The sequence below is a fragment of the Microcaecilia unicolor genome, chromosome 1, assembly GCF_901765095.1.
Source record: "Microcaecilia unicolor chromosome 1, aMicUni1.1, whole genome shotgun sequence".
Classification (NCBI taxonomy): Eukaryota; Metazoa; Chordata; class Amphibia; order Gymnophiona; family Siphonopidae; genus Microcaecilia; species Microcaecilia unicolor.
The window spans coordinates 113,728,048-114,016,405 of record NC_044031.1 but is presented as its reverse complement, the minus strand read 5'-3'; the positions used below and the strand labels follow the sequence as shown (position 1 = coordinate 114,016,405).

At 42.7% G+C, this 288,358-nt stretch overlaps 1 protein-coding gene and 1 pseudogene across 1 annotated transcript; one reads left to right on the top strand and one right to left on the bottom strand.

Moving 5' to 3' along the window:
- Nucleotides 1-79,145: 79,145 nt before the first annotated feature.
- Nucleotides 79,146-287,351, bottom strand: NEBL (nebulette). The gene is given in 28 exon segments (XM_030201905.1): nucleotides 79,146-80,391; nucleotides 87,452-87,570; nucleotides 96,251-96,394; nucleotides 99,075-99,167; nucleotides 107,811-107,981; nucleotides 108,844-108,976; nucleotides 112,749-112,841; nucleotides 118,644-118,736; nucleotides 119,700-119,792; nucleotides 129,423-129,433; nucleotides 139,927-140,035; nucleotides 141,266-141,376; nucleotides 146,937-147,047; nucleotides 152,009-152,119; nucleotides 161,369-161,479; nucleotides 162,426-162,536; nucleotides 167,957-168,067; nucleotides 171,654-171,761; nucleotides 178,344-178,448; nucleotides 184,204-184,308; nucleotides 205,120-205,230; nucleotides 237,584-237,685; nucleotides 247,775-247,876; nucleotides 260,586-260,696; nucleotides 276,636-276,746; nucleotides 281,268-281,372; nucleotides 287,127-287,198; nucleotides 287,295-287,351. Coding segments are annotated over 28 exon segments (2,991 nt in total). The 3' UTR covers nucleotides 79,146-80,214.
- On the top strand, nucleotides 130,340-130,539 carry LOC115467954 (annotated as a pseudogene).
- Nucleotides 287,352-288,358: the final 1,007 nt, after the last annotated feature.

Sequence of the window (288,358 nt, the reverse complement as noted above, 5' to 3'; positions counted from 1 at the left end):
TGTGCTATATAATTTATGTGCATTTTCTGTACATGCAAATGTGCACCCATCCATGCATATATGCCAGTAATCTAGCCATTTTTGCATGTATTTGGCACATTAATATTAGTACCCATTTTATAGAATATTTACTGTACTCCATCAAAAGGGGTCCTTTGCGTAATCATTGCAATGATATTCTTTGATTAGGAAGCATGCATCAGGCCTATTTCTGGAAAAGTGTAATCTTGGATCTAGATATTAGGTGTTGCCACTCCTCAACTGGGGCTCACCCCCAGGGCTCTATACTGTCTTCACAAAATCCCCAATCGCAGCTGGCCTGAGGCATGGAATGTCTGACCTGAGACTCCAGTCAATGTATTCTGCTTAGCATTGTTATTCAATCACTGGGCTAACCATTATAAGAAGGGCAATTCTATAATACCTAAGTGCTCATATTTATGTGTGTAAATGCTAAATGGTGTTAAAGTGCTATTCTGCAAATACCAGCTTATTTTTACATAGCACATTCTTGCAATGGGTGGGACATACATGAGGCTCCCACTGTAAGTTACACATGTCCCTACTGTACTAAGTCTGGCATAAGTTCAAGAGCCTACATTTTAGGCACATTGATAGCTAGTTACATTAGTATTCTATAACAGAACCTAGATGCCTAGATTCCTTTATAGAATATGCTCCTACAGCACTCTCTGTAGGCATCTAATTGGAGATGCCCAGTTATTTTTTTTAAAAAAGACACTGAGCTGGCTCAATTACAGTTTTTCTTAGAGGGAAAAGGGGTCTCTGCGGCATCCCCAAGTGCTTCCTAGTAACGTAGGTCATATTATGTATGTGCTCTTTTTTCTTTAGTTTAAATTGCTTTTTGTCTCCATTTACCTCATGGAGTTTTCCTTGACTGGAGGGCTATGTTTTAGTAAATTATTTTTTTAGACACTTTGGGTCTCATTTTCAAAAGAGAAAAACGTCCAAAAAGTGGATGGATTTCTTCTCAAAACATAAGACCTTTGAAGTCAGAATGATTGAATATTTTGACACCCAACAGACAGGACTTAACAAGGATCTGGGTTTTCTAGCCCATTATAAACCATAAAGTTGTATTGCTCTGTTTATCACTCCCCTCTCAACTACCCACACCCATCCTGTTAGACTATCAATGAAATGAAATGCTTTGATGTACCCAAACATACCTCCTACCCACCCCCACCTTGCTAGACTGTCATTGAAATGCTTTGAAGCTTCACTTATATATACTATCTGCTACCACATTTGCTTATTTCCGATCTGACGAAGAAGGGCAACCTTTGAAAGCTAATCAAGTTATGTCCAATAAAAAAGGTATCATCTTACTTTCTTTTCCATGTTTTATTTTGTTTGATTTCTATTGATAACCTTCTCAAAATGTCCAAATCGGTATTTTTGAAAACTATTTTGCAGACATTTATCTATGCATCAAAATCACAAGGGGGCATGTCGGAGGTACTGCAGAGGTGGGAATAGGGTGGGCTTAGCGCATGCCTAACACTTACATGTTTAACAGCCATAATGGAAGAAAATGAAAATGTCTAGGGCGAAAACTTCAATGTTTTGGTCTAGACCTGTTTTTATAACAAATAAATCACAAAAAAGGTGCCCTAAATGACCAGATGACCACTGGAGTAGGGTTACCAATTTTTGTCCTCATAAAAAAAGGACACTTGCCCCGCCCCTTTCACGCCCCCCTGCCCCGCCCCTTTCACGCACTCACACCGCCCCTGACGCATATTCCCCTCCCCTGGTCACCCCCTCCTCCCCATCACCTTCCCTCCCCTGTCATCTCCACTCCCCCCATCACCTCCCCTCCCCTTACTCTAGAGGTACGTCTTCGGTGCAGGAAAGAGCCCCCTCTTTCCTGCCCGGAGCGCTGCTGCCAGCTCAGCTGCCCTGCATCCTGTGAGTCCAGCTCTCGGCGTTTCAAAATGGCCACTGAGAGTTGAAGTCTCGCGAGGCTGCTTCAACTCTCAGCGGCCATTTTGAAACGCCGAGAGCCGGACTCACAGTATGCAGGGCAGCTAGCAGCAGCGCTCTGGGCAGAAAAGAGGGGGCTCTTTCCTGCCCCGAAGACGAAGAGGTATCTATAGACCACCAGGGATGGTAGAGTAAGGGGAGGGGAGTCCCGCCCCCACCAGCCAGCCCGTTTGTCCAGAAATCCGGACAAACGGGCAGGCTGGCCAAATCCGTCCGGACGCCCGGACATGTCCTCAAAAAGAGGACAGGTCCGGGTAAATTTGGATGTATGGTAACCCTACACTGGAGGGAATCAGGGTTGACCCTACTTACTCCCCCAATGGTCACTGACCCCCTTCCACCCCCAAAATGTGAATAAAAATAGTACTCATCAGCCTCTATGACAGCATCAGATATTATAGCCAGGTCCATTACAGCAGCATGCAGGTCCCTGGAGTAGTTCAGTGGTGTATGCAGTGCACTAAAGACAGGTGGACCCAGACCCATACCTCCCCCTACCTGTTACACTTGTGGTGGAAACTGTGAGCTCTCCAAAACTCACCAGAAATCCACTGTATCAACAAATAGGTGCCCCATTCACCCATAAGGGCTATTGTAGTGGTGTACAGTTGGGGGTAATGGGTTTTGGGTGGGTTTTGGAGGGCTCAGCAGATAAGATAAGGGAGCAACAATGAGATGTGTACATGGGAGCATTTATATAATGTCCACAGCTGTTGTTTCTTGTTTCACAAATGGCCTGAAAAGATAAACACACAGAGCACAAAACCTTGCTACAAATGACATTTTTGCTTTTTAAAAAAATGGCCATATTTCCAATTCAGATTTGGGATGTTTAGCGCAAAACGTCCAAAGTCTAACTTAGATGTCATATTGAAAATGCCCCTCCATGGCTAATGATGTTAATTAGCGATTAGCGTGTGTAGTATTTCTAGATTTCCTTTTCAAAGTTGTCTTTGAATTATATCTCTCTCTTTCCCCCCCCCCCCCCCCCCCCATTTGTTCTCTCAGGCATTTCTTTAACCCTACAGTTCTCACTTTTTAAGTGACAGGTTTCGGAAGGTGGTTGGTTGTCTCTGGATCCCTACCCATCTTCCTCTATCGTCTTTGTTTTCTGGTCTAATCTGTTATTTCTCCTCTCCTTTTGATATTGGCATTCCTTTCCTATGTTCCTTGTTTGATTTTTGTACACTGCTTTGATTTGTTGTGAAAGGCGGTATATCAAGTCTTTAATAAACAATAACAAACATAGATATAGATATACAGTAGCTTTGAGTGGAGGAGTGGCCTAGTGGTTAGGGTTGTGGACTTTGGTCCTGAGGAACTGAGTTCAATTCCCACTTCAGGCACAGGCAGCTCCTTGTGACTCTGGGCAAAGTCACTTAACCCTCCATTGCCCCATGTAAGCTGCATTGAGTCTGCCATGAGTGGTAAAGCACGGGTTACAAATGTAACAAAAAATATATATATACAGTGAATTTTCCATCATTGTTCAGCATTTAGACTTTCATGGCATGCTGTACTTGCAGAAGTCTGCAAAGATTTTTTTTATTTTGTGTAAAGTCTTGGTTGAAACTGAGTTAAACTCAGAATTACTGATACAGCTTATTAAGCATTATTTATCCCAGATATTGCTTTTGTTAATCTTGCATCTTTCTTTTAACGGAGGTTAATACCTTTGTTTTATAATGAGTTTTAGTTCAGTTTCTAAGCCCAGCATTAGAAGGATTTTTTTGTAGAATGTGAAGCCATTCATTGTGATGAACCAGGTCTGATCCAGATGTTGCACAAATAAGGATAGCTTTAATGGCTTTCTGCCTTTACTTTGTTTAATCACGTTAACTCCTGGCTCCATTTCCAGCTTTCTTCAGCTTAATGTTTAATAAAACTGAAGTTTTCTTTCTTAAAAATAATTCACAACTTTTTCACATGGCACTATCAATGTTATTAAATCTACTGAAACAACAAGATAAATAAAGCTCTCTTATTAGTCTAGATCAGCAGTAGGTAAGCAGGAAAAAACATCATCGCAGGAAATATAAGTGAATCTTACGTATCCCTCTGGGTTTAGTTTTTTCATAGATCTAGCATAATTTAGTCTGTGCTGAGGCTTCAGGAGGAGGTCAAAAAAGAGTTTCAACAGAGGAGTTAATTTGATAAAGGTTACACGTCAAATACCTATGTAGAAATGTTATACATTTGCACATATAGAGGGACATGCATTCAACACTATTTTAAAAGGAGGTAATATGTGCATCCATTGGAAATGATGCAGAGAACTATGGGGTCGTTTTACTAAACTGCAGTAGAAAGTGGCCTGAGTGCACCCTTTCGCGGTTTTTCCCACATGCTAAGGCAATGTTACCACAGCAGTAAAGGGCTGATTTTCCATTTTTTGCATTAATGGCTATGCACTAATATCACCATTAGTGTGAAACCATTTAAACAAATTATCTCATTAGCACTTACCAACACCTTTTTTGTAGGTGGTAAGGGCTCATGTGGTAATCCTACTGTAATGTAGCTCTGCTGATTAGCACAGAAAGGCCCACTCTCCGCCCCTCAGATACACCCCCTCTTATACAAAACTAAAAACTATTTTTTAGCACATGGTTAGCATGCCGATTTGGCATTTACAGCATGTCCCATTGTACACAGTTTAGTAAAAGGATCCCTATAAGCCTAAAAAATGGGCATGTTCTGGTTGGGGAATGGGCATGTATATAGTTGTATATCAGGGCCTGTGTTAGACATAATAGCCCTTGGGCAGATGCTGGGGAGGGGCCCCCAAAGCCTGCTTGAAAGCTATCCCTTCTTCAACTTCAGACAGGATTGAGGCTCCCAGTGACTTGAAGTCCCAGGGCAATTACCCTGGTTTGCCTACTTGTAATGCTGGCCCTGGAGCATACATATTTTATAACATAGCTGCATGCCTACATCATCAAGAATGAACATTCGCTTTTAAAACTGCTATAAATAATGCATAAATAGCCAACAACTTGTCTCTTTGGAACCTGGTGTGTGAACTGTGGTTTGTGCTGAAGATTTGATTAAAAGCTTATAGGCAGTGTTCCTCTTCATACTTGTTCCCTGCCCTCTATTACTCTCTCTTAATCTCTCTTACTCTTCTTCTTACTTCCGCACTACTTTCTTAATCTCTCTGCTCTGACCCTCGCTTCCTCTCCTTTTCTCTCCTTGTAGCCTGCCTCTCTCTCTCTCTCTCTCTCCTGTTATTGTTACCCCTCCCCCACGCCTGAGCTAGTTGTATGGTGATCACTAGGTTCTGGTTCACCTGATGTCAATAGTCGTGGCGGCGCTTCCAAAAACCCAGTGCTCAGGAGTGGAGAGGGGACAAAAGAACACTAACCCCGTCTCTTGCCCTCAAGAAAGCAAGAGAGGAAAATAAGCTAAATTTAGGAATTTTTTCCAGTTTTTGGTAAAAAGCACCCTCTCACTTCTCAGTCAAGTAAAGAACTTTTAATAATGAAATACTTTATTGCATGTATTCCATGCCAAAATAACAACACTTTAACATTTGTGGCTAAACAGTGAATAAATAACAATGTTTCCAATCCTTAACTAGCACTCCTTAGAATATAACAATGTGAAATCTGGAATGTAACAATTCTCATCTAATCTTCAGTTCCCCTTCACTTTTTAAAGAGAACCATCTTCACTTCAGGTAGGTATTTTATTAACGCTCTCCTTTTCTTATGCAAATTCACAAATTAATAAAGTTTTCCTTTAGAATTGGCACTTATCTGTAACTGATCAGTTTATAGCCAATTTGAGTAGATTCTTTCTTGCGTGGGGGCCCTTGGATGAACTGAGTCACCGGTGTTCTCTCGCAGTTGTTGTCTTCTTCCTAACCTCTCTAATAACAAAACAAGTTGGGAGGCAAAACCCTGACTTCCTTTTTTCTCTCTCCAGGAATTCCTCTAAAGGGACTTTAAATGTATTTCATAATACTGTGGCCATCTCGCTAATTTAAATAAAATTAATTAAAGTATTACTAATTATTCAACCTATGCTTTACTGGGTAATCCCTATTCTAAACCGCTGGAGTAGCTTCTGCACAGCTGCTGAGCTTCACCCACAGTGTAGCATTCCATTCTCAATCTGACACCAACATTCCATCACTCACTAATCATAGGATTATGATTCTCTCAGACCCTCAAACTCACCAACACTCAGACCTGGTACCACAGCAGTATTCCCCTTTCCAGTTTACACACTCACTCTCACAGTTTTCCCTGTTCCACTCAGAAACCTTTCCTCTTTTCTCACCACTCAGTCATATCTCACCCCCCAGTCAATTTCAACTATTTGTCACCCAGAGTACTTGCAGACTTGAAACACAATCAAACTTCCTTCCAAGTCACTCTCAGTTTAATCCTCAATTATTCCCTCCTCTATACCAATCTATTCCCAAATCACTTAACCACTTTTTCCTGTTTCTCTCTCAGACCCTTCAGAAACACATCCACTCCCACTTAGTACTCAGCTTCCTCTCTCAACTGCCAGCTGCTGTTGCCAAGCCAACAGAAGCTCAGCCCTCAGCAAATTCCAAGGACCTGTGCCGCTGGCCACAATGGAACTCCGGGACAACTTGGGTAATTTTATGTATTTTATTAACCCCTCGGGTTACATTATTTCCACTCTTATCTATCCCTACACTCCTCCCAGTGAACTCTGTTCACTGGGTAAATCTCTCTTACCTGCACCCTTATCCTCCACCGTTAACTCCAGACTCTGTTCCTTTTATCTTGCTGTACCATATGCCTGGAATAGACTTCCTGAGCCGGTACGTCAAGCTCTATCTCTGGCCGTCTTCAAATCTAGGCTAAAAACCCACCTTTTTGATGCTGCTTTTAACTCCTACCCCTTACTCGTTCAGTTCCCAAGTTTTATCATTCCCATCTTAGTATTTCCCTTATTTCTTATTTGTCCTGTTTGTCTGTCCTAATTAGATTATAAGCTCCATAAATCAGGGACTGTCTCTTTATGTCCAGTGTACAGCTCTGCGTACATCTAGTAGCGCTATAGAAATGATAAGTAGTAGTAGTCCTACCTCCCTGCCTGTCCTCTCTTACTTGGACCCTATGAACCCCACTCCTAAGCTAGGGTATGTGGGGAATGATCTCACTCTCTCAATGCACACAATAGTACTTCCATCATATGAAAGACAGCTTCTTTCTGGATTTCATAAGATGTAATGTACAGGCCATCTATCAAGGTATGCTCGAAAATTCCTTTTTGTCAAGCCTCGGCACCCAATACAAGCTTACTTCTGTATCTTTCTGCCACACTTCATTTCCTGATATTTTAAGAATATTGTCTCTCTCTCTCTCCACCCAGTTCACAGAATAATCCCTTGGAACTGACTCCTCTATGATCAATGCTATTCTGGTGTTTTCTCTTTTACCACTGTGTCCAGTTTCCTCGCTTATAGCCCCAGGTAATCATAACCATTCATTCTCTCTTCTGGCTGTGATCCCAGTGGTTTGCTGGTACAGAAATGTTGTAATGTTTACAAAGAGGCATATTTTCAAAGCACTTAGACTTACAAAGTTACGTGGAGGGGCATTTTCAATATGACATCTAAATCCGACTTTAGACATTTTGCAAAAAATGTCCAAAATCTGAATAGAAAAGAAGTTCATTTTTAAAAAGTCTATATTTTGTTTTCAAAAATACTGTTTCTAACAAGGTTTTATGCTTTGGATATTTGGATATTTTGTTTTTTGGTCCATTTTCAGAAAATAAATGTCCAGGTGAAAAACATAGAACATCAAGTCATTGGGATGTAGGAGGGGTCAGTATTTTTCGTAGACTGGTCTCATAGACATCTCAGGAGATAAATGGGGCACCCTAGGGGACACTGCAGTGAACTTCAAAGACATTCTCCCAGGTACACATCTTACCGTTGCTCCCTTATCTTGTCTGCTGAGCCTCCCAAAACCCACTGCCCATAACTGTACACAACTACAGTAGCCCTTATGGGTGTAGGGGGCACCTATATGTGGGTACAGTGGATTTCTGGTGAGTTTTGGAGGGCTCACAGTTTCCCCCACAAATGTGATAGGTAGAGGGAGATGGGGACCAGAGTCTCCCACGCCATGGCGCACTGCACTGACCACTACACTACTCCAGGGATCTGCATGCTGCTCTAATAGACCTGGCTTAGTCATAGAGGCTGCTAAATCAAATTTGTATTCACATTTGTGGGAGGGGGGTCAACCACTGGGGGGTTATTGGGGGGGACACCCCTGATTCCCTCCAGTGGTTATCTGGTCAGTTAGGGCACCCATTTGTGCCTTATTCATTATAAAAACAGGTCTAGCTCAAAACGTCTTAATTTTAGTCCTGGACACTTTTGTTCCATTTTGGCTGAAAAACGTCCCAAGTGATAGGAAAGCCCAGATCCCACCCTTAACATGCACCTGACATGCCCCCTCGTGATTTGAACGCACTTCTGATGGACTTCATAGAAAAATGTGTAAAAATTGGTTTTGAAAATACCAATTTGGACATTTTTGTGAGAAAAAAGCATTCAAATGCAGATTTATGCCACTTTTTGGACTTTTTTCTCTTTTGAAAATTAGCTCTATGGTAAGCTATGGAACTCTGTAAGTCTAATGGTCCCTTTCACAAAGCGGCGGTACCCATACCGCTGCTTCGCCATGAGCCAATCCAGTACTACTGCCAGACTACCACAGGAGCCCAGAGGTAGTGCCTGCCCCCAATATGTGCCATTTCTGTCGTGCCAGATTTTTAAAACGTTTTTGTGCCAGGGGCTTATCCAGAGGTAATCGGGCAGCACTGCTCGGTGCCCAGTTACCCCCGGGGTAGCACAGGAACCCTTACCGCCTCCTAAATAGGGTGGCAGTAAGAGATCCCCTGGGAAATGGCCATACACAAGTGTTTCACTTACCGCATGGCCATTTCCATCCCCTACCCGAAATTTCCTTTTTCCAGGTGGTGGTTAAAGGGGCCTTGGCGGTAAAAGAGACCCTAAGTTCTTTGAAAATGAGCCCCAAATTATTCAGTGGTTGAGACTCACCACCTTACTGTGCCTTTCTCTATGGAAAGTTTCTGCCATCAGAACTTCACAACCAGCTAGAAAATAAGTATCCATTTTCTTACAAGATGTGCCTACGACTCATTTGATGTAGCATCCAGGATCTCTGCTCAGGGCATACTGATGCGCAGACTCTCATGGCTGCATGTCTCTGACTTGGACCCAGTGGTCCAACAGAGGTTGGTGAATGCTACGTGCTGGGGGATAATCTTTTTGGAGAGAACGTGGAGGAGGTCGCTGACCTCATCAGAAGCACACCAATACTATCGATACTCTCTCCCACTGGGTGCCTTCTGCAACTACCTCCTCATCTAGGAGGTTTTTCAGCAAGTCAAAGAGGAGTACTTACTACTCATGGAGGCACCAGCCTCAGAAGGCCAACCCCAGAGTGCTTGTTCTTGTCAACAGAGTGTGCCTAAAATCCATACAGATCCCCAGTCAAAGCTGGTGGAAAACATTTGACTGGCTCCAGCAGAGCATAGCTGCTGTAAAAGTGACTATCCCTGATAACTTGATGGTAGGGGGAGGCTGTAGATTTTTCAAGAATGGTGGCCCCTTGTAACCTCCGACCAATGGGTCCTTCAAATCGTCCATCTCGGTTATTCCCTGCATTGGCGAAAGAGACGAACAGATTGCCCAGCGAGAGTAAATCAATTCAGCTCTCAGCACAAGCAAGTACTTGCAGAGGAACTCTCTGCCCTTCTAAAGGCCCATGCAGTTGAGCCCATTCCACTAGGGAAAGAAGGGACGGGATTCTATTCCAGGTACTTCCTTGTGCAAAAGAAGACAGGGGGGATACATCCCACTCTAGACCTAAGGGCCCTGAACAAATTCCTGTTCAATGAAAAGTTCAGGATGGTTTTCCTGGGCACCCTTCTCCCCATGATTCAGGAAAATGATTGGCTATTCTCTCTGGACATCAAGGATGCTTACATTCACAACCAGATATTTCCAGCTCATAGGACGTATCTTTGATTCCAGCTGGAGACACGTCACTTCCAGTATGGCGCATTACCTTTTGGCCTTGCGTCAGCTCCCCAGGTTTTCACCATGTGTCATGCTATAGTCGTAGTGTCACTATGTAGACTGGGAGTCCATGTGTACCCTTCTCTCATCGATGGGCTGATGAAGAGTACGTCAAAGGACGGTGCTCAAGAGTCCATGTGGATGACTATTTCTGTGTTAAAGCTACTAGGGTTTAAACTGCTCCCTGTCCAGTGATTGGAGTTCATTAGATCCCTGCTAGACACTCAGCGGGCTCGGGCTTTCCTCCCTGTGGTACGGGTGGTCACTCTTGTCACCCTTGTCACTCGAGTCCAAGCAGCTCAGCAGGTCACAGCTCAGTAATTGGACCACATGGCTCCACTGTTCATGTAACACCAATGGCACGTCTTCACATGAGAACTGCCCAGTGGACCCTAGCTTCCCAGTGGTGAAAGGCCATGGGCAATCTGAAGGATGTCATCTGAGTGTCACCAGAGCTAGTTCAGTCTCTGCTTTTGTGTACTATTTGATCCAATTTGACTCTAGGACTCCCATTCCAAGTTCCACAGCCCATGAAGGTGCTGACGACAGATGCATCCCACCTGGGATGGGGAGCTTGTGTAGACGGGCTTCACACTTAAGGTGCTTGGTCAGCCCAGGAGACAGATCTTCACATCAACTTTCTGGAGCTCCAGGCAATCCACCCAGCTTTTTCTTTCTTTTGATACCAACAGGATAGGGGTCGACACCGGGAAACATCATCTCTAAGTGGCTGACAGATTGCACTTCTATCACTTATGCCCATGCTGGGCTGGCCTTTGAGGGTCATGTTAAGGCTCACATTATGGCCATGGCTGCATCGGTAGCCCACTTGAGGTCAGCCTCCATTGAAGAAATTTGCTAGGCTGCAACGTGATCTTCAGTCTATACATTCACATCTGATTACTGCCTTGAGCAGGATACCCGACGAAACAGTCAGTTTGGACAGACAGTTCTGCAGAATTTGGTTGGGGTCTAGAATCCAACTCCACCCTCCTAGGCCCATTTTATTCTGTTCCAGGCTACACTCTCACTCAGATTGTATATAGTTTCAGGTTAATCTGTGTTTGACTTCGCCGTTGTGCAGACCAGTTGACCAATGGTTATTGTTGTCAATGAGCCTGGTAGCTAGGAATTCCCACATGTGAGAATCATAGGCCTGCTTGTCCTCAGAGAAAGCGAAGATACTTACCTGTAACAGTTATACTCCTAGGACAGCAATCCTTATATTCTCATGTACCCTCCCATCTCCCCTTGGAGTTGTCTCCTCTTTTCTTTTATGCTCTAGTATTGTACTGCTGGTCCCAGGTTCTCGCTGTGGGCAGGAGGGTACTTGCGCATGTTTGGTGGAGCACGACTCGCGCTCCAAAGAGCTTTGTAAAAGCTTGTCACAAGCTCTGGACCGGGCAACGTGGATTACATTACCCACATGTGAGAATATAAGGCCTGTTGTCATCAGAGAATACCTGCTACAGGTATTCTCTGATTTTTGCTTCTGGTCCCACTCAATGCATGCCCATTCTTCACCTCAAACACATTTATCTCCTGGGATGTTTGGGGGACCAGTCTACTAAAAATGCTGACTCCTCCTACATCCCAATGGCTTGATTTTGTGTGGTTTGCACTTGGACGTTTTTTCTTTTATGAAAATGGACCAAAAAAACAAAATGTCCAAATCACAAAACCTTGTTCAAAAAAGTAATTAAAAAAAAAAAAGATAGACGTTTTTCTTTTTTGAAAATGACCTTTTTCTATTCAGATTTTGGACTTTGTTTGCAAAACGTCCAAAGTCTTACTTGGACATCATATTGAAAATGCCCCTCTATACAGAATGTGTACACATACACACATAAATGCCAAAATTCTACTTAAGCTTTGTTCTGTAAATACGTGCACATATTTTAAAGGTAGGTGTATACATAGGTGGAGTCTGGGCGGTGCACGGGCAGAATTCACACTACCATATGCAATTTACACACATATCACAGCAACTTAGACACATGTAGAAACCAGTTCTATGTCTAGTGTAAGTGCTTACACTTAATTTATGGGCATATATTTTCATGGTTATGCAAGTATTCTGTAAATGATAGTAGATGTCTATGTTCCTCTGTAAAACAGGCTCCTATCAGGTGCTCAGTTATAGAATTCATCTCTTGGAACATCTTTTACAGAACCTACTCCCTATTTCAGGGGTAGGCAACCTTTATACATAGAAGGCCTCATGAATGTCAGTTCCAGGACTTTTTTTGAGGGGGTACTCAGGGGTACTGAGTACCGGCACCTTTTCCAGTGTCTCCTAAAATTGACCCATGGACCACAAGTTTTAATGACAGTGCTCGGGCTCTACACACAAATTCTGCCTTGTCATAGATTCTGTGACTGGTTGCAGGGGGCCTGGCTATTGTGGAGTGAGTCCCTCAGTGATCACCCCACCCCTGAAGGGTGGCCTGGCATTTGAGTACCGGCACCTTTTTTGCTAGAAAAATTGCACTGGTCAGTTCTATCCCTAGTGGGCTGCAACATTATGCAATGTTGGAACCAGAAATACACAGAGTTCCATAGACCTTCTATGTAAAAATGTAACTAAAAATGATGGAAACAAACTGCTAGGAAATAACAGTTCTTAAAATCACCAAACCTCTGGTTAGTGACTTTTGCTGTATATACTTCCTATGATCTCATGGGCTGCATAAAATTCAATGGCAGGCTGCAGGCTGCACACCCCTGCCCGTACATCAAGTTATATATACAGCACTTGGATCCAAACTACCAGTTTTCAAAATCTGTCTTAGGCCCATTCAAGTCAAATTATTAGTCAACAGCCAGTTTGCAGTATCCCCAAGATATTCCTTTAGCTAATTCACTGCAATACCAGGATCTTTACTAAGTAGGGCAAATTACTGATTGTCATCAGCATGAAAAGGTGCCATAAATGCAAAGGAAAGAATGATCCTTTCCATTGGACTCAAAAACTTATTAAAAAGTAAAAGGGAGAGACCACTGGAGACCACCACACTGATCCAGTCTAATCAGACCAAAAACAAGGAAATCTAGGAGGCCTTTTTTTCCCCCTGTAAATCTAATACTGCACCTCTACCGCATTATTGAATGGTCTATGAGAGATAATTAATGAGTGAGATATACAGAGAACCACAAAATCTGACTCCCACCCCCTGCTGATCTAGTACATACAGAACATGATCCAGAATGGAGACCAGCAGGGTCTGTGACCCATTCAAAAATTGGACTAATCATCATCAAATCCCTGCAACTCCTGTAAAAAAAGTAGAGATCTGATTAAATACAGGTTTCTCCACCAACCTAGCCAAAACGACATATTTGAAATTGGATGATAATAACTACTACCAATAGCAGAATCTAGAGAGGTCTTTGTGGTTTGAATAACTCATATTGCCTCCTATTTACTACTCACATTTGGAAGCTACTAGACACTAGCCTTTCTTCCTTCCTTCCTTCTTTCCTTTCTTTCTTTCCTTCTAGCATCTCAATCCTTTGGAACTCTCTCCCTTCTTCCTTATGTGAGTAATTATATCCTACTTTTCAGACTTCCCTAAAAGCTCATTTGTTTTCCCTGACCTTCCCCGATACGGCGAGGGGATAGCTATATCTGGGATGGCAGGCACCAACATGGTGTCCTTTCTACCCCTATTCCCTATTCTGTTACTTTCCTGTCATTTATTGTAGTTGTTTTCCTTTTAATTGATTTTAAATTGCATACCATCTTGATTGTCTAGAGTAAAAAGCAGTCAAATATATAATAAATGTACACATAAACAGAAATCATTTGAAATAATTTTTAAAAGAGCACCCCCCCCCCCCCTCCTCTCTCATTGAGGTATCAAGATGCTCCCAAAAATGAGATAAAATATCATCTGGTAAAAGCTTCATGGTTCTTGCTGGACACAAAACTTTGAGAGCAAACGATAGGTCTAAAAGTATCCAAAATTATTTAATCTCTAATAATAATGAAAGAGAGCCCAAAGTAGACAGTGGAGAAGATTTCCCTCCCCCTGCCCCCTCCATCTTCTATCAGATCCACTTCTATCATGACTCCCTGGGATTAACTTTGCATATTACTCCCCTTCTTCAAATCACAAATTACCTTATTTTTAATAATAAATTGCACAGCTAACTAAGCTAAACTTCAAGTGCAAGTCAATAATTTCATGAGATGTCAATATATGGTCTCTTGCCTATTTGTAAAGAAGCAAGATGGATGAACTAAACGTTAACAAAATGCATTGTCACTTTACTCCCACACAAAGGAAATGCTGCACACAATCCATCTTGAACTTGATGAAAGGTTCAAAAAGTGGTACTCAGGAGTCTTTGTGTGGTGACCACCCATTGCTTAAGTAGTTTATTACAATCTTTGCCAAGAAGAACAAAAGAAACTCTTCTATTCTTACTCAGAGATTTTTAAAACTCAGCCACAAATATAGCATTTGCCTAAATTGTTATGGTTATTTGATTACATATACAATGTTTACAGACACAGAAAGGATAAACAATCCATATAAAGAAAGAGGAAAAGGGAAACAAAGAGTGAGAGAGAGACAGTATAATGAGGTCATACAGCAATTACTAGATTTCAACCTATGAACATGAAATTTTAGGCCGTGATATTTAAAGGACCAAATGATATCACAGTCTCGGAGTCCAGGTTTATCTAGAACAGGAGTTCTCTATCCAGTCCTCTGATGCACCTAGCTAGTCCGGTTTCAGGATACCAACAATGAATATGCACAAGATAGATCTGTATACAACACAACAGTGTATGTGTAAGCCCCCTTTTTAGGGTGCCTAGGCACACACCTAGACACCCCCAGAAGGTGGGAGAAGGGGCACATTATTTATTTATTTGGTGGGACCAGGGCTGGGGCTGGATGGGAGAGCAAGCCAGACATCAGACTGTCCATCCACACAAGAATCCAGACCACACCATGAATTAACTTAAAAACTGGAACTTTACTGTACAATCAATTAATGAAGCACAGGAATATTGAATGTCATGTAGGATGCCAACTTATATACACTTGGATATTCATTCTTCCTGCTCACACTTCTAAAACTCAAGGCTACACAGGGTAGGCTGATGGTATCAGGATTGTTGATAATTACAGTTCAGTGAGAGGTTGCACTTATGCAAGTTCATGGTCACACAGTTTAAATAAAATACCTTAGCTGCTGTAGCCTGGTACAGTTAAAGATGTTTCCTCTACTCTGCCATGGATGTAGGGTCCCATAGAAGTGGTGTATGGGCTGCCTAGGTGGTATGGCTAAGCCTCCTGAGACTCTCCTTGCTCCTTCCCTTTGAGACTAAAACGGGGTGAGAAAGGTCCTCACACCTCTTCACCATAGCAAGCCAACAACCTCTGAATATGTCACTTGCCCCTTTCTCTGAATCCTTGCTCCTTGCAAGTGCCACAAGTGTCTAATCAGTTGAGTATAGACTGGTTGATTCTCTCTCCCTCTCAGAAGCCAACTGCAGGCAATGGTAGAAATGGGGCTTTCCCTTGACAGGTACGGTCCATGGTGGGAGAGGTTCCAAAGACAGATTTTGGTGGCAAAGTCTTTACATCTTCTTTGGGGGACTATACTACTATCACTAGCAACACCTCTTCAGAAGGTCCAACTCTTCCCCTGTTTCCAGGTTCCCTTCCAGAAACTGCTCTAATCCTATGGCAGGATCTGGTGCCAGAAGGTCTGAATACCTGCACTAGAACAGGTACAGGAAGCACACAGGGAAACAGCAGGCAAAAGTGCACACACACATCAACAGCTCACTCTTATTGGCAGACAGAAAAGAAGGCTGCCAGCCACCAGCTGGACACATGCACTGATGTACTATTATGAACAGCAAGGGAAAAAATACATATAGCTAGACACTATATATTTTCCCTGTTTCACATACACATTTCATGCATATTCATTGTGTATTTTCCAGCAATCAGTTGTATCCCCAAGGCTGGATTGAAACAACTGATCTAAGATTAATATGGCTACTTGAACCACAAACAATATTCCTTCTAAACTGTATGGAAGTCCTCCAATCTCATTGCTGCTATTGAATGATGTTTCAATATTATGTTTTCAATCACTATGGACAGGCAGGTCCTCTGAAATCCTGCAGGACTTCCCTGTACCTCACTATTGAAAATGTGAGTGTAAGGTCCTCACAAAGTGTTGTTTACTTCGGCAATGAGTGTACGAATGCCTGTTATGGTGTATGCATGTGATAATAGTTGAATAACTATTTTTATGGCTATGATTTGTGAACATGTGGCATTATTAAATTTTAAATGCCCATCTGGGTATACGTGGTGATCTCACCTTTGTTAAATGTTGCAGACATATCCATGTACTTGCTCTCATGATATAACTGAATTATATTATTCTGTTTCACTGTATTTTCAAATGTAAGCCATATTGAAACTGAGTTTGCTTGGGATAGTGTGAGACAAATGTTAAAAAAAAAAAATCCTTTATCCTCCATCTTTTAAGACACTGCCTATCCAGCTGGATGGTGATGGAACAATGAAAGCAAGTTTTGTCCAATGAAGACTAATAACCTGTTCCTTAACTGGGCCCTAGTATTACCATATTGAAAATGCGACCATATCATGCCTCTGTGGTTATTTATGTTCCACTAATAAGAAACAATTATCTTGAAAGGATTATATAACCTTTGGATGCATGACTAGGGAGACAAACATAGATTTATTTATTCAATATCTCTTTAGCCATGAGTACATAAGTACATAAGTACATAAGTAGTGTCATACTGGGAAAGACCAAAGGTCCATCTAGCCCAGCATCCTGTCACCGACAGTGGCCAATCCAGGTCAAGGGCACCTGGCACGCTCCCCAGAGCAACATTTATAGCAGTTCATTGCATTCTTGTAAAGGTTTATCCCTAAACCCTTGACATTTTCTGAGAAGATGAAGTTTCTGCTTTATCTATAGTAGTAGGAAGATCAGAAGATATAGATGCTGTGGGCGACACCTCTGTCTTATACATTGATTCTGGTTTCCTGGTGTTGCCATTCTTCTTGGCAGGCCTATTATTCAGGAAATGGCTGTTTTATTAGCTTCAGGTATAAGCTAGGATAATTTCTCCTCCGTGTCAACGTCTCTAAACTTTGTGAAGACTTTATAAGGAGGATAATTCCCTTGATTGTCTTCTTTAGATCTTGTTCCATAGTTCACTATATGTGAAATTTAATTTTGAGTTGAATGAGTGGTTACAATGTAAGATCATGCAGAACAATCATTCTGTATGATCTTGCATTGTAGTCACTCATTAATCTTGATTTTGACCACTAAACCCATGCTTTATGGGCCATGTCTCCACCCCAACCCACCCCCAAAAAATAATGAACTTCACTGACATGTTTTTTTGGGGGGGAAGAAGGGGAGGGCAGTCCCCACAACAGATTTTCTTGCAAAGGTTTGCTACATAACTAATCTGCACTTACAGCAAACAGTCATACAAACAGGCCGCTAACAGCAAGGAAATCATGCCAGTTAAAGTAGCACATCAGCGTCCTCCACTAAAGCTTCAAATGTACACGTGCTATTTTCTGACAAAATTTGCCCTCACTAATTTCAGATGCAAAAGTCTAAGGGTAGCCATAGCACTTTGAAAAGAGAAAACACAATATGGGGCAAAATGCATATGTAAAAAGTGCTCACGGACTTTGCACTAGGAAAGTTGGCAGATTGAAAATTTCTGCCTCTTTTTAACATAAAAATTCTGTTGGCAGAATATTTAATGATGTGCCATTTTCATTCTTGTAAAATGTCTTATTTTGTCATGCCTCCCCGCCTCAGTGCTCGTTCTCTCTCTCTCTCTCTCTCTCTCTCTCTCTCTCTCTCTCTGTCTTTTCTCTTGTCTTGACTAGATATCAGTCCTCCTTAAGGGTAGACCTGCAAAATAATGTTGCTGTCCCCATAGCTGGTTAGTTCAGTTCTCCTTTCTAGCATGAAGGGTCATTCAGTTTGGCTTTGTCCTGCACTAACCAGTCCACCTTAAATCTCAGTTCTTCTTCTAACAGCATTTAAATCATAGTTTCAGTTCAAAATCTCTTTGTAATCCTTCAGGCAGGATTTAATATACAGTTTCTACCCAAAACCAATTTGTAATCCATCGTGCAGGGTTTAAATTACAGTTTCAGTTCAACTGCATAGCAACTCCAGACACTACCCTTGTGGCTTCCTCGTCCATCTTTCTTGTTTAATTGAGGCTCTCCAAATCAGAGACAACACCACTCATGTCAGGTTTGTGAAAACAAAACTGTAAGAAAAGCATTTGTTTTCCTTTTGCTGGGGATTTTTCTGCTAGTCAGCCCACCCACCAATATGTCTTTAAATCTTTAGTCATTTTTGGAGACTGCTATCCATCTCTGCTCCTGGCTTTTGTACAGTGACATAATCCTTCCTTCCAATTCCACCCCTTTAGGTTGACTGGGAACCACGTTTCTCCAGCCTTCAGTTACTGACTTCCCAGAAATCCTGATCTGGAGTATTGTCCTTGTCTCTGTCTTCACCCAGGAATGATATACCCACCATCACAGTTACACAATGGCAAATAAACTTTAAAAACAAGATGTGTTTTTTGAACCTCTCCAACTGCACAGTTTTTTGAACTGTCAGGGCAGCACAGAAGGAGAACTAAATGTTTAGCTGGTTAAGATTGTAAGGGGGAACTACCTATATCTTTACTTGTAATATTTCTTTTATCCAACTTCCATTTATTCACGGATTTCTCTCTTAATTGTGGACTAATTAACCAAGTAATTAATTATTTCTTATTGTTATTCTTTTTAGAATGTATTCTTTTTGGATCTTGGTGTTTTCTTTCAAAGATTATTGCATCTTTGTAATTAATTAAAATATATAAATAAATAAATAACAGGCCAGGAACGGCACCTGGCCGGTTATATAGCACTTAACTGGCTATCTGGCAATATTCAGTGGCAGATAGCCAGTCATCACCCCCTGAATAGTCCTGGTTAGCGCCTAGGAGATTGCCAGATATATTGAGAAATATAGCCGGCTATCCCTGAATATTCAATCGCTATCCGGCTATTGTAAGCAGCCATATTTGGCCGGTTAAATAGCTGGTATATCTTTAGCCAGTATAAAGTTAACTGGATATGTTCAAATATCGACTTAGCCGGTTACCTTTAAATTGGCTAAAAATAAACTACATATTCATAAGAACATAAGAGTAGCCATACTGGGTCAGACCAATAGTCCATCTAGCCCAGTATCCTGTTTTCCAAGTACCTGGCAGAAACCCAATTAGCAGCAGTTGCTTCCCCATGTCTGTCTCAATAGCAGACTATGGACTTTTCTTCAAGGAATTTGTCCAAACCTTTTTTAAACCCAGATACACTAACCGCTGTTACTACATCATCTGGCAAAGAGTTCCAGAGCTTAACTGTTCGTTGAGTGAAAAAATAGTTCCTCCTATTTGTTTTAAAAGTATTTCCATGTAACTTCCGCGAGTGTCCCCTAGTCTTTGTACTTTTGGAACGAGTAAAAAATTGATTTACTTCTACTCATTCTACACCACTCAGGATTTTGTAGACCTCAATCATATCTCCCTTCATCTATCTCTTTTCCAAGCTGAAGAGGTCTAACCTTTTTAGCCTTTCCTCAAACGAGAGGAGTTCCATCCCCTTTATCATTTTGGTCGCTCTTCTTTGAACCTTTTCTAATTCCGCTATATCTTTTTTGAAATACGGCGACCAGAACTGAACACAGTACTCAAGGTGTGGCTGTAACATGGAACGATACAGAAGCATTATAGTATTTTTGGTCTTATTCTCCATCCCTTTCCTAATAATTCCTAACATCCTTTTTGCTTTTTTGGCCGCCGCCGCACACTGAGCAGAAGATTTCAGTACATTATCTATGACACCTAGATCTTTTTCTTGAGTGCTGACCCCCAAGCTGGAGCTTAGCATCAGGTAACTATGATTCGGATTATTCTTTCCAATGTGCATCATCTTGCATTTGTCCACATTAAATTTCATCTGCCATTTGGATGCCCAGTCTTCCAATTTCCTAAGGTTTTCCTGCAATATTTCACAATCCGCACATATTTTAACAACCTTGAATAGTTTTGTATCATCTGCAAATTTAATCACCTCACTCATTGTTCCAATTTCCATATCATTTATAAATATGTTAAATAGTGCTGGTCCCAATACAAATCCCTGTGGACTTTGCACTAATTTTCAAAGTATATTTACCTGTATACTTTCACTTTGAAAATAGCTTAAGGAGAAAGTATCTACAGACACTTGCTTCAAGTATTTTAGCACTGCTGTTAGATAATGAAATTCTAAATAAGGCAAAGGTTTGTGCATTTTTGAGCAACTTTCAAACAGGGTGGGCAATTTTCGAATACTTCTTTTGTGTGGGTAAAACACTTTTTAAAACATGGGAAAGGCTTTGAAAGTTTCCCTCCAAATGTTCTTCTTTGATGAAACATCTTTATCATCCCTCTAAAATGCAAATATCAGTCATTAAATAATGTTAGAAGACTGCCTATAATACCGTCCATAGCAAGGTCATAAATAACCCCCAAAACAAATTGCACCTGTCCCAGCCCAATTTGTTGAATTTCAACAGTGTTTGTAGAAAGGGAAAATATTAGGCAATAAACGTACTTTCATATTCTTTTACAGAGATACCTAAAGAGATTCTCATTTCAAAATGTGAGCTATCAACTCTGGCCTGAATCGGAGCTGCCTGAAGGTGGCGAGAGCAACAAACAAAAACGCTTGTGTATGATTATCATAGGTGACAGATTTGGCGTTGTGCTTAATCTAACACTATTTACAGTATGACCAGCAGTTTCAACCTACTTCACACTGCTTCATTCTCCCACACTGTGATGCTGACATCAGTGCAATAATAAGTTTTCAAAATTATCATTGTATTAGCAGCACTGCAAAAGCTGCCTCTACCAAGAAATCTACTACTAGTAATCATTTCTATAGCTCTGACAGATGTATGCAGGTACTTTTCTCTGTCCCTTATGGGCTCACAATTTAAATTTTTGTACCTAGGGCAATGGAGGGTTAAGTGGCTTAACCAAGGTCAGAAGGAGCTGCAGTGGGAATTGAACCCAATTCACCAGGATCAAAGCCTGCTGTCCTAACCATTACAGTATTTCTCACTCCTAGACAGCTATCAGAAAATTGCTGTGAGCTAACAGCCTTCCCGATCAATGCTTTATTTAAAAGTACATCTACTGATAAGATCATAAACACTGTACAGAAAATAAATCAATAACAAAAGTACAGCAAACTGTAATAGTCTCGACAAAATGTCTCCAAATGTATCATAAGAGTCAGACATCCAATTACAAACATTTCATGTTATATAGTGGGTAATAAACCTTTGTGTTGCCCTCCTGTTTTTTTTATGGTATCTAGGGATGGGCAGCTAGAAAATTTGTATTTTGAGGCATATTTTCAAAGCACTTAGCCTTCCAAAGTTCCATAGAAACCTATGGGACTTTGGAAGCCTCTTTGTGTCACTTCCTGTGTCATTTATGAGAATTTTCATTTTATTTGGAGTTTTCTGGCCCTCTTGTTATTTTGTCAGTTTCCAATAATAGTACACACTCTTTTCCTGAGTTTGCTCATGCACATTAGTTTGAACATGTACAATGGTTCGCACATGTACATGGCAGTTCCACTGTCGGCAAAGAGGGTGCATTCTTTCCCACACTATTATCAGCGAACAACAAGAAATGTGTTTTTTCTGCTTGTTTTTATTTGGTAATGGCATCCAATGACACAGGATATGTTGTTGACCTTTCCTATATCATAGCAAATGGCAGCCCAACCCTAGGAGAAGCCCCCTCAGATAAATTAAACAATTCACTGCCAAGGAAGGAGGGTAGCTGGCAGAAGAATAGAGCCTGATTTGAAACCAGGATCTTTGGTTTCTGGCAAAACCAAATCTGCAACCAAAATTAGCCACTTAACATCCCCCACACTCAACCAAAAAAGTCCCTCTCTGAGCCAATCCCCCCTGCCCGATGGCAGACCCCCCTCTCTCTCCACCCCCCCCCCCCCCACTGTGATCACTTCCCCCTCTCAGCCCACCTGTAGGTCCTCCCTGGGCCTACCTTAGGATAGGAAGACCTGGTGGTCTAGTGGCATCTTCAGGGGAGGAACAAACCCTACTTGTTCCTGACTTGTGCCAATGCTCTATTGCAATGGCTGCCGAGACATTCTTCAGCAGCTTCACAAGACTGCCATGAGAGGTCAACAGCCATTTTGTGATTGGAACCAGCACCGAGAGGAATGAGTCTTGCCCTCATGCTAGTTCCAATCGCAAAATGACTGCTGGGACCGTCTGTGACAGTCTTGCAAGGCTGCCTCAGAAAGTGTCAGCAGCCATTGTGATGGAACAGTGACATGCAGCAGGAATGAATGGAGTTTGTTCCTGCCCCTGAAGATGCCACTAGACCACTGGGAGGGTCTAAGGATGGGGCAGGGAGTGATTGCAAGGAGAGGAGGAGTGAGTTTCAGGTTTCAGCTGAAAATGCACAGGCATTTTTTGGCCAAACCTGAAATCCAGATTTTGGTGTGGTTTCAGTTCCAAATCTTAATCTAAAATTGAATTTGAAATACAGTCAGTCTCTACAGAAGAACTACCAAAATTGCCTCCAGCTCACTAGCCAAGGTGGCAACCCAATTAAAGAAGGTGGTTCTAGTCTGTGAAGAGTCAGAGAGTATCCAAATTCCCCAACTCAAGCCCTAACTTTTCTGTACAGTGGGGTGTGGGAGCATTGACCCTGCCTGGTCAGAGCTCAGTGTAAATGAAAAATAGCAAGTGATACACTCTACAGCACAGCATTGCTGCAGAAATCACTCAAGAATTATATACAAGAACATAAAGTCACAGAAAGGAATGCAGGTTCTTGCATGTAAACATGTTCAAGCAAAACCAAATGTACTGACTTTTGGCCAAGATAGCAGATCTGTGAGACACATGAGAAGAAACTCTAACTTACCAGCATTTATTTTGCCTTTGAACTCAGCTCTTATTATGTGTAAAAATGGGAAGAGAAAGGCCAAAACCAAGTAATTTCCTCTTACAACTGGATAGACTCCTGAGATGAAGCAAGCAAAACTGAAACAGTTTATAGCTCACCCTGCACTTGATGGGAAGTTTGCTTGTGCCAGAAGAGTCGTCTCTAAGCCCCAAAGTGAGATTGGTCCCCCCGAGACCCAGAAATGAATGCAACAGCAAGCAGAAACTGTGTACGGGTGCCATAGTGAATGCTGCTAGGAAAGCCTCTCAGGAGGAGCAACTTGTACCCTCTCATAAGACCCACAGTCAGATAGGACTGATAAAAGATGAGCATTAAGGGCTCCTTTTTCAAAAGCTGCAGTAGTGATTACCACGCGCTAAGTGTGATGAAGCCCATAAGAATTAAGGGGGTCTTTTACTAAGCTGCAGTAGTGTTTTTAGCTCACAGTAAAATCAGCTGGAGGTAAACGCTGAGACGCCCATCGGAATATAATGGGCATCTCAGCATTTCCTGCCAGCTGATTTCTACTGTGAGCTAAACATTTTACTGTAGCTTAGTAAAGGACCCCCTGAATGAGCTTCATCACATTTGGCACACTGCTAATTGCTAGTGCAGCTTTGTAAAAGGAGCAAAGTGAATATAAAGGAATATACATAGATGAAAGATATAAAGGATAAGCAGTGTACAAGATTCTGTGAACAAGCAAGAGAATTTTAAATTGAATTCTAAAACTATCTGGTAACCAGTGGTGAGGAACCAGTAAAGAAGAAAAACGGGAGGCACTGTATTTTGTACAAGTTGTAAACATTTAATAGAACAGAGTGGAAAATCTGCAAAGAGAGAATTACGTTAATCTAAATGTACAAGAGCAAAAGCATGGAGAAGAGATATGGGACCTACTATCTAACAGATGTTTCAAAGAGCAAACTTTCCTTACAGCCCAAAACAATTTTTGAGTAATTTTAAAGCTATGTGGTGTGAAAGACAATGTAGAGTTCAGCAATACACCCAAGTATATAAGGGTGTTTTTAATAGGGATGGGTATCTGATTTATATATGAAGCCTCTGAATTTAAGGGGTTAACATTCAATTTATGATGTGATATGCAAAAGGTAATCTGAGAAAGTGAATCACTGAGCCAATTTCAAAAGATGTATCCCATGTATCATGAAAAATCAGTAACTGAATATCATCTGCATATGTATATGATATAATACCCAACTCCTGAATGAGAGCGGCTAAGGGTGCAATGAAAACATTGATTAAATAGTAAGAGAGCAAAGATAAAGTCTTGTGGCACCCTGTAAGAAAGAGAAAAACTTGAAGTAATTCAAAGCAACTCCTCTCAGACCAGTCTCATATAAACGCTGAAGAAGACGGGCATGGCCTACACCATAAAATGCAGAACTAAAATCTAGCTAAATAAGGAGAACATCATTTAGAATAGATACAAGAGCTGTCTCAGTACTACGGTTTTTATGAAAACCAAACTGAGGGATGAAAAGTGTTATTCCGGGAACGGAATCTATTCTTCTACTGAAAAACTGTTTTCTCCTTCAATTTAGGCAAAAATGGTAAATTCGTTATAGGTCAAAAACATCTTGGCTCTGGCTCTTAAGATGTGGGCAAACAATTGAGTGCTTCCATTGTAAGAGACAAATCCACTAATTTATTTATGAATTGGTACTTATATCCCACAATATTTCATTTAAAAACAAAGAAACACCAGGAGCTGCTTATAAGATGTCACGACTGTGGTCATGACCCCTCTTTGACTCACCTTATTTCCAGATGGTCAGCTTCTGCATTGTTGTTTCTTTCCTGTGTGTTTCAAGCCTCACTTTGGTGTTCAGTGTGTTTCCTGCCTCTGTCCTGTAGGGTTTCCACTTCCTGTGTGTTTCAAGCCTCACTTTGGTGTTCAGTGTGTTTCCTACCTCTGTCCTGTTTATAAGGAAGTGGTGGATTTTCACTGGGGGCCTTTGCAATGCCAAAGGTCTCCAGGTTAGTCCATGTGCAGTGTAGCACTTCTGCCGTGTTCTTGTCTGTGTGCCCACGGGCACTTCTGTCTTGATTTCTTGTTGCCTGGTTCATTGTCTGTGTGCCTGTGGGCACTTCTGTCTTGATTTCTTGTTTAGGGTGCCTGTGTGCACTTCTGCTTCTGTTCTTCACTGTTTGTCTGTCTGGGTCAGCTTTGTGCCCTGCCTAGTCTGCCTTGCTTGCTCTAGTCCCCTCTACCTTCACCTTCAGCTCCAGTCCTGTTTGAGAATCCTGCTTGAGTATCCTGAATCCTGTTCCAGCCAAGCCTGTTTGAGAATCCTTAATCCTGCTTGAGCATCCTGAATCCTGTTCCAGCCAAGCCTGTTTGAGAATCCTTATTCCTGCTTGAGTATCCTAAATCCTGTTCCAGCCAAGCCTGTTTGAGAATCCTGAACCCTGTTCCAGCTAAGCCTGTTTGAGAATCCTGAATCCTGCTTGAGCACCGCTTCAATTCTTTTTACATTCTTAGCAAGATACGGCCTCCAAAACTGAACACAATACTCTAGGTGGGGCCTAGAAGACTATTGAAGTGATAAACATTCAGGTACAGTAGGTATTTTTCTGTTCCTGGAGGGCTCCCAATTACAAAATGAAAAAGTTAAAGTAGGATTTGAACCTATATCTTTTGATTTACAGTTCACTGCACTAACCACTAGGTTGCCCCTCTGCTCCACAAGGATATCTGTATGGCCATTCTTCTAAGACGGATGTCCTTGTCCCTTTTATGCTGTTCATATGTTGGATGTTCCAGTTGGTAAAATGGCTGTTAATGCTTGATGTTCTCAGCACATGGACATCTATCTCAAGTATTTTCAAATAGGAAATAATGGCATACTTCCTGTTGGAACATACATGTGACATGGACATACGTTTTGGATGCTATGAACTGGATGTTTCAATTCTGACTTGAGCATCCTTTCAAAAATGCCCCTCCACACCACTTAGGCCTACTCCTCTATTCATCCTTGTTCCTCTCCTACAAGGGAGCCTTCCAACGTGTACATTTCAGCTATAATATTTCCCCTTCCTGAGTGACAGGAGTATAAAGCTGTAATTAAAAATATGTTTTTCCATTATAATCCAAACACATAGGGCCATAATTGCTAAGAATTATTTTCCATAGAAACAAAATATGAGAATCACCTTAGAGAAATATGTCCATCAGCTGGTTTGATTGCTGCATCTTCCATAAATGACCATTTGAAAATTTTATGCACTTTTGGGAGCATTTCTACAATTGGGCACCTCCATTTAGGTATCCCAAGGTATGGTAGGGCCCTATTCTATAATGATACCTGGGTGTTTGAATTTATGGAATGAAAGCCACGAGAGCATACAGAACATCTAGATGATCTTAAAATTCACTCCCACAGGAGCAAAATCCGCATTATAAGAATATCTGAAACAGTCATGGAACAAGATTTGGGACCCATATTGGAGCGCTGGCTGAAGAAATAACTGGCACTTTCAGATAGAGCAGGTTTTGCCCTTAACTTGTCTAAGCTCAGGGCATTGCCTCTATCTAGTGAGGTGCAGTTCACATGGAGTAGGGCACTAGTGTGGGAGGACTCCACACTTCAATACTTAGGCATTTTACTACATTCTGACTTGGCTGCCTTGTATTTGGTAAATATTGCTCCTTTACTAGAAGATACTAAACAGAGGTTGTCTCTCTGGCAAGCATATCCCCTATCTGCTTGGGGTCGTGTGTGTCTATTTAACATGATACTAGCCCCCGTTGGCTTTACCTGTTTCAATTGTTGCCTTTATTTTTGAAAGGGGAGGAAAGAACGTAAATTGCAAAAATGACTGCAAAGTTATATATGGGGAGGAAAGAAGTCTCGCCTCCCGCTGACCATACTTCACATACCTGTGGCTCATGGAGGTATGGGACTCCTAAGTATTCGTTATTTGTTGGTGGCCAGTGGGATGCGACACATCCATGATTGGTTTAGGGGTACCTCATATTTTTCTACAACAAAATTAGAGACAAGGTTAATCCCTGGGGTAATTTCAGCCACATATTACACACTGTCAAGGTGTACCATCTGGAATTGTATCTCAGAACAATACTGAAAGTTGCAAGAGCAGTGTGGTGCTGGGTTTGTCATAGACATCACTTTTCAGTGTCTTTTACACCCTATTTGTCCATATGTGACAATCCTGAGTTTCTTCCTGGGCCTGGCAATAGTGCTTTTACTTACTGGGCACAAAAAGATATTGTATAGTTAGTGCATGTGTTAATAGATGAGGGGCGAATTAAGCCTTTTGAGGTACTCCACCAAGAACATCAGTTCACACAGAAACAATATTTTGAGTATTTGCAATTGAAACATGTGGACTGATCTTACTGAAGATGTCCAAGAGACTTTATCCGATGCCTATACCCTTGGAGCACAACAACGAATGCCATTGGCTTTTCATCACCAATATTTAAAAGATACAACCCCAGGATTACATTATGGAAAGCTAGCGACTCGGTGGTCCACAGATCTGCAATGTTTGGTGCAGGCAACTAAAATTCAACAATTTGTACAACGTATCCCACAACAGACTCAGTCCATGATTCACAGAGAAATGCTCTATAAATTTGTATTAAGACTATATATCACCACACAGGGCGCATCGAGCGACAATTATATCTGAGTCATCTTGCCAAAAAAATAAACAATCAGAGGCATCCTTGGGCAATATGATTTGGAACTGCCCAATCATAACAACATTTTTCAGTTTTTCAGGCCTTAAAAGATTACTGGGGTTGTACTGTAAAACAAGACCCCCAAGTGCTCTTTGGTCATTATGTTTATGACGATCTACCATCAACTGGTTTCCGGACATTCTTTTCCTTGTCAATTATGTTTGGTTTGAAAACAATTTTATGCTCATGGTTGGACACCATTGATCCTACATTACAAAAGTGGCATTCACTCTTCTTGTGGCAATTACGTTTAGATCAACACGGTGTTTTTTCTTTGGACAGTGAGTTGGGTAGACAATTTCAAAAGACTTGGGAGCCATTTTGGCTTACTCTTTCATCCAAAGCAGGCAGTTATCTGTTAAATAGTTGTTTACAGACACCAGTTTGGCAACAAAGATAAGTCACCATGAGAGGGGAGGGGAAGGTGGGGATGGGGGTACTTTTAGGGTTAATTTTTTCGTAAACATGCAACAAAAGAAAAAAACCTATTGTATAGTACGATCTTACTTCTGTTTATTTGAATAAAAATGATTAAATATATAAACAGGGCTCCGAGTCGGGCAGCATTTATAGAATAGTGCTTAGTGCCAATTTCCATGCCGACCTTTGGGCATGAGGATTTACATCGATTGAAGCCTGGTGTAAATCCTAGCATGCAAGTTAGGCACAGATCCCCGGTATTCAGTATTACTGCACAAATCTTTAGTGAACACCCCTGACCCACCTATGCCCCTCCCATGGCCACACCACCTTTTCAGTTGCACGCTATAAGATTTCAAGTGGGCCTTTATAGAATAGCACTTAGTAAGATGTGCGTGCATATCTAAATTGCTCCTGATTAACACCAATAATTGATTGTTAGTACCCAATTATTGATGTTATTTGGCTTGTTAGCCAAGTTAGGTGCACATACATCTCAGGATAGCGTGCAATCTTTTTTTTTTTTTGTTACATTTGTACCCCGCGCTTTCCCACTCATGGCAGGCTCAATGCGGCTTACTTGGGGCAATGGAGGGTTAAGTGACTTGCCCAGAGTCACAAGGAGCTGATCCGTGCCTTACTTGCATGCAATCTTACGCACCATTTATAGAATCCGGAGGTATATTAAGTTAGGCACAATGATACAGAATAGCGCTTAGGTGCTTTGCTGGTGCTTTCGTGGGTGAGTGTACCCTTACATGCTTAAGTACTAGGATTCTATACATTTATGCACCTAAATGCAGGCACCTAGATTATAGAATTGTCCTTTTGGGGATTATTATAGCCAGAAGTCTAGAGCACCGAACATGTCATATAATTGGATAACCCAGAAATGAATGATGCCTTCTCACTTCTGCTTGTAATTGAATGCAATTGTACTGAACACTACTTATTTTGTGACCTAAGGCAGTGCAAGCAATGTAAGAATTCAGGTTTGATCTGAAAACTGTCCTACAATTTGGTCTTTAAGAGCAAACGGAAACCCTGAAATCAAATTTAGTTAATGGACACCTAGCTCTGAATTAAACTGTTTTTATGACATGACATGCTGTGAAATGTGCAGTGCATAGACTGATATTTAATGCAACTAATGAGCAGCATGATGCGCCCTTTAGAGCATCTTCTGTGAGGTACTATGTTCTCTCCCCTCTTTAGCTAGTTGATAGAGGGATGTGAAATCAGCAACTCTTCCCCTCCCCCAACTTCAAAGAAATGAAAACATAAATGGAAGAAAAGAACAAGAAGGTATATATGATTGATCTAAGCGCAGGGTATGCAATTAGGACTTGTGAGCACAGAGCTTTGACATTTTGAGATGAAAATAGTCTGAAAGAATTTTAACTCCTCTGTGTACTCTCTTTTTTTTCCCAACATATGGTAACTGTCTTTTTAAACAAAGACCACCAACTGTTTGAAGCTAGTTTAAAAGTGTTTTTCTGTGTGTGTATGTGTGTGTGTGTGTGTGCGTGTGTGTATTTGTGTATGATGTCGTTTCCAGTCCCAAAAGAAACAGACTAAGATCTAGAAAACCTTTTATTACATTTATTTACATTGAATGATCAACCCTACAAGTACTTTGGCTAAGTACAGATCCACGGTTCAAAAGATAAAGGCTATCACATCTGCAGAGGTTTAATTGAATAAAACAGTTCTCATCTTTGTACTGGTTTTCCTGGCTGTCCTTTCAATGTTGTCAACTTAATTCAGCATAACCACAAAGGTTTTTTTTAGAAAATTGCATTTTCTGATCCCTATCACATTGTCTTCTGGAGACAACTTTCTGTAGAAAACTAATATTCCCCTGTTTACTAAGCCACGATAGCGGCTGCTGTGCAGTAATGCTGACACAGCCCACTCACTTTCGGGTCATTTTACCAAGCTGCAGTAAAAGTGACCTTGCAGTAGTAGCGGGGGACATTTTTTGCTGTGCACTAGGGCCATTTTTACCACAGCAGATAAAAGCTCCCAAAAAGACATGGCCATGAGTAAAATTATTCTTACCGTGTGGCCATGCGGGAGATGGGGGACCACTTACCGCCACCTATTGAGGTGGCAGTAAGGGCTCCTGCAGTAACTGGGCAGCAACTACCACCAGGTTAGTGCCTCATTAGAAATTACGGATTTACTTTCCGTTGCGCCAGAAATGGCATGAGTTTGAGGCGGAACTACCGCTTCATGGCACATGGCAACACTTTAGTAAAAGGGCCCCTTTGAATGGGCTGTATGGGTATTGCCGTGTGGCTTAGTAAACAGGGGGCCTATCAAAATTAGTATGTATTGGAATGAACATTTAAAAAAAAAATCAAAGCAGGGCCAAAATGTCATGATGACACTTTTTTTTAGACTTGTAACACTATTGTTTCCAGAATCCAAAAAAGGGTTAGTTCTGTCTGTCTGATTGTTAGAATGGAGGTTTTTTTCTGCTTTTCTCTAAACCTATCATTTTAGGACATACTACTAAGGGAGATTTTAATCTGGTAAGAAAAGTAGAACTCTGAAGTGTTCTCAGACATCTGATAAAACCATTTATGAATTAAGACAGTACAGGTTTTCCTTCATTTTTAAAGAAAAGTTATTGATATTTCTCAGATCCAAAGATCACAAAATTTCAATCACAACTAGGATATGAATGCTTGGCCACCCATTGTCACAAAGGCTTACAATAAACTGAAGAAAAATTATAAATAAGACAATACTGTAATTATTGAAAACTAGAATCCAATTCTAGATTGCCCCATTTAAGGAAATCTTACACATCAGAAGGCTGCCATATTTTACGCATAAAACATTTGTGCATTATACACATGGTCATGTTATATGAATTTATTTTTACATAGATATGCAATTTGTGTGTGTTATATTCGTGAGCATGTTATGGGGCCCTGTTACTAAAGCTTATAGTGTGCTAACAGAATTACTGATAGATATTCAGTCCTTATTCTAGAAGGGGACTAAACATCCATTTCCTAAATGATGGACATTGGGAGTTATAACTCCTACCAAGCACATTAAGAAACACAGTAAAATGAAGACAGATAAAGACCATATGGCTTATCCAATCTGCTCCTGGGCTTCTTAGCATTTAGCACATCCTAATCATTAGTGCACCTTAGTAAAAAGATTCCTTTGGGGCCCTTTTACTAAGCAGTGTAAGCGTCTACGTGCGCCAAAATGGAGTTACCTCCTGACTACTGCATGGCTCTTGCTGTAATTTCATTTTTGGTGTGTGGCCGAAAAATAATTTTTATTTTCGGACGTGCGCCAAATGGTATTTGATGCACGTGGGTCATTACTGCCTGGTTACCATGTGAGACTTTACCGCTAGGTCAATGGCTGGCGGTAAGGTCATAGACCCAAAATGGATACGCGGCAATTTAGATTTTCCTGCATGACCAATTTTAGCAAAAATTTTTAATAGGCCTTTTTTACAGGCATGCTGAAAAATGGATCGACGCACGCCCAGAACCCACGCCTACACTACCGCAAGCCATTTTTCAGCACACCTTAGTAAAAGGACCCCTTTGTCAATTAAAAAGGCCATTGCTATCTGTACAACTTTGGAAAGTTTATGGATAAGCCAATTATCCATACAACAGCTACCAAATACGTGATTCACTTTGAATATTGGCCCTTATATTTTTGCCTGTAAGAAAGCATGCTAGATGGCTTCTTGAACATAATCTCTAATATGAAGGCTCTACATCTTTTTAAATCACTGATAAATGTATAGATGCCAATATGCAGCTTTCAGGGTAAAGTAAGTAAGTAAGTAAAAGCTGCACATCTGTTCTAAAGTTAATTAGACAAAAGTTGTCTGGTTAACTATAGACCTGCCCAAGGTTTCCACAGAAAATCTGACTGACTGATCAACTTTGAACGACATCCCAATAACATCCTAGTACTACCTCTTTTGGTCGAAGTCAGTTTCTTCAAACAAAATTTATCCGGTCAGTGGCAGGTGAAGAGCAGGAGGTTAAAACTCCCAAAGTTAACCAGAATCTTTCTACATTGACCCCATAGAATTTTACGCTTGTCAATTTAAATCCCCCTTCTCATGGCATTTCTGCCTGTAGTTTTGTTGCCCCATTACTTTCCATGAAGTACTTTTCCCTTCAGTGCAGAGTTACTTTCAGAGAGGGAGTTAGAGCCAGTGGCCCACCCATTTATGGCTCAGGCCCACCCAACAGTAGCACATGTTTAGTGGTAACTGGAGGGAATCCCAAGCTCCGCCAGCTGAAGATTTTCCCCTGATGGTAACGAAAACGCTACTCTCCATGACACTGGCACCTGCGCATGCTCAGTTTCCAGTGCAAGCCTGCTGCCAAGGTGGAAAGAAGCGTTTTCCCACCAGCTGAGATAATTTTTTTGGGGGGGGGAGGGGGGTAGAACACTTGGTCCCCACCCAATTCTTGCCTAGGTCCACCCAAAATCTGTTGTCTGGCTACGCCCCTGGTTAGAGCAGGCAATAGTTTATAGTTTATTAAAACGTGTTATACCACTTAAACCTAACTAGCAGATCTAAGCAATTTAACAGAGGAAAAAGAAGTTTCAAAGTAGGAAAAGAACTACTACTACTGCTACTACTACTACTACTTAACATTTCTAGAGCGCTAATAGGGTTACGCAGCGCTGTACAATTTAACAAAGAGAGACAGTCCCTGCTCAAAGAGCTTACAATCTAATAGACAAGTGAACGGTCGGTCCGATAGGGGCAGTCAAATTGGGGCAGTCTGGATTCACTGAACGGTAAGGGTTAGGTGCCGAACGCAGCATTGAAGAGGTGGGCTTTAAGCAAAGACTTGAAGACGGGCAGGAAAGAGTAGCACATACATCCTATGGCACTCATCTAAACTACATGAGGGGAAAAAAACGGCAGGAAAGATAAGGAAGAGAAGAGAGAGAAAGAAAGAGGAACTACAGAAAAAGGGGTAAAGGAAAGACAGTGGAATCAGCTGCAATATTTCTGTATAAATGTTTATGTGGAGGTAAACACTTGGACAAAAAGCCAGGTTTTTATGATACACCTGAAATTTTTACACGACAACTTGGCACGGATATTATGAGGAAGAGAATTCTAAAAGAAAGGGGCAGCGAAAAAGAAAGCATGGCATCTGGTAAATTCAAGCTTAGCGGATTTGGGTTTAGGGAGAACCAGACAATGGTTAATGTAGTCCATCCAGTAGGGCTGCATTTGGCACGGTAATTGTGTAAATGCTTCACAACATGAACACAACAACTCTCAACAGCATATGTGTAAACTACATTTTAAAAAATACTTCTCTGCAAATAATTCTTCTTACGAATTATGTCAGTTCTTTTAAGGCCTGATTCATTGTGCCTTTTCTCCCATTCTCCCTCAGAGTCTATATACAGGCAAAGTTGGGTGCCAATCCAAGATGTGTGCTCAGTTAAATTGGCTAACAAGCCAATTAGTGCCAATAATTGGCACTAATTGGCATGGCCACTGAGAATGGGGGGGGGGGGGGAAGATGCCCAGGCTCGGCCTCCCAGGGGGCCCAGTGCTGGGGTCTGTCTTTCTCCTGCTCCTGTGTGTCGGGACCTGGGTGATTGCATTAATGCAGTAACTCAGGTCTCGGGACACAGAAGCAGCGAGAGTGACAGATCAAGGGAGGAGACGAGAAGACGCAGGAAGGTAAGGGGGTGGACGCTGCCCAAGCGGGGGGAGCAGGGGGAGGCAGCGGCCCAAGTGGTGGGGTGAGGCAAGGTGGGGTGGGGGTGGTAGGGGCCGGAGCTCTGTCTCTCGGTGGCCCTGCTAATTGGTGTCAGTTGGGATTTTTGCGCATCTTGCTACATGCACCCAAATCCCATTGCACACAAACCAAAAGGGGGCATGATCATGGGAGGTGCATGGGCGGCACTCAATGGTATTCTAGAATTCTACAATGGCATTGAGTGATGATTATTTTCAGTGCTGATTTCTGAGCGTCATTTACTGAATCTAGCCAACTGCAACTATATTAAAGAATCCTGACAACTCCAGGTCCACAGGGTCTATGTCAAATTGGTTATGAAAATGACAAGCTGGTGTTTCTTCATTGGAAAAGGCTGAGTCAGTCAATAAGATGAAATCAGTTCTGGTGAATAAACACTTAGTACCCAGATACATAGATGGCTTGACTCAGTAAAGTTAAACAGTACAGTCAGTCTTCTTTGTTGTTAATCCTACAGTAAACACCCTGGGTTGGATGAATGAAAGTTCTTCATCAAATTCTGTGGCTGTAGAAAAAATAATTTGACAAAATCCCCTTGAATCACACAGCACTGATTTTGTACAAAGTCTAACTGCTTTTTTCTAGAACACAACCTTCCATTTAGATAATTAGCTCATTGTTATCTGAAATAATTAAGCTAACCATTTTATTGAACATATCATTAACAGAATATCCAAAGCATATTTTATGCTGTAAATGTACAAATTCAAATTTAAACCATGATATCAGATGAAAATCAGTGTAAAATCTCCTACAACACACTGAATTTCAAAAGCTTGACATGGCTACCCTCTTGTGTCATTTCCGAGGAATTGAAACACTGCTACAGCTAAAGGAATGAAATGATTTTATTTTTTCCATGCTTTCCCCTTTCGTTCTAATTTTCATTTCATACCACTCTTAAGCCAAACTGCTGTCAGAATCCCAGACAGGTATCATTTCTATAGTACAAACAGGAAAAAAAAAAACAATATGAGAACATGGTGAGGGTAGGATGAGAAAACAGAGATGTTCATAATACTCCAGTGCAGCACTTTCTTATTGCTCATACTTTAAGATCTGTTGAACACATCTTACCCAGCTGTGAGTAATTTGCTGTTATCAATCCCTGCTTCTTCATTAAACTCTGATTTGTCCATGTATATGTTCTATCTCTGCATGCCCATTTCACTGTTTGTTAAGATGTTTTCATGTGTATTGGGGGGAATTCTATTTCAGGTGCCTAAAAAATTGGCACCAAAAGGAAACACGCTTAGCGCTAGTCTATAAACCTCATCTAGAGTTAGGCGCAGTTTATAGAATACATGTAGGGGGAAATTCTATATATGGCACCTTAAAACCATGCGGTTAGCATGATTCCATAAACTACATCCAAAATTAGGCATAAGTGCCATTCTTGTGCCTAAAATTTAGACGCACCTACCTGGCAGGGGAGATTGGCACTTACCTGGCAGGGTAATTTAGACGCACCTATTTAGGCCACCTAAAACCAGGCCTAAATACCTGCGTCTAAGTTAGGCACAGATCGGGTGTATTCTATAATAGTGCGCATAGTTTTTGAAACACCCACAACCTGCCCATTCCATACCCATGGCCACTCCCCTCCTTTACAAATTAAGACGGCATATATAGAATTTGGAGGGGTAGCACCCGTCCACGTGACTAAAATTTAGGCGCAGCCATTTATACCAATGAAAAGCTGGTGTAAATGCCCAAGTCTAACTATAGGCACGGATTGGGTAATTCTATAATACTGCGCGCAAATAGGAACACCCATCACATACCCTTAATCCCGCTATGGCCATGTCCCCTTTTATGATCCACACAGTAGAATTTACGTAGGCTACTTTATAGAATACGCTTAGCGAGTAGTGTGTGTAAATTCTAATTAGTGCCATTGAATGCCTTTAATTGCTTGTTAATATTCGATTAGCAGCACTGATTATCCTGTTAATCAATTAATTTATGCATGCAAATTGGCTATACATGCTGATTTGTGCGCGTAACTTTAGGTGCCATATACAGAATCCTCTGTATAGTGGGGTATCATGAATATTATGCCTCTAATTATATGAATGTTTCCCTGTGTTGTTTTAATTTGTATTGTGCTGATTTTGCATCATGTTGTTGTTCTTACAATTTAATTTAGCTATTTCTTCGCATTAACCAAGTACCGCACATTAATATGAATGTTAATGCAGGACCTGCAATAAAAAATACTGGGAACACCCCTCTTGAAGCAGCATTTGTTTGGGCCTTGTCACATGTTAAAATCCTTAGTGCTGATGGCCAGCCTGACCTGAGCCATTCTACCCTTGCCCCACCCTTTTAATGGTGACATTGAAAATTATTTCATGACCGCACCCTAGCCACACTCCTTTTACAAGATGGCAGATACCTGAAATCCCCAAGTGACAGGAAGTGATGTCATCAAATCCAAAATGATGCCACCCATATTGCCCCATGTGACAGGAATTGATGTCATCACATCTGCGATAGCCGCATCCATAGTCCCCACGTGACAAGAAGTAACATCAGCAATGTGGTTGACACCAGGACACTTTCTCAGAAGTCCGTCGGAAGGACGTCCAAATCTTAAGGCATTTCAGAGGCGTGTTTAAGGCGAGACTTGGGCGTTCCTAGGACGTCTTTGAGCCATATTGGAACAAAGCAAAAACATCCAGCACTAAAACTTCGACTTTTTGAACTGGACCTGTTTTAATTACGAATAAAGTACAAAAAGGTGCCCAAGATGACCACTGGAGGGAATCAGGGATGACCTCCCCTTACTCAGTGGTCACTGACCCCCTCCCACCCCCAAAAAGTGTGTTGAAGAACATTACTTAGTAAAACAAACAGAAAAGTGGGCAAAAACCAGGAGTCCCAGAGACTGGATCACAGTAAAACTAAAACCAAATTTTATTAATTAGTATATTTGACTCAGCATAATGTAGAATTATCAAATTCCTAAAGATAAGCATTACTGAAAACAGATAAAAAATGTTATATAAAGAACAATGAATGGCTAATGAGTAAATGAGACAATTCAAATGGTCACCATTTCTTACTGAAGTATAGAAATAAAATAATGCCAAATTGGAGCATGCTAAAAATAATTGGAATATCAATGTACATGCATAGGGACAAACCACATATATGAATAACAGTGAAAATGTTAAAGTGTACATGTGAAATGTTGACCATTTCTTACTAAACTATAAAAATAAAAAATGTCAAATTGGGACATACTAAAAATGATTACAATGTCAATGTACATGCATTGGTCTTGAAACATAGACAAACCGCATATGTAAAAAACAGTAAAAATGTTAGAGTATACATGTGTGTATCACAACAAAAAACTTTTTTAAACCAGATATACCTCTATAAAAACATAAGACCTGATATAAATCAACTCTCAAAGAAAGGGACGAAAATCAAGTTCATTATTAAGGCCATGAGGGCTGAGTGTGTTAAGTTGAAAAATCTGTCTTTGTTCCTCCTGAAGTAAAAGCTTTTCAAGATTACCACCCCTCCACTTCTGGTGAAGGTCTTGAGGACAAAAAAGCGTAAGTCTGCTGCAGTATGATTGGCGGTATGCCAATGCTGGACAAGAGGTGCTGATTCAATTCTTCTGTTTATACAACTCCTATGCTCTATGATGCGTGTTTTAACTGCTCTGATGGTCTTCCCAACATATAATAACTGGCATGGACATTGAACAATATAGATCACAAAGCTGGTATTGCAATCCGATGTATGTTTCAAAGGGAAAGCTTTTTGTGTGGAAGGATGAATAAACACATTGGTTTCAAGGCACAGATTACAAACACTACACCGTCCGCATCTTCTATGTCCCAAAGATGAGATGTTATTAATGGCTGACAATTCTGGTAAAGTGGAAGGAACCAAATATTCTTTTAAATTCTTGTTTCTGGAGTATGCAATGACTACTGATTTATTTCTGAAACAGTCCAAACCTTCTAAAATGTGCCAATGTCGGCGAATGGACCTTGAGATATGTTTGGCCAGAAAGGAGTACTGTAATGTACAGACAATATCAGGAGGCACTTTGCTGTGTGAGGGGTTCAAAAGACTTTCTCGTTCTTGTGTCACAGCTTTCTCATATCCACTTGTTATGTGTCTTTGAGGATATCCTCTTACTGAAAATCTGTCACTCATCTGTCGTGCTTGTTGGTTAAATTCTTCAAAATCCGTGCAAATGCGCCTTAAACGAAGGAACTGGCACAATGGTAAGTTGCTTTTGAGTTGAGGGTTATGATAACTAGAGTAATGTAAAAAATTGTTGCGGTCTGTTGGTTTCCTGTAGATAGTTGTCTTGAAAAAATATGGTTGCTTGATAATGGTCAGGTCCAAAAAATGAATCTCATCAGTATTGAATTCCATCTTGAATCTTAAGTTGGGATCTCTTGTGTTGATTCACTGAAAAAAATTGTGTAAAATTTCTTCAGTTCCCTGCCACAGGATAAAGATGTCATCTATATAGCGTCGGTAGACCTTGATGTGTTGAATGAACGGATGGTCAACAAGGTGTTGGGCTTCAAAGTCTGCCACATACAAGTTAGCCAGGTCTGGAGCCATGCTAGAACCCATGGCTGTTCCTTTTATTTGTTGATAAAAAACCTTATCAAAACCAAAGTAATTTTTAGTGAGGGCAATAGTAGCACACGTAAGTATGAGATGATTCGGTATTCTTCTGTGTGTAGATCTTCCTCGTAACGTCTTTCCAATAATCTGTATGGCTTCAAACTGTGGGATGTTGGTGTACAGTGATTCTATGTCCAAAGTAACTAATATTGTGTCAGTGAGTGGTCCATCATATTCCTGTAAAATGTTAATCACATGTGTGGTGTCCTGGACATATGATGGTATAAGTGGAACAAAAGGTCTTAGGAAAAAATCAACAAATATGGATAATGGTTCTAAAATTGAACCATTTCCAGAGATAATGGGTCTCCCAGGTGGATTTGAAAGTGATTTATGTATTTTGGGTAGTATATAGATGGTAGGAATGGTTGGATGTGTGACCTGGAGAAAATCCTTCTCTTTTTGCGTGAGGAACCCCATTTTGGACAAAATATCAACCAACTCTTTGATGTCTTTCTGGATATCCTCCGTTGGATCATGCTCTAGGTGAACATAAAATTCCTGATCGTCCAATTGCCTCTTAATTTCAGCAATATACTGGGTATGGTCCATGACCACAATACCTCCACCTTTGTCAGCTGGTTTAATGACGATATCCAGATTGTTGGCTAGGTCTTTAATGGCATTATGTTCAGAACAATTGATATTGTAAAATCTCGGTTTCTTATTCTTCTCTATTTTTTTTATGTCCTTTTCCATGCAAGAGTTGAATGCTGTGATTAAAGGGTGTGCTTGTCCCGGTGGGATCCATACAGATGGTTTCTTGACAACTGAAACATCTTGTTAAGGTGTTGCTGATTTGGAGAAAGTATGTATAATTTGCAGTTTGCGATGGAATTTGAAAAGGTCAACACGAGCATGAAAGGCATTGTATCCTGTAGTAGGGACAAAAGATAAGCCTTTGCGAAGAATGCTTAATTCACTTTGGTTCAATTCGTGTTGTGACATATTGAAGATGGGAGTTGGGTTATCTAATACTGGTGATGAAATGGAACTTGGTTGTACCGGTAAGGAGCTTGGTTGTACCGGTAAGGAGCCGGTCTTGTCCATCCTCTTGTTCTTCCTCTTCCTCTGTTGAAAGATCTGTCACATTGGTTCTGTGGACGTCGTGGAGGGACATCCCTGGTGTCCTTCCTCCATAGTTCCTCTAAAAAAGGATCTGGTAGTACATGAGGTGAAGTGTCACATTCTGTAGAGTGTCTTGAAGTGCTGGCAAAAGTCGGACGTGCAAATGGACTAGCTAGAGGAGATGTGTAAAGGAGATGTGTAAAGGTCTCCTGAGTCACTTCTGATGCGTTTCCGTCTGTGTTCTGTAGGTGAACGGCCGCGGTCTTCTCTAAGTTGTGGAGGCCTGTTGTCAATTTTAAAATGAGAAGCATAGTTTTTATTAGAATTGTTGGCAGGGTATTGTTTTGCTTTGGAAAAGGGGTAAATTGAACCTTTGCAGTAATCATTCTCATCTCTCTTAAACTTGTTATTCTTTGTTTCTTTTGTTTCTCTTTTGAATTTCGCTATTTTAACATCAATGTCTTTAATAACAGTATCATAATGAGGATCTTGATTTTGTAGGGTTGTGAGTTTGGATACTAACGTTTCCTGTAGTTCTTTACTTTTGGATTGAGATATTTCTGCAATTAAAATCATCAAATCCAAACTACATTTATTAAGAATGGCACACCATTTGTCTAAAAAAGTCTGATTGTCCAAAAACATAGTGGGTGCCTTAGATATCCTAAGGCCACGGGGAATCCGTTTAGATCTACAATAATTCAACATAGTAAAGAAATGTAAATCATTTCTTGTTATATTCTTCTTAATGTTGATTATTTCTAACCATTGTTGCATAAGAGATATTTCAGGTTGTTGCTGTTGTTCTTCCTCTTGGTCAAGATGTTGTAAAAGTTGATTTAAATGTTCATTGCTGAAGCTAAGAACATTGGTCCAACTCTGGAACGCCATGGTAGCGTTCCGGGATACAGTCAATAGAGAATCCACAAAGCGTGCCAGCCTCAGATGTCATATTCAGGTCCATGATAGCAGCATGCAGGTCCCTGGAGAAGTTTAGTGAACTTCAGACAGGTGGACCCAGGCCCATACCCCCACTACCTGTTACACTTTTGCAGTAAACTTTGAGCCCTCCAAAACCCACCAGAAACCCACTGTACCCACATATAAGTGCCCCCTTCACCTGTAAGGGCTATGGTAGTGGTGTACAGCTGGGGGTAGTGAGTGAAGTCCACTGCAATGCCCCCTAGGGTGCCTAATTGCTGTCCTGGCATGTCAGGGGGACCAGTCTACTAAAAATGCTGGCTCTGAATTTGAACGTTTTAGACTTGGATGTTTTGGGTATTTTTTAAAATAGCTGAAAATCAAAGACGTCCAAATCCAAGGATGTCCATGGTATTTTCAAACACAAAAGATGGACGCCATGACCTTCTCCCCACTTCGGAATTTGGACGTCTTTGTAAAACGTCCAAATTCTGACTTAGATGTTTCTTTCGAAAATGCCCCTCCACATAAACAGGAATTGATGTCTGCCACATACACAGCCATGTTTGTATTTTCTTTTATACTGAGCATGCATGGTATGAATAAACGTTCATTTTCAACATTATGATATAAACTTTGCCATTCTATATCTGGATGTTGAACAAGTTCTGGGAAAACCTCAACAGTCTTTCAACATGGTAACTGCATGAGAGAATACATGAAGCTGGTACTCTGATGCTGAATTTTCCCATGTACACAGTGTCTGAAAAATGGACTCCAATATTTGTCCAGATAATCAGTGGCGTGTGGTGACATTTATAACAGGGGAGTCAGTAGATGTGCTAAACTGGGAGGTGACCAACCTCAACCCTCAGCATGTCAGGTTTTCAGGATTTTCACAATGAATATGCATGAGCTCTATTTGCATACAATGGGGGCAATACATGCAAATGATCTCATGCATAGTGTAACCAGGTACCTCTCTTGTGCAGCCAAGGATAGAACAATCTCCTCCAGCCACAGGCTCCCGGTACAATGAAGAACTAGATGTCCACCAGTAACTTCAATCTTAAGGACTTTTATTCCATGCAGGTTTCTAGTACACAGTTCCAACAGCAGCATAGCACATACCAGGATTCAATACAGGCTTACAGGCTCCAGTCTGGGCTCTTTAGCCAGTGCACAATAAACAGTAATTCAATTCCCAAGACAAACAGTTCTTTCAGTTCATCATCACAGTTCAGTCACCAAGCAGCATTTTCTACCTTCTATCCTCTTTACCTTCAGGAGAGTTCAATATTTTAGGGACTCCTTCTATCCAAGGGTTTTCCCCTGCATCAGCTTCACAGTGAATTCAATACTTTTGGGACTTCCTCTCACCCAAGGAATCTCAGCCTGCTTCAGTACTTTAGGGACCTCCCTGCCCAAGGATTTTCAGCCTGCCAATACTTCTCTCCTTCTGCTTCTCTCTCTCCTGAACTGAACTTCACTCCATGAACTGAACTAATGAGACTCCGTCCCACCTGCCTAATCAATCCCTGCCTTCAGCTACCACCGCCAATCATTCTCCTTCCATTAGCTTCCTCACACCCAAACCAACTGAGTTAAGCATTAGACTAATGAGACCAATGATGAGCTCCTGCACACAGGGTTTCCTAACTCTCTTTCTGCCTAGTGGCAGCCACTCTACACAACTTGCTAGCTTATACCCATGTCTTCCCTGAGTGCAGCTAGGAGTCCAGTCTGGGTTCTTCATCTCACCCTCTGGCTCCTTGCCTGCAATGCCTTCTGGGACTTGTATTTCAGACTGAAACTGCCTTAACCCAACTATCCTGGAGGTGACTTTATCACAATAGTCATTAAGGAAATCCTGAAACCTGACTAGATTACAGCCCCTGAGGATGGAGGTTGGACACCCCTGTGCTAAACATTAGTGCAATGAGTACCCTTAACCAAGATTAATGTACTCACTGTTTGTGCTGAATGTCACGTCTTGGTCTCTTTCCGAGAGTCACCTATAACATTTGCCGCTTCTCCTTTTGACTTCTATGTTGATTTGAAGACATTTAATTCTGTATCACCACCACCTTTCCAAAATCTATCCTTCAGAGTTCTACACCACATAATGCCAGTCTGTGTATAACTACAGATTCCATCAAAAAATACTCTGAGCAGTACAGACCTGTGATATCATGAGGCTAAAACAGCAAGTTATTATGTACCCACAAACAAGAGGCAAAATCAGAGAGCAGAAGACACATGACCTCCAGGGTGCATGCAACAAAATAAAATAAGTTTTGCCTTGTTACCCTTTCCTTTTTCAGGTTATACTCAAATAGAAGTGACAGTAGACAGCTCAAAATCATTGTCACTATGAGCCAAACTGATGGTACAGCTGCCTGAAACATCCATGAAAATGTTCTTAAATTTGAAATAGAACCAGTTAACAAGATCACAAAAATTGTGGCTTTGGGCTGAACTGATGGTATAGCTGCCTTCAACACCCATGAAAATTTCCGTAACACATAAAACAGAACCACTTAACAAGATCTCAACATACAACACCCCACAGAGAAACAAAAAGAGGAGCTTGGTGGCTATAATATCTTGCTTCTCACCCCCAAGAGAAACAGCAAGAGGGGGTGGGGGGCTCAGCAGCTCCATCACATCATCTCTCAATTGGAGGTGATATGTTTGGACTACCAAGCCCCTCTTGTTTTTCTGAGGCTGAGATGCTCTCACCTCCAGAGAAAACAGCAAGAAGGGCTCAGTGGCCCCAACATATAACCTCTCAACCCCAAACACCCCCCCCTAAAAAAAAGGCAGTTAGTTAGTAGGGTTCTACTCCCACAGAGCACTCCAAAGGCCACAGAGCAGGGAAAGATGCAGCTGCTGCACTGCTACGTGGGGAAAGGCATGGCTTTTCCTGACACATGACTGCCGCACTGCTATTGCTCCTGCTCAGGAAATGGCAACTCTTCTCTCCCCTGCCCTCCCTCTATCCATCCACAACAGCAATTCTCTTCTCTCCCCTGCCCCCCTCTATCCACCCATACCCATCAATTCTCTTCTCTCCCCTGCCCCTTCCAGCCACCCATAGTTACATTCAGGACCCCCAGCTATCCGTTTTCGCATCCTGTTCAAACTTCTTCTACTAACCTATAAATGTACTCACTCTGCTGCTCCCCAGTATCTCTCCACACTCGTCCTTCCCTACACCCCTTCCCGTGCACTCCGCTCCATGGATAAATCCTTCTTATCTGTTCCCTTCTCCACTACTGCCAACTCCAGACTTCGCGCCTTCTGTCTCGCTGCACCCTACGCCTGGAATAAACTTCCTGAGCCCCTATGTCTTGCCCCATCCTTGGTCACCTTTAAATCTAGACTGAAAGCCCACCTCTTTAACATTGCTTTTGACTCATAACCACTTGTAACCACTCGCCTCTACCTACCCTCCTCTCTTCCTTCCCGTTCACATTAATTGATTTAATTTGCTTACTTTATTTATTTTTTGTCTATTAGATTGTAAGCTCTTTGAGCAGGGACTGTCTTTCTTCTATGTTTGTGCAGCGCTGCGTACGCCTTGTAGCGCTATAGAAATGCTAAATAGTAGTAGTAGTAGTACATGTCAATGTCATGATGAATATTCATGTTAGCTATCTTGAAAAGCAGACAAGCTGAAAGAGCAGACAGAGATATAAATATTCGTACAATATTATAATATCCCTTTCCCTCTCCGCCCCTTGTACGTGGCTCTCTGGTCGACCCTGGAATGCAAAAAAGGGAAAGAACTAGGTTGGGGTGGGGTCCTAAGAAATCGAAAGAAATAAGGGCAAAACACTCCTAACTTCACCCCCTGCTCCCGTTTTTAGACCTTGTCCCTTGCGAAAGAGAAAATAAAAGTTTATTGTTCTAGTTAGCAATATAAAACAGCTCCGTCCTAACTCAGCAAAACGTGCCTGGCAGCTAAACCTAAATGGAAAGTACGTTGCTGTATCCACTCTGGTTATTTTCTGTCCTCTTGTGGTACAGACTTATCTAACAATGAGTAACAATAAGCTTTGATTAAAGCATTTGCCGTAGGAAAAACAGAATGGACAGCCCAGAGCACCACATCAAAACAGGAGCTGAGGGATAGAAAAGCTGATCGATACTTTCAGAAAACGCTTTGCCCATTCTACATCTATAGCACAGCAAAAAGAGCTTTAAAAATAAGCCCACTGCCTCCCCTTGGCCCTAAACTTCTGTAGCTGTATGTCACGAAATTAAAACATGTTTGTGACTTACCAAGGAAACCGAAACCCACAAATTCTGTTCTAGGATACAGCTGTTTCAAATATAAATCCACTGACAGATATATTTCACTGGCCCCTCCAAGCAGCACCTCTCTGCTCTCTCCCCTCGCAATTCCTTGCCTCTTGCTCTTGCCCGTCTTCTGCATTTAATTTTTTTTAAAGCAGTATTAACACGTCAGCAGGAACAGGATGCTTCAGCCAATCCCATGGGCCTTCCTTCAGCGTGTTTCGCCCCCATGGGCTGAAGGAAGGCCCCTGGGATTGGCTGAAGCAGCCTACTCCTGCTGACGTGTTAACACTGCTTAAAAAAAGAATTAAGCTCGGGTTCACGCGAAGCTAAAGAAGAAAGGTTGGGGGGGGAGGAGAAACAAGAGAAGAAGTGCTGCGTGTGATGGTGTGAGAAGATGTCCAAAGCTACAGGGGACGCCGTCGACACTGCCAGGTGGGGACCAGAGCCCAAATTTTGGGAGCGGGTTGTTAAAGTAGCTACTTTAACAACTGGCTCCCAAAATTCTGAAAAAAATAGCAACCAGCTCTCGTGAGCCGGTGCGAGCCGGCTCCAGCACACCACTGGGTGTGCTGCTACTGGGTGGGCCTAGGCCCACCTTTGGCTAAGCCACTGCAGTGTTCAAAGAAATTTGCCCAGGAAACGTAATAGCTAGCTCACTAAATTCCCTGGGCTGAAAACTTCATTTCATTTAGTATGTGAACAGGTACATTTGTAGCAGTGGACTTTCAAAGGGAAGATTTTCAAAGGGACGTTCTATTTATATGAAGCAGAAGCATACACAAATGCATGCACACTGTCAGGTAATGTCCCCACCTCCACCCCATCATGCAAACTTCTTGCATTTGCTGCCAGTTGTTTTCCTCAGCCTGCAGCAAACCCTTTACATTTTCTCCTATTCTTCTTAAATTCATACTCCCTTTCAACAATCCCGTTCCCCCACAATACTCACTGGTTCCACAACCCCATGCAGGGCTCAGCCTCCACCTACTACTCCAGCCCTAGTACCTCAGTCCCTCTTTCCTGTGACTAGAAACCTTCCCATTTAATGGATCCTACTACAGTCCCTGTACTGGAAGGGGGGAAAATTCTAGAGCCACAGAGGGCCAAACCTGCCAAGTCTCCCGCATTTGGCGGGTCATCTACCACACCCCCGCCAAAGCAGGAAAGGCTCCCGCTGAGACAGGGAATCGTTTCTTCTCACACTGCCGCGACCACTGTTGCTTCTCCCCATGAGCAGCAGCGGCCTAGAGTGGCCTAGTGGTTAGGGTGGTGGACTTTGGTTCTGGGGAACTGAGGAACTGAGTTCAATTCCCAGCACAGGCAGCTCCTTGTGACTCTGGGCAAGTCACTTAACCCTCCATTGCCTGCCGCATTGAGCCTGCCATGAGTGGGAAAGCGCAGGGTACAAATGTAACTAAAATAAAAATAAATAAAATAAAAAAACAAGTGCATGGCTCCACAGCCTTCAGGCTTGTGTCATCAATTCTGCTGGTCTTCTGCCCCTGGAACTGGAAGTTGACACCAGCAGAGTCTACAGTGCATGTCTGAAGGCTGTTGTGGCCCCACTGCCAAGGAGGTTGGATGAAAACAGGAGATGGGATGAAGTCTGATGTCCTGCACATTCCTTTAAGTGAAACATTAAAAAATGTTTCCTCCTATTTGTTTTACAAGTATTTCCATGTAACTTCAGTTATTGTTCCCCTGCCTTTGTACTTTTTGAAAAGAGTGAAAAATCGATTCAATTTTACGTGTTCTACACCTCTCATGATTTTGTACACCTCAATCATATTGCCCCTCAGCCATCTCTTTTCCAAGCTGAAGAGCCCTAACCTCTTTAGCCCTTCCTCATATGAGAGGAGTTCCATTGCCTTTATCATTTTTGTTGCTCTTCTTTGAACCTTTTCTAATTCCGCTATATCTTTTTTTAGATATGGCGACCAGAATTGAATACTCAAAGTGGTCGCACCATGGAGTGATTCAGAGGCATTATAATATTCTTGGTCTCATTTACCATCTCTTTTCTAATAATTCCTAGCATCTTGTTTGCTTTTCTGGCTGCCGCCACACACTGGGCAGAAGATTTCAGAGTATTGTCTACAATGACACCTATATCTTTTTCTTTGGTGCTGACTCCTAAGGTGGACCCCTAGCATCAAGTAACTATGATTTGGGTTATTCTTCCCAATGTGCGTCACTTTGCATTTTTCCACATTAAATTTCATCTGCCATGTGGATGCCCAGTCTTCCAGACTCCTAAGGTCTTCCTGCAATTTTTCACAGTCTGCATGTGGATGAATAGTTTTCTGTCTCCTGCAAATTTAATCACCTCACTTGTCGTTCCGATTTCCAGATCATTTATAAATATGTTAAATAGCACTGGTCCCAGTACAGATCCCTCTAGCACTCCACTAGTCACCGTCCTCCATTGAGAAAAAAGTAGCAGTAGTTAACCCTACCCTCTGTTTTCTATCCATTAATTTGTTCCTAATCCACAACAGAACATTGCCTCCTATCCCATGACTTTTTGTTAAGGAGCACTTACAAACCTAATAATCACTTTAAAAAAAAAGGCATATTCCTATGCTCTTGAATTCTGTACTGTGTTTGCTTTCTATGCATCTACCAGTTCCCTGTGTAGACATACATCTGGGGATAAAGATTTTTCACAGGTGATGCTAATTTCACTGTTTTCATCCTGCATGAGTAGTCATTCATTTTTGGTGGCAATATTTACCTTGTGTCTGGAGTTAAGGCTTAATGAATTAATGTTAATAGAAGGTATATCATGACAAAAACAGATGATCGATATAAGGGAAAAACGATATTTTATTATTATTATTTTAGTAGGCACACATCCAACTGAACTCTAATGTGCCAGAAAGGATAAAATGTAGTAACCCCAACGCGATTGATTGTATTTTTAGCTCATAATTCGTTCCAGATCACTGGCTTCCATTTGAAGATTTCTTCTCCATTTGCTTTCTGTTCCTTACGATATTACCATGTCATTTCTTGTTACTACACAATTTTATCTTTCATTCTTTTTTCTTTTCCTATTACTTACATGCTGAGTGCTTTCATTTTTTGTTGTCACCTACATGAGGCACATTTTATGCTCTTTCAACAGCATGCCCTCTTTTTACTTCACATTGTTGCTTTTAAATCTTTTCACCTGTGTAGTTCTGTACTATCGTGACTGCTCTGCGTCATCTGTGGTTATGTCGCAACATTTACTGCTATCTTACCTAGCCTTAATGCTTAGCAGCACGTGACTGACATCTCTATGATCCACACCCATATAGCCTTAGACTCAGTGTGGCAGTTTTACTGTGATTAAAAGATCCTCATGTGTGGGAGCCATATGTAGCATGACAAGATGCCTGATCCCCACCTCTCCTCCCCCTCTTAATTATTTATTTATTGGTATTTATTAACCACCTTTATGAAGAGAGTCACCCAAAGAGGTATACAGTACGTACAGTTTAACATAAAACTTATCATTTTGTTAACTGATTAACAATAGTAAAATAAAAATACACACAAACAAAAATACACATAAATACAATAAATGAGGTAAACTTGAAAATAGTAAAATAAAACCTAATAATAGAACTAGTGTGAAACAGCATAAAAAATGTACACGTTTAACAGCACTGGAATTCAAATATCAGAGATATAATACAATTTTACATAATACTAATGATACACCTAATAATCATGAATTATCTTGTTCAACTAGCTTATGCAAAGGCAGAAATACCTCCTGTCACCGAACACCAGGCTGGGAGACATTATGGATAATTGAGAAGAGAGAGAGACAGCTGTTTTTCTCTTTCTCCAGAGCATGATGACTTGGGCATTCTTAAGCCTTGCTTGCCAGCCATGTCTCAGGCCTTTTTTATACCTTGCTTGTTGGATTTTGCTGACTGTCCTGCTGAAAACATCTACCTGCTCTGTGTGCCTTCATGGATTCTGTCATACAATGCCCCATAAGCACTGCAGAAATCACATCATCCACTGCAAAGATGTTTAGATCACCAACTACATTAGGTGCAGGTGACAGCCAACCAAACTAATGCATCCCACCTATCATTGATACAGCAGCCTTGACCATTTCTTCTTACATGGCTAACTCATTGTTTGCCTTCTATGTGGTCATGGTAGCTTCCAATGTAGTCCACGATGCTACCGGGGACCTTTTTGGTCTCCTGTGTTCTGTTTTAATATCCTATTTGTCTTAGTTCTAGTGCCTGAAGATCTCCTATCCTTCCCAAACAATTCTGGGTGGCATGACTGTCAAAGTTATCCAGATAGCAGACTATTGCTGGTGCTTTTTTTTAACATATTTATAATTTATATGGGCTTGGGAATGGCAATTGAAGTGATCAGATTGGCAAATGTCTCAAAATAATTCAAAGTTGTTTACAGACTATAAAATTGCAGAAGGATCTTAGGAGGTTGGAAGACTGGGCATCCAAACAGCAGATGAAATGTAATGTGGGCAACTAAAATGTTATGCACATTGGGAGGATTAACCCAAATTATAGCTACAGAATGCTAGGTTCCACATTAGGAATCACCACCAAGGGAAAGGATTTAGGTATTTTTGTGAACATTGAAGTTTACTAATCAGTATATGATGGAAATCAAAAAAGCAAATAAAATGTCAGGAATTATTAGAAAGGATATAGAGAATAAAACAAAGGATATCATAATGCCTGCATTTTGCTCATATTGGATTAGATCCTGTAAAAAGTTAAGTGCTGAACACTATTCTATAGAGGATCTGCACCCTTTATAGAATAGCAACTACGCTCATAAATGGCGCCTAACATAAGGCACCAGCAATTACACCTGCTGAGAACAGGTGTAAATGCTGGCGCCCAAGTTAGGCACTGCTCAGGTCCATTCTGTACCAATGCACATGAATTCTGGAAACACCCACCAGAATGCCCCTGAAACACCCCCAGTCATGCCCCCTTGAATTTACGCACTCTAAGATTTCTGTGCACATTGTTATAGAATAAGATGTGCGTGCAAATTCCAATTAAGGCCAATTAACACCAATAATTTGTTGTTAGGAATCAAATATTGGCTCCGAATGGCTCAGTAAACAATTAATTTGCACACGCAAATTGTCAATGTATGCTGATTTGCGCGTGCAAATGTAGTTACCATATATAGAATCCGGGAGAGTGTGTGCAGTTCTGGTCACCACATCTCAAAAAGATATAGTGGAATTAGAAAAGGTACAAAGAGGACAATCAAAATGATTAAGGGGATGGAATGTCTCTGATGAGGAAAGGCTAAAGAGGTTCGGGCTCTTCAGCTTGGAGAAGAGATTGTTGAGGGGAGCTATGATAGAAGCCTATAAAATCCTAAGTGGAGTAGAACAGGTAAAGGATTGTTTTTTCTTTCAAAGAATACAAAAACTACAAGACAGGCCATGAAGTTACGTAGGGGCCCTTTCACAAAGGTGCGGGAGGGCTAACACGTGGGTATCGCATGCCCAATTGGCACTACTGCTGCAGTAGTGCATGCACCTGGCAGTAATTCTGAGTTTGGTGTGTGCCAAATCCCATGGTGGAAAATATTTTTCTACTTTCTGGGGGTCATTCCTGGCGGTAACTGGCAGTGTGCCCATGTTGGCACGTGCTACCTGGTTACTGTGTGGTAGCACGTGAGCCCTTACCACTAGGTCAACGGGTAGTGATAAGGGCTCAGGCTGTAAATAGGCGTGTGCTAGTTTTAATATTAGCACAGGCCCATTTCCCGGCCTATTAAAAAATAGCCTTTTCCCCAGCTGCAGTAAAAAATGGCCCAGTGCGCACCTAAAAGACACACCCACACTACCACAGGCCACTTTTATCGCAACTTTGTAAAAGGATCCCATAGTAATTAGAGCTGTACTGAATAGCATATTTTATTATTCCATCGAATACGAATAATGAAAAATATTATTCGGCTGAATATCAAGAATGGGCATTGAGCTTTAACATAACAAATAATAAAAGAAGCAACATGAAATAAGAGATCAAGTGTTTATTTCAGTAGAATTTAGCACAGTAGAGTCCCAGATTATTCGTATTCGAACTTAAATCACTATCAGCTGAATAAGAATAATGTATTTGGGGCCAAATCGAATCGAATGCAAATGTTCAGTATAGCCCTAATAGTAATACATTTAAAATAACTAGGACAAAATATTTTTTTTCACTAAATGCATAAGCTCTGAAACTCATCGTTGGAGAAAGTGGGAAAAGTAGTTAATGTAGCTAACCAGATTCAGGCTCAATATCCAGATAAAGTTATGCTCCAGTTTATACCACAAACTTACAAACATAAGAGTAAAAATACATTTCAATATACCCAGATGAAGTTAACCAGACAAAGCTGTCTAGCTAACTTTACCAGCCAAAGGCAGTTGAATATCAGTCTCATTGTGACCCCTGTATTCTCAGAAGTAATTATGCACCTTTCAATACAGCTCCTTCAGACATGCTTGCTCATCATAGAGCTGTTTGACATGGATACAGGACAGTGAGCCCTTGGACTGCAGCCAGAGATGAGGCAGAGAAATCCCCTGGGTTGGCACAAGACAGGAGTCAAAGCAAGAACCAAGGCGGGACTGGGTAAGGCAAGGAAAGACTAGATAGGACAGAACACAAGGGACAAGGCACCATAGACAAGACAAGGATCATGGTTTTTTTCTCTGGTATTCCTGCTACCTTGCCATTCCCCATAGTGGCCTCACTTCTCTCCACATAGCTCTTGCCCCCATTTAATTCTTTCTATATGTAGTGATCATCCCAATCTGTCAAATAGTAGAGACATCAGAGTAACCTCAGACTCTGTGATGAAGTCAGAGGGAGAAAAGTAAGATGGCTTGATACCTTGCAGAGGAAGATGTCTTCAGAGGAGTGTGTTCAACAAAACTCATAAACCCACCTGGGATCATGTTTGTCTTCTCCATCCTGTCCTAGGGTGTCCTGAGGCTCACAGGAAGAGCTTTTTAGTACCCAAAAGTGGGAGTCTGTGAAGATCCAAAGATAATACACCTCTACCCAGTGGTGTGCTGGTAAATCTTTAACAACAGGCTCTCTCCCCGGTCCACCTCTGCACCCCCCATCCACCACTGCGCCCCCCCCCCATCCACCTCTGCGCCCCTCCACCTCTGCGCCCCCCCCCAAAATTGCAGAGCTAGCTATAGCCAGGGGGGGGGGGCAATGCATTACTCTCTCCAGGAAAAAAAAATTAAATGATCCCAGGTTCCAATCTAATTCATGTTTAATATGGGATAAAATGCCATAAATAAGTAAATAAATATAAACTTTTAACGTTCAGCACCTGATTCTCAAAGTGGACATATTCCAAACACTATAATGAAAATAAAATTATTTTTTTCTACCTTTGTTGTCTGGTGACTTTCTTTCTCTGATCATGCTGGTCCAGTATCTGATTCTGCTGCTCTCTATCTGTTCCCTTGACTCCGTTTCCAGGGCTTCCTTTCCATTTATTTCTTTTCTTTCCTCCTTTCTTCTTCATTTCTGATCCTCCGCAGACTTGACTGTACAGTGGATCCAGCTTCTGCCTATTTTCTCCATCCATGTGCAGTTTCTCTCCTCACTTCCTTTTCCTTCATCTAATCTCCTTCCTCTATCTTCTCTCCATGTCTAGCATTTCTTCTCTCTCCCTTCCCTCCCCTCCATCCATGTCCTGAAACTCTCTTCTCTCCCCTGCCCTCTTCTACCCATCCATGCCCAGCAATTATCTCCCCTGCCCCCCTGCCCCCCCCTGCCCATCCTTTCTCTCCCCTGCCTCCCTCTGCCCATCCATGCCCAGCAATTCTCTCCCTTGCCCCCCTCTGCCCATCCATGCCAGCACTTCTCTCCCCTGCCTCTCTCTGCCTATCCATGCCCAGCAGTTCTCTCCCCTGCCCCCCTCTGCCCATCCATGCCCAGCAGTTCTCTCCCCTGCCTCCCTCTGCCCATCCATGTCCAGCAGTTCTCTCCCCTGCCTCCCTCTGCCCATCCATGTCAAGCAGTTCTCTCCCCTGCCCCCTCTGCCCATCCATGCCCAGCAGTTCTCTCCCCTGCCCCCCTCTGCCCATCCATGCCCAGCACTTCTCTCCCCTGCCTCCCTCTGCCCATCCATGCCCAGCACTTCTTCTCCCTCCCCTGCCCTCCCGCTCCCATCCATGTCTAGCGATGTCCTTCGCCTCCACCCTCCCGTGCTGCTCCCATAGTCAGTTTCAATTACCTCCCTCGAAGCCCTGCATTATTTAAGGCCCTGCTGCCCGTCTCCAGCTGCCTTCCCTGCCTGCTTCTGAGGCATTCGCGCCCTTAGTCCCACCGCGGAAAAAGGAAATGACATCAGAATGACGTCAGAAGGCGGGACTAAGGGCACGAATGCCTCAGAAGCAGGCAGGGAAGGCAGCTGGAGACGGGCAGCAGGGCTTTAAATAAGGCGGCGCTTCGAGAAAGGTAATTGAAAGTGACAGATGGGAGCGGCAGGGGAGGGTGGGGGCGAAGGACATCGCTAGACATGGATGGGAGCGGGAGGGGAGGTAAGCATGGCGCCCTCCTGCCATGCTTACCTCGTGCAATGGAGCCGGCTCGCCCTGAACATCAACCGGCTCGCAAGAGTTGTCAAAATTTTACAAGCGGCTCTTGCGAGCCGGTTCCAGCACAGCACTGCCTCTACCCCTTCCTAGGGTTACCATAAAACTCCAGAAAAAGGAAGACACATTGATCCAGTCCGGGTTTTGCTTCCATTGAATGCAATGGAAGCAAAACCCAGACTGGCTCAATCTATTCTCCTTTTTCTGGAGCCATATGGTAACCCTACCCCTTCCTGAAGAAGTTCCAATTTCTGCCGACGATAACCTTCCAGGTGCACATTGTAGCCAAGCAGTTGTGTTGCAAGATGCAGCAGCTGACTCCTCTGGCTGGATGTCCTGTGATGATGGTGTTTGCCACTCCGTCTCGTCATCCTCATTGGCCATATCTGCAAAGGCTTGGAGGGGGTGGAGGGAGGTCCTCTCCTGCCGCACCCTGTGTTACCTCCACATCTCCCTGGCCCTGGATGGTGTCCTGTGCAGCGTGATCTACAGGTCCACTGGCTTCATGTGTGGATGCAGCCTCCTCAACCTGCCCTTCGGTGTGCTGGGGCTGGTGGTCACTAGGGCCAGCTTCGGCCTCTGAGGGGAGGAAATGTGTTTGTACCAATAACCAATCTGCCACTGTTTTGCAGCATTCATATACATACCCCTAAATGTGAACATCCAGCAAACAGATGATTAGGAATGGCATTGGCAGGCAACCTACAGATGTCCTTCTACATGCAACACTGCTGGAGACAAGGGGTATAGAGCACTTCAGAGACCCATGTGCAAGAGAGCCACACAGGCAGGTGGGTAGGTATAGGACTGTGGAAGTGGTGCAGAGGGCACAGTGGCTAGAGCACTGAGGTGTGGAAATCAGATATTCAGTGGTTGGTGATGAATAAAGGTGAAGGGGGGGAAGGCATCCAAATCTTACAAACATCAGGGTCCTACACCCACCTGGCCACTCCCTATTGAGAGTATGGGTCATGGTCCCTGATGAATAGCTTGTCTGCATTATGTCTGGTGTGCCTTCTCACCCCCCTTCCCTACCTATACCACTTAGGAACACCATACTGCCCTCACTTGTGGAAAAGAGAATCAGCACAACAGACTCCACGGCTTCCTGGACCAAAGCCTACCTGACCCCTCAGGCTGTGCTGAGGTTTCCTGGGTCCCAATCCCATGAACAATCCACTCCAGGGGGGGTGAGGTTGGCAGTGTCGTCACCAGCCTTGTGCCCCACATCCCATTTGAGCTGCCGCTACTTGCGCTTATAGTCTTCCACCTCATGGTTGCAGTGGAAGACTGCATTGAGGTGGTCCCTCACTGCCTCCCATTCTTTCCCCTTAGTGGTAGCAGCCAGCCTCTGGCCCCTGGGGGCATACAAATTTGTATTGTGTTTAGCAATTTCCTAGAAGTTCAATCTCTGCCTCAATAATTGCCCTTGCAGCTGGGTGCCTGCTTAAGTGTCATTCTCAAGGTGGTGTCAGAAAATTTGAAAGTACAGAGGAGGATGTTTAAATACTGCCCGATGAATGCCCAGGGGAGGGCCTACGTTTTAGTTTCGATTATGGGAGGAATTTCTAAACATCTTCAGCTGAGCTAACAATCTGGACATTTTAATTTCCATTATGGGTATGATTTCTAAACATCTTTGGCTGGGCTGGCATGGCAGAACTGGTTCTAACTGGTCCAGATACAATGTTGACTCTCAAAGTTGTTCAAGCTATGCACGGTTGGGAACCTCACTCGCCTTAGGTCCACACAGTGAACAATAGACAAGGATGATATTCAGGCAAGCAGTGTCCTGGATAGCACAGCACATCTTACACAAAACTGCAAGGCAGGGAATTCCATGACAGAATGGCTCAGAGCATGCCTTAGAGTATAAGTTAGGCCTCAGGCCCACAAAGGTGACCAAGGAAACACCCCTACATTACAGATGATCACAAAAAAGAGGAGCACAGAAAATAATACTGCATAAAGCTGAAAGAGACCAAAAAAGAAATCAGGATGGCAAAAGCACAAGCAGAAGAAAAATGGTTAAAGTTTTTCAATTATATTAGGGGGAGGAGGAAGACCAGAGGTGAAATTACAAGACTCAAATGTTCTGAGGACTGATGTGTAGAAAGTTTTGAGGGGAAAAGCATAAATACTCATCAAATACTTCTGCTCCGTGTTCACAGAAGAAAAACATGAATATCTGCAGATGACTCACAAAAATATATATGGGAATGACGCAGATGCCATATCATTCATAGAAGAAAGTGTTTATGAACAACCTATAAAACTGAAAGTGGACAAAGCCATGGTACCAGATGAGATACCTCCCAGGGTACTGAGCAACCTCAGGGAGGTTCTGGCATGTCCTCTAAAGGATGTGTGAATAGACCTTTGGAGATGGAGGCGATTCTGAAGGACCAGTGAAAAGCTGATGTGGTCTATCTTCACAAAAACTGTAACAAAGGAAAATGCAGTTTGATAAGCCTTACCTCAGTCTAATGGTTGCAAAATGGAAGGCAACATGACTTTACCAAAGGCAGATTGTGCCTAATGAATTTGAGCGAGTGTCAAGAGACCTAAATAAAGGGCATGCACTAGATGTGGTCTTCTTAAATTCTTCAACACCTTTAATAATTTCTCTCATAGGAGGCTCATGAATCATCTAAGTCGCCTGAGGATGGGGCCCAAGGTGGTAAACTAGATCAGAAATTGGTTAACTGACAGGTGACAGAGGGTGATGGTAAATGTAATCCACTCAAAGCAAGAAAACTGAGTAATTCTGTTCAATATCTTTGTGATCAATATTGCTGAAGGATAAGAAGGGTTAGAAAGAAAAGTATACCTTTTTGCGGATGACACAAAGATCAGCAGAATTGATACCTCAGAGGGAGTGGGAAGTATGAGAAGTGATCTACAAAAATTAGAAACTTGCGTTAATGATTGGCAGTTAAGCTTTAATGTGATGAAATGGAGTGTGATGTTAGGGATGCAGAATTCTCAAGAACTGTATGCAATAAGAGGCAAAAGGCTGATGTGCATGGACCAAGAAAGAGACCTCAGCATGATAATGATGGCCAAAAAATGTGACAAGGTGGTGGACTGTCAAAAGAATGCTCCACTGTATAGCGAAGGAGGCATAACCGCCAGAAAAGAGGATGTGGTAATGCCCCTCCAGAGTCATTGGTGAGGCCCCACTTGGAGTACTGTGTTCAGTTCTGGAGGCCATTTCTTGGTAAGTAAAAACAAGGCAGACCTTGTAAGAAACACAGTCTTTACTGATAAATTAAAAGCTCCCAGAATTTTAACATAAAACACCTGACATGGCCATGTTTCGCCAGTACAAATGGCTGTGTCAGGGGCAATAGGTCACCAGCTGATGTAAAATTCCAAAATCAGCCTGGCTAATACAGCTGTTAAAACATAGCAAGCAAGATTCGGGGATCAATCTCTCATGAAAAAGCTGTGAATACAGTGAAAACAGGGACAGGAGAGATATGAAAGGCATTTCAAAACTTGAAAGATATTAATGAAGAAACCAACCTTGTCCAAAAACAGGTAGGCAACTAAACTGGAGGACAAGCAATGAAGCTACAAAAAGGGAAACTTAAAAGCAACACCAGGAAATACTATCGCTTCTTCCTCTATAACATTAGCAAAATTCGCCCTTTCCTCTCTGAGCATACCATCCGAACTCTCATCCACTCTCTCATTACCTCTCGCCTTAACTACTGCAACCTACTCCTCACTGGCCTCCCACTTAGCCATCTATCCCCCCTTCAGTCCATTCAGAACTCTGCTGCACGTCTTATCTTCCGCCTGGACCGATATACTCATATCACCCCTCTCCTCAAGTCACTTCACTGGCTTCCGATCAGGTACCGCATACAGGTCAAACTTCTCCTATTAACCTACAAATGCACTCGATCTGCAGCCCCTCCTTACCTCTCTACCCTCATCTCCCCTTACTTTCCTACCCGTAACCTCCGCTCTCAAAAAATCCCTCCTTTCAGTACCCTTCTCTACCACCGCTAACTCCAGGCTCCGCCCTTTCTGCCTCGCCTCACCCCATGCTTGGAATAAACTCCCTGAGCCCATACGTCAGGCCCCCTCCCTGCCCATCTTCAAATTCTTACTCACAGCCCACCTCTTCAATGTTGCCTTCGGCACATAACCACTATACCTCTATTCAGGAAATCTAGACTGCCCCAACTTGACATTTCGTCCTTTAGATTGTAAGCTCCTTTGAGCAGGGACTGTCCTTCTTTGTTAAACTGTACAGCGCTGCGTAACCCTAGTAGCGCTCTAGAAATGTTAAGTAGCAGTAGTAGTAGTAAATTGATGGATGCCTGGAATGTGCATCCATGGGAGGTGGAGAGGATAAAAACAGTGACAGAATTCAAAAAATGCTTCAGATGAGCACAGAGGATCCCTATATATCAAAAGGGATGAAGAAAAGTATAGAGCATTTCCACTCAAAGCAAAACTTAAATGACTTTCACACTTTAAAAAAGCATAGGGGGGGTAACCTGCATGGACTGGCAGTGACAACTCTAAAACCAAAAGGGGAATGACCTGTAGGAAGTGGCAGGTACAACTAGCCACCTTTTTGGGCAGACTGTATGGGCCATGGTAGTCTTTATGTACAACACACCTTCTAAATACCCAGCTACTTAATATTCTCATTATCAGAAGAAATTTTCTAGGACTATCAGACAGTAACACTTTGAACTTGTGGATAAATAGTCCTAAAATGGTTCCAACACCATACATCTCCATCGGTCCATTTTATAAAACCATTTCAAAAGATGCCATATACCCTCAGATTCTATATATGGTGACTAAATTTGCACATGTAAATTAATTAATGAGCCAATCAGCGTTATTTGGCCTTAATTGGGATTTATGCACAGAGCGTATTCTATAGTGATGCACGCAGAAATCCTATAGTGTGCACATTCAAGGGGACATGGCCAGGAGCATCACGGGGGGGGGGGGGGGGGGGGCGTGTTCCCAGAATTTACATGTATTGTTACAGAATAGATCTAATCGGCACCTGAGGGGGTCTTATACAAAGATGCATTCGCGTTTTTAGCGCACACTGATTAGCACTCGCTAAATGCTACAGATGCCCATAGGAATATATGGGCGTCTCTAGCATTTAGCAGATGCTAAAAATGCTAGCATGCCTTTGTAAAAGGGGCACTTAGGCACCAGCATTTATACCTGCTTTGAGCAGGCATAATTGCCAGCACAATGCACGTATCCACTATTATATAAAGGGCACGGACCTTTTATAGAATAGCACTCAGTGCTTAAATTTTTCAGTGCTCTAGAACAGTGTTTCCCAATTCTGGTCCTGGTGTGCCCTTGCCAGTCAGATTTTCAGGATATCCACAATGAATATACATGAAAGAGATTTGCATATAATGTAGGCAGTGTATGCAAATCAAGCTCATGCATATTCATTGTGGATATCTTGAAAACCTGGCTGGCAGGACTACTCCAGGCCTGGACTTGGGAAACACTGCTCTAGAATCTAGTCCATTTATCTGTAATATTTCGCAGGGACCAGTGACCAACATGAATTCATGTTTTGTTTTCTGCATCAGGGAAGTCGGTCACCTTATCTCATTCTTATACAATCTTCAGGTGGTTATATAGGAAAGTTTGATATTTCACCTGGGGACTTTTTACAGTTTTTTTCCATAAGTAAACAGATATTTGCTTGTATAAAGCACACTATCCAAAAACTACCACATTTGCATTGTGAGGTAAAGTAACTGCATGTATATTTTTGCCCAGCAATAAAAAGGAATGTGCCAGGGTTGTTGCAGTAAAGTACATGGAGGGAGTGTCATTTTAATGTCCCATGTTTACTTTGTGGTGGATATTTTGCAATGCAAACTTTGCAGGCACTTATAGATCCACAGTCTCTGTTCATGAAGAAGGTTTCAATGAGAAATTCCATTAGAAGGTTCCCCATAAAAAAAATCAACTTGCACATATTCCTGGGTTGGTGAGTCATAGGCGTGGCATATCCAGCTTGGGGTGGTGCTTTCTGGTTAGGGCCTGATGTTAGTTCCTGTACATTGAATGAAAAACTTTAATCAAGTACATGGTGCTTATCCTCCTGCACACTACTGTTATTTTTTATTTAAACAGCAACCAACCTTTGTTTCTTTTCCTAAATATCTCATGAAAACTCACTTTACAAGTACAATAAATCAATATTTATTTATTTATTTGCTACATTTGTATCCCATATTTTCCCACCTCTTTGCAGGCTCAGTGTGGCTTACAATGTGCCGTAATGGTGATCCCCATTTCTGGAATGAGAATTACAGAATGTTGTTGTATTTCAAGAACAGAAAATATAATACAACTTAGAGAAAATAGATATACAATTCATTTCAGTTATTTAAGTACAAGGGTAGTGTATAACGTTCAATAATGACAGTATGATAATTAAACCAATAAAAAGAGTTCAATATTAACTTGTTCTAGTAAGAGTTTTGATGTCAGTTCATTTGAGAAGGATCCTTATGATAAGTATCCTTGAACAGGTTAGTCTTTAGTAGTTTCCGGAAGGCAGCCAAATCGTGCGTTGTTTTTATGGCCCTTAGTAATGTATTCCATAGTTGCGTGCACATGTAGGAGAAACTTGATGCAAATATAAATTTATATTTAAGTCCTTTGCAGTTGGGGTAGTGGAGATTCAAGAATGTGTGTGATGCTCTTTTTGTATTCCTTGCTGGTAGGTCTATAAGGTCTAACATATATACCGGGGCGTCACCATAAATAATTTTATGAACCAGGGTACAGGTCTTGAATGTAATTCGATCTTTTAGTGGAAGCCAATGTAGTTTTTCTCTGAGGGGTTTGGCTCTTTCATATTTCGCTTTTCCAAATATAAGTCTGGCTGCAGTGTTTTGGGTTGTTTGGAGTTTCTTAATAATTTGTGCTTTGTATCCAGCATAGATGGAATTGCAGTAGTCAAAATGACTTAACACATTGATTGCACCAGATTACGGAATACCTCCCTTGGGAAGAAAGGTTTTACTCTTTTGAGTTTCCATGTTGTGTGGAAGATTTTCTTTGCTACATTCTTCGTGTGAGTTTCTAATGTGAGATTTCGATCAAGTGTAACTCCCAGAAGTTTCAAGGTGTCCGAAACAGGAGCATAGTTCGAGGTATTAATATTGGTATGATTAATCTTATTATATTGCGATGAAAGGATAAGGCATTGTGTCTTCTGTACGTTAAGCTTCAATTGGAATGCATCCGCCCATGAGTTCATTATTTGGAAGCTATGATTGATTTTATTTGTGATTTCTGTTAAATCCTTTTTAAATGGGATATAGATTGCATAGATGTAAGGATTGAGGCCTTGGTTGGACAGTGATTTTGCTAGTGGAGTCATCATTAAGTTAGAGGGTTGGTGAGAGTGGTGATCCTTGAGGCACTCCACATTATGGTATCCATGGTGATGATGTAATCGACTTTGATATCACTTGGTATGATCTTGTGGTAAAGAAACCATTGATCCATTTCAGTACATTTCATCCAATACCAAAATATTCTAGGATGTTCAATAGGATATTATGGCTGACCATGTCGAACGCGCTGGACATGTCAAATTGTAAGCGGAGAACATTATTACCAGCTGCAATGATTTATTTGAATTTAGTTAAGAGAGTTACTAGTACTGTTTCGGTACTATGATAAGTTCGAAATCCTGATTGAGATTCATGTATTATTGAGAAATTTTTTAAGTAATTGGTGAGTTGTTTGGTAGCTAAGCTTTCCATTAACTTAACTACAAGATGGATGGATGCAACCGGGCGGTAACTGGTAATATCATTTAATTTTTTCTTTTGGTCTTTAGGTATTGGGGTAAGTAGTATATTACCTTTATCCCTAGGGAACAGTCCATGTTGAAGCATGAAATTTAAGTAGGAGGTGAGATCTGTTATGAATCGTTGAGATGCAAATTTTATTAGGTAACTAGGGCATGAATCCAGTTTGCAGTGGGATTTGGCAAATCTGTTGATCGCTTGGGTGACAGTTTCTTCCGTCAGTAAATCGAAGTTTGTCCAGATTCGGTCGGTTGCATATTCATCAGTACTTGAACATTTCCTGTTATTTAGCCTCCAGAGACCAAAGTGAGAGGTCAACTAAGGGTTGACTCTCACACTTCATTTCCGTGCTATGTATAAAATCAATTAGGGTTAAGCAGGGCCATGAGAGCCTGAGCCGGGCCTGGGGCAGGGCCACCCCCCCCCCCTCAGGATCACTGCTACCATCCCCCCAACCTCTAAATACCTTGGCTGATGGGGTTCCCCAGGCTCCGCCAGCATAAGTCTTCCTCCAGCACTGTTCTTCATTCCGCCGCATTGCCTGCCCTGTCCCTGTGGCTGCTTTTTCTCTCACGGTGCGCATGCTTGGTTTCAAAACCAAGCATGCACGACCCAAGGGGAAAAGCAGCTGCTTGGCAGGAATGCAGCAGAGTGAAGAACAGCACTGGAGGAAGACTTCTTCTGCTGGCAGGGCCTGGGGACCCCTGCCAGCCAAACCAGAGGCCCTGACTTGAAGCCCTATGTCTACTCCTTCCCAGCCTCCAAGGGGGACCCGGTGCTGGAGTTTTCTCTCTCCTGCTCCTGTCAGGACAAGATCACCCGAGTCCCATTAGGCGCAGGAGAGAGAGAGAGACCCCGGCTCCGGGCCCCCCTTGGAGGCCGAGCCTGGGGGAATTTTGTCCCCTTGCCCCCCCCCCCCCCCCCTCGGCAGCCCTGGGGTTAAGTTTCAGTCACAGCTAAGTGCTCTGCCTAAGTGACCCATTTTTGGCTGCTTATGTTTAGGAGAATTTTCAGCAGAATCTATACAGATTTCAACTGAAAACTCTCCAACTCTAAACAGGGTTTAAAAAAGGTTTGGATAACTTCCTACAAGAAAAGCCCATAAGCCATTATTAAGATGGACTTGTGGAAAATCCACTGCTTATTTCTAGGATAACTAAAAATTAGGTAGCAATGTTCTACTATAATGTTCAAAATATACAATACAAAGACTAGTAGAAAAACAATGTGTACAACTATTGTTTCACTGTTATGTTATAGGGAAAGTCTCATACAGTTGCCAAGATTGTTTTTATCACCTTTCTTGGTGACACCTCTTGTTTGCGCGACAATTATAATCATTGACAGTCCCTTCCTCCTCCTTAAATTTTGTTCAATGTTTTCTCCAAATCTATAATTTGGCTTTTTAAAAAAATATTTTTATGTTTTTTGCTTTTTGTATATATGGTATTATGGAGGTTACTTTCTCACTTCAGACTGTCAGCGTACACATTGTGAACTCTAGGATAAGAATTTAGAGGATAAGCAGCATAAAATGTATTGTACTATTTTGGGATCTTGCCAAATACTTGTAACCTGGATTGGCCACTGTTGGAAACAGGACGCTGAGCATGATAGACCTTCGGTCTGTCCCAGTATGGCAACACTTATATTCTTATGTAAGCTAAATTTGGACAATTTTATAAACCAGAGCCTCAGACTAGGCGCCCCAATACCTTGCACATAGCACCAATTCTATGACAGCATCTTGGCACCGAGATTCCATTATAGAATACTAGTTTGAAACCCTTTAGTGTCCAATGTTCCCGTAATAAGCCATATGGAAACAGATTGATGGGAACATTGGACACTAAAGGGTTACGGTCACTGTTGATGTTCCCTCTTATACCATGTCAATGTCAGGCATATGTTGGCATTTCTTGGTGTGCCTACTACTACTACTACTATTTAACATTTGCCTAGTGACACACGTAAGCTATTAGTATTCCATAATCCATGTGCATACCTGGAAGACATATCCATGGAACGCCCATGTATACACCCCTCCTTGCAGTTAGGTTGTACCTTATAGAATGGCGCCTGACACGTTATGGCACTTTTGACACTCTAGGCACCACTTTATAGAATTGTCCCCATACCCCCAAATTCTAATAAAAGTCACTAAAAATTGCACACGCAAATTTGTTGCTTGGATTTTATTAAAAATGTATGTGCGGATCTAAAAAGGGGGCATGGACATGAGAGGGCCATGGGCAGATCAGGGATGTTCCATTAATTTATGCGCATTGTTATAGAACAAAGGGGATCCACGCCTAATTTAGGTGACAGGATTTACACCAAGGTTTCATTGGTGTAAATGGTCGTGCTTAAATGTAGTCATGGTTCCCGGTGCTAAGCACTATTCTATAAATGGCACCTAACTTTAAGCAACGTTTATAAAACAGCACTAAGTGCTGTTATTTTTGGGGGCTGATTTTTTAGGTGCCATTTATAGAATTTAGTTCATAGTGCCTGCAGTTGTCCACCTAATTTCCTTCCTGTCTTCAACTCTGCCCCTGAGGCAGATCTTTTATTTGTTTGAGAAGCTAAATTCTCCCATGAGGCATCATCTGTCTTTCTAAATCCTTGGTAAGGGGCCCTTTTACTAAGCTGCGTAGGCGCCTACACGTGCCAAACTGGAGTTACCAATTGGTTACCACGTGGCCCTTGCAGTAATTTCAATTTTGATGCGTGTTTGCTATGCGCGTCTGAAAAATATTATTTTTTCCTGGCCCGCGGCAGCTATGCGCGTCAAGTGGCATTTGACACACGTAGACCATTACCACCTGGTTACCGCGTGAGACCTTACTGCTAGGTCAATGGTTTGCGGTAAGATCTCAGACCCAAAATGGCCATGCGGCAATTTTCATTTTGCTGCATGTCTGTTTTTGTCAAAAACAGCATTTTTTGTAGGTACACTAAAAAATAATTCTGCGTGCACCCATAGCACGCTTTTACACTACCGCAGGCCATTTTTCAGCGCACCTTAGTAAAAGGGTCCCTAAGTGACTAGATATTTATGAAAATTCACCCCTTATTGATTTCTATTCTGCCTCTCCCTCCAGAGAGTCTAGTAGTTATGAATATATTGTTGTGATTTGAAGTGAAAGGATTCCATACAAATGTAAATTAAATATGAAAAAACTCATGTTACAAAGAGAGATGGTTACCAGTTCAGTACTGGAAAGTTTTTCAAAAATGATGCAAAAAGTGGATAAGATTAGGCAAACATTGTATGATTTCATTTTATTTATTGTGAATTATGAATCCAATAGTCTGATTTGTTAGCTATACACTGTAATGTAACATGCATTACCAACCACCAGCTCAAGGCACAGCAAATTAACATGACAAAGTTGTAGAGGAGGAAGAAAGTTTCAAAAATTAGACATCAGTTTTGACGTTGTTTAGATTTGATGCACTCTATAGAATATAAAATGTATATAAACCCCTGATACGTGTGCATTGCTATTAATAGAAACACTTTCTGTTATGGGAAAACACTTTTATAGAGCATAACATGAGTTTAACTTATAGCAGAGTAGGTCAATCCAAAGTGTAAGCTTCTACGATGCCTAAAAACTCTTCAAGTGTTCCTAGATTTAACGTGTACAACTAATAAAGGCAATGTACAAGTTAACATCAGTAGATCGTATATTATGAAAAAATACTTTAGTGTGGTACAATTTCTATGGCTAAATACATTTTCATCTAGGTTGCATAGGTTAATATATTATGAAAATCTTGTCATCACCTCAATTCACTAAGGGGCCTATATACTAAAGGTTTTCTCTCGGTTTTTTTTTAATCTATGGGAAATATGCTTTCCATTTTAACAAGGACAATATGAAATGAAGCTTTTCTGAAAAAGCACAATACACTTGCAAATGTTATCAACTTTTACAGGAGAGAAATTTATATTTAGACATTTTCAGCCACTTCTAATGACCTGAAGCACACCAGAATGTAGAGACCTAAACAATATTCCTATCAATTAAGTGGCATCCAATAAGCAGGAGTGCTCACCACTGAATGGAAATGTACCTAGTAACAAATGAAAAGCATTACCAAGATGTCCTGCTCATGGGAAATAGTGTTATCAGACAGAGCTTCCCAAACTTGTCCTGGGGACTTCACAGTCAGCCTGAGTTTTTAGATAATCCCTAATGAATACATACAAAATAAATTTGCATACATCAGAATCATTTGCTTGTCAAATGGGGTTGGAGGATTTGTGGGCTTGGTAAAAGTATGATCATTTTTTGTTTGTGCATGGATTTATGTTGTAAACTGCTGAAAGAAGGTATTTCCTTGATGGGTGGAATTTCAATGCGGATAAATAAATAAAGTTTAGCACACGCTAAATGCTGCATGTCCTATTTTACATCTATGGGCCATGTGGCACTTAGCACACATTAAGGTCCATCAGTGTGTGCTACGTTTTAGCAAATGGCCCTTAAATTGTGGAAACATGCTCAGATAATGGCTCTTTCACCGGGTCTTCTTGGAAATGGCCATTTAAGGAATTATGACACATTGACATGGCAGCTTATGCTGTTACTTAGGGTAAATTTGCATGACTTTTAGACTGTGCATATGTCTGTCTCTTAGTTACTGGAAAGATGTTTATACCAATTGTTTTGAAGGGCAAGTTTGGTAAGATTTGCATTAATTTACTACCAATATTTCATACCTTAATGCTTGTTTGACATGAGTATTTGCAATTTGGGGTTGGTGGAGGAGTGGCCTAGTGTTTAGGGTGGTGGACTTTGGTCCTGGGGAACTGAAGAACTGAGTTCGATTCCCGGCACAGGCAGCTCCTTGTGACTCTGGGCAAGTCACTTAACCCTCCATTGCCCCAGGTACAAATAAGTACCTGTATACAATATGTAAGCCGCATTGAGCCTGCCATGAGTGGGAAAGCGCGGGGTACAAATGTAACAAAAACAAAACATTGCTATACCTTGTTAAGATGATTTTGTTTGTTTTTGTGATAGCTGAAGCTTTCCTCCTTGGCAGACTGTACCTCGCCTCAAGCACATTTTGATTTGAGTACAAATACATGTTTCAAATAAACTGTGCATACTTTGAAATCACAACTGTAAGATCCCAAGGACTGGTTTGGAAATCTCTGGCATAAAGACTGTAATCTGATGTGCTTCGGTTCTCCATATGGTTAATGGTTTGTTGTGCTTCACTGTAGAAATGCACCAGATGCAGCCCAACATGCCAGACAGTACACAGGCCTCACAATGGCAAAATGTTTCTCTATTATTGCCATTCATTTAAAAACAAACATGCTTCTTTCACAAATGCATACCCTCGTATAAAGAAAATAGTTTACATCCTTCCAAGCTTATGGAAATCAAATTGCACAGCTTTTACATCTTCAGGGGGTCTTTTACTATGCCATGGTAGCGTTTTTAGCTCACGGTAGAAATCAGCTGGTGGTAAACGCTGAGACACCCATCGGAACATAATGGGCGTCTCGGTGTTTACCGCCAGTTGATTTTTACCAGAAGCTAAAAACACTACCGCGGCTTAGTGAAAGACCCCTTTAGTGCACAAAAAGAACTGACTTTTTGCACCATACCAAAAAGGGCTTATCTAGCATTGAAGCTAAAGCCTATAAATAAACCTGTGCAGCAGCAAATGTTTTCTAATGCATTTTAATTCAGTGTGTTTGGCATTCTACTCACTACAGGGTATAAAGCCTTTAGTGAGAAGCACACTGACAGCTACAGTTACTAACACCTGTTATTACTAACTAGGTCCTAACACATAAAGGGGTCAATTCTATAAATGGTGCCTAAAAACTGGCACTAGAAATACTGTATAAGCAGTATTCTATAAGCCACACCTAAAGTTTGGTGCAGTTTATAAAATATGGGCTTAAGCGAGAAGTTGTGCGTGAATTTAGGTTTGGCCATTTGCATCAACGAAAATGGAGCACCATTATTCTGTGATTACATGCTTAACACGAAATCACACCCCCGTTTCACCCTGAAACATCCATGACCCTCTCATTTTCATGCCCTTTTTTGGAATGTGCCTGTATTGGTCCCAATTAAATCTAATTAGTGCCAAGAATTGCTTGTGATAAAGCCAATTTTTGGCACTACTTGGCTTATTATTCAATTAAATTGTATGTGCAAATCTGGAACATGCCTTAATTTGCATGCACAATTTTTAGTGACCTTTACGGAATCAGGGGGAAAATGGGACCTGCGGTAAAATAATGCATGTTAATGGCATTAGCAACTAACTGTGATGGTCTCATTTACTAAGTTATTTCCATTTAGACACATTCTCTCAGATTCTATATACATATGCTAACACAGGCAGATCAATAGGAAGCACAAAAAAAACTTTCCAGTGTCCAACCTATTACTGAAGCAGCAGTATTTGTTAGCACAGTCTTGATGGGTTGCAGTGACTGTAAGATATCTGTATACTTTTTTTGATTGAACATAGCGACTGTTTGTTTTGTTGGTCCATCTGGTATGTACATTTGGTTATTGCCTGATTTAGTGTATGTTTTTATTATTATGTATGTTTGTTTGTACTCCACTCTGGATAAGAGCAGAATATAAATTATAATAAAATGAAAACAAAAACTATATGGCACCCAGATTTACATGTTCAAATTTGGATGTGCTCCCAAGATGTATGCGCAAATTCATTAAATATTGAGCTCAGCATCATCAATAATTGGGTGCTAACAACCAATTATTGAAGCTAATTGGCGCAATATTCCATAAGACTGTGTGCCTAACTCCTATAGTGCATATCCTAAAGGGGGCAAGACCATGGGCATTCCAAAAAGTTGCATGCGTAGTTATAGAATACTGGGTCAGTGCACCCAACTTGGGTGTCAGCATTTACATCAGGTTTTAACAGGCATAAATCTGGTGGTTAAAGTTTGGGGGCAGGAATCGGTGCTAAGCATGATGCTACAAAGGGTATGCACCAGGGGCGTAGCCAGACTTCGGCGGGAGGGGGGTCCAGAACCTGAGGTGAGGGGCACATTTTAGCACCCCCCCCCCGGCGCCACAGACCCCCCCCTCCAGGATGTCTGACTCACAGAAACAGAAGCCTGCCCTTGCAGATCAGCAATGTGGCCGCGCCGAAGAGGACTTCGGCTGGCGGTGGCTGGGGACCCCCGCCAGCAAAGGTACCCGGCGGCTGCAAGGGAGGGTTGGCAGCGGGAGGGGGGTCGAAGGGGTTGGCGGCCAGGTGGCCAGGTCAAAATCTACGGGGGCCCATGCCCCCGTGGCCCCACGTAGCTATGCCCCTGGTGTGCACTCTTCAGAGAATCACACTTAGTGCCAATCTTTTCTGGCGCCCATTTTTGAGTGTGATTTATAGAATCTGGCCCATAAACCTTAGTAAATTGGACATTATCCCCAGGATTCTATATATGATGCCTGAAAATCCATGCGGAAACCAAAGTGTATTCTATAACGATGTGCATAACTTAATGAGTTAACTAGCTAATCAGCACTGCTAATTGGATGTTAACAAGCAATTATCAGCACTAACTGGCATTGAGATTTATGCGCACAACTCGCTAAGTGTATTCTATAACATGGTGCGCCTAAATTCTAAGTCGCATAGTTTAAAAGGGGGTGTGGCCAAAGGTGGGGCATGAGTTTTTCTAAAATCTATGCATATTATTATAGAATATACCTGATCTGCACCTAATTTAGGCATTGGGATTTACACCAAGTAAAACATAGCCTAAATGGATGCAACCAAATTTGGTCATGTGGCGAGCCACTCGGTGTATTCTATATACCTGTGGAAATGTAAGTGTATTCTATTACATTTAGGTGTACTTTAGAGAATACACCTAGGCATAATTTTTTTCCATGTGGACTTTTCAGGCACCATATATAGAATCTGGTCCTATATGTGCTCCAACAGCACATGTAAAAATTGTGCATTAACACAAATGTTTAGCAAACTATAGTAAATAGACCCCTTTACGAACCCAATCAGTGTCAATTCCTACTTATTTTTTGGCACCTACTAACATATAATAAAGTGCAGCAAACATGACTAATGAATATTATATTATATATTTTATCCCTTGCAATTGTTTTCTTTAGAAGCAACTACATTAAGACCCAATGACTTGAGCATTTTTCCACCGACACAAAATAGGACCCTCCCCCCCTTCTTTTAAACATCTGGCCCCATTATGCCAAATCAGATTAAAAGCCAAATATTGTGCACAATTTCTCTGAATGCATTACACAGTGCTGACGATATCAGAATATGTGAAGAGAGTGAGGAGATTGGTTATAACATCACAGAGTGTTCAATACAGCATCATCAAATGGTTTTTCTGTTCACTAGTGGTTGAATATACCTGCACCCACTATGAAAATTCATACAATAGTTTTATAAAGTTTAGCCAAAGTTACAACATATATTGTAACCTGTTACACAGCAGCAAGTTAACAACAGCCAAATTATAACTGGGTTTGTAATTTAAGCTTAACTAAGGGGTTCTTTTACTAAGGTTCACCGAAAAATGGCCTGCACTGGTGTAGACATGTGTATTGGATGTGCACAGGCCCATTTTTCAGCGCACCTGCAAAAAAGGCTTTTTTTTGGCTGAGTCAGGGGTCACAAAGGTAGCAGGAGCAATATTCAGCGATATAATTTAACTCAACAGGAGTAATTGGAAGCTATGTACAGCGACGGTATTTGTTCCTCTGCACGTATAGTGAAGTAGAAATGCTCTCCTTCAATTTTAGTCCGATAGGTTAAACCCATAACACAGGCACTGTGCGCCGAAACACGGCCCGTGTCGGGTCATTTTTGAAGATTGTTTTACAAAGGCGTATGATTAAAGGAACTGTGTCCCTATTTTAAAGTCTAATATTCTATTTGCTTTCTTAGCCGCCGCATACTGAGCAGAGGGTCTACTAAGGCTGTGCGTTTGGTGAAAAACAACTGTCAAAAGACAGTGTGCACCAGTGTCTAAGAAAGCAAATAGAATGTTAGGAATTATTAGGAAAGGAATGGAAAACAAAACTGAGAATGTTATAATGCCTGTGTATCACTCCATGGTGCGACTGCACCTCGAATACTGTGTGCAATTCTGGTCACCCCATCTCAAAAATGAAACAGTGGAATTAGAAAAGTTAAAGAGAAGGGGGACGAAAATGATAAAGGGGATGGGTCAACTTCATTATGAGAAAAGGCTAAAGCAGCTAGAGCTCTTCAGCATGGAGAACAGATGGCTGATGGAAAATATTATAAAATTATTATAAAACTAGTCAAAAAAGGCCCGTTTCTGAGAGCAATGAAACGGGCGCTAGCAAGGTATTTGTTTTGTGCAATGAACGTTTTGAAAGGTTTTTCGTGGTTAATTTTGTTGTGTTCGTAATGAATAATTGATATTTTAGAATTATGTCCAATATGATTTTGTTAGGGGGGGGTTGGATGTGTTGTTGTGGGGTTGTATTTTTGTGTTGTTGTAGTGTTTTTGTTTTATGTTGTTGTAAATGTTGTTTTTGTGGGGGGTGTGGGGTTGGGGGATGGCGGGGTTGTTGAAGTGTGAGGGTGTGGTGGTGGAAAGACTGAGTGGCCATCTGTCCATGTTGTGGATTAGTGTTTGTGTTTTTTTAAGGGGGGTTTAGGGGGGTGGTTGTGTGTGTGAGTGTGAGAGACAGAGATGATGTGTCACCAAGATAGATTGTGAGTGTGTGTTTGGAAGTGAAAGAGGGTGTGGCAAAGTAGTAGTGCGGGGGTGATTATTGTGCAAGAATGTTGGGGAGGGGGGGGGTGTTTTGCGATTTGTAACTGTGCTTCACTGTTTGTGTGACACAGAGAGTGTGTGAGTGTGTCACAGATAGTGTTTGTGTAGAGGGAGTGGTGGTCAGGGTGTTTGTGGGGGAATGTGTGTGTTTCTGTGGCCCCCCCTCCGTTGCTGGCAGTGGCCCCCTCCCTGTCTCCCTGCCATGTGCAAGTGTGTGTTTGTGACAGAGTGAGTGTGTGGGAATGTGTTTGTGAGAGTGTGTGTTTGTGTGAATGAGAGTGTTTGTTAGGCTGGGCCCCCTCCCTCCCTGCCAGGTGCAAGTGTGTGTTTGTGATTTTGAGAGAGTGATACTGTGTGGCAGTGTCTGTGGGAATGTGAGTGTGTGTGAGAATGAGAGTGTGTGCCAGGGTGGGGCCCCTCCCTCCCAGGTGCAAGTGTGTGTTTGTGACAGAGAGTGTGTGCCAGGGTGGCCCCCCTCCCCCAGGGTGGTCCCCTTCCTTCCTTCCTTCCTTCCCTTCCTGCCAGATTGAAGTGTGTGTTTGTGACTGAGAGAGAGTGATTGTGTATGTGAATGATAGTGTGTGTCAGGGTGTTGGCCCTCCCCCCTACTTGCTTTCCTTTTCCTTGCCTGCCTGCCAGTGTTGAGGACTTATTTCACTCCTGCATAGCATGGTAATCATATCTTGTCTGTCAACTGGTGGAGTAAGGAGTGTATTGGTCCCCCTGCGGGTGGTGGATTGTGAGCATGGAACGGCACCGCCTCCGGAAAGGGGCGGAGCTTGTTTTGTAAGACAGCTACCCCCTTAGGAAGGGGCGGGATTTGTGTGTTTGTTTTTTTAAGCGAATGGCGCTTTTTCTTCGCTGTCCCCCTCCTCATCTGCAGCGCCGATTAAGGGAAGGCGGTTTAGTAGTCCGTGTGAGTGTTTGGGAGGAGGAGTTGATCTCGTTGCGCATGCGGTGGCTGGAGCTGGTAGCGCAGGAATCATTGACAGCTGTTTGGTAGGCAGGGGGAGGAGTAGGGAAACACGCTCCTCCCCCTGGCTGTTTCGCGAGAATGGCGGCTTGCAGAATCAGCGCATGAAGAGCTTGCAGAGTAATGGCCGTGATGTAGAGGTGGTTTAGTGGGGATCTTCGGGCGCGCTTTCGTCACGGTTGGTCCCCGTGCTGGTAGGTACCCCTGCCTCAGGAAAGTGGCGGGACTCGTGCGTGGTTTTTTTCCTCCGAACGCCCCTGCTTTTTCTTTGCTTTCCCCCTCCTGCTTCTCTGCCGCGCCGATTAAAAGTCAAGGTGGTTTTGAAATACGTGTGAGTGTTTGTGAGGGGCAACCGAACTGGGTGTGCATCACCGGAGGCACAGCCAATCAGTAGCGCAACACGGTCGGTGTGTATGTCATTGCTCCGCCCTCGACGTCATCATGTTTGACGCGAGGGCAGGACAGACACTAATGGTCTAAAAGTGGTCTCTGCCGCCTCACTTTAGAACGTTGGGTAAGTGAGGCTTCATTAGAACGTTGGTGGTGCGTTTTATATAGAGAGATAACGAGTGGAGTGGGACGGGTAGATGTTAACTGTTTTATTTCCAAAAATACTAGGACAACAGGGCATGCAATGAAGCTACTAAGTGGTAAATTTAAATCAAATTGGAGAAAATATTTTTTTCACTCAACATGTAATTAAACTCTGTAATTTGTTGCCAGAGAATGTGGTAAAAGCAGTTAGCTTAGCATGGTTTAAAAAAGGTTTAATTTCTTTAAAAATATCTCTCTTGAATTCTTGAACTGTAAATTATGTGATGAGCCAGGTTTCCTTCCTTCTTCTATAGAAGGCATTACATTCATACCTATTCCCAGTGATTCCAAAACCTATCCTGGGGAGGAACACAACCAGTTTTTCAGGATATCTACAATGAATATGCATGAGATAATTTACATATCAAAGAGGAAGTGTAAGCAAATTGATCTGATAAATATTCACTGTGGATATCCTGAAAACCTGACTTGCTGTGGTTCCCCCACGACAAGTTTGAGAATCACTGCCTATTCCTAAGTCTTAAGTTTTGGACTTATCGTTAACTGCTAATTTCAGACCTGTAGCAAATATTCATTTTCTCACAAAGCTTATTGAGTCTATTGTAGGTCTGCAACTTTCTAGATAGTTGAATGATTATACCAGTTTGCATTCTTCCAAATGTAGTTTTAAGCCACTACAAAGCATGGAGACACTGTTAAAAGTTTAATTTCTCATGTTAAGAGAAAGATAAGCCAAGGACATCAGATGGTACTATTTCAATTTGGTATTGCTATTAACATGATGGATCATGGCTTATTGCTGTTAAAACCGAGTGAGCTTGGAATTTCCAATAGTGTCTATAATCGGTTTAATGATTTTTTTTTGACAAATAGACACTACCATGTTATTAAGGATGGTGATTTATCTTTTGCATGGCAACCAATTTGGGGAGTTCTCCATGGTTCTTCGTTGTTGCCCATCTTATTTAATATTTATGTGAGTTCTCTGAGTGCCCTATTATTAAAAATGGGTGAATTTTTGTTTTCTTAGATCAGAATTACATAAGCATCAAAAACTGTATAGATAATGCAAATAGGTGGGCATCTTCTCATTCATTGAAGCTGAATACTAAGAAAATGAAGATAATTTGGTGTGGCAACCCTACTAGTATTATACCTGCTTCCATTCCAGTGGGAGAAGATGAGGCCTTGCCAGTAGAAAAATGTTCTAAAGTTTTGGGAACATTACTAGATACCTCACTCTCAATGGAACCCCAAGTTAATAATCTTTTTAAGACGGTATTTTTTTAAACTTAAAACAGTTAAGATTTGAACAAGTAAGAGTGGCTCAAAGACTGCTTTGCTTTAATAGTACCGAAGTTGATTCTATCTCATCTATGGGTCCTTTTACAAAGTTGCAGCAAAAGGGGGCCTGCGCTGGGTCTTTCTTTTTGGGTTTTCTGTTTACTGCTGTGGGTCTTTGGTTGCCTGCAAGCTCCTGCCAAATGACCCGAAGAAGGAAAAGGGGGGATCTCATTTATAAGAAGTGAATCCATTGGCTAAGAAGGAGAGTTGCTGCTAGGAAAAACAGTAACTGTAAAGGAGAGCTCTGGGTGGGCCAATATAAAGGTCACCCTGGGTGAAGGTCAGACCAGAGGGGTCTGAACATGAAATATAGAGAGCAGCACAGCCTTTGAAACACTATCTTTGGGGACAGGCATGGACTGGAGATGCACAAAGTGTAAATAACCCTGTTTAAGAGTACCTTGTAAAATATACCCTAAGGGAGGAGAGTACAGGAGTTCTCCTGGGAAATATTGGAAGAACAACTTATTTAAAGATTGCACCAGGTGATGGGGAGTTTATGCAGTTAGAATGTTCCTGTGGTTTCAAGTTGAAGAATAAACTGTTTGAGTTTTAACCTGCTGACTAAGGAGTGGTCATTTTGGATTAGACAGTGTATCGCTATCCTCTCAAGACAGCCTACTTTTAACTCCTTGCTTCCCACAAGGGTTGGGACCTTGACTATGAGTCTCCTGGGGGAGGAGGGTTAATCCACCCGCTAGCAGTTCTTTCCTCAGGTGGAGGCACCATGAACCCAGAGAATGAGGGGCTGACGTAGTCTGCCCTTCCCGGGGTCTCCAGCCCACTCGGACCCCAGACCCCGAAGCATCCAGGCAAAGGGGCATTACATACATATTTGGCTCAAGATTTATAATTTAACACTCTATTCTACTGTTGTTTATCCCAGTGATTATATGGTCTTCTTTGTGCAATCTGCATGGGACTTTGTTTGGAGAAGGCGGACTAGAAATACATTTAATTTATTTTATGTTGCTCATTGACATGTGCTTTTATTAATAAAGCAGTGACAGAGAAATTGCTAAACAGCTGCATTGTTGACTATTATTTGGGGTTGAAGAAAGGGGGTGAATTGAGTGTGACAGGGGTGTAGGGTGCAGGGATCTGAAGTGAGCTCCCAGGGTTAATGTCTTTACTTGTATTTAGCTGATTTTATTCTATGGCATTTCATCGTACATATCGCCTTTGGAACTGCTTCACCAATTGATTACCTTTTGTTTTTATTTGATGCACTAGTACAGGACTATACTCTGCCTTGAACTGGACATCCTGGAAAAAGCAGACAATAAATGCCAAATTAAAATAAATTGTTAACTGGAGGTAGATTTTATAAAAGGACATTCAGTAACTGCATAGTTAGAACATAAACATAGTAGATCAACTTTTATCCAGAATGGTTGGGGCCAGACTTGTTCCAGATCAGGGATTTTTCTGGATATAGAATTTCAGTTTAATTATAGTTTTCTAACAAAATAACATACTGGACATTTTTATAGATCAGAGAAGATATGAAGTCCACCAGTGTTGGCTAATAGAGGATTTTTCCAGATAACTATTAGGAAAAAAATCTTAAGTATTTTTTCTCGTCATAAACTCATTGGCAACACAAAGGTCTTTTTGAAGACCAGTCGCAACATTCACAAAGGTGAATCCCTAAAGCAAACATTGTCTTTGATACAAAACAACTTACGAACTCTGAAGCAGACACTTTAGTGCCGAAACACAGTGCCGTGTCGGGCCTTGTATGTAACAACAATAAAGTGTTTTCACTATTGATGATCATCTTGTGTCTTCCTCAAGCCTTCTCCAACTTCCCATTATAGTTAGCTGCTCATATGACCTTTCTCAGACACAATGCTCCAGGCTTTTGCCATTTTCTGTCTTCAGCAGAGGTAACATCTACTAAAGGGAGCAGGGCATATATACCCTTTAATCCATTTTTTAAATAAGCTTTGATTGCCTACATAATTACTCTTTCTTCCTGGCAGATACAATAGAAACCCAATTTTGGTCTTGTTTAGTATATTTTTGTGTATATTTTCTTACTTCCATTCCCTCCTAAAGCGCCTTTTTTTATCAGGCTGCTCCCAATGCGGTAAAGGCAACAAAGCTCACTCACTTTGAATGGGCTCTGTCAGCATTTCCCTGCGGGAACCACAAGCGTGGCTTGATAAAAAAGGCCCAAAGTTATCTTAGGGTAAATCTTGCTTAAATATTATTATGAGTTATAACTTAGGCCCCCCTTTGTCTCTTTTTATTTATGTTATTAATAATTTTTGTACACTGTTTAGATAATATTTGTATATAATGCGGTATATCAAATAAAGTAAACCATACGCACTGAACATAAAAAATATTTGCTGTGAAGAGCTTCTACGAAAATTTCTTTACAAAATGTGTTTGCTCCACAATATAGGAGCCCTTTTACTAAGGCAAAGTAGGCCTAACGCAGGCTTAACACATGCTAAAAGAGAACTACCATGGGATATGCTGAGGCATCCCGCGGTAGTTTTCTACTTAGCGTGCACTAATTCTGAACTGGGAAATATTTTTTATTCTCCAGCATGGAAGGTGTGCCCATGGGCAGACAGTAGGTGTGCCTGTGCTAATCAAGTAGTGCAAGCACATTATCACCTGCTACCCGATTAGCGCAGGAGCCCTTACTACATCCTAAATAAGTGGCGGTAAGGGCTCCTGCGGTACTGGCCACACGCTAACGGGAAAATTAGCATGTGGCCATTTTACTGGCACGCTAAAGATGGCCACAGCACATGGAAAAGCCACACGCTAAAAGTAACGCGGTCCACCTTTTAGCACACCTTAGAAAAAGGACTCCTTACTGAAGGGTCCTCTAACTAAGCCGCGCAAGTGCCTACGCGCGCCCAACATGCACCAATTCTGAGTTACCACCCAGCTGCCGCGTCGCCCTTGCGGTAATTTCATTTTTGGTGTGTGACCGCTACGCGTGTCCGAAAAATATTTTTTTATTTTCTGGCGCACATCAGCTACGTTTGCCAAGTGGCATTTGATGCGCGTCATTACCGCCCAGTTACCGTGTGAGACTTTACCGCTAGGTCAATGGCTGGCGGTAAGGTCTCAGACCCAAAGTGGACACGCAGCAATTTTCATTTTGCCGCACGTCCATTTTCGGCAAAAGTTTTAAAAAGGTCTTTTTTACAGGTGCACTGAAAAATGATCCTGCGCATGCCCAAAACAAGTGTCTACACTACCACAGGCCATTTTTCAGCACACCTTAGTAAAAGGACCCCTGAATGCAAAAATATTTTGTAGGCAAGCTTTGCAAAAAAAAAAAAACTACGTAGATAAGACTATTAAAGAGAGAGTTCTGCTCCTTTCAGTATATTTAAAAAAAGAAGGAATTATTTTTTAGAAAGTGCTACCCTGGTGTTAGGAAAATTGCTTTACTGGACGATGCCTTTTGTCAGCGATAAAGCTTTTCCTTCTTATTGTACTTCCATTTTTACAGTGTGCTTCATCTCTAAAGAATTTGAAATTGCATCACTCTTCTCAAGCAGTACCACTATTTTCTCCTCTCATAATCAAGCAACCACTTTCCTGATACTGTTGCTTCCTAATATGCCTATTTCAAGCACAGTGCCATTTTCATAACTAACCTTTCTCTACTGTTCTCATTTTCAGCACAGTAACCATGTCCCCAGTTTGCTGATAATTTCAGCAATGCAAACATTTTAAATTTGCTTCACCTACTTCCCTCCTATGGCCATTTCTAGAACTGTGAATGTTTTTATTCAGTTCATTCTGCACTCATTTCAGTCAACATAGCAATGTCTTTCCTTAAAGAGAATTTTGCTAGGAATCCTTTTGGGCACAGTGGGGCAGCATAGTCTCTCAGTCTGTCTGTTATTTTTTCTTTTGGGCTACTGATATATACAAGATTCCAGGATATCTTTGTTTCACTTTTATCTGTGCCTTACAATACTTCAATTTTCATTTTTCCGAGTGTTATTTTTTAAACTGTTGTAGAAAAATAGACATCAAGAAATATGACAGATTCACAAAACAAACAAAAAAAAAAACCCTGCCAAGTAAAAAAGGCAGAACCCTGCCAGACATAAAAAAGGAAGATTTGCAGATAAGTATGACAAATTTTCAAACCAAGACAAATCCAATGGATAAGACTTCAGAAAAAGTATCAATAACTCTGTAGTCCAACGTCGCTTCATTTCCCTGGAATCAGTAACCCTTCTATCTCAAGAAGATATTCACTGGATAAAGCATCTAAGCAAAAACAATCTCCAGGAAAAAGAGCAAAAAGCCATAACAATTGATTCTAATTCTGAGCATGACCCTACAGTGGGATGCTCTTCTTGGTACACTGATTACCACAGACCTCTAAAGTTTAATTTAAAAAAAAAAAAAAGTCTTCCCCCTCTGTCAGAGCTGCAGAACAAGTCAGTCTCACGGCAACCATGGGACAAAAAAATCTCCTACACAAAGGTGTCCCGCAAAGCCACATGACTAGTTCTGTCCCTCGTATCGTATCCCTGTGGGCAACATATACCCATTGCTAAGAAGAATGTAGGAAGAAGAATAAAGTTTACTATTAGCGCGTTTAGGAGGTCTTTTACTAAGCGGTGGTAAGCCCAACACAGGCTTACTGCTCGCTAAACTAGAAGTACTGCTGGGCTACCGCAGCAGCCTGGTGGTAGCTCCCACCCCCAGCACGTGCCATTTCCAGTGTTACAAAAATATTTTTATTTTTGTAGCGCCGGTGTTTACTCGGCAGTACTCAGGCAGTGCCGTGCGGTGCCCGGTTATTGCCAGGTTAGCGCGGGAGCCCTTACCATCACCATCCCTTTTGAAATGGCCACGTGGCCTTTTACCTGCTGTGGTAAAAAACATCAAAAACACGCCTTTTGCCGCAGCATAGTAAAAGGACTCCTAAATGTTCGCTGTCAAACAGTAATACATTTCTGGAGCCTACGTTGTCTAATGATACAAGTTCTTCTGGTGCTTTTAACATTTGTGCTAGCAAGATAACTTTTCAACAAGATTTTGTGAGGTGTAGGTCCCATAACATCTACTAAATAACCTTATTCAAAGCGTGTTGCTACCTTATTCACTTTGTTAATGGCAGTCTACTAGAATGAGATGTTAAAAAAAAAAAAGAAGTTATCACATGTTAAAAATAGAGAACTTTTCCAGTTAACAAGAATGATTAAAAACATGGATTACAAATGTTGTTAGGCAAAATGAATTGTAAAATAACATTATACATACAATTTATTACAACCTTAAGGCAAATATGTTTTATATACCTTTTAATAATTCAGATAGTGATTTAAAAACATGTGCTCCTTTGCTGTACATAAGAAAATATTCCAGTTGATAAAGATACCATTTTTAGAGACATCAGTATAATGCAGTGTTCTTTTACCTCATGGACTGCTTGCCTCTTCATCTAGTAATAATAATCAGTTTATACAACTGAGACCTCGGTACTAAACATTGTATTACATAGCCTTCAAACCATTAGTGTGTACTTTTAAACTAATGGTATTCAACTCTCAATAACCCACATCAACTGTTAAAAAGTCTCTGTATACATTTCTTATGAAATACCCTAAAAGCTTTTGCAAATCAAAGAAACAAAAATGGACCAAAACCTTTTTATCTTTATGAGAACCAGCACCAGGTCTTCAGAAAACTTTTCTTTCAAAGAATGTTGTACAAGCAGTATTTGAACTTGGATTTTTTTTTTAATAGATAAAAAAAAAGACCTCTCTGATTCAGATATATAGCCTATTACATCAGCTACAGAGTGAGTGATGAGTATGTAGTTTAAAGGTATCTTCTGATTATTTTTTTTAAATAATAATAGTAGTTGTATTTTTTATAAAGTGTCTTATGATAGAATCCTCATAAAATAGTTAGGTTTAGAGGAAATATATATATATTTTTTTAAAAACAGGAGTCATGGGTTAGTTAACAAATTCAATGTAGTTGGCTGGAAGCATTCCAGTTTTCCCAGTTCTCTGCACAGTGCCATACATCCAGCCATCATCGATTGGTTGTACGTTGACAATATAATCTCCATCCCTGAAAGAAACCTCATCTTCATCTTGTGCACTATAGTCATACATAGCTCTGTATGTTCTCTGTAAAAGAAGACACCCACATTAATAGCTGAAAAAAGAAAATGTATACGTTATCCTTATATAGGACACAACAACAGGGTTTTGGATACAGACTTCTCCTACAGATGCAAAAGCTGAGAAAAATAAGCTTAACATAGGGGTCCTTTTACTAAGGCGCGCCGAAAAATGGCCTGTGCTAGTGTAGGTGCATGTTTTGGACCTGTGCAGATTCATTTTTCAGTGCATCTGTAAAAAAGGTGGGTTTTTTTTTGCCAAAAATAAACGTGCGGCAAAATAATAATTGGCACACGCCCATTTTGGGTCTGAAACCTTACCACCACCCACTGACATAGTGGTAAGGTCTCACGCGTTAACTGAGCGGTAATCGTCAGCGTGTGTACACTGCCGATTACCGCCCAGTTAGTGCTCCGCGCCGGAAAATGAAAAATATTTTACGACGCGCGTAAAAAAATGGAATTACCGCCTGGGCCATGAGGTAGCCAGGTGGTAGTTCCAAATTGGCGTGCGTTGGACGTGTGTAGGCGCCTATGCGACTTAGTAAAAGGACCCCACAGTCACCAATTAATGAGGGCAATTTTACACAGTATGGGCTAGGTTCTATGTACGGCGATTTATAAATTGGCGCTGAAAACAATATGCCTAGGTGTATAAAGTATGTCTAAAGTTAGGTGTGGTTTATAGAATACAAAACTAAATTTAGGAGTGGGCATTCATGCCAAGAAAAACTTGGTGTAAATGCCTATGCCTAAGTTAAGCACGGACCGGGTGTATTCTATAACAACACACAGTTTTTAGAAATGCCCACGACCCACCCGTTCCACGTCCCTTTTTCAAATCTGCACCTTAGAATTTACGCGCATTACTTTACAGAATTCGCGTAGACACTTGTGCACGTAAATTCTAATTAATGCCAATTAGTGTTGATAATTGCTTATTAAGTGGCAGTTATCGGCACCGATTTGTTTGTTCAGATAATTAAGTTGCACGTGCTAATCGGACTACTGTATAGAATCTGGGAGTATGTGCTCACAGTTCCCTCTAAGCTGAGACGGTGTCTTCCAACTGCATTGCTACCAGTAGGGGATAATGCTTCAATATTTTCAATTACTAGGGACAGGCAGGTTCCCTGGAATTCTGAGAGCTTGCCTATCTCTCACTATTGGAAATGTGACAGTGAAACAGCACCACCCACTGGCGGGACTGTAGGTGGAGGACTCCCGCTAAGCTTAGAGGAAGCAGTGCTCACAGTTGTGTGTTAATTTGCATATTTCATTACAATGGTGGCATACATGTATTTATTTATTTATTTATTACATTTGTATCCCACATTTTGCCACCTCTTTGCAGGCTCAATGTGGCATGAATAGTGGAAATATATAAGAAAACAGACATTTAGTATTGCAAAAATATCTTGGGTGACATGATAATGATAAAGCATGTATGTGTATGTGTAATGCCAAAATTCCACCTTAGCACTATTCTGTAAATATGTACATATCTTACATAGCACGTATTGAAGAGAAGAACATACACAAGGGTGGGTATGGCATTGCTCACACTTACACATGTAACTTATAGATTATTGTAAGTTATTTTCCAGATTCTATATAGGTCGTCCAAAGTTGGGCACAGATCCCAGATGCGTGCGTAAACTAATTTGTCAATTAGGCGCTAACAATTTCATTTTTTCATTTATTTGTTCTTATATCCCACATTTTCTAAAATATGTTTGATGTGGCTTACATGATAACAAAATTAACAGTATAAATGTGTGTATCTTACATTGTAATAATAGGCTTACAGTTAGCAACAAACAACAGTAACCAGCAGTACAATAGTGAATAACAATAAACAAAAATTAGCAATAGTATGTGCAACATACACTGTAACAAATGAGCAAGAGGTACTGATCTAAGCAACATATGCTAATGTTAAATGTGTATGAACCTTGCATTATGACTTGATGATGTTAGGAGTGACCTCTATCAAAAACACAGAAGAAACCTGTCTTCGCAAAAAACAATAGCCGTCACAAACAGCGAAGATGACGTGAAAAAAGAAGAAAAAAAAGAACAGAAAAAACACACGACACTAAAAATGAAAAATAAAAACAGAAGACGACACAAGCAAAAATGGAAAAATACTATGTAGATTTATTGAGGTGATATGACTCGACACAGCTGTGTTTCGGCCCAATTGGCCTGCGTCAGGAGTCTGTTACACCATATGAATGTTATCTGGTGGTATCGGTCCTTGGAGGGTTTTCAGTTGAACGTGCCTTCGCAAACACTCTGCCTTTAGAAAGGCTGTGTGTAAAATTAGACACAAATCGTTGAAGGAAAGTCTGGTTTAAGAAATGGATCTGTATTTCGCTCAGATATCGGCACGCCAGCGTTAGCATTCAATAGTATTATTACTATTGAATGCTAACGCTGGCGTGCCGATATCTGAGCGAAATACAGATCCATTTCTTAAACCAGACTTTCCTTCAACGATTTGTGTCTAATTTTACACACAGCCTTTCTAAAGGCAGAGTGTTTGCGAAGGCACGTTCAACTGAAAACCCTCCAAGGACCGATACCACCAGATAACATTCATATGGTGTAACAGACTCCTGACGCAGGCCAATTGGGCCGAAACACAGCTGTGTCGAGTCATATCACCTCAATAAATCTACATAGTATTTTTCCATTTTTGCTTGTGTCGTCTTCTGTTTTTATTTTTCATTTTTAGTGTCGTGTGTTTTTTCTGTTCTTTTTTTCTTCTTTTTTCACGTCATCTTCGCTGTTTGTGACGGTTAGGAGTGACCTGACATAGCGATCAGGTGTAGGTGCAGTTCTTCCTGTCTAGTGATGGGGATTAGGAAGACCGTGTGCTGATTGTCAACATAATTATCCTGCATCAATGTTTATGAAAGATTAGATAGTCAGTGATTCTCCTAATGCCTAATGATAGAGCATTTGTCAACATAATTGGTTGAGAGATAAGAGAAACATGTAACATATATAGATTTGTAGTATATTTCTTTGTGGTATGGGTGGTGGAGAGTCAGAAACTTACGAGTGCTCACTAAGGTTCCTCAGGGGGACATCTATTACTGTGATTAAATACTCTTGGTATAGGCCTTGAGAAAAGTGAAAACGAGAGTCGAGGTCTTGAAGCTAATACTGGCGAGCCAGTAGAGTACATGTAACAAGGGAGAAGCTCTGTGGTAGCATGGTGACCTGAAAATCAGGTGCACCACCATGTTTTGTATAGTTTAGTTTTTTGAGGCTCAGATCCTTGCATCCTGTTGCAGTAATCTAGCTGGGACAGTATCATAGATTGGACCAGAAGACAGAAGGTTGAATACTTGGATTTCTGCACCCAACTGCCATCGGTTGGGTGTGAGGATTTATACCAGGTTTCAGCAGGTATAAGTCCTCACATCCAAAGTTGGGCATGACAATCTGAGCTAAGTATAGTGTTTAATTCTGGTCACCGTATCTCAAAAAATATATAGCGGAATTAGAAAATGTTTTAAAAAGGTCAACCAAAATGATAACGGGGATGGAACTTCTCTCATATGAGGAAAGGCTAAAGAGCTTGGGGCTCTTAAGCTTGGAAAAGAGATGACTGAAGAGGGATATGTTTAAGGTCTACAAAACCCTGAGTGGTGTAGAACAGGTACAAGTGAATCGATTTTTCACTCTTTCAAAAGGTACAAAGACCAGGGAACACTTAATGAAATTACATGGAAATACACTTAAAACAAATAGGAAGAAATATTTTTTAACTCAACAAATAGATAAGCTCTGAAACTCATTGCCAGAGGATGTAGTAACAGTGGTTAGTATCTGGGTTTAAAAAGGGTTTGGACAAGTTCCTGGAGGAAAAGTCCATAGTCTGCTATTGAGGCAGACATGGGGAAGTCACTGCTTGCCCTGGGATTGGTAGCATGGAATGCTGCTACTATTTGGGATTCTGCCAGGTACTTTGACCTGGATTGGCCACTGTTGGAAGCAGGATACTGGGCTAGATAGACCATTGGTCTGACCCAGCATGGCTATGCTTATGTTCTAAGTACATAAGAACTGGTCAACAGGGAATCCAATTTTTTTAAATATAGAGTTGGGAAAAGGATAGTGGCAGCATAGTAAGAATATAGTTTGGTTTTGGGGTGATCCCACCATAGGGACTCATGCCAAAATCTACTGCAGGCTGTAGCGAGTGGATAATCAGCAGTTTACCTGCTTGTTAATGGCCGCTGTATGTAAAAAGGATTTCTTCGCTGAAGTTTACTCCCACAGTAGACATCAGTGTACAGGATATTAAAATGTACGATCAAGAGCCTATTAGTTACCTTGCAGCAATACAAGGCTATGCACTGATTTCTACTGTGAAGGCACAATGCCAGAAACCTATTGCCAAGTCTGAGGCGGCATACAGCCCTCATGGTCTACACTGGCCCCCATTTCTCTCCCTTCTGCCCAACCCCCTGCTTTATCAAAATTTAAAACAAAGTCCCTCCAGCCAGTGCCGTAGCAGGGGCGGCTGGCACCCGGGGCGGGTCGCCGCCGCACACACCCCCCCCCCCCGGGTGCAGCGCGGCGCCCCCCCTCAGCGTGCGCCCCTCTCCTCCGGCGCGCACCCCCCCTCGGAGCGCATTTTACCTTACTTTGGCAGCGAGGGGTGGGCGGGAGGGCCGATCCGCCCACGTCGCTGGGAGCTGCGTCAGCTCCATTGGTTCCTTGCTCTCTCTGCCCCGGAACAGGAAGTAACCTGTTCCGGGGCAGAGGGAGCAAGGAACCAACGGAGACGACACCCCCCCCCAGTGGCGTGCACCCGGGGCGGACCGCCCCCCCCTTCCTACGCCACTGCCTCCAGCACCCTCCCCCACTCATGATCAACTCTCCTTCCTTCCTCCCTCCCCCTGACAGGACCATTGACCCCTGCCTCCCTTCTCATGAATTAAAAAAAGCCCTGGTCTTTAGTGGCAACCCTTCCCACCCCCTGACTTTTTAATTAAAAAAAACTGTCATCTAGTGCCAACCCTTAAATGGCAGGCTGGCTCCACCCAGTGCATCCCAGGATGCACCATGTGGAGCAGGGTGCTGCCGTTTTGATGGCGCCAGAGGCAGGAGCAAGTGGGCATCCCTTTTGCCTCATTCATTTCCGGGGGAGATATGAGGGGGGCTCAGAAAAGGGGTCAGGGGTTAGAAGGTGGCACTAGACATCAGGGAGGTTTTTTAAAATATTTGAGTCAGAGAGGAGTGCTGCCACTAGACCAGGGCTTTTCTTATAATGTGGGGGGAGGGAAGCAGGGAGGTGTTGGTCATGTCACGGGGGAGATGCCATTAGACACCAGGGAATTTTTTGTTTTGTTTTTTTACACTCAAGGTGGCAGGTTGGCATGCGGGAAAGGAGAGAGCCCACTAGACCACCAGGGATTTTTGTGTTTTAACACTGGGGGGACTGAGGGGGCGGTTAGGATCTGGCTGGATCAGGAAAAGGGAGAGGGACCACTAGACTACCAGGAATAGGAGCCTGGACAGAAAGCTGGGTCAAGTGCCGCTAGCAATGCCCATAGAAATGTATAGGCAACTCTAACATTTAGTGTGTGCTTATATTTAGTGTGCACTAAAAATACTAGTGTTCCTTTGTAAAAGGACCCCACTATAACTTAGATCAGTTCCTTATATCTTGTTTAACTGTACAAAGAAAATTGCCTTTAGTTTAGCCACCCATCTGTACCACACATCTTGTCCCCATCTATATATTTGCACTTGGCCCCTCAGCTATACGGTAAGCTGCACTGTAGAAAAGCATTAGTATCATAGCAATCTTATATGAATGTTCTAATATGTGCTTATTAGATATTTCATTAGTATTATGCTGGCTTTGTATTATATCTCTGTTATTTGAATTTCAGTGCTGTTAAAATGTGTATATTTTTGATCCTGTTTCACGATAGTCCTATCAATTTGCTGTTTTTTTAAGTTTACCTCATTTATTGTATTTATGTTTATACTCAGTCATTTTACTATTGTTCTGCTGTTAACAAAATTGTGAGTTTTATATTAAACTGTACCTGTTGTACACCACCTTGGGTGAATCTCTTCATAAAGGCGGTTGATAAATCCCAATAAATAACTAAATAACATAAATAAAGCAGGGATGCATGTAACCTACATTATTCTGTGCTTGAGGGAGCCCCTGCCTATGTGCCACCCATGGTCTGCCCCATGTACGTCTCTTGCAAAAAAATGTTATGCAAATTAAGCAGATATTTGCAGAATAGCGCTTGGCAACATACTTGCATTTATGTGCATATATGTGCACATAAATCTGTAAATGCTTGTATTCTAAACCTCTACACATATGCTGCCAGATTCTGTGCAGAAATCAAAGTATATTCTATAACAATCGTTTAATTCGCTAATCAGCACTGTCAACTGGATGTTAAGCAATTATCAACACTAAATTCTAAGTTGCACATTGAAAAGGGAGCGTGGTTATGGGTGGGACATGAGCATTTGTAAAATCTATGCGCATTGTTATAGAATACACCCGCTCTGCGCCTAATTTAGGCATGGGGATTTAAATCACCAAGTAAAACATGGCATAAATGGCCGCAACTAAATTTGGTGGCGTGGAGAAGCACTCGGCGTATTCTATATACCGTGCATAAATTTAAGCCTATTCTATAAAATTTAGGCATACTTTAGAGAATACCTGGGCAGGGAATGGGCATTTCTACACCCACTCTGCGCCTAATTTAGGCACGGGGATTTATACTAAGTAAAATATGGCGTGAATGGGCGCAACTACATTTAGTTGTGTGGAGAGGCACTCGACATATTCTAAATACTATGTGGAAATTTAAGCCTATTCTATAAAATTTATGCGCACTTTAGAGAATACCTAGGCGTACTTCTTTCCTGTGTGGATTTTCAGGCACCATATATAGAATCTAGCCCGTAACACATTTGTGAATTTGAGCACCTAGGTTATAGAATTGCTCATTCCTCATTTTACAGCTGATTTGTAGAAAACAGCGGTTCTTTAATTTGCTACTTACCAAGCTTGGTGAATGTGGCTGTGAGTGAATTGACCTCATGGAAGACATACTAGTCTGGTGCATGTATCCATATCCTTGTTGGGGTTGACTCGGATGATATGCCCCAGGAAGCACAGGGGCTGCATATTTCAATGAAATAAGAACAAAATAAAAAAAGTGTTAGAGACAGGCATAAGCTACAATGGCATACAAAGATCATAAGATCAATACAGTTTGGCCAATTTCCCTTCCAATTGCAACACTGCAGGCCTCCCTTCATAACCAGCTTTAACCTTCATTTTCTTACATCTGTGGATTCTCTAGGCTTATTCCCCAAACTGAGAGACCATTTTCTATGAAGAAATATTTATTAAAATACTCCTACCTCTTGGAGCTTCATACTATCACCCAATGTTCCCCAAACAGTGTGCCTTCAGACCTAATCAAGTGCACCACAAAAAATCATTGCCTGATGCTCAGGTCCAGATCAGCATTTGGGTTCTGCTATCAGCACCTTGCATAGGATTACCATACATCTAGGTTTCCCCGGACATGTCCTCCTTTTCAGGGGACTGTTGAGAGCCCAGGTGGTTTTTTCCAGCCTGCTCATCTGTTTGGGTTTCTGGGTGGGCTGGTCTCCCTACCCCCCCCCCCCCCCCAGCCTCAGGGTGCCCTCTCTGAACGCACCTTAATGCACCCTAGTGCTCTAGTGGCCTCTTCGGGGCAGGAAAGAACCCCACTCTTTCCTGACCGTTGTCGCTGCTTCTTCAAAATGGCTGCCGAGACTTCAAGAGGCGGCCTTGCGAAACTCCTGCAGAGTCTCAGTAGCCATTTTGAAGAAACGGCTGCAACAAACAGGTCAGCAGCAGTGGACAGAAAAGAGTGGGATTCTTTCCTGTCCTGAAGAGACCACTAGACCACCAGGGCGTGTCAAGGTATGTTTGGGGAGGGAACCCTGACTCAGGACTGGAGGGGAGGTGGGTGGATTGATGGATGGAGTCATGAAGGTGGGTAGGTGGAGGGAGAGGGGCTGTAAAAAAAGGATGGAGTGTGGGTGCAGGGAGGGGTGCTGGAAAGAAGATTAGTGAGGAGGACATACATGGGGGGAAGGATAGAAGGGGATGAAAAGGAGAGGAGAGAGGAGCCTACTGCACATGGATGGGAGGGAAAGGAAGGGGGACATGCTGCTCATGGATGTTTGCTTTTTGGAAATGTACACCTTTTCTAATTTTATATTTTGCAGACTACGGAAGAAATGCATTTTTATTACTTTTACCAGTATTTTCACTGCTTATAGAATCTGGATTTCTTGAGGGGTCAAGAAGGTGACTGTATGGCACTGCACGGCAGAGTAGTAATATATTTTATGTGTCCTCTTGTTTGTCTCCACAAATATTGCAACCCTAACTTTGCACCAAGAAGAGACAGCAGCGGTGACACTTAATTGTGAAGGAGCTACTTTCTGTGTGCACATGAATAGCTAAACCTGATTTTGAATAAATTTTCTAGGTAGGAAAGCATTTGGTGGTACATGTGGTGGGAGCAGTCATTTTACTAAGAAACATTCAGGAAAGCAGCAGCATAACTCTAGGCTTTGTACCTGTATATAATAAATGTAAACCACTTTGGTTGTACCACAGAAAAGTGGCATATCAAATCCATGACCCTTTAACCCTTTCCATGTGTGAATGCCTGCATTTACACGTGGATGTGGCAGATTTTGCAATTTACAAACTCAAGTGCAAACTTTCACAAAAGTGGATGTCCAAGGGAAGCTTTTTTGAGTGGTTTTAATCACCAACGAGACAAGCACAATAGGCCACTCAATCATTCCTCCAATGTCCAGGTTCAAACAGGCAGTTAGATCACACTTACATGTGACTTAGAGCAGGTGTACATGCAGACCAGTACATTTATTGAAGTATACGTGTGGTGCCATTGCAAAATAGAAAATACACACTTACCCCTCAGTCTATAACTTGGAACCTAAAGTTGGGCATCAAGTGCATGCCTGTGCTATGCAAATAGCCCCGACAAAAAAGCTCCAAACAAAAGAAGCTCCAAACAAAAGAAGCTCCCAACATAATAGTCCTTGACATAACAGCCACTGTCAAAACGGCCTGCCCACAATATAACCCTTGACAAGTTAGCCACATAACAAAAGGGCCTGATCAGGCTGCCCAGAATCTGGGACTGCATTTTTTTTCCTAATAATCTTACCTGGCCAAACAGGATTAGGTTGGTAAGACTATGAAAATGATGTCAATATTAGTTTTTTTTTTTTTAAATTAGCATGTTGATGAAGACTAGTTTCTTTAAATAGCAGAACAGATCATGAACACCAGTTTGTAGCTATAGAATTTTGTTTATTTATATATGTTTTATGCAATTGAATGCTGGTAGGAGTCTTTATCAGTGAAGATTTCAGTTGTAGTTTATTATATTTTTTGTAATGTGTTATTTTTTCTTAGGGGGCTATTTTGTTAATGGGGCTATTTTGTCAAGGTTTGTTTTGTGGGAGGGGCCATTTTGTTAGGGTGTGAAATGTCAAGGGTTATTTTGTTACAAGGCAGTTTTGTTGGGGCTATTTTGTCAGGGCTATTATGACTGGGTGCCGCACTTACTCTATGTGTAGCAGAGGTGCCAATAATTTATTTTATTTATTTGTTACATTTATATCCCACATTTTCCCACCTATTTGCAGGCTCAATGTGGCTTACAAAGTACCCTAATAGCGTTTGCCATTTCGGTTGATAACAAATACAAGATTGTGTTGTGGTCAAATAATAATAATTGGCAGATATGTGCATAAGTGCTGGATGCTGTTCTATCATTTACACACCAGAGTCGCTCAGGGCTGGATTCAGTAAATGGTGCTCAGAATTTGGCACCAAAAAAAATCAGTGCTGAATGGTGTTCCATAATGGGCGTTCTGGGATCGATGCCCTTTATACAATAGCATATAGCATTGGAATCTGCAATCAACTTTGGGTGCAAGGATTTACACTAACTGAAACCAGGTGTAAATCCCGGCATGCAAGCTGGCATGGATCCGCACTATTCTATAACGCTGTGTACATTTTAAGGAAATGCCCCTGAACCACTCATGCCCCTCCCATGGCCATGCTCCCTTTGCAGATCTGCGCAGAAATTGCGTGGATCTGCCATTTCTGCCCCATTTTGGCACCTTGCATCCATTATAACGCTTTTCCATGCTGAAGTTTCTGTGTGGACCTAGTGTCTATGTTTGGTGCCATATACAGAATTCTCCCGTTAGTGCACACCTGCGGGGGGGATGTACATATGTGATGTAGGCTAGAAACTTCCTGCCATATTTTTGGTGCGAGGACTCAGGCTTCTGAGGCCTTTCCAATTGTTAGAAGCACTGTCTCTGTAAAACCACATATAAATCATATTTTTCTACTCTAGCATTGAGATACTAGAGCAGAATAAATAAAAGCATATTTTGTTACAAGAAAGCCCTCCCTTGTCTAGTTTCCCAGCTAGCAGAATACATGCTGGGACCCTGCATACCTTCATTATCTCTTCTACCTAGCACTACATTACAAATATCTCTGATTCCCAGAGCCATTTGAACAACTGTACTTGTAAAATTGAACTGTAAACCACTTAGGTCTAAACGGTATACAAACACTGAAATGAATGAACAAACTTGTAGAACTTGACTGCAGTTTACTCCCATTTCAGTGCTTTCCTTTTGAGCATCTAAAGTTAGGCACCTAATTGGAGCCTAACATGTAGCGCACTATATAGAATTAAGGTGGTGGTGGTTAATACAGAAATTACTGTGTACTGACTGTTAAGGCGTCACACTAACTGTTCGCACTGGCCTACAGCATTAGTCTGCAGTCAAGCTGCAAATGCACATTAGTAAATTACTTAGAGACATTTATGCCTGCTTTCAAGCAGTCCTAAATGTCTGCACTTCCAATCTGGCTATGATTTCTGCTGTCTACCCTTATTATTTTATAAAGAGTTAAGAGTACCAATGAATTACTCCTGTAGTTTTGGAAGATGTCTCATAAGCATCATAAGTCAATGGAATGAGATGAAAATTTCATTCCTTGATGTTATGTAACAAGGCTGAAAGCTGAGGGGTATACTCCTGAGGAATAGAGCTCAAAAGGAATAATGTTTTCTGCATTAATGAATGATGGTAATACATCGTTGGCAGTTGATGTATGGCTATTCTGGAAGTGAGAAGTGTAGAATCATAAACTTCCCTACCACCTGTACCTAGTACTTTAGCATCTTTTCCTGGAGAAGTTAAGATAACTCTCAAAGATCTAGCTTGAGAGCTGCATTCACTGCTACTAACTCATGCAGTAGTTGGGACTTATAGGGGGTAAATTGATAAAGTCATTTTGTGCATACGTGGCCACATGTGTACTTTAATAGCCTGTTGACCAGCATAAAAGTGAGCGCAATGATGTAACGGATATACTTCACAAGTACACACGTAGGGATCAATATTCAATGTGATTTAACTGGCCAGAAATGTTCAGGGCTAACCGGTCATTTTCAGCAATACTATTAACACTGCTGAAAATAACCGGTTAGCGCTGAACTCAAAACTGGCTATTTTGGGGGTTGAGTCAGCACTTGGCTGCAAAGTGTTGATATTCAGAACTTAACTGGCCAGGTTAAACACATAAATAAGACCACATAAAAATCAGTCCTATCTTTATACGATAACCCATAGCTAGCTAAGTGCTGAATATTGAACTTAACCATCAATGTGTTAGCTGGCTCTGCAAACCCAGAAATTCAATGCCAGTATCTCGACATGGCCCAGAATTGAATTTCTGGGTTTAGTGCCAGTGGAGGTCAGCAAAACCCTGATCAGTGCCAGCTGAATATCGGATCCGTAGATTATAAAATAGGCTAATTTATGCAACTACTTAAATAATCTACGTGTGGACATTTATACCTACTTGAGGGGCACAATTTATGCAGATTACACTAGTATTTTATAAAGATATATAGGTACCTATGTGTCTTTATAAAAACAGGCTAAAAATAGGTGTCTATCAGGCTTATTTTCGAAAGTGATCGCCGGCGATCTTCCGACATAAATCTGGAGATGGCCAGCGATCTCGCACAAGCGGCGAAATCGGTATAATCGAAAGCGGCGTTTTTGACACCATCACCGCTTTCCCGTCGCCATGCCAGCAAAAGTTCAAGGGGGCGTGTCGGCGGTGAAGCGAAGGCAGGACATGGGTGTGGCTACCAGATGGCCGGCTTTCGCGGATAATGGGAAAAAAAAGCGGCGTTAATCAGTATTTTGCCGGGTTTACTTGGCCTTTAATTTTCACGACCAAGCCTCAAAAAGGTGCCCCAATTGACTAGATGACCACCAGAGGGAATGGGGGATGACCTCCCCATACTCCCCCAGTGGTCACCAACCCCCTCCCACACTAAAAAAATAAAAATAAAACACTTTTTTGCCAGCCTCTATGCCAGCCTCAAATGTACCCAGCTCCCTGACAGCAGTATGCAAGTCCCTGGAGCAGTTTTTAATGGGTGCAGTGCACTTCAGGCAGGCAGACCCAGGTCCATCCCCCCCCCCCCCCCCACCTGTTACACTTGTGGTGCTAAGTGTTGAGCCCTCTAAACCCCCCCAAAACCCCCCCTTCACCCATAAGGGCTATAGTAATGGTGTAGAGTTGTGTGGAGTGGGTTTGGAGGGCATTTGGGGGGCTCAGCACCCAAGGTAAGGGAGCTATGTACCTGGGAGCTGTTTGTGTATTTTTGTAACATTTTTAGAAGTGCCCCCTAGGGTGTCCGGTTGGTGTCCTGGCATGTCAGGGGGACCAGTGCACTACAAATGCTGGCTCCTCCCATGACCAAATGCCTTGGATTTCGCCAGGTTTGAGATGGCCGACATTTTTTTCCATTATCGCTGAAAAACAAAACCGGCAATCTCAAACCCCGCAAACTCTGGCATTTGGCCGGGCTAAACCGTATTATCGAAAAAAAAGATGGCCAGCCATCTTTTTCGAAAATACGGTTCCGGCCAGCTGTTGTGCTGCCGCCAAAATAGATCGCCAGCGACCTATTTCGCCAGCGACGTTTGATTATGCCCCTCTATGTGGCCTTCCTATATAGTCAACCTGGGCATTTCCATCAGCCTTTGACATTGCTTTGTTGGGGTAGTTTGGGGTCTATAGGTAAGTTAGGTTAAATTAGGCTTTGCATTCTAGCTGTCCAGACCAGGCCTGAACTGTATTTTTAGGATAAAATTGTCAGCATTATTGATCCAGGCTGGTGTACCAAAGAACGCTGCAACATGGAGCTAGACTTTTTACTATAGGCAAGATCACAGGACAAAAGAACTGTGGTGCAAGGTCACTAGGGTCATTATGATCTTGGACAATTATGCCCTCCCATGAAGGTGGTCAGAGGGTAGGTCTGGGGAGACTGGGCTTATTAGAGAATGGGTTGTGTATGCTTAAGCTGACTAGGCATCTATATCATAGGACCAATTGACCCATAACATAATCCTCATTAAGATGGAACAATCATGTATTGCTAAGCTCCATTACTTCCATGTTAGCCTGTCAACAGCCAATGACAAGACATATTATTAATGGCTATGGGGACAAATCCTATTTAACATGGGTTTTCCTAGATATGAGTAAGAGAGGGAGAGTGAATGAGAGTGACTAAGAGTGAGAGAGTGAGTTAGAGTATGTGAAAAATGGTGGACTCCAGCCAAGCAGAGGGACTAGAAAAATGTGCCATGAAGAAAGATGCCTCGCCAAAGAGAAGAGCGAGGATATCTCCCTGGACAGAAGTGAGAAATTCCTATTCAAACTGAGTTAACACCAGAAATTCTGCTACAGTGAAATTCTGTTTTTAAATCAGACTCTTTTTGGAACAGTACAAGCCTTACAGCAGATAGCACAGTCGAAGTCCATATCACCAAACAGGGGGTAAAGCCAGAGTAAATATGTGGTATTGATTCTATGTGAAACATTAAAGATAACATTTTATTGAAACACAGAGATTGTAAGTTTCCACATATTTCTTTAATCAGACCTTAATTCAAATTTGTTAATTAATCTGTGTACCCATTAATTTGAGTCAAATAAAAGCCATAATTCCCAAGCAAAGCTATATATATATTTTTGTTACATTTGTACCCTGCGCTTTCCCACTCATGGCAGGCTCAATGCAGCTTACATGGAGCAATGGAGGGTTAAGTGACTTGCCCAGAGTCACAAGGAGCTGCCTGTGCCTGAAGTGGGAATCAAACTCAGTTCCCCAGGACCAAAGTCCACCACCCTAACCACTAGGCCACTCTTGCTTATATAAAGCATAGCATTAAAAGGGTAGTCAGGTAATGCCTAATAAGGTATAAACAGATCTTCTAACAGCTTAAGTGCTTGCAAGTAAAGTTAGGCACTAAAATGCGGACTTACACTTGTATTCTATAACGGCAATTACACACTGGACTCTAATGTAGGAGGAATATGGCAATGACTGGAAACAAAGAAAACACAAAAAATGTAGGCAGACAAAGACCATATGGCCTATCCAGTCTACCCATCCATGCCATCTATTATCCCTTCCTTTAGCTTAGAGATCCTGTGTATCTGTCCCAAGCATTCTAGATTCAGACAATCTTTGTCTTTACCACCTTCACCGGGAAACTACTGCACACATTCACCACCCTTTCCCTGAAGGAGTATTTCCTCAGGTTACTTCTGTCTCCTTTCATCCTGTGTCCCTTCATTCATAAGCTTCCTTTCAATGGAAAGACTCACCTCCTGTGCATTTATGCCATGTAGATATTTAAATGTCTCTATCATATCTCCCCTCTCCCATCTTTCTTCCAAAGTATGATACTGAGATCTTTTAAGTCTGTCTACATACGCTTTATGATGAAGACCACTGGCCATTTTAGTAGCCACACTCTAGACCAATTCCATCCTGTTTGTACCTTTTTGAAGGTGCGGTCTCCAGAATTGTACACAATATTCTAAATGAGGTTTCAGGCTTTGATCCTGACAACCTGGGTTTCATTTCCACTGCATCTCCTTGTGTCCTTGGGCAAGTCACTTAACCCCTATTGCCCCAGGTACAAAAACTTAGATTGTGAGCCCTCTAGGGGCAGAGAAAGTACCTGCATATAATGTGTGCGGCACTGCATACTGTACATCTAGTAGCAATATAGAAATGATTAGTAGTCGTAAAGTGCCTTTATACAAGTATAGGCAATGACTAAAACACATGTTGTAGGTCTGTTCACGAGCAGAGTCACAATTTACATGCTACCTGATACACGAACATTTACTCCTCCTTCCAGGCAGGCAAAAATGTCCATGGCTTCTATTAAGACATGATTTCAGCAGAATTTGTGCTGGTATTTCATCAAGATATACTGGTGCCAACCTAGGCAATCTGTTACAAATTACTCTCTTACAATCAGCATGTAGCTTAAGGCACAGGTACACTTGAAAATCGGTATATACTTCCATGTAAGGGTGGTAATTATAAAGACTTTGATTTGCAAACTTGTGCCATGCAAAACAAACCATACACATGTTGATCAAATATATTCTTTTTTGAACCATGGGGGGGAAAAAAGTGAAGTAGCCAAATATTTGGCCAGCGAAGCATTCCGTAAGTTTTGAAAGGTGAAGACAAACGAGTACAAGAGAAGTGTGCACTACAGATACACACAAACACACATGCAATATTTTGTGCAATCAGTAAGTTTGCTAGAACTAATGATGGTCTTCTCAGCTTAAGACCCAAGTGTTGTTAGTGGAAAAAGCAGGAATCCATGGATACCTCCTTCATCCGATGGCCTCGTTCCCTCACTGCAGTAGGAAAAACTAGGGTTCATATCAGACAGTTCTGACCTGTCATCCCACAGACTCATTTCAGCTACACTCCCAGAATAACGGTGCTGTTTACTATAACGACTTGCTTTTTCTAAGAAGGAAAAGGACATAACAGCAAATGGTTGTACGATTAAAAGCAGCATAAAAATAAAAGGTTGGAAATCACAGAAGCAGACAGGAGAAGCAACAAAATCAGGAATTTAACAGAGTTTGACTTGAACTGTGCTGGGTTAAATGGAGGGCCATTTTCAACCTTTCCTCATACGGGCCAGATTCTATATATGGCACCTAGAAAATCCACACGGAAAACATTTCCGCCTAAGCGTATTGGTATATAGAATATGCTTAGTTGATATTACAGCACCTATAAATACGCGCCTCCATTTACACCAATGAAAACATGGCATAAATCCCAGCGTGTAGATTTAGAAGCAGAGGACCATATTCTATACCAACACGCGCAAATTTTGAAACGCTCATAACCACGCCCCTTTTTGCCTGTGCGCATTAAAATGTAGGCGCAGTAGGTTACAGAATACACTTAGTGAGCTGTGTACGTAAATTCTAATTGTCAATTCGTGCTCATTATTGCTTAAGTACTGTTAACAACGCTGATTGGCTTGTTAAGCTAATTAACTTATGCACGTTGTTACAGAATGTGCTTGGATTTCAGCACGGATCTCTAGGCTTGCTTTATAGAATCCGGGGGATGAGGGCTAATTTTATAAGAGGGTACTTATGTAAAATGTATATGCCATTGTCCCCCAGATTCTATATAGCGCGCCTACAGATCTGCGCTGATTTCGGTGCAGATTTTATAACTATGCTTAACAAGCACTAATTGGCACTGATTACAATTCAGGCGCTCAAGTCACTAAGCGTGTTCTGTAACGATGTGTGAAGAACTTCTAACGCATGCAGGCAAAAAGGGGCTCGGTTATGGGTGGGGAAATGGGCGTTTCATGGGTGTTCTGAAATTTACATGCCTAGTTATAGAATATGGCACAGTGCGCCTATCTACGTGCTGGGATTCGCACCTAGTTTTTGATGGTATAATTGGATGTGTGTAGATTTAGGCGCTGAAATATCAACTAAGCATAGTCTATAATTGGCGCCTAAATCTAGGTACTGATTGTAAAATACGCTTAGTCGGCACTGATTTCAGCACCGATTTTTAAGGCGCCATATATAGAATCTCCCCCTGTATGTATATTTTATAAAGGCAACCTGGCACGTGACCCACTTTAGTGCACAAATGCTCTTCCAAAAAATGTACACATATATTTAACAAAGTGAGCAGATTTTTGAGAATTGTATCACTAAAAGGAGAGAGGTGAATCGGAAGAGTGAAACGCCAGGAGAGGATCAAGGGATGTGCCAAATGGAAATACCCAAGTAAAATTTCAAAAAGGTACCTATTTTATAAAAGCAGAACAGGTATCAATGTGCTCTTTATAAAACAATTCTGAGAACTTATTTTTAATAAGTACAAGTGCCCTCACATTTATAAAAGTGTGCCTCTTTATTATTATTTTTTTTTTAATTTGGCTTTTGACTCGTGCCATTTTTAGTTGTAGCTCAAGATGAGTTACATTCAGGTACACTAGGGTGCTCATTTTCAAAGCACATAGTCTTACAAAGGGGTCCTTTTACTAAGCCTGCAGTAGTGTGGGCGCATGTTTTGGGTGTGCACTGGGTCATTTTTTACCACGGTTGGGAAAAAGGGCTTTTTTTTTTTTAATGGGCCAGGAAATAGGCATGGACTGAAATTAAAACTAGAGCATGCCTATGTACGGCCTAAACCTTTACCGTCACCCATTGACAGCGGTAAGGGCTCACACGCTACCTGCACAGTAACCATGCAGCATGCGCCAACTGCTGATTAATGCCAGGAACACCCCCATGGTATAAAATAGAAAATAAAGGGGTCTTTTACATAGGCACGCTGGCGTTTTTAGCGAGTGTTAAAAATAGGCATACACTAAATGCTAAAGATGCCAATGTATTCCTATGGGTGTCTTTAGCGTTTAGCGCACATCTATTTTTACCATGCACTAAAAATGCCAGCACGCCTACGTAAGAGACCCCCTAATTTTCTACCATGGATTTTGGCACACGTCAAACTCAGAATTACCACCGGGTACACGTGCTAGCCCAGCAGTAGTGCTGATTTGGCACACACTACCCATGCGTTAGCCCTCCTGCGCCTTAGTAAAAGGGCCCCAAAGTTGCTTAGAGGCATATTTTCAAAGCACTTTGAAAATATGCCTCTAAGCAACTTTGGGGCCCTTTAACTATGAAAGTCTAAGCACTTAGACTTACATAGTTACATGGTGGCCTATGGAACTTTGTAAGTCTAAGTGCTTTGAAAATGAGCCTCTTGGTATCTAACTGAGTCCAAACAGAAAGACAATTAGCCTGCTTTCAAAGATTATTATGGAAAGAAATGTTATACCATACCATACCATACATAACTTATATTCCGCTATATCTCTATAGGATTCATTGTGGATTACAGAAAGAGAAATGAACATCTCAGTCAGATGGAATTACAGAAAAATGGCAATTTAAACTAAATTGATTCTATATCTGAAAACAATAAAGTCTTTAGTTATTTTCCAAAAATAAAATAAGACCAAATAGATCTGATGTGATATGGTATATCATTCCAAATGTTTACCGCTGAGTAATGAAAATAATTACTCACATATTTCTTGAATCTAACCCCTCTAAAATTAGGAAACAACAAAGTATTATGATTTTACTAATACCAGTAAGCATATGAAGACTCCTAGACTGGATATTATCTTCAAGCGGATCGAGGTCAAAGATGGAGCCAGGATCAGTGCGCCAAACTTTAAGATCTTTTGCCAAAGAAAAAATAATGTATGTGAGAGAGAAAGAGATAGGAAAGGAAGCATAGCATGAAAAGAATGATACATACAAGGGCAACGAGCAAGCTGCAGCACCATCTGGACCCCAACAAACGTTAACATCAAATGAGAGAAATGGAAATTTCAAGCGATGTATGTCACACTCCACTGAAAACTAATGGAGTTGATTTCAGCCACCTGGGAATGACCATAGGAACGAGGTCAATATTCATCAGCATCTTGTCCGGTTAAAGTTAATTTTTACCAGATATTCAGAGGCATTACCAGTTATAGTACGTACTACTAAATGTAGCAGTTTATAGTTAACTAGCTGTGTTTCTTGGTTAATAGGACTGCTGTTTGTGTGGTCCAATTTAACCAGTTATCTTTAACCTGATAATGCTTAATATCAATGTCATTTGATTAAAAGGAAACCTGTACCTCTGCCCACTTCCAACTCCATCTCTTCTTAACCAGGTTCTCAGGACTAAAGTTTTACTAGTAACTGTCTATGGAATTTAGAAGCTTGTAATTTATCCAGTTGACCAGGTATATAACTGTAAGAACTGACCCCCCCTCCACTCCAATGCTTTCAAATACAGACCTATCTGGTCACCAGGTTGCTTTTGCAGTGCCCTGTAAGAAACAACACATCCACCACTTCTGCATTGTGATTTGGCTCTCTGTAAGCTTGAGCCATGTAGTGCAAAAAAAAAGTCTTACAGGACTTGCAACCATGAAACCAGCCCAAATTTCCTCCACTGAGTGGTTCAAGCTTACAGTTAACTGAATCGTGGTCTGTAAGCAGAAGATGTGTTATTTCTGAGGGGGCAAGAGAAATAGATGGCAGACTCCCAAGAACATTAGTTGCTTGGGAGTGACAGATATGAGAATGAGAGAGACTGGGTGAAGGCTGGGAGGAGGGGTATGGGAATGAGGAGAGATAATAGGTGAAGGCTAGAGGGGCAGAACAGAGAGATTTGGTGAAGGCCGCTAGGGGTATGAATGAGAGAGAGAGAGAGAGAGAGAGAGAAACTGAGTGAAGGTTGGGGGGTATGAGCAAGAGAGACTGGGTGAAGGCTGAGGAGTTATGAGCAAGACAGAATGGGTGAAGGCTGGGGGTATGAGAAAAAGAGAGGGACCGATTTACTAGTTTCTTGGCCCACAGACACAGAATACAAAACATGGAGAGAGCCTTAGTAAATCAGTTTCTAAAAGAGCTACTGTTGTTCTGGGAGGAGGATTTCTGCACCATTCTCCCTCAGCTTTACTGGGGACAATGTTAGAGGGATGGGTAAGGAGAAGCAGAGAGGTCTCAGCCACTGGCTCCAAGATTTAATGAAAAATTGTCAAGGTCTGCTGCATAGTACATCTTGTGAGAACTCCTACACTGAGCTTTTGACTTCATGGTGAAGCTGGCAGGTGATAACATGCACTGCTTGCCTTCTTCTCCGGTCAGCTGGAAGAGACTGCAGAAGGGGTGGACTGAGGAGAGAATGTCTAAAACTTTGCCACACTTATAACTTCAGAGGGAAGCTGGCAGGAGGAGAAAGGAGGTAGCAGGAACAGGTAAGAAATACTGCCCACAGACTCAGCCTGCCAGCAGGAGTATATCATCAGAAAACAGTGGAATATGAAACATGATGATTTTGCAGGAGGTGTAAGACACATGACAGGGTTCCGCCTCTCTGTCAAATATTTGGGCCCTAGACATATTTCTAGTTTGCCTGTAACTTACTTCAGTCAGGATATGTTTCTTATGAACCAAACTAACAAGATGGAAATACAGCATAGCACTGTGGGACATATCACCATGCTACTGCTTGTCTAGAACAAAGACAAAAGAACAAAAAGAAGGAAAACCTTGCTTCAGCCTGCTACAAATCAAAAATGTCTGCTAGGCAAGTCAATGATTGAGATACATTTATCTTTAAGTGAGTATCACATGCTATGGCAGAGCGCCACCTCCTGGCAAAAAGGACAGGGGCATCCCCCTTTCTTTCACCCATTGCTTCTCCTCTGTAGGTCAAACACAGAGGCAAAGCTCTTTAAGATGCCAAACTCTTTAATCAATCACAAACAAACAAAAGTATTCCCCTCCATGTCAATACCTCAAGATTCTGAACCTAGCACCACTTATCCTATATAATAAAACACACCTCCAACATTCTGAAGCTGATTGCATGGCTGAGGCATTCCTGCTCTCTGTATCCATCTCCTGAATTGACATCATGTACTTCCGGGTTCGTCACAAGCAGAAGTGACCAACCACACGAGGTTTCTCGGCTTCAGAATGTTGGAAGTGCATTCTATTAAATAGGATTGGTCAGTTCCTTGAAGCACAGCCAGAGCTCAGCATCCTGCACAGTAATGCTCAGACACCAGAGAGAGAGGGGGGGCCTGACACCAGAGAGAGGGAAAGAGGGGGGGGGGGTATCTCTGTCACACACACACACTCTCTCTCTCACAGTCAATGTCTTTCTCTCTCTCACCCTCACACAGTCTCTCACACACTCTATGTCTCACTCTTTATCACATTCACTCTCTATGTGTCACACAGTCACTCACACACTCTCTTAGTCTCATACACTCAGTCTCACAGAGAGTCTGTGTCTCACACACTGTATCTATGTGAAACACACTCTCTCTCTCTCACACACTGTGTCTCACATACGCACTTGCACACACTCTCATTCTCACACACACACTCTCTCTCACACACACACACACTCGCACATTCACTCTCTCTCTCACACACAGTCACTCTCACATACACTCTCTCAAACATACACACTCCGAGGAAAACCTTGCTAGCGCCCGTTTCATTTGTGTCAGAAATGGGCCTTTTTTACTAGTATACAATAATTCTTTATATTCCCACCCAGGTTCTCTTACCTGCACAGTCCAGAAAAGGCTCAGTCTCAACATGCAATTCTTACAAAGTTCTTTTGTGGGTTGCAACCTAGATCTGCTCTGCACCCAGCCTAAGTCTTCTTGCTCACAGATCAAACACAATGCAGACTGCACAAGCACTCTTCATTAAGCGCTAATGCCTTCCAGCATTGAACTACCTAGGATATCTTTAGGCATTCCCCTTTGTGCTGTTCTCACCGAATCAAAATATATAACATATTCCCCTCCCCTTTTCCTTTTCCTAAACCAGGAAGTCTCAGTCCCATAGGAAAGCAACTGTACCAGTGATTTGGAAGATCTCACTAGTGAGTAGATAGAAGGGAGAAGAGTTTCCCAGTGGCTGGTAACCATGCCAATGATTTAATCAGCAGTAGGTTTGTTCAGCCACGGCAGTAAGGAGGTGGAAACCTAAAGTGGGGAAAAGAATAGTTGCTTACTTTTAACATGGAGTTCTCCACAAACAGCAAAGGAATACAGCCATACTTGATGAAGTCCTCTAGGCCGATCCATTTGCAGTGTTCTCCCCTAGCTCAGGGAACTTAAGTCCTTGAGCTCCCACCCAATGCTGGCCCCTCCCACTCCACATCAGTCCATATCAAAGCAAGAAGTCCTGCTGAAGAAGAGGGATGGAGAGTGGAAAAAGTGTGGCTGCATTCCCTTGCTGTCTATGGAGAACCTCCATTGCAGGTAAGTAATAGCAGTTTCCCTGCCCCTTCGCTGGGACATCCTTGAGATGGGTGCCCTTAGAGATGGTCGTCCCCATTCGATTATGCCCCTCCACATCACTTAGAATTTAAGTGCATCATGTTATAGAATACGCTTAGACAGTTGTGCGCATAAATATAATGCCAATTAGTGTCAATAATTGCTAGTTAATTGGCAATTATTGGCGCTGATTAGCTTGTTAAGTAATTAAGTTGCATGCTCAAATCCAGAATACGCCTGGATTTGCGTGTGCAACTTAAATCAAACTACATAAAATCCAGGGGATTATGCACAAATTGTTGCGGCAATTTCAATTGCCCAAGTCCTCAAGTGCCACCTCAAGTTCCTGAATAGCTTTATGATGCATCCACTGTTGTGAGGTTACCTCCTCCACAATTTTATATTTCTGCTCCAAAGTGATCAGCCACACATCCACTGTCGAAATCTTTGCTGTAAATTGGATAATCTCATATTTTATATCCTTTATATCAGTTTTGCTTTTGGTTAGCAGCACAGAAATCTGTATCAGCAACTTTAGCCATGCTGTCGACCTGAGATTTAGTTCCTTTCTCCTTTGTTGGAGAAAGAGGATCTGGTTTCAGATATTTGGCTCCAGAGTTGATAGAAAACTCAATTTAGAGTTGAAAAAATAACATACTCTAAATTATGTAGCTGTTTCATAAGTAAAACTATAAGGCTGGTTGCGGGAGCTGATGAGCTACACCTCCATCTTATGTGGGCTCCCTAATACCCTCTTTGAAAAAAATTTTAATAAACGTCTCTGAGCTAGAAGAGAGCACCTTAAATGGATCCATCCAGGGGACATGACCATCAAGTATGCCTGTGTATCCTTTGCTTGTCACTGGAGAAAAAGATTTTCACTAAGCAGCATCACAATTCTCCTTCAGGGTGAGAGAAAGAACCCATTTTTAATATTTGCTCTCCTGTCTTTGTCCATGGCAAGCTGTAACATAGTGACATGTCCTGCAATGCTCTGCTGTATTTCCATCTAATTAGTTTGGCTCTTAAGAAATATATACTTATGAAGTGACCATGCATTGGCACCCAATACTCCTAGGGGAAAAAAATAACATCAGTTCAAAGCTTTTACAAGAATAATGGAGCTTGCATAGTTAAACCCAAACTGTGTTATTTGACTTGTATAGATAGAAACATAAAAACATGATGGCAGAAAAAGGCCAAATGGCACATCCAATCTGTCCATCCTCCATAACCACTAACTCTTCTTTTTCCTAAGGGATCCCATATGTTTGTCCCATGCTTTCTTAAATTCTGACACCCAGAGGCCATTCCATGCTTCCACCTAAGCCTTAGATTCCTCCTAAGCCTATTTCCTCTTAACTTCATCAAATTCTCCATCATTCCAGAATTTTCCTTCATTTGAAAAAGGCTCACTTCCTGTGCATTATGCTCCTGAGATATTTAAATATCTCTATATCTCTTCTCTCCCTCCTCTCTTCCAGCATATACATGTTGAAGTTCACAAGCCTGTCCCTATATGTTTTACATTAAGACCGCTTACCAATTTTGTAGCAGCCCTCTGGACTGACTCCATCATGTTTATATCTTTCCGTAGGTGCAGTCTCCAGAATTGCACACAGTACTCTAAATGGGGCCTCACCAGAGATCTATATAAGGGCACTATCACATATTTGTTCCTACTGGTCATCCCTCTCCTTATGCACCCAAGCATCCTTCTGGCTATGACTGTTGGTTTTTCTACCTGTTTGGAAACTTTAAGGTTATCAGACATAATCACCCCAAGTCCTGCTCTTCCTTTGTACACAGAAGCACTCTACCCCCTATATTGTACTGCCCCCTCAGATTCTTGTGACCCAAGTGCATGACCCTGCTTTTTTTTAGCCAAATATTGGACCATTCCTCAAGCTTCGCTAGATCCTTCCTCTTGTCATCCACACCTTCCGGGGTGTCCATCCCGTTGCAGAGTTTGGTATCATCCACAAAGAGACAAACCTTACCAGACAGCCCTTCCGCAATATCACTCACAAAGATGTTAAAAAGAGCCGGCCCTAGGACCGATCCCTGTGGTACTCCTTTTCTATAGGGGCATTCGATGTCCTACCTTCCTTAGGGTTATTTATGGATTTAGGGCCTTTTTTACCCATCCCCAGCAAGTTTAGTTTAAAGCCCTCTGTAGTACTTTAGCTAGTCTAATGCTGAAGACACTCCATCCCTCTTATGATAGATGGACACCATCATTACTCAGTACCTCTTGAAAAGTCATGCCATGGTCTAGGAGACCAAAGCACTCACGTTGGCACCATTCACGCAGACACACATTTAGCTCCAGGATGCAAGTTTCTCTCATTTGACCTTTATCTTCAACAGGGAGGATCAATGAGAACACCACCTGCGCACCTAGGTGCTTCACCTTCTGACCCAAAGCCATGAAGTCTTGTTTGATGTGTTCAGTAGGAAACCTAGCAGTATCATTTGTGCCAACATGGATGAGCAGCATAGGAGAGTAGTCAGTAGGCTTGATGAGTCTAGGCAATCTTTTCACAATGTCAAGAATCTTGGCACCAAGCAGAAAGCACAACTCCCTGGACAACATGTCTGGTCGGCAGATAGGTGCCTCAGTACCCCTCAGAAGTGAATCTCTAACTACCACTACCTTTTGCTTCTTATTGGTCACTTGTCCACTGGTGCTGGGAGTTTTGATTGTTGTTTCCTTCTGTTTTTGAGATGTTTCTAGCTCCTCTGCCTCCAGTGCTGCGAACCGATTCTTCAGTTCAACAGGAGATGGAGTTGGAGGGTTGATCTTGCAGGATCTGGTGGCCAGAGTCCAGCTGTGCTCTGTCTTCTCAAGATATTCTCTCCCTTTGCTGGAAGTTCCCAATGTTTCAACATGCATCTCTGTAATGAATTTCTGGTTGCCACAGATGTTTCTTAGTCTTGCCACCTCCTGTCTTAGTTCTTATACTTCTTTCATGAGGGATTCAATGTGCATATATTTAATCACATGAAACCAGAATAATAGGTGCTTTGCCTTTCATTATTATAAGCTCACATTGTGGTAAAATATTGTGAATTAAGGTAAAATAAGGTACGACTCTGTCATTTAGCACATATTGGGGTCCTTTTACTAAGATGTGCTAATGAATTAGTATGTGTTAAGTGCCATGCAGCCCACAGAAATACATTAGGCTGCATGGCATTTAGCGCACACTAAATCCATTAGTGCACCTTAGTAAAAGGGCCCCATTATTTGGCAAAATAATCATGCTTTATTCCCTTAAAGTGTGTTAGTAACTATCCCCCTGAAGTGGAAAATGTCAATCTAGTGTATGAAATAGGTGGGAACTGTGCCTTGCAATTAAGATGCAAGTCTTTCACGCCATTAACTGCTAACACAGCAGACAACATAGTGCAGCTAACTAAACTTTGACAGGTGTAGCTAACCATATTCTATATTACCTGCCACGCAGGTAACAGAGGAAATGACCTTCGAGCTGCATTACCTGCATGGTATCTCTCCCTGAAAATGTTAGAAGGTTTTGCAGCAAAGATGCATTCAATTTTGCCTTAATTGCAAGTTTAGGGGGGGCCCCGCGTCAGGGCCTACGAATGTGCAGCATGTGTCAAATTGGCATTATCGCCTGGCTAGCGCGTGCACTGGGCAGTAATTCTGAGTTTGTCTATTTTCTACCGTGAGGGCATTCCTGGTGGTAATTGGCAGTTGGAACCACACTGGACGGTTACCACCCTTACCTCTAAGCAGTGTGTTTTTTCTAGCAAAAAAGGTGCCGGTACTCAAATGATAGGCCACCCTTCAGGGGTGGGGTAATCACTGAGGGACCCACCCCACAATAGCCAGGCCCCTTGCAACCAGTCACAGAATCTATGACAAGACAGAATTGGTGTGTAGAGCCTGAGCTCTTCCATTAAAACTTGGGGGCCATGAGTCAATTTTAGCAGACAATAGAAAAGGTGCCAGTACTCAGTACCCCCCCCCCCCCCCCCCATGTACCCCCTCAAAAACGCCCTGCCACTAAGTCAATGGGTGGCGTTAAGGGCTCAGGCCTTAAATAGACGTGCATTGGTTTTAATTTTGCCACGTGTCCATTTCCTGGACTACCCCCCCCCCCCCCTTTCCAGACACAGTGGAGAAATGGTCCAGCGTGCATCCAATACACAAACCCACACTACCGCAGGCCACTTTTGGGTGCGCTTTTGTAAAAGGGGCCTTAGGTGCAGAATCTTGCTACATTATACTTAATAGGAGCTAGGTACAGTTATTTCTAGCATAGCAAATAACACAGTGCAGTTAACATGTGGTAACAACCTCCATGTTAACTGCAAAGAATATTCCCTGCTTATTCCATGCCCCAAAATGTTATTCCTCACATTAGCTTTTTAACATGGTAATTAGCACTTTGTAATTCACATGTTAAACAACTAGCACAGCTTAGTAAATGGAAGCTCTAGCATATGAAATGTTGTGCTCAATGATATGCTTGTGCCACCCAAGAGGCAACTGAATAGAAGTTTTGGGAACAGGTAGGACCTTAGTTTTTGAAACATTAATGGAAAGTATACTGGCCAACAAAACTATTCAGTCATTTTTCTGTAAAATCAGAATTTATTTGAACCAGTTTTTGCGACTGATTTTCCCTGACTAAAAGACAAGCTGAATATCACCTGCAGAAAAATAAGCTCGAAAAATCAGATCGCTAATTCAGGGGTTCTCAACCCAGTCCTCAGGACACAGCAAGGCAGGTTAGTTTTTATGATATCCATAACGAATATGCAGAAGTAAAATCTGCATAGACTGGAGGCAATGCACACCTAACACAAATATTAAACATAATATAGGAAATGGTAGATCCTTGTGGGAACCCATATATCTATTCCCCCGGAGATGAAACCCACCCCCAGCAAATTTCAGCCTTGACATGCAATCGGAAACAAAAGATATAAACCACTACAGCAGGAAGCCACTTGCACCTCTCTAGCACTCGTTGAACAACTTACCAACAATTATTCCTGGTCTCCTATCCATTTCTACTACATGTGGATGCACCCCTTTGTATGCAGCGTCACTAACGATCTGAGTGTTCTTTCTCACACGCTCTGTAACAGGATCATCCACAATTGGGGTGAAACCTCTCCCCTTTGTCTTCTCAAAGTCTTCGTGATATTCACCTGCAATGAAAAAAAAATTACCTTTTTATGCGCTCTTGGAATCACTGTACCTAACCTACAAAACAGCCAAGTATAAGGACAGATTTTCTCAAATTTTTAAACTGTGCAGAGAATATAAAACTCTTGCCACAACACTGAAAGGGGTAGTTGGTAAGGTGCATGTAAAATAACACATTTTATCACGGCGATATTTACTGCAAGCATCACTAGTCTGCAGTTCGTTGCTTGCAGTCTACATTACTGCAGTTGGGAGCATCATGTGTTCCTAGCTGCAGTACAGCAAAAAAAAAAAAAAAAAAGGTCCCTAATCAGGTCAGTAGTTTTAAAATGATTCCATCCACCCCCAAGTCCCTTGATACCCCCTCAGATTCCCCACTAATCAGCACCACCTATCCAAACACCCTCTAAAATCCTGACAACCCACCTCCTGGTACCTGACTGATCAGGAGCAGAGTCTTCAAGGGGGGGAAGGAATCATTTTCTTTTCTCTTTAATATTTTAAACACTATTATATTCCACCCATATTCTGCTGGAAGCACACACAGAATATTATAACATAACCAGTCTCTAACAGAAAGTTGCAAGTGAAATATGGACATGCACACATACAAACATTCATACTGTGTCAGGCTCTGGTGTGGCATGCAGTTAAAAAATAAAGACCACAAATTTCAAAAAGTCCAAAAAACAAAATTTATTAGTATTTTTGACAAGGTTTCAATACATTCTAGTGCAGTTAGCAAATGACAGCAAAGAACCTCCACTGTGACCATGCTTTAAATACAGAGGTGCTCAGTGACTGTAGTTACCAGTTAGTGATGGAGACCGATCCTCAGTGCATGAACTTTTTCCTAGAGTGTACTCTAGTCATGCAACGCGTTGTACCCTACCATTGAGATGTTGTTTTGAGTTTCTCGGACGTGTCTCAGCTCGGGTGTATCGAGAATCATACTGGGTCTACCTTTCATCTGTTTCAGGTCGCTGCTGTATTTCACCTGCAAGTCAGTGGCCACAAGACACAAAAGCCTTTTATTTAGATGTAAAGGGGTTATGCAGCATCTATTCAACAAAAACTGGATGACTAAGTTAAGTACATCAAGTCCCGGGGCACTTAAGGGGCCCTTCTACCAAGCCAAGCTAAAAAGTGGCCTGCGCTATCCACAGTGCAGGTCTTTCCTGTGCACTGAGACCACTTTTAGGGGCCCTTTTAATAAGACGTATAGGTGCCTATGCTCATACAACACGCATCAAATTAGAATTACCACCCAGCTACCATGTGCCCCAGGTGGTAATTCTAATTTTGCTGCACGTCCAAAATGCGCAGCAGAAAATAATTTCTAACCTGGTGCTAACCAGGTGGGAATTGGCAGTGACTAACAATTACCACCCAGTTAACATGTGAGACTTTACCGCTAAGTCAATGGGTGGCTATAAAGTCTCGGGTCCAAAATGGACGTGCGCTAATTTTATTTTGCGGCACATCCATTTTCGGCAGAAAAAGGCCTTTTTTGCAGGTGCGCTGAAAAATGGACCTTATACTCGTCCAATACACGCACCTACACCAGTGCAGGCCATTTTTCGGAATGCTTTAGTAAAAGGGCCCCTTAGTGCCGCAGTAAATGGCCCTATTTTCCAATTAATGGCCCGTGACCATGAGCCCTTACTGCCACCTATTTTGTAGGCTGTAAGTGCATACGCTTATGCAATAACTACATGCTAACTGGCAATCACGCACTAACTAATTAGCGCAGAACACTTACTCTCTGCCCCAGACACATCCCTAGTGCTAACAAAGGGCCCTGTTTACTAAGCTGCGCTAGAGGCACGATAACATTTTTAGCGCGCGCTAATCATGTAGCTGCCCATATTCCTATAGGTGTCTACATGGTTAGTATGCGATAAAAACGCTAGCACACTTTAGTAAACAGGACCCAAAATCTTTTTTTTTAGCATGTAGGTAGCACACTTCGATCCCAAAACTACCGCAGGATACCTGCACGGAGGTGCTTTTAAACCTGCAGTAAGCACGCATTAGTGTGCTATGATAGTACTGAAGCACAGTAACCCACATTATTTATCACTGGTCCCATTTTGTGTGGTGCATGTTAATGACGATAGTGAACTTTAATAAACTGAACCTTAAGTTAGGAAGCTACTTACAACCAAATTTAGGGAGTATTCATTTTCAAAATTCAGGAGGTAATTTTAGAAAGGCTTTACACATATTTTGTGCCAGCCTCAAATGTCATACTCAGGTCCATCACAGCAGTATGCAGATCCCTGGAGCAGTTTTAGTGGGTGCAGTGCACTTCAGGCAGGTTATCTTTTTTTCTATTTGCATCTTTGCTTTCCTGACAGCTTTTCCAGTTTCTCTTTTCAAGGTATTTTTGCCTGTCTTCCTCTTTCTCTGTCTTCTTGTAATTTATGAAGGCTAACCTTTTTTTCCCTTACTTATCAGCTATTACATTTGAGAACCAAAGCAGCCTTTTTTCCTCTTACTTTTATGTACTTTTTTAACATAGAGGTTTGTCGCCTTTAAAATAGCTCCTTTCACTTTTGCCCGCTGCTGTTCTACTTCCTTCAGCTGTTCCCATCCAACTAACTCTTTCTTGAGATATTCTCCCATCTTGGCAAAGTAAGGGGCCCTTTTACTAAGCCGCGTAAGCATCAACACGCACCCAACGCGTGCCAAATTGAAGTTACTGCATGACTACCATGTGGCTTTTACGGTAATTTCATTTTTGGCGTGCGTCCGATTCGTGCAGCTGAAAAATAATTTTTATTTTCTGCCAGGCGTATCGGTTGCGCGCAAAGTGGCATTTGACACACATAGGTCATTACCGACCAGTTACCGCGTGAGACTTTACCGCTAGGTCAATGGCTGGCGGTATGGTCTCAGACCCAAAATGGACGTGTGGCAATTTTCATTTTGCCACATGTCCATTTTTGGCAAAAATGAAATAAAAGTCTTTTTTACAGGTGTGCTGAAAAATGATTCTGCGCGCCTAAAACCCACGCCTACACTACCACAGGCCATTTTTCAGCGCACCTTAGTAAAAAAAAAATCCTTAGTCCTTTTGAAGTCAAGAATCTTCAATCTTGAATAAACCCTCTCCTCCTGTGACTTAATATTGAACCACACCATTTGGTGGTCACTAGATGCCAATTGATCACCCACCGTAACATCTTATCTCGTTTGGTAGAAGAAACCTTTGACAAATAAGGCCTGTCTAACAATAGAAAAGGGCATGCAGCCATCTCTAAAGTGAATGACCTGGCAGTAGATGTGAGTGACCAAACTGCATGAAAGCTACTGCAAAGGTCATAGGGGAAGAAATATTACTACTCACTTACACTGGGGCAAATGCAACATAAGAAGACAGAACTACTCAGCCCAAAACACACAAGGTTAACACAAAAACTTGCATCCCAGGAGTTTGCCTGACAGTACTTGCTAAACCACTCCTTTTCTCTGTTTTTTTTCTCAATTTTAAGGCATTGAAGTAATGTTAGAATTCCCAACTAATCAGCCACACTTATTGAGTGCTCACTGGGAATTGAGTGATTAGGCACATGCATAAATTCCCACATGATAAGAACATAAGAAAAGCTATATTGGGGCAGACCAATGGTCCATCTAGCTAGCATCCTGCTTCCAACAATGGCCAATTCAGGTCACAAGTATTTGGCAGAATCCCAAATAGTAGTAGCATTCCTTGCTACCAATCCCAGGGAAAGCAGTGGCTTTCTCCATATCTACCTTTTCCTCCAGGAACTTGGTCAAACCTTTTTTAAACTCAGATACGCTAACCACTGTTACCACATCCTCTAGAAGTGTGCAAAATTACATAAATCTGAATAATTTTCCCCCAAACCCCTGAGGATTCACACAACCCCCCCCCCCCCCCCAGTCACCTCCCTGGCTCCCATCTGGACTTCCCAACCCCCCCCCCCCCCAATCCACTCACCCACTACTTCTAAAGGTGGGAGTGAAGCCTAGTCACTCCTGTTACTGGTGACCCCCCTCCACCTTGACTCCAAACTCCCAGGGTATCACTACTGCTTTTAGAGGTAGGTGGTGGGTGGAGGGGTGTTAGAAGTCCAGAAGTGGCAGGGAGTATTAGGGGCGGGGAGAGGATCACTGAAGAAAGAAGTGATTGCTTCCACCTTCAGTGATAGGTGTGAGGATAGGGGAAGTCTAATCAACAGGGTAGGCACATGAACCACCATGATTTTTGGGAAGGGGGGATCAGGGGGAGGTGCAAGTTTTTTTGAAGGGGGTTGTTTTTTTTTTAGAGGGAATGGGTGTAAGGAAGCAACCAGGTCACCATGGATTTTTTTTTGAGAGGGTAGGCAGAGGGGGAGGAGGTGTAGGTGAACCACTGGGCCATGCTGAATTTAGGGTGAGATGGAGGGGGTTTGGTGGTGCACTTAGACCACCATGTTTTGGGGCATGGGAGGAGTTACAAGGGGGCCATTATGGCTTTTTTGGGGAGAGGGGTGGGCGAAGGAGGCAAAAGGCAGGTTGCACTGCTCCCAGGGATAGCAGCACCCTTGCAGTACACTAAACATCACTTACTGCCCAAAGAATTATGCATAATTTTGCATAAGTTTTAAAATGTTGGCACATTGTTCCCTAGGGTGTAAGTGAGTTGTCTTTCTGTAGAACTCTGAAAGCTTTCTTTACACAGGATTCTAAAAAGCATAGCCAAGTAATATACTGACATCAACTTTAAATAAAAGAAGGAAAATACTCATGTCACTTGCCGAGCTGATATTCTCTTGATTCCTTTTGACTCTTTCCATCTCTGGAGTGACACTTACAGCAGTAGCTTGTCCAATTTGCTTTTTATAGTGAACCTAGCATTCATACAGTAAAATACTATTATTTAATGTAAACCAAGAGTCTAGTATGTTGATTTAAAGCATTTGCATTCACATGAAGTGCTCTACTGTTTTAAGCCAATTTACTGAACACCCTTGTATATTTTTCACATTCTGGTCTAAAACTTCAATGTGAAGAGCACTAAATAGGGAGTTTCTTTCACTGATCTACAAAACTTACTCTTTACTTTGAACATGAAAATAACAATTATAGAAATATTCAAAAAATAACTAAGAATAAGAAACCACAAATTCTTGATGGTATAAGTCTTTACACACTTTGTCAAGGCAAACTCAAATTATCTCCCATTCCTAAAACTGCCTTAAAAATGCACATAAATAAGTTCGAAAGAGTTGACCTGTGGCTAATTACAGTAACTGAACTGATATGAATACCTCTGAAACCAGAATCGAGCTGTTTCAGTTGTATGAAGCAAAACTCTCAACATGATGAAAACAAATAATCTGAAACAATCCTGGGAAAAAGTTACTGAAACATAAAGATGGAAAGAAGGCTCTAAGTAAACATTGGTGTGTTTGAATATCCCTTGGAGCACTGTCAGGTCCAAAGCAGAAACAGCGTGCTTCGATCAAGGCAGACCCTCCAAAGTCAGTAGTTATAGGTTAAGAAAAATGCTTGAAATGGTTACAATGAGGCCTAAGATTACTTTAAAAATACTACAGAGGTCTCTGGCTGAGACTGAGGATGCTGTTGAACAATTTCAAGATGACTCCAAAAACATAGCTTGCAGGAGCATAGCTACCACTGAACAAGCCTGGCAAAATTCCAGGGCCGCCCAATGACAGAGGCTTCCTGAAATTGCACCTTTCCTTCTTCTTCCCTCCCCCCATCTGGATCTGGCTATTTCTCCACTCTCTCCTCCCCCTCGGCAGGTTCAGCATCTATCTACCCATGCCCCCCACCACCACAGGTCCTTCAAACACTGTGGCGGTTCATGGTAGAGGCAGCGCTGAAAGGTGCTCTCTGTCCAGCAAGGACTTTCCTCTGCCATGTCCTGCCCACAGGAAGTTGTCTCAGAGAGGTGGGACAATCATAGGAAAGACCCCGCCGGACAGACAGCACACCTTTTAGTGCTGCCTCTGCTGCGACCTGCCGCAGCATTTAAAGGGCCAGTGGTGGTGGAGTGGGTAGACAGATACCAGATCTGGGCATGGGAGGACAAGGTGGAGAGATTATGGGCCTGGGTGCAGAAGGGAGGAGGGAGCAGAGGGAAAGAGAGACCTGGAGCAAAGGAGAAGGGAAAAGATGGGGAGAGAGAGATGCTGGATCTGGGGGTGGGGGAGCTGAGAGAAGGGAGAAAAAGAGACCTGGAGCATAAAGGTAGGGGGAAGATAAGAGGTAGATGCTGGACAGGGGAGCGAAGAGAGAGAGGGAGGTAGACTGGACTGGGGGAGAGACGCTGGCCCAACAGAGGTAAGGAGGGAGAGAAAGAAATGCCAGACTACAAAAGGTGGGTGGGGGGTTAGGGGGCACAAGAGGAAGGGAAGAGATAGGAGAGAAGCCAGCCATGAGGAAGGCCAGGGACACAGAAGAAATGCTGGGTCTGGAGGAACACAGAGGGAGAGACACTGGTCAAGACAGACAGACACACATAAGAAAGATGGATGTTGGATATAGAGAAGAAATGTCAAGGAGAATCCAAGATGGCTGCTTGAGGGAGATCACACTTAGGAGCAGCTCCATGATTCCCTCTTTGTGTAATGGGGAAGAAACGTAAGGGTAAGACACAAGACTTTCCCTCTAAGTCTCAGCAGGCTACTTCTTACCGGCAAACTTCTATCACTGAAGCCTTTGCGTTAACTAAACCTCTGGTTCCTCCTGTTGAGCTGCCTGAAGCAGCAGCCCATGGGAGACGCTGATACCACCTTGAGCCCAGACCAGTGGCAGGCGCCTCCTCCCTCGGTGCTGAAGCATCTGATCGCACAAGAGTTATGGCAAATAGCGTCACAAGATAGCGCTTTTCCTGGAGAGGAGAGCCCGCGGTTTGATAATGCTCTGGGAACAACTTCGAAGGAGAGAGCTGGTTCAGAATAGAGGGATCAGAGCCTTTTGACTGCAGCTAAGAGGTTACCTGATGAATTATTACAGGAATCTGTTTTAGAGGCACTGAAGGTTCCTTCCCATTGGTAAGACCAGAAAGAGTGACTTTGGATTTGGTTTGGGAAGACTTATCTTCCTTGCATGCTGCAAGTTCCTCTTTACATATACTCATATTAGGGTCCTAGGTACAGTTAACCTCACTCTATTTTATCCATACAACATCATCATAATTCGCCTCAGCGGTGCCCAGGAACTTAAAGCGGTGCCTCTTTAACATAAGCTGCGGCAATGTTTAGTTCTGTAGTGGTAAAAAATGAAACCTGTCAACTATGGGAGTGGATGAGTGGCCTAGTGGTTAGAGCACTGGTCTTGCAATCCAGAGATGGCCTGTTCAAATCCTACTGCTGCTCCTTGTGATCTTGGGCAAGTCACTTAACCCTCCATTGCCTCAGGTACAAACTTAGATTGTGAGCCCTCCTGGGACAGAGAAATATCCAGAGTACCTGAATGTAACTCACCTTGAGCAACTACTGAAAAAGGTGTGAGCAAAATCTAAATAAATATTCAGTCTTCAGTTCAAAAACTGGACCATGAGAGTACTGAGACACAGAAATACTACTTTGGTAAAAGATAAGATTATTACAAATAGACATGTTGAGAATCTGGAGAACGCGATGAGGTATCTGAACTTACATTTATTAAATTTTCCTAAACATCCAATTTTTTCTTCCAATTAGCTCTTGTGGAGCTATTTGGACGATATCCTGATGATACTAAAGGAAGGCTTTCCTCCAATTTCTAAGTTTTATTATGTTTCTTCAAAACTAAAGGCACCTAAAATTCAGACACAATCCTCTGGTGTGTCTCCAAATTTAGAACTGGAAGAAATTTCCCAAGACAGTTTGGATTTAACAGCATTTATTGTAAAATCAGATTTAGAAGTGGTGTCTAGAGAGACTCTTTTGGTGACTTTTGTTTTTGCACAGGACAGGGAGTATGTATTGAAATCTTATTTCTGAAACAGACAAAAACAATTTCTGAGTCAGAAAGTTTGGATCTTTCTGGATTTAATAAAAGCGCAACACAAGGAAGGAGAAAGACATTTCTTTTGATGAGGCGGCACCAAGTAGTTTTGTTTGGTGCCATGTTTATGTTGCATTTTCCCTGTAAATGTATTGTGTTATTTACCTCAATCAAATATACTTTCTTTGATTCAGATCAGTTGAAGGAGTTTTTGGAAGCTAGGAAGTTGAAATCTCCTGAACCTCGAGAAGTACCTGAGTGACGCCTGCATTTAGATATATATGCCCTTAACTCTTTTGTTATATTTCCTTTATAATAACCTAGTCTCAAGGGTTTATTTCCTTTTGGGTTCTTCTCCTTTTCGTGGACTGTAATGCACTAATTGTTCCTTTAAGCATAGAGAATTTTCTCTTTTCCTTTTTTTCTTTTGGTTGATGTGTATTTCTAATACAAGTGATCTTGTTGAACTACTGTAAATTTACAAATTTCATAAAGGAGAAGAAATGTCAAAGGATGGGAGACCCTGGAGAGAGTTAAGAAAAAAAAAAACAGAAAAGCTGATGAGACACTAGGACCAAAGCAACTCTCAAAACAACAAAGGTAGAAAACAAGTGTGGGAGGGGGGGGGGTTCTGAATTTATTAATTGTAATATGTCAACTTTGGAAAATATGCATTCTCCCTCCCCCGCCAAACCCCTCTATCTGGGGAGTGATGGTGTTATAGGGAGGCCCATTCAGTACTAGCTATGCCACCGATTGCTTGTATGGGAATGTGGGAAGAAGGGAGCCACAGCTGGAAAAAAAGTGATAATGTGCCACATCACATTTGTGAAGAAACACTTTCAAGTGAATTTTCGAAAGAGAAGGGCTCCCATCTACCGACACAAATCGGGAGATAGGCGTCCTTCTCGCAAGGTCGCCCAAATCGGCATAATCGAAAGCCGATTTTGGGCGCCCTCAACTGCTTTGTGTTCTGAGGAGACCAAACTGGAACTTTTGGTCTTGATGCTAAACTTCACGAAAATTTACTACAAGACTTATAGAACATAAGAGTAAGATTAATATAAAGAAGAACACTGCTCCTTTAGCAGCACATTGTATTGAATTTAATCACACTTTCAATACTTTGAAATGTGTCATTTTACAACAGATTAAATGGGACATACAAGGAGGCGATAGGAAATTAATCTTATTACAACAAGAGCAAAGATGGATATATCGCTTACATTCTTTACAACCTGACGGTCTGAACATGAGAATTGAATGGAATCAGTTCTTTTAAGTAAGATCAGAAGCTTCTTTTTTGTAAGATTAACACCATAGAATAGTTTTCGTTGGTGATCCATATAGGATTTGATAAATAGGAGTCAGCCACGCCCAGTAGTAGGGTAGGTGGAGCCCGATACAACGCGTCTGATGTCATCCATGACAAATAGCAGTGCCATCTTGGGAACTTTACACAGAAGCGAGCTGAGTGCCGATTGAAGTAAGGAAGATCAAACTAAGGTTGGAGGTGAAACTGTTTATTTAAAATTGTAAGCGTCAATATATGATATATTTTTCAACAGATACAGTCGATTGACCCACGGACCCTGAGGAAGAAGGCGAAACTTGGGCCGAGTCGGGCCGTGGATGGGGTTTATATGACTGTATTCCGTTTGTGAGACTGCCCAGAATTTTTCTAGCAGCAAGCTAAGTACCCATGAAGTTTAATTTGATTAAAATTGGAAAATAGAAGTGGGTTACTTAATAGAGGTTTTTGAGCCAGTGATGATCGGGCGGTGCTCCCTAACGTTGTCTTACAACACAAGGAGCACACGCCAGGATTGAGGCTTTTCCTCTATAATTTAAATAAAATTCATATTGGACGCAATCAATATCTATGTAGGAGTCTATAATCATATGTGTGGTGTAAAACAAACAGCACAGCAAAGCACACTGCTATCATCCGTACAATACAACATATTGTGAGCTGCCTGGAGATGGAATTTATAGGCAGACTACACATATTTGAAATCAACAAATATTGTGGGAATGCTTTGCAGTAGCAGGTATAGGAAGGCTTGGGTAGATTGAGGAAAAGATGGATGGTGCAAAGTACAGGCAGATCCAGTCTGCTATAAGCCTGGCACTGAGAAGATTTATCTTTCAGCAGCAGCAACAGAATGACCTAGACCTGAATACAAACAAAATCTGTGGCAAGGCTTGAAGACTACAGTTTACAGACAACACCCAACCAAAATGACAAAGCTTGAGCTCTTCTGCCAAGAATAATGGGCTGTGCAAAGCTGGTAGACACTTACCCTAAATGACTCAAGGCTGCTATTGCTGCAAATGTGCGGAGTCAAGGGGTGTGAGGACTTATGCAATCAAGACTTTTTGGTTTTTTATTCTTAATTAGTCTTTAGATATGTTTATAATTGTTCTGTCACATTGAAAATGTAGAGTATGCTGTGTAGATAAGTGAAATAAAAGATACTGTGCTAAAACAGACCAATGGCCCATCAAGTACAACATTCTGTCTCTGGCAGTGGCTAATCTGGGTCACTGGAGGTGCCCAGCAGATCCTAATAAGAAAGTTCATTCCCTACTGCTCACTCACAGAATTATGGAGTGGTGTCAACCACCTATATAGCTAATTTTGTCATAGCTAGACATGTGCATTAAGTGTATTAACAATTAAAACAGCTTGCCAAGCTTAAGTTTTCTTGATTCTTCTTGACTCGTTCCATTTCAAGGGTGATGCTCATAGGAGTGGCTTTGCACAGCTGCTCTTTGTAATGAACCTAGTGGCCAAATACAACAAAGCAAACAATTTAAAATTTAGAATTAATATCTTTATTTTGAGACAATGCAAAATTTGTTATCATTCACAGGAACTCTTTATTTTCTTAGCCCAAAGGGACTTACCAGGGTAAACAGATATTTATTGGAGAGACTGTCTAAACTGTTTCCCTTAGAGTGGCTGAAAGTACAGATCAGCTTTCACAGTATGGATAAATTTAGATGGATTAAAAAGAGGCCTTTACAGACTGTCTTCAGGTCAGGGAGGAAAGCAGGGCCAGCCCAAGGCAAGATGCTGCCTGAGGTGGATTTTACATGCCGCCTCCTCCAGGCCGAGATGCCCCCCCCCCCCCCGGGCATTTTACCATCGTCACGGTGACGTTCCAAACCTGCCTCTTCCCTTTACTATGGCTAACTGAGTGAAACAGGAAGTTACTTCAGGCGGCCGCAGTAAAGGGAAGAGGTAGGTGCCGGTGGCGGCAGGGCAGTGTATGGGAATCGCTGCTGCTGCTGGGTTTGGAGCATCACCTTGACAATATAAAACACCTTGAAACCGCCTCCCCCCCCCCCCCCCCCCCTGAGATGCCACTCCTGAAGAGTGCCGCCTGAGGCCCTCGCCTCAGGTGGCCTAATGGTTGAGCCACCCCTGGGAAGAATACAAGACATATATATTTGATTTTCAGTCCTAAGCGAATTGCTTCACCCATTATCATCCAGCCATAAACACAGCAGGTGCAAATACACTCAGCCACTTTGAACATGCCAACCTTGTAGACAATTTTAAAAAAGAAAACTACTCATGTAGTTTCAATTTATAAATCAGGTTTAAGATATGTGCATACCATACAATATTCCCATATATCCCTCTCCCTCTACAAATGTACATTCTTTTGACTAAAGATAATCATAAGTTACAGATTGAAAAAAAAAAAGCCATTTTGGTACAAAAAGTAAGATGAACCCACATTGCTAATATTCTTCTGGTTTTCTTTAACTCTCTTGAGTTCTGGAGGGTCTGAAATGCATGTCGCCTGCCCAATTTCTTCTTTATATTTAACCTGTGGAGATGAAGAAAAAACAGAATTGGTATCCATGTTGGTTAATAAGAAAAAGAACAGTAATGTAATTCAAATCAATCATTCGCATTCCAATTATCAATTATCACCATTCATCCTTCTAACACTAGTCTTTGGATCTCCAGCAATACATTTTACTCTTGAGCTATTACTACTACTGAAAAGGGTGCAAGTTAAATCTCAAAAATCCCTTCTACTAGATAACCAATCCTCAATTTCTGCTCTTACAGAGATGTGAACCTATTGTTTGTGATATCAGAATGGAAGGACAGAACATAGAGATGTGAACAGACAAAAAAATGTTTGATTCGTTTTTGGATTGCCCAAATTTTCCTAATTTTCAGGTGATTTTTTTTTTTGGTTCATTTCATACATTCGCAGAACTCTTAGGACTACAAAGGTCCCAATATGTATGGCATGAAGCAAATACAGCATTCCACTGCAGACACTGACCAAGTTACACCTGCTTTCTTCACCAAGAAAAGGAAAACCTTTGCTATGATTCAGAACATAATTTTAAAAAAAAGTCCCTTGGGAACATGCCTAGGCAAGCTTGCTAAAGGAGAGACCAGTGCCCTGGCAACATGCAAGCCGGCTGATGTAAGATTTTGAGGTCAGACTCACTGAAACTTGAATTCTGGGGAAAGTTCACAAGAATAATGTCATGAGACTGTTCGGAGCCCTGAATTCCAAGAAAAACATTCAGAGTGACGTCAAAAGACATTCCTATAGGTCTGCAACCCATAACAAAAACGGCACAGCCAATCATCCATCACAAAGTAATTAGATCACAGAAATTGCTATATCTCTCTATATAAAACGCACCTCCAACGTTCGAATGAAGCCTCTGTTAGCCAAAGTGAAGGGGGTGAGATCGCATTGTGTCTGCCCCGCCCACGCGTCAAACGTGATGACGTCGAGGGCGGAGCAATGACACTCAACCATTCGCAACGCTCGGCAGCGAAGCGTCAGGGAAGGAGGCGGCGCACTCAACGTCTAGCCTTCCCTTCGCTGTGTTCCGCCTTCTTCTGACGTCAAGGATGACGTCAAAAGAAGGCGGAACACAGCGAAGGGAAACCTAGACGTCGGGAGCACCGCCTTCTTCCCTGACGCTTCGCTGCCGGAACCGCCACGGAGGTAAATTTAAAAACAAGAAAAAAAAAAAAAACATGTTGGGGGGGAGCGAAGAGGGTGGCCACAAAAGAAAAACAATGGGACCGGGAGGGCAAGGGGAGAAACGACAGCATGGATGCGAGGGGGGGGGGGGGAAGAAGAGGGCGGCCCAGGCTGGCACATGGGAGAGAGAGGAGCATGGATGCAAGGGGGGGTCATGGAAGGGAGACAGGGGACTTGCTGGAAAAGGATGAATGGAGGCGGCAGGGGACAGAGGAGCATGGATGGCCATGGATTGGGAGGGCACGGCTCAGGGAGAGAGGGCAATTGCTGGAAAGGGATGAATGGAGGGGGCAGGGGACAGAGGAGCATGGATGGCCATGGATTGGGAGGGCAGGACTCAGGGAGAGAGGGAAATTGCTGGATAGGGATGAATAGAGGGGACAGATGGGCATGGATGGATATGGATTGCAGGGCAGGCCTCAGGGAGACAGGGCAATTGCTGGATAGGGAAAAATGGAGGGGCCAGGTGACAGATGGCCATGGATGGGCATGGATTGGAAGGCCAGGACTCAGGGAGAGGGGAATTGCTGAATAGGGATCAATGGAGGGGACAGATGGGCATGGATGGATATGGATTGCAGGGCAGGCCTCAAGCAGAGAGGGGAAATGCTGGATAGGGAAAAATGGAGGGGCCAGGTGACAGATGAGCATGGATGGGCATGGATTGGAAGGGCAGGACTCAAGGAGAGGGGAATTGCTGGATAGGGATGAATGGAGGGCACAGATGGGCATGGATGCATATGGATTGCAGGGCAGGCCTCAGGCAGAGAGGGGAAATGCTGGATAGGGAAAAATGGAGGGGCCAGGTGACAAAGGAGCATGGATTGGAAGGGCAGGACTCAGGGAGAGGGGAATTACTGGATAGGGATGAATGGAGGGCACAGATGGGCATGGATGCATATGGATTGCAGGGCAGGCCTCAGGCAGAGAGGGGAATTGCTGGATACGGATGAATGGAGGGGCCAGGTGAAAGAGGAGCATGGATTGGAAGGCCAGGACTCAGGGAGAGGGGAATTGCTGGATACGGATGAATGGAGGGGACAGATGGCCATGGATGGATATGGATTGCAGGGCAGGCCTCAGGCAGAGAGGGGAAATGCTGGATAGGGAAAAATGGAGAGGCCAGGTGACAAAGGAGCATGGATGGGCATGGATTGGAAGGCCAGGACTCCGGGAGAGGGGAATTGCTGGATAGGGATGAATGGAGGGGACAGATGGCCATGGATGCATATGGATTGCAGGGCAGGCCTCAGGCAGAGAGGGGAAATGCTGGATAGGGAAAAATGGAGGGGCCAGGTGACAGATGAGCATGGATGGGCATGGATTGGAAGGGCAGGACTCAGGGAGAGGGGAATTGCTGGATAGGGATGAATGGAGGGCACAGATGGGCATGGATGCATATGGATTGCAGGGCAGGCCTCAGGCAGAGAGGGGAATTGCTGGATAGGGATGAATGGAGGGGCCAGGTGACAGAGGAGCATGGATGGGCATGGATTGGAAGGGCAGGACTCAGGGAGAGGGGAATTGCTGGATAGGGATGAATGGAGGGGACAGATGGCCATGGATGGATATGGATTGCAGGGCAGGCCTCAGGCAGAGAGGGGAAATGCTGGATAGGGAAAAATGGAGGGGCCAGGTGACAAAGGAGCATGGATGGGCATGGATTGGAAGGGCAGGACTCAGGGTGAGGGGAATTGCTGGATAGGGATGAATGGAGGGGACAGATGGCCATGGATGCATATGGATTGCAGGGCAGGCCTCAGGGAGACAGCGGAATTGCTGGATAGGGATGAATGGAGGAGCCAGGTGACAGAGGAGCATGGATTGGACTCACACTTTCACTTTGACTCTCAAACACTCACTCTCACATACACTCTCCCAAACATACACACTCCGAGGAAAACCTTGCTAGCGCCCGTTTCATTTGTGTCAGAAACGGGCCTTTTTTACTAGTATATATATAAGCAAATTCTTAATACTTATAAATACTATTAATACTTATAAATCTTTATTCCATTATTGCACTTTACATATTCACATTATTGTTCATTATATATATATATATATATAGGCAGTGCTTTTTTTGTGCCGGTACGCAACGGTACGGCGTACCGGCACCTTTTTCTCCTCCTCCCCTCCCCTCCCATTACTTCCAGCGATTCTCCGCCTCTCTCATGCCCTCCCATCGACGTGCAGCGATTTTTCCGTCCCTCCCCTACCCTCACCTCTCTCATATCCAGCGATTCTTCGTCCCTCAGCGTCCTCCTTCACTGCCTGCCAGCCAGTCGGACTCAGAAGCGAACGGTGCAGGCAGCGATTGGCTGGCAGCGTCGTAGCTTCCCTCTGCAAGTCCCGCCTATGCGTAAACAGGAAGTTGTAGGCGGGACTTGCAGAGGGAAGCTACGACGCTGCCAGCCAATCGCTGCCTGCACCGTTCGCTTCTGAGTCCGACTGGCTGGCAGGCAGTGAAGGAGGACACTGGGGGACGAAGATAAGAATCGCTGGATATGAGAGAGGTGAGGGCAGGGGAGGGACGGAAAAATCGCTGCACGTCGATGGGAGGGCATGAGAGAGGCGGAGAATCGCTGGAAGTAATGGGAGGGGAGGGGAGGGGAGGGGAGGGGAGGGAGAATCGCTGGAAATCAATGGGAGGGAAGGGCAGGGGAGAGAGAATTGCTGGAAATCAATGGGATGGGAGGGAAGGGCAGGGGAGAGAGAATTGCTGGACATGGGAAGGGCAGGGGAGAGAGAATTGCTGGACATGGGATGGGAGGGAAGGGCAGGGGAGAGAGAATTGCTGGACATAGGATGGGAGGGAAGGGCAGGGGAGAGAATTGCTGGACATGGGATGGGAGGGAAGGGCAGGGGAGAGAGAATTGCTGGACATTGATGGGAGGGCAGGGAAGATAGAATTTCTGGACATGGAGGGGAGAGAGGAGTATCGCTGGACGGGGAGGGGAGGACAGGGAAGAGAGAATTTCTGGACATGGAGGGGAGAGAGGAGAATCGCTGGACGGGGAGGGGAGGACAGGGAAGAAAGAATTGCTGGACATGGATGAGAGGGGAGAGAGGAGAAATGCTAGAAATGGATGGAGAGGAGAGCAGGAGATAGAGGAGAATTGCTGGACATGGATGGATGGAGGAGTTGGCTAGGAGAGAGGAGAAATGCTGACTTGGATGGAGGAGAGGGGAGAGAGAATTATTGCTTTATATGGATACAGATGAGGGAAGAGAGATGAGAAATGCTGGACATGGATGGAGGGAAAGAGAGAGGAGAAGTGCTGGACATGAATGGAGGGGAGGAAAGAAAAAAGAAGATGCGCATGGATGGAGATGAGGGAAAGGGAAGAGAGGAGAAAAACTGCACATGGATGGAGAAAATAGGCAAAAGCTGGAACCATGTTATACCTCCTCCAGTCAATTCCATGGAGGAGGACCCAGCTTTTACTTATGGATGCAGGGCAACAAAAGAAGAAGAAAGGAGGAAAGTAAAGAAATAAATGGAAAGGAAGCCCTGGAAACGGAGTTAAGAGAACAGATAGAGAGCAGCAGAATCAGAGACTGGGACCAATATGGATAGAAAAACAAAGTCACCAGACAACAAAGGTAGAAAAAAATCATTTTATTTTCATTTTAGTATTTGGAATTTGTCTTATTTTGCACTGGATATACTGGAGCTGTAACAGCTTACAGAAATTATTTATAATGAAAAAAAATCACATTATTTTTTCTCCTATACTAGTATAATATTTTCAATGATGTCTGTTTATATGCGCTATGGCTGGTATAAGGGGTATGGCTAATGTGGGTGTGGCTATAATAGGGGCGGTGCCATGTGTGGTGACCCCGCCCACAATGAGTACCGGCACCTTTTTTTCTACAAAAAAAGCACTGTATATAGGTGTTCACCCTACCAAGGCTGCTTCTATCTGCTAATTTCATTGCACCTCATCAACTGAGCTTCAAACCAATGACAGTGACCAGACAGCATTGGAGCACCAAACAGCTGTTCTTGAGGGAAAGAAATTCATGTGGCTGCCAGCGGTTTGGAGTCAATCTCTGTAATCACTATCCTTTGAGTACCAAACAGTAGATAGCTTGCCAACAGGGAGAGCATGTTTGTTTTCATATCTGACAAAGGTAATTTTAGCATTTAAGGAGCTGCCATTTTAATTTTATTCTGTAAATAATTTTCAAATTATTTCTCTTGTAAATAGCTTTCTTCTTTATCTAAATAAATTCATTGCTTTTCTTATAGTCATGTGGTTTATGATATATAGAAGGTGAATTACGAGTGCACACCATTATATTTATCATGTCCACATCCTCCTGCCACACCTGTGGTGAATTGTTGACATACCCTCACAATAAGAACATCATACCAACAGTCAAACATGGTGGTGATAGTGTGGGGATGCTTTGTTGCCTCAGAACCTGTAAAACTTGCCGTTATTGAAGGAACTATGAATTCTGCACTGTACCAGAAGATTCTTATGGAGAACATTCAGTTTTGTGTCTATGAGCTAAACTTATACAGCAAGACAATGATCTAAACCACAAAAGCAAGTTTACATCTGAATGGCTGAGGAAAAACAAAATTGAACCTGACTTGAACCTAATAGAGATGCTGAGGCAGGACAATTCAAAAACCTATGAATGTGTCCGAGTTAAAGCAGTTCTATAAAGAAAAGTGAGCCAAGATTCCTCAACTTTGATGTGAATCACTGATAAAAAAAATTATAGGAAGTGATTGGTTGCAATTATTGCTGCTAAAGGTGATGAATGCAACACATTGTGCAGAACTGGATATAAATACCAAATCCAACAAACTCGTTGGAGTTGGGGAACCAGTTTTCTAAAAACTTGTTAGGTCATACTAGACAGAAAAATCTATAGATGGACTTCAATCTTTCTCAAAATGTATATTAAAATCATTCAAACTCTTTTATTAGCATAATTACTTACATAAGCTCATTTAGGGGGTCTTTTACTAAAGCTTAGCTCGAGTTATCTGCAGCAGAGCTCAGAGGAATAAAATGGGCCCTGCTGCAGATAACTCAAGCTACCCCCTTAGAGAAGAAAAGTCCAAAAATGATTTAATAGTGCTTCAAAAGAAAAAAAAACCATGACTTAACAGCAGAGATCTGCATAGTCATTCATATTGTGGTGTTTAAGCTGCGGGCCTAGGGTATTTAGGGCCCTCTTCCCCCACTGGACTAGCATAAAAGAACCTCAGAAGGGAGTTAGAAAAACCTGGAGCAGAATCCCAAGGGCTAGAAGGAGTGGGAGAGACTTCTAGGAACAGGGAAGACACCATGAAGCAGAAAATTTCAGATACCCTCAACACATGTCACTCAAGTTAGGAAGGGTCCCTAATGGACTGGTTGGAGGACTCTTGCCACTAGAGAGGTAGATGAGTTAGAAGAGAGAAGCCAGAGAGAGAGAGGGGGGGGGGGGGGGGGAGGAAACTCCCTCACCGAGAACTGGCTGTTGAGTAAACAAGCTACCTAACCCAGGGAAAGGAGAACCCCAAAGTCAATGCAGAGCCATGATGATGAGGAAGGCTTAAGGCCCCTGGAAGTGGGGCCTGAGAAAAGGAGGCAAAGAATGACCCTGAAGCTGAAGAGGTAAACCCAGTAAAGGAAGCTAAGTTTGGACTTTGTATTTTTGATTAAAGCGCTGCCAGGGAGGAGACTGCCCAGCTATGATAGCTAAGGATTGAGGAAAGACAGGGCTGAGTTTTGTCGGATTATTTTGACAGAGAAAATGTTGCTGGACTTTATGAAGTAGTGCAAAGAACTAGGCTTTTGGGAAGTGGTCTGTGGGAGGGTTCTATTGCTTATGGAAGTAAGGGAGGGACCATTCTCCCTCAGCCTTCTTTAGCCCTGGAAGGCAGAGGCCAGTGTAAAGGGCCAAAATAGTGCTCTGTAGCAGAGAGGCACTAAAAGCGGAGCAGAAGTGTTTAGGACTATCTGCTGGGGCCGGGAGACACAAGATCTTATGGCAAAGCCTGAAAGTTGCAATATAAACAGGAAGAAGCTTTACTGATAGCATGTGGGAAACATAGGTGGAATCCTGCAGGAATAAGTTGTCTCTTGAAGTTAAGTCTGTGTTTGCTATTTTGAATACACCAGTAAAGAACTGTGTTAGTTTGAAAAGAAAGCATGCTCAGCACAACTGTTTCAGGGGTTGTGGATTAGGGGGAGAAGACTCAGAAGAAGGAGCTAAACCATGCCAGAGTCACCCTGCCTGTGACAATATTCTGAATCAGGTGCAATGCCCAAAACTGTAAGGGGTCCTTTTACTAATGTGCGCTAACGGATTTAGCACGTATAAAACACTCATGCAGGACCTGACTGAATATTGGACGTAACCCACATAAGAAGAGTATAGAGTGACTGCCGCTAGGGATCACAGTGGTCTTTTTGAGGCCGGATCCAAAACAGGCAGCAACAAATGGGCACTGTTCCTGTCCGTAGGACCTCCTACACCAGTGAGGTTCCAAGTAGGCCTGAGGGGGGGGAGGCTATGGGAGTAGGGGAGCTCAAACTGGAGCTATTATTGATTCAGGGAAGTGGGAAGGGAGGGGGATTGGGAGGGGGACCAGGCACTGGCCAATATTCAGATTGGTGCCCAGTTAGCTCCACAATTAAAGTTTAGACAACCTTTTTGCTGTCCTATCTTTAGCCTCTTACTTAACTGGTTAGTGGTCTGAATATTGCCATTAACTAGTTAAGTACTGGCTCCTCCCAGGCTCTGCCCAAGCTCCTTCCACGGACTGCCCCGGCACTAAGCAGATGGGGCAGGGGCGATTAGTGGGCACTGTCCGGTTCAGCGCTGCTGAATATCAGTGGATAAGCAGCCAAAAGCAATTTAGCTAGCCAAAACCCTCTCCTGCCTGGTTAAATCACTTTGCATATTGGGGGTACAGTTTTATTATACAGCCAAAGCCTAAACTAGATCACCAGACCTCATCAGATTTGAATGTGTTGGTGTTTGTGTGGAAAGAGACAGAAAGAGAATGTTTCCATGTAAGATGACCAAAGTATGTCCAGTCATAAAGCTTGTTCCTTTCACCCCCCCCCCCAATCCCCCAAAAACCCAGGGGTCATTTTACCAAACTATGGGGAAAAGGGCCCTGTGCTAGCGGCAGGGACCATTCTTCCCCACTCACCAGAGCCCTTTTTACCACAGACACACATGGCTATGTGGTAAGAAAACTCTTACCACATGGCCGTGTGGCGGGGAGCCCTTACAGTCGCCCATTGAGGTAGCAATAAGGGTTCCCGTGCTATCCCGGCAGCACTGGCGATGCTCGATTACTGCCAGGTTACTACCACACAAGCCATTTCAGGAGGTTATCTCCCCCCCCCCCCCCCCAGAAATGGCGCACACTTGGGGCGGGACTACCACTGACACCACTCTGTAAAAGGGCCCCTTAGAAAAGAATGGTCCCTCACTTCACACACACACTCAGTGGTACAGGGATATCCACCTCATAGAAGATGCCTGAGGGATCTATTACTTAAAGGAATAAAAAGGACATGAATGCCCAATTTTAAAGCAGCATTAGGGAAGTTAATATACTGTACTGATGCAGTATCCACTGATCAACTGTTGACCTTTAGAATTATTCTTTAGACTAGGCTTTGAATCCAGCCGTGCCTGTATATGTCCTTACCTTGATTTACTGCTGAACTTAGACAAATGAAGCAAATCAGTAGACAATTAGAAAGATGCTGGCAAGGTTTTTCCAAAATCTTTAGACAGCATGAAATACAGGCCTCATTTTAAAGACAGCACAGCTTGAGGATTAGAGAGGTTAATAAATGTTTCTTTTTTCAAATTAAGAATTGTCAAAGGCCCTGTTCACCTTGCTTTAGAACCTTCAAAGACCACCTAGTCAGCTTATTTATTTATTTATAACCTCCATTTATTATACCATAGAGGTTCAAGGTGGCTACATTTCACATAAAACAAATATATACGCTGTGAAATTTGTGCTGATCATTTTTCTCAAAAGACTGTAACTGTTCATTGGGCCCACATGCCCTCTAACAACATTCTTGTTTCCTTCTCTGCCCCTACATTGCTTTGTATTGTTCCTTACCAACACGTTTTTTCTGATAATAATGAGCCTATACATTTGTTAGTTTATGACTTGCTGTCTGCTAACTTGAGTTCCACACAATCAACTGATCCTCTTGGGTCATTTGTAACCTTTGTTGTAGTTTAATATAAAGAGGTTCAGGAAATTTTATATATATAAGTAAAGTAAATATTGTTTAGACCTCTGCCCTGCCTCTTTAGACAATGAGTGTGGTTGGATACTGGTGGAACCCTTTCGATTTAGTTTAATTCTTCCCTTCAGCTTGGGTTTATTCCTTGGTGGAACCCTTTCGATTTTGTTTAATTCTTCCCTTCAGCTTGGGTTTATTCTTCATAAACTAAAGGAAACTATGATCTGTTCAAAATGTTGCTGAGGATCAAGTCCTTTTTATTTTCAAAGGAAGTTTTGTGCCTACATTCCAGGGACATTTTTGAGGTCTCAAATTTGAAGTTTGTTAGTGGTGCCAGAGGACCCTGGGGAGCCTGTCTAGAGTACAGTGATTTGCCCTTGTTCATTGTGCTAATTTGAGGGACTTTTGTTGCATGATTTTTAGTAGGGCATCTATCTGGCTGCGGTGATGATTTCTGTTTGTAATTTTGTATGTTTTAGGGCTCTCGATAGAGAAAGTATATAAAATCAAAACAAATAAATAAATACATTTATCCTCTCTTGACCTAGATGTGATGGGGAACTAACAGCCATTTTCAAACCTTTCAATTTTAGTAAACTGGTTGGGTATTTTATGGTCTGTCAACTCTGTATAATTCTGGACGATAAATATTTTTTGGATTCTCATCATTCTGGCTTCAGGAAAGGCTTTAGTTGTGAAAAAATTCTTTTGGTTTTAGATGATGACCTGAGAAGGTGTTTGGATAGGGGATAAACTTTGTTATGATGCTCCTTCATCGTTCTGCATTTGATACCATTGATCACACTAATTTGGCTGTCTGTGTTGCCGGAAAATGTTGCCAGGTTGTTATTCTTTTTTGGACAAAAGGTCTTTTCCCATTAGCGCGTAAGCCTCTACCACAGCCTATTTTATAAGCTGTAAGGACTCATGCGCTAACCACGTGGCTAGTGTCTTATGAATACAGACCTTTCATGAACAAGGCAGCTGTGAGCGAAGGACAGAGAACAAAGAATGTGTATATGAAAAACATTTAGAACCAAGCTGGCCTTGCAAGACAGCAGGTCCTCATGTACTGACACTAAGGCACTAGCGTTTTCATTATAATCTGACACCATGCCAGATAGATTAACGCAGCTGCAAGATTCTGTGAATTCGCTTACAGATCAGATTTGCAACGCAATTGGAGTGCTGCAGCAGTGCGCTCCTCCTGCTTCTTTCAACAATATTCAGACAGCAATTAACAAGGATCAACCTGCTAATCCAACAGAAGAGTATGCCCAACTTTTTGCTGCATTAACTGCAGGGACAGCTAAGGATATACAGTGGGGGAAATAAGTATTTGATCCCTTGCTGATTTTGTAAGTTTGCCCACTGACAAAGACATGAGCAGCCCATAATTGAAGGGTAGGTTATTGGTAACAGTGAGAGATAGCACATCACAAATTAAATCCGGAAAATCACATTGTGGAAAGTATATGAATTTATTTGCATTCTGCAGAGGGAAATAAGTATTTAATCCCTCTGGCAAACAAGACCTAATACTTGGTGGCAAAACCCTTGTTGGCAAGCACAGCGGTCAGACGTCTTCTGTAGTTGATGATGAGGTTTGCACACATGTCAGGAGGAATTTTGGTCCACTCCTCTTTGCAGATCATCTCTAAATCATTAAGAGTTCTGGGCTGTCGCTTGGCAACTCGCAGCTTCAGCTCCCTCCATAAGTTTTCAATGGGATTAAGGTCTGGTGACTGGCTGGGCCACTCCATGACCCTAATGTGCTTCTTCCTGAGCCACTCCTTTGTTGCCTTGGCTGTATGTTTTGGGTCATTGTCGTGCTGGAAGACCCAGCCACGACCCATTTTTAAGGCCCTGGCGGAGGGAAGGAGGTTGTCACTCAGAATTGTACGGTACATGGCCCCATCCATTCTCCCATTGATGCGGTGAAGTAGTCCTGTGCCCTTAGCAGAGAAACACCCCCAAAACATAACATTTCCACCTCCATGCTTGACAGTGGGGACGGTGTTCTTTGGGTCATAGGCAGCATTTCTCTTCCTCCAAACACGACGAGTTGAGTTCATGCCAAAGAGCTCAATTTTTGTCTCATCTGACCACAGCACCTTCTCCCAATCACTCTCGGCATCATCCAGGTGTTCACTGGCAAACTTCAGACGGGCCGTCACATGTGCCTTCCGGAGCAGGGGGACCTTGCGGGCACTGCAGGATTGCAATCCGTTATGTCGTAATGTGTTACCAATGGTTTTCGTGGTGACAGTGGTCCCAGCTGCCTTGAGATCATTGACAAGTTCCCCCCTTGTAGTTGTAGGCTGATTTCTAACCTTCCTCATGATCAAGGATACCCCACGAGGTGAGATTTTGCGTGGAGCCCCAGATCTTTGTCGATTGACAGTCATTTTGTACTTCTTCCATTTTCTTACTATGGCACCAACAGTTGTCTCCTTCTCGCCCAGCGTCTTACTGATGGTTTTGTAGCCCATTCCAGCCTTGTGCAGGTGTATGATCTTGTCCCTGACAGACTCTAACCTCTACAAAATGGCCAAGAGCAAGGAGCTGTCTAAGGATGACTGATTCACTGAGTCTGTGGACAGGTGTCTTTCATACAGGTGACCATTGCCGACAGCTGTCTGTCATGCAGGTAACGAGTTGATTTGGAGCATCTACCTGGTCTGTAGGGGCCAGATCTCTTACTGGTTGGTGGGGGATCAAATACTTATTTCCCTCTGCAGAATGCAAATAAATTCATATACTTTCCACAATGTGATTTTCCGGATTTAATTTGTGATGTGCTATCTCTCACTGTTACCAATAACCTACCCTTCAATTATGGGCTGCTCATGTCTTTGTCAGTGGGCAAACGTACAAAATCAGCAAGGGATCAAATACTTATTTCCCCCACTGTAGATGTACTTATAGATTCATTGCCTAGTGAAGAATCCATGGCAGCTTTGCAGGCTGCTACTTTGTACTAGTTAGAAGAAGAGACCATGAAGCTGTATCCCGTGGAGACAAGTTGCTGGAAAAGATACTGACATTAAACAGAAAACAATCATTGGTTGATCAATCTTCTCTCAGTTTATAAACTAGATCAAACAACTGAAGTTTTCTCCTTTTACTGAAAGACATGTGAAGCCCCATTTTATACAGAAGGTAGAAATCACAACTGAGACATCGTATTTCAGAACAGGATCCACCATAAGAGCATAAGGGTTTGCCATACTGGGACAGACTGAAGGTCCATTAAGCCCAGTATTCTGTTTCCAACAGTGGCCAACTCAGATCACAAGTACCTGGCAAGATCCCAAAATACATTTTATGGTGCTTATCCTAGGAATAAGCAGTGGATTTTCCCCAAGGCCATGTTAATAATGGTTTATGGACTTTTCTTTTAGGAAGCTATCCAAACTTTTTAAAACCCCGCTAAGCTAGCTACTTTTACAACGTTCCCTGGCAACGAATTCCAAAGTTTAATTACATGTTGTGTGAAGAAATATTTCCTCCGATTTATTTTAAAATTACTACTTTGTAGCTTCATCGCATGCCCCCTAATCCTAGTATTTTTGGAAAGAGTAAACAAGCAATTCACGTTTACCCGTTCTCCATTCATTATTTTATAGAGCTCTAACATATCTCCCCTCAGACGTCTTTTCTCCAAGCTGATCAGCCCTAACCACTTTAGCCTTTCCTCATAGGAAAGTTTTCCCATCCCCTTTATCATTTTTGTCACCCTTCTCTGTACCTTTTCTAATTCCACTATATCTTTTTTGAGATGTAGTGACCAGAATTGCACACAGTACTTGAGCTGCGATCGCACCATGGAGCAATATAAAGGCATTATAACATCCTCATTTTTGTTTTCCATTCCTTTCCTAATAATACCTAACATTCTATTTGCTTTCTTAGCCGCTGCCGCACATTGAGCATAGAGTTTCAAAATGTCATCAACGATGACACCTAGATCCTTTTCCTGATCAGTGACTCCTAATGGGGAACCTTGCATCACGTAGTTATAGTTCGGGTTCCTAGGTTATGTGTTATTTAATATAATAATTAGCTGCTAATTGGCATGAACTGCTTATTGTTGCTTATAATTGGTGTTAATTGGTACTAATTAGCAGTTATGTGCATAAATACTCTTTGTTGGGATCCTGCAAATTGTGCGTACAAAATCTACAGCATGCAACTGCAAGGGGGCGTGGACCTAGGGGGAGCATGGGTGGGCCAGGGGCGTGCCTAGCACCTAGCTGCCTACATTACACCAAGCAACATTTACACCAGCCTTTCAGCTATCATAGATGCTTGTATGTAAAGTTAGGCGTGCCTAATTTAGGCAACCTTTAGAGAATTACATTTTTTCAATGCTCAAGTTAATATCTTCTAGGATGCCCTTAATGTTCACTTTTTTTAGCATGCAAATGAAAGTCTTAGGAGTAATTCTCCACAGGTCACTAAAAGCTAGGCACTGAGATGCTGCACACTAAGTGCAAATTCTATATCAACAATGTGCCCACTTGGAGCCTATACGTAAAGGAAAGTATGTGCCTACTTTTCTTTACAGAGTTACCAGCGCAACAAGCCACGAACACCCCCATATTAGGAGCAATCACTTAAACCAGCTGGTGTAAGTGGATTGTGCCTAGATCACTAAAAAACAAGCACAGATTATATTATGTATGCAAACATTGGCCCTGCCCATGTTCCTCCCAAACTCAACTCATGTAAACACCCACCCGCAAACCACATGCCATCATAGATGCCCATTTTATAGAATACCGTATAGCAAGAATATTGGTATTTAGATGCTTATATGCACACATAGTATTCAGATTATTTATCCTCCTTATAGAGTTAACCTCTGATTGCAGCCAGACCAATTTTGGACCATATTGCAATCACTGGCTTACATTATTGCCAATTTGCTAAGTTTAGGGCTTATGTCTTACACTTCTTACCTCTAGCGTACCAAGGGCAAGGCGGTGGGGGCAGTCCGTCCCAGCTGCAGGCAGCAAGGGGGTGCGCTGAGCAGTTGCGCAACAGTCGGCTCTGCTGGTCCCCTGTCCCGGGACAGGAAGTTGCTGTCGGAGGGAGCAGGAGACCAACAGAGCCAACTGCTGACACCCGGGTGACTGCTCAGCATACCCCCCTGCTCGGAGGAGAGAGGGTGGGGGACACGCCTGGAGGAGGGGGATGCTCTGCCTCGTGTGGCAACCAAGGTAGGTATGCCACTGTTTCTTATAGACCATCACTGCATTTTAGTTTTAAGAGCCTTTGCTGGATCCTAGAAAGCAATAAGTGAATTTCAAGGTGCGGATGTTGATATTTAGAGCACTTACTGAGGAAGGTATCTCTTACTTGACTGACTTTGGTTTTGATGATACATGAGAAAACATTTGACTACCAGCCACGAGATGAAAAAATTGGCTATTCATCCTATATTTCATGCCATGGTACTGTTACATGAAACACAGCGTTTCAGTAGCTGGTCCTGTCCTTTGGAAGTCTTTGTTCTCTATTCAAGCATTTGGGCCAGGCTAGAGTTATTCTTGAGTTGGCTGAACTATAATTTTTTCTATTTTATTCTATGGCTTTATTGGTTTGTGATTATGTGGCATTTTACATCATCTTGGATCGGCACCCAGATATTGGCACCCTATTTTGTAATCTATCAAGACTAGATATGATGGAACGTAAATCTAATAAATACAAAATTAAATTAAACTATAGTAGACATTATTTTATATATGCATGTAGTTTAATATTAAACTATATGCCATGCACATATAAAATAATGTCTACTATACTATTATCCCCTCTAACTAATGATCTCTGGATAGCTATTATTTGAACTAATTTGTCATGGTTCATTAAAATAATATTGACTTTATCTTTCCTAACTGGTTTGCCGTTCATTTCCATTGTTAATACATTTAATTCATTTTATAAAAAAGGCAGTTCTGCCTCCATCTCTTCCTCATCTATTTTATTAAAATGGCACAGCCTCACTTGTTTTAATGCAGAGGGATAGATTTTGAACATGCACAGGGTTTCAGGATAAAGGCAATGACAATGCAGTGTCTGCTAAACAAATTTATTTAGGCTTTAGTCACTTCAGGGAAAGAGTCATTAAAAGCCAACACTAAAAAGAGCTGTGGTGAGCCCCCTACTGAAAAACAGCTCCCTTGACCAGGACAAGCTTGAAAACTACTGACCAGTCTTTAACATTCCTTTCTTAGCAAAACTTATAGAACAGACAATCTGCATTCAACTCAGTGATTGGCTAAATGAAAATAATTGGCTAGACCCATGTCAATCTGGTTTCAGACCTGGATATGGAACAGAGACAGTTCTTGTGTCCCTTCTCAATGATCTGCACAGAAACTGTGACAGAGGACCTGCCTTGATACTAGTGTTGCTGGATTTCTCAGCAGCCTTCGACACTGTGGATCATAATATTACGCTTAAGAGGCTGGCAGAAACAGGTATTAGTGTCATGGTATTTACATGGTTCAAATTCTATTTGTCACACTGACAACAGCCAGTTCTCTTCAACAACAGCACATCATTACCTTGGGCCTGAACTGTAGGGTGCCAAAGGGATCCATATTGTCTCCCATTTTATTTAATATCTACCTCATGCCTCTGGCTCAGCTGAATTGGTCGCTTGGCACAAAACTCTATATCTATGCAGATGATGTACAACTGCTCATGTCAATTGAACCAGATCTAACCACAGCTTCAATAAACTGCAACTCAGAAATGAGTAAAAAATAACAAACTCTGCCTGAACCCAAGCAAAACCCAACATTCTATTCGCTTTCCTAGCCGCAGCAGCACACTGAGCAGAAGGTTTCAGCGTATCATCGACGACGACACCCAGATCCCTTTCTTGATCCGTAACTCCTAACGCGGAACCTTGCAAGACGTAGCTATAATTCGGGTTCCTCTTACCCACATGCATCACTTTGCACTTGTCAACATTGAACTTCATCTGCCACTTGCACGCCCATTCTCCCAGTCTCGCAAGGTCCTCCTGTAATCGTTCACATTCCTCCTGCGACTTGACGACCATGAATAATTTTGTGTCATCGGCGAATTTAATTACCTCACTAGTTATTCCCATCTCTAGGTCATTTATAAATACATTAAAAAGCAACGGACCCAGCACAGACCCCTGCGGGACCCCACTAACTACCCTCCTCCACTGAGAATACTGGCCACGCAATCCTACTCTCTGCTTCCTATCTTTCAACCAGTTCTTAATCCATAATAATACCCTACCTCCGATTCCATGACTCTGCAATTTCTTCAGGAGTCTTTCGTGCGGCACTTTGTCAAACGCCTTCTGAAAATCCAGATATACAATATCAACCGGCTCCCCATTGTCCACATGTTTGCTTACCCCCTCAAAAAAATGCATTAGATTGGTGAGGCAAGACTTCCCTTCACTAAATCCGTGCTGACTTTGTCTCATCAGTCCATGTTTTTGTATATGCTCTGCAATTTTATTCTTAATAATAGCCTCCACCATCTTGCCCGGCACCGACGTCAGACTCACCGGTCTATAATTTCCCGGATCTCCTCTGGAACCCTTCTTAAAAATCGGAGTAACATTGGCTACCCTCCAGTCTTCCGGTACTACACTCGATTTTAGGGACAGATTGCATATTTCTAACAGTAGTTCCGCAAGTTCATTTTTTAGTTCTATTAATACTCTGGGATGAATACCATCAGGTCCCGGTGATTTACTACTCTTCAGCTTGCTGAACTGACCCATTACATCCTCCAAGGTTACAGAGAATTTGTTTAGTTTCTCCGATTCCCCCGCTTCAAATATTCTTTCCGGCACCGGTGTCCCCCCCAAATCCTCCTCGGTGAAGACCGAAGCAAAGAATTCATTTATTTTCTCCGCTACGGCTTTGTCCTCCTTGATCGCCCCTTTAACACCATTTTCGTCCAGCGGCCCAACCGACTCTTTGGCCGGTTTCCTGCTTTTAATGTATCTAAAAAAATTTTTACTATGTATTTTTGCTTCCAACGCTAATTTCTTCTCAAAGTCCTTTTTTGCCCTCCTTATCTCCGCTTTGCATTTGGCTTGGCATTCCTTATGATCTATCCTGTTACTTTCAGTTGGTTCTCTTCTCCACTTTCTGAAGGATTGTTTTTTGGCTCTAATGATTTCCTTTATCTTACTGTTTAGCCACGCCGGCTGACGTTTAGTCTTTTTTCCCTTTTTTCTAATACGTGGAATATATTTGTCCTGAACCTCCAGGATGGTGTTTTTAAACAGCATCCACGCCTGATGCAAGTTTTTTACTCTGCGAGCTGCTCCTTTCAGTCTTTTTTTCACCATTTTTCTCATTTTGTCGTAATCACCTTTTCTATAGTTAAACGCTAGCGTACTTGATTTCCTAGTTTCACTTCCTTCAATGCCAATATCAAAACCGATCATATTATGATCACTGTTATCAAGCGGCCCTCGTATCGTTACCCCCTGCAATAGATCATGAGCACCACTAAGGACTAAGTCTAGTATTTTTCCTTCTCTTGTCGGCTCCTGAACTAGCTGTTCCATGAAGCTGTCCTTGATTTCATCAAGAAATCTTATGTCCCTTGCGTGTACAGATGTTACATTAACCCAGTCTATATGCGGGTAATTGAAATCCCCCATTATTATTGTGTTGCCCAGTTTGTTTGCGTCCCTGATTTCCTTTAACATTTCCGCATCCGTCTGTTCGTCCTGGCCAGGCGGACGGTAGTACACTCCTATCACTATCCTTTTCCCCTTTGCACATGGAATTTCAATCCACAGTGATTCCAAGGAGTGTTTTGTTTCCTGCAGAATTTTCAATCTATTTGATTCAAGGCTCTCGTTAATATACAATGCTACCCCTCCACCAATCCGATTCACCCTATCACTACGATATAATTTGTACCCCGGTATGACAGTGTCCCACTGGTTATCCTCCTTCCACCAGGTCTCAGAGATGCCTATTATATCTAATTTTTCATTTAGTGCAATATATTCCAACTCCCCCATCTTATTTCTTAGGCTCCTGGCATTCGCATATAGACATTTCAAACTATGTTCGTTGTTCCTAAGTACATCATGCTTAGTACTTGACAGTATTAATTGGCAATCTTTTGTCTGATTTTTATTGTTATTTAAAGATACCCGATCTACTACAATCTCTTTTGCAACCTCACTATCAGGATACTCTATCTTCCCTGTTATGGTGATATCTTTGAAAGATACCTTATCCCGAACCATGCTCTTTTGAGCAACTGTCGGCCTTCCCCCCATTTCTAGTTTAAAAGCTGCTCTATCTCCTTCTTAAACGCCGATGCCAGCAGCCTGGTCCCACTCTGGTTAAGATGGAGACCATCCTTTCGGAATAGGCTCCCCCTTCCCCAGAATGTTGCCCAGTTCCTAACAAATCTAAAGCCCTCCTCCCTGCACCATCGTCTCATCCACGCATTGAGACTCTGGAGCTCTGCCTGTCTCTTGGGCCCTGCGCGTGGCACAGGTAGCATTTCAGAAAATGCTACCCTGGAGGATCTGGATTTCAGCTTTCTACCTAAGAGCCTAAATTTTGCTTCCAGAACCTCTCTCCCACATTTTCCTATGTCATTAGTACCCACATGTACCAAGACAGCCGTCTCCTCCCCAGTGTTGCTTGGAACTCCTAGTCCCTGCGCTGATTTTATCCCCCAAGAGTGACAGTTCTGCTGCCAGAGCCATAATTTCAAAGGCCTGATGGTTTTCTAAAGTAAGTAACAACATCAGAAGGAAAATGCACATCCTGAGTGTCAGCAGTAGTGCCACTAAAGTTAGGGGAAGTCTCTATAGTTTCACAGATCCTCAGGCTGTGGCTCCCCAGCTATGCTGCGCTGAGGCCACTTTTAGCTGTAATTTTCCTTTTTGCACTAATGCCCAAGCACTAATTGTCCCATTAGCATGTGAGCCCTTAACTACATCCATTTCCTAGGCATTACGGGCTCATGCACTAGACACGCGCTAATTGGTTAGCGTGCAGCAATGTAGCTATGCTGACCACACCTACTCTCCGCCCACAAACACACCCCAGCACTAAACTTTTTCTTTTAGCACGTGGGAAGCAGGCACAGATGCCAAAACTACCGCGGGACACCTGAGCATGCCTCGCGGTAGTAGTTCTTAAACTGCAGTATGCATGCGTTAGTGCAGGGGCTCCCAAAATCTTTTGGTTTGTGGCACACCGTCCCCAAATCCAGCATCATGCCTACCTTCCTTCCTGCAGGTCCAGAATCGCTGCCACTTCCTTCTCCTTCCCCTGCCGTCGCTGCAGTGCTTGCAGCTTACATTTTTGTGCCGTCCGCAATCACACAGGCACTCCAGTGCCTTCCCAGTCTGCCACATCCGGCCCTCTCCAAAGCAAATTCATGTTGTGAGGGCCGGACGCAGCAGAGAGAAGTCCCCGCAGTGCCAGTGTGAACTTCCAATGCCCAAAAATGTAGGCTGCAAGCACTGCAGCGGTGGCGGGGGAAGAAGCAGGGAGCGGCAGATGCCAGACCTGCAGGAGGAAAAAGTAGGGAGCAATGCACCACGGCACCCCTGAGAGATCACTGTGGTGCACCAGGGTGCCACAGCACAGATTGGGAACCGCTGCGTTAGTGCTTACTGCAGCATAGTAAAAGGGCCCCATAACTACTTACAGTGCTGACGTTTTTCTGAGTAGTTTTAACTCTCTTTATTTCTGGGGTATCTGCTACGACAGAATAGCTAGAAAGCATCTTCCCAGCTTTATCTTTGTACTTTTTCTGAAAAGGAACAAAAAAAACCCCAGGATAACATATTTGTATACTTCTTTTGAAGAATGGTCAGACTGCATGTGGCTTCATCATGCATCAGAACACCCAGGGTAAAACTTATAGAAAATGACATTCTTCAATCGCTATAACTTCTCTTCGCAAGAACTGTTTACACATGCTGTAACATGTGTAATAAGAACAGAATCAATGATGCTAGAAAAAAATGACAAAGCGTAACTAGCAATATCAGAATTAGTGCTACACATGTTTTACAGGAAGCACAATTTTGCATGTGAAAAAAGGAATCCAAGACTGAACATTTGCAATTTGAAGTGCTTTTAATGAAGGCTGGTTCAAAATGGAACCTTTTGTAAAATACTTAAAGATCTGGGGGAAACCATATTTGGTGCACAGTGGGAACAGCCATTTTACAAAGAAACATGCTTGAAAAACTGTGGCATAACTCAGAGTTTCAGGCACATAGAAGGGCATTTTCGATATGACATACAAATAGCGAAATAAACATTTACAGGAAAATGTTTAAAAACGAGAGTCCATAATGGAAAAAATAAATATGTTCCAATATTCGAAAATGCACAAGAAAAAAGTTTAGAAAGAATATGTCTTTCTAAACATTCCATAAACATCATAGACATTTTGAGATAAACATCTCCACCAATCATACATATACTATGCAAAACATGAAACGGCAGTACTGATCCCCACATCGAAAATATGCCAGCGGAAACAGCAACACGTTCCCTTCACTTGGAAAACATGCATATATACCTCCTGCACATGAAGAAACATTCCTCAGTGTGCCTGGTCATGTCTCTGCACAGGGAACCTAATTTTTCAGTGCCAGAGACAGAGCTCCTGGTCCTCCTGTGAAATTTTCAAATGCTACCACCACCTGCCACTTCACAACGTCTCCATGAGGGCATGGAGATCCATTAGAGGCAGCCTGGAAAGGTGAGTTTTACAAAAGGCTATGCATTTGTAAACTACATGGGAAGATGTGAACATCCTAATTTGGCTATCCCATATCCCAGCTAAACACCCTACGCAAAAGTGTGCTGTGACTGTGCGCTTGCACAGCTGAAATCTGCCTGCAATCATTTTACAAGGAAATGTATATCTCATCCTAAATAATACAGCTGCAATTAATATACCAAATACTTAATCGGCATTTTGTTCTGCTATGTTAAACGTGTTTTACACATCGATATTAGTACCAACCTGACTTGAAATTTCAGAAGCCCTCTTGGCTCGCTGCATATCTGGAATGTCCATGCCCACTTGCATTCCCTTCCCTTTAATTTCAGTCTCCAGGTCTTTTTTATATTCTTTCTGTAAAACATGCAATTGGCAGTTGTACTACAAAATGTACATTAACAATTCTGATCATTTTTCTGAACCAGTCTATATATTTTTACTAATCAATAAATGGTACGATTTTTATAAACAGTAACTGTTGGCATTCAGATGCTTTGATATTTTATGGCTTTACAGGTTTTAAGAGGTCTTTTTACTAAGCTGTGTTAAGCATTAATGTGTGCCTAACAGAACTTAAAATGGCGTACTACAGGACACACTCATGCGCCATGAGGTAACTGCTGAATTTGCGTATCTAATCTAGGCAGTAAATTTTTTTGTAATTTTTTGGGAGGGGGTGAGTCAAGAGGGTGGAGATTGGGCATTCTAGTATTAACCAGTTAGCGCATCTCTATTTCTGCATGCTAACTGGTTAGCACAGTAATATGTCAGCCTTTTTTACTGCCTACGAAATAAGTGTCAGTTAGTGCTCAAACAGTAATTTTGTTAATGGGCACATGCTAATGGCAACTAAACTCATGGCCATTTATACAAAAAAGTGGAAAAATGGCCATTTTACTGCTTTGGTGAAAATGGCCTTAGCGCATGGGAAAATCCCACACAAGGGCGTGCTAAGGACAGGTTTTGCCACAACTTAGTAAAAGGACCTCTAAGTTTATCCCATTTTTCATTTGTTGTTTTCTTATTGTTCACTACCACTGGCTCTCTCTTTCCTTTCTCTTATGTGGTAGAGTGTCTACATATTTTTTTTGTATCTGTGAATACAATAGCACAATTTGTTTACTGCAGGCTTTCTATTTTTGCCGAACAGAAAAGAAAATAAGAATTAAAATCACTCTCATACACTCTCATACAATGGGATCTATGTGATGGCTGCAAAGGACCTTTCAAAATATTTCAGGCCTAGGAGAAGATATATCTGTAGCTGAGTGGGGGGGGGGGGGGGGGGGGGGTTCTCAGAGAAAACTCAAGGCCCTATAAATAAGTAGGTGAACAACACCTTTGTGAGTTGGTTTCTCGTTAACAGGGTATCTCCATGAGCTCTGTGGCCCTCCTCCAGCACACGACAGACACCTCCTCAGTGGAGAGATGAACATGTAATTTGAAATACCTAACTTAGCTGGTATTTAAAAAAAAAACGCTGACCACAACGGTTGAATACTGATCCGTATATGTTTATCAGCTGAATATCACTGCTTAAATGTGTAAGTTATAGAGTTAAGTTGAACCATCCCAAATTCCACCCCATTTTTGAACAGATGACTCTGGCCATATAGCAATTTATATGACCAAAATTATCCACTCAAGTTTTTTTTAAGGCTCTTATGTCATCTGCACTGCCACCAACTGTGTGAGTGCTTTTAAACATCATCCTCCCTGAGTATGTCCTTTAATAATAGTTACAGACATTAACTTTCTGGAGCCACAAAATAGTAAAGCAGAGAAGGGAAAGTGAACCCTAAAGAATTCTGACATACCTAACAAGGGCCCCTGTTAACAAAGCAGCACTAGTGGCTGGCAGTGTGGTATTGCTCTTACTTCCTGGGGTGCTGGGAGCAGCCGTGCGGCTGTCGGCTCTGCTGGTTCCCTGCTCCCTCTGATGTTACTTCCTGTTCCAGAGAAGAGGGAGCAGGGAACTGGCAAAGCCAACAGCCATGCAGCTGCTCCCTGCACCCCTCTGCAGATTGCACTTGGGGTGGACCGCCCCCACCGCCCTGCCCTCGGTACGCCGTGGGCTTTGTAAACAGGGGGGAAAGTAACTTTAAAAAGTGAGGAAAATCTTTGTCTCTACAAAGACAATATAGATGCATATAAAATAATTTATAATAAAAAAATTATAGACCTGTGAGTCTGACATCGGTGCCGGGGGAAATGGTAGAGGCTATTATCAAAAACAAAATTACAGAGCACATCCAAGGACATGGATTCCTGAGACCAAGTCAGCACGGCTTTTGTGTGGGGAAATCTTGCCTGATCAATTTACTTCAATTCTTTGAAGGAGTAAACAAACATGTGGACAAAGGGGAGCCGGTTGATATCGTGCATCTGGATTTTCAAAAGGTGTTTGACAAGGTACCTCATGAAAGGCTACAGAGGAAATTGGAGGGTCATGGGATAGGAGAAAATGTCCTATTGTGGATTAAAAACTGGTTGAAGGATAGAAAACAGAGAGTGGGGTTAAATGGGCAGTATTCACAATGGAGAAGGGTAGTTAGTGGGTTTCCTAAGGGGTCTGTGCTAGGACCGCTGCTTTTTAATATATTTATAAATGATTTAGAGATTGGAGTAACTAGCAAGGTAATTAAATTTGCTGATGACACAAAGTTATTCAAAGTCGTTAACTCACAACAGGATTGTGAAAAATTACAGAAGGACCTTACGAGACTGGGAGGCTAAATGGCAGATGACGTTTAATGTGAGCAAGTGCAAGGTGATGCATGTAGGAAAAAAGAACCCGAATTATAGCTACGTCATGCAAGGTTCCACGTTAGGAGTTACGGACTAAGAAAGGGATCTGGGTGTGGTCGTCGATAATACACTGAAACCTTCTGCTCAGTGTGCTGCTGCGGCTAGGAAAGCGAATAGAATGTTGGGTATTATTAGGAAAGGTATGGAAAACAGGTGTGAGGATGTTATAATGCCGTTGTATTGCTCCATGGTGCGACCGCACCTTGAGTATTGTGTTCAATTCTGGTCGCCGCATCTCAAGAAAGATATAGTAGAATTGGAAAAGGTGCAGTGAAGGACGACTAAACTGATAGCAGGGATGGGACGACTTCCCTATGAAGAAAGACTAAGGAGGCTAGGGCTTTTCAGCTTGGAGAAGAGACGGCTGAGGGGAGACATGATAGAGGTATATAAAATATTGAGTGGAGTGGAACAGGTGGATGTGAAGCGTCTGTTCACGCTTTCCAAAAATACTAGGACTAGGGGGCATGCGATGAAACTACAGTGTAGTACATTTAAAACAAATCGGAGAAAATGTTTCTTCACCCAACGCATAATTAAACTCTGGAATTCGTTGCCGGAGAACGTGGTGAAGGCGGTTAGCTTAGCAGAGTTTTAAAAGGGATTAGACAGTTTCCTAAAGAACTAGTCCATAAACCACTACTAAATGGACTTGTGAAAAATCCACAATTCCAGGAATAACATGTATAGAATGTTTGTACGTTTGGGAAGCTCGCCAGGTGCCCTTGGCCTGGATTGGCCGATGTCGTGGACAGGATGCTGGGCTCGATGGACCCCTGGTCTTTTCCCAGTGTGGCATTACTTATGTACTTATGTATCTATATATTTACCTATATCTATATATCTACATATATCTATAAGTATATATCTGTATCTATCTATATATGTACAGTGCAATCTGCTTAAGTGCAAGGGTCTGGGACCAAAGAAATACATGCAGTTAACTGGAGTGTGCACTTAACCATTGTGACACAAAGAAGTTGGACATCTGATAAACATATGTACAGTACTGTTTATTATACGTACTGTATACAGTCTCCGTTAACTGACGTTAGGCTTACTTGAAGTAATCAATCATAGTCCTCTGTACACGCTTGTGTCTGTGAGTTCCATAGACTACGTCTGCCAGACGGTAAAAACTGTCATAGCACTGACATCCAGTGGCCTCCAAATAGGCCCGCACGGTGTTGAGACTCTTCAGTGCTCTTGCAAAAGTGACAGGAGGTTGTTGAATTTCGTTAGCATGTGCCTCGCTGCTCATTTCATCATCTGTTCCATCATCAGCCGTTGCCTGCGTGTAGGCACATATCTGGACATCAGTGCTGTCGTCAGCTGTTTGTAGATCGCAATCAACAGCTACGTAGTGAAGAAACTCTTCAGTAACACTGGCTGGGATGTCAATAGCCTGTTCATCTGACACGTTTGCAACAGCTGCATCTGTTTCGTCCCTCTCCACATCCCTAACAAAGCTTGCCCGCTTGTAGCAGTTCACAATGGTTGCCTGTGTAATATGATTCCAGGCTTCTTTCTGCATATGTAGGGAATCCAACAGTGATAGATTATGAGCCAGTTCAACAGCACATTTATCCTTGCCAGTCTGGTCATCCATAGCGCTCATCAGACGACGTAGCACAAGAGCCCAATAATTGTTGTTTGAAATTGGCTATTATGCCCTGATCCATAGGTTGGATCAGAGAGGTAGTGCTTGGTGGCAGGAAGACCACCTTAACATTAGACAGCCTGACATCATCACTGTGTGCAGCACAATTATCACAAAGCAACAAAATCTGACGCTTTTGTGCCCACATTCTAGTATCTAACTTCTTTAGCCACTGCTTCCAAATTTCCCCAGTCATCCATGAATTTGTGTTAGCCTCATATGACACAGGAAGCTGCTTAACATTCTTGAAGCAACGGGGCTGTTTGCTCTTTCCAATGACGAGTGGTTCCAACTTCTCACACCCATCCATATTGCAGCAAAGGAGGATCGTCAGTCGGTCCTTCGACGTTTTACCTCCTGTAGTTTCGGCTTGTTTGAATGCAAGTGTTCCATCAGGAATCGCTCACCAGTAGAGACTGTTTTCATCAGCATTGAAAATATCATGAGGTGCAAACTCATTCAAGATGGTAGGAAGAACTGAAACAACCCAATTTTCAGCACCAAAGTCATCAGCGTCTTGTTTTTCACCATGCTGTTTCTTGAATTTTATGTTGTTCCTCTCCTTCCATCTTTCAAACCATCCAACAGTGGCTTTGAATTCAGTTAGTCCAAGACTTTCAGCTAGCTGATTAGCTTTCTCCATAAGCAGTGGACCGTTGACAGGAAACTGTCTGCTCCTGACTTGAGAAAACCACCGAAGAAGAGCATCTTCTACCTCCTCAGCTTTTCGCACCCGTTTTCATTTCCGTTGTGGATTTGTATTGCTTTGCCAGTCTTCCAGAAGCTGGTCTTTCTGCTTCAAGATACGTGAAATTTGACTGGGATTGACACCATATTCTTTAGCAATAGATGCTTGACTTTGTTTTCTAATTTTTCAAGAACTTCTATTCGTTCAGCCAGTGTTAAAGTCTTACAGTTGCGCGACATCGACGACCCCAGTGTACACTCTAACAACATTCTTTCGCTTATTCTGCCTGTGGCAGTTAAAGGGGCGGTAAATTTTGAAATCTCGTTGGTTGTCATGCGCCAATCAGCTTCCATATTTCATGCGCGCGCTTATGCAGAGTCTTTCCTGCAGAGCAGTGGTCTTAAACCATGCATATAAGCAAATCTTGCACTTATCAGTGGTGCGCTAAACCGGTTTGTCCCCATAGAAATTGATGGCGCCAAAAACGGGACCGAAGTACAGCATGCAGTTAAACAGAGCATGAGCTTATCCGACGTGCACTTAAATGGAGTGCACTGTACCTATTTATCTAGATACACACACATAGATAGATAGATAGATAGATAGATAGATAGATAGATAGATATCTACTACCACTAACTGTGAGGCTATATTAATAATAAAGATGTGAAATATATTCCTCTGTCAGAGGTACACTTCCTTAAAATTATACATTATATTTTATTTCATTGGAAGTTCTCAATGCCTTTAATACTCACCTGACTTGCAATTTCTGAAGCCCTCTTGGCTCGCTGCATATCTGGGATATCCATACTCACTTGCATTCCTTTCCCTTTAATTTCAGTTTCTAAGTCTTTCTTGTATTCTTTCTAAAACAAACAATTATTGTACATGACAATGATTTTTTCATCCAGTATATGTATATATATATATTTTTTTACTTGTGTTACAGTAATCCAGTTCATTGAAACATTTATTTTAGTTAAGGGTAACAGTGATCTATTTGTATGATATATCTATATCTATAAAAAAAATCTGGATTGTTATGATGGAGGGTCTACAACAGAAGCCAGTCGACAAAAACAACAGCCCTGGAGAAAACCAACATAAGCAAACCAGGTGCCAAGAACAGAAGACACCAATATAGCAACACAAGATCTTATCAGACAAACCCAATGCGGCTATGTTTCAATGACTGCCTGCACAAAGAAACAATGTCCAGTGAAGACAATAAGGTCTCAGAACACGAATAGTTGTTAAAATGCAATCTACAATTCAGAAGGTGCAAAAATCAAACCTCATGTGTTTGAAATATTACTGTGCCCCTATGCAGGCAGCCACCAAAACATGGCTACATTGGATTTGTCCAGTAAGATCTTGTGTTGCCATGATGGTGTCTTCTGCTCTTCTTAGCACTTTGAGTGCTTTTCCCAGTTTCTCCATTGTTTGATCACTGTTATTACAGAAGTCAGTTTAGGAAGGCTTTTCTGTGTATACAGATCTTTTTACACATGGGGCAGCACTTTACAAAACCAGAACACTGTACCAGTAATTTCATAGTACGAATCCTGAAAGGTAACTTTAAAACAGTACAGGAACGTAAGACCTTTGAAGTCAGAGTGATTAAATATTTTGACACCCACCAGACAGGACTTAAAGATCTGGGTTTTCTAGCCCATTACAAACCATAGAAATGTACTGCTTTGTTTGTCACCCTCCTGTCTCTATGCATATCTCCCTGTCTCTCACCTATCCACCCCCATCCTGTTAGACTGCTACTAAAATGCTTTGATGTTTCACTTATATATATACTGTCATCTAGCAACGTTTGCTTATTTTCGATCTGACGAAGAAGGGCAACCTTCGAAAGCTAATCAAGAAATGTATTAAGTTATGTCCAATAAAAAACAACGCAAGATCTAACTATCTTCCGAAGGCTATTGAAAACAGATCTGTTCAAGAAGGCATACCATAAACAGCCATCTTAAATACTAAATAATAAGACTGTACACGACCTAGACACAATCAAAATCATATCACTTGACTGTTTAACCTCTTTACTACTAGTGAGCAAGTACTATCACCTTAATCCTTATGTCGAACATGGTCTCTCCATAATCGACGACCTAATGAATGTTATAATCCAATTGTCACTCAGGAACCTTCATGCAATACCATAATGTATTCTTCTTTACCATGTATATAGGCACATGGTATATATATATACCATGAACTGTTCCATGTATGTTATGTTCCATCTATGTTACCATGTATGTATGCACCTTAACGCAACACCACTTGTATTCTGTTACCCGGAAATGGCAACAGGCATTACGGCAAATGTAAGCCACATTGAGCCTGCAAATTGGTGGGAAAATGTGGGATACAAATGCTACAAATAAATAAATAAATAACATAAATAAATAAAATCATCTTATTTTCTTTTCCATGTTTTATTTCTATTGATTACCTTTACACATGGAAAAAGGAATTTTCTGAAATTGTGAAGCCGTATACATTTCTTTAATTAAATGTACCAGCAATAACTACTACTACTTATCATATAGCGCTACTAGACGTACGCAGCGCTGTACACTTGAACATGAAGAGACAGTCCCTGCTCGACAGAGCTTACAATCTAATTAGGACAGACAAACAGGACAAACAAGAGATAAGGGAATATTAAAGTGAAGATGATAAAATAAGGGCTCTGAACAAGTGAATAAGGGTTAGGAGTTAAAAGCAGCATCAAAAAAGTGGGCTTTTAGCTTAGATTTGAAGACGGCCAGAGATGGAGCCCATGACAGTGATGCACACGGAACCTCCCTCCCCCCAGATACTGCTTCCACATCATCTGCTCTTTAATAACCCCAAGGAACCAACTACATAAAAGGATGGACAAGAACTTCATCATACGCCTAGCTTGCTCCCACTCCCCCCCCCCCCCCCCCCAGTAAAGAAACTGTGGACTGATTATGTCTCACACAAGCCTCCAACATGTCCTGTATGGCAGCTAAAGATATGTCCAAACCAGTGTCCGACAGATGAATCCCTTCTGGACAGTATAAAGTGTCAATAAATCATGGACCAAAACCAATCCCCCCAACCTATTAACAAATCAAGAAACCTCCACATTAACTCTCCTGTGAAGCTTCTTGACAGCCTTCACATTCTTGGCATCACTCCAGACTAACCTGGGGATAATCTGGGAACAAATAAAACGAGTGGAAGAATAACAGCAATGTGCTATGAACAAAGCTCTTTCATTTGATAGATCAGCTCTACTCCTTTAACTGTACATATGTCGTTTTCTCCCAAGTGAATCAACAGCAGTGCAGATGTCAAAAAACATTCTGCCTTAAATAATGCTAGCAGTAATTGCTCCCACAGCATGCCTCGCAACCCCAAACAGCAAATCTGAAAATCTAACGGAGCTAAAGTAAGAAGACACCCTGGATGAGTTTCCAATGGTCTTTTCTGCACTCCAAAGATAAATCAATGTCTGTAGATTTATTTTATTTTTGTTACATTTGTACCCTGCACTTTCCCACTCATGGCAGGCTCAATGCGGCTTACAAGGGGCAATGGAGGGTTAAGTAACTTGCCCAGAGTCACAAGGAGCTCCTATGCCTGAAGTGGGAATCAAACTCAGTTCCTCAGGACCAAAGTCCACAACCCTAACTACTAGGTCACTCCTCCACTCATAGCCAACTGAAAATAAAACAATTAGTTATCAAAAAACCTTGTACTCACTCACAGGCAGATGATCAAAAGCCCTGCGCTATTCCAAACAATGCTCTAAAAATAGCTTTGGAACAGCATGGGGCTTTACCGCACCTATAATCAGAGATAATAGCATTCAAATTTAAGCACATAATTCTCTCTGATCATGGGGTAGAAGTGCGGGAGGCCTCCCTCCTCTTCCTTCGGCGCTGACTGCAAAATGGTGGCGCCCAGCCCTGCTCAGTGTATCCTTGGATGCGCTGGGCAGGGCTTCACACCATATAAGGGAGTTTCTGTAGCTGGAGGGGGGTTGTTGGTTGGGTCATCGGTTCCTTGGGGGGGGGGGGATCTGTCTGTTGGGTCATCAGTTCATGCGGGGGGTTGTTGCACTGGGGGGAATGGGGGCCTGCTAGCATGCAAATGCATACTGGACAGGGCTCACCATTGCTCCCCAATGGTCTACAAACTGCAACACCAGCTCCAAGCTGGCATAGGGTTTACCGCGCCCAGCTTACATCACAGAGGTACAAACTTGAAGACAGTATTTTTGTCTCACACTGTGTAACTCTGAACAAACTAAAAAACCTCTCTTTAACTAAATTTCAATGCTAAGGTCTTTTCTTGGGGAAGGAATTGGTTTGAGGTTAGTTTGATACAGAAAGTTAATACTAATTATATTCTTTAAGAGTCTAAATGATAATGATTGAATTGCACAATTTGGAAACCTACTGCCAAGGTGCCAAGGATTCAAATTATGTTTTGAAGCCTCTGCAATGATATTACTGTTTATGAACTTAAAACGTGTGCTAATTCAGATGCTGTTCCATATGCTGTGATGTACCCAAAATATGTGTGGTGCATTTCACTGAAAATCTGTGGAGGAGTAGCTAGTGGTTACTGGTTAAGAGCACCAGGATCAGTGGTGTAGCTAGGACTGAATGGGTCCTAGCTGGAAAAATTAAGATGGGCCCCTTATGACACCATCTCTCTCTCTCTCTCTCTCTCTCTCTCAAGGTAGTGGGGATGTGGGAGGGTAAATCCCTTCAGAGCTTCAGTAATCAATATTGCAAAAGCAAACACATTCTAGACCTATATATATACCACAGTAACAAAAATAGAAACTAAAATACAAGATATCAGAAATGTGTATTTCCCAAAGTAAAACAGCAGAGAAAAGGCACTGGCGGAGCCAGGTGAAGACAGAAACGTTTACAATTGCTACCTCTACAGGTCAGCTGCCAGGACTCTGGAGTACTGTGCAGGGGGAAGAGGCCACAGAACGATGCTGGCCTGCACACTGGACACCAGGGTGGGGGGAGGGAGGTGTCAGGAAGGGTAGACAGAAGTGACAAAAGGAATGAGAGCACAGGGCAGCAAGCAGCTTCTACCACTGGGCAGCCCTGGGCATCTTGCTAGGCTCACTCAATACTAACTAGGCCCCTGACCAGGATGACAACCAGAGGAGCCTGGTTCAAATCCCACTGCTGCTCCTTGTGATCTTGGACAAGTCATTAACCTTCCCACTGCCTCAGGTAAAAACTTAGGGACCCTTTTACTAAGCTGTGCTAAAAGGTGGCCTGTGCTGTGACTAGTGCATGGATTTCCCTGCTTGCCGAGGCCACCTTTAGCATAGCTGTGAAATGGTTGAGTTTTCATTTCCTAAATTAATGACAATATGCTAATTTCCCAACTAGTGCATGGCCATTAGTGCATGAGCCCTTACCAACAACTGTTTAGTAGGTGGAAAGGACTCACGCGCTAACCATGCGCTAATCGGTAGGAGTGTGACAATGAAGCTGCGCTGATTAGCACTGAGCATACCTACTCTTCGCCCTCCCCCCAAACACACCGCAAGCACTAATAAAAAGCATTTTTTAGCGCTTGGAAAGCATGCACAGATACCAACACTACCACAGGAGGCCTGAGTATGCCCTGTGGTAGTGCATTTTCCCACATGGTAAACACTCTTACCACCATTTAGTAAAAGGATCTCTTAGATTGTGAGCCATCCAGGGACTGGGAAACATCTAGTGTACCTGAAGGTAACTTACCTTGAGGTACTACTGGAAAAAAGTGTGAGGTAAATCCAAATGAATTTACTACATACCTGGCTTGCAATTTCTGAAGCCCTCTTGGCTCGTTGGATATCTGGGATGTCCATGCCTATTTGCATTCCTTTCCCTTTAATTTTACTCTCCAAATCTTTCTTGTATTCCTTCTGTCATTTAAAATACAATATGCACAGGATTAGCACTCATGGGTTTAAATGAATCCAGCTGTTCAGGATATCAAGAAGCCAATTTACAGTGCAGTAGTCACGCATGTGATAAACAGTGATTTTGCAAACTAAATAGAAATAAAAGTAAATTATTGCATATTCCCACATCTTCTTTCCATGTCTATATAAAAAAAAAGGCCAAAAATGCCCATGCTAATGAGCTGGGCCAAATACAAACCCATGCTAATCAGCTTCTTGGAATCGCAAAGAGTAGTGGTAGAGTAACTCACAACACATCTTCAAGCTGTTGTACTCACAGAAAGTTAGCAACATCTCAAGAAAGTGAACTAATGCTTCTGCTGGGAACATTACCTGGTCATGTTCCTGGACTACCAATCAAAGGGTTCAAAAGGTCTTGTAAAAGCCCCTGCTTTCAACATGTGAAAAATCTTGGTGGCCAGTGGGGCATTCCCCTGACTTTTCCCTCTACCTCTACCTGGGAAATATAATTTAAAGAAGTACTCCTTGGTTAAGCCCCACAAAGAGCCCCCTTCAAAACAGCAACCCCCCTCCCCATGATTATCCTAAAATCCCCTACGGGCACCAATTTTCAAAATGAAGCATATTGATCCCACACATTCACTTGGCCCACAAGGGGAGTGAATCTTAACCAGATGGTACTTTTTTTTAAAATGTAAACATCAAATGGGGCTGGTGGGTGGGGGGGGGGGGGGGGGATGGGATTGTTCCACAGACTAGAGATTTTGCACTAGAGTTGCCAACTGGCTTAAGATTCTCCCAAAAGGGTTGATTCGATCCAGATCTTACTCTATTGCATGAAGGGACTTGTAGTTCTGATTTCCAAACTGTGAGGGTCTTTTACAAAGTGTTGGTAAGCCTAACGCGGGTTTATCAAACGCTAAATTGATACTATTGCCGGCCCAATGCGGCCACCAGCAGTAGTTCCACCCTGAGTGTACACTATTTCCGGGGGAAAAAGAAAAGACCCAGAAATGGTTTGAATGGCGGTAACCTGGCGGTAATCAGGCATCACCTCACGCTGCCCAGTTACTGCCGGGTTACTGCAGGAGCCCTTATCGCCACCTCAATGGGTGGGGGTAAGGGCTCCCCACCGCATGGCCATGTTTGTCTGGGGGCTTTTTACCCGCTGCGGTAAAAAGGGCCCTGGCGCTTGGGGAAAACAGCCCCTGCCGCTTGGTAAAAGGACCCCTGCATTCCCTAAGAAAAGCAAGACTACAAGTTCCTGTATTCAATAGGGTAAACCCAAGGCTAGATTAGTCCTGTTGGGTGAATCCTATTTTGCACACAGGGCTCCTTCAAAAGATGGAACATGAAGAGGAGGCCACCATCACATGCTGCCACAGCTGGAAAATGCTCATTTTTCCCAGATGTAGTAAAGTGAGCAAAATTCCTATACCAGCCGATATTCAGCACTATTTAACTGGCCAGGAATGACTAACCACTAGTGGGAGACAACCAGTTATCTCTGCTGAATATTCGTGGTTCATGTATAATGGCTAACCGCTATATAGCTAACTATCTGCAAATATTCAAGCGTTGGCTGGCTAAGCTTAGCAGCCAAATTGACCGACCAGAGCTGAATATTCACTTAGCCGGTTAAGTTTGAGCTGGCCAAAAAACAAAAACAGATATTCAACGCTGGTCATCAGGAACTGCCCAGTATTCAATATCTAGTGTCAGCGCCGATCGTGACACTTATGCGGGATGCCTCCCGTGGTCTGAATATTGGACCCACAGAATTTATTAAGCTGAAATACTATGGTACTTCTTCTTAGTAAACCCTTCGAGAAGTTTTTTTGTAGTAAAATTTCACTGAAAGGTGCAATTTTCACACCACTTACTAACAGGCCTCTAAATGAGGTTCATTCTTCAACTGAAAAACAAAGTAGTAACACCAGCTTATAAATTAACAGCGAGTTATGAAATCAAATTTTATGATGACCTGAACTTGGTAGGCAGAGCACACTCTGCTTTCGGAAATTTATCTATGCAAACCCTTTTCCAGAAATTCTGTGATTCATTTAAGTTTTTTTTTCTGGTACATTCATGGTAAATCACAGCACCACTTCAGTAATACATTCAACAAAGAGCACCTTAGCTGAAAAATGATGGCAATTCAAATATATTTGGCGATCAATTCATTTACCTTGACAATACTAAACAATTCACTACTTATTTAATTCTTACTGCTAAGAAAAATACATGCACTAACATACTGTAGAACGAGGGCTCTAAAGCCCAATTTTGTATATGTTCTTTACACAGGACAAGGGATGTCCAGGATAGGACATTCACTGCTTGTAGCACATTTACAAAAGGCTCACAACAGCCATTTTACAAAAAAAAAAAGCACATTTAAAATAAAAGTGGCATCACTCAGGGCTTTGTATATTAAGTGCCGGTACTTAAGTGGAAATACCGGGTTTTGCAAAGATGCACATCTAAGGGGAACCAATTAAGAATGTGAGGTTGAAAACAATTTTTTGGCTGCTTTAGTGGTTTCGAACACCAGAGGGGCAAACATAATTCCCCACTCAATCACTCCTCCATAAGAGTAGTTAACTGACAGTTATGCAGGCTACAGAGCAGGTGCAAATGCCAACAGGGATGTGTTTTGCAGAATATGTGTATTTCTCTTGAATAACAAAAAATAAAATGAATAATTTTATGATGTACCTAAACCATGTGCCGAACTTACCCTTGCAAATCTGTTCAATTCACACAGGCATAAACAGTGACTTCTAAAATCACTGATTATAATGTGTTTGATGATTTACAGATATGAAATTTTTTTTACATATCTAAACCTTCTTAAACTACCTCCTTGATGTCTGACCTATTGGGTCCCTGGCTGGTTTTAAATTGGATCTCAGCACTTTGAGGTTGTCTCCATATTTTCTAAGGCTATCAGGGGTTTAAGGAAGCTTGTATGTTTTCCATTTGTATAGTAATCAAATGGACCTTGTTTGCACAGATAACTGCAGCTGATGGTGGAGTTTCTCTCACTTAGGGGTCCTTTTACTAAGGTGCACTGAAAAATGGCTTGCGGTAGTGTAGGCGCAGGTTTTGGGCGCGCGCCAATCCATTTTTCACTACGCATGTAAAAAAGCCTCCTTTAAAACTTTTTGCTGTAAATGGACGTGTGGCAAAATGAAAGTTGCTGCACGTCCATTTTGGGTCTGAGACCTTACTGCCAGCCATTGACCTAGTGGTAAAGTCTCACGCAGCAACCAAGCGGTAATGGCCTACGCATGCCAAATGCCACTTGTGCCAAAAATGAAATTACCGCAAGGGCCACACGATAGCCGTGCGTTAACTCCATTTTGGTGCACATTGGGCACGTGTAGACGCTTACGTGGCTTAGTCAAAGGGCCCCTTATTCTTTTTATGAGGGCAAGGAGAAAGTTTTAGAGTAGCTAGTGTGGCAACTACTCCTCAGACTCGTTTACCTGAAATCTGACTTCCGTCTCTTCACCCACTATCCCCAGGCGCAGAGTCCCGAGTTCTTGCAGCTTTACCCATAATTTGTTTTAAATTAATATATGTAAACTGCTCTGTTATGTCCTCAGGAAGAGTGGTATATCAAAATCAACAAACCATAAATCATAGTTTGAGCCTTCTCCAGAGTACCCCCCACCCTCTGGAATGCACCCCATGAAAGGCTTCCCTCAACACAAGACTATTTCTGCTTCAGGAAACAGATAAAGGCTTGGCTCTCACCCAGACCTTCAATGGAAGACGCAACTAACTTATTTGTTACATTTGTACCCCACAAGGACTAATACCAGCTGCACATACTCAAGCTAAGATCATACTCACGCATCTTTCTGACTTCAAGTGCAATTTTCTTTACACTGGTTCCCTTATTTCCTAAATCCTGTGACCTTATTTACGGTGCTTATTTTCAAAGCATATGGACGTCCCAAAATGCCAAAATGGACGTCCACATGCTTGGAACATCCAAATCCTGATTTTGCAAAGGCGGGATTTGGCCTTCCGACACTGCCGTCCATCCAAATAGCAAGGGGGAATGTTGCAGGTGTGTTTTGGGAGAGACTAGAGAGGGCCCAAAATCAGGACGTTCAACAGCAATTACTGAAGGGAGGGAAACGTCTAAAAAGAAGGATGTCCTTCGTTAGACCTGTTTCAATCATATCTAGGGTACAAAAAGGTGCTCTGATTGAGAAGCTAGCCAGTGGAAGGATTAACGCATGACACCTCCTTAATTCCCCAGTGGTTGCTATTCCCCTCCTTCTAACCTGAAAGTGAAATTGAAAGGAATACCAGGCTGAGAGTTTCAGGTGTTATCAGCATCCTGAGCATCATGCAGGTCAGAGGAGTAGCCTAGTGATTAGTGCGGTGGACAGTAAACTGTGGGACTTTAGCTCTTTTCTTAAATTATAATTTGGACATTCCAGGTTCCAAAATGGCTGTTCATGCAGAACGTCTCCAACACACGGACTTCCATCTCACCTATTTTCGAACAGGAAATCTTGACGTACTTTCTGTTCAAAAATACATGTGAGATGGAAGTCCATTTGGGATATTCTGATGTGGACATCCCTCTTCTGACTTGGACATCCTTTTGAAAATGCCTCTTCACGTGTTCCACCTTTGCTTATATCCTATGCTGTCTAATAAGATGTTTTACTCTGTATTGTACTGACATTGTAAGTAGCATTTTGCATCACAATGTATACTGTTAGTTGAATATTTTTACTGCTATATTTGTAATGTCTTCAAAAAGGCAGTAAATAAAAGGATGTAAATAAATACGTGTTCCCTATCTGAAAGATACCTCACTGCCTTAGCCCAAAGCCTCTTAAGTTTTTTGCTCCATGTGTCTTGTCAGGATTGTAAGCTCTAAAAGGTAGTGGCTATCCACATGTTGCTGTATAGCATTTGTATAAAGTGTACATTTTTATTCTGGAGTATTTTTCAAAGCAGTGACTCAATAGTGACTTTGGGGGCAGACGTCAAACTACCTGCATAACTGAAAAGCAAGTGGGTACTTTTTAATGCCACAATGTGCACCAGTTCTTAAAGGAAATGTGTTAGGGATGAGCAGTCATTTGAAACAATGTGATTTCATATTGTTTTCAAACCAGAATAAGAAAAAACCATAATGTTGGTGCTTTTTTTATTGTCATTAATAGCATGCACAATGTGGGCCGCCATTACGACATGTTATTTTACTGTTAATCCCACTTATTAGTTAACTAGGGGGCCCTTTTACCAAAGCTTAGCTCATGCTAATGAATTAGTGCACACTAATTGCTAAAAAGCTCCTAGGTATAAAATGAGCTTCTTTGCATTTAGCGAACACTAATTCTGTCAGCACACACTATATTTTACTAAAAGGGCCCCCAAGATCACTTTGCATAAAATGGGACCCGTACTAAAATAGTATGAGTTAGTGGTAAAATAGCTAGTATTGATACCTACTTCCCTCAGTGCTCCTTGTTTATCATTTATTAAAATTTGCTGTACCACCTGGCTTTATGTGATCCTGGCAGTTTACAAAATTGTTCTTATAAATGGTGCTCAAAAATTGGCATTCAACGGTAGTCTATAATGGGTGTTCTGAGATCAACATCCTTTGTTGAACAGTACCAGGATTCATGCTCATCTTAGGGCATGAGGAGTTACACCAACTGAAACCAGGTGTAAATCTTGGCATGCAAGCTGGGCATGGATCTCTTCAATTCTATAACACTGAGTGCATTTTAAGGGAACGGCCCACCCTACTAATACTACTTATCATTTCTATAACGCTACTAGATGTATGCAGTGCTGTACACTGAACATGGCCATGCCCCTTTGCAGATCTGCAAAGAAACACTTACGCGCTGTTCTATAAATGGGGGTGTAGGTGTGTTTTTGTACGGATCTGCTTTTTCTGCCCCATTTTGGTGTCTTGCAGCCATTAGAATGACTTTTCCATGCTGAAAATTCAGGGCAGAAGTAACGCCAAACGTTCGGTGCCATACACAGAATTCCTCCGTTAAGTAGAAATGTGTACACCAATGAGGAAAAGAATACCCAAAACAAAAACAGTACTTAACATTTAAAAAAATATGAAAAAAACTGGAATAATTCGAAAAGTAAAATTAAAGAAATTTTCCAGTGCATATCCCTAGAAAATATTCACCTACTTTCCCTTTGAAAACTGTCTATGGAAAGAACACCTGAACATTCTTGCACCTCCATTTTGTGTGGGTACTAGTCAAGTAAAAAATATGCAATATGCTTTTGAAAATTCAAACGTATATACATTCATTCCTGACTCCATCCTATTCCTGCTCCTAGGAACTCCTCCCCTTACTACTTAATTGTATGGTCAACCTTAAGAATAAAAGTACATAAGAACTGCTATTTGGCCAAACTAAAGGTCCATCCAGCCCAGTATCCTGTTTCCCACAGTGGCCAATCTAGGTCACAAATACCCAGCGGGATCCCAAAAGTAGATAAATTACATTATGTTTACTTTTTGGCCACCCACTGTCCACAGTGAGGCCTAAACCTAACGTGGAACCTAGAATTCTGTAGCTATATTTTGGATTATTCTTCCCTATGTGCATCACTTTGCATTCATTTTTTAAATGTAAAAGTACCCACCTTGTGCATCAGTGCAAGTATTTTTACCATGGGGGGAGGGGGGAGAAGAGAGGCAGTTTTGAACAGACAGGGGGAGAGGCAGTTTTGAACAGACGAGTTTACCCTGGCAAAATAATTTGATAACTGCCCTCCTCACAAATATGTTTATTTATTTAGATTTTGCTCACCCCTTTTTCAGTAGCAGCTCAAGGTGAGTTACATTCAGCTACATTGGGTATTTCTGTCCCTGGAGGATTCACAATCTAAGCTCATACCTGAAGCAATGGAGGGTTACGTGTCTTACTTGAGATCACAAGGAGCAGCAGTGGGATTTGAACCATGCTCTAAATACTAGGCCACTCATTCATGTTTTCTTAAATTCTAATGTGCATATACAAATACATTGTTTGCAAACGTTTATGCACCCCAGCTGGAAAGTAGTGGACAAACTAATACCACCGTCTGCTCTGTAGCTTCTGGTACAAATTTAATGCTCTGCACTGCAGCAGAAACTTCACATGGAAGGTAAGATTTCTGGAGAACAATGGGATCTGGAACAAATTGTCCAACCTGACAGGCACTTTAACTGGTTTGCCAATAAGCCTTTTCTTCATTTTCCCATTATAATTGCCCTTTGTGCTCCAATCTTAGCAAAAGGCCATATTTTGATAGGTTTCTTTTCTTCTATGACAAAAACCCAAGGAGGATTTTTTTTTTCATTTGCACAAATTGTCACCTCTTTTGTTGCAAAGGATGTCGCTCTCTGAATTCTTGCCCCCATTAATCCCTAATAACTATAAAGAAGTTTGAAATAGTTTATTGCATTTCTTAAACTGGCAGCACTAGGAAACTATTTTAGATAAACAGAATTTTCCTAACACCCTTTGCAGTCCTAAGTTTTGTTCTACTTTTGAAGCAATTGGTGTTTAAAAAGTATTAAGGCTGTCCTTCTTATTTTCTCCCATTTTTATAAATCTAAGTAAATTGGGAGCCGTTACAGTGAGAATCCCTGTCAGTATCTCATACAAACATCACAGCAATATTCGCATTGCATTACATTACATTACAGGTCTTATAAACCGCATAGACCCAAAAGGTCCAATGCAGGTAACATCAAAAATACCAAGAACATACCCTGGCAAATACATCTAATTTATCCATCCCAAAACCAAGCAAACACTAATCTAAAAACAAAACATACTTGTTAAATAAAAAAAAAGGTATTTAACTGTTTTCTAAATAAAAAAATCATTGTTAGACAGTCTGATTGACGAGGGAACAGAATTCCAAACTAAAGCAATCCTTGGGATAATGTGGAATATAAAGAAAGAAAGAAATATTCAGCCCAACAGTAGTTGCATCCACAAAAGAAGTAGATGGAGCCCTCATCAAGTGGGCTCGTGTACAGTACATCATTTGACATGGCATACTTTGGCAACAAACTCCCGACATCACCCGTTGTAAAGCATCAAACTGCTCCCAGATGGCTATCAACAGGAATTTTGGAACCCCCTATCTCCCAAATGTCACAGAAACAATTGGGTAAAAACCATTTGATTTCTAATCCATGCTATCTTGTCCAAGGCACTAGCGGCTATCAATTTGGAGGGGGAAGTTAAACTATCCGCATTAGTCAAATTATTTACCACAAAGTACAGATATAGCAATGCCACAACAAAAGTAGTGCTTCCTATATTATAAAAGGCGTGAGAATGTAAGTGGGCACCTCCTTTTATGAACCCCAATGCTGTGCTGTAAGATCCTGGATTGCCCAGATGCTGTTATAGAGTACTAGTAATCACCCAAGTAATCGAAGCACCTAAAATATAGGCGCCCGTAGATACACCATAGACCTGACATAACTGCGGGCACCTAAATATGGCAACAGCATGTGTAACTTACAGTATTCTGCAACTGGTGCATGTAAGTGGCAAAACTGCCCATACCCCTCCCATGTTCTGCCCATGTGAACCTCCTTTTGCATTTACCTGATACACCATGTACACATGCCCTTACTGAACAGCAATCAAGTGTTTTGCTGCCACTTACTCGTAAGCGTGGAGGTATTCTGTACATTCCGACACACAATTTGTACTGAAATGTGAGCGCCCAGTTACAGAATTACCTCCACATTGTATTAGGAGAAAAAACTAATGAGACTTGATAAGATCTTTTAAAAATGGCATCCTCTAGCAAGCAGTCTTTCTGTGAACCAAGAAGTTTAGCTTTAGGTTTATTATTTATATCCTGCCTTCCCTCAAAGGCAGGGTACAGTTAAACATATATAATTAAAACCAAACCAAAACAAACAATATACAAATTAAGGGGTCCTTTTATTAAGGCATGCTAACAGATTTAGCAAACACTAACAATTAGTGTGCACTAAATGATAAGATGCCCATTATATTCCTATGGGCATCTTATTATGTAGCACGCACTAACGATTAGCGCATGCTAAATCTGTTAGTGCACCTTAGTAAAAGGACCCCTACAATACATATATACAGCCAAGTACCCCAACAACAGATAGTCCAAGAAACCAACAACAGTTCTTTATCCAAGTGCTGAAAACTGAGTACGTAGCATTCAGAAAAGGTTTTACGTACTGACCTGACTGATAATTTCTGATGCTCTCTTCGCTCTTTTGATATCAGGAATGTCTAAGTTAATATCCATTCCTTTCCCTTTTATTTCGTATTCCATATCCCTTCTATATTCCTTCTGTGGAGCAGAACAACATAAAAGAGAAAAAAAGAAGGTGAAGTGACCTACTGCAAAATGCCAGCACACCTCAAAAGAAGTGGGGAAATAAAGCAGCATTACAAGAAAAAGTTGTGCACAGACCCTAAAATAACAAGTTTAGTTTAGTTTCGTTAATTACGGACTTGATACACCGCCCTTCAGTACCTATTACAGCAGTATATGAACACAAATCAAAGAAAGAAAAGCACTCCATCAATGTCAAGGACAGAGGAAGAGAGGAAAGCATGAGCACTCCAGGACAGAGGGTCAGGTACTACTGCGCAGTTGTTGAGAAGGGGAAAGTCAGTGCTAAAAGACGGGCCTTGAGAAGGGCTCAGAAACGGAGGTAGGACTGTTTAGCGTGGAGGTCGGGTGGAAGGGCATTCCAGAGGGAAGGGGGGCCACACAAAAAAAAGCTGAACAATGAGTGGATTCAAAGTAAGAACAACAGGTAGAGGGGAGGGAGAGACGAAAGAATAATTTTCAAAGTAATATATGCAGGTAAAGCTTCACCCATGTTAGGCAACTATCTGAAAACTGTGATCTCTTATGCAGTTAAAAGTGTGTGCACTGTTTTACAACATACGGAATTTCATACACATCGAGAGGAGACATTCTCAGGAGCTGAGAGAGGAAGAGTATTGGGGCAGTTATATAATTTGGTGTTTCAATTTAGGTGTTAATCCCAGAAAATGACTTTGTGTGCACCCGAAGCACAGCGCAAGTCACAATCTGGATTTTACACAGTAATGAGCTTCATTTACATGTTTTGCGTCTCATTACTATGTAACCCATGGTGACTTAATCACTGTGGAAGAGAAAGACAAGCTGCATTACAGCCTTTTAAGTCACGTTAAGAGGCAAATAATAAGAGCCTAACACAGTTTGATAACTCCCCCCCCCCCCTTTGTCAGCAATAATGTACCTCGCTTAATATCAAAGCAGCATTTTTCACTCGAATCAAATCTGGCGTATCTTCCAACACTGTCAGTCCTCTTCCTTTCATCCCTTCTTCTAAATCTTTTCTATATTCTTTCTAAAAGATAAGAGGAATTTTTGCAACAATAAATCAGGTATGCAGTCTCTAGGGGGAAAAATCATTCATATTAGCTGTTAGAAAATCTCTTCTGAAATATAAATTAGGTGAAGTACGTTTATAAAAACAAAATTATAAATGACCAAACCAAAAGCACAATGCAGCAAAAATGAGCCAAGAGCTCAATAGCTGATTGATTGCATCCTTTCTTGTGAAACATGTCTCCCTTGTGCTGCTCTATACATTCATAGAGAAATGACATCCAATTTGAATGATATAGTGAGTGAACTAAAGTTGAGGTTCCCTTTTTCTGTGATTCTGCAGTTATGTCAAGATGTTCCAGAATTTGATTCTTGCTGCACAGAATCAAATAAAACAAAAATAATATAGGCGATCAGTTTACAACTGTTGTACAGAATGTACAAGGCATATACAAGTATAAAAAGGCAAGGCATACATATGCAAACACCAATTTCACAATGGTGCTACTTGCCAAGGGATGCACAGATTCAAAGGGAGCATTTCTGGGAATGGTTAGAATAAGCCCAAAAATGATACGAGAATTCCTGATTTTGCCTGGCCAATACATGTGTACTTTCATAAAATGAGCCCTTCAGAGCTCAAGTGGGCTATCCAGCTTATTTTCGAGAGAGAAAGACGCCCATATTTCGACCCAAATCGGGAGATGGGCGTCTTTCTCCCGTGGGCGTCCAAATTGGTATAATCGAAAGCCGATTTTGGGTGTCTTCAACTGCAATCTGTCACGGAAACGGCCAAAGTTGACAGGGCGTGTCGGAGGCGTGGTGAAGGCGGGACTGGGGCGTGTTTATCGGCCAAGGAGAGATGAGCGTCCTTGGCCGATAATCAAAAAAAGAAAGGCGTTTTTAGCACGAATTTGGGTCACTTTTTTTGGACCCTTTTTTTTCCACGAACAAGTCCCAAAAAAGTGACCTAAATGACCATATGACCACCCCTGACTCTCCCAGTGGTCATTAACCCCCTCCCACCCAAACAAAACAACTTTAAAAACTTTTTTTTTCCAGCCTGTATGCCCGCCTCAAATGTCATACCCAGCTCCATCACAACAGTATGCAGGTCCCTGGAGCAGTTGTTAGTGGGTGCAGTGGACTTCAGCCAGGTGGACCCAGGCCCATCCCCCCCCCCCACCTGTTACACTTGTGCTGGTAAATGGGAGCGCTCCAAACCACCCCCAAAACCCACTGTACCCACATCTAGGTACCCCCCTTCAGCCATAAGTGCTATGGTAATGGTGTAGAGGTGTGGGGAGTGGGTATTGGGGGAGATTTGGGGGGCTCAGCACCCAAGGGAAGGGAGCTATGGACTTCAGAGGTAGTTAACTGTTTTTTTAAAATTGTTACAAGTGCCCCCTAGGGTGCCCGGTTGGTGTCCTGGCATGTCAGGGGGACCAGTGCACTACGAATCCTGGCCTCTCCCACAACCCAATGCCTTGGATTTGGTCGTTTTTGAGCTGGGCGCCTTTGGTTTCCATTACCGCTCAGCTGAAATCCGCACAAATCCGATGCATTTGGCTGGCACAAACCGTATTATCGAAAAAAAAAAATGGACGCCCATTTTTTTCAAAAATACGGTTTGTCCCGCCCCTTCACATACCCGTTCTCGGAGATAGACGCCCATGGAGATGGGCGTTCGCGTTCGATTATGCCCCTCCACGTCTACTTTTTGCATTTCTAAGCAGAACTTATCTTTACTTTCAGAAAAAAACACAAAATATTTTAAATGCTCACCTTATGACAAAATGTCAGTAGGAAGAACAAGCAATGTTTTAATCTGTCTGTAATCTACAGTTTTTCTAAAAGCGAAGACATGAATCAGTGTCAGCAAACTGTTTATTTCAACCAAGGCTTTGAAGGAAGGATTGATGGGGCAACTGTACTTAACCTTCTGGGTTTAAAACAATCAAAAACATAAAAATTGGCTCTCTAACATATGTTATACATGTAGTTTTGTGAAATTCGGGACTTACATGCATATTTTAGGAAACCAGCACTTGCATGCACAGGCTGCCAAGTGATGCCACTCTTTTCGGAATGTACTTTCTTCTAAAATGGCCGCTTCTTCTGTACATGGTGGCAAACATACATGTATCTCTTATAGGGATTTTACTACAAGCAGATGACTAGGGGAAGGCAATGGAAAACCATCCCGCTAACAGTCTGCCAAGAAACTGTCACACAAGGGGCCATCCCCATAGGTTGGTCATGATTTGGTACTTGTATACTTTGGAATATTTTTACATTTTGTAAAATAGCCTGGAAATTCTGGACATCCCAAAATTGGCTGCTCCATTTCTGACCTGGATGCCCTATATAACAGAGGTGGGCAACCTTTATGTACATGAATGTCAGTACTATCCCTAACAGGCTGCCTGACCTCTGGAAGACACTAGTACATACCTATTTGTGTGCATCCACCCTACCTTTATTGTAGTTCTACCCCCTTTCCCTTGAGGTCTCATGCCAAGCACAATTCTCTTTCCTTTTTTATTAGAATATTCTGCCTCAGTGGAGCACCATGGAGGTGGGGTAGAAAATTTTAATAACCCTGAAACTTGATTATATAATGTTGGAAACAGAAATGCACAGAGCTCCATACGATTATGACTGTTTTTTTATTTGCTAAACCGCCTAATTTGGGAATAAGTCTAAGCAGTGTGCAATACATTAAAACAATTTCAAAAGAAGAAAGCTCCATTAAAACAGGAAAGATACAATTACAATCTATAAACTACTACTAAAATAAGGATATAGAGTATTAAGGTAATGGTGTCTGCATATGCCTTCCATCCTCCAGCATTAGAAACTAAAAATCTATTAAAAGCAAAAGAGAACAAATGGGTTTTTTTAGGTTAGACCTACATTTCTGGTAAGATAACTCCACTCGAAAGTACAGTGCTGAGTGGATTCCCAACGTGCTTGAGATGGGGAAGGTAATACCAATCTGTGATTGTTTAATGATCAAAGAACATGAGCTGGAACGTCAGGGATGGTAAGGGTGCCTAAATAGTTGGGTATGCAACAAAGCACTTTAAATGTTAATGTTAGTATTTTAAATCAAAAGCATGTATCAATAGGAAGCCAATGTAGTTGATGAAGCAAGAGAGAAACATGATCTAACGCTTTGCATTACAAAGTACGCGTACAGCAGTATTTTGTAGAGGTTGTAATCTCCTAAGGTTAAGCTGGGTAACATCTGCATATATGGCATTATAATAATCAAGTTCTGATCCCATGAAAGCATGATAAAGAGTAAAGAGAATATCCCTCTCCACAAAAGAACAGATTGGCCTAAGTCTATACAATACAGAAAAGCCTGATCATAAAACTGCAGAGATTTGTAGAGTCAAGATAAGGTGTGTGTCAATAATCACACCAAGATACCTAAAAGAATCTACCACAGGAGTTGGTTTACCAAAAAGGATGGGAAATGTAGGCACTTGAACATTTTTAGTAATCCAGCACATAGTAGTTTTGTCTGGAATCAATATTAGATGATGATTCTTGAGCCAAATGGCAACTTCATCTAGACATGTTTACACTGGATTCAGGTCAACAGAAGCAACATCTGGGTAGTGTATAAGGAGAATAATAAGCTGATATTCCATAAGATTGTATCACAGTTGCAAACGGACTGAGAAATATGTTAAAAAGAACTAGGGACAGAATGGAGCCCTGGAGTACCCCACATTTTAACATGTGAAAAGAGGATATTGAGTCTTGTTTTTTTCCCAACAAAGATGCAAAACTGTACCTACAATACCAATAATAACTGTTGCAGGAGCAATGAATGACTGACTAGATCAAAGGCTGCTGATAAGTCAAACGATATTAATAGTACAATGAAACCTTGATCTAATTTACTATGTAGTTCACTCAGAAGAGAAATCAAAGCTATTTCAGTGCTGTAGCCAGTACGAAAACTAGAATGATGAGGATGTAACATATGTAGAGACTCCATATGAGATAGAAATTGGTCAAAAACAATTTTTTCAGTTACTTTAGCAATAAATGGTAAATTAGAAACAGGACGATATTTAGCTGGACAACTTGGGTCAGAGTTTGGCACAGACCCTCTGTGAGAAATAAAAAAGTAAATATTTAACTACAAACAGCTTAAACAAACTGCTGGAGTGGCTATTCTGAAAATGTTTGTGAAATACAGTATGTGTGTACTTCCCAAGAGAAAACTATTGTCCACGGCATGCAGTCTAGTGTATTGTACTCGAGTATTTCATGTTTCACATCCTGTGCGTTGCTGATTCTCTTGAACCATATTGACCCCTGAGGAAAGCTTTGTGCCGAAACACGGCTCATGTAGGGTCTTTTGGGTCAGCTTACTTTCATGAATAAACATTTATGGACACTCTTACTCCTTGTCTACTTTGACCATTTGGAATTTTTCTTCTCACCTCCACCCATGTTGTTTTATTTTAGCACCTGCACTTACCCATGTAATGCATGATTTCGCAAAACTACACCTTTAAGGGAAACTAATTAAGAAATCAAGCTTTATAATGCAATGTTTTGGCTTTGTGAGGAGGTTTTGAACTAAAGAATGACATGGGGGTGGGAATGCATGGTAATCCACAGTAACGGTAATAATTTTAAATGGAATTGCAGGGATGGGGACAAACTTTGTTCCCATGACATTCTCTATTTTGAACACCAGAGAAATGAGCATAATTCCATATTCAATTGCTCCTCTGAACCTCAAATCCAAACAAGCAATTAGCTGACACTTATGGAGGCATATTTTCAAAGCACTTAGCCTTCCAAAGTTCCACAGGTTTCTATGGAACTTTGGAAGGCTAAGTGCTTTGAAAATATGCCTCATGGTTACCTTGGAGCAGGCATAAATGTCACTGAGATATTTTTGATCTACACAGGGGTAATTCTAAAATGAGAAGAAAAAAAAAAGAACTGATTCCCCACAGAAATGTAATCCAGGAAAATGGAGTAAGGATGACCTAAAATCCATGGAGATCTGGTCTTCTATAAAAATCTTTATTCAATACAGCAAAGCAGTTCCAAAGGACTTGACATGGGTTGTGTTTTATTTCTACTCATGGATTTCTTGGGGCTTTTATAGAACAGGCATCAAATAGGAATGTTTATCAATTTTCTAAAGGTCCCCTGTTATAAATTACCCCAAAGTATTAGAACAATATTTCTGCTCTGAAGGGCAATAAGTAGACCGTATCCACTGTAACTGTTTTGTAGGACAAACTAAAAACATACAATAGTGTTCCAACTTTCCCTGGGGAGTGAATTGCTAATTTTGAAGAATGCACCAAAATGTCTCATGGAAAGAAGCAACAATGTGTGTGCAACCGGTTTATTTGCTGCTCTCAGTATCAGATTATATCAGGGAAAATATCTTACCTCTTTAAGAAGGTTGGTGACATGCTTTATGTGCAAGAATTCTGGTGTCAAGTCTAAGTCTGCCGATGCCTTTCCTTTCATCCCTTCCTCAAAATCTTTTCGGTATAATTTCTATTAATTTGAAGGGAAACAAACTGTTACTACTGATAAGTACAGAGAAAAGTGGCACAGATTAAGCATGCCTCATAAAATGAACATGCAAATAACATGCAAATAAGCTAGGATAGTTTTTCTAAACTTTCCTGTTTTCATACAATAGGTGGCAGCTGGAGCTCTGCCCCACCCTCACTCCAGTAGCACTGATTGCCATATTGGAACCATGTATTGTAGCCTAAAATCAGTTGTAAATAAATCCCACTAACCAAACCAATGACTTATACTTCAAAATCAGTTTCAATATTGAAATACTACTACTACTACTACTTATCTCTATAGCTTTATTAGATGTACGCAGTGCTGTACACATTAGCCATCAATTCTATATATAGTGCTAAAATTGTGTGCGTTGAAAGTGTATGTGCAATTTAATTGTTTAATGAGCTAATTAGGGTTGATAACTGGATGCTAACCAATTATTGTTGCTAATTGGCAATAATTAAAATGTATGTGTACAGCTTTATAGTTGCTATTCTATAAAGATGTGTGTGTAAATATTTTCATGTGGATCTGAAAGGGGGTGTGGCAATGGAAGGGGCATGGGAAGGTCTGGAATTTGCATGTAGTATTATGGAATTTGCAGGATCTGTGCCTAATTTAGCAATGAGGATTTATACCAGGGTTCAGTTGGAATCAAACCCAGATGCCCAGGATTACAGCTCACTGCACTAACCATTAGGCTACTGAACAAACCCCTTAAATCAGGCTGCAACTAGTATATATGTGAATATAAGTAAAACACAAGAAAAAGAAGAACTAGCCTTTGCTGTTTGTGTTAACATAAGTAAACACTGCTATGTTGGCCCAAAGGTGACAAGCAACAATAACTCAATTCATACCATTATATGTTCATTCTATCGACTTTAGATTTACAAACCAATTTCAGATAGACACAATAAAAAGATAACACCTATAAAGTAAGGGAGGCATATGGTCCCCATATAATGCTGCATTTCCACAGCTGGAAGTACACTGGCTGCTGCCCTCTCCATAGATCTCAAGCGTTACTCAAAGCTCATCCACTCGATGATCTGCCTGATCACAAGCATGGCAGCAGGAACCAGCCTTACTACTCTGGTCCCATCTCTCCCCACAGCGATGGCCTCTCTGTTGTATATCTTTCTGAGAAAAATAATCTTTCCCTATTCTACCATGTAGCTGCTGATATTTTGATGGCTGAAAGAAAGTCCTGGCTGCTTTAGAGATTTAAATTAAAAAAAAAAAAAGATAAAAGACATGCAATCTTTGTTCTTCTAAATAACTTCACCCTAGAGAAGGCAGTAGGAGTAAAACTGGGGGGAGGGGAGAAACTTGCTGACAGCATGGCATAAACCATCTTAACTGGTCTAGAAGGATGATAAGGAAGTTGTTTAATGAGCATAGGAGCTTACTGGAAGGAGGCAGAGCATGAATTTGAGGTACTGGAGGTTGGAAAAGGTGGAGTGGTCTGTTGGATGAGGTTTATATTATGACTATGATGTCACTTCATTAATTTTTTTAAGAACTTCAACCTGTTAGTGGGCTCATCAAGTGTTGTTAATAAAAGAAACAGTCATTATAACAAGCAGACAGAATTTCAAAGAAAACACATTCTGCAAACAGGGTTGCCAGGTGGAAAAATTTTTTCCCACCCAAACGAGCCCAAAACCCGCCCAAAGTCAAACCCCGCCCCTGACACCCCCACCCCCACGTCATCACCCCCGCCCCCGCCGTCATCGGCCCCGCCTCCCCCTCATCGGCCCCGCCTCCCCCTCATCGGCCCCGCCCAGAACGTCACTAACCCTGCCCAAAACGTCACTAACCCCGCCCCCCGCGGCCAAAAAACCCGCTTTAAAAACCGCCCAAAAGACCCAAAAGCCCAAAAAACCGCAACCCGCTGCGGGCAAAATTTTCCCGCGGCGGGTCGCGGAAAACCGCCCAATTGGGCGGTAAAACCACCCACCTGGCAACACTGTCTGCAAAGAGAGCATAGGACCATGGGAAGTAAATTCTGAGACTGGATGTCTTATAGGACAGAAGATAGGAGGGGGTGAATAATTTTGCATACAGATTGTAAGTGGGATTGGGACATCCAGGTCAGAATGTGCACAGTTTCCTGGGTATTTTGCCAAAGGCTGGCTAAACGTGAGGCATTTTACGAAAATACATATAAGGACACAAGAAAATACACACTTAAGAGCCAGCATGTCCAGCAGGAACAGCCATTTTATAAGCAACACATTCAAAAAACATGCTTAGGGCTTTGAACACATAGGTACCAATTTTAAAGCCTATCTAGCTGATATTCAGTGCTATTTAACTGGCCAGGAATGGCTTCTGGCTGGCTGAATGCCAATATTCAATGGGACATAGCTCACTATCTCCTCTGAATATTCATTGTTAGCACATACCCCCTGATTCTATATAGCGCTCTTAGAGATCCGTGCTGAAATCCAAGCGTATTCTATAAAAAACGTGCATAACTTAATTGGCTTAACAAGCTAATCAGCATTGGTAACAGCTCTTAACAAGCAATAATTAGTAATAATTGGCAATAATTAGAATTTATGGGCAAAACTCACTAAGCGCATTCTGTAATGAAGTGTGCCTAACTTCTAACGCGCCCAGGCAAAAAGGGGTATGGTTATGGGCGTGGAAATGGCCGTTTCATGGGTGTTCTGGAGCAAGGTGGAGGTGTGTGCCATGGGAGTGGGGGTTGCTTGAGCAAGCTGGGGAGGGGGTTCACCGGAGCAAGCTGAGTATGTGTGTGCCATGGAGGTAGGGATCTTTAAAGCAAACTAGATATTTGTTGGGGGAATAATTAGACTTCGAGTCTAGAAAATTTATACAAAATACTTACAGTTGGATGGCCAACTTGTTAGCTCTTCCTCAGATAAGAGACAACTAAGGGGTGCCTTTGTCTGTTTTAATACTTCTTCATTTATTGGTTATTGTTTCGTTTTGATAAACATAGTTTAGCAGACTTTATAATGTGTAATATTGGTCACCTGCTGTATTCATAAATAAAAAAAAAGAATTGGGGTGGCTAGAAAGGAGAATTTGGGGTAACAGTGTGAGGGGGAGTATATGCTTGCGGGGTTGGGGAGAAGGAGAAGTGGGTGTTTGTGCATTGGGAGAAACCTTAGAGATATATAGGATCGGGGGTCTTGCTGGGGAGCTAGAGGGACAGTACACTGAGGGGGCAGGGAAGGCTGAGGGGTGGAATGAGAGAACTACATCTGGAACAAGATAGAGTTGAGGGGGAATGTTGCGCCTTATGATGGGAAATTGTGTGCCCCCCCAAAAAAAATCATAAATAAAATATGTAGAATTTTGACAAATTTTAAAATACTGCACATAGAATTTTTTAAATTGTGCAGAATTTTTAATTATTTTTGTGCAGAATGCTCCTGGGAGTAATTTCCCCATCCATAGACAGAATGCACCCAGATGGCTCAAGGGACCTTAGCTGGTCAAAACCGGAGGGCAGCAGCAGTGGACTTCCCTTCCCCCCTCTGAGTGCATCACATCTACAGTTAATATTGTTTTAAATTATACAAACCTGACTTTGAATCCTTTGTGTTTCCTTAGAAACTTGATATGCTGGGGTTTCAACAAACTCAAGCATCGACTTGCCTCTAGACTTCACATAGTCTTCTTTGTACTTAACCTAAGAAATAATACAACACATCCAGCAGAATGCACAAATAGCTAGAGAGAGAATTCTTGTCTTGCATAGCGATTGCTTGACCCATAACAAAACACTGCAAACATGTTACAGGTTATATATAGAACAGGATCAAACCCATTGCAACAAGCATGTATACTGGAAGAGAGCTATTCCCCAAATTCTATCAATGGTGCCTAAAGTTGGGTACGCAGTTATGAATAGAATAAACATAATTAGCTAATTGGCGCTAAATTGGCACTTAATTGAAGATAAGTACCAATAATTGACTTTAACAAGCACTGATTGGCACTAATTAGCAGTAACATGCATAACTGACTTACGCCCCTTTTCCATAAACTGAGCACCTAACTTCTTTTGCTCGCAGCTCCACAGGGGGTGTGACCATAGGAGTGGCACTGCAGGCCAGGGGCGTTCCCAGGATTTTGGTGCAATGTTATAGAAGAGTATCATTTATGCGCCCAGCTGCCACTAGTTAGGCACCAGCATTTCAGTGGCTTTTGACAGGTGTAAGTGCTTGTAACCAAAGTTAGGCGTGAGATGCACACTAAGGGTACCTTTTACAAAGCGGCAATAACCCAACGCAGGCTTACAGTACGCCAATCTAGAGGTACCACGGCCCAAAGCGAGCGCCGGTGGTGGTAGTTCCACCTCCGGCATGCGGCATTTCCAGCGCTACCAGAAATATTTCAGAAGTATTTCTGCCAGCGCTAACCCGGTGGTAATCAGGCAGCACCAAGCACTACCCGGTTACCTCCAGATTAGTGCAGGAGCCTTTACCGCCACCTCGATGGGTGGTGGTAAGTGCTCATGGCCACTCAGTAAGTGAAATCTTACTGTGTGGCCATTTCCTTTTTCAACCTTTTTACCCGCTGCAGTAAAAAGGGCCTCAGCGCGCAGCAAAAACGGCCCTCGCCGTTAGCACAGGGCCCTTTTTACCACAGCTTGGAAAAAAGTACCCCTAATTCAGCATTCTGTAAAGGTTGTTCCAGGGGCATAGCCAGACTTCGGCGGGAGTGGGGGTCCAGAGCCCGAGGTGAGGGGGCATATTTTAGCTCCCCCCTGCCATTTTTAATGCCCCGCTGCCACCACCACCTTTGACACCCCTCCCCCCCCCCCCAGCACCAACCCTTTCAACACCCTCTTCCTGTCGCTGCCAGCCCTCCCCCGCTGCTGCCATCGGGTACCTTTGCTGGCGGGGATCCCCAACCCCCGCCACCCGAATTTCTCTTCTCCGGCACGGCCGCGTTGCTGATCTGCAAGGGCAGGCTTCTGTTTCTGTGAGTCTGACGTCCTGCACGTACAAGGGAAGGCTTCTGTTTCTGTGAGTCTGACGTCCTGCATATGTGCAGGACGTCAGATTCACAGAAACAGAAGCCTGCCCCTGCAGATCAGCAACATGGCCGCGCCGGAGAAGAGGACTTCAGGTGTCGGGGGTTGGGGACCCCCGCCAGCAAAGGTACCCGATGGCAGGGGAGGGCTGGCGGCGGCGGGAGTTGAAGGAGTTGGCAGCGGGGGTGGGGGGGGCAGGACCAAATCTACAGGGGCCCATGCCCCCGTGGCCCCATGTAGCTACGTCCCTGGGTTGTTCTACTCCGAGAGCCCTTTGCTAACTTAGCATAGATCTCCCAGTGCCTAACTTTGAGCACAATTTACTGAACCTATCCCTATATGTCAAAATATTAGCAATGTCCTTTCATTCAATTTTGTCACTTTTTGTTTAGTGTATTTATTTTTTAACATGTACTGAAAAAACAAACAGTCCATATTATTTTGATTTAGGGTCCCTTTTACAAAGTAGCAGTAAGCCCAATGCAGGCTTACCACTCGCTAAAATGGAAGCACCGCCGGGCTACCACAGCAGCCCGACGGTAGTTCCCACCCCCAGCGAGCGTCATATCTAGCGCTAAAAAATATTTTTATCTTTGTAGTACCGGTGTGTACCTGGCAGTAATCATGCAGCACTGTGCGCTGCCCAGTTACCACTGGGTTAGCGCAGGAGCCCTTACCACCACCTCAATGGGTAGCGGTAAGGACCCCCCCCCCCCCCCCCCAAATGGCCACGTGGCAAGTGCTTCACTGGCTGCACGGCCATTTCCTGAAAAAAAAAGAAAGACCTATCTTTTACTGGCTGCAGTAAAAGGGGGCCTTGGTGCGCATCAAAACCAAGCGCCAACGCCAGCACATGCCCTCTTTTGCCGCTGCTTGGTAAAAGGGGTTCTTAGTGCATTCTATCTCATTCTAACACGAGCACAAATTGATTATCATGCTCTCCAAGTTAACAATATATAAACAAACAAAAATAGAAACAGAGCTTTGCTGCCAGCAGACCCCCTATAAAACAAATATCTAGTCAGCCAACTATCTTCCAGCCATGCTTGTTTTAATAAAGCCTCTGTGTGTGGAAATGCCTGTCACATGATACAACAGCATTGAGCAAAGACATTCATTCACAAGTTTTCTCTAACATAAATCTGTCACACTTGTCAACATCCAACCTATCAAAGTTGAATAAGGAGACTGCCAAAGTAATTGCCCAAAATTGGTTTCCTTTGGGCAAGGCACCACTCTAGAAGCATAAAGCGCTGACCTCTTGCCCTAACAGACCCCCAGGGTATCGTGGTGCCTGAGGATAATCCAGCCCCCATATGATTGTAATTTGAGGGTCTTGAAGTTTAAAAGTCCAATTACAGAAAGGGATTATGCAGCTATAACCATGATTCTGTTGATTGTTTTCCATAAACTTTGAAGTGGTCTCAATTATAAGTAAGGTTCCCTTTAGGAATGATTATTTGTGATTTTGTTTTACTCGTCACAATACAAATTAATATAGTACTCTTCGTGCAGATTATTTTATGGATTACAAAAGTAAACAAAATGGTTAAAGCTGAAGGTGGAAATGAAAAAAAGCATTCAGCAGTCTGTCTTTGGCAGCATATATGGAAGCTACTGGATTTCAGGATTAAATTAAATTAACATTTTTATAGCCTGCTCTTTCAGCCCAAAGGCTGTTCAGAGTGGGTTACAGCAATTAAAAACAAGCAACAACCAATTGAAAAGTCTATTTCTAAACCCCTCTAAATCCAATGCAACAAATATGGATTTACTGGGTGTTGGAAATGAGCCCTTCAATTAGAGTTCACTTTACACAAGGTATATACATCCCCCTCCCAGCAATCAAAATCCACTAGACAGGTTATTTTTACCAGAAGTCCTGCTATTTTACACACGGTCCCATTTTATGCAACGAGACCCTGTGCTAAAATAGCACAACTTGTGGCAAAATAACCTAACTTAGGGCCCCTTTTACTAAGCCGCTTAGGCGCTTACGCGCACCCAACGCGCACCAAATTGGAGTTACTGCCCAGTTACCACATGGCTCTTGCGGTAATTTCAATCTTGGCGGGCGTCCACTACGTGCATCTGAAAAATAATTTTTATTTTGGACGCGCATAGCGGATGCGCGCCAAGTGGCATCTGACACACATAGGTCAGTACCGCTCAAATTCTTTACCAATAGGTCTATGACTCGCGGTAAGGTCTCAGACTCAAAATAAACGTGCGGCAATTTTGATTTTGCCACACGTACATTTTTGTGGGGAAAAAAAGGCCCTTTTTACAGATGCACCGAAAAATTATTCTGCGCACACCCAAAACTTGCGCCTACACTACCGCAGGCCATTTTTCAGCGTGCCTTTATAAAGGGACCCCTTAAATTGAGCCCATGTTGATAACTTCCCTCTAAAGTCCCTAAAACAAATTATCCACTTACAATGCATAAAGCTAAATTAAATTAAACCTTTGCTCAACTTTAGGAAATTAAGGAAAAGTGTAACTCATCCTGTCCTAAAGAGAGATGAACTGCCACAGAGATCCCAATTCAACAAGCAAAAGTCTTTTTACAACATTTTGGTAAAAGATTGACCTAGCCTTCCTTAAAATGTGTTTACACTTTCTAACAAATACTATTATCTCTACTTTTTGAAAAATGTAATTAACAAGTCATACAGTTCTTGTGCAAGCTGGTAAAAGTCTTCATTAGTTTCCCATTTTGTTCCAATTACATCTACTGTGTTTATGAAAAAAGTAATGTTAGTAAAAATGAATGGCCTATATCACAACCAATCACACTGCTCAGAATCTCTTAACATGGCCAAATCTGAGAAAGCAAAAAAATAAAGTGAGAAAACCCAGCAGAAAAGACAAGTGAATAGTACATTCTGAAAAGAATTTCAGGTAAAGAAATGCAGGGCTTATGGAGCAAAGCAAGCCTGGCGGGGTGGGGGGAGGTGCCAATGTTTGGATGGCCCCATGCTTAGGGTTACCATCCAGCTTATAATCGAACGAGAAAAACGCCCAAGTTCCGACCTAAATCGGGAGATGGGCGTTTATCTCACAAAAACGAATAAAGCGGTATAATCGAAAGCCGATTTTGGACATTTTCAACTGCACTCCGTCGCGGATGCGGACAAAGTTGATGGGGGCGTGTCAGAGGTGTGGCGAAGGCGGAACTGGGGCGTGGTTATCTGCCGAACAGAGATGGGCGCATTTCACAGATAATGGGACAAAAGTATGCGTTTTTAGCTAGAATTTAGGGCACTTTTCCTGGACCCTGTTTTTTCACGAATAAGGCCCCAAAAAGTGCCCTAAATGACCAGATGACCACTGGAGGGAATCAGGGATGACCTCCCCTGACTCCCCCAGTGGTCATAAACTCCCTCCCACCTCAAAAAATGATGTTTCACAACTTTTTATTTTGACCCTCAAATGTCATACCCACCTCCCTGGCAGCAGTATGCAGGTCCCTGGAGCAGTTGTTAGGGGGTGCAGTGGACTTCAGGCAGGTGGACCCAGGCCCATCCCCCCCTACCTGTTACAATTGTGCTGCTTAATGCTTAGTCGTCCAACCCCCCCAAACCCACTGTACCCACATGTAGGTGCCCCCCCTTCACCCCTTAGGGCTATAGTAATGATGTAGACTTGTGGGCAGTGGGTTTTGAGGGGGATTTGGGGGGCTCAACACAAAAGGGAAGGGTGCTATGCACCTGGGAGCTCTTTTACCTTTTGTTCTGTTTTTGTAAAAGTGCCCCCTAGGGTGCCTGGTTGGTGTCCTGGCATGTTAGGGGGACCAGTGCACTACGAATCCTGGCCCCTCCCACGAACAAATGCCTTGGATTTATTCGTTTTTGAGCTGGGCGATTTCATTGTCCATTATCGCTGAAAAGCAAAAACGCCCAGCTCACAACTTGGCGAATAAAACATGGACGTCTAATTTTTTCGAAAATACGCTTGGGTCCGCCCCTTCACGGACCCGTTCTCGGAGATAAACGCCCATGGAGATAGGCGTTTCTGTTCGATTATGCCCCTCCATACGTCCGGATTTACCCGGACATGTCCTCTTTTTGAGGACATGTCCGGGCGTCCGGACGGGTTTTCTGGACAAATGGGCAAGCTGACGTGCGTGCGGCGGACCTCCCCTCACTCACGATCTTTCCTGGTGGTCTAGTGACTTCGGGGCAGGAAAGAGCCCCCTCTTTCCTGCCCGGCACGCTGCTCTGCATCCTGTATGCTGCCTGTGACGGTCTCGGCGAGATTCAAAATGGCCACCGAGAATTGAAGTCTTGCGAGGCCACTTCAATTCTCGGCAGCCATTTTGAATCTCGCCGAGACCGTCACAGGCAGCATACAGGATGCAGAGCAGCGTGCCAGACAGGAAAGAGGGGGCTCTTTCCTGCCCCAAAGTCACTAGACCACCAGGGAAGATTGTGAGTAAGGGGAGAGGTGGTGACAGGGCCGGATGGAGGGGAGGGGAGGTGAGGGGGTGACCAGGGGGAGAGGAAATGCGACAGGGGGCGGGGCGAGGTGCAACTAGGGGCACGGCGAGGTGTGGAAAGGGGTGGGGAGAGAGCGTGAAAGGGGTGGGCGAGGGCAGGGCAAGTGTCCTCTTTTTTTAAGGACCAAAAATGGTAACCCTACCCATGCTTACCTTGTTTAGAAAATTGCCAGGCCTGTAGTCCAGTGCTGCATGTCCGGCCCCTTCTGACAGGACACCATCAGATGGGCCAGAATGTGACAGCACTGGAGTGTGGGCTTGTACAGGAAGGCGTCACAGCAGTGCTCAGGCAGGGTGACAGTGCTAATGAGTACCGAGGAGGGGCAGAAGGCCCAGGGGGTGGGTACCAACCAATACTTGTAAAGGAGTGCTGGCAACCCTAGCTCCATCCCTGAAGAAATGCATCTGCAGACAACAGGAATGAGGAACTTTCCACAGTTACTTGAAAAGGGAAAACAAATTAATGAGCTGGAGAAGAAAACGTCAGCCCTTCTGATCCGGATGGGAACTTTTTCCTCAGTCCTATTCATGAGGGGGGAAAAAACGGAGCAAAGCGGGGACAGCAAGAGCCGTAAGCAAGGATAATGTCAACAAAGAAAGGAGGAGACAACCCAATGGAAAAAAGCAGAGATGAGGACAGTTTGCCATGCACTGCTGAGCTGTTTGTACTGGTGTGAAGTTTTCAATGTGGTCTTGTTCCTTCACAGTTCTGCATCTGGCGCATAGAGTACCTGGCTCTGGAGCACTGCATTTTCTTTGTGATGAATTTGCTCTGCTGTATCCAAGGCAAAATTATACATTCCTTTACTTTCTTCAAACTGTTTTTTGTATTCAAGCTGAAATGTGCAAAACAATATATAAGCAAATTAGTAAATCCACTAACTCATGTTTCTGTTCCTGTGAAGGGCATTTACAGTCTTTGACCTCAATAATACTCAGTGGTGGTGATACTTGTCTACATCTCCTTTGAACTGTTAGTGTAGTACTCTATCTGACTGCATTAGTCCTGACATTCACTCAGAGGCCCTTTTACTAAGCAGTGGTAGGGCTAAGGCACGGGTAGCACGCGCCAAATCGACACTACTGCAGGGGTAGCTTGGGCACCAGTGGCATATCTATGTGGGGCCACGGGGGCCTGGGCCCCCATAAATTTGGCCCTGGACCCCCCTGCCGATTACCCTCTTGACCCCCCTCCCGCTGTCAACCCGCCGCCGCCTACCTTTGCTGGCGGAAGACCCCAACCCCCGCCAGCCGAGGTCCTCTTCTTCCGGCGCAAGGCTTCGCTCTGTTTCTAAGTCTGACGTCCTGCACGTCCAGGACATCAGACTCAGAAACAGAACGAAGCCTTGCGCTGGAAGAAGAGGACCTCGGCTGGTGGGGGTTAGGGTTCCCCGCTAGCACAGTAGGCGATGGTGGTGGAGGGTCGTCGGTGGGAGGGGTCAAAGTTGTTGTTGGTGGTGGTGGCGGTTGGCAATGGCGGGGGGGGGGGGGGGTCTGCGGCGCCGGGGATCTAAAATGTGCCCCCTCACCTCGGGCTCTGGACCCCCCTCCCGCCGAAGTCTGGCTACGCCCCTGGCTGGGCACCCTGCGGTAGTTTTGAAGTTGGCGCACGCTGTTTCCCGCAGTAGAAAATAATTTTCTGTTTTCTACTGCGGGGGCATTCCTAGCGGTAACTGGCAGCGTGGCCACATTGTCATGGGCTGCCTGATTACAGCACAAGTAGTGCTTGAGCTCTTACCACTAGGTCAATGGGTGGCGGTAAGGACTCAGGCAGTAAATAGCCATGCGCTACTTTTAATTTTAGCGCATGGCCATTTACTGCCTAATTTTTTTTTTATGTCTTTTTTCCCAGCCCCAGTAAAAAAGAAAACATGGCCCAGTGTGCGCCAAAAACATGTGCCCACACTACCGCAGACCACTTTTTAATGTGTCATAGTAAAAGGACCCCCTCAATCAGATTTCTGGACTGGTTGAATATTCAAAATCCCCAAACTCTCTGTTATATCTGCAAAACCACTGACTTGAGCACTAGAGTTTCCTTGTTTAACATTTGGAAAGATTATGTTAGCTAGTAGGAAGCGATACCCTTCCAAATATAAAAGATATTCTTGCATTGTTCATGACACACAGCTTTTCTTCATACTCCCCTCATCCGACAAGTAAAAATGACATCTCTTACAACAATGGCTATACGACAGTATTCAGGCAGGACCCAATTTCTAAACACAGGTTATGTGAACTAGAAATGAATGAGAAGTTTTTGTGCTACTTGAGGCAATATGCAAGAAAATATGGTAATAGTACCCTGATATGCAGTTTTCTGTGATAGACAGAGAGAGAGAAAGAGAGAATGAATGAATGGATGGATGAAAGCATTTCTGATAAGATCAAATTTCAAAAAAAGAAAAAAAAAAGCAAGAAAACAGTGGGAACAGGAATCTAATCCACAGCAATGGAGTTCCCTGGAGTAGACTGCTGAGTGACACAGGAGAGTTATGGTCTAATGAGCTCAGCCTTCAGCAACTTTTAATGACATTTTAGGGCTTGATTTATTAAACTTTTTCTCCATAGACATAAAAGAGCTGTTTTACTAAGCCACTTTAGAATATGGACTTAGCACATTTTAACGCAGGATATTCCCACGCAATAAGCCCATTTCTAACATGGCAGTATTTTGGGGGGGATTCAATTATTTCTTTTCAGGTTGTGTGCTAATATTACATCTTCCACGTGCTACTTGTAAAAAGTTAATGCAGGAGGACTTACTGCCTCCTATTTAGGAAGTCGTAAGTGCTCCCACATTAACTCTATATTAACTGGCTAATGCTAACGCGCTAGCTGATTAATACTTCTGTGCCTGTGCTCCACCCATGACACACCCAAAGCAAAGTATAGGTTTTCAAAATAGTTAATGCGTGATTAGCATGTGTTTGACAGGCAAACTATCGCAAAACACTTTAACGTACTTTGCGGTAAGCCTTTTTTCTCAAGTTAGTAAAACGCCCCAAAATGAGGGTAAACCTTAGTAACTCAGGCCCTAAGTGCAGCTATCAGCACATAGGATTGGAGGAGTAGCCTAATGGTTAGTGCAGCAGGCTTTAATCCTGGCAACCTGGGTTCTATTCCCATTTCCTAGTGCAGCTCCTTGTGACCTTGAGCAACCCCCTTAACCCTCCACTGCCCAAGGTACAAAAACATATATTGTGAGCCTTCTAGGAACAGGGAAAGTACCTGTATACAGGACCAGATTCTATATATGGCACCTAAAAAATTGGTGCCAAAAAAAACACACTTAGTGCTATTCTATAAACCTCACCTTAAGTTAGGTGCAGTTTATAAATACACATAGTTCCCACAACTAAAATTTAGGCGTGACCGTTTGTAGCAGCTATTAGTTGGCATAAATGGTTGCGCCTAACTTAGGAACGGATTGGACGTATTCCATTACAGTGCATATAATTTTTAGGAATGCCCATGCCCCTCCTTTGGCCTCGCTCCCTTTTGAGATCCGTGCATTAGAATTTACGCGCACCGCTTCACAGAATACGCTGAGAAAGTTACATACATAAATTCTAATTAGTGCCAATTAATGTCAATAATTGCTCGTTAGTGGCCAATTATCGGTGTTGATTGGCTTGTTAAACAATTAAGTTTTGCGCTCAATTTGGCCACATGGCAACTTTAGTCACCATATATAAAATCCGGGGGATAATGTGTACAGCACTACATATGTCTAGTAGCAGCACTACAGAAATGATTAGTAATAGTAGTACATATTTATAATTAAAGTACAACAGATGCCAAGAGTACTCAGCCAAAAGGTCTACATCCTCTTTTTAGCTCTGGAATAAAAGTTCTAGAAACAGATGGCTACAGATGGAAATATGACTGAATGATGTAAATTCAACACATCAGGAAAAAAAGATGATACCAGTTATGAAAAAGCTTCACTGATGGTCTCAGTGTGCCCCCTTGTGGAAGTATTTTTAACTAAGATATAAAAGGGCTATTTTTGATATGACTTTTTTTTTTGTAAATGGCCACATGCTACATGGTTTTGTGCTCTGTGCATTTCTCTTTTTGGTCTATTTAAAAAATAAAAAAAAGTCCAAGTGCAAAATGCACAAAATCAAGCTATTGGGATGTAGGAGCCAGCAATCCTAGTAGACTGGCAACTCAGACATCCCAGGACAGCAATGGGGCACTGCTATAGATCACATTAAAGCTCTCAGGTACACATCTCGTCATTACCCCATTATCTTGTCTGCCTGAGTCCTCCAAAATCCACCAAAAACCTACTGTACCCAACTGTACACCGCTACACTAGCCCTTATTTATTTAACACATTTGTACCCCACATTTTCCCACCTATTTGTAGGCTCAATGTGGCTTACATCAAACTGTAGAGGCAATCGCCAATCCGGTAAATATACAAATACAATATAGTGTAGTGATCAGGGTGCATCAGAAGAACAGAGTTTACAGGGAAAAAGGAGGGAAGGTAAAGAGTGTCCAAAATGGTCATTAATTTGCTGTGTTGCAGGATGTAGGGATGTATGTTGAATCCTTGGGCTAGGCCTTTCTGAATAAGCTGGTCTATATCCTGAAATTACGATGATTGTGAATAGTTTTTACAGCTTTTGGCAGTGCATTCCATAGTTGAGTACTAATAAAGGAGAAGGTGGAAGCATACGTGGATTTATATTTGAGGCCGTTGCAGCTAGGGTAATGAAGGTTTAAGTATGAACAGGATGATCTGGATGTATTCCTGGAAGGTAGGTTAATTAAGTTGGCCATGTATCCTGGGGCTTCTCCGTAAAGAATTTTGTGGACTAGGGTACAGATTTTGAAGGCGATTCGCTCCTTAATTGGAAGCCAATGCAGTTTCTCTCGAAGAGGTTTAGCATTATCGAATTTGGATTTACCATAAATTAATCTGGCTGCAGAATTTTGGGCGGTCTGAAGTTTCTTTGTAAGTTGTTCTTTACAACCTGCGTAAATTCCATTGCAGTAGTCTAAGTGGCTTAATACCATTGATTGTATTAGATTACAAAATACTTCTCTCGGGAAGAAAGGTTTAATTCGTTTAAGTTTCCACAACAAGAAGAACATTTTATTTGTAGTGGAATTTATTCGGCTTTCAAGTGATAGGTTGCGATCAATTGTTACACCAAGTATTTTTAGGCTCTCAGAGATTGGGAGAGTAAGATCTGGGGTGATTAGAGTTGAAGGTTTGGACTTATTTTGTTGAAAGGATAAGGCAGTGCATTTTCTCAGTATTCAGTTTCAGTTGAAAAGAGTTTGCCCATAAGTTCATGGTGTTCAGACCAAGATTAATTTCATTGGTGATTTCAGACAGGTCATGTCTGAAGGGAATACAAATTGTGATATCATCAGCATAAATGAACGGGTTAAGGCCTAGATTGGATAAGGACTTGGCCAAAGGAATCAGCATTATGTTGAAGAGTGTTGGGGATAGTGGTGAGCCTTGAGGGAATGGGTGAATGGGTCACCTATATGTGGGTACAGTAGATTTTTGGGAGTTTTGGAGGGCTCACAGTTTTCACAACAAGTGTGGCAGGTAGAGTGAGATATGGGCACGGGTCCCCTTCTCTATAGTCCACTGCACCGACCACTACACTACTCCAGGGATATAACATCTGAAGCTATCATAGAGGCTGGTAAGTAATATTTTTAATCACATCTTTGAGGGGTGGGAGGAGGTCAGTGACCACTGGGGGAGTAAGGGAGGGTCATCCCTGATTTCCTCCAGTGGTCATCTGGTCATTTAGGGAACCTTTTTGTGCCTTATTCGTTCTAAAAAACAGGTCTAGATCAAAACGTTGAAGTTTCAACACTAGACGTTTTTGTTTTGTTCTATTATAGATGTAAAATGCCCAAGTGTTTAGAATGTCCTAAGCCCACACCCAAAACGCCCCTGACATGCCCTCTTGTTATATGAATGCACTGCAGACGAATTGAATAGATAAATATCTGCAAAATAGGTTTTGAAAATGTCGATTTGGATGTTTTGAGAAGAAATTTGTCCAAATGCTGCTTTATGACATTTTTGACATTTTTCTCTTTCAAAAACGACTCCCAAAGAGGCTCACAAAGAGGTAATTTTCACATTATGGGAAAATATTGTTCCGATGCCCCAGATCTGCACATAGTACTTAAACAAACAGGCAAAAAAGTAAATATATGTCATTAATTTTCAGAGGAGAAGCCATGTTGCTTTGGAGAAGCAAGAATGAACAAAGCCAGTGGCACCTAACCAGTTTATTGAGGCATGAGCTTTTGAGAACCAGAGTCCACTTTGTCAGATACAAAAACGAACATATTAATCAAGTACATTATGAAAAAAAACTTTAGGGACCCTGAACACTGACTTTTGACTTACAGTTTTATGCAATGCTTATAAGCTGCAAACTTTTCACAAGCAGTAAATCTAACAAAATGTTCCTTGTTGTCAAATATTTCCAATAATTTGTAATAGAGGTTCAGCACAATGTTGTTATACCAAATAGTTTTCATGACAGAAGCTCATTCTGAGCACAAACATTAAAAAAAAAAAAAAGAGACACTTACATTGCTTTGCACTTTGCTGGTTTTTAAAGCATGCTCCAAATAGAGCAGATTTGGAAGATCTGATGCAGGATCATGTATGCATTGCATATCTTTCTTGTATTTTACCTGAAAAAACAACATAAGCAAATGTATAATTTACCACAAACTGCAAAGAATGGCTGTTTTTATATTAAGCATAAACAAGAAACAAATGCCAGTAGGTGGCGCTCATTTATCACTGAATCAAGCACAGATTACAAGGCTCTCCTTCCAGATGAGTTTAAAGTTAACCAAATCATAATGTACATAGACCTTTATTGTTCACTTCAGTATACAATAAAGTTGACAAATACTAATAGACTGATTTTCAGTGTTTCTCAACCCAAGTTGGTTTTCAGGCCAGTTGTAATGAACATTTACCACAAGCCTTACTAGTTTTGTCATCATCCCTTCGCTCGGCCACTAAGGTTCCTATGTCTATCCCATGTACGCTTGAACTCTGCCACTCAATGTTCTGGAACTTATACCTTGGGCTACAAATCTGTTCCTGAAGTCCACCACCCTCTCACAATGTATGCACATTTGTCTCAAGCATATTCATTATAGGTATGGTGAAAATAAGAGCAGATACAAGTGCCTGCAGGACAGGCTTGAAAAACAGTGTGCTATGAAAATACTTTTTTCTCATAACTGAATTTTATCTTTTTACCTTGTCAAAAAACCTCAGTTTTATTCTCTAATACACTATTCATATTATTCTAAAGGACAATGTTTTCAAAAGAAAAAATACAAAATGCATTTTATTGATTCAAATTTTTATTTATTTATTGGGATTTATTAACCGCCTTTATGAAGAGATTCACCCAAGGTGGTGTATAGCAGGTACAGTTTAACATAAAGCTTATAATTTTATTAACAGCATAACAATAGTAATATAACCAGGGCTTTATTTGAGGGGGTACTTGGGGGTACTGAGTACCGGCACCTTTTCTATCGTCTGCTAAATTTGACCCATGGTCCCCAAGTTTTAATGAACGAGCTGAGGCTCTACACACCAATTCTACCTTGTCATAGATTCTGTGACTGGTTGCAGGGGGCCTTGCTATTGTGAGGTGGGTCCCTCAATGATCACCCCATCTATGAAGGGTGGCCTGACATTTGAGTACTGGCACCTTTTTCGCTAGAAAAAATGCACTGAATATAACCAAGAATAAACATAAATACAATAAATGAGATAAACTTTAAAAAAGTAGATTGAAACCTAATAATAGAACTACTGTGAAACAGTATCAAAATTATACACATTTAACAGCACTGAAATTCAAATATCAGAGATATAATACAAAGTTAGCATAATACAAATGATACACCTAATAAGCACACATTAGAACATTCAACTAACGTAGATATGATGCTAATGCTTTTCTGCAATACAGCTGAGGGACCAAGAGCAGATATACGATGGGAACAAGATGCGTGGTACAGAGTAAGTTGGGATAATTTGATGGTTATCTAAACTGAAGGCAAGTTCGTTGTATAATAAGATATTTTGCAAAGTGGTCATTAGATACATTGGGGTCAATATTCAAAGCAATTTAACCAAGCAGTTAGTGCCAGTGAATATCAGCACTAACCACTAAAGCCATTGTCAACAATTTTGTGGGTGGCTTGGGGGCAGGGACAGCACTTATGTGGATAAGTGCAAATATTCAGCACTAAACCACCTAAGTTAACCAGACAAATTTGACCACATAAAACTCAGTTCTATCTTTGTCCAGTTTCACTTAGGCAGTATAACAAAATCCCTGGTCAGTAGCCCTTCAGGGGACTGGTTTAAGGAACTGCTTCCCTTGACTTACGAGACAAGCACTAGCTCCAGGCCCTTCACAGCTAAGATTAGGGGCTTGTTTCTAATAAAGGGATCAGAGACAGTCTACAACTAACCTTGTTAGCAAAAGTGGTCCTTATTTCCAGTATCCAGATCACTAAGGGTGACTTCCCAAGTTACCTCAACTTCCAGGGGGGGGCCTAAGACCATCTGCCACCTAAGGCGAGGAGTCACCACCACCACCCATATACCCTCTCATTCTAGAGGTTTCCTTCATGTGAAAAACATGTGAAAAAGTCTCACCACCTGTACATTAACGCTACTGAGGTATTTAAACGTCTCTACATATCCTCTCTTTCCCGTCTCTCTTCCAGCATATACATATTGAGGTTCATGAGCCTGTCCCTATATGTTTTATGACAGAGACCACTGACCAATTTAGTAGCCGCCTCTGGACTGACTTCATCCTGTTTATCTTTCCATAGGTGCGGTCTCCAGAATTGTACTGGGCCTCACCAGAGACTTGTACAAGGAAACTATCACCTCTTTTTTATCGTTTATCGTTTATTATTTACTATACCGTTACTTATTGCAAGCAAAACAGAACGGTTTACATAAAAGAAAAAATATTTAAAACACTTAAAAACACTCATAGTAACATCTAGGAAATCCAATAATTGATAGGAAAGCATGGCAAATCAAACATACAATAATTAGTAACAAACTAACAATCCTAAATAAAACCAACCTTAACATATATCATAATTCAAGCTCTAAGACTGACATCTCTTTCCTATATATATATTTTTCCTGCTGGTTATCCCTCTCCTTATGCACCAGAGCATTCTTCTGGCTTTGAGCATCGCCTTTTCTACCTGTTTGGTCACCTTAAGTTCACAATCACCCCCAAGTCCCGCTCTTCTTTCATACACAGAAGCACTTCACCCCCTATACTGTACCATTCCCATGGGTTTTTGTAACCCAAGTGCATGGCCCTGCATTTCTTAGCATTAAATCTTAGTTGCCAATTTTTGGATCATTCTTCAAGCTTCGCTAGATCCTCCATCATGCTATCCACATCTTCCAGGGTGTCCACCCTATCACAGAGTTTGGTATCATTCACAAACAGACTAACCTTACCAAACAGTCCTCCCACAATATCACTTACAACAACGTTAAAAAGAGCTGGCTCATGGATCGGCCCCTGCGGTACACCACTGATAACATCCTTTTCCTTAGAGCAAACTCCATTTACCACTACCCTCTGTCTCCTTCCACTTAACCAGTTTTCAACTCAGTCAGTCACTTTATGTCTCATACCAAGGGCATTGAGTTTACTTATCAGATGCCTGTGTGGAACTGTGTCAAAGACTTTGCTAAAATCCAAGTACACCACATCTAGTGCCCCTCCCGTGTCCAGCTGTTTGGTCACCCAGTCATATAAGTCAATCAGATTTGTCTGACAAAATCAGCGTCTAGTGCAGCGTTTTTCAACCTGTGTTGATGTTGAGAATTTACATATGTCAGCTTTATTTGCACTGTACAGGAGGATATATTCTATCTATCTATCTATCTAGTGTTGCACGATATGCAGAGTCTGGTATCTCTGCTTTCAGTTTCTGTGTGCATGCTTTTTTGTGGTTCCTTATTTTGTATAAGGTAAAAGTCATGCGCTGCATTTGCAACTAAGGTGAAATATTCTGCTGGTATCTGGTGTCTGTGTCCATCTTGTTCTAGTATCCCAGTAGCAGGTATACTGGTGTTATTTCAGTCGCATAATTAAATGAATTAACTACTTCTGAAAGTTACGGGTATGGGTGGGGATGGAGGAGATTACTTGTGGGGATGGAATGGATCTTAGCGGGGACAGATGGATAGATTCCAGTGGGGTGCCTTGACAATTTTTGCGCCTTGTGTGTCACGAGGTGAAAAAGGTTGAAAAACACTGGTCTAGTGAAACCATGCTACATCGGGTCCTGCAGTCCATTTGATTCGAGAAACCTCACAATCCTCCGCTTTAAAAGCATTTCCATTAGATAACTCACCATTGAGGTCAGACTGACCAGTCTATAGTTCACAACCTCCTCTTTACTTCTGTTCTTTTGCAGAGGGACCACATTTGCATTTCTCAAGTCCTCCGGGGCCACTCCAGACTCTAAGGAGGCATTGAAAAGGTCAGACAGCAGAGCCGCCAGAACCTCTCCGAGTTCCTTGGATGTATCCCATCGGGCCCCATCGCTTTGTCTACTTTTAGTTTGGCCAGCTCCTCATGAACACAGTCTTCTGAGAATCGGTCCTGGTCTACCGTACATCCATCCACATTAGCAATTGTTTTCTGTGGTCTTGCCCCCGGCCTTTCATCCATGAATACAGACAGAAGTAACTGTTTAGCAGTTCAGCTTTACTCTATAAATTTCTACATATTCCTCCCCCTCAGCCTTGAGCCTCACAATGTTATTATGGCACTTCCTCCTGTCACTTACATATCTAAAAAAAATGTCTTGTCCCCCAATTTTACTGTATTGGCTATCTTTTCCTTCATTTGCCTCTTCATTTTCCTGATAGCTTCTCCTAGCTTTTCTAAGTATTTTTGCCTGTTTTCCTCTTTCTGGGTCATCTTGTAATGTATGATGGGTAACATTTTTTCCCTTACCTTTTCAGCTACTACATTTGAGAACCAGAGCAGCCTTCTTTTCCTCTTACTTTTATGTAATTTTCTAACATAAAGGTTTGTTACCTTTAAAATAGCTCCTTTCAGTTTCGCCCACTGATGTTCTACTTCCTTCAGCTCTTCCCATCCAACTAACTCTTCCTTAAGAAATTCCCCCATCTCAGCAAGTTAGTTCTTTTGAAATCTAGAACCTTCAATCTTGAATAAGCCTTCTCCTCCTGCATCTTAATATTAAACCACACCATCCGGTGGTCACTAGATTGCCAAATGATCTCCCACTGTAACACTGGAAACATCCTCCTCGTTTGTAAACACCAGGTCTAGAATCGCTTCATCCCGTATCGGTTCCGTTACCTACTGCTGTAACAATTCTTCTTAGAGAATCCAAGATTCCTTTGCTTCTAAAAAAACCCTGCAGCAGGGATGCCCCAATCGACGTCCGGCATATTAAAGTCACTTATTAGTGGTACTTCCCCTTTCTTAGCTATCTTGTGAATGTCTTCATTTAAGTCTCTGTCCATTTCTTCTGACTGTGAAGGTTGCCTGTATATTACACCAATGTAAATACATTTTCCTTTCCCTTTTACCAGTTTAACCCACAGTGCTTCTTCTGTATCCCTTATGTCCTGCAATTCTGTCACTTTAATATTATTCTTAACATATAATGCCACTCCTCCACCCTTTTTCCTACCCTGTCCTTCCTGAATAGATCATAGCCAGGTATAACTACGTCCCAGTCATGGTTCTCCATAAGCCATGTCTCTGTGACCGCCACTAAATCCAAATTGGCTTCTATCATTGTAGCCTCTAGATCTAAACATTTATTAACCATACTACGGGCATTGGTATACAAGGCTCTCCAGATTTTACTCTTTTTTTTTCCCTGTTCTATAAAGGTATTTGATGTCTTGCCCTTTGGGTCTTCTCTCACCCATCCCCAGCAAATTTAGTTTAAAGGCCCCTGTAGTACTTTAGCCAGTTTGTTACAAAACACTTCATCCCTTCCTTGATAGATGGACACTATCCCTGCTCAGTAGCTCTTGGAAAATCATCCCATGGTCAACAAAACCGAAGCACTCACATTGGCACCATTCATACAGCCACACATTCAGCTCCAGGATGTGAGCTTCCCTCATCTGGCCTTTACCTTTAACAGGAAGGATCGATGAGAACACTGCCTCTGTGCCTAGGTTCTTCAACCTCTCACCCAGAGCCATGAAATCCTGCTTGATATGTTCAATAGGATACCTAATCCTGCTTGATATGTTCAATAGGATACCTAGCAATATCATTTGTGCCAACATGGATGAGCAGCATAGGATAGTGGTCAGTAGGCTTGATGAGTCTTGGCAAACTTTCTGTTACATCTCGAATCTTGGCACCAAGCAGACAATACACTTCCCTAGACATCATGTCTGGTCAGCAGATGGATGCTTCTGTAAACCCTCAGAAGAGAATCACGAACCACCACTACCTTTCGTTTCTTATTGGCCACCGATCCAGTGGCTTTGGGATTTTTGATCGCTGTTTCCTCCTGTTCTTGAGATGTTTTCAGTTCTTCTACATTCCATTCAGGGCTCTGGACTGATTCTTCATTTCAACAGAAGATGGAGTTAGGGGGGTTGATTTTGCAGGATCTGATAACCTGTGTTCTTGAGATGTTTTCAGCTCTTCTACATTCAGGGCTGTGAACCAATTCTTCATATCAACAGAAAATGGAGTTGGGGGGGGGGGTTGATTTTGCAGGATCTGGTAACCTGTGTCCAGATGTCCTCTTTCTCCACTGGATCTCCTCTTCCTTTCCTGTAGATTGCCAGTGTTTCAACATGTATCTCTGGAATGAATTTCTGGTTGACACAGATGCTTCTAAGTCTTGCCATCTCCTCTCTTAGTTCATGCACTTCTTTCATGAGGGTTTCAATGTGCATACAATTATCACAGGAAAGCAGAATCATATCCTTGCCTTGGACTGAGCAGTTTTAGGGGCATGATGTTTCTTTGCCGTTCTTCAAGTAAAGGAGGTTTTTGTATTTGTGGATAAAAGAACAAAAGAAAAAAAAGAATGCCTACTAAAGCCCCAACCCTATTTTTTTCCTTCACCTGTTCTATAAGTTGCAGGAAGCAGGTAATTTTACTGTAAGATTTAAGAACCTGTTCAGATTTACTTTGTGGGTGTAGTTCAACGTACTTTCTTGCCTGTTATTGGATATACAGTGATTTAGCTTATCCTCTTAGGCTTTAGAAATTCTATTATTATTTTTTTTTTTAATATCTGTTGTGTAGTGTATTGTGTTTGGTTGTAGGCCTAATTCAAGGGATTAATCTTACAAAGTATAGACTCAGAACTAAAACTGGTCTCAATTAATAGGTAACAGTTATGTGACAATAATTCCTTTGGTTATCCTTCCAACAATGCTACTACTACCAACAGTGCTAGAAGGGCCAGATCTTTAAAGACAGTATAACTTCTTTTCCCCCTTTTGAAATGGGGTAAAATTAAAAGCCTATAGTAAGTTGATGAATAGGTTTGAGGGTATGAGAAGGTAACTAATATCCTTATATTAGAGGTATATAAAAGTAACAAACCTCTGGTACTTGTGGAGGGGCATTTTCGAAAGGAACGTCCAAGTTGCGATTTGGAAGTCCTTGCAAAACAGTGACATCCAGGGGCGGGGAAACCCATATTTTTGAAACAAGATGAACGTCCATTTTTTGTTTCGAAAATACCTTCAGGGATGTCCAAATCCTTAAATTTCACAGTCCCTAGACATAGACATTTCTGAATTTCAGTGACTTTCGAAACCAAAGACATCCATGTCAAAAACAGCCAAATGGAAGGAGCCAGCATTTGTAGTGCACTGGTCCCCCTGACATGCCAGGACACCAACCAGGCACCCTAGGAGGCACTACAGTGGACTTCATAAATTGCTCCCAGGTACTTAGCTCCCTTATCTTGTGTGCTGAGCCCCCCAACCCCCCCCCCCTCAAAACCCACTACCCATAACTGTACACCACTACCATAGCCCTTACATGTGAAGGGGTCACCTAGATGTGGGTACAGTGGGTTTCTGGTGGGTTTTGCAAAGCTCGCTGTTTCCTCCACAAATATAACAGGTAGGGCGGGTATGGGCCTGGGTCTGCCTGTCTGAAGTGCACTGCAGTACCCACTAAAACTGCTCCTGGGACCTGCATGCACTGTCATGGACCTGAGTATGACATCTGAGGCTGGAACGACATATTTTTAAAGATGTTTTTGAGGGTGGGAGGGGTTAGTGACCACTGGGGGAGTAATGGGAGGTCATCCCCGATTCTCTCAGGTGGTCATGTGGTCATTTCGGGCAGCTTTTTGTGCCTTAGTCATAAGAAAGATCTGGGTGAAAATGTCCAACTATGGGTCAAGGATGTCCGAGTGTTAGGCACGCCCAAGTCCCGCCTTCGCTATGCCTCCGACACGCCCCTTTGAACTTTGGCCGTCCTTGCGACGGAGTGCAGTCGGAGACGTCCTAAATCGGGTTTGAATTATACTGATTTGGACGTCCCTGGGAGAAGGACGTCCATCTTCTGATTTATGTCAAAGGTGGACGTCTTTCTCTTTCAAAAATGAGCCTGTCACAACTGACAGGAAGTCCGGAGTACTAAACCCTTGGACCACTGCCAGTGACCGGCAGCAGCAGGTGAACCACCCAAACAGGAAGCGAGGCTGAACACAGACAGGCTGGTACAAACAGGACCAGAACTAGCAAGATTGGAACTGAAGCTGTTGTTAGGCAGGGCTAGAATAAGCAGGACTGGAACAAAATTCAGGATTCTCGAACAGGCTTGGCTGGAACCGGATGCGGGAAAAGACTTGGCTTGGTTGGAACCGGATGCTGGAACGGAATTGGCTTGGCTGGAACTGGATGCTGAATTATTCTCTAACAGGATTCAGGATTCTCAAACAAGCTTGGCTGGAACAGGATTCAGGATTCTCAAACAAACAGGATTCAGGATTCTCATACAAGCTTGGCTGGAACAGGATTCAGGATTCTCAAACAAACAGGATTCAAGCAGGGTCAGAACTGAAGCTGAAGGCTTGCAGGGCAGTCATAAGCAGCAAGGGAACTGAAGCTAAAGACAAACAGGGCAGACACAAACAGGATAGGAACTGAAGCTGAAGACAACAAGACAAGAACTAGCAGGAGTGGAACTGCAACAAACACACACAGACGAAAGCTCCTCGGAAGACCTCTGTTGCAAAGGCCAGCCTGAAAGTTCCCAGGTGCTTAATAAAGGTAATTACAAATGAGGTCACAGGTGAGGCTTGGCAGCAGGAACAACAGGGCAAGTCTGGAATGTTAGAACACCAGGACTGGAATGAACTCTGGAACATGTCTGGGAAACAGGAAGAAGATAGTCCACAGCCGACATAGGGCCTGGTCACCCGGAGGCGAGGTGAGTGCAGGCATGGGATACAGTCACAACCGTGACAGAGCCCAATAGTATATCATTGAGTGTGTACATGCATACCTATATATTACTTTAACTTTCCCTCAACTGAGTGTGGAATGCAGTCCATTAGTCACATTTATTGAAAAGTGTTTGAAATTTAAATGATCAACCAAAAATGGACTTCTAATAAAATATATGCTGGATTTATACACAATGAATTTCCTTTAGATATCCAACAACCCTTATAGATATCATCCAAAATCCAGCCAAAAATTAAAGGTAAAATTTAAATGAAACATACTTCTCACTCATTCAAGAGGTTTAAAGAAACTGTGCTAAATGACCAACAAATAGATGTTACAGGATCTGTGAGGTCAGAAATGCTAATGTACTTTGAACTTTGAACAAATGAGAACTCCACTCTACATATCCTCCAAACAGTTCTGTGTCATTTTTCATAAAACAGATTCCTCCTGGACAAAGAGACTGATAGTAATTTTTTCTTAAAATAATAGATACCAGGTTACAAGAATAGGTACCAGGTCAGGACCAAGAAAGATGTCTACCTTTCACTCCAGCAAGAATGGGGAAAATGAAGTAAATTCAAACTGCTTCCAGGTCAGTAAACTGATGTGACCTGGCAGAAACTCAACACTGAAATAAACTAATTAGAATGTAAACATTTTATCAAACACGTTTTATGCCCTATATCCTTGATCTTCATCCTCAGTCCTTAAAGGTCACCAATGGGTCAGGTTTTCAGGATACCATAATGAATATGCATGGGAGATCTGCACACCCATTACCTTCATTGTGTGCAAGTCTCTCTCATGCATATTCATTAGGGACAGCCTGAAAACTTAAATTGTTGGTGGAACCCAAAGACTGACAGTGAATATATTGGTGCCTCTATCTGATTATAATTCAAAAATATATCATATATTTTACATCCACTATAAATTGTATTAGATTGGTGGAAAACAAGTATGCTATGAAATATATCAACGGAAGGTACCAGCATCTATTTCTACTCAAAAGCCAGAACAAGATACAGACAATCATTCTGCATAATATGGCACAGAGCTCTATTTTCTTAAATATCCTAATCATTTCCATCTGAAGTAGCCAACCAAATATTTGAACTTAAGCCTGTAAATGTGATCAATTACAAATCCCTTGTGGCAACAACAATTTTACAGCTGCTCGATGACAAGTGGGGAGTGCACTCATTCCATACATTTTACTATTTTCCGGCTCATTGAACTAACTTTCTCTTTATATGTACGATAGCTGGTCATCCTGCTTTATGCACCTCCAGGATGCAAACTCCCAAACGAAACATATTTAGCTCAAAATGAGGATATTACGGAACATTATTAACACAGCTTGAAAGGAAGAGTTGCCATCAGTGTGTCATGCCACAGTAGCTGCATTACTGATAGCTTTGTTCACCGATTGCATAAAGAAATGCTTTATAAATAGTATTAAATGGAAATTTTAAAAGAAGGAAAATAAGTTGATACCTTTTTTTTCCTTAGACTAACAATAACTTTTTTGACAATGTCTTTTTATTTGTATTGCCTGTTTGTGTGCAATGTTTTTTAATATATTTCTTCTGCCATTGTGCAGACTTTTAAAGTGTTTAGGTGTGCAATTTTGAATTTATGCTGACGACATCCAGTTTTTGGTACCTACTGAGAAGGTATTAAGACCTTCAAATTTTTAGGATTATGCCTTTCTTCAATAAATCAGTGGATGTTGGCTAAGCACCTTAAGTTGAATGTGGCTAAAACTTGCTGGACATTCCCTTGATGATTTTCCTGCCTATTATTCCTTTGGGAGTGACATCATCCCCAAAGTTAGTAAAGCTTGTAATTTAGGTGTCATCTTGGACTCCTCTCTAAGTTTTAATCTCAGGTATATAGGATCATTAAAGATGTTTTCTTAGATTAAGACCATTGAAGCAATTAAGAGTTTTCACATTATGATAATTTCAGGATGGTAATTCAAAGCATCATTACTCCATGCTTTGATTATTGTAATGGCCTGTGAGCAGGGGTATCTAAGAATTTGCTGAGTGCACTACAAGTGGCACAAAATGATGTAGCCAGAGTTTTAGTGGGATGGTCTCGTTTTACGCATATATCTCCTGTACTGAAACAACTTCATTGCCATCCAGTACAGCAAAGAAATAAGTACAAGTTAATACCTTGAGTTTGAAAGGTTTTGTATAACAAGGTGTCTGCTCTCATTGTGGCAGGTTTGCATTTGTAGCAACCTGTCCGTGATTTGAGATCAGTAAATAAGGCTCTGCTGGAGGTGCTATCTTTTCGACTGGTGTATTTTGACACATCTCTTCAAGAAAGCCTACCCTAACGATTCAACTTAACTAAAGCCTGCCCACGTGATTCTTACCGACGATTGTTATACATTGACCATGTTTCCCATTATCCTTATTGCTATCACATATCTATTCCTTTCCATCTTCCTACGCCTACCTCCTAACGCTTTTTTCCTTCTGCACCCAATTCCTCCTATGTTCAATTTACTTATCCGTTAACCCCATTTATATTACGTTTACTACAAATTGTATATTCTTCTTACAACTTTGTAATTCTTTATATTGTTACTATGTAAGCCGCATTGAGCCTGCCATGTGTGGGAAAGGGCGGGGTACAAATGTAAAAAATAATAATAATAATAAGATCGATCAGCTAGTTTTACTGTAAAAGGCTCACAACATTGGAATACCTTACCCTTAGAGTTGAGAAAGATACAGAATTAAATACATTTTTATTTATAAAGGCTTCTAGAGGAGTATAATATAGCTGGTGGTGTCTTGTACACTTTATCCTGAATTAGAGAGGAATGTTTATTTTAGGGGAGAAAGAGAGTTACATGTTGGAGTTGGATGGTATGTTGCCTTTCTTATCCACTGAGCATTGTTCAGATCATGCAGAATATAATTTTTTAATAAATAAATAAATAACGTGGACTAACACAGCAACCACACTACCTTATCCAAGATATTATCCTCACCTGAGGAAGAAGGTTCCGGTCTTTGAAAGCTAGTCAAAAGTGTATTAAGAAAAGAAGGTATCTTATTTTTCTTTTGTTTTGTTTCTATTACCTTTACAGTGGACTAACAAGGCAACCACAGTAAATACTATGATACTATACATCCTTATTACAGCTTTCAAAATGCTTTTGGCACAAACAGGTGATTGGGTTTTTTTTAATTACTATTTATGAGTATCGGACCAGATATGAAAAGTGCAAAATCAGTAGCAGTTTCATTATGTTTCATTATGCTTACTTATTTTCTCAATCATATCCAAAATACATCACTGGGTCGATTTTCAAATGCAGGAGTCAACCTCGTTTTTTAAACAGTGGCTGTTGTATTTAAATATTTTACATCTATCCAGCGCCACTACTTGCAGACAGCCTTTTTGAGGCCTATTCAAATAATGCCGGGGAAGTCTAAGATTTTTCAGTAGCACAATACACACCTTTTTGTTCACGTCACAAACATTCAGAATCATTAGATTCATATCTTGATTGTGACTCATTACCACTTAGGAGTGTATGAATACATTTTCTGTTGTAGCAAATGATAACCCAGGTTTTGCTTTACAGATCCCTCAGTTGTTTATTGCATTTTACCCCACCCAGCAGATCTTCTGTTACTCTGTGGTAGACTCAAATGCAGCAACAGCAGTTTTAAGAAAAATAGCACTCACAAGTACTGTAAATCCACAATTCACAGGCACAGTGGAATTTCCAAAGATTTACCTACAAATCAAGGGCCCCGTTTACTAAGCCGCGTTGTGGGTGTCTCTAGCATTAGCGTGCACTAATTTTTAGCATGCGCTAAAAAGTTTGCGTGCCAACAGCACGGCTTAGTAAGCAGGGCCCCAAATGTTAACAGGGTTGCACATGCCACTAGCTTTCTTTTATAAAATGCTCATGTTCAGTGTTTCCATATAATAAATTAAATTGCAACCAGTGTGTTACATTACAATGGATTGATCTGCATACAAATAAACTGAATGTTCTTTTCTTTCCATTTTGAAAAAAATAGCTTTGGAAAAAAGTGAAGGAAATGATTGAGAGCAAAGGCAGATTGTGAAGTATGTGGACTTGTACCACAGAATTTCTATGAACTTCTGTTTCTATGTCACTCTCTCCTGACAGACCTTATGTGAGGGAGTGTGTGGTATAGCGGAAGGTGAGAACACTCCCTCACTAGGGGTAGGGTTACCATATTTGGTCCCCTCAAAAAGAGGACACATGCCCCGTCCCACCACAACCCACCCTGCCCCCTTTCACACCATCGCACCGCCCCGTCACGTATTCCCCTCCCTCCTGTCACACACCCCGTCACCCCCCCTACTACTACTACTACTACTAAACATTTCTATAGCGCTACTAGACTCACGCAGCGCTGTACAAATTAACATGAAAAGACAGTCCCTGCTCAACGGAGCTTACAATCTAAATTGGACAGACAAACAGACAGCTAGGGGTGGGGAAATTGCAGTGGTAGGGGTGATAAGTGAGGGTGTTGAGTAAGAGAGTCATGGTTAGGAGTCGAAAGCAGTAGCAAAGAGGTGGGCTTTAAGCCTAGACTTGAAGACAGCCCTCCCCGTCACCCCCCTTCCCTTACTCTACTGCCCTGGTGGTCTAGTGACCTCTTCGGGGCAGGAAAGAGCCCCCTCTTTGGTGCCCCGAGCACTGCCCTGCATCCTGTTGCTGATCTCGGCGCCGATTCAAAATGGTCGCCAAGAGTTGAAGTCTCGTGAGGTCGCTTCAACTCTCGGTGGCCATTTTGAATCGGCACCGACATCAGCAACAGGATGCAGGGCTCTTTCCTGCCCCGAAGGCGCAAAAGGTCACTTGACCACCAGGGCAGTAGAGTAGTAAGTAAGGGGAGGGGAGGGCCGGGAGGCTAGCATAGGATGGCTCGCCCGCCCGCCATTCTGCCCGTTTGTCCAGAAATCCGGACAAACGGGCAGACTGGCAAAACCCTCCCGGCTGCCCGGTCATGTCCTCAAAAAGAGGACATGTCCGAGTAAATCTGGACATATGATAACCCTAACTAGGGGGTATGTTTACTAAGGTGTGTTAGCGTTTTTAGCAGGCACCTAAAATTAGCACGCTCTAACCATGTAGGCGCCCATAGGAATATTATAGGCGCACACATGGTTAGCGCATGCTAATAGTTAGCATGCGCTAAAAACGCTGTGCACCCTTAGCGCTGCTTAGTAAACAGGGGCATAAGGTTGCAGTTTACCCACCTTACGCAGGTGGCGCTAACCTGCCATGTCAGAGACTGAGTCACAGGAGTGGGGCTCAGGCTGGAGGTGGTTAAATGCCCTGGAGCAGAGTGGATCATGGAGGCCCCGAGGCAAGAGGTCTCTAGGAGAGGGATCCCAAGTGTAGATATCTCCTGAAGGAAGGCTTCAAGTGAAAGAATACTCTGGTGTTGGCTGAGTTGCAGTACCTGTGGGGGAATCCCAGAGAAGAAAGGAGCAGCCCTAGCTCAAAGGTTTGCACTCTGTAAAAGCCTAGGGATTGCATGAGAAGGAACAGAAGACCGCGAAGGTAAATGAGTGCCTTTATTTTTCTGTGAAGACACAGGTCCTCAGTGTCCTAGTTGGAGCCAGGCCTGGATTTATATATGTGTAACTGGAACTGTAATGCGGAAGACAGAACTGTTAAGACAGTAGGAAATAAATGTTAATATGGTTGTTTCCCAGGGTGAAAATGAGTCTATAACACGAACAGGCTGTCTTGCTTTGATTACTTGTTCACCAATAAAGCTTTTCATTTGACTTTATACTGCCCTTCGCCTGTGTCTGTGAGTTCCGCACCTTATTATTTTCATTTTCTGAAATAGCCAAAATCTGTCTACACATCTACTTACATTTTGTGTAAGCCATCCTCAGCTTTTCTAAATAAAAATATGGCCAAACTGAACAGATGATGAAATGTTAACAAAAATTAGAAAAGCTCAACAATTGGACAACACAATAATAATAGGGAGTCCTTTTACTAAGGTGTGCTGAAAAATAGCCTTCGGTAGTGTAGGCGTGGGTTTTGGGTGCACGCAGATCCATTTTTCAACGCACCTGTAAAAAAGGCCTTTTTAAAATTTTTGCTGAAAATGGACGTGCGGCAAAATAAAAATTGGCAAGTGCCAGCCATTGACTTAGCAGTAAGGTCTCACGCGTAATCAGAGGGTAATGACCTACGCGTGTCAAATGCTACTTAACGTGCGTAGCTGATGCATGTCAGAAAATAAAAATTATTTTGCGGATGTGCACTAAAAATGAAATTACCGCAAGAGCCACGCAGTAGCTGGGCAGTAGATCCAAATTGGCGTACGTTGGGTGCATGTAGGTGCCTACGCGGCTTAGTAAAAGGGCCCTTAGGTGATTTCAAAAGGCAGAAAAGAGAATAGGATTAGGAAGTCAGAGAAGTTTTCAGCAGCAAAACTGTCCCCCCCCCCCCCCCCCCCCCCCCGGCACTAGGCCACCCTGTTGATCCTGTAAGCAACAGCAAAACACTGTGACTTAAGGCCTGATTTAAATTTATAATCTAGTCATAAATCCTTGGGAATGGCATTCCAGAGGAGTGGTACCCAAGCACAGAATGCAGAACTACATACATCTCCTAACCAGGCATGAACTGGAGGGGGAATACCTAGCAAGTAATCAACTTGCATCTGCAGCAGGCAACAAGGCATCTGTGGTGTCAAGGCCTTAGAGAGTTGCAGCAGATAACCAGATGACAGAACTTTGTGAACCAAGCAGAGCAGTTTGGATCAAATTCTGTAGGCAACCTGTAGACAGTGGCTTTCAATAAGAAGCAGAGTCACATCATTATAGCACTTAGCTAAAAAGATCAATCTAACAGACGGGTTCTGGAGAAGCTGCAACTTTTTGACAGGTGCCTATGAAAGGCTGTTACAAAGAGCATTGTTATCAGTGCACTTTTTCTAGTGAAAAAGGTGCGGGTACTCAAATGCTAGGCCACCCTTCAGGGGTAGGGGTAATCACTGAGGGACCCTCCTCACAATAGCCAGGCCCCCTGCAACCAGTCACAGAACCTATGACAAGGCAGAATTGGTGTGTAGAGGCTGAGCTCTTTCATTAAAACCTAGGGACCATGGGTCAATTTTAGCAGACAATGGAAAAGGTGCCAGTACTCAGTACCCCCAAGTACTCCCTCAAAAAAAGCCCTGATTGTTATAATCCAAATAAGATGTATTAAGGGGGATGAGTGAGAACTGTCAATGCCTTTTTGTCTAAAAATGGTTAAATATATCTATTCCTATAGAGGCAGAAAAAGCAAGATTTTACCACTGAGGAGATTTGAGCATCAAAGCTAGAGTCAAAAAAAACAACCCAGCATCTTTAAAGCGATCATAACATGATCAAATTTTGACTTAATTGGAAGGGAGGGCACTAAGGAAATCTACAATGCTGGCATTTAACTTTCAAATGGGAGACTGATAAAATCTGGAAAATAATAAAACCAAAACCAAAAAAGGTAAAAAGAAGCAGCTGCAAAGGTTAACAGTTAAGTCACATGTCAAGTGTGGACATTGTTCAAAAATTTGAAATGAACAAGAATTCTTATCTACTGAACTGTCTAAATAAATTCACTATGACTTCAGAGGAAAAGACTTCAGAAGCTCTCTGGCTTATCGGCTTCAAAATGCAGTTGGAACAAAATCCTGATGCTGAACTCTTTCATCATAAGTCAGAAAAGCCTCTATGCTGCTTTTCTTATTTTTAATTTAACTTTTCAAACTTAAACTTATATCTTCAATTTTATAAATTTTATGCAAGTATGTCTAGAAAATATCAATGAAGGCAACTTTCCATTGCCGAGAGCTCCTTCAATTTTATGAATTTTATGCAACTATGTCTAGAAAATATCAAGCCCCCTGTTTACTAAGCCACACGGCAGTGCCAACACAGCCCATTCAAAGCAAGGAAGGCAACTTAATTTTCCATTGCTGACAGCTCCTTCAATTTTATGAATTTTATGCAAGTGTGTCTAAAAAATATCAAGGAAGGCAACTGAGCTGTCAGCAATGGAAAGTTAAGTTGCCTTCCTTGATATTTTCTAGACATACTTGCATAAAATTCATAGAATTGAAGATATAAGTTTTAAGTTTGAAATTAAATTAAAAATAAGAGAAGCAGCATGAAGATTTTTCTGTCTTATGAAGTTTTGGCCCAGCATCAGGATTTTGTTCCAGTTGTGTTTTGAAGCCGATAAACCAGACAGCTTCTGAAGTCTTTTTCTCTGAAGCCATAGTAAATATATGTGATTATTTGGACAGTTCAGTGAATAAGAATTCTTGCTCATTTCATGTTTTTTGTTACTACTTATCAATAAGAATTTAGCCAATTGAAGTTGACATTGTTTAAAAATACCATCTTGGAAGCCCAGACCATATACATACCATGGATTAGAAAAGGCAGAAAAGACGGTCAAACAACAGCCATTATGGTTACAAGGTGAGCTGAAAGAGGCAATTAAAGCCAAAAATTTCAAAAAATGGCAAATGGATCCAAATGAAGAAAACAGGAAACAGAATAAGTACCAGCAAGTTGGATGCAGAGCTTGGATAAGGAAGGTAAAAAGAGAATTTGAAAAGAAGCTTGCTGTAGAAATGAACACTCATATCAAAAGCTATTTCAGGTACATTTACACAAGAAGTCTGTGAAGGGGTCAATTGGATCATTAGATGACCGTAGGGTAAAAGGAGCACTCAGGGAAGACAAGGTCATAGGGGAGAGACTAATATGCAAGATGAACAGCAATGCCAGAAATGATGAAGTAATATGTGAAATCAAGAAACCAAAGATTGGCAAATCACATGGACTACAAGATACACACCCCAGAGTGCTGAAAGAGCTCAAAAATGAAACTGCATATCTACTACTAGTAATCTGTAACCTGTCACTAAAATCCTCTGTGCATACGGTACCTAAATATTGGAAGGTGACTGATGAAACACAAATTTCTAAAAAGGGTTCCAAGGAACATCTGGGAAATTACAGACCACTGAGCCTGACATCAATGCCAGGCAAAATGGATGAAACTATTACAAAGAACAAAATGACATGGTTTAATGTCAACCTGGATTTATCAAAGGGAAGTCTTTCTTCACCAATCTGCTACATTTTGTTGAAGGTGAGACATGTGGATAAAGGAGAGCCAACCAGTATAGCATATCTGGATTTTCCAAAAGCATTTGATAAAAGTATCTAATAAAAAGACACCTGAGGAAATTAAAAAGCCATGGGATAAGAGGCAACGTTCTGATGTGGAATGGGAACTGATTAAAAGATTGAAAACAAAGAATAGGCCAACTTTCTCAATACAGGAAGGTAAAAACTGAACTACCCCAGGAATCTGTACTGGGACTGATGCTTTTTAGTTTATTTAAAAATATTCTGGAAATGGGAACCATAAGCGAGGTCATCAAATTTTCAGATTTCACCAAATTATTCAAAAAACATGCAAATTGTAAGAAACTGTACAAGGACTTTATGAGACTGGAAACCCAAACAACAGATTATAACTAAACAATGCTAGATTCCACATGAAGACTCATCTCTCAGGAAAAGGATCTAGGTGTCACTATGGACAATACCTTGAAATCTTTTAATCTGTGTGCAGAGCAGACTAAAACAAAAGCAAACAATGAGGGGCATTTTCGAACGGTGACGCCCATCACTAAGGACGTCCCTGCGAAGGGGCGGGCATCCTGTATTATCGAAACAACACGGGCGTCCATCTTACGTTTCGATAATATGGTCGGGGATGCCCAAATCATGAAATTTAGGTCGACCTTAGAGATGGTCATCCTTAGGTCGTTTTTGATATGGTCGTCCCCAGTTTTCAGCGATAATGGAAACCGAGGACTCCCATCTCAAAAATGACCAAATCCAAACCCCATAGGATTTTGTAGACCTCAGTTATATCTCCCCTCAGCCGTCTCTTCTCCAAGCTTAAGAGCCCTAACCTCTTTAGCCTTTCCTCATATGAGAGTTGTTCCATCCCCTTTATGATTTTGGTCACCCTTTTCTGTAGCTTTTCAAGTTCCACCATTATATCTTTTTTTGAGATGCCACAACCAGAGTTGCACACATTCAGTGACATAATCAAAAGAGAAGGATGCCCATCTTCCGACACAAATCGGGAGATGGGCGTCCTTCTCTCAGGGTCACCCAAATTGGCATAATGGAAAGCCGATTTTGGGCACCCTCAACTGCTTTCCGTCGCGGGGACGACCAAAGTTCATGGGGGCGTGTCGGCAGTGTACCGAAGTTCATGGGAGGAGCAAGCATTCGTGGTGCACTGGTCCCCCTGACATGCCAGGACAGCAACCGGGCACCCTAGGGGACACTGCAGTGGACTTCAGAAAAAGGTCCCAGGTACATAGCTCCCTTACCTTGTGTGCTGAGCCCCCCAACCCCCCCCCCCCCAAAACCCACTACCTACAACTGTACACCACTACCATAGCCCTAAGGGGTGAAGGGGGGGGCACCTAGATGTGGGTATAGTGGGTTTCGGGTGGGTTTTGGAGGGCTCACATTTACCACCACAAGTGTAACAGATAGGGGGGGAGGGCCTGGATCCGCCTGCCTGAAGTGCACTGCAGTATCCACTAAAAACTGCTCCAGGGACCTGCATACTGCTGTGATGGAGCTGGGTATGACATTTGAGGCTGGCATAGAGGCTGGAAAAAAATGTTTTCTAATTTTTTTTTTTTTTTTAGGGTGGGAGGAGGTTGGTGACCACTGGGAGAGTAAGGGGATGTCATCCCCGATTCCCTCCAGTGGTCATCTGGTCAGTTCGGGCACCTTTTCAAGGCTTGGTTATGAAAAAAACTGGACCAAGTAAAGTAATCCAGGAGCTCGTATGGGATGCCTTTCTTTTTTCCATTATCGGACGAGGACGCCCATCTCTCAACCACACCCCTATCCCGCCTTCGGTACACTGCCGACACGCCCCCATGAACTTTGGTCGTCCCCGCGACGGAAAGCAGTTGAGGATGCCCAAAATCGGCTTTCCATTATGCCAATTTGGGTGACCCTGAGAGAAGGACGCCCATCTCCCGATTTGTGTCGGAAGATGGGCATCCTTCTCTTTTGATTATGTCACTGAATGTGTGCAACACTAGTTGTGGCATCTCAAAAAAAGATATAATGGTGGAACTAGAAAAGCTACAGAAAAGGGTGACCAAAATCATAAAGGGGATGGAACAACTCTCATATGAGGAAAGGCTAAAGAGGTTAGGGCTCTTAAGCTTGGAGAAGAGACGGCTGAGGGGAGATATAACTGAGGTCTACAAAATCCTATGGGGCCCTTTTACTAAGTTGCGGTCCTTTTTACCACAGTTGGTAAAAAGGCTGAAAAAAGAAATGGCCATGTGGTAAGATTGAACTTACCATGTGGCCATGTGTGTGTGTGGGGGGGGGGGGGGGACACACTTACCATGCACTGGGGGTGGAACTACCGCTGATGCCTCTATTGGGCCAGCGGTAGTTATGGATTGATGCGCGGGAAGCCTGTGTTGGGCTTACCGCCGCTTAGTAAAAGGACCCCTAAGTGGAGTGGAACAGGCAAATGCAAATGGTTTGTTCAGTCTTTCAAAAATACAAACACTAGAAGGCACCCTACGGAGTTACAAAGTAGCACATTTAGGAGGAGATCCAATATGGCCACTTGAAGGGAGATACCAAGTGCTGCTCCATGCCTTCACCCTGTATTCCTATGAGGAAGCATAAGGGGAAGACTAGGGACTTTCCCTCCAAGTCCCAACATGCTTCACCCTACTGGCAAGTGCCAATCCCAGAGCTCCTAGTTCAGTCATCTGAAGTTACGCTGGGAGGCTCTGGCTTAAACCCAAGGTCAAGAGCAACCCATCAAAACTGGTTGTGTTGTAGTTTTCAGAACAGACCAAAGCAAATATACTTACATCACTTGCCAGGGCTGCTGCAGCTTGGGCCTGTCGGAAAGCAGCATCGTCAAGGGGGTTGTACAGGGGCTTCCCTTTCATTTCTTTATCAAATTGCTCTTTATATTTTACCTATGAAGAAAGCAAAGTTACTAAAGATTTACAGAAACTGAAGAATTCTGAGATTACTGAAGAAAAATTTGATGGCCAAAAAAAAAAAAAAAAAACACAGAGCTTTGCTTGCAGTTTTTTAAAGGGTGTCCAGAAATCTATGAAGTAAATTTTCAGCATGACACTGATGTAAAATACTGCATTTTCATGCATATAATACTCGTGTTATTTGTGTTTTTGCAAACCATGACACCACCCCCCTGCAAGAAATGGACTAAATTCAATAAATGGTGTGAAATTTGGACACACACAAAAAAAATGTGCATTGAGTTTTAATTCTATAAACGGTGCTCAGAGTTGGCCATTTATAGAATAGTGCCTACTGCCGGGATCCGGACCCAACTTTTAGATGTGAGGATTTACACTAACTGAACCCTGGTGTAAATCAATGTACCCAAAGAGGCGCAAATCCCCCAAATTCTATAATAGTGCGTATATCTTTAGTGAACGCCCCCCCCCCCCCTCCATGGCAATGCCCCCTTTTGAGTTGTGCGCTAAAGGGTTTGCTTGTGAATTTTTATAGAATAGCGCTAAACAAGATGCATGTGTAAATCCACATTGTTGCCAATGAACGCCAATAATTGATTGTTAGTGCCCAAGTATTGGCACTAACAGGCTCCTAACTCAAACTGCACATGCAATTTTAAGCACCATTTGTAAAATTCCCCTGCACATGCATAAGCGAGCTATACCAAAGTTTGGGGGGAGGGGTGTTGTACAGAGCTATTGCCTTTGGTCTCCCCTCTCCCCAAAGTCTTCCATTCACTAGCCACTCCTCCTTCTTCAGCTGCCTTTGGGCTTCCAGCTATCTGTTCCCCTCTCCTTCCCCCTCCCCAAAACCCTCCTTACTTATTTTGGTAATCTGCTCCAGCAGGGACTCTCACAGGCAGTCTTACGCATCATCAGGGCCTTTTTCTCCTCTGACACAACTTCCTGTGTACGTATCAGAGGAGGAAAAGCCCCTAATGACATGCAAGACTACCTGTGAGAGTGGAGGAGTAGCCTAGTGGTTAGTGCAGCAGATTTTGATCCTGGGGAACTGGGTTCAATTCCCACTACAACTCCTTGTGACTCTGGGCAAGTCACTCAACCCTCCATTGCCCCAGGTACAAATAAATACCTGAATATACTATGTAAACTACTTTGAATGTAGTTGCAAAAACCACAGAAAAGTGGTATATCAAGTCCCATTTCCCTTCAGTAGAGCGGATTACTAAAACAAGTAAGGAGCGCTGCGGGGAGGGAGATCGAGAGGAGTGCAGACAACAGGGAGCCCAAAAGTAGGTAAGGAGGGGAGAGGAGACACTGGCGCATGTAGAGGACTCCAGAGAAGGGGGAGCCCGAAAGCAGCAGCCCCACCACACTGGCCTAAGCAGGAAGATGTGGGAAAGCCAAGAGTCAGAGGAGATGCTGGCAGAATGCGGCAGAAGACTCCAGGAAGAGGAAGAATATTTTCACGCATATAAAAAGCGCATGTTATGAGATTTTTTTATATCTGCATCCACTCTGTGCATGCTCTATATGTGTGAGTGCATTACATGCATGAAAATACAGTATATGGATAATTCATCTGTTAAAGTTATACATATACTAAATGTCAGTAAAACATAAGTATCACTGATGAATTTAACTTTACGTTTCAACATTTTTATTAAAGGTGATTCAAACTAGTCATATCCAAGCTTGTTAACAGACGTCGATTCAGAACAGAACCAATGCATTGACATCAAAGTTAGAGAAACAGTTATCAAAAAAATGGTTTAACAGTTTTCTCTCCAAACCCCACCAACTTTATTCCTCCCCCTCCCAGGTTATTAACAACAACGTCACGTCTTCAGTGCCAAATCCCCAATTTAACATATTTACCTGCTCATCATCGGCTTAATCCATGAATTTAACATTATATGGATAAGTTACAACCTATTTGGCCGCAACCATTTAACCACAAATTATTTCATTATAATTCACCTATCTTACATTCTAAGCGATTATTACAAGCAATACAATCGGAATGGGCATCTATTAGCATGCCTTCAACAGTTTGTTAAGGTACTTTAATAAAGGTGCATGCAAGAACAATTTAAAGTATGTACAGTAGATTTTCGCACATAATAAAAATTTTGTAAAGCACGTGAGAACTTTTTAAACACAAAAATGTGAACTGGAAAGTGGCTGAAAGTCACTGCTTTTCATGTAAAGCGAATGATACATGCCTGTAGCAGGTGTTCTCCGAGGACAGCACTGTGTGCTCGGTGACTAACTCAACAGTCCACCATATTTATCTCATATTTGTGCCTGTACTTTGATGCATACAGATGTTTGGAGGCATCATATTTCAGTAGCCAACGGAGGGTTAACAGATAAACAGTGTTTTCCCATTGGAGATCAGTCATCCAGTGTTTACGTATAACACGTTTACAGCGGCCAAGCGGAAAGCGTGGCGTCAACAGGAAAAGGACTATCGAGCTGGCAGGACTGATTTGCGATCTTTTTTTTATGACATAATGTACACCTGGTGCAAAATATATGTAAAATCAAGGCACAGCATATATTTGCAGTTCAGAATGTAATAGCGGTTAGTATATATTTAAGTACAGGTGGTGCAAGGTGAGTGGATGAATGAGTGAGTGAGGTTTTCATGTTAGGGAGCAGTGCCAGTAGGCTTAACGGGGCATTGCAACACAATAAAACATTTTTGTGATATTGAAAAAATACTGGAGTCTTCGTGTAAATCTTTGTGCTCATGAGTTGAGTGTGGATTCCGTGCTACTCACTATTCTATAAAGGGCATTCATTCCAGAACACTCTTTATAGAATACTGTTCATCACCAAATTTTGAGCATCATTTACTGAATCCAGCCCTAAGTGCCAATTCTATAACAGCAATTGCACACAAAACTGCCATTATTATCCATTTCTTTATTTTGATTGCCAAATTTCCGAAGTAGTCTCGAATATCTTTAATTCATTGTGGAAACTTAAAAGATTAAGACCATTCTTTTCAAGATCAGTCTTTTGCACTTTAGTTCAGTCCAGTCATTAGTCTTAACCAAATTTGACTACTGCAATTCAATTTATGCTCACATTAAGCAGAGTCTTCTAAGAAAACTACAAACTGCACAAAATACGGCTGCCCGCCTTATTTATTAATCGCTGCTTTACGTTAAAACATCTTCTCTTCTTAAAGATCTACATTGGTTAAATATCAATGAAAGAATTTAATTTAAGCTCTGTGTTCTTGTTCATCAGATTCTTATGGTATCTTACTATCTTATATGATAGATCTCATTAAGTTATCACTACGAAATGCCACCTCATCATCTAGAGAATATCTCACACTACATTTCCCAAGTTGTAAAAAAACCTACAAAACTATCCATAATGCTAATTTTTCTTACCAATGTACCAAACTATGGAACTCATTACCCAAGTATATCAGACACTCAGTCGATTATATATTGTTTAAAGTTTACTTAATGCCCACTTCTTTAAATGTGTTCAGCTAATATGAAAAGATTTTTTTAATAGCTGTATTCATGTATTCATATGACTTGGCTTGTAATGCTTCTTCTTAATTTGTTATGTAAGCCACATTGAACTTGAGCTTTCTTGGGAAAATGCGAAGTAGAAATGTCATAATAAATAAATATCATGGAATAGCACAACTAAGGCCCAGATGCACAAAACCTAACGAGACAGCAATGTGGTTTTTACACTGGTTCTAGCTGTTTTAGCGAGCACAGAGTATAGCACGACATTCACAAAAGGTAGCAGCTGACAAAAATTGTATGCAAAGTTATTACAATGAGCCAATTACTATACAAATGTGTATGCAAAGAGATGCACAGCCGTTTTCCAAGCGATGCACACAAGCAGCCCCTACCTTTACCGTAGAAAATTTAATGGGCGGTTTGGAGCTGTTGGTCATGACAGTTTTTCATTGTCACAAGTAGGAGAAGGGGAGAAACAAGACACGCCAGAGCAACCAACCACGGTAGTGAAGTGTGAGCTGCAGCCCAGGCTTCTCCTTCCACACCCCTCCTTCTTTGCAGTGGGAGGGGGGAGCAGTGTCCAGCACAGCACCAAGCCAAGCAAAAGAGACCAATTGGCAAATATTTCCACCCAGGCCAGATTTGTTTGGACAGATGTTAAGAATCCGTTCTGAGGGACAAACGCGGTCCAAAGTTTGGAAAATGCCTGCTAGTAAAGTAGCATTAGCACCACAGTTTCTCATGACCAGAAACTTCCGAAGCAAAGTTTTTCCTTTCTTTAGCTTGGATCTGTCCATCAGCAGCTGCTCCAGCCCTGGAAACACACCCCCGAGCACAGAAAAAAAAAAAAAAAAAAAAAACTAAGCTGGCTTTCATACACACAGCTTCTTTGCATGTATGAAAGCTGTATAAAAGCGCCATTCTGGCATGCGCAGAGCAGTCATGCTTAGCCATTGGCCGTTCTGCGCATGCTCAGCTGACCAACTGACTTCCCTCCTATCGCATGCAAATCAGGGGCTCATTTACATGCATTGGGAATCCCTCTGTATTTCCAAATCGGTAATTTTTACCGAGGTGGAAATATAGAGCGAGTCTTTCCGGGGACCTTTGTGCATCTGGCTGCAAGTTACAAAAGGTACCCTAAATGACTAGATGACCACTGGAGAGATTAAGGTATGACCCCCCTTAATCTTCCAGTGGTCACTGACCCCCCCCCCCCCCACCTCCCAAAGATATAGCAGTGACAGTATGTACTAGTGATGGCGAACCTTTCAGAGACCGAGTGCCCAAACAGCAACCCAAAATCTAATTATTTATTGCAAAGTGCCATTCCCCCCTCCATCTCACCCCCTCCCTCCCATCCCCCTCCCCTTCCCCCCCTCCACCTCCCTCCAAGTTCCATGCCCCCTCCCTCCCCCCGAGTTCCAGGGTCCTCTCCTCCCTCCCTCCCTCCCAGTTCCAGGGGTAAAGGACAGAATGTGTATAGATCTGTGAGAAAGTATTAAGGGAGGGTGGAAAAGAGACAATAAATAAGCCTACCCACCCCCATCCTCAACTTCCATTGCCAATTAAACTTCTAACTAATCTATAAAGAATTTCACGGTGACAAAAATCTCCAAAGTTTGGGGATATTACCTGGGCTCTGTCTGCTCTGCTCCTCCAACTGCAAGTCAAGATTCTTCTCTTCTGCCGAGTGCCGACGATACCGGTGGCTCGGCAGGGGTGGAGTGAAGCACTGCAGCTAAAGCAAAAGGCAGGAGTCGCAGAGCGGCGGCTGCACTGAAGACCAGTGGGCGGGTGCACTGACGTGCTGGCGCAGGGGGAGGAAGACGCGATGCTGTGACGTTTAGTCCAGATGGGCTGGACTGGAGCTGCGCAAACTTCCTTGAGCGGGACTCGGGGGAGAGGAGCCTTACAGTGGGAGGAGACGACGCAGTGAGCGAGGCAGCGAACGCGGCGTAAGTGGAAGGTACACGCTGGTGGCATCCCCCTACTGGCTGCAGAGCCGAACAGCCAATGTGATGCCGCAATTGCTTGTTTTTTTTTTCTTTTTCTTTTTGTAGCGGCCAAGAAGGATGAAGGGAAAGTGGCTGGGCGCAGGTGCCCTCTCTGGCACACATGCCATAGGTTCGCCATCACTGGTGTATACCAAACTCTATGACAGCTTCAGATATTATAGCCATTCCTATTAGAGCAGCAAGCTGGTCCCAGGAGTAGGCTAGTGGTCAGTGCAGTGCACTGTAGAGAAAGGGGCCCAAGCCCATATCCCACTCTAACTGGTACACTTGTGGTGGAAAGTATGAGCCCTCCAAAAACCTAAATACCTGCTGTACCTACATATAGGTGACACCTGCAGTCTTGAGGGTAACTGTAGTGGTGCACAGTGAGATACAGTTGGATTTTTTTTTTGTTCCTAGAGGGCTCACAATACAATATATGGGGGTAACGGTGAAAGTTGTACCTGGGACATTTTATGTGAAACGCACTGTAGTGCCTCCTAGGCTGCCCCACAGCTCTGCTGGAAAGACTGTTTGGCCAGTCTACTAAAAATGCTGACCCCAGACATCCCAATGTCTTGTTTTTGTGCATTTTTCCCTAGGATGTTTATTTTTGGAAAATGGTACCTAAAAGAAAGATGCACTAAAACATCTAGAAAATGGTGATTTTCAAAACAACCCCCCCCCCCCCTCCAAAAAAATAGACATTTTTGAGGTTCGAAAATTGCTCTACTCAACACCCAATTCTTGGATGTTTTTCACAAAATGTCCCAAATCAGACTTAGATGTGATATCAAAAATGCCCCTCTATATTTACAGAACATTGCCTAAGTGCAATTACAAATTAGTGCCAATTAACACCACTTAAGGGCTCTTACTGGTACATAAGATCAATTGGCACCTAATTTAGTAATTAAGGGGCCCCTTTTACAGATCTTAAGGAAAATCCAGACCGCGCAAAATACAGCATCTAAACTCATTTTCGGAAAGACAAAATTTGAAAGTGCTAAACCCCTACGTGAAATACTGCACTGGCTACCAATCAAAGAACAAATAGGCTTCAAAATTTGCACTCTGGTCCACAAAACAATCCATGGTCTGGCCCCAACCTACATGACCTAACTTATCAACTAGAAACATCATCGAATCATCAAGAACGTTTCTAAACCTGCATTACCCAAACTGTAAAGGACTAAAATACAAATCAACATATGCATCCAGCTTTTCCTACATTTGCACCCAGCTCTGGAACGCACCTAGAAACATTAGAACTGTGAACACCCATCTAAAATTTCGAAAAGACCTCAAGACTCGCCTCTTCCGGAAAGCCTACCCAGCAGACCCAAACTAATTCATGAACAATGCATCACATCTATTGAACTAAGAAATGAACAATACCCCTTCCACATAATCCTATTACTTCAAACTGTACGAATTTTACCACTCCAGTTATATTTAAATGTACTTCTCCCCTTATCCTGCTCTGTATTGCTCACTAGAAGCTGTAGTCCCATTCCCGGAGACTCAGTGCGTCTTTTCTAGCAAAAAAGGTGCCGGTACTCAAATGCTAGGCCACCCTTCAAGGGTGGGGTGATCACTGAGGGACCCACCCCACAACAGCCAGGCCCCCTGCAACCAGTCACAGAATCTATGACAAGGCAGAATTGGTGTGTAGAGCCTGAGCTCTTTCATTAAAACTTGGGGTCCATGGGTCAATTTTAGCAGACAATGGAAAAGGTGCTGGTACTCAGTACCCCCTCAAAAAAAGCCCTGCGGAGACTTATCAGCCTCATTGGGATTACTTCTCTCTATATGCTATTATATATTCGTCCCAGAGTTGTATTCTCTTTTCCAGAACCTTATCAGCTTCCTTGCACCTACTGTTAATCTATTTTCCACTCTGTATATATTCCTGGAGTTGGTACTCTCCTCTTGGGAACCTGTAAGCCACATTGAGCCTACTGCTATGGGGGAAAATGTGGGATACAAATGTAATAAATAAAATAAATAAAGTTCTGGTAAGCCCAACGCAGACTTACCGCATACTATCCCAGAACTACCGCCAGCCCAATGTGGCTGCCGGTAGTAGTTCCTGCTCAAACATATGTCATTTCCAGCGATCCGGAAAATTTTTTTATAGCGCAGCAGCGGAGGTAAGTGCTCCCCACCACATGGCCATACGGTATGAGTTATCTTACCGCATGACTATTTTTTTAGGGGCTTTTTACCCGCTGCGGTAAAAAAGGGCCCTGGCGCATGGGAAAAGCAGCCCCCGCCGCTACTGCAGGTCCCTTTTTCCCCACAGCTTAGTAAAAGGACCCTAAGTTAAGCATGCAACTGGCACAATTCTATAACTCGTGTGTCCAAATTTGCATGCTACTCTGATATTTGGTCGCACACCTTTATAGAATCTAGCCCTAACTGCAAATACAAAATGCACAGTAATGAAATTTTCTGTGCAGTAACTGTATGAAAACTTTTCCAACAATGAGTGCACAGGCCTTGCACTTTTCATTTAACATGGGGTAAGTGCAAAACCTTGCCAAACAGGCCTGTTAGTATTTCCTGGGAACAGGAAGCAGCAATAACCTGAGTTCTACAAGTTGTAGCTGGGTCACCCTTCCAGGACCCAGCCAGGCTCAACCCTGCTTAGCTTCCTTCTTCATACAACTGTTGCCTTACTCCACACCACCTTGTGTTGCTCTGTGACACAGCCCCCTTGCGAGCTCACAGGACTTCCTCCTCCTTCTATGCTTTCCACAGAGGCTCAATCAGGGCAAAACGTTTGTAAAAAAAACAACAACTTTATTTTCTTGCTTCCATTCAACATAAACAAAAAGGAAAACACCTTAATTCCAGCTTGTTAAGGTTTGCTGTCAAAGTCACATTCAGGTTTAAACAGTCCATGTAATTTCACTCCTTTTGCAAAAAAAAAAAAAAAAAAAAACTTACTTCTCTTTGGAACAGAGCATAACCAGAAAGAAACCACAGTAACTCTGTATTTTGTAGCCACAGCACTTTTCATTTAAATCGCTTTTCATGCTTCATCTCACAACACAGCTAAACAGTTCTTTTCCACCTTGTTAATGCTGGGGTTTGAGTGGTACTCAGCTCCCCTCTCTCTCTCTTGAGGTCAGCACCTGTCCCTTCTTTAGCAGAGACCTCCCCCAGTGCTTCAACCTCTCTCCTCTGGCCTTCCACCAATGTATCCAAGGAGCTGCCAGCCACCCCCTTACAATACCTTTCCTCCTGGTTTGGGCCAGAAGCCCAATCTCCATCTGTTCCTCTTCTAGCCCTTCAGTAACCTCCATTTTATCCTCATCCCCAACTTCCTCCGCCCCTGCTCCCTCCAGCTGGCCCCCATTACCTTCCTCAGAAACCATTTCCCAATCTTCTCTCTCCTCCCCTAGCTCCTGCACAGCTTGGTGGGGAAGCGAGGGATTCTGGGAATGGTAGTTCCTCTCCGTCTTCCTTAACCCTGCTAACCTCTCGGCCTCCGGTAACCCGGCTTTCTGAATGCTGGAGTTTTGATTATGAACCGGCCCTGCTGGGGTTCCCCTGCTCCCAGCGCCCCATTTCCTTGTGACTTTCTTGATCCCTTTTTACCTGCCTTCTCATAAAGTACACTAGAGTTATCACAGCAAAACCTAAGCCCATCTGGATTTGTCCTACAACACATTAACCTGAATTTGTACTTCTGATTTTATCAGAATTTCCCATATGACATGAAATCATCTGATTAATCTAGGTCAAAAAATGAATTATCCTTTCTAGGGAACAGTTTGTCCTTTCTTTCTCTTGAGCGAAGCTAATCCTCAATGGCATTTAGACTAGAAAACAATACAAAAAAACAGGAAGTTGATTTTGAAGGCAGAAAAAGAATACAGTAGAAAATAGTAGAATATATTTCTATTATATAAAACAAATTGTAAGCAAAATTGACCCCCAAATGCTTTACACATCAAAACTATAAACACAGTCACAGTCACCTCTACAGCTTAATACATTTTTGAAGCCTGAGCTATGTAAATTTTTCTAGAGGAAAAGGAAAATCAATGTTAATACTCAAGGGGATAAAATGTTTAGCCAAAAGTAACATAGTCTGTGGAAGCGGTAATATAAGCCTTTCAGAAGGAATTTTCCTGACACACTCATTCATACTCTCTACTACAGTCATGACACTCACACTTTGCTGCCATTTATGCCTGCACATAAAGGTTGACCAATTCATTTCCATTAACTACCCAAAAAAAAATAGATTTATTAAGTAATTCTTGAAACCACTCTTTTTTGGGATTTAGCTCTTGCCTTTTCAATACTAGTTTGACAATAACAACCTGAAAAACTATTCTTAATATGCATTAATAATTACAAAGACTTCTATTTTAATTCTTGTCCAGCTTTTGTTATAAAGCTTTCTAGAGCTTTCCACTGGTACAGCCCATTTTATACTTGGAAACTGAGCGGTCCCTTTTACAAAGGTGCAGTAGAGTTTTTAGTGCACGCTAAATGCTAGAGACACCCACAGGAATATATGGGCGTCTCTAGCATTTAGCATACACTTATTTTTAGTGCATGCTAAAAATGCTAGCATGCCTTTATAAAAAGACCCCTGAGTTATGAAATTCCATGATTGTGTGCACAAGCAAAAAGTAGGTGAACAGAAAGAGTGCATTAACATTTATGCAATCTGCACAAAGGCATTCCTGAGAACATAGACTAAGGGACAAAGCTGGAGTTGCAATCTATCCCCCAGATTCCATATATGGCGACTATAATTACACGCGCAAATTTGGCAGTGCGGCCAAATTACGCATGCAACGTACAGTGGGGGAAATAAGTATTTGATCCCTTGCTGATTTTGTAAGTTTGCCCACTGACAAAGACATGAGCAGCCCATAATTGAAGGGTAGGTTATTGGTAACAGTGAGAGATAGCACATCACAAATTAAATCCAGAAAATCACATTGTGGAAAGTATATGAATTTATTTGCATTCTGCAGAGGGAAATAAGTATTTAATCCCTCTGGCAAACAAGACCTAATACTTGGTGGCAAAACCCTTGTTGGCAAGCACAGCGGTCAGACGTCTTCTGTAGTTGATGATGAGGTTTGCACACATGTCAGGAGGAATTTTGGTCCACTCCTCTTTGCAGATCATCTCTAAATCATTAAGAGTTCTGGGCTGTCGCTTGGCAACTCGCAGCTTCAGCTCCCTCCATAAGTTTTCAATGGGATTAAGGTCTGGTGACTGGCTAGGCCACTCCATGACCCTAATGTGCTTCTTCCTGAGCCACTCCTTTGTTGCCTTGGCTGTATGTTTTGGGTCATTGTCGTGCTGGAAGACCCAGCCACGACCCATTTTTAAGGCCCTGGCGGAGGGAAGGAGGTTGTCACTCAGAATTGTACGGTACATGGCCCCATCCATTCTCCCATTGATGCGGTGAAGTAGTCCTGTGCCCTTAGCAGAGAAACACCCCCAAAACATAACATTTCCACCTCCATGCTTGACAGTGGGGACGGTGTTCTTTGGGTCATAGGCAGCATTTCTCTTCCTCCAAACACGGCGAGTTGAGTTCATGCCAAAGAGCTCAATTTTTGTCTCATCTGACCACAGCACCTTCTCCCAATCACTCTCGGCATCATCCAGGTGTTCACTGGCAAATTTCAGACGGGCCGTCACATGTGCCTTCCGGAGCAGGGGGACCTTGCGGGCACTGCAGGATTGCAATCCGTTATGTCGTAATGTGTTACCAATGGTTTTCGTGGTGACAGTGGTCCCAGCTGCCTTGAGATCATTGACAAGTTCCCCCCTTGTAGTTGTAGGCTGATTTCTAACCTTCCTCATGATCAAGGATACCCCACGAGGTGAGATTTTGCGTGGAGCCCCAGATCTTTGTCGATTGACAGTCATTTTGTACTTCTTCCATTTTCTTACTATGGCACCAACAGTTGTCTCCTTCTCGCCCAGCGTCTTACTGATGGTTTTGTAGCCCATTCCAGCCTTGTGCAGGTGTATGATCTTGTCCCTGACATCCTTAGACAGCTCCTTGCTCTTGGCCATTTTGTAGAGGTTAGAGTCTGACTGATTCACTGAGTCTGTGGACAGGTGTCTTTCATACAGGTGACCATTGCCGACAGCTGTCTGTCATGCAGGTAACGAGTTGATTTGGAGCATCTACCTGGTCTGTAGGGGCCAGATCTCTTACTGGTTGGTGGGGGATCAAATACTTATTTCCCTCTGCAGAATGCAAATAAATTCATATACTTTCCACAATGTGATTTTCCGGATTTAATTTGTGATGTGCTATCTCTCACTGTTACCAATAACCTACCCTTCAATTATGGGCTGCTCATGTCTTTGTCAGTGGGCAAACTTACAAAATCAGCAAGGGATCAAATACTTATTTCCCCCACTGTAACTGCTTAACAAGCCAAACGGCACCAATATTTGGCCAATAAAAAGCAAATTATAGGCACTGGCACTAATTAGAATTTACACAGGCAACTTTCTAAGCATGTTCTGTAAAATGGTGTGTGTAAATTCTAATGTGCAGATCTCAAAAGGGGGTGTGGTTATGGGAAGGGAGGGGCATGGGCAGGTCATGGACATTTCTAGAAATTGCATGCACTGTTAATAGAATACACCCAATCTGTGTCTAAGTTAGGCACTGGCATTTACATCAAGTTATAGTTGGTGTAAAGGGTCACACCTAAATTTAGTCACAGGTCTGGGCACTATGCGTATTCTATAAACTGCACTTAATATTAGGCATGGGTTATAGAAGAGTGCTAAATGTGTTTTTTCTGTGCCAATTTTTTCAGCGTCATTTATAGAATCTAGCCCTATGTGCATATTTATATAATATGTGGGTATATCCATGGGAGGTGATTCTATAAAGAGCATTAAAAGTTGGGCATATAAAATCTAGGCTTTAAGCTAACAAAAAATGGACCAAGTAAAGTCGCCCAAGTGCTCGTCAGGGACACCCTTCTTTTTTCCATTATCGGTCGAGGATGCCCATGTGTTAGGCACGCCCCAGTCCCGCCTTCACTATGATTCCGACACGCCCCCATTAACTTTGGTTGTCCCCACGACAGAAAGCAGTTGAAGACGCCCAAAATCGGCTTTCGATTATGCCAATTTGGGCGACCCTGGGAGAAGGACACCCATCTTGCGATTTGTGTCGAAAGATGGGCGCCCTTCTCTTTCGAAAATAAGCCTGATAGTAATCTATGCAACTTCATAAGTCTACATGCTTTGAAAATGAGTTTCATGTATGTTCCGTTTATGACACAGTTCAGATACTAAGCGTAATAAACAAATAAATAATTTTCACATTTTATTAGTATTTGTGCCATTACCTCTTGGATGAATGCATATTTGGATTGTTAACGCTTCAACTTCACAAAGGCATTCAAGAGAAGAGAGGGGAAATTAAATTATTATTATTATTAGTGACATAGCTAGGATTGAATGAGCCTTGACAGAGCCAAAGTTAATGTGTTATAATTGAGGGACCTCTGGAGTAGGGTGTGGGGGAGGGGCAACTATATAGTGGCAGGAATGCATATGAGAGGATGTTGTTAGGGGGAACATGTGGAGTATATCAAGGGTATCTGGAAGGGATGACTACTGTGGGTGAGATGTCTGAAATCAGGAAGTAAGGGTTCTCATGGGAACAACAGATTGTTTTCTGTAAGAATATGTGCGCCCAGGTGGTTTCATTTGAAGGTGGCGTGTCTGAGGTGGGTGAGGGGGTGTACCAAGGACCAAAGAGAGGGGTGCTGAGTGTTGGGGGGGGGTTGGGATTCTAGCCTGGGGTGGGCATCTGAATTGGAGATGCAGTGGAGGGGAATACTCTTCAAATCTAAGCTAAAAGCCCACCTTTTTGATGCTGCTTTTAACTCCTAACCCTTATTCACTTTGTTCAGAACCCTTATTTTATCATCCTCACTTTAATATTCCCTTATCTCTTGTTTGTCCTAATTAGATTGTAAGCTCTGTCGAGCAGGGACTGTCTCTTCATGTTCAAGTGTACAGCGCTGTGTACGTCTAGTAGCACTTTACAAATGATAAGTAGTAGTAGTTTATTCCCCCTCTCTCCCCATTGGAGATGAAACATTTCTTCAGGTTGAGACATAGGGAGAAGGTACCGATCTCATTATTCAATCCCCCTCCCAACAAAGGCTTGGCAACAGGAGAAGTACATCATCTCCTGCTACCACAGGGCCACGTGTCTTGGTACGAGCCAAGAAATCATACGGCGCTTATCACAGAACTGGGCACACACAGCAGCAGGAGATGATGCATGCAACACAGTAAATGACGCATGGCCCAAAAATGAACCTGACATCAGTTATAACCTTAAAGACAAAGGGGAGTAACCCACACAGAGTCGCAGGTACAACCCTGGCCAGTGCTTCTTCTACTGATGGACTTCTTGATCAGTGGAGGGGATTAAAGAATGGAACTGAAAGGTGATGCAGCTGCACTATTAGAGCTAAGAACAGTGTCTGCCCTGTCACCTCCTCCCAGCATGCCGCTGCCACCACCACTATCACCTCTGCTACCCAAATTTTGTTAGGATTGCAAATGCAGCTTGGCCAGTAGCATGTGCCCTCCCCTCCTCCCCTAGACTCCTTGCTGGGTTTCCTTAACGGTGACTTGTCACTATTATTATTATTAAATTATTATTTACAATCTACAGTTCAATAAACTGAGGTACAAGAGGGTAAAGTGACTTGCCAGAAGACACACAGAGAGTCAGTAGTACAGGGAATTTCACCCTGCAATCAGAAGTCTGCTTGACACATAATTTCATATCCTACCAGTGGCAACAGAGCTCTAAATCTCAATGCAAATCTACAATTCTAAGAGCCATCCATGGGGAGTATCCCCTTTCATAAATAAATGACATCAACACACTGCTCTTTCCTACAAGGAACCTGCAAAATCATCCTCATCAGTCAAACAGCAAGTACTGCAAAGGCAAAGATTGAGCACTATAAGGTTTCTGTAAATGTGTAAAAAACCACTCAGAGCAAGCTGGCAGTGTGAGGCCTTTAACAGTACTAAATAAAAGGTGATATAAGTCTCTAGCAAAATCCTTAAGACTAATATATCAGCAAGACCTTCTTGAAACTACATCTAAGTAAGGGTGGAGGGGAGAGAAAGGGGGGGGGGGGGGGAAAGCATTTGTAGTTTGGAGTACAATGGGTGAACATCGTTAGGACGGCATTTCAAGGTGCCATAAATTATACTGCACATTTTAGCTCCAGAGTCTAGTTCACATAAAAATGAATTATTTCTTATGGAATTAATTAGCTGTAATACAGATTAATATTCAGAGAAATTCATTAAAAGGAAACCATATAACCTATCAGTGCCTTTTAATAATCCCAGCTGTTTAGATCTTAATGTTAGCAATGGATTAGAATGATCTTTTTAGAAATGTTAAGAATAAATCAGTGCAACTATGGAATAATCTCATACGTCAAAAAGCAACATACTACATGTAATCGAATACTAACACTGTAATCCCTTCCGATTAATGTAAGCCACATTGAACTGAAATTTGTTTTTGGATAATTTGTGGGATATAAGAATGGATAAATAAATTAATTAATTAATACACCCCAAAAAACTCACACACAGGGAGTAATTCTCTAGAGATAACTTAAAATTAGGCATTGGGATGATGTGCGTGAAGTGCAAATTCTCTATCAGCAATTGTGTGTGCAATTGGAAAGTAAAAGGGGATGGGATTTGATATACTGCCTTTCTATAGTTACGATCAACGTGGTTGTTCTGTCCTCTGACAGCCTTGCACTAGTTTATAATGTGATTCTAAAATGTGTGTAATGCTTTTACTGTTATTCTCATTTCTAAGGACTTTCACTGCTGCAGTTTCCACTGCAAAGATCCAAGAGCAATGCACTGTGCGTAATGTAGTTCACAGGCGATGCAGCCACACTGCTTATCTGTGTAAGAACTGGTATCATTGGTTGTGCTACTGCCTTGACCTCTTTTCTCTCTCAGCCAAGCTTAGTTCCTGTGTCTACTTGCTATCATTTCCTGGTCAGTCTTACCATCTCTGTCCTGAGAGGTCAGCCAGGTATAATTTTCCCTCCAATCGAAAGCCATCCTCTAGGACCACCCCTTGCTACCCGATGGCAGACTCTGTCCCCATTGGTCTTTACCTGCTCCTCCCTGAGCCTTGCTACAGACATGAGGCATTCACCATCTTGCTTCAGACAGCACTGTCCTGCTGAAACTCCCTGCAATGAACTTGGTTTTTTACCTTGAAAATATCTCCTCCCTAATGAGGTATCGCACTTTCCAGTCATCCAACTCTGAGATACTTCTATCTGCTCAACTATTTCTCACCTCCAACCACTGAAACAGCTCTCAGAATTACGGAGTCTCTGTGCCCTGGGGCAGCACTTCTGAACATCTGACCGTGAGTAAATTATCTGTGATTTATTCAAATAAAAGAGACGTCAGAAAAATATTAGAGACTTCAGGTATGATTGGTGTGCCTAGGTTATACACTCCAATATATCATAGACTTTACAGTAACAAGTCTATGAGAGGCTTGAACAGTGGTTTACATATTATATACAGGTATTTATTTTGTACCTGGGACAATGGAGGGTTAACTGACTTGCTTAAGAGTCACAAGGAACTACAGTGCGAATCAAACCATATTCCCTTGGTTCTCAGGTCACTGCACTAACCACTGGGCTACTCCTCCACTCCAATTGCCATTATAAAATACTATCATAAGTTTTCATTCATGCACCTAACTTTTAGACACGAGCACTTATCAGGGCTAGCTTAACCACTGGACCAGGTGAGGCTCTGGCCCGGGGCACCAGTGAATAAGGGCACCAAAATACCTAGCCTCTGAACTCATCTAGCCTACATGTTAAACCTTTTCTTCCTCCATCTTCCCCTCCCACCAGTCCAGTCATTTCTCTTCTCTCTCCCCCTCCCCCCTCTGTGGGTTTAGTACTGTTCCCTCATTGCTCTCACTCCCCTTTGGCTCTGTACAGTTTACGTTAGTTGCCAGTGGTGGAAGCATGACAGCCTGCTTTCAGCCAAACCATGGGTCTTCCCTCTTTTGCATCCAGCCTCCTCTGATGCATTTCCTGTGGGTGGGGCGTGGCAGAGAGAAGATCTAGGGCTGTCCGAAGGCAGCCTTTCATGCTGCTGCCGCCAGTGACCGATGTAAATTTTACAGGCCACAAGGGGGTGAGAGAGGTAAGGGAGCTAAGCAGAGGATGAGGAGTAAAGAGAAACTGGGTCAGGTGTGTGTGTGTGTGGGGGGGGGGGGGTTGTGATGCTGAACCCATGGGGGGGAGCGCCACCAAAGCAAATTGGCTCATGGAACCACTATCCCTTGAGCCGGCCTTGGCGCTTATGTTAGCTTAGTGGGAAGCCCTTTTACAAAGCGGTGGTAAGCCCAACGCAGATTTACCGTAGGCTAATCTGGAGCTACCACCAGCCCAACGCAGGTGCTGGCGGTAGTTCCAGCCCCAACTCACGCCATTTCCTGCACTAGGAAAAATCAGCCCGTATTTTTTAGCACAGCACTAACTCAGCGGTAATCGGGCATCACCGCGCGCTACCCGGTTACCACTGGGTTAGTACGGGGACCCTTATTGCCACCTCAATGAGTGGCGGTAAGTGCTCCCCCCCCACAACGCATGACCATGCAGTAACAGCAATCTTACTGCATGGCCATGGCTATTTTCAGCCTTTTTTGCCTGCTGTGGTAAAAAGGACTCCAGCGGGCGACAAAAACGGCCCCTACCACTAGTGCAGGGCCCTTTTTACCACAGCTTAGTAAAAGGACCAATTGATGCTGTAAATGTTCGCTCCTAAATGTAGGCAGTTAGGTAAGTATATGCTAATATTCTATAAGGTGTGTGTGTAAGTGCTAGACATGGCCCTAACCTGCCCATTCCCTGACCCACACCCCCTTGTAGTTGAGCATCATATGTCACTGAAAAAATTGAGTGAAGCACAAAGTTAGGCATGGTTTATAGAATAGCGCTTATACCTGGGAATCGCGTCTAACTATAGGTGCAGCCATTTGCACCAACTGAAAGCTGGTTAGGAGTGGTGGAGTAGCCTAGTGGTTAGAGCACTGGTCTCAAAATCCAGAGGTGGCCAGTTCAAATCCCACTGCTGCTCCTTGTGATCTTGGGCAAGTCACTTAACCCTCCATTGCCTCAGTTACAAACTTAGATAGTGAGCCCTCCTGGGACAGAGAAATATCCAGTGTACCTGAATGTAACTCACCTTAAGCTACTACTGAAAAAGGTGTGAGCAAAATCTAAATAAATAAATGGTGCAAAAGTATGGGCCTCATTCTATAACAATGTGCATAAATGTTAGGAATGGCCCTGCCATTTCCAAGTCTCACACCTAAATTTATGTACATATATTTCAATTAAATCTAATTAGTGCTGATAATTGCTAGTTAAGCCAATTACCGGCGCTAATTAGCTTGTTATTCAATTAAATTGTGCACATATACTGGGTGCACACCCAAATGCATACACAATTTTTAACAACTTTTATAGAATTAAGGGGTTTATGTGCACAATTTACAGAATCCTGAGTGCAGTTACGCACATAACTGCTAATTAGTGCCAATTGTTAACAACCATTAGCAGCTAATTATTAAATTAATTTACACACATAATTAACACTATTCTATAACCGGCACTATACTTTTGAAATGGCAGCATAGCAAAACACCCTAAATAAATAAATTAAATTGCATGCACAGGTTTATAAAATTAGGGGAGACAACGTCTTAGTGTCTGCAAGATCTTGGATAAGGATCCTACAGCTGTGTTGTTAAACCTAACATAAGAGACCTAACACGATTTTCTAATGTCCATCCCAATGAATTCATCAGGATGACAAGCACCAGAAAGCAGTGGAACAGACCAGAACTGCACGTCTTTTGCTCCTGTATCTAAATGGTACAGTAATGTTTGGATGAAACACGACTATACTGAGAGCAACTCACAAAAAAAAATGAAAAACAAAAAGAGCACATACAGATGAAGATTTCTACAGCACATACTATGTAATTCTACGCTGAGTGCTCTCCATTCTTAACAAACAAACTCCCTTTTGTCAGTAACATTTCAGGAAAAGACAAAATTCAGGCATACTAATTAACAGTACAAACCACAAGGCAGCGCGCGGCACTGCCTAATTACCACCGGGTACAAACTGGCGTGTGCTGGGGGGTGGAGGGGTAGGAACTACTGCCAGACTGCTGTGGTAGCCCGGCAGTACTTCCTTTTAGCAAGCAATAAGCCAGCGTTGGGCTTACTGCTGTTTTGTAAAAGGGGCTTCTAACCAAGGGACTACGTGGTGGAATTCCTTTCTGAAATACATTAGATCCCAGCATGATTACTTATTCGCAAGTTTTTAAAATCCTTCCTTTTTAAAAAAATTTCTGTTAATTGACGCTGATGCCTAGTTTTTTCTCCCCTTCCCCCACTGCATACGTATTTACGATTCTTTAATTTGTTGATGTGTGGGATTATGGTTTTTATTTCATATTTTGTACTACCTTCTTGTAGCTTGTTAGCCACAACAAACTCAAATTTGTGTGGGAGAACGTGGGGTATAAATGTCAAAACTAAATAAATAAAATATATGTTTTGCTTAGAGAGGAAATGCTCTGTGCTTGGGTTCCAGCCTCTTACTATACAGAGACCCTCCGTGTTTGTCCCATGCCTTTAATACCTACACAAGGAGGGCTTTCAAAGCACTCGCCACCCTTTCTGTTAAAAAAATATATATATTTCCTGATGTTGCTTTTAAATGTTGCCATTTCAATTTCTAAAGACCTTTATTGGTGACATATGTGAATTTTCATGATGGATTTCTATATGGATTTGCTATGTTGGAGCCCAAGGGGACCACTTCCTCTAATCAATTCATAGTATTGACTGCCATCACCAACTGCATTAAGGATCTTAACAGTATGGACAAACTGTTAGTATACCAAACAGACTGTTCTTATATTTACATTCCAAAATTCTACATTTTCACAGAATTTATCTCATATAGCCTCACAGAAAAAGCTATACTGAAATACATAAATATTAGTATGGTTCAACTAGTATTTTTCTCATTTTAAATTTCAACATAAATTGGTTGGATTCTTTTTCTGACCAATGTAAAGTCATTTTTTAACAGAGAAACATTTTCAAATTTTCTAAGCCCATCTACAGCTTAAAATCACATATATTTGATAGCAAACAGAGAAAACAATAAAATGAAAGGGAATCTACTGGATTCTGCCATACAACAAATTAAATGGGAAAAAAGAGCTGTGTGCTTCCCTCCAGATACGAAATTTCATGTAACAGTGGGAAATAAACACCAAATAAGATTTATAAAGGGCAAGAGATCCTAAATATTGTGCTCACACTGGAGGATGCTGAAGGTTTCCTGCATCAGGCAGAACCAGTCCTAAATGCTAGATTACAGCATTTTTTATTGTTAACGTAAAAGAGTGTTAAATAGGGTAGGTCCAATCTGTTAATTGTTTTAAGCATGAAGACCTTCACGGATCAATAATACATAATTCTAACATGTAATAAAATTGATTGATTTGGGTTGGGGGGAGTCTTCTGTATAGTAAATAAAATCCATAATATTCATACTCTCTATAACAAAATCATAAAGATATTAGAGGGAAGGGTTTTCTTAAAACAGGCTGGTATAATGGGCAGTTCACATCATTCTGGTTTGATGGCTGATAGGAAAGCAGGATTGTAAAATGTCTTCCAGCTGTATCTCTATGGGTTTCCCTTATGATTAATTTGCTGAAGATGGACAGACCTGATAAGTGGACAAAAGCAGAAGGGAGAATGAGGTGGTTTAGTACTGGTACAGGGCAATTTCATTGACAGACTCCCTGGGGAAGTAAAACAAACTATGCATAGCATTTTCACGGAAATCATTCTGGATAAGAAATGTTATAATAGCAAGATGGATGACAGATTGAGACGTTACTTGCTTTGTAGGGGGTATGCAAGGTGAAAAGTAGGAATATGACATATAGTTAAAACAGTTATTCACATTTTGTTAGGTTATTTACATGATGTAATTTTTATAAGATACTTCTAATGCTGTTCCCAGTTTCATCTTTTTTTTTAGCACGGTGTTTAGTTCAGGAGTTTTTGTATCTTTAAATTTGAGACAATCCCGTGTTTACATCTAGGATGTGATTATCAATGGCATGTCTGTTTTGTTTTTTTTTGTCTGGGGAGAGAGTTAAGAGTCTGCTCCCTAATAATTTAATCATGGATGGTTTGGCTATCTCTATATCCATATATAATTTTCCTTTAGTAATATATACTGTGTAAACAGCAGCATTTATGTGCTTATTTATTAGGATTTATTTACTGCATTTTTTAAGAACTTCAACCAAGGCAGTGTACACCAAGAATAATCTGGATATAGGCAATAGACAATTACAGCAGTAAACATATTCAAACAGTACACACTGTAGCATAGTATACTGCTTACAAATGTCACTGTCAACACAATTTACATTAAAACATTTTAATAGGCAGCATAGGGTGTAAGCGGAAGTGGAAAATATAACAGGAGTTAGACAGAAATAAGGGTGACTAACTTATGGAAACTTTGCACATAAAGTCAGAAAAGATGCATGAAAATGCTCTCAGGTAGAATGAATGGCAGCAGTTCCTGATAAAGTATAACCTGGGGCTTCAGGGTATTGTATCGCTGGTGTTCTCTAAAACATACAGTTTCAAGCAATAAGTCCAAACCAACAAAGAAAAGGAGGGAAGGGTTGGAAAAGGCTCAGGAGAGACTCGGAATATGTAAAGTATAAATCAATCAAGCCAAAGCAACAAGACAAGGAGCTCCTAAATCTGGGAACTGTGGAAACATGGAGAAGGGTGGGTCCGGAACCCTGTTGAACGGAACCACACAGCCGGTTTAAGGTGAAGATAAAATAATTTATTAATATGTCGGGGTTTAGGGAAAACCATGTTCACTTCACAGGTAGGGAGAAAATAAACAAATAGCCAGTTCTTAAACTCACAGAGAGGGGCATAATTGAAAGGGGCGCCCAAGTTTTCCTGAGGATGTCATCGCAGGATGTCTTGGCGAAGGATCGAAACAAGATGGGCGTCCACCTTTCATTTCGATAATACGGTCGGGGACGCCCAAATCTTAACATTTAGGTTGTCCTTAGAGTTGGTCATTTCTGATTTTCGGCGATAATGGAAACTAAGGATGCCCATCTCAGAAACGACCAAATGCAAGCCATATGGTCATGGGAGGAGCCAGCATTCATAGTGCACTGGTCCCCCTGACATATCAGGACACCAACCGGGCACCCTAGGGGGCACGGCAGTGGACTTCAGAAAACGTTCCCAGGTATATAGCTCCCTTACCTTGTGTGCTGAGCCCCCCAAACCCACTCCCCACAACTGTACAACACTACCATAGCCCTTATGGGTGAAGGGGGGCACCTAGATGTGGGTACAGTGGGTTTCTGGTGAGTTTTGAAGAGCTCACATTTACCACCACAAGTAACATAGTAACATAGTAGATAATGGCAGAAAAAGACCTGCACGGTCCATCCAGTCTGCCCAACAAGATAAACTCACATGTGCCATATTTTGTGTATACCTTACCTTGATTTGTACCTGTCTTTTTCAGGGCACAGACCATATAAGTCTGCCCAGCACTATCCCTGCCCCCCCAACCACCCGCCCCGCCTCCCACCACCGGCTCTGGCACAGACCGTATAAGTCTGCCCAGCACTATCCACACCTCCCAACCACCAGCCCTGCCTCCCACCTCTCCTCATACGTCTTGTAACGCAAATCCCTTACCATTCTTGTTGCTTTTCTTTGCACCGCTTCAATTCTTTTTACATCCTTAGCAAGATACAGCCTCCAAAACTGAACACAATACTCCAGGTGGGGCCTCACCAACAACTTTTATAGGAGCATTAAAACCTCTTCTTCTGCTGGTCACACCTCTCTCTATACTCTGCATAACTCTTCCTCTCTACGATTCCTAAATGTGTCTACAACACATGAACCTTAATCAACCACAACAACTCCTTGTAACTGTCTCTCTACCGGAGATGGCAAACGCCTCTACGGTACTATGTAAGCCACATTGCGCCTGCAAATAGATGGGAAAATGTGGGATACAAACATAACAAATAAATAAGTAAATAAATAAATAAATATCTCGTAAGGTTCTCTTGCAATTTTTCACAATACTCTTGTAATTTAACAATTTTGAATAACTGTGTTATCAGTAAATGTGATCACCTCACTCATTATTCCTGTTTCCAGATCATTAATAAATATGTTAAAAAGCAGTAGTAACATCACAGATCCCTGGGGAACCCCACTATTTAACCTTCTCCATTGAGAATATTGACAATGTAACACTACTCTCTGATTAACCAGTTCTTAATCTACAATAGACACTGCCTCTCTTATCCCATGACTTTCTAATTTCCTCAGGAGTCATTTATGAGGTAGTTTCTTAAATGCTCACCTTTATCACATTATTCACCACTTCAAAGAAATGTAGCAGATTGGTGAGGCAAGATTTTCCTTAGCTAAATACATATTGGCTTTGTCCCATTAATCCATGTCTATGCATTAGCTCAGTAATTTTGTTCTTTATAACATTTCTACCAGGCACTGACATCAGGCTCACTGGTCTATAATGTCCTCAGTCACCTCTGGAACCCTTTTTAAAAATTGACATTACACTGGCCACCCTCCAATCTTCCAGTACTACACTTGATTTTAAAGATAAATTACACATTACTAATAATAATAGATCTGCAGTTTCATTTTTTTAGTTCTATCAGTACTCTGGGATGTATACCATCAGGTCCAGGTGATTTGCTATCCTTTAGTTTGTCAAATTGCCCCATTACATCTTACAGGTTTACAGAGATTTGTTTCAGTTCCTCTGACTTATCAGCATTAAATACCATTTCTGGAATGGATATTGCCTCCACATCTTCCTCAGTGAAGGCAGAAGCAAAGAATTAATTTATTCTCTCCACAATGGCCTTCTCATCCCTGAGTGACTCTTTTACCCATTGATCATCTAGCAATCCAAGTGATTCTTTTACTAGCTTCTTGCTTCTAATATACTTAAAATAAAATTTTTATTCTTTATTTTGCCTCTAAAGAAAGCTCCTTTTCAAAGCCTCTCTTTCCCTTTCTTATCAGTGCTTTAAATTCGACTTGCCTTTCCATACGCTGCTTCCTATTATCTACAGTTAGATCATTCTTCCATTTTCTGAAGCATGTTTTTTTACCTCTAATAGCCTTCTTCACCTCACTTTTTTTTAACCAGCTGGCTGTTTGGCCTTCCTTCCGGCTTTTTTAGTAAGTGAAAAATATCTGGTATTTTTTACCAACATCCGTGCCTGATGTAAATATTTTACCTTTGCAGCTGCTCTTCTTGCCACAGGGCCTTTTCTAAAAAAAACAAAAACAAAAACAAAACATACAGTCTTTTACCTGCTGCAGTAAAAGGTGTCTCAGAATGCATCAAAAACACGTTCTGACACCAGAGCAGGTCCCCTTCTACCGCAGTTTGGTAAAAAGACCCCTAAGTGACAGAAATTGCTAATCTGAGAGTAACACAGATTTTGTTGTTTTAGGGGCCTTTTACCAAGCTGCGGTAACAGGGGGCCTGTGCTGGCATCAGTGCAGTTTTTTTGACGTGAGCCGAGGCTCCTTTTTACCGCAGCGAGTAATAGGCTGTCTTTTTCTTTTAAAGAAATAGTCGTATGGCAAGTGAACCACTTGCCAGCGGCCATTTCAAGGGGGGAGCCCTTACCACCACCCACTGAGGTGGTGGGAAGAGATCCCACACTAACCCAGCAGTAACTAGGCAATGCACGGCACTTCATGATTACCGCCAAGTAAACACCGATGCTACGAAACTAAAAAATTTTTGTAGCACCAGAAGAGGCGCACGCTGGACATGGAAGCTACTGCCAGGCTGCTGCAGTGCCCGGCAGTAGTTCTGGATTAGCGAACGGTAAATCCGCATTGGGCTTATCTTTGTAAAAGATCCCCTTAGTCCACTGTTGATGCTGCCTTTTCAAAAGGTAAGGATGCTTTTCATATTTCTGGAGTGACTATTTAAGCTAAAAGCACCACATACTGCACCCCCAAATCCATTACTACTACTACTACTATTTAGCATTTCTATAGCGCTACAAGGCATACGCAGCGCTGCACAAACATAGAAGACAGTCCCTGCTCAAAGAGCTTACAATCTAATTTCATACTGTCCTTAAGATATAGATATTACTTCCTACAAATCTCCTGATAAGAGGATTCACTAGTCAGTTTTACTACAACAGAGCACAGATGACAGATTTATAATGTGATTTTTAAACAACTGTCAAGCCAGTCCAAATGGCATTTGCAGAAGAAATGTGCATAAATTAGTTGTTGCTTCGATCTGCTACTACAATAGAACAAAAGGTAGGAGGTTAAACTTAATGCATGCAGTATACTAATACAATCAAATAAATTCTTGCATATAAATAACTTCAATTTTTTTCCCTTTATGTATTTCTTTTTAACCTTAAGTTGAATCCTGCTTTCTCCATGCATTTTAACTAGAGATGAGTAAACATATCCTGACCCAGTTCGCTCAAAGTTTGATTCAATTTGTATAACCAGCTTTACTATAGAATAATATTTAAGTAGCTGCTCAAAACTCCTGAACGTCATCCAGCAGACTGACGGCACGTGCAGCCGTTTACCTCTGCAAGCCTCAAACATCATAAAACTTTGTGGGGGGAGGGGTAATTCAATAAAACTTTATCCACATGTAAAGTCCAATTTATATGCAGAAAAGGAGTTTTGCAAAGCTGCATCATCACTCACCCTTTATGTAATTTGCATGTAAATGTGCCTGGTAACTTAGCATCACACCTCCAGCCCCTCTGTGTCAGTGTCTGAGGGGGGGGATGTCCGGGGCCTTATCCATTGTGGGGATGAGGGGATCTAGGGTCCAATGAACCTCTAGGACCAACGGTCACTGCCCAGGCTGCCTGGCTTGGATGGGGGGGGGGGGAATATTAACCCTAACGCCAGCTCCAAGTTGGTGGAGGGTTAAAGCGATATTCTGCTCGTATAATCAGAGCACAGTGCTCTGATTATACAGGTGAAATACCACAGAGCTCATTTAAATATAATATCATTTAAATGAGCTCTGCGGTATTCCCTGATGCGCTTGTGGTTTTAGCTGTGCCAGGGCCCTCTGTTTATATGTGGGCGCTAGTCTGGCGCTAGTGGTCTCTAGCGCCTGCATTTACCTTTGATCATTGGGGCCTGTGGGTGGTACACTTAAATTTCAGTAATACTTCTGATGAAGTGCCATATAAGACACATGGCTAGAAATGTTTAGCACGGGAAAATAATTAAAATAAAACCATACACCAGTGGTATTATGACAAAAGCCTTACTGAAATTCAAGTACATCACATTCAGTGCTTGACCCAATCTGATTCCGTGACCACCTAAGTCAAAAAAATAATTATCTATTAGAAAACCATTAGAACTGGGTAAATTGAGGCACTAGGAAACAAATTAATTTGCTGAAGACTATATAGAAAGGCACCTTCCCATAGCTCATGTTGAAATACTCTAACCACTTAATCTTACCACCTTCCACATCTTACAAAAGATAAAATTGCAAGGTTATTGGTAAAAGTCAACTTTTGGGCTGAAATACTTAAAATCCATCTACAAAGATCTAAACACAGTATCATGCCAGCAAGGACATACGGAAAATTACAAATGAATCACAGCCAGCAAATTTATACCACAAAAGAAAACAAGCATGATTCAAAGGAACTTTCATCCACAATAACTTGAGAGAGAACTGCAGGCATATAACATAGTAAAAACAATGGAAAAATATAATCAAAATAGTAAAAGACTGAAGCTAAAACTGGCAAACACTCCAGCATATCCCAACTTAACCCCTGGAAAGTCCAGTCTGTATGCAAGAGACTGAACTCTAATGAGTATTTTTAGAGGTTTTTGGTAATTTTGTCTTTCGGAGGGAAGAGTAATTTTCCTTTGTTTGTATCTCTCTAAAGAAGACATCCTGAGGATCTTGGAAAAAAAAAAGAAAAAGAAAACAGCAGATACAGAAGGAGACCAAGCAAAGAGATCTGATCCGTACTTGGGATAGGAAGTCATTTCTGTCATTGGCAAATGAAAGCAGGCAGAATTTGGTTTGCCAACAACAGTACCCCCCCACCCCCACCCCCCCACAAACACACACTTCTTGGGCCTACCTCAATCCCTGGTGGTCCAGAAGCAGTCCACTTGAGCAGGAATAAGACTAGGGTGAAAAGTTAGGCCACCATATTGTATGTGGCCACAGGTATGCGCATTTCTCCTGCCCTAACACACCTCTGCTGAACCATTAGGACTGAGGTAGGCCTGAGGGCCACAGAAAGTGGCCAGAATGGTTTCCTTGTGTGTCATCTCCCATGGCAACAAAAGGGGGGGGGGCAAACAAAATGGAAACTTCCCTAGATGACACGAGAAACAACACAAAATGAGAACGTTCTGGCTGCTGATCAATTGAGAGGGAAAGGAACTGGGACTTTGTTTAAATTATCTTTCTAATTTGCTTTCAATTTGGAGCGGTCTGCAATTCTTTTCATTTTCATTTAATTTCATTTATTCATTTATATCCTGCATTATTCAAAGCATGTTCGGTTCAATGTAGCTTACATACAATGTGTTAAAAGTAAAAAAAAGTAATAATGTGGTGTATGTATAACGTAAGTAGTAACAACCCTTAAACATAACTTAATATACATTGTAATAAACCTCTAAGATGAATGGTAATCATAACAAGTGAAACTAAACATTATAATGATGGAGGACAGCAACAACAACTTGGTATGTCATGGGTTGTCAATGGGTAAATCGAAGTAAGGTATAAATACATTAGGTGACAGTTAAGAGTGGTAAGCGTGTCATGGTTGGGCTAGGTATGTGTACTCCTAGTGATGTAGAACAGTGAAAGGAAGGCCAGACATGGTGACTGGGGACAGATGTCAATTACTTAGAATTGTAGGGGGTAACCAGGAGAACTGTGTGTCTCTCACTTTGGAATTTTCTTGCAAATCACTGAGGGGCCCTTTTACTAAGTCACGTAAGCATCTACGGGTGCCTAACGCGCACCAAAATGGAGTTACCACCCGGCTACCACGTGGCTCTTGCGGTAATTTAATTTTTGGTGCGCGTCCGATACGCGCAGCCAAAAAATAATTTTTATTTTCAGACGCATGTATCGGAAGCGCACCAAGTGGCATTTGATGCGCATAGGTCATTATCGCCCGGTTACCACGCAAAACTTTACTGCTAGGTCAATGGCTGGCAGTAAGGTCGCAGACACAAAATGGATGTGTGGCCATTTTTATTTTGCCAATGTCCATTTTCGGCAAAAATGTAAAAAAGGCCTTTATTACAGGCGTGCTGAAAAATGAATCGGTGTACGCCCCAAACCCATGCCTACACTACCGCAAGCCATTTTTCAGCGCATCTTAATAAAAGGACCCCTGAAAGCCTTGAGGCATCTGACTCCCCACACCAATCTGCCAGAGCCCTTTTAATTTGCATTTTTACCATATCGCTGTGTATCCTCTGGGGTAAATCCTCACTCTGAGGGAAGGGCCATATAAACACATACAAGAGGGGCAATTCTGTGACTCGGCACCATAATGGGGAATGCTTAACACCAATTCTATAATGGTTTCAGGGCACGCCTAAGCTTTTACAGAATATTAGCACAAAGAACAATTGAAGCACTGAAATTTAGGTGCACCCATTTATGAAAGGTCAGTGGCTGGCATAAGTTGGCATGCCTAAGTGTGCCATGCAATACGTACAACTGCTAGTATTCCATAAGTTGTGCACATTATTTGGAAACACACCTGTGCCTGCCCGTGTTCCTCTCACATATACGTCTCCCACACAGTTATGGACTAAGACAGTCTTTTACAAAGCCAACTAGCATTTTTAGCTCGTGGTAAAAATCAGCTGGTGGTAAATACTGAGATGCCCATTATATTCCTATGGGCGTCTCAGCGTTTACCACCAGCTGATTTTTACCACAACCTAAAAATGCTAGTGCGGCTTTGTAAAAGGCCCCCTAAGCAATTTTGGCACAAATGTTATAGAACAGAGCCTAACATTTAAGTCTGTACCTGCCAATTACCAGTGTCCCTGACGTGCATAAGTACTTTTATTCTACAGCATGTGTACACTTGCCCCCTAATTCTATAAAATTGCACCCGCAAATTTGCACACACAAATTCATTGAATAACAAGCTAATTAGGACTACTAATTTGGCTTTTTAACAATTATTGGCACTAATTAGACTTAATTGAAATTTACCTGTGTAAATTTAGGTGCACCGCCTAACTTTTAAATGTGAGTAAAAAAAGGGGGGCGCAGAAATGGGTCATAGGCAGAATGGCGGCGTTCCTAGCATTTACAAGTGCTGTTAAAGAATATGGGGATACATGTAAGTGTTAATATTCTATAACTTACTCATGTAAATGTAGCACCGAGCTATAGAATTAGAGGGGGCAGAGTAGATGTTTAAACATGCGTGTACTGTTTTCTAGCAGATATCTACCCTCAGAAAATGCAAGTACACTTTCTGCAGATACTTTGCACCTGTGAAATTGGGTGTATGATTAACAGGTAAAAAGAATCTGCAGATTGCACCGAGGTGGATTGTTTGCAAACAGCCTCCCTCATAAAGAATATTCTGATTCCAGCTCTTTACACGGTACTTAAGAACTGTCATACTGGGACAGACTACAGGTCCATCAACCCAGTATCCAGTTTCCAACAATAATCCAGGTCACAAGTCCTTGGCAGGATCCCAAAAATTAGTAAGAGTCCATGCTGCTTTCCTCAAACCTAATTAATAATGGAGCTTGACCTAGTTATCCATTTTCTGGGGTCTTCTTGTTATGGCTGCTGCCTAATCTTAGAATCATTTTGCATCACTGAAAAAACAATTTTAAATTAAGCACATAAGTGTTGCCGTACTGGGACAGACAGAAGGTCCATCAAGCCCAGTATACTGTTTCCAACAGTGGCTAATCCAGGTCACAAGTAACTGGCAAGATCCCAAAATAGTAAAATATATTTTATGCTGCTTATCCTAGATATAAACAGTGGATTTTCCAAAGCCCATCTTAACAATGGCTTATGCACTATTCTTTTAGGGCTCCTTTTACCAAGCTGTGGCAAAAGGGGGCCGGCGCTGGCATCTGCACGTGTTTTACACATGCGCCAAGGCCCCCTTTTACCACAGCTGGTAAAAGGGAAGTCTCGCTTTCTCACAGGAAATGGCTGGGCGGCAAGTAAAGCACTTGCCACACGGCCATTTCAGGGGCAAGCCCTTTCCTCCACTCATTGAGGTGAAGGTAAGGGCTCCCGCGATAACCCGGCAGCACGCGGCACTGCCCGATTACTGCCGGGTACACTCTAGGGCTACAAAAATACATTTTTCTAGTGCCGGAAAGGATGGCGCACTAGGAGTGGGAAGTACTGCCGGGTTGCTGTGGTAGCCCGGCAGCAAATTAGCCAAACCTTTTTAAAACCCTGCTAAGCTAACTGCTTTTACCACATTCTCTGGCACCGAATTCCAGAGTTTAATTACACATTGAGTGAAGAAATATTTTCTCCAGTTTGTTTTAAATTTAGTACTTAGTAACTTCATTACATGCCCCCTAGTCCTAGTATCTTTGGAAAAAGTAAACAAGCAACTCTCCACTCCAGGGGCGTATCTGCGTGGGACCACAGGGGCCTGGGCCCCCGCAGATTTCGCCCTGGCCCCCCTCCCGCCGCCAGCCCTCCCCCGCTGCCGTTTCTTACTTTTGCGCCGAGGTCCGCTTCCTCCTGCGCCTTTAAAAATATTTCTTCAGCTGGCAGGGGACCCCAACCCCCGCCAGCCAACCCGAGGTGACGTCTTTCAAGTCCTTCGTCCGCCGTGGCCGACGTGCTGGAGTTGAGCGGCTGAATCCAGTTCGGAGTCTGACGTCATGCGACGTCAGACTCTGAACTGGATTCAGCTGCTCAACTCCAGCACGTCGGCCACGGCGGACGAAGAACTTGAAACTTTCAAGTTGAAAGACGTCACCTCGGGTTGGCTGGTGGGGGTTGGGGTCCCCCGCCAGCTGAAGAAATATTTTTAAAGGCCCAGGAGGAAGCAGACCTCAGCGCAAAAGTAAGAAATGGCTGCGGGGGAGGGCTGGCGGCGGGAGGGGGGGTGGAGAGAGTCGTTGGTGGCGGTGGGGGGGTCCGGTAATGGTGGCAGGGGGGGTCGGTGGCAGTGGGGGGGGGCTAAAATGTGCCCCCTCCCTCTGGCTCTGGCCCCCCCTACCGCCGGAGGCCAGATACGCCTCTGCTCCACTCCACTCAGTATTTTATAGACCTCTATCAAATCTCCCCTCAGCTGTCTCTTTTCCAATCTGAAGAGCCCTAGCCGCTTCAGCCTTTCCTCATAGGGAAGTCATCCCAACCCCTTTATCATTTTCATCGCCCTTTTCTGTACCTTTTCTAATTCTGCTATTCTGACCAGAACTGCACACTAAATCCATGTTGGCTTTGTCTCATTAATCCACCCTTATGTATATGCTCTGTAAAAATGTTCTTTGTAATAGACTCTACCATTTTGCCAGGTACCAACTTTTTATCTTTCTGCCCTCTCCCAGGTATAAAGGTACTAGTTACCTGTAACCTGGAATGTCCAGGTCTCCAGGGATTATGGTCCTGCCACCACGTGGAGAGACAGAAAGACACAGAAGGCTATAGTAATATGAGAATAATCAGTAATTGTTTATTACACTTACCAATCAGGAATACAATTAGAATATGTAATATAATTAATTAATTCTCATATGAAACAGCAACCGGGACACAAACATGACCTCTGACATTAGCTCTCTGATTGCCTCTGTCCATGATTCTCCTTTTATACCCTTTTCTCTCATAGGCTAGTATTGGAAGTACAAAGTCAGCATATTCTAAGATATTCCAGCATATTCTAGTAAATTCTATCTTACAGAAGCAAAGTTCTTCATAACATATTTGCTTATCATAAGTAAGGTCAGCAAGGTTATCCTACGTTGCAAAAACCATCTTCCCAGCAACCAAAGTTGTGTCTCTTCATTATCTGCTTTCATGGTCAGCAGCAAATTTCCCTTTACATTACTACATTCATGTACCGTATTCTCCTGCCACACATATCTGCCCGCCTCTCCAACAGAAGGGCAAGCTGACATGAGATTCACATTCTGTGTAATTCTTATTATTTAGCTTCTCAGTGACTCTTAACCTGTTCATAGCCTGTTCACAGAGGAGCTTTGCTCATAATTCTCAGTTACTGTTGTAACATTATTTTATGGTTCATCACCTGCATGTCCCATATAAACAGTTCCTCAATGCTCAACTTTATTTCTCAAATCTTTCCCATAGAACACAATGCTGCAACCTGCTGTTACTCAGTGCTTATATTCTCATTTCCTTCTTCTTTTGTTTTGCCATTTACTGCAACTGAACCTAAAATGGCTAAGGAAACCCTATCCAGCAAATTTATGCACATAATGATAGCATCTAGGAAGTAAATTACAGACTCTGTTTCTAGAAACAAGATATCTAAATGAAGTCACTGTAGAGCAATGCACACCGCCTTACCTGACTGGAAAGTCTGGATGCCTCTTTAGCATGCTCAAAATCTGGTCTTCCCAGGACAGCTGGCTCCTTATTCATGTCTCCTCTTTGTTTTCTGTATTCTGCCTAAGGAGAAAAATAAGGCCCCATACATTACAACCTTTTGTAGATTTCAGACTGTGTTGCTGACAATGCAAAGGCTGTCAGTAACAGCCATTAATCACTCAGCAAAAATCATGTGCTTCCCCGTTTCGTCCTCATTCATTTCTCAGGATTTTCTGTCCCTAAAAATCTGACTTGTGTTATCTGTACGGTTTTCAACAAAGAAATTTGGGAAAACTTCTGCTCCTGGACTCCTCTATTCTAACAAGAATGTCTCAGATGTAACACAAACACAATAGCAAAGTTTTATTTGTTTCTTTTACAGCTGAACGTTACAAGATTCTCATCATCTCTTTTTTGAAATCTGATTTATATTTCCTTTTATGAGGGGAAATAAAATGTATACTGTCACTACCATCATCCTGATTATTATTGGGATATCAAACTTTTCCAGAGACTAAAACTGGACACCTGGTGGGAGGGGGTATCCTCTGAACTGAAGGTGGAGGAGAAATCTGCTGTAAAGACATATCCTGAATTTTAGAAACTATGGAGAGGGTGGTGGCTCAGGGACTAACTGCAGGCCTAAGATAAACAGCCTTCAGCTGCTTTCAATTGTGCACAAATGGGGCCTTGCCCAGCAGCAATAAAGGCAACCAAATTTGTTGATCTAACCCTGGCTGTGCCCCACTACATGCTCAGATACATAGGCCCAGACGCACTAAACTTTAAAGACCCTTTAACGAAGAAAATTTCAACCGTAGCATGTGTAAGGAGGTTGGAGGGTCTAAGCAGCTCAGGAGGAGGTATGGGGCCAGACTACATTCCCCACAAGGCCCTGAGAGAAGGGATCGGGGTGGTAGGTCCCAAAACCCGGTATGGCCCCCACGTGGAAGGGAAGGGGAAAAGGACTGGAGAGAGCAGCTGCGATGGCAGGCGAGGGCCAGAAGGGGGAGCAGGGATGACAAAGCTCAATACCCTTGGGTTAGAAATCAGTACAAGATTCCTTCTACCTGGGAGGGGGAGGAGGTCTCCAACCAACAGCCTAGCAGAGAAGCAGAGTTAATGGAGTGTTTGGAGGAAGGAGAGGCTGGAGAGACCAACACACCAGGTTTGGAGGAACCAGTGGACATGGATTGTAATTGTACTTTGGGGCAGAGTTGCAGGGACTGAAGGCAGTGGGTGGTCACAGGAGTCAATTAGCTGTGTTGTGGGCGGTGTACTGCCATTCTGCAACCACCCAAGCGGAAAGACATTTAAAACTGAAACCCTGGCTGTTGAACTGGGGGAGAACTTGGATTTAAAGGGAAGTTTTTTTCTTGTTGCTTTAGTTTGGAAACTGAATGGGACTTTAACCCCTTGAACTGAGATTTTGTGGAGGAGGGGAAATAAACTGTTTGGAACTAAAAGCTGTGTTGTCTGGAAGGACTTTGTTTGTGGACTGCTAAAAAGGGAGCCTACCACCCCTGAAGGTTTGCTACCGGGATTACAGTTATTACACATGCATTAAAGGCCACTTTCCAAGGATGCTAGCAGCTAACGAAAACGGAATGCAAATGAGTAACTACCATTCTAATGTGGACAATTTGGAATGCACTAACCATACCGACAATTGCACCGAATCAGTTACCGTGATAAATTTAACGTCAGTTCAGAGCTGTCCTTAAGGCCTAAGCTGTCAGACACGCATCAAAATGAAAATGAAAAAAGGATCGGGAGGGGGCAAAGGCACTCGTCAGGAGCGTTCTTGCCACCCCCCCCCCCCGCCCGAGGTCGCCGCTGCTCCCCGCTCCCCCATGCTTAAAATCGTGCCTTTTGTAGGCAGCCCCGACTCCCCCTCTCCCTCCCTTCCTGCTTTGTTTACAAAAAAACAGCTCCTGCCATCCTCCGCCCTGAGGTCCCCTTGCGCCCCCCCCGCCCGAGGTCGCCGCTGCTCCCCGCTTCCCCCCACTTCCGAAAAATCAAAACTTCAAGCTGCCCCGGCTGGCCCCCTCCCTTCCTCTCTTCTCTTTCTCCCCAGCTCGCCTCCCGCCATCCTCCGCCCCGTGCCCCGCCCCCACCGCCCCCCCCCAGAGGTCATCGCCGCCGTTCCCCCCCTCCACCGGTGCCCCCCTCCGTCTTACCGGGCCGTACAGCGCCTCTCACCTCTGTGTGAGGGCGCTGCACGGGGAAGAACAGCTGATCGCCTCCGTCCTCTGCAGTCTCCGACGTCCCTCCTCCCTCCTGGGCCCGCGCTCATCTGACGTAACCAGGCGAGGGCGGGCCCAGGAGTAAAAAGGAACGATTGCACCGAATCAGTTACCGTGATAAATTTAACGTCAGTTCAGAGCTCTCCTTAAGGCCTAAGCTGTCAGACACGCATCAAAACAAAAATGAAAAAAGGATCGGGAGGGGGCAAAGGCACTCGTCAGGAGCGTCATTGCCCCCCCCCCCCCCGCCCGAGGTCGCCGCTGCTCCCCGCTCCCCTATGCTTAAAATCGTGCCTTTTGTAGGCAACCCCGACTCCCCCTCTCCCTCCCTTCCTGCTTTTTTTACAAAAAAACAGCTCCTGCTATCCTCCGCCCTGAGGTCCCCTTGCGCCTCCCCCCCCGCACGAGGTCTCCGCTGCTCCCCGCTTCCCCCCACTTCCCAAAAATCAAAACTTCAAGCTGCCCCGTCTGGCCCCCTCCCTTCCTCTCTTCTCTTTCTCCCCAGCTCCGCCTCCCGCCATCCTCCGCCCCATGCCCCGCCCCCACCGCCCCCCCCCCCAGAGGTCATCGCCGCCGTTCCCCCCCTCCATCTTACCGGGCCGTACAGCGTCTCTCACCTCTGTGTGAGGGCGCTGCACAGGGAAGAACAGCTGATCGCCTCCATCCTCTGCAGTCTCCGACGTCCCTCCTCCCTCCTGGGCCCGGGCTCGTCTGACGTAACCAGGCGAGGGCGGGCCAGGAGGAAGGAGGGATAAGTACATAAGTACATAAGTACATAAGTAGTGCCATACTGGGAAAGACCAAAGGTCCATCTAGCCCAGCATCCTGTCACCGACAGTGGCCAATCCAGGTCAAGGGCACCTGGCACGCTCCCCAAACGTAAAAACATTCCAGACAAGTTATACCTAAAAATGCGGAATTTTTCCAAGTCCATTTAATAGCGGTCTATGGACTTGTCCTTTAGGAATCTATCTAACCCCTTTTTAAACTCCATCAAGCTAACCGCCCGTACCACGTTCTCCGGCAACGAATTCCAGAGTCTAATTACACGTTGGGTGAAGAAAAATTTTCTCCGATTCGTTTTAAATTTACCACACTGTAGCTTCAACTCATGCCCTCTAGTCCTAGTATTTTTCGATAGCGTGAACAGTCGCTTCACATCCACCCGATCCATTCCACTCATTATTTTATACACTTCTATCATATCTCCCCTCAGCCGTCTCTTCTCCAAGCTGAAAAGCCCTAGCCCTCTCAGCCTCTCTTCATAGGAAAGTCGTCCCATCCCCACTATCATTTTCGTCGCCCTTCGCTGTACCTTTTCCAATTCTACTATATCTTTTTTGAGATACGGAGACCAGTACTGAACACAATACTCCAGGTGCAGTCGCACCATGGAGCGATACAACGGCATTATAACATCCGCACACCTGGACTCCATACCCTTCCTAATAACACCCAACATTCTATTCGCTTTCCTAGCCGCAGCAGCACACTGAGCAGAAGGTTTCAGCGTATCATCGACGACGACACCCAGATCCCTTTCTTGATCCGTAACTCCTAACGCGGAACCTTGCAAGACGTAGCTATAATTCGGGTTCCTCTTACCCACATGCATCACTTTGCACTTGTCAACATTGAACTTCATCTGCCACTTGCACGCCCATTCTCCCAGTCTCGCAAGGTCCTCCTGTAATCGTTCACATTCCTCCTGCGACTTGACGACTGCAGAGGACGGAGGCGATCAGCTGTTCTTCCCCATGCAGCGCCCTCACACAGAGGTGAGAGGCGCTGCATGGCCCGGTAAGACGGAGGGGGGCACCGGTGGAGGGGGGGAACGGCAGCAACGACCTCTGGGGGGGCAGCGGAGCGGGGCACGGGGCGGAGGATGGCGGGAGGCGGAGCTGGGGAGAAAGAGAGGAAGGGAGGGGGCCGGCCAGGGCAGCTTGAAGTTTTGATTTTTGGGAAGTGGGGGGAAGCGGGGAGCAGCGGCGACCTCGGGCGGGGGGGCACAAGGGGACCGCAGGGCGGAGGATGGCAGGAGCTGTTTTCTTGTAAAAAAAAAAGTAGGAAGGGAGGGAGAGGGGGAGTCGGGGCTGCCTACAAAAGGCACGATTTTAAGCATGGGGGAGCGGGGAGCAGCGGCGACCTCGGGCGGGGGGGAGGCAAGGACGCTCATAAAGGACGCTCCTGACGAGCGCCTTTGCCCCCTCCCGAAACACACGTGTTTTTGGTTTGTTTGGTTTTTTTTGCTGTTGTTTTGACATTTGGGACATGCGCACAGCAGCCAGCATAACGCTTGGCTGCTCTGCGCATGCTTTAGGGGCCGAATACCCACGGGGATTACACCAGTTTGATGAATTGTTCTTTACAATACCGCACTGAACATGTGCGACTTGTTTTTTTTTTGGAGGGTGAATGAAGACTTCAATTCTCGGTGGCCATTTTAATCTCGCCGAGACCGTAACAGGCAGCATACAGGATGCAGAGCAGCGCGCCGGGCAGGAAAGAGAGGGTTCTTTCCTGCCCCGAAGTCACTAGACCACCAGGGAAGATCGTAAGGGGAGGGGAGGTCCGCCGCACGTCAGCGTCAGCCCGCCGCCTGCACGTCAGCGTCAGCCCGCCCATTTGTCCAGAAATCCGGACAAATGGGCAGGCTGGCCAAAACCTGTCCGGACGCCCGGACATATCCTCAAAAAGAGGTCATGTCCGGGTAAATTCGGACGTATGGTAACCCTACTCGGGCCCCCTCCTGAATTCTCTTACTTTGCTGGTGGGGATGCTGAGCCTTGTCAGCCAAGTAAATAGACTGCTGCTACTCCCCACTCCTTGTTTCCAGGTCTGAGCAGCAAGCTGGGACTTCTCGTGCATGCACGAGAAGTCCCAGCTTGCTGCCTAGAGCCAGAAACAAGCAGTGGGGAGTATTGGCTAGTGGAGCTCAGCATCCCTGCCAGCAAAGGTATGCCTTGTGTGCCCGCACGAGAGAGAGGCATGAGTTACCCCCTCAGTCCACCCCTGCCCCCCCCCAAAAAAAATTGCAGGGTTGGCTACACCCAGAGAGAGAACCTGTTGTTAAAAATTTACCAGCATGCCCCTGTCTGTCATCCTATTGCAGGACTGGGAAAACACCTTTACCTAATTAATAAGCCCAAAAAATTTTATATAGGGAGTCCCACAGCACACCATGTCTTGTAAGTGTCCATTTATCCAAACACTTTCAAAACAAATTTTGTTTGTGCCATGTGCTCAAAGTTGGTCTTATGTAGGGCTCCATTTACATAGCCATGCTAGCGATTCTGGTGCGGCAAATGTGACGAAGTCCATTCAATTCCTATGTGCTTCATCGCATTTGCAACGTGGGAATCGCTAGCATGGTTTTGTAAAAGGAGCTCAAAGTATATTGAATATACTGTGACCAACTTATCTTGTCGACTGCAGGAGAGACATTTTTTGGGTTGTTTTGGTTGCTTTACTCCCCCATTGGAGTTAAAAACATTACTGGACCTTTAAACCAATGATTTTAGTATTCTGTGCGGTACTGCCATTATAGAATTTGTGATCAGCGTGCATCATCCCAGCTGTGAAATTTCAGCGCCATTTATAAAATTTACCCCTGTGTATATATGCTCATTTAATAAAATACGGGCATATATCATAACACTGCCCAAGTTAGTTCCACGTGTTTGGTGTGCAGATATGTACGCATGTATTCAGCTGCACAATTTTATAATTTGCATTTGCCTGTAGAAAATGGTTGATAAGATGCACCAATAACTTATAAAGACGCCCTTTTACCAAGCTACAGTAAAAAGGGGTCCTGCGGTAGCAGCAGCGGCCATTTTTCCTGCGAGCTGAGGCCCTTTTTCCCCACAGCGGATAAAATGGCTACAAAAATACATCCCTCTGAAGCCGACATTGTCTCTTGCTGAAAAAGCTAAGTAAACTTATATTAAATGTTTAAACATATGAAAACAAAGTATAAAAGAAAAATCAAAAATTTTTCTAAAAAAAAATGTTGTGTATTAAATACACGAGCAAACTAAAGGGACCAGTGACGATTCAGGTGTCTTTAAGAATTTACCGTAAACAACTGGTTTACTTCAACCCCCAAACTAAGGTCTCAGATAGACAACACCATAGGAGCAATAAACTAAGAAATTACACTATAAGCAACGCAGACATCATTACTACATCTGCAAAAATGCATAGGCATACGGTAAGATTGCTCTTACTGGGTGGCCATGGGGGAGTACACTTAATGCCGCCCATTAAGGTGGCGTTAAGGGTTCCCACGCTAACCCAGCGGTAACTGGGCAGCGTGTGGTGCTGCCCAAGTATCACCGAGTTAGCGCCTGCAGAAATACTTTTTGAAAATTTGCACGAGCATGGGAAATGGCGCACGCTGGGGCTGGAACATTGGGCCGGCAGTAGCTCCAGATTAGCGTTCAGTAAGCCCGTGTTGGGCTTACTGCCGCTTTGTAAAAGGGCCCCAAAGTGTTGTACCAAGAACTGTACGAGTGACGCGGCCACATAGGGCGCAAATATGGAGGGATGCAAAAATTGCTTCCGACCCACTGTCTCCTCTCATTGGTGTCGGCGTACCTCAGGGTTCTGTTCTTGGTCCCCTCCTCTTTTCTATCTACACTTCTTCCCTTGGTTCATTAATCTCATCCCATGGCTTTTCCTACCATCTCTATGCTGATGACTCCCAAATCTACCTTTCTACCCCTGATATCTCACCTTGCATCCAAACCAAAGTTTCAGCATGCTTGTCTGACATTGCTGTCTGGATGTCTCAACGCCACCTGAAATTAAACATGACCAAAACCAAGCTTCTCATTTTTCCCCCCAAACCCACCTCCCCACTCCCCCCATTTTCTATTTCTGTTGATGGCTCTCTCATTCTCCCTGTCTCCTCAGCTCGAAACCTTGGGGTCATTTTTGACTCTTCTCTATCCTTCTCTGCTCATATCCAGCAGATTGCCAAGACCTGTCGTTTCTTTCTTTACAACATCCGTAAAATCCGCCCCTTTCTTTCCGAGCACTCTACCAAAACCCTCATCCACACCCTTGTCACCTCTCGTTTAGACTACTGCAATCTGCTTCTTGCTGGCCTCCCACTTAGTCACCTCTCCCCTCTCCAATCGGTTCAAAACTCGTCTTCCGCCAGGGTCGCTTTACTGATACTACCCCTCTCCTCAAGTCGCTTCACTGGCTCCCTATCCGTTTTCGCATCCTGTTCAAACTTCTTCTACTAACCTATAAATGTACTCACTCTGCTGCTCCCCAGTATCTCTCCACACTCGTCCTTCCCTACACCCCTTCCTGTGCACACCGCTCCATGGATAAATCCTTCTTATCTGTTCCCTTCTCCACTACTGCCAACTCCAGACTTCGCGCCTTCTGTCTCGCTGCACCCTACGCCTGGAATAAACTTCCTGAGCCCCTACGTCTTGCCCCATCCTTGGCCACCTTTAAATCTAGACTGAAAGCCCACCTCTTTAACATTGCTTTTGACTCGTAACCACTTGTAACCACTCGCCTCCACCTACCCTCCTCTCCTCCTTCCTGTACACATTAATTGATTTGATTACTTTATTTTTTGTCCATTAGATTGTAAGCTCTTTGAGCAGGGACTTTCTTCTATGTTTGTGCAGCGCTGCATACGCCTTGTAGCACTATAGAAATGCTAAATAGTGGTAGTAGTAGTAGTAGTAGTAGTAGTAGTGGTGACAAAATGAGCAAGGCCGGGGGGGTGGGGAGGGTACACCAGTAGGCAAGCTACTCTGTGTGCAATATAGCTCAGTACAGTCTTGTATTCATTATCCCACTGAATACCAACCCAGTATATTTAAATCCCTTTGGCAGTTAAGGGGCGTAGCCAGACCTTGGCGGGAGGGGGGTCCGGAGCCCAAGGTGGGGGGGCACAGTTTAGCCCACCTCCCCCAGCCGCCGACCCCCCCCCCCCCCCACCACCACTTTCAACCCCCCCCCCCCTGCTGCCAGGTACCTTAGCTGGCAGGGGTCCCCAACCCCCACCAGCCGACCGGCGCTGAAGAAGACTTCAGCTAGCGGGCTTTGGGGACCCTGGCCAGCAAAGGTACCTGGTGGCGGTGGGGCAGGGGCAGCGGCTGCGGGAGGGGGGATCGAAAGTGGAGTGGGAAGGTCGGCGGCAGGGGGGGATCGAAAGTAGAGGGGGCCTGGGCTAAATCTGTGGGGGCCCATGCCCCTGTGGCCCCACGCCCCTGTGGCCCCACCTAGCTACGCCCATAGCAGGCAGTCTAGCATACAATTACTGCTTCCAGCACTCCTTTCCAATGAAGTACATAAGATGCCATGCAGCCCTGAAAAGAAGACAATAACAAAATACCCTATACTTCATATGTCTTTTCTTTCCCATTATGGCAATAGCATTCTTTTCTCATAATAATTCTGTGAAGATTTTATTGTGTACCACTCTGTTATGCTTGTCAGCTTGTTATGCTTATTGGGGTCCTCTAGACTGCCAAGGATTTTTTTTTTTAGGGGATCATGGGGATTAGGGAACCACGTCTGGGGTTTGAGGAACAGCAGGGCATCTTTGGGAAGAAGGTGCCTTCTAGGGTCAGGGGTGAGAGGGGGTTATTAGCTATCTGCCCTGATGCAACTGCTGTACAAAACATGTCGTTAGAAAGCTTTGTACCACTTAGAATACGGTCATTTGTCTTATCTGTGATTTAAGGAAATTGACAAAGTTTGTCCTTACTATGCTCAGTTTCACTGCTTACCAGTAGAGGCCTGGATATCTTTTGAAGTATGCTGTTTTGTCTTTAAACTTATCCAGGGTTTTGCACCAACATATTTATATCTTTTGATTATAATATTGAAATCAAAATACAATACTCGGAATTATTTGCATCTATCTTTGCCCTCATTTAAAGGAATATGTTCTAAGAAAATTTTTTCTAACCTTTTTTCTTATCAAACACCTAAAATTTTGAATTCTTTACCAGCTTCAATTATTACTCTTTCTTCTTACATGTCTTTTCGTAAACTTCTTAAGGAAGTTTTATTTAGGAAGCATGTGCTTTTAGATTATTGTTGGTTAGCTGTATTTGCTGTTGATTTTGTAAATTTTTCTTGTAGTTCCCAGTTAATTCTACTGGTTTCTATTGATGCTGTAATCCGCTCCAAACCATTTTTTTTTTTTTTGGTGTGAGAGGAATAGAAATCTTTGGTAATGTAATGTCGAATGAGCTAACCCTTCCACATCTCCTTTGACTTGGCATTCACATTCTCGCATTGTGCTCAACTTGAAATTCTGTGCACCAGTTCTCTGCATCAGTGTGGAACAGCTAATAGCTTTATTACTATCTGGATGTTTGTTGCTGTCTAACTCAGGGGGTTGTACAGGGTTATCTCAGATAACTGAGTGCAGACATCACACAAACCGCATGCTTCCATCTTCTCTAGCTTTCTGCATCGGCCCTTCCGTCTGAAATCACCTAAGGGGTCCTTTTACTAAGGTGTGCTGAAAATTGGCCTGCGTTGGTGTAGACGCATGTACTGGACACGTGTATGTCCATTTTTCAGCAAACCTGCAAAAAAGGCTTTATTTTTTGCAAAAAATGGATTGTGGCAAAATAAAAATTGGTGCGCGTCCATCCTGGGCCTGAGATATTACCGCCACCCATTGACTTAGCGGTAAAGTCTCATGCTTTAACCGGGCAGTGATCATCAGCGCGCGTTTAGCATCGCATGCCAGAAATTTTCCAGCGCGTGTAGTGGACACGCGTAAAAAATGAAATTATCACCTGGGCCACGCAGTAGCCGGGCGGTAGTTCCAAACTGGCGCAAATTGGGCGCGCATAGGCGACTACACAGCTTAATAAAAGGGCCCCTCAGTTTGGATTAATTATCTGGAGTTTAAAAGTCTGAGGAATATTACATTGCTGATGTTCTTGGTTGCTTGTGTTGCTATTTTTATGTCGGGTCTGTCAAACACATCCGTATATCTGTGGATGTCTTGTGCATCCTTTCTATATGACACCTGCCAAAAAGAGAAAGAGTTTTGTTAAAAACAGAATTAAAAGCAACAGTCTCCTTCACATCACTATGCAATAAACAGGGATATTCAGGCTAACAACCTCCAGCTAAGTGTGATTTATTCCATTGTGTCCTGTCAGCACGAGGCCAAATGTTTCAGTAAAGTTAACACTGAGGGCCAGATGCACTAAGGTCCTCGGAAGAGCCCTTCCCTTACCGATTCCATAGTGAATCAGTAGGGAACAGCCATGCATCAAGGAAATGGAATGCAAATGAGCTGCTCGTTGTAGCTCACTTGCATTCTCTATTCCCTCGGAAGCCAGTCGGCCGGTCGAGCATGCGCAGAGCAGCCAAGCGTTATGCTGGCTGCTCTGCGCATGCCAAGGACGTCCTTTATGAACATCCTTCACTATAAAAAAAACACACACACACACACAAAAAGGATGTCCTTCACTGAAAATCCCCCCCAAAAAAGGATGTCTCTGCCGAGCAGGGCCCTAGAAATGGACCGCAAAGCGCCCCTTCTTTGTTCTTTGCAGACCCACGAGAGTTAAAACTGCAGCAGCCCGACAACTTTATGCACCACAGATCGTTATACTGGCTGCTCTGCTGCTCGGCTTCACGTCCAAAAAACAAAGTCGTACCTGACGGGATTTTTTTTTCTGCAAATTTTTTGACAGGCATCCTTCTTGGACACGTTTTTCTTACAACCACCGCCAGAGAGAATCAGGATGTTCGAGGACTATTTCGACGTCCCTTTCTATTATGCCTCTCCTCCAGGTCTCTCTCAGCCAATCACAGCGCGTTTAGCTGTCACTGGTGTCAGCCAAATGCGCTGTGATTGGCTGAGAGGCCGTGGGGGGGGGGCCTCACAATCATCCATTAGTTTCAGCTGGCGATGAGGAAGCCTGCCCCCCTTTGCCCCCAACCGGACGCTCCCTTCCCGGGGGCCAAGGGCAAGCCGGGGCGCTCCTTCTCCTGGTACGCAAACAGCCGGCGGGCCCAATTAGTGCGCAAGAAGAACCGGCTGCAGCTGCTCCTGAAGAAGCACCTAGCCAGCAAGAAGGGGGCAGGGGGGCTGCATTGCACAGCACTTCTGCAGAAGCCTGGGAAAGTCCCTGTCGACGAAAAGGAAGGGGGACAAATGTAAGCTCTTTCGTTTTTAAAATAAGTAGTAGCCCTTCAGAGAAAGCTGCAAACGTCCAAGTGCTCGTCAGGGAGCTTTTTTTTGGTTTTGTGAGTGGATGCACATGTTAGGCACTATAGAAGGACGTCCCTGACGAGCACTTGGACATTTGCAGGGGAGGGAAATGGCCGCCTCAACTCGCACCGCTGACAGCAGCCCAGGACTGGTCACGCTGCGGCTGAGGTGCCACAGTTCCAACCGCAGCAGTGCCAGGGACTGTAAAATAACCCCTCTGTCTGTGCTAGAGCGGCATTGCAGACTTTTGTTTTTGTTTTGTTGAGATTTTTTTTTTAACTTGGCAAACTTTTGTTTTTGTTTCCATGTAGTTTAAGCAGCTTATGCATTCCCTTCTGTAACTTATTTATTTATATTCTCTGGCATAAGAGGGTTTTAAGATCTCTGTTTTAACTGGACGGGAGCTTTAAAAAAAAATGTGAATTCAACATTTTTTTCCTTCCGATTTTTCACAGCAGCCCCAACGAGAGGTGCAGACCTCCCGTTAGGTTTTCCACGGTAAGGGGATCGGAAAACGGTAGTGCAGCTCATTATAATAGCCTTTGGATCATTTGCATTCCGTTTTCGTTAGCTGCTACTGTGATCGGAAAATGCCCTTTTGTGCATGTCCCTGTTTACTAATTGCACGTTAAACTGGCTAAAACCAGTTTAAAACCCACGTTGCTGGCTCGGAAAGCTTAGTGCATCTAGCCCTGAAAGAAGAAAACAAGATCAAGGATGAGGAGGAAGCAGAAGAAAAGGAAAGGACAAATAAAAATGTTATATTGTGCTTTCAAAAAAACAATTTTTCCTGTACATAGATATGTCTTAATGATCAAAAATATGCTGATTACATAGTTAGTCTCATGGTTGCTACAGCCTTTGACTGCATTCCACTTAGAAATGCTTACACTGCAATCATTTCAGTAAAAACTAAACACTCCCATCAGTGACTCTGGGCAAGTCACTTAACCCTCCGTTGCCCCATGTAAGCCGCATTGAGCCTGCCATGAGTGGGAAAGCGCGGGGTACAAATGTAACAAAAATAAATAAATTTAAAGTAGCCAAAAAGCCTATATATTTCACTTTGATAGAAGAACGATGCAAGAAAGTAACAAAACTCCCTCCGCAGCAAGCATCCTCAGTATTCAGCCTGGCTCCGGTCGCTAGCTAACCATGAGATGCTAAGATGGAGGATTGCTAAATAACTACCACATGGTTGGCTAACAACCCAAGAAAGAAAGAATAGGGGGTCCTTTTACCAGGGGCCTAGCTAGACAACAGATTTTGGGTGGGCCTAGGGGAGAAGTGGGTGGGCACCAAATGTTCTCCCCCACCACCACCAAAAGACATCTCAGCTGAGAGGAAAATGCTTCTTTCCACCTTGGCAGTCTGCAGCAGGCATGCACTAAAAACTGAACATGCGCAGGTGCCAGTATCGTGGAGAGTAGCGTTTTCATTACCATCAGGGGGAAGTCTTCAGCTGGTAGAGCTTGGGATCTCCACCAGCTACCGCTAAATGTGTTCTACTGTTGGGTGGGCCTGAGCCCTAGGTGGATGGGCCCTGGCCCACCCAGGCCCACCTGTGGCTACACCACTGCCTTTTACTAAGGTGCTCTGAAAAGTGGCCTGCTCTGCTGTAGACATGTGTATTGGACGCACACAGGTTCATTTTTCTGCGCACCTGCAAAAAAGGCCTTTTTGGGGGCCAAAAACGGATGTGTGGCAAAATGAAAATTGGTGCGTGTCCATTTTGGGCCTGAGACCCTACCACCATCCACTGGTGGTAATCGTCAGTGTGTGTAAAATATCGATTATGACCTGGTTAGCGCCGCACGCTGGAAAATTTCTGGCACACCTACTGGACATGCATACAAAATGAAAATTACTGCCTAGGCCATGAGGCAGTTCCAAATTGGCACGCATTGGGCACATGTAGATGCCTAAACCGCTTTGAATGTAGTTGCAAGAACCTCAGAAAGGCGGTATATCAAGTCCCATTTCCCTTTTCCCCTTACACGGCTTAGTAAAAGAGCCCCTAGGTAAGCTGTGCATGAGTAAGATAACTTATTGCCAAGCATGGCAAATCATTTCCCTGCTAATATTAGGAGTTTTAGAGCACACTGGTATGGCTACTGGTTAGTTCTCAGAATCAACTGGAATTTAAAAAGGTTAACCTGCTAGTAAATGATTCATTGGCTAATTTATTGTAGGAAAAACTCTCTCCTGTGTCACAATTAATTAGCCTCATTCCAACTAGCAAACACAGCAACAGTGGGCAGGAGATGAAATCTAAGCAGAAAAAAAAAACCTCTTCAATTAAGTTTTGCATTTCTTGACAGCCACAGAGACAGTTTAACAGAAAGAACAAAGCACAATGATTGTACTGACTTGACATTCTGCCAGTTTTAGCTGGTATATACAATATGAAGACCATCCAGAGTAATCTCCGCAAATCCAAAGAAAATGGGATAGGGCTGCTGTGGCCACAAAGAAGAGAAGGGAGGAGGGTGAAGAGGCCACATACCGAGAAAAAATCCCCAACAAAGTAGCCAGCAATGGTCCCTGCTGTGGGACAGTCTTCCCCACCCATATGCATTAGAAAGGTCACTTTTGTCAAGTATTTATATGTTCATCAATACATTAAATAAGTTAATTAAAGATTCACAAATAGCTGCTACCCTGGTGAATCTACTGGAGCGCCTGGGGCTTCAGATCCTACTTTTACTTGAAAACTCTTAGAAAGCCATTAAACATAAGATTAAAAGCCTTTTAAAAGATGGGCATTTCTGGGGTTGTTGTTGTTGTTTTTTTTTTTTTTTAAAATAGTTATCTGAAGACTGCAAAGCAAGAACACACCCTCCTTTGTTTCTTATTCTAACTTTTGAATACAGGGCTCGATATGCTAGAGTTTTTCTCATTTTGTTCCAATCAGGGAAAAAGTGTGAGTGTGTGTGTGTCTGGATAGATAGATAGATAGATAGATAGATAGATAGATAGATAGATAGATAGATAGATAGATAGATAGATAGATAGATAGATAGATAGCTCAGTACTTTATTTAGGTACCTATGTTTCTTTGTCAAAATGTTTCCTGACTCTAGGCTGCTAGATTTATTCCTATTTCCTGAACTTGGACCCTAAGGGAGTAATTTTAAAAGCCCCTTTCATGTAAAACAAACAAAAAAACAGAGGTTTATGCACTGAGATGGCTTCTTATAAAATTACCTGACATATATGCGTAAAAGTATGTGTAACACCATTTCACACATACTTTTACACATGACCAACAGAGATATATTCCCAGAGTGGAGCTGGGGTGGGTTCTGGATTTCCAAACAAAAGTAAGTTTTCGAGAAAATGTTGTGCACACTATGGTCTAGATCAGGTTTGTCCAACCTACAGCCCACGGGCCAGAACCTGGCCCACAAGTACTTTTTTCTGGCCCTTGGAAGCTTGGTAATTCTTGTGGTACTTAAAACAGGATTCCCGCTTCCCCACTTCGACTTGGCTCTCTGTGGCTCAAGCTTATGGTGAGCAAAGTCATGGTGGGGAAGCAAGAATTCCCCCATTTTCTTCTGCAGCAGAAGCCAGATGAGGAAAAAGAAACTGGGTGAAGGCGGGGGGGGGGGGGGGGGCATGAGTGAGAGAGAGACTGGATGGAGTGGTTTACCGAGGGCGAGGCGGTGGGGGCGGTCCACCCTGGGTGCATGCTGCCAGGGGGGGTACAGGGATAAGCCGCACAGCTGTTGGCTCCACCAGTTCCCTGCTCCCTTTGATGTTACTTCCTGTTCCAGGGCAGAGGGAGCAGGGAACCGGCGAAGCCGACAGCCAAGCAGCTGCTCCCAAAACCCCAAGAGGTAACAGAAATGCAGCCGGGGAGGGTGCTTGGAGGTGATGCACTGAGAGGGGGTGGGCGCTGTACCCAGGGGGTGCACAGCGACAATCTACCCCAGGTGGCAGCCATCCAAGGAACACCACTGACTAGGTGAAGGCTGAGGGGGAGGTTACATAAGTGAGACACAGACTGGGTGAAGGCTGAAGGAAGTTACATGAGAGAGAGAGAGACTGGGTGAAGGCTGGGGGGGGGTTGGTTACATGCATGAGAGAGAGACTGGGTGAAAGCTGGGGAGAGGATGATGCACCATCATATTTTGCCACTAGTTGACGAAACATGCAGCAAAATGCAACAGTGCATGTTTTGGCCCTCCAAATGTTACAAAATACAAAATATAGCTTTGACTGAAAAAAGTTGGACAAGCCTGGTCTAGATTCTAAAATGGCACCCTTAAAAACTGGCGCCAAAAAAAACAGTGTTTAGCATTATTCTATAAACCACGCTTAGACGTGGTTTATAGAACAACGCCTAGAGCTGAGAACCATGACTACATTTAGGCACAACAATTTACACCAATGAAAACCTTGTGTAAATCCCTATGCGTAAATTAAGCACAAATCCTGCTAATTCTATAACACACATACAATTCAGAAATGCCCCTGACCTGCTCATGCCCCTTCTATGGCCATGATCCGTGCACTAGAATTTATGCACATCTCTTTATAGAACACACCTAAAAGAGGTGCGTGCAAATTCTAACTGGTGCCAATTAGTGCCAATAATTGCTTGTTATTGTCCAGTTTGTTATTGGCGCAGATTGGCTCATTAATCACTTAAGTTGTGTGCGCACATTGGACATGTGTCCAAATTTGCAGACGCAACTCAAAGTAGATGCAAATGTGTAATTTAAGTGGGGTAATTTTCAAGTGGGAAAATAACGGCTTCTTTTACAAAGCCGCTCTAGCGATTCCCATATGGCAAATGAGAGGAAGCCCATAGGAACTGAATGAGAGGAAGCCCAAAGGAATTGAATGGGCTTCCTCTCATTTGCCGCACCAAGAATCAGTAGCGTGGCTTTGTAAAAGAGGCCTTAACTGCGCACTTTCCCTTTGGATCTGTTGTTAACTGAAGTACATGCATGTTGCACATTAGCCAGTCTGTTACACAATAACCCTCTACATTATGAACCTAAAATTGAAAACCAGTAGTAAGCGCCTATCTTGATTCCACCAATTTAACATCGCCTTGGACCCCCTCAACTGTGGCAACCTGTATTCTGGCACTCAGTTAGCAAGTGGGCTGATTCAGGCCCCTAATTACTCAGCTTTGATAACATTTATATACGTGTCACTCTGGGCAAAATCAAAATAATGCACAATAATGCACAGACTTTATGATTACACACACCTCCCTGCTTTATTTCTCAGTCCCTAAATCAAGTGCAATGTAGATATGTAAAAACAGCTGTGCTGCATACAAATGCATGCAAAGCAGCTCACTGCCCTGCCAAGGAGAAATGCAGTGCATAAAAATCCTTTAAGCACTATGCTAAGGCAGAAAATAGTTAATACTAATAATGATAATAAATTGTATTTTCAGTCCTAATTTTTCTCACGGTTTTGCATTTTCCCGAGGTGGTGGAAATGAAAACGGTAATAGAATTCAAGCACGCGTGGGATAAACATAAAGGAATCCTGTTCAGAAGGAATGGATCCTAAGGAGCTTAGCCGAGATTGGGTGGCAGAGCCGGTGGTGGGAGGCGGGACTGGTGGTTGGGAGGTGGGGATAGTGCTGGGCAGACTTACACGGTCTGTGCCCTGAAAAGGACAGGTACAAATCAAGGTAAGGTATACACAATAAGTAGCACATATGAGATTATCTTGTTGGGCAGACTGGATGGACCATGCAGGTCTTTTTCTGCCGTCATCTACTATGTTACTATCCAGCTTATAATCGAAAGTGATCGCCGGCCATCTTCCGACATAAATCGGGAGATGGCCGGCGATTTCTTAAAAGCGGCGAAATCGGTATAATCAAAAGCGGCATTTTTGACAGCATCGCCGCTTTCCCATCGCAAGTTCAAGGGGGCGTGTCGGTACATTAGCGAAGGCGGGACATTGGCGGGCATGGGCGTGGCTACCAGATGGCCGAGTTTCGCCGATAATAGAAAAAAAAAGCGGCGTTAAGCAGTATTTCGCCGGCTTTACTTGGTCCTTTTATTTTCACGACCAAGCCTTAAAAAGGTGCCCCAACTGACCAGATGACCACTGGAGGGAATGGGGGATGACCTCCCCATACTCCCCCAGTGGTCACCAATCCCCTTCCAAACTAAAAAAATAAAACTAAAAACCTTTTTTCCAGCCTGTATGCCAGCCTCAAATGCCGTACCACCTCCATGACAGCAGAATGTGTTGTATCCTCCGACAGCCTTTCCCTGGTTGCGATGTGGCTCTGGGATGAGTGTGACACCTTTTCTGTTAGGTGCCCTGCAGAGAGTCACATTAGCAATGCATTGTGGTGGGTGTAGGGTACTGGGCTCTACTCCCATGGTGCTTTCCCCCCCTGCTAACTGGGTCAGAGTGTGCCCTGTTTTGTTTCCTGTTGTAGTCCATGCGGTAGTGGCCATTTTTGTAAAGCCAGTTTTAGTTCCCTTTCCTGTGTTACCCACGTTAGAGAAAGTAATTCTTACCTTCAATGGTGCTGAAAGAGGGCATTGTACACCATTGTGCCAGCTCTGACCTACTGCTAATCTTAGTACCAGGGGACTCTTTGCCAGTGGGGCACAACCTCTGATCTGCAGTTAACTGTGAGTAAACGTGCTTATTTCAAGAAAGGACTTTTTCAGAGAGATTAGTCTTCAGGTGTGAACTGGTGTGCCAAAGTTATACAGCAGCAATAAGTCCTAGAGGCTGTATGCAGGTCCCTGGAGCAATTTTAGTGGGTGCAGTACATTTGTGGGTAGTGGGTTTGGGGAGCTCAGCTCCCAAAGTAAGGGAGCTATGCACATGGTGGGAGCTTTTCTGAAGTCCACCGCAGTGACCCCTAGGGTGGCTGGTTGGTGTCCTGGCATGTCAGGGGGGCCAGTGCACTAAAATGCTGGCTCCTCCCATGGCCAAATGCCTTGAATTTGGCTAGGGTTTGAGATAGCTGACATAACTTTCCATTATCGCTGAAAAACAAACCCGGCCATCTCAAACCCGGCGAACTCCACGGCATTTGGCCGGGCTAAACCGTATTATCGAAAAAAAAAGATGGCCGGCCATCTTTTTCGATAATACGGTTCCAGCCAGCTGTAGCGCTGCCGCCAACATAGATCGCCGGCGATCTATTTGGCCGGCGACGTTCGATTATGCCCCTCCATGTTAACTAGCATAAGAAGATGAAGTGCTATTTCGCAACGTAACCTCCATGTGGGTTCCAAGGGTATTTTGTTTTTCAAAGCATGTTCTATGCAAGGAAATAATGTTCACAAATTTGAGAACCATAACAATATTTAACATAAAAGTTATACTTTATCAGAGGCAGCCTGAGCATTAGGCCACCTGAGGCGGGGGCCTCAGGTGGCACTCTTCAGGAGCAGCATCTCCCCACTCTTCGGGGAGCAGCATCTCCACCTTTGCGGTGTTTACCTCATCACGTTCCAAACCCGGCAGCGATTCCCATGTGCTGCCCTGCCATCGGCACCCGCCTCTTCGATGCAACTTCCTGTTTTGTCAGAGGCTCTGAGGCAACAGCAGTGACGAGAAGAGGCAGGTGCAAGCGGCAGGGCAAGGTATGGGAATCGCTGCCGCTGCCAGGTTGGAGGTAGGAAGGGGGGCAGCATCTCGGCCCAGGAGGGGGAGGCATCTTGGTAAGGGGTGGGGAGCGGCATCTCGCCTTGGGCCGGCCTTGTATTTTATCATCACATACACACAAACTGAAAGGATAACAAACAAGCTGCAGGTGATACATTTTCAGGGAACGAACAAAAAAAATGTGTGTACACGGGTAATTGTTTTAAAGCATATTCTAAAACTGTGCAGGAGTATACATGTGTACAATGCAGGCAGACTAAAAGATACTGCAGACTTGGAATGGCCTAATGGTTACTGTAGCGGGTTGCAGACCTGGGAAACTGGGTTTAATTCCCACTGCTGCCTGACAGTCAGCAGTGGTTTGAGATCCTGGGGAACAAGGTTCAGTTCTCTCTGCAGCTCCATGAGACCCTAGGGAAGTCACCCTCATCTTTCTCCCCACAGAGGCATCCCCCCAGATGGGAGGATACGCCTTCCCTTGAAGGCAGGCCCTTCACTCTCCATCCCTCTCCCCACCGAGGCAACCAGTCCTGCCTGCCTGACAATTCCATGAGAAGGAGTGAGTGAGCTTCACAGCCCCATTATGTTCCTGCTGAAGGGTCTGCACAGCTCTGACTATTAAGACCCACTTCCTATGAAGAAGGCAGGCAGGAAGGAAGGAAGGAGAGGGGGATGGGAGAGATGGCTCACCCCTGCGCTGACTATTAAGCCCCCTCCATCACTCCTCCCACGACCATTGGCAAGTGATGCTTCAATATTGCATTTTCAATTGCTAGGGACAGGCAGGTTCCCTGGAATCCTGCAGAGCTTGCCTGTCTCTCTCACTATTGAAGATGTGATCGTGAAACAGCACCCCCTACTGGCAGAACTGTAGGTGGAGGACTCCCACTCAGCTTAGAGGGAACAGTGATATACAATATTATAAGCAAAGATTTACATGCATACACATGAAAAGTGTTCGAATTAGGTGTAGCAAAATGAAGACGAGAGAAGGTGTAAAGATGTAATTAATAGGAAAAAGGCAAAAAAAAAACCCATGTAGGATTCCTGCTGTACATCTCCATGGATAAATTTCTTCAAAAATGCTGAAGTACCACTTTGGTCTATTTGCGTATAGAACAGCAAGAGAAGCCATCTATTGCGAAAAATGCCGCACTGGCCTTTAAGAACAGATTTTGCAAAGAAAGTTTAGGAAGTCTTTAAAAACAGACAGGTTACTAAAAACCCTTAGGGGTATTTCTTGGCAAAGTGAAAAAAGATACTCCCCAGTTGGTTTTCTTAATTTTCCTCAAGAAGCGTGGAATGTGTCAAAATCACCTCCATATAAATTAGTAAAAGCAACATACTGCAGCAGTACTCCAGCCTGGACTTATGCTAGTCTAAGACAGAGGTAGATATATTTGTATCTCAAGGCCTTAAGCATGAATAAAAGTTGTATCTGTATTAAAAGAGTCTCGGGATAAAGCGAAAGGCATCAATGAAGCATTATTATAGTTACTCTCCCTCTGTGCTCCAAATAACATTTTTTTAAAGCCATGACTATTACTTTCTGTTTTTAAGATGCATATCACCCAAATACATAACAGTTATTTGGAGGTTTTACTTATTTGAGCCCAGAATTATACAGTTGATAACTTTGTGCAAGATATACTGGGCAGATGAAAATTACAGTTTGTTGTGGACAAACTCAAAAGAAACATGTCATCCTTTCTTCCTGGCTTGAGCTATATTTAACAGTCCAGTAATTTAAACAGACAAGCTATGCAAGCAATTGCTGGAGGCCGGGGTGGGGGCGGGGAGGAGGCAGACAATCATGCTGAGGTTTTATCAGTATTTGTTTACTGTGAATTATACGCTGTCTGTACAATCAAATGGCTAAAATCTTCTAATGTGGAACAGGACTATGATTAGTCTTCACCTTCACAAAAACAATCTCCGGGTTAGTTCATGTTTTTTTCTGTGAACTGTTGGAAAATAATACAAGAATGAAGGAATATAAGAACAGGTCACAAAAAACACTAAGAAAAAAAAAAGAGAGGAGAGAGACACACAGTCTCAATTCAAATCATAACCACAACAATCCAGGTTTCAAAGTTCCTAAACTTTGCTAATTATGGGCTCCTTTTACTAAGCAGGGGTAAGCACTAATGCGTATTTACTGCATTAAAAAGGCCTACCGAGGGGCGTGCCTGCAGGGAATCCTGCAGTAGTTTGGGAATTGGTGCGTGCTTCCCATGCACTAAAAATTGAAAATATTTAGCACCGGGGGCGTCTTTGGGGGCAGAAAGTAGGCATACCCAGCGCTAATTGGCTAGTGTAGCTGCATCGCTTCCCTCTAACCGATTAATGCATGATTAGCACGGGAGCCCTTACTGCTTAGTAAATAGCTGGCGGTAAGGGCTTCCGTACTGTCACACTCTAAATGGGAAATTAGCACATAGCCATTAATTGCTAACAGTGGCCTCAGCGTGCGGGAAACCAATATACTTGTAATAACGCAGGCCACTTTTTAGTGCAGTTTACTAAAAGGGCCCCTATGTCTTTTGCAGAGTAATCATCATATATGAAGTTAGAGAAACACCAGAAGGAGAACAGAAATAGGTTACTGAAAATTTCCTATTTGTATAAATTACCAATTAAAGTAGCTCAGAGAAGATATCAATATTGAAATACATTAGATATTTTTTTTAAACAGACAAGTATAAGGGATAGGGCATAAGCTTAATCAGAAGCCCTCCACGCTATCAGCTCATGCATGTAATGCAGTCCCGGCACTACCAAAAAGACGGCAGCCTGGGGCATCACCATCCCTTCCCAGTCCTCTTCCCCTCCCTCCCCCCCAACACACTTCAGATTCCCTCCCAAGGTCAGACTGCCCCCTTGATCCCTTCCTTAAGGTGAGACTCCTTCCCAATCCCCCTCTTCCCAGCAAAACCCTGCCCCAACCTACACAGGGTTGCACATTGGTGGTTGAGTGGTTCTCGGCAGTAGAGATCCCCTCTGCTGCCATCTGGTTTGACGTCAGCAGCCAAAATGGTGCCAATGACCCCTATTGGTAGTCTTGTAGTACTAGCGCTAGGGTCAACTTCTATATAAGTAGATTTAGTCCTGATATGGAAAAATGCCCCTAGTAGCCCAGGCACATAACGCCATGCCTGTACACTGTGTGCCCTGAGCAGTAAATGCAGGGTACACACCCTGCATTTCATGCACAGGCTTTGCACTTACTGTCAGTTAATCTTTGCTGTAAATGCAGCAAGTGCAAAAAAAACTTACCACACTATAATGAAAGGGCCCCCTTAGTATGGTATCTAATTGCACTAAATAAGAATAGGGTCAACAATAACGAAATGCATCTCTACAAAATGCTGCATACACCTAGTATATTCCACACAAATCAAGATAACAAGAAGATACCTGACATACCCATTGAAATCTCATAGCACCATTGTAAGGTTGAGTCAGTACCATCTCAAAACATCTCGGATCTATAACAATTTAATAAACTAATGAATGAGTTTGCCTAGCAGATACAGAGATTTTACAAATAGGATAGAAAAGTACTGTATTATTGAAGTGGACCAACGTGGAAACCACAATAATTTGCTTGAGACAGAACATACGTACAAACTCATAGAACTGACCTGATGAAGGAACCATAGCTCTCAAACTAACCACAGGTGTGTGGATTTGTCCAATAAAAAGGTATACAGCCAACAGTTTCGTTGACCTTTACTTCTGTGTAAATTTATATCGATAGCTGAAAACTGCCAACATGGTTGCTGTTGGATCCAGAATTTGGGGGGCGTTTATTGACTCTGATGAAGACTACGGGACCTTATGGGAGCCTGGCCATAATGAGTTAACGTTTAACAATCTGATTTTAGAAAAATACGCTTACATTACTCTGATGTTTAGTGACTTCCATGGCATGCTTAACATCTGGCAGTTCCAGCATATGAGTGTAACTTGATTTCCCCTTCTCGGCATCATACTTTTGTTTGTAGAGTGCCTGAAAAGGAAGAGTCTAATTTTATTTTGTACCAAATGTAGATTTGGATTTCATCCAAGTATTTTACTAATCTAATGAAACACAGTTCAGTAACTGAGGGGCATGGTTATCCATATCCACATGGGCTATCCTTAAAATGTGTTATTTTACCACTAAACTTCTGCTATTTTATATAATGAGACCTAGCTACTAATAACTAGGGTTAACAGTAAATGAACACTTCTTAAATCTGCACACTTTGATAAGTTCTTCCCTTATTTGGTTGACAAAGACTTATGCTGAAATATTCACTCACATGCATTTTTGCAATTCTTTAAAATATATCAACATTAATTGTAGTAGGCGTTTTAAAAAGTCTTGCCTGTCAGATTGCTAGCTCTTTTTGTAGACAGTTGTAGACAGTTGAGTATCACTCACCACAGGTGCAAGCAAATCACCCCTGAGGGTGTCAAACATACATAAAACAGATATGTGTACTATTGACGCAGAGTGCATACAAATCTCTCTTATGTATACTCATTAGGAATATCCTGAAAACCTGACCTGTTTGAGGCTTTTAAGGATCGGAGTTGCCTATCCCTGACCTACCACGTTTTTCCCCAACACTTAGACATCCACACCACTATCCCTTCTTTCATGATAAGAGGAAATACCCCCCCCCCACCCCCCCGCCAAGCAGGTGAAAATCTATATTCTAGGCATCCAGATTTATTTTTTTTATTAGGATTCATGATTGTACTATGATGTAGTAAAAAAGGCCCGTTTCTGGAAGAAATGAAACGGGCACTAGCAAGGTTTTCCTCGGAGTGTGTATGTATGAGAGAGTGTGTGCGAGAGTGACTGTGTAAGAGAGAGAGAGAGAGTGAATGTGCGAGTGTGTGTGTGACAGAGAGAGAGTGAGACTGGATGCGAGTGTGTCTGTGAGAGAGTTTGTGTGTGAGATTGAGAGTGTATGCCAGGGGCGCCCCCCCTCCCAGTTCCAGGGTCCCCCCTCCTTCTGAGTTCCAGGGTCGACCCCCCCTCCCTCCGAGTTCCAGGGTCATCCCCTCCCTTCGAGTTTCAGGTTCCCCCCCTCCCTCCCTCCCTCCCTCCCTCCGAGTTCCAGGGTCGTCCCCTCCCTCCGAGTTTCAGGTTCCTCCCCTCCCTCCCTTCTTCCGAGTTTCAGGGTCCCCCCCCCCCCTCCGAGTTCCAGGGTCCTACCTCTGTCCCTCCCTCCCAGTTCCAAGTTCGTCGTCCCTCCCTTCCTCCTTCCCTCCCTTCCAGTTCCAGGCTCCCTCCCTATGAATTTTAAAAGTCATCTTCACTTACCTCGTTGAAGTTACGTCGGCCGCCAGCAGCGTTAAAAGGCGTGCAGGCTCGGCCCTTCTCTCTCTCAGCTGTGGTCTCGCCCTCATTTCCTGTTTCCGCAAGGGCAGGACCACAGCTGAGAGAGAGAGAAGGGCCGAGCCTGCACACATTTTACTGCTGCTGCTGCCGTCCACCGTGACCCTGACTTGGTAAGTGAATATGACTTTTAAAAATCGGAGGGAGGGGGCCTGGAACTGGAAGGGAGGAAGGGAGGAAGGGAGGGACGATGACATTCTCATGCATGTGACGTCGCATGTGACGAACCAGGAAGTACGCTAACGTCACAACAGAAGATGGATACAGCGTTACAGGCAGCACGAACCCTACAACCCTTCACTGCCACGGAGTCAGCTTCAGAACGTTGGAGGTGCTTTTTTATTATAGTAGATTACACAAATAAAAGTTAGAACACTAGTACACATATCCATATAAGTGCTAGCAGGGGGCCTAAGCACTATTCTGCAATACTCGCTTAACTAACAGAGGGGTCGGGGTCCTTTTACTAAGCTGCGGTAAAAAGGGCCCTGCGCTAGCGGTGGGGGCCCCTTTTTACCACAGTGGATTTTTAAAAAGGCTGAAACAGCCACGGCCATGTGGTAAAATTGCTCACCACATGGCTATGTGAGGGGGAGCACTTACTGCCACCTACTGAGGTGGCAGTAGGGGGTCCTGTGCTAACCCGCTGCCCAAGTACCACCGGGTTAGTGCCGCACTAAAACATACAGCCTTATTCTCCCCAGCACAGGAAATGGTGAGTGCAGGGGCTAGAAATACCGCCAGTGCCCGCGTTGCGCCGGCAGTAGGTTCAGATTAGCAAGCAGTATGCCCACACTGGGCTTATCACCGCTTTTTTGAAGAGCCGCATTGTGCATATTTGCAAAGGGGAGGGGCGTACATAGGCGACACATAGGCAGAGCTCCCACTTACACGATATTAACAAAATACTGTAAATTACATTACTCCCAGTTACATTTACACAGCTGCACTTACGCAAAGTCTATGACTGGCAAGTGTGAGAGCCCTATCAAAAAAGATACAGCGGAATTAGAAAAGGTTCAAAGAAGCGCAACCAAAAGATAAATGGGGATGGAACTCCTCTCGTATGAGGAAAGGTTAAAGAGGTTAGGGCTCTTCAGCTTGGAAAAGAGACGGATGAGGGGAGATATGATTGAGGTCTACAAAATCCTGAACAAGTAGAAGTAAATCGATTTTTTACTCGTTCCAAAAGTAAAAAGACTAGGGGACACTCGAGGGCCTACCAAAACCAAGGGTGATGGGTAGGAGGGGATTCCTTTGTCGCAGGTTGAGGGGAGGGAGAACAGGGGTTCTTTCAAGGGGCCAGAGGGGGCTCAAATTGCTAAGAAAAGGTTGGGGAAATTTATGCAGATCCCAGACGATATTCAGCTGGGGCCCGCATAACTGTCTTATGTAGTCCCTAGCTGAATATCAGCTGGGACCCACATAAGCTCCAGCAGCAAACCCCACCAAAATTAGCCCCAGATATTTAATGCCACTGCCCTGACATGGCCCGGAAATGAATATCTAGGGCTATTTTTCTGCATACAGATATCAGCATTTAAGAAATTGCTGACCGCCACAGGCTCAAAGTCTAACCCAATGTTATTAAGAGGGTGCACTATTTGCAAAGTTATTTTCCCCAGCTTGAATCTCCTTGGAGGAAGCAATTTTGAGGAGTGTTTGGGATCTTTCTAGTTGAAAGTCTAATAGTACTGACACTGAATGAACTTGGTCCGAGGTCAGAGAAGGTACAGTGATTTTTTGGAAAGTGTTTTCTATGAGTGTGTCTTACAAGTAGCTATGGAAGAATCTGGGGTCCAGATTCCAGGATCTGAGGAAGAAAAGCAGAAGGAGAATCCACTCAGGGCTTCCAAAGAGGAGTAAAGGAGGAGGACCATAAGAAGGCCTTGCCCAGATCACAGAAAAAGAACTGCCACTTTCATTAACTTGTTCTTTCTAATTTTGTCTTTTTCACTTTCTTCACTGTATGTACCTGATTTGGGGATTTCAGTTATTAAAGCTGTTTTTAATAAAAATAATACCCTGGTGTAGATTTTTTGGGTGTTTCTTTGTATTCAAACACCAAGAATACAGCCCAGAATACAGCCGCCAGACTCATATTTGGAAAACCTAAATATGAAAGTGCAAAACCACTAAGAAAGAAACTTCACTGGCTTCGACTGAAGGAACGCATTGCGTTCAAGATCTGCACAATTGTACACAAAATCATTCATGCAGATGCCCCAATCTACACGCTAAACCTCATGGACCTACCGCCCAGAAACGCCACAAGATCATCTCACAAATTTCTTAACCTGCACTACCCCAGCTGCAACGGACTGAAGTACAAACTGATGCATGCCACTACCTTCTCGTACATGAGCACGCAGTTATGGAATGCATTACCCACAGACTTGAAAGCAATCAACGAAACTATCTTTTGAAAATTGCTGAAAACATTCCTCTTCAACAATGCCTACAATGAGCACCCACAACCTCATTACCTCATTACCTCACCTCACCAACCCTCTCAACTATGAAAGCTTACCTTACACAGCTATCCAACTCACTCCCTCCTTCTTCCCTCTTCCCTTTCTTGATCGCTACACACTAACTGTATCTGATATCCTGATATGACAATGTCAACAAATCTATGTAAGCCACATTGAGCCTGCAAATAGGTGGGGGAATGTGGGATACAAATGCAATAAATAATAATAATAAGTGTCTTGGGTCATCTGCCTCCTTTTGTCAAGAAGAACCCTTTTATTTTAGGTTGTACCCATGTTTTTCGTTTACCCTCTGGGACAAAGCCTCATCCCAGAGGGAAAGAGGCTACACAAAAAATCCAACATGCTAAAAAAACAAACTGCAACATGATAGCTATGCACACATATACAGGCAAATGTGTACCATAGCTCCATATGAAATCCAGCAATAAAAAGGTCCATTAAGCAGCAATTTGCAAGTTGATAGTAAGATGTACAAAAACAGTGTAGGAAAACAGCAGAAAATGTTTCTTAAGGGCATGTTATATAATTGTTCTATGTTGAGAAGAAAGTATTTTCCTTTTTAAAAGTAGAGATTATGTTGACACTGGAAAAATAAGTGTGCAATGACCCTTTCATGACCCAGACCACATTTAGAGGCCCTGACAGAGAATGTGCCTAAACAAATTCCGTCTGAAAAGAATTGTCCTTTGTCAGCTCTGTGATAAGGCTAGATGTTTGGCAACTGCACCCCCTCTATCTCAGTTCCTGAGGTATGCATACCTCAGTAGTTAGAAAATAAGGGCACAACCCGGTAGACCTCTACAGTCTATATCTCAGAAACACTAAAGAAAGACCATGATCAAATATATATTATCACGTTCATTGTTGATTTAATCATGAATTGATAATGAGTGTGTCTGTTGGGCAGACTGGATGGTCTGTTCAGGTCTTTATCTGCCGTCACTTACTATGTTACTATAGCAGAAGTACTAGAGGAATGAGAAAGGCCAAGGACACAGTTATTTTCCTGCAGTCCAGTGGCAGTTACTCATCTTGTCACCCTATGGTACCTTCCCAAACCAGTTTTCCTTATGGAAACAGTCATCTGGATTGGAAGAGAACAATTCCTGGAAATAAGAGAGGCAAGAGGAAAGAAAAAAAGTATTTTTATTGGAAGGATGTGAAATTTTAGTGTCCTCTCAGGCCTGTGGTACACAAGAAGTTGGTAAAAGATTGGCAAAAAAAAAATGGATCAGTTGAGAACAGTGGAGAGATCTAGGAGGAAAATAGAAAAGGATAGAGGAAAAGACAGTAGGACAACTGAACAACGGTACAAAAAACAAACAGCAGACTATGAAGAGCAGTTATTAAGGCTTGGTAAAAGTTGGGCTTTTACCGCATCTTAATTTACCATAGCTAAAATCCATAAATCAAATGTAATTGCTAAATGCTCTATGAAATAAGTGTGCTTTTAGAGCTCATTTAAAGACAGAAGCTGAAGAAAAAGGGAAAGTGATTTGATATACCACCTTTCTGTGGTTACAATCAAAGCAGTTTACATATTATATACAGGTACTTATTTTATACCTGAGGCAATGGAAGATTAGGTGACTTGCCCACAGTCACAAGGAGCTACAGTAGGAACTGAACCCAGCTTTTCTGGTTCTCAGGTTGTTGCTCTAACCATTAAGCTGATCTTCCAATTAAGTGGAAGATGGAAAACTGGGAGGAAGACAGAGGACTGAGAAAGAAGTGAGGGGCCCTTTTACACAGGCGCGCTGAAAAATGGCCTGCAGTAGTGTAGACGCGTGTTTTGGCCACGCGCAGAATCATTTTTCAGTGCACCTGTAAAATATGCCTTTTTAAATTTTTGCCGAAAATGGACGTGTGCCAAAATGAAAATTATCACGCGTCCATTTTGGGTCTAAGACCTTACCGCCAGCCATTGACCTAGCAGTAAAGTCTCACGCGGTAACCGGGCGATAATGGTCCACGCACGTAAAATGCTGATTACTGCTCAATTACCGCCCGCACACCAGAAAATAAAAATATTTTACAGCGTGTGTAGCAGAGGCACGTCAAAAATGAAATTACCGCAAGGGCCACTTGGTAGCCGGGCGGTAACTCAAAATTGACGCATGTTGGGCATGCATAGGCGCCTACACGGCTTAGTAAAAGGGCCCCTGAGAGAATGATACAGGAATAAAATAGGAGGGTAAGGTATAAACAGAGGGAAGACAAGTGAACACGATAAATTTTCAAGGCAAACTTCAAAACCTGCCTGCTTACCGGTTGGTCTCCACAGGGTGGACCTGGACCATGCAGCTGCCCTTATGTGTTCCCCCTCCTTCCCTATTGTCATTGTAGTTCTCCCCCCTTTCCCTTGCTTTCTTTTTATCTTCCTCCTCTCCTCCTCTCCTTCTCTTCTTTTGCTTTTTACATTAGATTGTAAGACGCTTAGACAACTGTTTGATGGGCAGGGTAGTAAATCTTTAAATAAACTTGAAACTTAAAGAGAGACAAAGAAAATGGAAATGAAAAAGACAAAATAGATGTCAGCGAGATGGCTGAAAGGCAGAGATGGAGAATGGGAGTGATGAGAAAGGAATGGAAAAGAATTCAGGAGGCAGACTAGTGTACAGCAAAAGTGAGTTTCAAAACTTTATGATCAAGAAAGGCAGACAACGTAGGTACAAAAATGTATTCACACTAGATCAGTTGCGTACCAAGTGGGGGGGCGTGGGGGCGGACCGCCCCGGGTGCACACCGCTGGGGGGTGCCGTGGCGCGCGCATGTGGGCTCCGACTTCGCTAACTTCGCTCGTTCGCTGCAGCTCCCTCTGCCCCGGAACAGGTTACTTCCTGTTCCGGGGCAGAGGGAGCTGCAGCGAACGAGCGAAGTTAGCGAAGTCGGAGCCTACAGGCGCGTGCCGTGGCACCCCCCCCCCTAGCGGCGTGCACCCGGGGGGGTGTCATTTCGCCGGGGGGGGGGGAAGGTGTCATTTTGCAGGTGGGGGGGCACGCTGCACCCGGGGGGGAGGGCGCATCGGCGATCTGCCCCGGGTGCCATCCAGGCTAGGAACGCCACTGCAGTAGATTCTCACATAAACAGTACCGACAGGGTTGTTGGATAATCAAAACGTTGGATAGTACAGAAAAGCTGGATGAAGGAATAAAATAGAAATATATTGAATGCATGTTTCAAAAGAGAAAGCAGTAAAAAAAAGCCTGTTTAAAACAATGTGCCCAAGAATTTTACCTATCGTTTCAAATTTTGAACCGCAAAGGGAGCGATATACCAATCAATGTCCAAGAAACAAATCAATTCCAAACAAATATGTATATGTGTATTATTATTATTAATCACTTAACAGCTATCTCAGGAATTATACAAACTCCAACTCTTGTATTATAGTGAAGGAAAAATGAGAAACGTTCCGTATAGGCTGATTCCTACAGCCGAGCCAAGCTTTTAGTGAGAAAATGCTGAACTTCAGCTCACTTAAATGCTCTATACATACAGTGGGGGAAATAAGTATTTGATCCCTTGCTGATTTTGTAAGTTTGCCCACTGACAAAGACATGAGCAGCCCATAATTGAAGGGTAGCTTATTGGTAACAGTGAGAGATAGCACATCACAAATTAAATCCGGAAAATCACATTGTGGAAAGTATATGAATTTATTTGCATTCTGCAGAGGGAAATAAGTATTTGATCCCTCTGGCAAACAAGACCTAATACTTGGTGGCAAAACCTTGTTGGCAAGCACAGCGGTCAGACGTTTTCTGTAGTTGATGATGAGGTTTGCACACATGTCAGGAGGAATTTGGTCCACTCCTCTTTGCAGATCATCTCTAAATCATTAAGAGTTCTTGGCTGTCGCTTGGCAACTCGCAGCTTCAGCTCCCTCCATAAGTTTTCAATGGGATTAAGGTCTGGTGACTGGCTAGGCCACTCCATGACCCTAATGTGCTTCTTCCTGAGCCAATCCTTTGTTGCCTTGGCTGTATGTTTTGGGTCATTGTCGTGCTGGAAGACCCAGCCACGACCCATTTTTAAGGCCCTGGCGGAGGGAAAGGAGGTTGTCACTCAGAATTGTACGGTACATGGCCCCATCCATTCTCCCATTGATGCGGTGAAGTAGTCCTGTGCCCTTAGCAGAGAAACACCCCCCAAAACATAACATTTCCACCTCCATGCTTGACAGTGGGGACGGTGTTCTTTGGGTCATAGGCAGCATTTCTCTTCCTCCAAACACGGCGAGTTGAGTTCATGCCAAAGAGCTCAATTTTTGTCTCATCTGACCACAGCACCTTCTCCCAATCACTCTCGGCATCATCCAGGTGTTCACTGGCAAACTTCAGACGGGCCGTCACATGTGCCTTCCGGAGCAGGGGGACCTTGCGGGCACTGCAGGATTGCAATCCGTTATGTCGTAATGTGTTACCAATGGTTTTCGTGGTGACAGTGGTCCCAGCTGCCTTGAGATCATTGACAAGTTCCCCCCTTGTAGTTGTAGGCTGATTTCTAACCTTCCTCATGATCAAGGATACCCCACGAGGTGAGATTTTGCGTGGAGCCCCAGATCTTTGTCGATTGACAGTCATTTTGTACTTCTTCCATTTTCTTACTATGGCACCAACAGTTGTCTCCTTCTCGCCCAGCGTCTTACTGATGGTTTTGTAGCCCATTCCAGCCTTGTGCAGGTGTATGATCTTGTCCCTGACATCCTTAGACAGCTCCTTGCTCTTGGCCATTTGTAGAGGTTAGAGTCTGACTGATTCACTGAGTCTGTGGACAGGTGTCTTTCATACAGGTGACCATTGCCGACAGCTGTCTGTCATGCAGGTACCGAGTTGATTTGGAGCATCTACCTGGTCTGTAGGGGCCAGATCTCTTACTGGTTGGTGGGGGATCAAATACTTATTTCCCTCTGCAGAATGCAAATAAATTCATATACTTTCCACAATGTGATTTTCCGGATTTAATTTGTGATGTGCTATCTCTCAACTGTTACCAATAACCTACCCTTCAATTATGGGCTGCTCATGTCTTTGTCAGTGGGCAAACTTACAAAATCAGCAAGGGATCAAATACTTATTTCCCCCACTGTAATTCTTCTTAATATTTTCCAACACCATTTGTTTAAATAAGTGATTTTTGAACATACACTACTTCAATGTAATAAGTGTTTCTTTAACTAGATCAATTCCCAAGAAGCTGAACAAGTGCACACAATTTAGCCTGCTGAAAAAAAAGCTCTCCAATTAAAGAGCAAATTCCAAGTCAATTGAAATAAATAGCACCAGACTTTCAAAGCAGATAGGCAGAACACTTCTCTTAGTATTTCTGTATGTTTCATGCCGCTGCTTTCTGGACTGTCTGACAAAGCACCCTGTTTTCAGCAACTCCTTCATCAGTGATGTCTGTGCTGAAATCTGAGCAAATATCAGCAGATCCACAGAGAGACCACCATGACACCTCATCTCACACAGCACCTGTGCCTATGTAGTACATACCAGGGGCGTAGCCAGACCTCGGTGGGAGGGGGGTCCAGAGCCTGCGGTAGGGGTCACAGTTTAGCCTGCCGCTGACCCCCTGCCACTTTCGACACCCCCTCCCGCCGCTGACCCTCCCCCGCCACTTTCAATGCCCCCTCCCGCCGCCGACCCTCCCCCACCGCACCAGGTACCTTTGCTGGCGGGGGTCCCCAACCCCTGCCAGCCGAAGTCTTCTTCATCACAGGATGTCAGGAGTCAGGACTCACAGAAAAAGATCAGCAAACGCACTGGAGACCGGCGCTGAAGAAGACTTCAGCTGGCGGGGGTTGAGGACCCCCGCCAGCAAAGGTACCTTGCGGCGGCAGCGGGTTGAAAGATGAGAGGGCCAGGGCTAAATCTGTGGGGGCCCATGCCCCCGTGGCCCAACCTAGCTACGCTCCTGGTGCATACCCATCCCTCAGCCCCCCCCCCCCCCAAATCTGCCTGTTGCAATCTGTCACAGGCTATGTGAGAAGCACTGCACAAAAGGTAGTCAAAATTATAATATAGAGGTGGTGGAGTCGAGGACTTCCAGAATTTAAAAAGGCATGGGATAAGCATATGGGATCGCTTAGTACACGGAAGAATTAGGGGTTACAGAGGATGGGCAGACTGGATGGGTCATGTGACCTTTATCTGCCGTCATGTTTCTCTGTTTCCACCAACTTGTGTTTTGCAGACGCTTCAGAGTTCACTGGGACCTTAAGTCGCTCTGGCCCTGATACAGAGCTGTCAGGCGAGAGGAGTCCACCCAAATCTGGTGCATGAGGAAGTGTCTCAGGGCCCAAAGTAACGCAGACAGAGCACCACTATAACAGCTCTCTCCCCGATCAAGGCCTGAGAATGCAGCTATCCTCCTTACAGTGTGCCCACAACTCCCGTATCTACTAGAATGTGTTGCTGCCAACCCCCAGCCTATGAGATGACGTGAAAACGAAGGGGGGTGAGGGAGAAGCTCTTTGGAAAGCATCCTCCAGTGAACACGACAAAACTGCCCAGCGTGCCACACACACTACCTAGCACATTTCAACTGCTACGGCAGGGGAAATAAAACAGCAACCCCAAACACCCACAGTGGGAATCAAACCCACGTCCACTGCATTCAGGACACACAGCCCTAACTGCTATGCCAAACACATATCTGACAAAGGAGTGTTCAAGGAGAACAGTACACTGACCACAGAGGGCTCTCACAGAAATCAGTTGGCCCCCAAATGGATGGTCTCATGCCCCTTAACCCACACTCATTGGATACACCATTGTCAGCTCCAAAGCTCAGTATGCAGTTCTTTGGTCCCCCAACCACCCCTGTACAGAAGCTTCCACCTAATGTATACTTCCCCTCCCCCACCTCAGGTCCCTCCAAAGTACGGCCATGAGTCATGGGGTGATGTGCAGCCACTGCCATCAGTCAGGACTCTACAATAGCTAGCATAAGTACCCCACGATAGATGTCCAGTCAAGACATGTCCATTAATTCTGAGTGATGCAAGGTGGGTAGTCAATAGCTGATGCTCTACAAGGTCAATTGCAGAACACAGATCCAAGGATATGAGAAAAAGTAAAACTGCATGTGTCATTTAAAAGTGCAGTTAAAAGGGTTTCTGTACCATGACCCTGATGGCACCCTGACTGTTTACGGTAGAGAATCAGTGAGTTGAGGAAAAAAAACTCTCTAAAATTGTAGAAAAAAATAAAGCAAAGATTTGACACTTGGCAATGGTTGGAAACACTAACAGGACAAAGAAAGGATTATTTTTAACAACTGGTCAAATAGACTGTTTCCAGACAGCAGGCACCTATCTAGAAGAAAGACTAGTGTTGACCATAGATAAGATAAAAGAAAGAAGGCAAGTTAAAAGATGCTTCACATATTTCAAGGAAAGAGGATTTAAAGCTGAAGTAATAGTGTGTATCATCAGGATTGTCAAGGCTAAGTTGAAACGGTAAATTAACACAAGATCAAGCAAAAATTGTTTCATAAAGCTGTTGTATCAGTTCTGGAACTGACTGTCACCTTAGAGGAGTAAACAGTAGTACATGGAACCGTAAAGGGGGAAAGTTTATCTTATGCTAGTAATTTTGGTAGAGAAATATGTAGCAAGTTCATCAGCAGAGAAAGAAGGAGATAACCAGATCCCACATCCTAACCGCTTCTTGGCATAGAATGAAAAACTTGCACCTCCCTCTTGTTGAGAAGAGGCTACTTGGTTGTCAATTTGAATAAGGACAGTTTTCTCTGAAATTCACCATTATAATGTCTGTTGGATGATGTGTAAAATCTTTTCTTGGCACTTCCACAAGTCTTGGATACACAGGTATAGGATATGTTCTCTCCAAATGGATGTGGATCTATCCATGATGAGGATGATATGCTACTGCATCTTTTGAAAGGCATAACCTTTTTGCAGGCTGGAGGGCAGCTACCACTAAAGATGCAAGCATCTTACAGTTAATATTATTTTAATTTTCTTTGAGAGTAGTTTCAACGTTGTGTCCATTGGAACCTGAGAACCATAGCTGATGTCTCATGTGTAATGCTATAAATCAAACAACATTGACTGAAGCTGTCATGCAACCTAGGACCCTGAGAATACTGTGAGCATTCACTACATTGATTGTAAAGATTTGATAATATGAAGAGAAATTCTATAAATGGGTGTCTGCATTTATACACCACTTGCATCAAAGATTTTAGGTATCATATTAGATACCTCTTTCCTATGAGCCACAGAAGCATCACTTAACTCAAACTGTCTTTTTAAAATTATATCAATTGTGTCATATTCAACAGTTCTTTGACAGGGCCCATTTTTTCCATTTTGGTACACTAGTATAATCAGCCATTTGGATTATTGTAATGTTCTTTACTCATCAATATCAGAGAAACTAGGTTTGAAATTACAATTACTTCAAAATTCTGCTTCCAAACTTATAAGTACATAAGTATTGCCATACTGGGAAAGCCCAAAGGTCCATCAAGCCCAGCATCCTGTTTCCAACAGTGGTCAATCCAGGTCACAAATACCTGGCAAGATCCCAAAAAAGTATAAAACATTCTATACTGCTTATCCCAGAAATAGTGGATTTTCCCCAAGTCCATTTAATAATGGTCTATGTACTTTTTCTTTAGGAAGCCATCCAAACCTTTTTTTAAACTCTGCTAAGCTAACTGCCTTTACCACATTCTCTGGCAACGAATTCCAGAGTCCAATTACACATTGAGTGAAGAAACATTTTCTACGATTCATTTTAAATTTACTACATTGTAGCTTCATCGCGTGCCCCCTAGTCCTAATATTTTTGGAAAGTGTAAACAGACGCTTCACATCTACCCGTTCCACTCCACTCATTATTTTATACGCCTCTATCATATCTCCCCTCAGCCGCCTTTTCTCCAAGCTGAAGAGCCCTAGCCGTTTTAGCCTTTCCTCATAGGGAAGTCGTCCCATCCCCTTTATCATTTTCGTCGCCCTTCTCTGCACCTTTTCTAATTCCACTATATCCTTTTTTTGAGATACGGTGACCAGAATTTACTAAGGTGCACTATCATTTATAGAACGTGCTAAAAATTATTGCGTGCTAACGCTAGAGACACCCATATATTCCTATTGGTGTCTTTAGCGTTAGCACCCACTAATTTTTAGCATGGGCTACAAAATGATAGCGTGCCTATAGCACGGCTTAGTAAACAGGGTCCTTATTTTGGGTCTTAAGAAATTTGATAGTTCCACTTTTGCCCTTGCTTCTTTGCACTGGCTTCCCATTCATCTGAGAGTTTTGTTTAAGATAGCTTGTTTAGTTTTTAAGATATTTGATGGTATATCTCCAGAACATCTTTTTAATTTGATTTCTTTTCCTTTGGCTCGTGATAGCTCAAGACGACGAGATCCATTTCGTTTGTTACCTCCTTCTTTTTCTGGTAACAAATATAAAACAATTTTGGAGTACTCATTCTGTTATCAGGCCCCTCATTTTTGGCTTTCACTTCCATATATATTACGAAGTTCTTTTAGTTATTTTCAGTTTCATAAAAATGTGAAGACTCATTTGTTTAAACGTTACTTAATTCAGTATTTTTTTTTCTTTTTCATAAATTCTTACTTTTTACATTTCTTTCTGTTAACCGCTTTGAACCACTGGACAGTGGGAGATGGTGGGATACAAGAGGTATGTCACATCACATCACAAATGTACAGAATATTAGCACCTACATGCTATTCTGTAACAGTGCATGTAAGTGGCGTAGTACACAAATTCAAAGGGAGTGCACATGTGCAGGCCTCTCCCTTACGCACATAACTTACAGATCTCCCTGCTACATTTATGTGATGATAGTTTCACCAAGTGTATGGGTGGTGCAACTGCAGGCAAGTAAATATAAGCTGTGCCAATATCAAGTTAAGCTAGTATTCTACAATGGAATCCAGGTGCCTAGATCCTTCTTTAAGAGAAGTTAGTTGCAGTAGATGACAATTATAGTTATTGAAGATTTGGCATTATTCAATTTAGTTGAAAGGGAAAGTTTCACTGATATTTTATATACCCCTTAAGCAGGCATGTGCTGAAACATGGCCATATCAGGCTTTATATTTGTAATTGATTTGTATTGCCTTCATTTATCCTCACTCTTATCTTTTTTATCATCAAAAGAATAAATGCAGATGAGGTGGGCCTTTTTCCATAGAAAGGAAGGTCTGGATTCATTTTTTCAGCAGAAAGATAGGGGCTCCGCCCGTACGGGCCTAGGCACATCCAGCTCATGCCAATTCAGCATTACCACCCAGCTACCACATGCCACAGGCAGTAATTCTGAATTTGGCATACACTGAAAACACGCTGTAGAAAATATTTTCTATTTTCTACCGTGTGGTGCAGTGGTGTAGCTACGTGGGGCCACGGGGGCCAGGGCCCCCATAGATTTGACCCTGAACCCCCCTGCTGAAGACCCTCTCGACCCCCCCTCCCGCCAACCCTCCCCCACCGCCGCCGTCGGCTACCTTTGCTGGCGGAGGACCCCAACCCCTGTCAGCCGAGGTCCTCTTCTTCCGGCGCAAGGCTTTGTTCTGTTTCTGTGAGTCTGACATCCAACATCAGACTCACAGAAACAGAACGAAGCCTTGCGCCGAAAGAAGAGGACCTCGGCTGGCGGGGGTTGGGGATCCCCCGCCAGCAAAGGTAGGTGGCGGTGGGGGAGGGTTGGCGGCGGGAGGGGGGTCAAGAGGGTTGTTGGTAGGGGGGGTCAAAGTTGGTGGTGGCGGCGGTGGGGGGGGGGTCAAAAATGGCGGGGGGGTCGGCGGTGCCGGGGGGGGGCTAAAATGTGCCCCCTCACCTCTGGCTCTGGACCTCCCCTCCCACCGAAATCTGGTTACGCCCCTGGTGTGGTGCTTACCAGGCGGTAAACAGCAGTGAGCGCACGCTGCATGCCTACCACCCGGATAGAATGTGAGACCTTCCCACTAAGTCAAGGGGTGGTGGTAAGCTCTCAGGCCGAAAATGGATGTTTGCTGGTTTTTGATTTGCTGCACGTCCATTTTCTGGCCCCTTAAAAAGAGAGGCCCTTTTCCAGAACGCAGTAAAAACTGGCACAGCGTGAGCCCAAAAGACATGCTCACACTGCCTCAGGCCACTTTTTGTTGCGGCTTAGTAAAAGGGCCCCTAAGTTCTGTATTCAGAAATCAGAGGATAAGGTGAAAGGAGGTAAGACTCAAACCTAAGAAAATATTCCTTTACAGAAAGGATGATGGATGCACGGAATAGCTTCCCAGTGGAAACTGAAGAGAAAAAGACAATCTGAATCAAAAAGCATGGGATAAGAAGAGATGATATCTGAGGGAGAAGAGTTTGAAGAGACTGGGCTGTTAGTGCTGAAGGGCACACTGGATAGGCTACCTAAAAGAAGTAATGGCAGTCAAATATGGAACAGTGGCATAGACAGAGAACCTCAAACTTTACCTTACATCTTTACTTTTATCCAGTCACCTTCTGTTTTTCAGTCCGTAATCACCTAAACTTCCAGTCTCTAGTCTACACAAATAATACCTTTGTTAATAAGGAAAGGGGATATGCTATGGCAGGAAACATCTACAATCTAGAATGCAAAGAGTGAAACCTCCTACACACTTCTTGAGAAGGTTATTCTCCCATCAACAGGCCTCTCTCTCATATAAGACCATTTTATATTCAACAAAAAATAAATACATACATACATACAATAAAGTCTTGGATAGATATCAAACCTTAGCTATGAGCCAAGGACCTATAATAGAATTCAGAGAAATTGATTTAGTGGTATAAAATGAAACTTGAGTTTAAAATACATAGATAGTAAAATCATTTACCTCTTCTAAATAGATATGATCGCATGAAGTGCTACAAATATTATAGTACATGATCAAATTTTTCTGCAGTTCTCCTGTCTTCATACCAAGCCAGTTTTTATTCAAACTTTTCCACATAAATCACAGACAATACCTAACAATTTTCCACAACTATCTGTATTAGCTCTGTTCAGGTTACAAATATTTCATGAGAAATCGTACCTCACTCTGAAGCTGTGTAATTTCTCTCGCAAAGACAGTGTCAATAGTAGCTGGCATCTCTTTGTACAGACAGTTTGAAAGTTCTTTCTTGCCTGCTTCTTTATACTTTGTCTAAGATATGAAAGAAGAAAATGAAAGAGAAAAAATATTAAAGCTAAAATTACTATAAAATAAAGGTAAATTCAAAAGGTACTAATCTGTTACTGTTTTATATTAACTTTGCAATGTATATTTATAGTTGATTATATTTCTGTTTGGGGAAGCACTGTTTGCGTTGTTAGTATATAAAAACAAAGATCAGACCAACTTCTGACCAAGAAAGGCAATTTTAAAATTTAGAGAATAGATCATCAAGGTCTGACTATAGATGATGACAAAGCATCTTGCTTGTCTAAAAATCCCTCTTTCAGGATATAGGACAGAGTTTTTCAACACTAGCCTTTTCCACAGTGAATATATTTACTACAAGGACTATTGACAACCATGGTTGCCCAAAATACCAGACCTATCTGAGCTCCTCAGGGACTGTAGCGGAGCATTTCTGGCATCCAGTAGGTTAAACAGTATTACAAAGAGCTAGGCCTAAAAATTCTGAAGACTGTCAATTACAGAATCTGATCCAAATATTGTAGAGTGTCTGATAACTTTTTTTTTTTAAGTTGATAATACTATTCTTTGTAGGTTATGATACCTTTTATTGAACCAGAATTACCAAAATAAAATAGTACCTGAAAGAACTTCAAGGGCTTCTCAGAGCCTCTTGTTATTTTATAAAAATGAACACTGATTCACAGACTGATGAAAGTGTGTTAGGGAAATAATAGAAACCATTTCCCCTTGATCAGAAAGTGATAGAGTAGATAAACCCTACACAACAGTTAGCAAGGACAGAGGTAGAATTCTGTCATGGAGACCTCGATAAACCAGCTAAGAAGTTGCAGAAGAAAGCAGTGGCGTAGCAGGGGGGGCTACCACCCGGGGCGGGGCGGTTCGCCCCCCCCCCCCCCCCGGGTGCAGCACGATGACATCCCCCCCCCCTTAGCGCATCGACCCCCGCCCGACCAGCTCACACATCCTACCTTTAAAAAGAATGTCGGAATCCGAGGCGAGGCGAAGCCCCTCGCGCCGGCCCTGCACGTAAAAGAAATGTGGACCGCCAGGCCTTCTCTCACTCTGCGTCAGCGGAGGGTGGGACAGATAGAGCGAGGGAAGGCCCGATGAGACGGTCCACATTTCTTTTACGTGCAGGGCAGGCGCGAGGGGCTTCGCCTCGCCTCAGATTCCGACATTCTTTTTAAAGGTAGGGTGCGGGAGCTGGTCGGGGGGTTTCGATGCACCGAGGGGGGGAGCTGGCAGGGAGCACCCCCCCCCCCCTGAGCTGACACCCGGGGCGGACCACCCCTCCCGCCCCCCTTTGCTACGCCACTGGAAGAAAGCACTTCTGACCAAAAAGACATAATTCCCCCAACAAATGCTTTCCTTACCCAATTAATGCGCCAATACACAAAAATGTATTAACATGAGCCATTAATGTGCATTACCATGAAACCTAATAAGCAAAAGTCACATTAACAGGGCAAATTTATAACCTGATACCAAGATGAAGAAGCCACAATGGGGCATGCTTACCCCCTAATTCTATATATGTCACCAAAAGTTGGGAGGGTTATGGGTGTGACAGGGGCGTTCCTAAAATTAATGTGCATTGTTATAGAATAATGGGGATACGTAGGCACGTACATTTGCACCACATTTCAGTTGGTGAAAATGGCCAAACCCAAAGTTAGGCATGAGTCCCGGGTGTAAATGCTCTTCTATAAACAGCGCCTAACTTTAAGTACGGTTTATAGACTAATGCTCTTTTGGCACCGATTTTTTTGGCACCATATATATAGAATGTAGACCTTAGCGCCAATTCTATAACAGCACTCAGGCACACCTAAGTCATTATAGAACACTAGCACAAACCCACATTGGCATACCAAATTGTAGGCATGCCCATTTATGGCAGCTCAATGCCTAGTATAAGCTGGTACATTTAAGTGTGCCACGCAATATGTAAAAGTGATAGGGGCCCTTTTACTAATCCGCATAGGTGCCTAAGTGCTCCCAACAAAAGTCAATTTTGCGTTACCACCCAGCTACCACGTATCCCTTGCGGTAATTTCATTTTTGACGTGTGTCCACTATGCATGGCGGAAAATAATTTTTATTTTCTGACGCACAACAAAACCCGTGTGTTAATCATTATTCTATGCGCATAGACAATTACCGCACGGTTACAGTGTGAGACCTTACCGCTAGGTCAATGGCTGGCAGTAAGGTCTCAGACCCAAAATGGACGGGCGGCAATTTTCTTTATGCCGCACGTCCATTTTTGGCAAAAATTTTTAAAAAGCATTTTTTACAGGTACGCTGAAAATTGATTCTGCGCAGGCCCAAAACATGCATCTACACTACTGCAGGCCATTTTTCATTTTAGTAAAAGGGCTCCATAGTATGCTATAAGCTGCCTGTCCATGTTCTGCCCACACGTGCACCCCCTCGCAGTTATGAGTTAAATGGTAAATTTACAAAAGGTCATCCAAATTTAGGCACCAGGATGATGCACACTAAGTGGGGAATTCTATATATGGTGCCTAAAAAAACCCACGTGGAAAACATTTTCACCTAAGCGTATTCTATAAGCGGCACCTAGATTTAAGCGCAGTGCATAGAATTCCAGCACTTAAAACTACGCGCCTCCATTTACAGCAATGAAAACATGTCATAAATCCATGAAAGTAGATTTACACGCACTGGGCCATATTCTATAACTACGCATGTAAATTTTGGAATGCCCACAAAATGCCTACTTCTCCGCCCATAGCCATGCCCCTTTTGAACTGTGCACATTAGAATTTAGGCGCAGTTCATTAAAGAATACGCTTAGCGAGCTGCGCACGTAAATTCTAATTATTGCCCATTAGTGCTCATTATTGCTTAAGTACTGTTATCAATGCTGATTATCTTGTTAAGTCAATTAAGCTGCACACATTGTTACAGAATGCACCTGAATTTCGGAGCGGATCTCTAAACGAAGCTGGCTTTAAGCGTGACTTCTAGAATGGCAATTGCACATACAACTGCCCTGGCATAAGTCCATATTTACTTGTAACTGCCTAGCATGCCCCTGATTCACCCATGCTCCCTAGAAGTTGCGCACTCTGGAATTTGACTGCAAAACTTATACAATAGTGACTATGGGCAGTTATGTGCATAAGTGCTAATTTGTGCCAATTAGCACCAGTTTAAGCTAATTAACAGCCAAGTATTGAATTAAGTTAAACGCACAACTGGCCTTATTCTATAACTTGCATGCGTTATTTGGAAATTTGGGCACACAAGTTTATAGATTTAGGGGGTAAGTGATTTTGGCGCATGCTTTACAGAATAAAGCCTAGTACTTATGCGCATAAATGCTATTTTTGGCACCTCTGATATGCATAAGCACTACTGTTCTCTAAACTCTGTGCACACTTGGGGCTTAACAGCAGGTGCCAAGTTATAGAATAAGGATGTATTATTTATTTATTAGGATTTATTTACCACGTTTTTGAAGGAATTCACTCAAGGCGGTGTACAGCAAAAATAAGTCAAACATAAGCAATAGACAATTACAGCAGTAAAAGTATGCATTGGCGAAAACCTCAAGAGTGTGCAAAATATTAGCAGCAAGATTGAAGGATCCCTGATGAGCGGCGAGGGAGCCGCAAAACGCTGGCCATGTCAGAGTCATTGTGTTGGATTGCATCAAAAGAACGGTCTAAGTAGTGAGCTGCATGACTCTAAAAGAAGAAAAGTCGATCTTTAAAAGATATGTAAATGACTCTATGAGCTATATTTTGAGCCTGCTTTAATTGAAAGTACATTTTTCAACAAAAACTGTAAGAGGTGTTGGAACTTATTGATTATGGATCATTTTTGAAGTTCTTCGGATCCACACCAGAAACAGATACAGCAAAAAGCGGGTCCAGAAATGCAAATATTTTTATTAAAAAATCACCCCTGATTAGGATGTCTAGAAAGGCTAATACTCTGTCCCACCCTACCTCATCTCCATCACACTCGTTCTCCAGGTTGTCCCCACCACTCTCTCTATCCTAGTGTCTCTCATTCCCCTACTCAACATGTCCCACCTCTCCCTCTCACCCCCTTTGTCCCATCCTACTAAGCTTTTTTCTTCCCAATCAATGGGCACCACTTTTTCTACTACTACTACTACTACTTAGCATTTCTATAGCGCTGCTGTCTCTCTTCTAGCTTGCTCCCACCACTGTCTCTTCCACTTCCCACCCTCCCCCATGTATCCCAATTATATATTCTCCCAGGTAAAACTGGTCACTACCTGCACAGCCTAACAACTTACACTCCTTGCAGAGGGTACTGCCTCAGACTACAACTAATTTTTCTTCCCTGCATGGCCTGGAGCAGTGTCTGGTATTCCAGGATGCATGCTCATGCATGAAGCCAAAATAATAAAGCCCAGGAGATATTACATAGGACTATAAGCCACAAAAGGCCAATAACGTAAATACAGATGTTGTATATGTTTTATATCATTACACAGTCTTCAAATACGGATTATTTTACCTCAGAAATAAAAGCAGTGACATTTTTCAGATGCTTAAGTTGAAGAGTGTCAGGCACAAATTTGCACTTGCCTTTGGTTCTTCTATACTCTTCTTTATAGCTGATCTAGAAAAGGGCAAAGAAAGTTTGTTTTTATTAATTGTGTGATAATTTTGTACTTTTGCCTCAGCACACAGAAAACAAATTCATTCTCATTTTCTACCCACTGTGCATGATTCACTGCCTGCAGTGAGGTTTAGGGTCATTATCCAATTGGATTTAAATTTCATGATTTGATCTGCTAGGAACATACTAACAACTTCTATCTAGACACCATAAAAACCTGCTCTGACTTACAATACATTTGAAAAAGTGAAAAGTTCAGATTGACACTAGGGCTTTTTGCAATAAATATGCTGGCCTATTTTCAGGCATATTTTCGAAAGAGAAGGGCGCCCATCTTTCGACACAAATCAGGAGATGGGCGACCTTCTCCCAGGGTCGCCCAAATCGACATAATCGAAAGCTGATTTTGGGTGTCCCCAACTGATTCCCGTCGCGGGGATGACCAAAGTTCCCGAGGGCGTGTCAGAGGTGTAGCGAAGACGGGACTGGGGCGTGCCTAACAGATGGGCGTCCTCAAGCGATAATGGGAAAAAGAAGGGCGTCCCTGACGAGCACTTGGGCGACTTTACTTGGTCCATTTTTTCTTACGACCAAGCCTCAAAAAGGTGCCCGAACTGACCAGATGACCACTGGAGGGAACCAGGAATGACCTCCCCTGACTCCCCCAGGGGTCACTAACCCCCTCCCACTCTGAAAAAAACAACTTGGACTTTTTTTGCCAGCCTGAAATGTCATACTCAGGTCCATCGCAGCAGTATGCAGGTCCCTGGGGGGGGGGGGGGGGGGAAGGTATGTGTATGTCAGCGGAGGCATAGCGAAGGCATGAATGTCCTTCTTTCAAACATTTTGGATGTCCTGAACTGCCCCCCCTGACAGGGAAGGCCAAATTTCAAGGGAGCAGAGTGGAGGAGTGGCCTAGTGGTTAGAGCACTGGTTTTGTAATCCAGAGATGGCTGGTTCAAATCCCACTGTAGCTACTTATGATCCAAAATCCAAATAAATAAAGGGGATGTCGGAGGCATAGCAAAGGCATGGATGACCTTCTCACAGAAACATCCACATTTTGGACATCCTCAACTGCCGTCGCAGGGACAGAGGCATAGTGAAGGACGTCCTTCACCCATACTCTAAAAAAAAAAAAAAAACGACGTCCCTGACAAGCACTTGGACGTTTTCACCTGGACTTGCGTTTTTCTAAGGTTGTAGACAGCTATTATACACGCAGCTTGTCTGCATGTATGAAGCCATCTTTGGCATGCACAAAGCAGCCACGCATAATTGCTTGGCTGCTCTGCACTGGCTTCCCCTCCTTAGGAAGGAAATCGTGTGCAAATGAGCTAACAGCAAGCAGCTCATTTGCATGCGATTTCCTTCATGCATGTCCGTTCCTTTCCAAATCGCTAAGGGATCGGTAAGGGAAGGGCTTTTTCCGTTCAGTTAGTGCATCTGGCTGAAGGTAAGGGAGCTATGTACCTGGGAGCAATTTGTGAAGTCCACTGCTGTGCCCCCTAGGGTGCCCGGTTGGTGTCCTGGCATGACCAGTGCACTATGAGTGGTGGCTCCTTCCACGACCAAATGAGTTGGATTTGGTTGTTTCTGAGATGGGCGTCCTTGCTTTCCATTATCGCTGAAAATCAGAAATGACCAAGTCCTGGGGACGACCATCTCTAAGGTCAACCTAAATTTGCTGATATGGGCGTCCCCAACCGTATTATCGAAACAAAAGATGGATGGCCATCTTGTTTCGATAATATGGGTTTCCCCGCCCCTTGCTGGAGCCCCTTTGAAGGCTCTAAAGTATGCTTGTAATGGCAAACCCCTGCCCCAGGTAGCTTTTCTCAGTGCAGATATATTTGTGTGGTCAGTGACAGAAGTTTAGCTGCATAGCGGTCAACTGTTTAAGAACCCATTTCCCTGGGTAAACCATATTTTTATCCACCCAAATAGCTTTAAAAATTATCCTCAATGAGAATAATTTTATAGCAGGTCAGCTCTGTTAAAAGGTACCTATGGGTCTTTATAGAATTGCCCCACAAAAGCTGCAGATATCATGGCTATAATGAAGCTACATAGATTTACATCAGCTCCAAGGCTGATATGAATATACATGTGAACACGCAGAAATTGCAACTCCACTCATGCTCCACCATGCACATTTCTTTATGCATGTAAAGCCCTTTATAAACTTACCCCAATATGCATAGATGTCACCAATTTATGCATTCTTAATATCAATGTTAATAAAGGGCTGTTGGACTATCACAAATCAAATGCACAACAGAGCACAAATTACTACAACATTAAGAAAGTTATTTTATAAGGGGTTGCCTTAGTCAAAGCAAGTGGTGTAGCCACGAGGGGGCCTCGGGGGCATGCCCCCCCAACTTTGGGCTCAGACCTCCTTCAAAATTGTGGCACCAGATGCAAGGCCTACCTGCCAGATTCTCTGCCAGAGCCACAATCCTACTGCTGAACCAGCAAGGGAGCTGAACTGAGTATGTGCAGAAGTGCTGGAATTTGAAGCTGGAACACCCCGACAGCTTCCTCGCTGCTTCTGCAGTACGAGTGCAAATCTGGCGGAGAATCTCTTCCGCTGGTGGGGCTTTGGCATCTCCGCCAGCAAAGATACGTTTCATGGGATGGGGGGGGAGACCTGACAGAAAATGCCCCCTCCCCAGTCCACCCCTAGACCTGCCCAAAAATTGAGTTCTGGCTATGCCGCTGGTGTAAGCATGTTTTCAGGCAACTATTTAACATCAATGTTATAAAAACAAGTAGGAGATTTGGGGGCTCTGTTCTGCTTTGGTTTTCTTCTCTCTTCCATCACAATTTCAGAACCATTCTTACACTGATGACTCCCAGATCTACCTCTCTACACTTGAAATTTCAGCAGGAATTCAGGCCCAAGTCTTAGCCTATTTGTCTGACATTGCTGTCTAGATGTCCCACTGCCATCTGAAACTCAACATGGCCAATACTAAACTTTTCATCTTTCCCCCCTAAACCCACCTGTTCTCTTCCATCATTCTCTATTTCTGTGGATAACATTTAATCCTCTGTCTCATTAGCTTGCAACCTTGAGGTCATTTTTGACTCCTCTCTCTCTCTTTTCTCTTCACATTTCCAACAGATTGCTAAAACCTGTCATTTCTTTCTCTAAAGCATCACCAAAATTTTTCCCACAATATAAAAAAAAAATACCCTTATCCACTCTCTGTGCTGATTTTTTCCAGTGTCCAGATTTGGATGCCATTTACTGAAACTGTCCCCTTTAGCACTCAACACGCACAGAATGCAAATGCAAAGGAGACATTCACATGGATTTGAGAAAGAGTGTCTCCCACAATTACATGAATATGTTATAGTATAGTGTCATTTATGTGCCAAAGTGCCACATTTAGGCACCATTTATGCCTGCCATAAACATGTCGTAGGTAAATGTGCCTAAATGTTGACGCATGAATGCCGACTTACACTATTTTCTATTACAGAATCTGGATGCCCAAATTCTTTTACAGAATTTGGTGCACTTTATAGAATTTCCCCCACAAGGTAGTTATAGGGTAAAAGTGGAGGGGGACATCTAAATCCGATTTTGGCTGTTTTGCAGAAAATGTCCAAAAATCCAGTAGTGAACATGGCCATTTTCAAATTAGAAAAATGCCCAACTTTTTGTTTCAAAAATGTCTATTTGCAAGATGTTTTTGTGCTCAATGCATCTATATTTTTGCACCATTTTCAAAAAAGAAAACGTCCAAGGGAAAAACTCACAAAAACAAGCCATTGAGATGTATGGGTGGCCAGCATTCTTAGTAGACTGGCCACACAGACATCCCAGCAGAGCAATGGAGCACCCTAGGGGGCACTGCAGTAGACTTCACATAAAAGCTCCCAGGTACACACCTCAAGTTTACCCCCTTATCAATATGAGGGGGAGCCCTTCAAAACCCACCAAAAACCAACTATACCCAACAGTACACCACTACAATAGCCCTTACCCTTATGCCTGCAGGTGTCACCTATATGTGGGTACAACAGGTTTTTGGTGGGTTTTGAAGGGTTGAAACATTCCACCACAAGTGTAACAGTTAGAGTGGATTATAGGTCTGGGTCCCCTTCTCTACAGTGCACTGCATTGGTCCCTGGCCTACTCCAGGACCTGCATTCTGCTCTAACAGGGCTGGCCAAAACATCTGAAGCTGTCATAGAGGCTAGTATGTACTGTTTCTTCCACATCTTTGGGGTTTGGGAGGGGGTCACTGACCACTGGGAGAGTAAGGGAGGGTTATGCCTTAATCCTTCCAGTGGTCATCTGGTCATTTTGGGCACCTTTTTGTGGCTTCGTCATGATTGAAACAGGTCTAGACCAAACCGTCCAACTATTAGCCCTGGACATTTTTGTTTTGTTCCATTATGGGAACACCTGAATCCCATCTTCAACATGCCCCCTTGTGATATGGATGCAATGCATATGAACTGCATAGAAAACTGTCCCAAAAATGGGTTTCGAAAATAGCAATTTGGACATTTTGGCAAATAAAATGTCCATATGCCACTTTGTGTTGCTTTTTGGTCATTTTTCTATTTTGAAAATGAGCCCCAAACATGCCTATGTGTCATTATAGCACAGGCTACAAATAGACACCTTCTTGCTTCTCCATGTAGGTGACCTGTTATAAAACTGCTTTTATTCTACACGTTTTTCTAAAATAAGAAGATCAAAGGTCTCTTTATTAATACTCCCAAATTAATCCCATCTCTTCTGTGGGGCAGGAGGGCTACAGTGTCTTTCTGAACCAGTTCCAGATTCACTGCAGCTGAATCTACTTTGCTCCTTTTTTCAATATCTTTGTGGCCACACCACTGGTTCTATACAAATACCAGCTATTTACATTTCTTAAACTAACAGCATCCCTTTAATTTGCAGTTGCATGCCATGGAAAGCAGTTCAGTGTCATAAACAGCTAAAAAACTGCAGTAAACAAATCATAAGAAAATAATGACTAACTTGTAGAGATTAACATGACATATGAGCGCCTAATTTTCATTGCTAACCTTTATTTAATAACACAAATCATTGTACTCTCTATCATAGTGTTGCTTATCCAACTTATCCAAATCCATTTTCCAAGAGATATGATTTATTAGTGTGATAATAAAAACTGCCACTTTTTAGATGCACCGAGTTTCTCAGAACAGTAACACAACAGAGATGTACATTTGATTTATTAAGGCCTTAAAAAAAACATATGAAAAACTGATTTAAGATGAATTAACCTACACATGTGCCTTCATAAGCGTGTGAAACAAAACAAATCAATGAAAATTGGGGAAAAGACCCAAATTTTCCAAAAACAAACCAAACATTTTTCCCTGTATACATCCCTATAACATACTGATGCGATTACTGCATATACACAGGTTATCAATAGAAATCAAACAAAATAAAACATGGAAAAGAAAATAAGATGATACCTTTTTTATTGGACATAACTTAATACATTTCTTGATTAGCTTTCAAAGGTTGCCCTTCTTTGTCAGACACGGCTACCACACTCCTCTGCATATACACAGAATTAAAACAATGCCAAGACTTATCACATTTTTATATTCATACTTTGGGCATCCTTTTCATATATAATATTATCTCCTCAAAGAAGTGGCTAACGTATGCTAACTAAACTGCATAACCACAGTTACATAACTATATAGGTTGAAAGATGACCAACAAACACAATGAGTCCTGTCACTTACATCGCTTATAATATCAGTACATTTCCTGGCAAATTCCATGCTTCTATCTTCAACAACAGGATTAGGAAACACCTGTAAAAAATGAAACATACTCATAATAATGATTTAAGATATTTAAATATGTGCATGCATGCATATGGTTATGTGTGTATAAACAGAGCCCAATACCTTTTCCTCTTCATCACTGTCATCTACCTTTGAATCAATAATCACTGGCACTTTCATTCTTTTTAAAACTTTAGGAAAATATCAAGTGAAAACTAAGTCTCCTGGTATCTCAAATCGGTCCAGGTTCTGCAAAGGCTCTGAGGTCTGTGTTTGTGAAGTCCTGTACCAAACGTTAATCTTATCGAGGCTCCTTCCATATTTAGACAGTGTTCGGGGCCCTTATCTGAAGGATGGTATATGAGTAAGCAGAAAAGCAACCCAGTTAACTCTGCTAGCTACTCCTGTCTCTCTCTCTCTCTCATTTCTAAGAGACAAAATATAATTAGATGACCTTTTCAAATCAACTGTTTCTAAATGACATACGGAAATTGAAAGATTTTTTTTAAAACAAGCTTTAATTTAAACCTGCAATTTGGTAATTTTAGCACGGTTCAGGGTGCTCATTAAATACAAGTCCTAAAACGGCCACACAGACCCAAAGCTCCTGCCATGCTGGCCAGCTTCCACAGCCTAGCATTACCACAATCACAAAGCTTGCTATCACCATGCTCTTGTACTCAAAGCCCAAAAAAGGCTCTCAACAGAATATCTGACACGCTTCGGGTTTAACTGTTTAGCTACTGCCATTGTTTTATTAATTCCTAATTAGCATGTCTTTTTATAACCATACAAATATGACCGAAGAACATCTCTGTTTTATGAACTTTTAAATTACCCATGTAGTCTGAAGTGACGAGACCCTGTGCTAAAATAAGAACCCTTTAACTAAGCTGCACTAATAGGAGCCATGTGCTATGAATAGCGCATGGGTTTCCCTGCGCACTGAGGCCATTTTTAGCATGGCTTTAAAATAGCCACATTTCCATTTTTCCCAATTAGCGCGTGGCCATTAGCATGTGAGTCCATACCGACACCTATTTATTAGACGGAAAGGGCTCATGTGCTAATTGGTTGGCGTGCAGCAATGTACCTACGCAGATTAGCACTGGGTATACCTACTCTCTGCCCCTAAACACACCCCTGACACAAAAAAAATACAAAGTACTTTTTAGTACCGGGAAAGC